General features: G+C 39.3%; 1 protein-coding gene across 3 annotated transcripts; it reads right to left on the bottom strand.

The window, feature by feature from the left end:
* Positions 1 to 135,045: 135,045 nt before the first annotated feature.
* On the bottom strand, positions 135,046 to 284,444 carry tafa5a (TAFA chemokine like family member 5a). Of its 3 annotated transcripts, none has more exons than XR_005007533.1 (5): positions 284,233 to 284,444; positions 192,080 to 192,229; positions 159,247 to 159,374; positions 142,821 to 142,985; positions 135,046 to 136,577 (listed from the first exon to the last, which is right to left on the bottom strand). XR_005007533.1 is itself a non-coding variant. In XM_036577365.1 (4 exons), exons 1-4 carry the CDS (start codon positions 284,342 to 284,344, stop codon positions 136,569 to 136,571), a joined length of 399 nt encoding a protein of 132 aa, XP_036433258.1. In that variant the 5' UTR covers positions 284,345 to 284,444; the 3' UTR covers positions 135,046 to 136,568. The 3 variants fall into 3 exon arrangements, 1 of the variants encoding a protein (XP_036433258.1); XR_005007534.1 differs by lacking the exon at positions 284,233 to 284,444 and adding an exon at positions 238,244 to 238,478; XM_036577365.1 differs by lacking the exon at positions 142,821 to 142,985.
* Positions 284,445 to 288,358: the final 3,914 nt, after the last annotated feature.

Raw genomic sequence — 288,358 nt, 5'->3', positions numbered from 1 at the left:
TGTTATTGCAGCTGACATACTCATTAAAGACACCAAATTTGTTACAGTCTGTCTAACCAGCACTGAAACATGGCACCGTAACAGTAGCACAAGTCGGATCTTATGGGCCTCAGTGCAAGAAAAAATGAACGGGCCCCACATATGAAAATCATGATGATTGATTAATTCATAAATAAATAAATAAATAAATAAAGTGATTTGTTCATTTACTCACTATAGCTATGTTTTAGTGAGTGGGTACCAAAGTGGGTACTCTAAAGGTAATGATTGATATTCATTTTTAAGTTGTTATAGCTACCCATGAGTTATGGGCATAAAATTCTGTAAGCATAAAGGATGTCACCCATCTCCCCACTCCAACCCCCCACCATCAGCCAGTAGTTACACCACTGCATGGCACTGTTATCAGGCTGACCCTTCACATTCTGAATGTACATATTAGTTGTAGCTTTATTTACAGCCTGTTCCAGTTTATTGCATGCTAATGTGGTCCGTGCAGGCATATCCAGTGTGATGATGCAGCAGTTGAGATGTGACTGCTGACCAATACTGCTGCTCTCTACTAAACTGCAAATGAGGACAGGATTAATAAAACTGTTCTGGATCTTCCCTCTGAAACCTGATATTATAGTCTTTCATATATTTGGGATGTGACACATTTAGTTTCTGTCACCTGTCTCATACTCTCTCTCTATCACACACTTATTTTTTGTGCTGTATTTCTTTTTCACTTCTTTCTTGCTCCCCTCTCTCTCTCTCTCTCTCTCTCTCTCTCTCTCTCACACACACACACACACACACACACACACACACTTGTGGCACATTTCCAAACTGGTTTCTGGTTTTACAGCCTGCCTCAGTAGAGTTGTGAATCTGTTCTCCCAACACTAATATTTACTCCACTGTGATTACAGGAGCTGTTTTGTGAGGGGGGCTGGAGGATGTGGCCTTTCCTAAATCAGAGGTGTGCTTCTGCTTCAGCTGAAAGGGAAAAAATAAACAGTTTCTCATTGTAACACAAGGCTTTACTTGGTATTCATACTCTGAAAAGAAATAAGCAACTGCCTCTGCTTTACAGAGTTTCAGTACTAAAGACTACAAGAGCTTCATGCATTGAACAAAAATGTAATGCCTTGAATTGAATTTTCTGGGAAGATATTAAAGTAGCCTATTTCACTGTGGACTAAGCTACCAGGTCTCTGTAGTCATGGACTACACCCACCTTTCTTTGTGAAAAATTGGGTCCTATCTTTTCTCTCTGCTGTCTTTCGTTTCATTTTAGAAAGTGGGATTTTTCTTTTGTTTATTGTTTACTTTTTGTCAAAAACTTGAAAAGTTACAGAAAGATTTGAGTACATTTCATATAAAATGTCCTATTAATGATGGTAAGTTAATAATGTAATTTTGAAACAAAAAAAAATATTCTAATACTTTTTTAGAGCCTGTGTCAGTCACAGGCCCTTAGAATCCCCCTCCCCCATGCAGCACCTCATGTTAATCAGCATAATTAGGGTTTAAAGCAAAGGCAGAGGTAGTGACATGGCTTTTAAATGATGTTTACTGTGATTGACTCTTTCATTTTAAATAAATTAATGAAACATTTCGTATCAACAGGTTGAGTCTGCACTTCTTTTGGCATTTTTCTCATATTTCTTCAAAATTTAGTTATGACCAATTCGATCCAGTAGCAAGGTATCCCCCAGTCACACAATATTACTAAATATAAATTTGAAATTCTGTTATGTTCACCAACAAATGCCCACATTGGCTAGCATTCCACTGAGTGATGAGAGGAAAGGGAGGGTTATCTTACCCTCAAAGAGGGTATGGTCTCTTGGACTCCTGGCCACAAATGGCAGTAGCATCACCAGGGATAAAACTCACAATCTCCTTAGATGGTTGTGCCACTCAGGAGCCTCGTTAGTCTGCACTTTTCCCCATTTGTTTTCTGCACACAACAGTAACTTTGCATCAAATTCAGATCATAATAAAATACCTTCTCTTCTACTCACAAACACAAATGTGGTACTTATTGAAAGTAGAATCTGCATGTTCAATAGAATTTCTCTGCTTGTTTCAGTGAGCTGCAAATAAGGAATAATTACAGGGGAATTCCACAGATGTTTTTAAGAAATCTGCATAATTCAGTGTTTGAGATGTAAACAAAGTCATTCAGAGTGGTCTGATGATCTTTACTGTGGTGGTGATAGAAACCAGGGGGTCGTGATGCCTACAATATAAATTTGGCCAGTTTAACTACTATGAAAAATGACCAGGGACTTACTCACATCTTCTGAGTTTCTGTATCGCTGTTGTTGGGAGAAAACCTTGTATCTCCATTTTTGATGTTTTTCAGTTTTTGACATAATTTGAAAATACCTGTTACCCTTTATGTTGTATGTACATTTCATGATGAATGGACTAAAATAAATGACTCAAAAAGACTTGGAAAAAAGTCTGGTTCCATTGACTTACATTAAAAGTAAAGTAGGTGTTTCGTTCTCCTGTAAAGTTATCATTTTGGAGATACAAGATTTTGTTCCGACAACAACATTATGTAATGTTGGTGTTGGTAAAGTCAATCTGAAAAAAAAGCATTTTCTTTGACGTCCTGTATGTACCTCTCCGGCATGAATGGATTTTAGACCAAAACTTTAACTCAGAGCTATTGTAAAAACTTTAGACATCTGGTTCCTATCACCTTCACTGTAAACAATTCTGACTTGTTAATTTTCTCTAGAAAAATACATTTCATATTAAATCATTCTGAATGACATTGTTTTCTTTTTTATTATTCAGAACGTCAGGAAAATTGGTGGAATTCACATTTAATGTAAAATAACACCATGCTTTTGTTATCCCTAGCAATAGCTGCAGCCAGTAGGCTACTAGGTTAGGGTTAATTGGTGAGCTGAAAATGATCTGGAGTGAATGTCATGCGTGATGATTGAGGCATGAGCTCAGCCAGCTATATATGTATTTTTTTCAGAACTCATTAAATTCATCCATCGTACAGGTTTCTTGTGTACTGTCAGCTCGGAGCATCCAGGCAGCAGTAGCAGTGGGGAAGAGTGCGCAGTGTCTAGAATTAGGGTTATGGAGGGTATATGGAAATGCGCTGAAGCAACAGATGCACGGAGGCTAGTTTGAAACGCATAATGCCAGCTGGGCTGCCTGAGGCGCCGCTCAAAACTGCCTTATCCCACGGCCCTGTCCACATTCTGTCTACATCGTCCTCTCTCTATTTATCTCTGTCTCTCTCTAACTCTCTCTGTCTCTCACGTTTTACTCTCTGTCTCTCTCTGACTCTTGCTTCTCTCTTTCTGTCTCTATCTCTGTCAATTTCCACTTCTCTGTCTCTCTCTGTGCCTATAACTCTGTTTCTCACACTGATTTATACCCTCTCACTCTGCTCTTCTCTCTCCTTTTCTCCCATTTGTGATCGCTTGCACATATGAACATTAGCGCACATATTGTAAATGTTCATAATAGATCTACTGCTCATCTTTAAAGAAATCTAACCTCTATCTGCCACATCTGTGGCATATGGTCAATTACAATTTTCCAGAAAACCCAAAGCACCTGCCCGTTGGCTTCTATTATCATTGTGTTAAAGTCACCTTTTCTAAATACAGGGAAACAAGTTGAAATAATTGTCCTTAGTAGTCAAACTTTTGCTACTGATGCAACAGATGGATACTAGGTTAAAAGACATTATCCCTTCAACTGTACATATACATGCACTCTATAATGGTACCATTTAATACTCATATGTCAATTAATCAGTCATTGCATCTTTTATAATATATAAATATATATATATATATATATATATATATATGATATATACGATTTCTATATTTTTTATTTTACTATTTATATAATGTCAATATAGTTAATATTAATGCCATTATTTCATGTATGTCAAAAATTAATGTCAATTGTCACAATAGTCAATATAGTCATACTGACTTCATATACATATATATACTGTAGCATTCCTAGATAAGAAGACAAAGCTTATGCAGAAGTCGTAGTGATTTATTAAGGTAGATTTATATAGGTAGAAAGTGTTTACTACCCTGTTTCTTTTTCCCTTCAAAACCATCATATGTAATCAGAATACATGTGAAAAAAATGTGTGACATCTTAGTATGTGCTGCATATACGGCACTGTGCCAAATTCAGAGACCACCCTTCTTTATTTCCAGATTTCCATTCAAAATGTACAAGTAGACATTAGATGTATGATAATGGGATTCCTAAAGACCATGTACAGTAGACCATCAAATTGTCACCATCAGATAAACAGCACTTTCGTCTTTGAGAGAGAGGAGAAAATCAAGCTCCACTCTTGCTTCCACTGTGAGAAGACAATTCAACAGTAAAGGTCTGAAAGAATGTTTAGCTGTCAAGAAGCTGTTACTGAGAAAAGGAAAGTTGTTGATGTTGGTGTTCTCAGAACAATAGAATGGTCACCCCAAAGTCCAGACCTCAATATCACTGAATGTGTTTTGAATTACTTGGATTGTAAGAATGAGAAAATGCAACCAACTTTGTGATTTTCCTGAAAACTGTAATAAAGATTAAAGGTGGAAACATTAAATACTGAACAAATCTATATTATATTTAGTTGTTGAGGCTGTAATTTTCTGTGAAATATATGTTTTCTGTTTTTTTCCAGACACTGAAAATTGAGAAATTTGTACTTAATGGGCTGGTTTGCCTGGAAATGAGATAATGAGATTTTTTACCATGGTATCAGTAAATGGGTTGTGTGTGTGTGTGTGTGTGTGTGTGTGTGTGTGATGTGTGTGTGTGTGTGTGTGTGTGTGTGTGTGTGTGTGTGTGTGTATGTGTGTAGGTGTGATTCTTTCTTTTGTTATTCTTTACTATCTTGGATTTGGTGAGTAAAAAGATCATGACTCTAAAAAAAGATTGGAAAGATTCTGATTATGAACCTTCTTCGTTCCACCCCATCATCTTCTCTCCTCCTCCCTCTCTCAGCGATTTATCTCGCCTCATTATCTTAACCGTCCCACGCCTTGCCTCGCATGTATCGAACATTCAATCTCTGATTCAGGGAGGCTATTAGTTACACTGGAGCTTCCCCTGACTAATTGATTTAAGATGATATTTTTACACTGGTTTATTTAACTGTACACAGCACTGCCTGAGGGTAACAGACAGACAGTTTTGTCTCGAGGAATGTGGAGAGCCTCCAGATGCTTCTGTACCCAGTTCAGTTTAAGCTTTTCCTTTGCCTCTAGGAGAGATGAGGATTTGAAGACACGTGTGAGATTTTGATGAATCATGCTCCTTTACAGTTCCACACTTCCTTCCACACTAGCGTTTGTTGCCTCAGGCTTGACTAACACAACACTGAGCAGTAGTAATGAATGCTTGAGATGAGCATAGCTGTGTTAATTTTCTCTCTGATATTGTCTTTATTTTATTTATTATATCTGAAGCACCTCATGGACCTGGCTTGCTGACTGACTGACTGACTGATTTACTGACTGACTTACTCTCACAAACTGAAGATCCTGCATTAGGGGGAGCTCTCTATTAGTTGTTGTGTATGTTGTTGCATTTCAAAAATGCATTTCCATAAATTTTGCTATACGAAATTAAAACACTGAGCATATTTCCGTCAAGAATTTCATGTGTATTGGACATTGTGTATACATTTTCTTTTGTTTGGCTTCCCCAAGTTCTCCTCAGTGTACTGATATAAGTAACCAATATCCAGAGAACTTATTATAATTCTAATTGCCACAGTGAGCAACGTTCATCATAGATCAACAGCTCATAAATGAAGCAGTTGACCACATGATGCAAGAAACTGCCCTTTTAATGCTCCATATTAGGCCAAAGACAAAATGAGTAGATCTTGCTTTTCCTATTGAGCTTTGTTTGTTGAATTGCTGTGTAAGGAAAATCTTTTCACATGAAACTAAATGTATGCCTACTTGCTTCATTTTCAAAAACAGGTCACAGGTTGAAAAATTTGCACTAGGGGGTGCTATTAGATGTGGTAAGTGTTCAGGATTGTTAATAATTTGAGCGTAAAGACTCATGAATGCTTGTTTTAGAGCAGATTTTGTATTTGTATATTTTTAAAATCAACAGTAGTTGTGCACTGTTTAATTAAGTGTCGTATTTTAAGCTGACAACTGGCGTGTTGCTAAAATGCATGCAGGTGCAAATACAGAACATCTATACAGAGTTATAGGATACTTGTGAGCCTCTAAGCAACCTAATATTGTTTTTTAAACTTAGAAAGAATCATCCAATGTAACAATGAAGTTTATATCTACAGGTGTCTCCCACTCCGTGTGCATTTCAGTGTTACCCTGCATTCACACCGGCAGCGACGCAATAAGGTGGCCGGGGCTCATTCATTTTCAATGAAAGCTGGTGATTTCCGGCAACAGGAGGCGGCGCAAATGTTGGCTACATGAAGTGGGTGGAGTCAGCGATGCGACAAAGTTAAGCAAAGTGCAAATGAGGAGTGATGCGATGTGGTGATTACTAATAAGATTTGAGCATTGAGCTGCTTAGTATGCACTTTATGTCCGCCACTGTGAAACCATTTTTGGTTCCTAGGTAATCGTTCCTACTAGAGACTGAATGGCAGCTGTTCTTTCGCCACAATTAGACAGTTATTGCAAAGACCAAATACTGTTTTCCTCACATACTGACTGCACAGACACAGGGATTAAATAAAAATAAGTGCACAAGCGATTTCTCACCTAGATTTTTATTTGTAGTGGGAACGCATCTGATTTGTGCTTGGTGACCATGGCAACCAACGGTCCGCTGGAGTTTAGAAATGCCCAGGAGTGATGAGCAACCAGCGATTTGGGTGACAAGAGGTGAATAGGCGCTGCCAGTGTGAAGGCAGGGTAAAATCTTACAGTTTGACTGTAGACATGATACAATTGGTTACCGTGTCACATATTAACAATCTGACTGGTCTCTGCTCAATTCAAAAAGTTTGTCCAGAATGAGAGAGCAGAGTGATGATGTGCACCGGTTGCTTGATGCAGTAACATGTTTGTACTATTGTCTTTTACCTCATTATAGCACTGTAAGACATGTTCTGTTTAATGTAAATAAGCAAAATAAAAAAAAAAAATCAAATGAAAAAAGGTGAAACATTTTGCATGACGTCATTGGTCATATCATCTATACGCTGCTTAAAATTCCAGCACCCCAAACTTAAAACACCTACCCCCATCCCTGGCTTGTGATAGAGTTTGGTAACACTTTTCTTGGGGCACAGCTTGTCATGACAACTGATGGTAACACTTTATTTGGAGTGATCCTTTGTAGATGATTAATAAACTCTTAACAGATTATCAGTAACACTTCAACAACATATCAGTGAAGTAGCAGTAGTGAAGCATCTGAAGACACTGAAGTAAGTATCTTGTAGATGTACTGTTGATACATTACTTACATTAAGTGGATGTATTGCTAATATGTTACTTCCATTATGCAAAACCTAACCTTACCAACCTTACCCAACACCTAACCTTAACCCTGGCCCTAATCCTAACCCAAACCTTAACTTAACCTAAAACCTAATCCTAACACTCATGTGTTTTTGTTATGTTACTGAGAGTCCATTGAGTGTTTGTTTAATCTAAAAAGGACCACTCAAAATAGTCGCCCAACTGATGTAACTCTTGTGATGTTGTCTTATGAACAGTATCCGACAATAAAGGGTTGCCAAAAGGTTTATGTAGTGATTTCGTAAAGAAAATAAAAAAAAACAAACAAACAAACAAAAAAAAAACTGCTGTCAAATAAATTTGGCTATATTAAAAAAAAAAAAGTGACATTTTTCCATCAAGAATTTCATGCATATTGCACTTTTTTATTTTGCATACCACAGTTACTGATAAGAGTATCCAAAAATGGCTTATCACTTTACAGTTATCAGTTCAAAAAACATCGTAATGCCCTTTCATTGTGACATATGGGCCTTATTTCTGTTAAAGACCATAAGAATGAATTGATTGTGCTTTTCCTACTGAAGTTTTTTTGTTGTTGTTGTAGTATTGTTTCTTGATGAAAATCCTGGCACTAAATTTATGTGTTGCTTGCCTGTCAACCATCATTTCACCTGTAGTTTCTGCTAAGAATTTAGCTGCTAAAGTCAAATAGAAAAAAAGTGAAATTTGTAAAACATCATGATAAAATCAGTAATATTTCAAAACTTTAAAACATACAATGATTTGGATGGAACAAACCTATTGTTTATCCCAAATGTCACGGTTGGATTTTGTTATAAATCAGGAGGAGCTGCTCTGGAACAGCACCATCTGTCACCTGTGTGTCATCCATATCAGCCTGTTCTCTGACCCTCATCAGCGCTGTAACTGCTGGCCGTGCGTCTGATTAGTTAGTCTCCTCTCGTCTGCGGTTCACTCAGGGAAGGGACATCTGGTTAAGTCAGGGTATTGATGATGGTGGCACAGCTCGGGTGGGTGTCTTATTAATCACCTGTGGCTAAGCAGTGACCTTTTGCTGCGAGCTCCTGGCTGTGGCCTGCGGCCTCCAGGGACGCCCGCTGACATCCCAACACCTTGCCATGGCTAATGGCAGCATCGGCAACAGCCCAGGAAAGTGCACCCAGGCCTCCTCCCTCAGTGCAGTGCACACTCTCACTCACCTATACTGCTGTTCAAACATTTGGAAACACGTGATACTTGTTATTTTACTCCATAATAACTCATGCAGTGTTAATATTTTATCAACTAAACACCAGATATTTTAGACATTTTATGCAATATATTACGATTTTTGTAGAAATAATATAGGGGACACAAACTACTAACTATTTCATTGTTTTTGACATTATTTTGACAGCAAATGGACACATATTTCTTCAGATTCACCCTAAAGCCTATAAAAGTCACCTTTCAGTGTAAGTTGTTAGAAAGTACATACATCACAGAATTGACACCTATATTTTTAAATCACCCTTTTGATGTCTGCAATACAGTGCACAGTGAAAGTTAACCATGCTAAACACTCTTAGATCACTCTTAAAAAGAGGGTTCTTCAAGGGCTCTTTAATAAAAAAATGGTTTTATATAGAACCATGAACACTCAACAAACCCTCTACATGATTAAAGGGTTCTTTGCTTAATGAAATGGTTCTTCAGATTGATGGAGAATGTACTGTAGATGGTTCTATATTAAACCTTTTTGAAAATGGTTCTATATAGCACCCAGAATGTTTTTTCTGTTATTACAGTGTCAAGCTTGTAACAATAGAAGAACCTGTGTGGGTGCTATGCAGAACCCTTTTCAAAATGGTTCTATATAGAACCCTCTATAGCACACTTATGCACATTTTCCATCAATCTGAAGAACCCTTTCATGATGCAACGAACACTTTAATTATGCAGAGGGCTCATTGAGTGTTCTTATTTCTATATTGAACCATTTTCTTTACTAAAGAACCATTGAAGAACCATCTTTTTACGATTGTACATCTTACACATGAGGGGGTTAGTTTAAACACAGTGTTACAACGAAGCCTCCCAAGTACTATGAGAGGCCATATCCAAAATCGGTATTCTACCATATAAATTCAAAACAGTCCATTTTATATACAGATTCTTCAACAACATACTACAGATATCATGCAAATAAAATACATTTAAGTTTTATCTGATATTAGCACTTCAAACTTTTGGTAAAAAATACATTTTGTATATTTGACCTCTTCACTAATTAAATTTATTTTAATGCAGGTATTTTTATGTATTTAGTTTGGAAAGCTGGTTCAAACAACATATAACTGAATTAATATGATTGAGACTCTTTCTCTGATACGTTCATAATTTTTTTCTTAAATTTGTTCTTGAGAAAGGTCTTAGGAAAAAGTCTACATCAGATTCATAACGTGCTCTTAAAGCACAGAATCATTCGCACCTCTGTGTTCTTGAGTGTGCATAGATTTTGTTTCCAACCTAAGAAAACAAAGTGGGTTTTAAGGAGAAATTTCCTCTTGGGAGGAAGAGGAGGCACTAAGGCCCGTTGAGTTTACATTGACTGACCAGATTGTTATTGGCTGTTGCAACCAGCCCTGCCACCTATAACAATTAATGCAACCTATGGGGTTAACTTGCTAACCCTGCTACTTTCAGCTGAATTGTTCATAAATGGAGTTGCTGGAAATAAAATGTCATTTTTGATTTGTAGCAAAGAGGCAGGTTGCTTGTTGAAAAATATTACTAATCTTGCTCAAATATTTTACAATTATTCAGCAAAAATGGGTAGTGCTCACTCTCTTCTACTCTAACTACACTGGAAAAAATCTGTCTAATATCTGTATAATTTAAAAGTATTTTCCAATTTCTGCATTCCACTTTAATTTTTCTGTATTTTCAAGTCTGCATGGAATGCTGGGTAGTTTTTTTTTTTGCTGCTTCCAGCTGCAGCAGAGAGTTCACCACTCAAATAATCTTTGAATCTAGCAACTTTGGCACCATGGTGTTTTAATTTAAAAATGAAATTCATGATAAATATAAATCGGTCAACTTCACTTTAAAACCAATTAAAGACTTAAAAAAATATTTTAAAAAATACAGATAAAAAATGTAGGTATAATTTTTTGACAAAATGAAATTTAGGAGGGTTTGTGATAGTCACGTCCTAACAGGAAGTACCCTATGAATAATGATTTAGTATATATTTAACTTTTTACAATATCAGTTTGGGTTTGGCTGTAAGTAGATCATAACATAATCCTAGTAAATATATAATGTCTGAGTACTTTTATTACTGTGGGTCTGCAGTTTGAACTGATCCAGTAGAATGGTCCATATACACTGCCCTGGCTGGCGACCTGTCCAAGGTGTTTCCTGTCTTTGACCCGATGAATGCTACAATAGACTCCAGCACCCTCTGTGACCCAGGAGGAAAAGCGGCTTAGAAGATGGATGAATGGTCTATATGCATTACTTTCTGACTTATTATGGCCTCATTTACAGCCTTATCATTCCGAACACATTTAAAATGTCTTAATTAGTTAGAGTTTCCTATGAATTATTTGAAGATGTAGAGCACTAGTATCATATTAGAATCATTTGTATGCATGTATGTGTGTGAGGATGCATGAAAGTGTGAGCCTGCATGTGTGAGTTTGTGTAAATAGCACCTTCCAGACCTTCCTGACAAATCTGTTTCAGTTTTTTTTTTAAGATATGTTTGGGTGCATCTGATTTGCAGATTTTGTGGTAGATTTCATTTTTCTGACAAAGCCCACTCAGCGAGCCGCAAAGCTTCACTAATTGAAAAGGTTTTAAGAGGTATTAACTCAGACTTATCTCAGGCTTACTTTGTCTGTAAATCTGAACGTATGCAAATTTATGGTGGAGATCTTTTCTGCTATTCTTGGTTCTTGGCTAACAACTTCCAGAATAATAACACAGGAAGGAGGAAAAAAACAAGCACACATGAAGACAGAGACATCAAAGTGTGTGCGGATTAATAAAGAGCTCAAAGCAGCATGGAGGCCCTCCCTCAGCAAACAGTAAGGCTTTATTTATGGCACAGCCTTATTTACATTATTCAAGGATAAAAGGAAAAGGTTGCTAATCAGCTATTGTGTTTCGAACAATAAAAGAGATTTTATTGTTTATTATTATTATTATTATTATTATTTTAGGCATCTTCACTGTTGTTATGGATCATGCTATCGCCAGACCAAAAACAGACATTGCTTTAGGCCCGGATTAAGTTGTGATATCATCATCATCAGTGATTGAGGTCAGGGTCAGGGCAGCTGATAAGGAGAGCTGCCTGGACATTATGGCATTTTTGTGTTACTTTCTCTTCCAAAAACAAGTTTTTTTTGTTTTTTTTTGTCACTGTTACATTATTTCTCTCAACATTAAAGGGATTCATATACTGTATTTTTCATATTTTCGTTTTTATTCCCCTCTGATGTCCACTTGTGACATTTGTGTGGGTTTATATCCCATAATTCCTATAATTCATTTTTACATGACTATTTCCAAACCTAACTTTAAGCCCTAGAATTAGCTGAGTCTTATCTTGATGTATATCACGTTAATTTTGTGGTCTACTTAAATAGATTAACATGCTTTAATGTTCCAAAAACATGTTGTTTTTTTCATACTATACATCTCTATTCACCGTCTGTCTGAAACACATTGTTAGAGCTCCTTTGTCTTTAAGCTCCACCTCCCGATGAGCATAATGTGTTCTGATTGATCAGCTCACCCACCTGCCAGAGTGGTTCTGCCCCTGCATGTTCTTCCCCTGTCTTGCAGTCTGCAGACAGACTCTTCTCTCCTGAGTAGCTGTAAACACCGGTCTGGCTATTTTTCCAATGGCATTGATTCTGCCGTATCAGTTTGAGCCAGAGTCCATTCCTGAAAGTCAGGTCAGAGTCCACATGCATTGTGTGTGTCAAGTTTGCCAGGCGGGCAATAGGGATTGTTATGAGCCTGGGTCATCTAATGACAAAGGAAAAGAGCTGGAAACACAACAAGGCATTTCAGGCAGAGCTCCTCCTGGCATGTACTGTGAGCTTTGTAACTTTGCAGACCATTTACATGCTCACAAAGCTACATAACATAACTAAAGGGAAGGGAAAAACTAGAAGAGAATAATAGGACCCCTTTAAGACTGATGTATGTAAATGATCTCTGTTCTGATTTGCTTCCTTGCATTGTGCCTCATATAAAAAATCAGCCCATGCTGAAACACTCCTTAGAACTTCAAAGTGAATGGGTGTGGCTAAACTGCTGTAGGATATTTGAATAGGCACATTTATGTACAGTGGAATGCAGATTTTTGAACATCCCTGTTTTTTAAGTGAAAATAAATTCATACATCCTCTACAGAGAACACATCTAAACTTGTTTTTTTCTGCAAACTTTAGTGCACAATTTCTATTTATTTGCTGAAAAAAGTACATAAATTGTAAATTGTGCTATAACTTTTTCACAGGCCACATTTTATGATTTATTTTTTTTCCCAAAAATGTTAAACTCAGTGAACAAGCAGTAATTGTACATTAAAATGAGCAGAGGTTTGTTCAACAAAACATGAAATTTGACCAATGGCACACAAACTTCTGCAAACGACTGAATGTAAATGTGTCCATATTTATCAAACATCTGATTTAAGATCAGACTTCATTAGTCCATTAAATCCTAGCCTATGCTATATAAGGGCATAAATGATCCTATATCCTGAGTAGTGAATTGTATGTTATGAAACAGTATTTGCATACAACATCAAACTATTATTTATAAAAAGCAATGAAAAATCGATTTTTCCTGATGTGGGCCCTTTAAAAACTGCCTTTAGTCTTCACAACTCAACAGCATACTTGTCAACATGTCTTCAAACAAAGCAGTTTTTCCTCGAAAGCACTCCAGTGCGAAGCACCTGTGCTTGGAAAACTTCATTTGGGTCAGAGCCTTTCCCATACCGGCGCTGTCTCCTGGCCGGCGTTCTCGAGAACAGATTGTGTGGGGATTTTTGACAGGACGCTGGCATGGAAATACAGATTTGGCAATTAACCTTGATGTCACTGTAATTACTAAGTCACTTTAGTCAAATGAATTAATTTCCCAAAAGGACGTGGCAACAAAATTATCTCCTCTCTTCCTAAAGTGAGCCAATATGGAAGCTGGTAATTATCAGGAAGAAGGGGAAAAAAAAACAGGAAAAGCAGTTGCCATATTCTTGTCTTTAGCAGGATGCCTCTCAGTAATCTGGCCTGAGGGTACAGAACAGGATATGTGGATATTCTCGGAGCGGTTCTCGCTGTGTTCAGCCTCTGGTAGACAACTTGCTTTTTCCCTTTGGAGCTGAAATATTAGCACAGCTAAAGGAACCCAGCACTTACTGAGAGCCATAACTTCTCTGGGTTGTTACCAGCTCTGCTGACAGCGCTGTTTTGAATGAAAACGGAGATGTATTGTCTGACACGTCTGAAGTCTCATTTGGAAACAGCCTGTAAGCTGTACAGTTTTGGGTGCTAAAATGCTGGCAGACTCGCAGTCTGATACTAATCCTACTAGGTCCCCCATGCTGGGTCTCAGTTTGAAGAAGAAAAATGAAAACCACAAAATATTCAGAATTTTATTAAAGCGTTCCAGAATGGAAATTTAATTTAAAATTTTGTGTTACCACTTAATAAGACTTAGTGGCTCCATGTTTCCAAGTCTTCATTTGTGCCTGAACAAGTCGTATCCACATCCAGTAGCTCCCAGATTTGATCCAGCACCTATTTTAGTGGAATATTAAATATATCCATCAACAAAAAGCATAATATGTTCTAATAAATAACTCAATATATAGTGCTGTGCAAGGTACTTAAGCACATTGTTTAAAACCACTTATCTAAGAAGCTTTTATAACAAGGATTAAAAAAACTTTGAAAACTTTGGGCCCGCCAGTGGGCCCTGGCCATTTAAGGGGTTAACATAATGAAGCAGTCATTAGCCAAACCAGGTATTGGAACATACTGGCATACAAAAAACAACTGCTTATGTTATTAACGTAATTTATTTTATTGTTTTTAGTGTTTTTTCTGGTCAAATAAACATGTACTGAGCAAATAAATAGGTTTTTACATACTATCACTTATTGTATTCAATATATAAGTATATACCAATTGTTGTCATTACCTACTTGTTCTATTCATATTATTTATGTTAACATTAATGTTTTTTTTTCTGAATAAATAAAAGCTTACTGCACGGATGAACAGTAATAAAATAAAGCCTTTTTAATCGAATTTTCTCAGGTGCCTGAAAGTTAACTAAAAAGTAGCATGCTGTGTTACCTTGAGCCATGGCAGGCGTGTGCTTTAACTTTCAACTTCCATGTGGGTGTAAGTGGTGACAGAAACAGTAATAAGTACATCCCTGATGCTGATTATCACTAGCAAATGCACCACTGCTACTGCGATTGTTCATCCCAGAATAGAGCATACTAAAGCTAAGCAAGACCACTGACTTGTAACATAGATTTCTTAACTACTCATGCATTAGAAGCTGTTGTTTAGTCTTGGGAGACCCATGTTTGACAATGTTCAATGCTTAAGAGCCTCATTAACATACTCTTTAGTTTTAGATCCAACATTACAGGGAAAGCTCACACTGAGCCGCGAGTTAGATAAATTTTTTTTCACCCTGCTGGATCCATCACTACTCTGTTCAAGGATCTCATCATTTAGAAATTAAGCCCTGAGTGTGGCCTATTTGCTCATTATTTATGTCTTACATTCAGTCCCAAATGTTTTTACATTCCTGCGGCATTTATATGGTATTTTTTTGGGTTTGGTTTCAGTTGGTTGTCACCACAATGGACAATAACTCACATTCTCTATTTTGTTTGCATCATGTAATGATGTGAGAAGCCATTTACCCAGCTAGCATGTCTATGCATTTTAAATGGAGAATTTGCTATCTCTATTGACATTATATTAGAACTTATTTAATCATAACAGCATCCCTCATATTATCATGGGCTGTTTCTAGTGTTTTACAAACAGTAATTCCATAAAATGTATGGTGTGGGCATGCACTTATCAGTGCAAACATTGCTGGGTCTAGTAGCTTTACAAACCTATTATATTATATTGTAAAGCCTATGGAAAAGAAACAGAAACAACTTTTTTTATTTCATTCTAAACACTTTTAGGAATGTTATGTTGGAGTTGGAGTGCAAGAACAGAAATGTTAAAGTATTTGTTCTGCTCAGAGTGAACTGACTGATTTTTTTTATTCTGTTGCTTAGCCATGTTCTTTTCACTTTTTATTTAAGCATTTTTTACTCATAGCTCATTGAAGCACACTATTAAAAATAAAAGTGCCAGAAGGGTTCTATAGAGTGATGCCATAGAAGAACCACTTTTGGCTCCCTCAGTAATGGAATATTTTTGTCCTAATCTAACTTGAATTTTTTTTTATTTAATTTTTTAACTATCCTAATTTAATTTCTGATTTAGGATGTTTTAAGTTTACGAGTGCTAGAGGATAAGTTCTGCCAAACAGGCAGACTTTAACTTTCAAAGGGTATCACATTTTTGTGTCTAATTAGAAAAAGAGATACTTTATTATAATTTGAATTTGCAGAGAAGGTATTGGTCGATACAAAATGCAAATTGAACGTAAAAGTAATTAAATACATAACTGTATTTTTGTTATACTTTCTTGATCCTACATGGGAAATTTGTAATTTTGCTGCTTGACAACACCCACACTGAGAGCAGCCATGGTGAAGAGGGGAGGGAGGGTTGCCTAGGGGCAATACCAAGAATATCCAATCATTCATGGGATTTGAACCTGTCACCTTCTAGTTACTGGCCCACAGCTTATTATGTAATTATACATGAATAATTATGTAATGTACAGCAAAATTACAGCAGTAACTGTAGGTTTCAGTGAGTTAAGGACAATTTCAATCAGTGGGCTGAGTTCATTCACTGAGTTGAATGAAACAGTGTTTTCTCTGGCAGCGAGCAAGTTGGGTGTTGGGCATTGGGGTTAGTGCACATGGATTGGGACAGAGACTCTGGTTCACTTCCCATGTTCTTAATCCTCTACATTCCACTGAGGAGAGAGAACTCTCATCTCTTAATTGCATGCTGCTTCAATTAGTATGCAAATTTTAAATAATGGATTTTTTTTTTCTCTGGTGGCATCACCATTAAACAAAGTTATTCTATACTAGCTAGAGAAAGAAAAAAAAAAAGAAAAACAATAATGGATACAAAAGGAGACAGAACGTTGACGTGAATGTTAATTAAAATAGAGCCTTTCTGTTTCCCTGTTTCAGAATCCCAGGCACTTCCAGCACAGTGTGTATCCACAGTGCTTACAGTGGTAGCCGATACACTAATGAGACGCTGCAGGTTCATGCTGTTGCCTTCAAGCTTTCTGAGCCAAATCCAAAGCCTAATCTGTTCCAAACACTGGACTGGTTGCCTTTTGTGTCCCTGTAGGCTGTATGGCCACTGTCTCTGTCTCTTTCTCTCCACCTGGCTCCTCTAATGAGTGCGATCCCACCCAAACGCAGCGACAGAGAGAGTCATGATAAAACAGCCAGATCTCTTAGTCAGAGTGTCAATTCAATCTGGCAGCTCCTAAATGGAATTACGCAAGGAGAGGCTAAAATATTATTATATTGACTTTATTAAAATATATTAGAGGGTGTCATTGCAAGGCCTGGTAAATTAAAGTATGATGTGAAGTAGTGACAATGATTAAGAAGAATGGGCCAGAATCCCATTATGGCACGTGTGGTCTCACTGACAGGTGTAGTGGCCGTCAGGGCAGGGTTGCAGGGTGGCAGGATGGCAGTTGCTATGGGGATCTGGGGGTAGGGGTTTCTATGAATTTTGTCATGGATGTGTTTCCACACAAGCATAGACACCTTTGAAATTGTAAACTTCTATAACATTACATGCCATTCTTTTTGACCAACAACCAAACCATCACAACTATGACATCTAGTTTGAACAAAAGTTCATCCACACTGTTCCAATGATTTGCAGTGATAGACAGTGTCCAACACATTCTGAGAAAAGCTTTGTTAATATAGTGCTATGAAAAAGTATTAATCCCCTTCTCAATTTCTTCTATGTTTGCATATTTGTCACACTTGAATGCTTCAGATCATCAAGCTACTTTTAATATTAGACAAAGACAACCCAAGTAAATATAAAATGCTGTTTTTAAATGATAATTTCATTTATTAAAGGAAAAATGCTGCTCAGCCATCAATCTGAAGAACGATTTCACCATGTAAAGAATCATTTAAGCATGCAATGGTTCTGTATAGAAGTCATGGTGCTAAATAGAGCAACTCCCTTTATTAAAGAACCATTAATAAACCATCTTTTGTAAGAGTGCAGGTAAACACAGTTAAAGTGTCTTTCACAGCAGCCTATGTGCATATTTGGAATAAATAGCTTCAAATATTATTAAACCTATTTACAGCACTTAGAAAACAACATTTCTGCCAGACCCAACCTACTATAATGACAATTTACCTTGACATATAATCATTAAAATATCAATTGAATTTTATGATTTTATTTTTTTGCATTAATGTGTGAATCCATTTAACTTCTAATGCCTGAAAAATCCCTTTCCATGAGTCACGCAATACAGGTTATAAAAACGTACATCAGTTGTGTCCTTCGTTCACTTAACCCTGCTACCTGTTAATTACTGCCAGTATTTCACAATGTTTAACACAAAATCATAGGTCACAAACAGGGCTTAATTCATCCTATTATGGTGAAATGAACTTATCCTTTCTGTAACATTTTCAGATGTTCTGTAATAACACAGCAAATTACTGTGAGTTGACTTTGGGGTCACACAGTATAATGGGATATGACAGCAACAGGAATTAAAAAAAAAACATTTTAAAGCATAAACGTTTTAATAAAAACATTTTAGGTGTTTTATTCTTATGATTCAGGTTTTTAAACTTTAAAAGTATTTTAAACACTCAAAGTTTTACACTGGAGTTGGAGCATTACTACTGAGTGACAGCTGGAGCTATGGATGTTAGCTGTGGTCTCTCTGAACTGGAGATATGGATGTTAGCTGTGGTCTCTCTGAACTGGAGATATGGATGTTAGTTGTGGTCTCTCTGAACTGGAGATATGGATGTTAGCTGTGGTCTCTCTGAACTGGAGATATGGATGTTAGCTGTGGTCTCTCTGAACAGGAGCTATGGATGTTAGTTGTGGTCTCTCTGAACTGGAGATATGGATGTTAGTTGTGGTCTCTCTGAACTGGAGCTATGGATGTTAATTGTGGTCTCTCTGAACTGGAGCTATGGATGTTAATTGTGGTCTCTCTGAACTGGAGCTATGGATGTTAATTGTGGTCTCTCTGAACTGGAGATATGGATGTTAGTTGTGGTCTCTCTGAACTGGAGCTATGGATGTTAATTGTGATCTCTGAACTGGAGATATGGATGTTAGCTGTGGTCTCTCTGAACTGGAGATGTGGATGTTAGTTGTGGTCTCTCTGAACTGGAGCTATAGATGTAAGATGTGGTCTCTCTGAACTGGAGATATGGATGTTAGCTGTGGTCTCTCTGAACTGGAGATATGGATGTTAATTGTGGTCTCTCTGAACTGGAGATATGGATGTTAGCTGTGGTCTCTCTGAACTGGAGATATGGATGTTAGCTGTGGTCTCTCTGAACTGGAGATATGGATGTTAGTTGTGGTCTCTCTGAACTGGAGATATGGATGTTAGTTGTGGTCTCTCTGAACTGGAGCTATAGATGTAAGATGTGGTCTCTCTGAACTGGAGATATGGATGTTAGCTGTGGTCTCTCTGAACTGGAGCTATGGATGTTAGCTGTGGTCTCTCTGAACTGGAGCTATGAATATTAGTTGTGGTCTCTTTGGACTGGAACTATGGATGTTAGTTGTGGTCTCTTTGAACTGGAGCTATGAATATTAGCTGTGGTCTCTCTGAACTGGAGATGTGGATGTTAGCTGTGATCTCGACTGCAAATAATTAATGCAAAGTGTCTGCATACATTGCCATATTTCCTAATATATTGTCGTCTCTACTTCTTAGACATTGTCCACTTTGGTGCCCTCTTAAGCTCAATCCTCTTTTTAATAACATACATGTATTCGTCTGTTCACTCCTCTCCATGGATGAATGGCTTCCCCAAACAAAAAAAGCAAAGCCATAGTAGTAATAGAGCTACTTTAGTGGAGTTATGTGTGTAACATCATCCATATATGGCTGCGGTAATGTCTGCAGAGCTATCACATATCTCTCCATCTGTAATGCAGAGAGGTAATCTCTTGAGATAAGGTAGCATTAAGGTTCATCACATCACTGGGGGTTGAGGAGGAGAGGAGATGGACATGGAAAGAGAACAGCAGGTGTGTGGCGGAGTAAAAATGGAACACTGAAATAGTGCTGTGTAAAAGTAGCTATAATGTCATAGACAGTGTCTCATAGTGTCATTACTGCAATGGCACATTTTAACCCTCTTGGGTCCACAAACTCGCCCATGTGTCAAATTCAATGTTTCTATATATGTTTCTCTGATTTTGTGAAATACACTTCAAATGTTTCCTGAATCTGTAGAGTCTATCCTTTCGATTATCTCAAGATCGTACGTGACTCACATCCAGAGTCATGAGGCTATGAAAAGGCATTGAGATACAAGTCATCAGCCTTTCACCATGTGTAATTGGTGGATTCATGTGTATTTTATGCATTTTATGTGAAACTGACCAATGGACATTCAGGAAATCACTAAACACTTAATCATCACATCAGAAACTCTACATTCTTCATTCAGTCGACATCAGAAACACATGTAAAATGGCATTTTTTAAAAGTAGCAACAAAAATAACAGCATTTTGATATGAAACATATGGGTTTTATATTATATGCAGGTGCCTGTAAAGGCAATTTCAAGAAGATATGTAAAAAATCAAGAAAATGCCCTTAGCCCTCAGAGGGTTAATCAACCCATTGATAGCCGCAAAAATGCAGATCACTGAACTGTATTCAGGTTGCTTTTCCTGTGTATTCATTTATTAATGTATGTATTTATTTATATGTTATTGGAAACAGTAGGTTTCTCTACAATACATCGTTTCACATGAAACCACCTTGAATGAGTTTGTTTACATCTCAACTGAATTTTTGAAGAATTGTTATAATTCTCTTTCAACACAATTGATTCAGAAACACTGAATGAGTAGGTGTCTAAAAACTTTTGGATATATAGTGTCCCTGGTAATTGATCCCATGACCTCTACAGACTCAACAGTATGTGTATCGCGCTCACCCCTTGGTGTCTGGTGCCAGTGTACCGTAATCACATCGAGTAGAGAAAAGCACAGAAGCTCATTTGAGTTCATTTTTTCTGTTTTCACTCTCTCGCCTTCTTACACCTACACATACACTCAAACACCTCACAGTTTAAGGGACATGATCATGTGTAATTTGCTGTCATGCACTACTAGCAAGGTTGGGTCAATTAAAGACAAATGTATATATCTAGCTGGACACCCAGCAACGGACCTCCTGCCCAAGAGCATGTCAGCAGCCACATCATTAGTATGCTCTTTTCTGTTGTTGTTGTTTTGTTTTTTTTAAATCTTGCCTTCTTTTCTTGTGACAAGGTGAGACTAATTGCTGTTTAAATTGGCGAGAAATGAGCAGTGCATGTTCTTTTTGCGGCTGCTGTTGCTCCTCCAGTCCAGTCTAATGGGCTGCGAGTGGAGCCAGAGGGTCAGGCCATGTAGACAGGTCAAACCAGTGGGACATGTCAAAGCACAGTGATGTAGAGACTTGCTCCCCCAGTGTGTGTGTGTGTGTGTGTGTGAGGTATAGATCATGGGGGTGTTTGTACAGTACACCCAGCTATGAGTGAAGGGTGGGCTCTAAAGAACTGACGCTGACATTTTCGCTCCTGAGGTCGACGTGTTGACTTTCCTTCAATTAGGTGGGAAATTGTTCCCTTTCGCACAAACAGGCACGTGTTCATGTGTGTGCGTCTGCATGCAGCACTGTTTTCACAAAAATGTGTTTTAACCGCCTTGCCACCCACTCATGAACTCACATACATGCTGCATTCAAAACAAGTGCATGATTAGTGAGAAAATACTGTTAGAAGGCTGGAAAGCAAAACATTGATTTGTTTGTAATTCAATGCTATCAAGTCAAGTCAAAGTATATAGCGCTTTTACAACAGCCATTGTCACAAAGCAGCTTTACAGAAAAAGTCCCAGTAAGCAAGCCAAGGGTGACCATGGCAAGGACAAACTCCCTAAGATCAAGAGGAAGAAACTTTGAGAGGAACCAAGGTTCAAAGGGGGAACACATCCTCTTCTGGTCAACACTAGATAGCAAACAAAGACACAACAAGAGCAATATGAACAGAGGCTGGGAAATATGACAATATATATCATCATTGTGATAAATTACATCACAATACAATACAATATGCTTCTCTGAACACATTGTGTATATCATCTGTACTTGCAGAATACTGACTGTTTCATTATAAAAAGAGCAAAATTAGTCATTTTCAACTGGATTTAGTGCAACACAGTCTTCCAAAACAATGAATAAAAAGTATTGTATTTAAAGTTCTTGTTAGTATTTTTTTAAATATAGTGCTGCTTGTTCTTTTTTTCTCTGTTCCAACTGATCAGATGTTTAAAAAATGAATATTGTAACATGTTGTGTATTGTGAAAATTTCTTAAGTATTGAGATATTATATTTTTGCCTTATTATTCATCCTTATAATTTATGCTGCTTGATTGTTCGCCTGCAGCTCTCAGCTCTCCATATAAACGTGTATTTAGCAATTCCTTCCAATCTTTGTTTATTAGTAATAAAGCATAACACAGTCATCACAGATAATTACTATAATTTGTGCATAGTTACTAGGCTACTAAGGAACCTTATTATAAAATGTTACCAGATATTTTTATGTATTTAGGTTGCAAAGCTCATCTGGTTAAAATTATATATATATATATATATATATATATATATATCTAATTGTGTTTTGCCTCAATTTTTTAGAACTTTTAGGGACTATTGAACCAGCCTCTCTACCTGTCACAATTAGCCTCGCTCTCCCCTATAATTTGTGTTAGAGTGTTAGTATCAGCTATTCAAATGGCTACACAGGCAGGTTTTTTATAACCCATAATTTTACAGAACTGACACACAAACTAAACTTTTTACATGCACTAGCTCTTGGTGGTTTCAGTCAGTTCAAGTCAGGCCCATGGATTATGGGTGACAGAAGACTATGAAGGACACTCCAGTAGCACCCTTGATTATTTTGTGGTAGTCTAAAAAAATGCAGACCACTCAGATTGCAGCCTAGCTTTTGAAACTTTTGCACAATATAAATAATATACCAATATTGTGAACACATTGCTACATATTGTGCTTGCAATATTTTAAAACATACCTTCATTCATCAAAAAACCCTGGAACTGTTATTTGTCTCATTATATTTGCATGCTGCATGAGAAAATGATCATTTATGTTAGTGCTATGCATTGTCATGAAATGAAAAGAAAAGAAGTTTTCATGATTCAACTCTATACCTACTTGCAACTGAACCAAAGATCATGTAATGCCGGAGTGAACATTTTTGTACTTAAAAAAAATCTTCAGTTTGGCTTGTTCAGAGGCGGTGAGAGACATCAGCACACTGAAGATGGGCCGACGCCTGCAACGGAGTGAGAAGTAATTTTCTTTAGTAGCTTCTGGGAGTCATCAGGCATCACTAACGCTGATACGGGTTGATGGCAGCAATTTAACACGTATTTGATAAGTAAAAGATCAATGCTTTTCTTTTCTTTAAAGCAAAAATGCAATGTGGCCTTTTGCCAGAGTACAGAGGTTTTTAAGGGTTCAGTAAGGAAGAGTTATTGTCTGAGTTAACGGCCTTTGTATTGTTACTTTTATTTGATTATTTATTTATTTTGCAACATAACCCCCATTTGTGGTAATGTTTCTCATTAAAATCTGCCAGAATAATCAAACAAATGCTTTAGTTTTTGCAAACACTAATTATGGGGCCTAATTAGACAGCAATGGAATGTGTCTGACATTAATATTCACAAAACAAAAAAGTTGTTTTGTTTGTTTATAATAGAAATGCCCTGAAAGGGAGTAGTCCACTAACGACCTCAACAGCGATTCATTTAATTTTTTTGCAGTACTTTAATTGATCATATTCTCTTTGAATTTTCAGAGAAAATGTGAGATGGATGGTCAGAGACTAAACAAAATTCTCAAATGTAAACCTCCACATAGAAACCTTATTCTGAAAAGCACAAAATAGTGCTAACCATGTTCCGCCCTCAGATGCATTCCTTTCTATCAGTTGTTGAAAGGTTGGACAAGCTCTCCAGGACACTGGCAAAAGTCCTAAGCAACCTAATGAAAAACTGTAGTGTACATCTCAAAAAGCAGGAATTTAGAGTGTGTTATTAATTCCAAATGATATGTATTTTGTATGCATGTAAAATCTCACACTGTTAAGATAGATCCATGTAGATCTGTGTTTGCTGAGATGTTAAGGCATATGAAAGGGAAAGTGATATCACAAAAATAAATAAATTGGTTTCAGACACCTAAAGTTGTAAACACTGTGTCAAATGAGCTTTGAATTTGGCAATTCCTTCCAACAAACAAGGAAGTGGTCGTTCTCATTACACTATGAAAATGAAAAGTCAGCTCAACTTAAAATGATAAGGTAACACATTACACAAGTTTTCTTGAGTTGACTTAAGCTGAAGAGATTACCTAACTCAAACTTCTTTAGTCAAAAGTTCTCCTAACTCACAGTTATGCATCTGAGACTGTTTTTCCCTGCTAGCTGGCACTTATTCCATCACACAATCCCACCAGGCTTTTTCTCCTCTTGGCTTCTCAGTTATTGACGGCTGTGACATTGCCGGGGTTTGAACTCACCATCCCCTGATAACTGGGAGCTCAAGTGGAGAATTATTCACCTAATTGAGATGCAGAACTGAAAAAAATGGTCTGAATCTGACTAAACTATGAAGTTTGAGTTGAGTTACACTCTGGTGTCGTTAGGCTGAATTAACTCAAGAAAAACAGTGTAATAAGTTACCTCATAATTTTCAGTTGAGCTGATTTTTCATTTTTTTTGTATGCAATGGGTAGAGCCATAAACCCATCACAATATCAGGTTCAGCTTAGCCATTCAATGTCAGATCAATCTAAGTGTCATTTTACAGCACACAGCACATCTTGTTCGAAGAATTTCATTCTGTTCATTTCTAGCCAGTTTCAGTTTGTTTAGTAGTTGTGTCATCACAGCTGCCGACCAAAAAGCTTGCTTAAAGGCAATGACAGGCTTGGAATTTGTTGCAGCCTTGCAATCATACTATTCAGAAAATGAATAAACCAGCTGCAGATCAAATACTTTCTTATAGAAATTATCTAATGCATCCATGTTCTGTTTTTGTTTGTGCTAATGTATACTCTTCACAATAGTTAGCTGTAGCATAAAGCAGCCATTACTTAACAATCATTGCTTAGCAGAATGATAGTCCCCAGACCTGAGGTTCATGACAAGTTATAGGCTATTGTCTGATCCAATGGTGTAGGAAGAGACCTTAGGATAGTTCAGTGATAATGTTTCTCAGCGGGACCATGGTTGGAGGCCACTGTCACAGGTAAAACATATTGCCATGGTGGGCATGAAAAATATTTTTGGATTCATTCATCTCTTACCATTGATGCCTTGATGTAACATTAGATTTTTGTTCTGACATTTTGACAAAGCCCATTTCAGCCACAGTAGTAAAATGCCATCATAAGTACCAAATTCGCAGGAAAATGATGATGGAAATCGACATACTCTGCAGGACGGAATCTCACCTTTACACTTATGTTACTCAGTTACATTTTTCACCGCAACTGGAGCTTCAGATTCAAACACTGGTGCACTGATAAAGAACAATCCATTTTAAAACAAAAACTTACAATATTATCAACAGGAATTATATATGAAGATGTTTTATAGGTGGATAATGATCACATAACATCAATGCAAATAAAAGACGGTGAGGTTAGCTGTTCAGCTAGCTGCTTCAGTACGTTCTGCTGTAGTAATGTAATACAGACTCTTTTTGGCAAAGCTCAGTGTTTGAGTGGTGCATTTTCACTTATGCAGTCGCTCCTCTGTTTTAGCTTGTTGTAACAATGCAATATGATTGTTGTGGGAGAGTTAACTGAAAATATTATCACAAATATAATCTATGCATTTTTTCGACAACCATCCTGCTATCCCACAAAACTTCTCTTGCATAATTTCAAAAGGTCAGATTTATCCTCTACACACACAAACTGCTAACTCACACCAAGCCTCATTGCAATAATCCAAATCCTTCCAAATATTTCTGTAAACGTTGTATCATTTTAACTGTTCAGCAAAAACGTCCAGCTGCAGTAGAGCAGAAATCTCAGTAGCTGCTAACAGGCATTGTACTTAATACCAGACTGACACCGGTCTTATCCTGCAGTGACTGTGCGAGCAGCTGCAGGAGAGAGGGGGGGAGCAGGTGCTGGAGAATGAAGGAGGAGAACGTGTTCGGAAAACACCCGAGCAGGGAATGAACTAATGCACGCTCACCACAAGGGCGAATGGATTCCTGCCTGGCACTTTCAGACATCCTGTGTGCCACGTCATAATGAGATTGAACTAAATGGGCAGGAACCCTGACAACTGGATTACAGTGAGAGCTACAGGGAACCAAGCAGAGTTAGCAATGGCAAACGGAGTCCTGCGACTCTGCTGCATCTACAACATCCATAGCCACGTTAGTGATAGGTCAGCCAAGCAGAAGACTGCTGGAAAATGTACAGCTGCATTTTCCAGCATGTACAGCTAAGTAGTTGTACATGTCTTACCTCTGTGCACTGTTACATCAATTGGCCTATCTCTGCTCACAAATATCTTTCATAGCAACTGTTGCAAGGCTGAACTAGTTTTGCAAAAAACTTAATGAGAAATTGGAGCAACCCTTATTCAGAGTCGCTACATAATGTTGAGTTTCCAGTTTAAAATGCTTTGCTACTGAGCTTGATTATGTAGCTGGCTGGAATTGACAATGGTGAGTTTGCCACTGTGCTAACATTATCTTGGTTACATGACAAAACAGTTTTGTCCAGTTTATCCTGTGTAACATTTTGAATGTGCAGTACTGTGCAAAAGTCAGCAACCACACTTCATTTATTTACTTTCGGTTCAAAATGACCATTAAGTAAAAGTTCTTTCTGAAGAGATTTGATATATAAGTGGATTATTTTATAAGTGAAAGAACAGGAGTTAGATACACAGAACAAAAAGATACACAGAAATTGTGACTTCTTATAACTGTGTAAGACCTGATAGACCAGCAGAACTGTCTCTGCCAGATAAACAGTACTTAAAACTTTAATCTTTGAGAGAGAGGAGAAAATCAAGCTCTACTTTTGCTTCAGATCTGAAAAAATCCACAGGTGTTTCTGTCCATCCTTCCACTGTAAGAAGACAACTCAACACTATGGGTTTGAAAGCATGTTTAGCTGATAAGAAGCCCTTACTGAGAAAAGGAAACAGACAAAAAAGAAGAAAATCAAACAAAGGAAGTGATGGTGTTCTCAGAACAATGGGCTGACCACTCCAGACCTCAACATCACTGGAAGTGTTTGGAATTACCAGGATTGTGAGAAGCAGAAAACCAACTTCTGAACTTGAAAAACTGAAAGCAACTCTGCTGAAAAGAATGGTAGCTGTAACAAATGCAAAGCTGGACACAATAAATACTGAAAAAGATTGTAATTTTCTGTTGAATTAATATTTTATGCTTTTTTTCTGATGCTACAAAATAAATAGCTTGTACTTCATGGCTGTTTTGACTGTAAAATGAATGATAGTCTCTGATAAAATAACAATCATAACTTAATGATCATTTGAAATAATAGTGCACCTTAAATGTAGGTGTTTTTACAAAACTGAGTTGTGCACTATTGAATTCTCAAAACACTGCCAACAAAAACATTCTTACACGGCAACTGTTGCTAGATTGGACAATCTTTAAAGAAAAAAAACAAAACAATTCAACCAAATGACAAATTATAGCAAACTTTATTTGGAGTTATTGCATAATGTTGAGTTTAAGCTTTTAACCTTAAGTGCATTTTCTTGATTATTGCATTTCTTCTAAAATTCACTTTTAAAAGCACTTGCATAAAACATGATGCATATGTTTCATATCAAAATGCTCTATATCTTTGTCGCTTCTTTCCAAAACTGCTGCAGCAACTTCAGTAGCTGTAAAGTCTTTGCATGCCGTTTCACATGAGTTTCCGAGTCCTTAGTGATTTCCTGAATGTCTATTGGTCAGTTTCGCATAAAATGTAGATGGACACATAAATCCACCCATTACATACAGTGAGAGACAGATGACATGTATATCAGCCCCTTTTCATAGCCTCATAACTCCGGAATTTAAAGGGCAACTCTACAGATTCAGGAAATGTTTGAATCATCTTTCTGCTCTGTATTATCACAAATATAGAGAAACATATTGTTACGGGATGGCAGGGAGGCGGACCCAAGCGCAAAGAGGAAAACCCTTGAGAAAGGGTGTCAAATAAGTGTACTGAGGCAATGGAGTGTGAATTTGGCACTTTGGAGTTGAGGTGACCCAGAGCCAGGCTCGAATCGTGGAGTTACCACTGTGCCACCAGGAAGCACAGGTGACAATGGGAAAAACACCTCAAGGAATAGGAAATAAAAAGGCGGGAAAAAGGGCAAACAAAGGGGATGCTGAAAGCAGGGTGCTCAAACAAAGGCTGAACTAGAAATGTGAAATAAAAGATAATCAGAAAACAAAAATGACTTCCTCTGCAATTATGAGGGGAAGGCAGACTTTATGTTTCACTTGTTTGCTATTAGTAGAGCAAACACCTTTTGTATGGCTTGGAGCAGTTTGTAGCTCAAGCCTTCTTGTGGTTTTTAAGTAATTTTGGGGCAGTTACTCTCTTTTGTTTTTTCTAGCCTTCTTTCTTTTTCTTTTCTTTTTGTTTTTCTTTTCTTTCTCTTTTCTTTCTCTACCCACCTGGGCTGCGTACTGTACTGGTCGCCCCTCTACAAAGGTGTGACAAAGGGCTGCTGTTTGGCACAGCCTTAAGTAGAGGAGTCCACAGGTGTGTCAGTAGAGGAGTCCACAGGTGTGTCAGTCCACAGGTGGGGCCTAATCAGCCTGAGGGCTTCGGGGAATTGGAGTTCCCTGAAGTTATGGCACCTCGCCACCGTCGCCCTCTGCTGGCAGCCGGCAGTGCAGACTGGGACCTGACACATATAGTATATAGAAACATTGAATTTGATGCACAGGAGAGTTCATGGACCCCAATGGGTTAAAATGCTATGCTACAGAGCTAGAACTTGTAGCTATTTGACACCCAGCATGTTAAAAACGAAAAAAGTATAAATTTGCCACCATGCTAACGTTAGCATGCCAAAAAATGACACATAGTCGATCCTAACATAGTGACTTTTCACATGCATACAAAGTGAATGTCATTTGAAAGTAACAGCACATTCTAAATTGAGGGTTTTTTTTTATTAAATACTGATCTGTACACTACACTTTCTCATTAAGTTCAATGGAAATGTTGCCAGTCATCTGCAACAGTTACTGTGAAAGAGCACATTTGTTGGCGAGCATGGATAATTCAGTTCAGTTCAAATTCTATACGTTTGTTTTTTCTGTAAGGAATGTCAGCAGAGTGTATATGAATAAATTGTTGATGGAGTATCAGAGACAGATGTCTGCGCACAGTCTATTGCTCAACCATCAATTTGTGAGGACAATGAACAAATCTAAAGAGTGCCCTTGACGAAGAGCCGCAGACAGAAGCTACTGTTTCAAATGAAAGGCATGAATAATTAAACAGATCAAGAAAAGACTTTGACTTCACCTGTTTATCATTTAAAAATAGATCAAATAAGAGGTGAGTTAATGAAGTCAGCTTGCCACAATAGTTTAAAATACCTTTGAATAAATAGCACGAAGCTCCAAAAAGGAATAGCACACAAACACGCACAGACAAAACACAGCAACTGACTTCAAAGAGCAAAGGCTTCACTTTAATGCAAAGCTTGGGTGACACTTCCAGGCACCTCGGTGGTGGGGTGATAGTGTTTTGTTTTTTTATGGCAAGTTGATCTGCCTAGATCTGCCTCGTCTCTTCCTCTTGGAGCCTCAGCAGAGGTCACAAAGAACTAGCAAACTAGAAAAAGGTTTGTTCCATTACAGACAAGTAGATTAAACTGGGTGAGTGTGTTTAACACTGAGATGCTTTATCTGTCAGATCTACAGACTGCCATACTAGTTTAAAACAGTCTAAACATTTTAAAGGCCCATGTCATGTAAAACCTAATATTCTTTCTTTTTTTAAGATAAAAGATTTTGATGTACTTTACAAACATTACATTTTTAAAACATACTACTCACTCTCCAATCCATACAAATCATATATGGAAACTAAGCTGCAGAAACAGCCTGTTCTGAATTCATCGTCTCCGTGGTGTCGCAAAAAAACAAAACACTTTACGTTGAAGTTCTAAGGAGTGTTTCAGGCCCAGGCTGCTTTTCTAATGAAGCAAATTACAGCACAGCCAATCAGAACAGAACTCATTTGCATATGTCAGTCTGGTGACACTTTATTTTGAGTGGTACTTTTTAGATTAAACACACACTCAACAGACTCTCAGTAACATATCAAAAACATACGAGGGTTAGGATTAGGTTTTGGGTTAAGGTTAAGGTTAGGGTTAAGATTAGAGCCAGGGTGAGGGTTGGGATTAGGTTTTGGGTTGAGATTAAGGTTAGGTTTAGGATTAGGGCCAGGGTTAGGATTAGGTTTTGCGTAATGGAAGTAATATTAACAATACATCTACTTAATGTAAGTATTGTATCAACAGAACATCTACAAGATATTTACTTCAATATATTCAGATGCGTCTGTTAAGAGTTTAGTATAAAGAAGGAAAAATGATCTTGTAAAAATGATTTATGACCCCTTTGGTACATAAACCCACGTAAATGTCGTAAGTGGACATCAGAGGGAAAAAAAGGACTTTTAAAGTATAATTGCACTCAATAGCCGATTTTTAATTTTTTTTTTTAACTTTCAAAATAACATACTTATTGTGGTCAGTTCAGCATCTGCAGCGCGCCCCCTCATGGATCAACTCTGCTACAGTCACACATTATGTAAATCAGTGGTAGAGTACCAATCTCTGTCACAATATGCAAACCAGTTAACCATAGTTAATGATGACGCCCACATTGTGCTTCACTTAACAAATGTGAGTTTGAAACATAAGAAGTAAACAGGGAGACCACAGTCATAGGTTATTGTTAACCCCCCATGTTAAAGGGGGAGAGTGCAAATGATTTGAAAAAAAAAAAGAGGCAATATAATGTGTTTTTCACCTTTGTTCATCTATTTATAGCAGAAATGATCACCTCTGCAGTGCTATTTTGTTTCCTTTTCTTGTTCCCACTAGGGTCAGTGAGAGGGAGAGGTGAGCCAGAAACTGGAGGGTTGTGGGTTCAAATCCCAGAACTGACTTGGTGTATCTGCATTTTGGTTTTCTTGGGAAAGACACTTAACTCACATCTATATAGAAGCTTTTTGAAAATGGTTCTGTGTGGCATAAAGAAGAGTTCTTCTATTGCTGCTTGTGACAAAAGAAGAACCTTTCTTGATGCTATATAGAACCGTATACAACACATTTTCCACCAGTCTGATGAACCGTTTCACCATGTGAAGAACTAGTTAAGCATTAAATGGTTTATATAGAACAGTTCTCTTTTCTAAAGAACCCTTAAAGAGCCATATTTTTAAATGAGGCTAATAACTGCGATTAATTTACTGCCACTGCCATTCTAACTGCAGGTTTGTTCTGAGGACTTCTGATAAGAACAATATTTACTTCAATTTTATGCACTTTTTGTGCCTCTGAACATTAAACTTACAAATGTGAGACAGGAACAAAACTGGCATTTTGGCATACAATGCCAAAATTAACATATATATATATATATATATATATATATATATATATATATATATATATATATATATATATATATATATATATATATAAAAAACAGCTGGCAACTGTAGTTGCAGAAACACCCTTTTTATGTATTGAACATACAAATAATTTGTAGATTACTTACCATATAATTTGTCTCCTGAGTCAAATTCTGAGAGACTGTCTTGATTGTTTGCTAATAGAAAGCTCGGCAGGTGTCTAGCATTAAGAACACTCTTGCCTCCATGCAGTATTGAAAATGGGTTCAGAAGCTGACTCATGCAGCATAAAGCTCTGCCTTTTTCTCTCGTACGTTTGAATCATCAGATATTTCTCTTTTAGCTCACATTTTATAGGGTCTTACTGAACTAGGTCTTTGCTTGAATTGTAGTTTTTTTCCCCCAATTTTTCAACCTTTCATTTTGAATTTTGGTCCCGTGATCTCCTCCACTTTCATTCAGACTCTACATGTTGTCATTATTAAAAGATTTTTTAATCAACTGGCTGATCCCAAAAGATTGTCTACCTCTTTACCGAAGCTATTCATCAAACTAGTAAGCAGGACTGATTAAAACAAGCCGATAATGAAAGGAATAATTTAAAGTATATACGAGTGGAAAAAAGCGGATGTCAGAGCACTTTGATTAAAATGCAATTTGTCTTTCTAAAATCCATGTAATCTCTCTTTTCAGTGACAGTGGGTTGAAAGATCATTAATTTCTTACAGAACGCATAGGTGGTCAATTAAGAAGTGGCACATTACATTAACGAACGTGCACTCCAGTGGTGTACGTTAAAAAAAAAAAATGAGTGTACTATAAATCTGCACACAGATTAACCAAACTAAACTAAAATTAGAACTAAATTTACATTTTGCAAAGCTTCCCAACTTATGTAAAATATATTATTTGTTTTTTTATTCAAAGCGAAAGTTAACACATCCTTTACAAAGAACACACTTCTGCACATTTTAATACACAATTACTTTTAATTGCTGAATTTAACATGTTGGGAAAAAAAAATCAAAAACATAAAATGTGGCCTGTGCAAAAGTTACAGAACATTTTATATTTTGTTTTCCTCCAATATGTTAAACTCAGCAAATAACTAGATATTGTACATGAAAATTAGACAAAAAATGCCATATTGAAGTGGCTCCTCTGTAGAACACGTTTTAACGTATTTACACTTACACCATCAACAAAACATTAAACTTCCATTCTTTTTGGACTTCCTCTTAGTTTTAAAAAAACTTTTCAATATTTATTTTGTAAAAAATACTATTCTTTTTCCAGTTAGTAAAATTATTTTCTTTTTTACCGTCAGGAAAAAAAAAACAGAGTACATATATTGTTGTTGTCCAAACAAAACCTACCATCTCCAAAATGTTAGCCTTACAGGAAAAGACAAAAACCATTTATTTCTAATGAAAGTCAATGTAATGTGATTTTTTCCAAGTAATTTTGGATCGTTGCAAGCGGTCTATTCATCACAAAATTTGTCAAAAAGGCCAAATGATGCATGTTGAGGTCTGTACTCTATGTTGGTCGGTCGATTGTCCTGAGAACACCAGCAGCTTCTTAGTTATTCTTTTTTGTCTATTTTCTTTTCTCAGTAAGGGCTTCTTGACAGCTACACATCCTCTCAGACTCTTAGTGTTGAGTTGTCTTCTCACAGTGGAAGGACGGACAGAAACACATGGATTTTTTCAGATCTGAAGTAAGAGTGGAGCTTGACTTTCTCCTCTCTCTCAAAGATGAAAGCTTTAAGGACTGTTCATCTGATGGTGACAGTTTTGGTGGTAATAAAGTGAGTATACAGCATATATATGTAAAAGTCCCATTGCACCTCTAGTGCAGTTGCATTTGCACATGGATGTGTTAATGGTCTTATGAAGGCACACTCCCACGCAAACTCTCTCTCTCTCTCTGATTTCTTGTGCCGTGGAGTCTAAGATACTGTACTATATGTAAAACACTATGTGTGCCCACTTCAGTTGTTGCACATTTACATCTCGGTAGTTGACATTGATTGCAGCTGTTATTGTGTTGTCAGTCAACAAATAATTGTTGAGAACGCACTACGGCAATGTATTACAGGAACACCACACCGCTTCAACTTCATGGCAAACATGAGTTTGCCTGAGATGAATTGTCAATTAACTGTAAACTCATTATGGGGAACGGTTGTGTTAGAGAGAGTCGGGGGGAGGGAAGGAGGGAGGGAGGTAGGGTCATTTTCTGAGAAACGCATCAATTTAGAAGCTGCTAATTATCCACATGCTGTCTTGTCCATCCTTGCGATTTCTGCCATGATTAAAGGGCCAGGCTAATCAAGCAAATAACTCTGATTATAGCCAGCAGGAAGCACCATTTTAAACACTTTTTGAGACATACAGTTGTTCAGTTTTCAAAGTGTTGTTGTTCTCAAAGAATTTGTTCTCTACTCAGAGGAACCCAACTACTGAAGTACTTTGCATGCCCCAAACCCAAAACTAGTTCACCGAACAAAGTTCAGGAAACGTTCAGCCAAATGTCTGCCTTTTCTCTAATGGGCCTCAACTATCTACATGAGAAAATGTGTTCATTTGAGTATTGATTGAATAACAGCAGCCATATGCAACCACTGTGTCAGTTGAACTAGGCAATTTTTTCTTTCAATAACATTGATGCAATATATGTAGATTAAAATGTGTATAATTTACAAAACCGGAAGCCAAATGGATTTTCATCTTCGAAGTAAACAAGTGAGTTAACATTTACAAAAGTGCTATAATTGTGTTTAATGCTTTTTTATTATGATTTTTTGATATCAAGAAAGCTGCAGTTGTGCTGTCTTTTATCTTGGCACGGCTGTCTTCTTTTATCCCTTCATTGCTCGCTAGCAGCTCAACACACAATGAGAACGTTTCACATATAAAAGTTTACATAAAAATGTTTGTCATTTTCCATTCCTTGCAGAAAAAGACCACAGCCCTTTTGTAACAACTTCTGAACACTGAAGTAGTGGCATTGCTATTTTTCTTAGCCTGTTCTTCAGAGAACAATGCTATTCTCAAAGATTGTGAAAATGATCTTGAAGAAAACATACATACTAATGGCTGCTGTCATGTCTAGCCCTAAATAAACTTGTTCTAAAGCCAAGATATTTTGGTTCTGATTATGACTGGATGTTCTGAATGAGGTTGTTTAGCACTCAAAATATGAATAATGCTACATTCATGCTGCAAGCAAGCTAACTCTCCAGCACATTGAAATAATGATGCATGAAAGTTTACTATTAAACTTCACACTATGATATACCAACACTAGCTACTCAAACTGTAGACTACCACTGCCAAAACAACTTAAATACCACATTTGACAAAGCTTGCTGATTTACATGGGGTATTTTGGTGAGGTTCCCAGTCTTATGATGTCAGTACAATGTGTAGCAGTGTTAGCATGTTTCGACATATTCATGACTTCGTGATATCTGCTTTGGAACATTCTTCACATAGAGGAATCTGCTTGTTCCTAAGACACTGCTAACAGAATGATAAGACTACTTTAGAGGTCTGCTGTGTGACACTGAAAGGTCCAAACACTGTCCAGTAACACTCCTCTGCTAAACTGAACAGGCATGGTTGTCATCTCCTGGGTGAAGTTCCCTATCAACACTAATCCTGCACACTTTTGTTGGAAATGCAATTATATGCTTAGCATTCAGTTATGAAAGCATACTTTTGCATAAGCCCCGTAGCTGTGGATTATTTTTCAAGGTGGATTACATTCACTTGTGACATGAATTCAGCATTTAATTTTTAAACAGCAAAATCGTTTTTCAGTGAAGAGATCAAGTGACATCAGCACAAAGAAGGTTTTTATTTATTGACATTTAATGTCATTTGTGTCGCATTTCACAATTTTTACTGTCATGACTGGCAGTGTTATGAGTTACTCTAAGAGCAGTGTCTACCACAGGGAGGGGTCAGTAGAGGGGTCAGAGAGGGTTTTACTGTGGAGAAGAGAACTTACCTAAATGTCAGGTAGAGCAGAGACTGGAATGGAAGACTAGTTATGAATTGGACTGGTTTGAGTCAGTAGTGTGACTAGGATCTTATCTTATGGGTAAGTATATGACCTTAGTTTGCTTTTTTCTCCCTCTTGTTATGTCTCAACCAAGTTGGTGCTCTAATATGGACTAATAATTGAACCATAATAATTTTTGTAGGTAATAGCATGTACTGTGCTGTGAAAAAGTATTTGCCCCACCTGATTTCTGCTATTTTTGCAATTTTGTCTCATCTAACTGTTTCAGACTGTCCAACTGATTTTAATGTAAGATAAAGACAGCATGAGTAAACACAAAAGGCAGCTTTTAAATGATCATTCAATTTATTTAAGATAAAGATTTATTCAAAGCCTCACCCATGTGAAAAAATAATTGCCCCCTAAATCTAATAACTGGTTGTGCCACCCTTGACAGTAATAACTGCTATCATACATTTGTGAACTTTCATATAGTTTCATATACTTTCATACTTTTAATGAGTCTTTTACTTCGCTGTGGAGGAATTTTGGCCACTGTTCTTTGCAGAATTGTTTTAATTCTTGGACGGTTTTCTGATAGAGAGTAGAATTCCATCAGTTCCATCGGTTATTACAAGTAATCCAGGTCCTGCAGAAGCAAAGCAGCCCCAGACCATCACACTACCACCACCATGTTTTACTGTTTATATGATGTACTCACGGTGGAATGTGGTGTTAGCTTTATGCCACATGTAACAGGATCTATGTCTTCCAAAAAGTTCCATCTTTGACTCATCAGTCCAGAAAATATTATCCCAGAAGTCTTGGAGTTCATCTAGTTTTTTTTTGTTTTTTGGCAAATGCAAGACAAGTCTTCGTGTTCTTTTTGATCAGCAGTGGTTTGCGCCTTGTAACTCCATGGATACTATTTTTGCACAGCGTCTTCCTTATTGTGGAATCATGTACACTGACTTTAACTGAGGCAAGTGAGATCTGCAGTTCTTTAGATGTTCGTCTACGTTCTTTTTTGACGTCCTTGATGTGTCCTCGATGTGCTCTTGGTGAAATTTTATTAGGCTGGCCACTCCTGGGAAGGTTCACCACTGTTCCAAGATTTCTCCATTTATGGATAAGGGCTCTCACTGTGGTTCGCTGGCATCCCAGCACCTTAGTAATGGTTTGTAACCCTTCCCAGACTGGTAGATTTTAATGACTTTCTTTCACGTTTGACATCATCATTTAAGTGATATTTAGATTTGACAGGTTAGGCAGTAATCATGCCTGTGTGTGGCTAGTGAAATTGAACCCAGTAGTCAGTTGAATTTGGCTAACTGGTTGATTTAGTAGCTAAGGGGGCAAATACTCTTTCACATAGGGCCAGGGCTGAACATTTTACCTTCAATAAATGACATCATCCTTTATTCATTGTGTGGTATAAGACATAGAAAAATGACTTTTGGAGGCCTGTTCACCACAATCCAACACGCAAACTCCAGACCCCCAGTGCCATTGTCCTGTGTCCACTACTAACGGTTATGCCACTGGTTTGACAAAAGCAGTTGCCTTGAAAGCTGTGACATGCCTTTTGAACTACAGCGTGAGCTGAAAACTCCATTGCTGTATGTATATATCTGCCCCCTGTAGCATAGCAACTGCGCAATGGCTGCTTCAAAAGCCAAACAGTGTGGTTCAGTTCACGTATGCTTCCACTGAACCCTAGTGGGCAGGTGCAGAGGGGATCAGACTCTGCATGTTACATCACTAGGCTGCAGCGGGCAGGTGGGGCAGATGAGCCACAGAAGTGGGAGATGGAGGGGGAGATGCTGCAGGCTTTAGTGAGAGTTACACCTGGAGACAACAAGTGTAAATCAGAACCACAAGGCAGATGGTGCTGTCCTCTATGAGCTGCTGTTATGTCACATCCATCTGGCCACTGCCGCCCACTACTCCTACGCAGCCCATCGTGGCTCAGACTCTGCCTGCCACACGGGAGGCTAACTCACCCTACCCACATCAATCAGTCTCCACACACCCATACAAAGATACTCGCTATCTGTTATCTGTTCTTGGCGAACAGTATGGTTATGATTACAGTTAAGTTATTAAGGATAAGTTCTTTATTTATTGGCTGCTGGGCCAAAAAACAATGGAAAATAGGTAAACAGGGAAAAAAACACATGCCAACAGTAGCAACACAAGCAAAGATAAGTAAATGAGATTTAAATTTGATTAATAAGGAGTAAATCAGGCACAAGTGTCATCAAAATGTTATTTAGGTCCTCAAATAACTAAAAAAATTAGCCTATCCAACTCATTCTTTACAGAACATTGACAAAAACTCTGATGAGAAATTGTAATGATCTTTATTTGTTGAATGAGCTGTTACATAAGGCTGGGTTTCCCGTTTAAAGCGCTATTCTACTGAGCTGGACGATGTTGTTGCAGACTAGAAATAACAAATTCACCACCATGCTAATTTTAGATCCAACTGCACGACCATACCAGAAAAAGTGTGACACAATCCACAAAAAAAAAGAAACGTTTCTGCTGTGCTGTGTTTCCGTGAATAAAAATGCTTCTGGAGTGTTTTGTGCGGCATGATACTCATTACAAGCTGCAACCACACTACTACTCACAATTTAGCTTGCTGTCTGAAAAAGTCAGTTTTTTTCCTAACTAAATAAATATACAAATATAAATATATTCTGTAAATTTCAGAAACTGCCCTTCTTTTATTTTAATTTTCAGTCAAAGTAACCATTAAGTACAAGGGATTCATTTTTCAGGAGATATTTCTGAGGAAATTAGTTATCCACTCGCACAAGGAAGGGGAAAGCCTAAGGAAAATAAGTGAAAAGAAGAAGGAGTTTACAAAACTGGAGTTCAAAAAGTATTTAAAGATATAGAAAACATGAAAAAGTGAAAGCGAGTCAGCCAAAAAGACTGAAGGCTGTTACAAAGGCAAAGTGTAGAGGATTAAAAACTGAAAAGAAGACATAATGGAAGAAAGCCATTGGGACATGCTTGACCTAAACCATATCTAATGAATAAAATATACTGCCTATAGTTCTGTGTTGAAGGCTCTTTTAGTGTAGGTGCTTCAGTACAGCCAGGACCATAGGATGTTATTTATTATACATTATCGTAAGTTTGATTGATTAGAAATGCTCTTTACCATTTTGTACTCCTTTCCTTAAATACTACTGTACCCTTGACCTTGTCCTAGTTTGTTTTCTTTGTTTAAATTCTCCCTTGTGTGACAATTTGCTCTTGTATCCTCTCTGCTGTTGCTCCGCCCTTGTATCATTCCCTGCACCTGTGTCTTGTCTGTTGTCAGGCCTTTTGACTCTTCCCAGGTGTTCCTCGTTTGCCTTCCCTAATATATATACCCATGTCTTTGCCTTGCTCCTTGCTTGGCATTGTCTAAACTAGTGTAGTGTGTTTGTTACCTTGCTCTTGTGTTTAGCCTTGTCCAGTTTGGATTTCTGGTTTTGCCTGCTAGTTTCTTAGAATAAGCTTGTCTCAAGTCTATGTTTTCTAGTAGTTATGGATGAAACAAAGCCTTGTGAAATATTGAAGCATTCGAAGCAATTGTGTTAAAAAAAAAAATGATTGGAGGTTTTAAAACACTTGGCACCCACCTCTGTACTGAAATCTACTAGCCATCTATTTTATCTAGGTCAGTCTGAATATAAACTGACTATAAATTGTTTTTTCATTTTACTTTTTCTAAGGATTATTAAAAATAATTAAAGTGAATAAAAATGAATTTTTAAGGCAATAAAGAAGAAATATATATTGTCTGTAATTATTAAAAAAGTAATCATTATTAGTTTAATTATAATTATGAACAGTTATCAATTGGTGGGCTATGGATGGAAGAGTGGGGCACATAATTATAAGAGTGCAATTAAACATCAAAATAAACCTTTTTTTTTCTGCCTTACTACCTCCCAGCTGTAGAGAAAATACATTCACAGGGTATAGATGTTGGCTTGTGAGTATTATCTGATGCTATGTCCTCTCACATAAACCCTTGAATTGGGATACCTTTGTATTACTTTTAAACAATCTGCGAATTTGTGGGTGGCCCTTTCGGGAATTACGGATCAGATAATCGACTCATAGTGTCACACGGGTATTTTGAGTGGCATGCAAAAGGATTTGCCTTTTAATCAGAATATTTTGGATAATTTACAACAAACAGAACATCAAACAGGCACATTAAACACAGATGTGTGCCTCTGCTTACTCTGTTCACTCCTTCTGGACAGACTTTATGGAAACTTTATGGAGCAATGACCAATCAGAAGTACAGAAGTACAACCCCATTTCCAAAAAAAACAAAAATCAATGATGTGCAAATCATTTAAACCCTATATTTCATTGAAAATGCTTCAAAGACAACATATCAAATGTTGAAACTGAAAAACTTTGTTTTTTGAAAAATATATGCCCATTTTGAATTTGATGCCAGCAACACATTCCAAAAAAGTTGGGATGGGGTGACAAAAGTCTGGTAAAGTTGTGTAATGCTTAAAAAACACCTGGTGGTTAATTAGCAACAGGTCAATAACATGACTGGGTGTAGAAAGAGCATCGCAAGAGTCTTTCAGAAGTAAAGATGGGGAGGGGTTCACCACTCTGTGAAAGACTGCACGATCAAATAGTGCAACAATTCAAGAATAATATTTCTTAACATAAAATAGCAAAGAACTTTGCTTTTTAATAACATTAAAAGATTCAGAGAATCTGGAGAAATCTCTGTAGGCAAAGGACAAGGCCAAAAACCAGTATTTGCTGGCTGTGATCTTTGGGCCCTCAGACGGCACTGCATTAAAAATAGATATGATTCTGTAGTGGAAATCACTGGGGTTGTAGATATTTGGCATGGTAACTGATTACGTCACGCTCATATGCTGAGATTCATCTCTACAATGCACATGAAGTGGTCATAAAAAAAAACATACAAAAAAAGTTAGTTTGCTAAACAGATAATGTTACAAATGTAAAAAATGTCAAAACAAAATGAAAGTCTGATAAACTGGAAGTTAAGAATACTGTGACAGCACTCCCTGCTGGTTAATGGGGCATTGCCACTCAGCAGTTTCAATTTCCATTTCCATCCTAAAGCTTTAGTTTGTGTGCAAGCCACGCTAATGCTATTTCTTTTAATAAACAGCCACATTTATAACTCTTTCCTTATTATTCACTGTCATTATCACTGTGATACATAATGTTTTTGATATAAATAATAACAAAATAAACAAATGTCATATCATTATGCTAGACATAGTGACCTTCTCATGCTGCCTGTCACTTGTTAACTTACGTTGCCTATAAAAAATAAAAATGGAAGGTTTTTAGGAAAACAGCTGGGGTTGTCCTAAAATTAGATGAGTATTCTGTAAAAGTTACTGTCCTTACTTAAGTTGTCATGGTGACTAAAGTTCAGAAATTTCTGCAAAATTAGTTGCATTTCATCATGTTTAGCAGTTGCAGTTAAAGAGTTCTGAAATCTGGGTATACTGCAGCCCCCTGAGCACCCCCACTTCCCACATCCCTGATCACAGGTTGAAGCTCCAGTGTTTAGTGCTGCACTGACACATTCAGAAGCCTCGTTTATCCATAATCACAAAGACATTTGCATTTGAACTACACCCGAAACACCTGCGCTTCTACAACTTGACACAGCATCTTTTATTTTAGCGGTAGTTACTAGTTTTGCTTTCCTTTTTGTTTCATCATGGACTGTTGTCCTCACCATGCTGACTTCAGTAAACCAAAGCACTGTACTTACATCCTGCCTCATTGCCTCCTTGGTTACAGCTATACTAGGTCTGCTATAACTTGTAATGTAAACCCCACCCAAAAAAATGGTCTGAACACACCACTGTAGTTGCTATGTAAGAGCACATTTGCAGGTTCAGCATAGATAGGTCAGTTCTAATGTTTTTACCCATGTTTTAATGTATTCCAGTTCTTAGCAGCAGCAAACTTTTATCATATTTGCCATTGCCACGTCTGTCTGGTTGCAAAATTCCCAGCAGGAGCCCAAGGGTGCGTTACAAGGAAAACGTTAGCACAACCAGGATCACGGACCATTAAGTGCATATGGTGCTTTTTCCTGCAGTTATTTTTCCTTGATGACCTCTGGCAGGGCGATGCCAGCAAAAGGGTATATTTAGATGCATACATAACTGCGGCACGTATCTTGCATCAAAGCAACATCACACCTCGTTCCTCTCGAGATTACGCTCACGATGCCCCGTCCACACACATCCACCCACACACGCAGCACACAGTGGCCCCCCGTGGTACGCAGTTATGATGGATCATGTCTGATTGGAACATGCAGTTGGGGGCAGGATTAATCTGGCCCTCCCTGTGTGGAAGATCTCTGGAGGGAACCCTCCAGGGACGAGGGGCACCGGGTGCCGCTCCGCCAATGCAGGGGTGTGAAATCACACTGAAATGTTGTCCCACAAACAGCAGCGCAAAACAGTCGTAACAGCACATTAAACATTCATGAGAAGTCAGAGAGGGAGAGAAGAAGCAACTGGGGTTCAGCGCGCAAGCAAAAAGGAAGGAGAGAGAGATTTAATGCTAGTCAGCTTGCCTATTCTGTGAGTTTTGTTAGACTTTTAAACTTTATCTTTATTAGACCTGTATCAGGAAGTGCAGATACAGTAAACATCATTAAACAGCAAAGAGAAGGTAGATAAAAGAATATTCCAACATTTTCAACCTCTTCTAAACTCTATCTGCTGTGTCTGAATTGTACTGTAAATTACTGTGGGCAGTAACTTCAATGCATTTCCCCATACTCAGAAAATCTCCTGACTTACAACTCTCTTCCAGTAAAAGCCAATGGGCAGTTGCTGAGGTCTGTGAAAAATGTCTGAAATATGTGCCTATATGAATCATACTCAAAACCACAGGACCAATACATCTTAGAGCAGACGTGAGAGAATGTCCTAATTCTTATGAAGTTAGATTCAATTTCTTTTCTTTTTTTTTTTCAGAACCATGGCAATCTGTGAAAAAACCACCCACACCACTAAGCTGATTTTCAGCAAAACTCAGAGACCATCTTTCATTTTCTTAAAATCTCCAGTCAAAATGGCCATTATCCCCTTAAAACCCCAGGCGTGTTACATACTAAGCCTTATTATGCAGTAACTACAGAGACTCTAATGCCAACTGGTTGAACTATTCTTAGGTCAGAGAAGTGTGTAATAAAACTTTGGGCCTGGTGGTGGGCCCTGGTCATTTGAGGAGTTAAGTGCAAGTTATTCATTCTACAGGAGATATGACCTGCTTAACAGCCATGCAAGACCTAGTAAACCTACAAGAAGTGTCACTATCAGATAAACAGTACTTAAAATGTTCATCTTTGAGAGAGAGGAGAAAATAAAGCTCCACTCTTGATTCAGATCTGAAATAATCCACAGGTGTTTCTGTCCATCCTTCCACTGTGAGAAGACAGCTCAGCACTATGAGTCTGAAAGGATGTGCAGCTGTTACTAGGAAAAGGAAATTTGCAAATCAAACAAAAAAGCTGCTGGTGTTCTCTGAACAGTACAATGACCACCCCCAGAATTCAACATCACTGAATGTGTTTGATTACTTGGATCGTGAGAAGCAGAAAATGCAACTAACTTCTAAGACTGAACTTTGGAAGTGTGGAAAAATATCCCTGCAGATTCTCCTGAAAAAAACTGAAACTAAAATAAGAGCGAAGTGTGAACAAAATAAGTGCTGTAAAATTCATATTTATTTCTCTAATTTTCTGTTAAATATGTTTTCTGCCTTTGTTTCCAGATACTGAAAAGTGAATAATGTGTACCTGAAAGCTGTTTTGATTAGAAATTATATAAATGATGGGTGATCTCTGACTTTTATGGTGATCTGTCATTTTCATGACAAAGCCTTGAATGAAATGTTTTTTAGGTCTGAAATGTAAAATAAATAAAGTCAGAAATTAATAAAAACAATTGTCAGCCTAGCTCATCTAAATGTCATTCGTATTCATGCGTTTTCATGTTGAAAAAGGAAGTTTGTGATTCAAATAAACTAAAAATCTCTGCACTTGTTGGCTTTATTAGATCATATTCTTTATATATCAAAGTACACACATCATTAACCCCTTTAAAATCCCAGACTTATTACATACTAAGGCTTATTATTCAGTAACTACATGGACTACAATGCAAACTGGCTGAGTCATTCTTAATTTATTAGCATGTGTGATAAAACTGTGGACCTGCCAGTGGGTCCTCACCATTTAAGGGTTTAAAAGAGTAGTTTTCTCTTTTCTTTTATGGTTCTGCTACCAGGCCTGTTGGGTTCATGGGATAAGTAAACCCTTACATGGCCATAGTTACATGACACAATTCTATCACCTAAGAATACTTCAACCCATTTGCAATGAAGTCCCTGTTTTTACTGAATAATAAGACAAAAAGCCATAGCATAAACATAAATCACCATGTGAGAGATCTTCAGATCTTTCATTTAATTCTGCTTCTAAATTAGCCCATATCCACAAATGTTTTAGATGATAGTAGACCTTTTTGAACTTCAGAATAAAGGAACGGCTAAGTCAAGCTCTCGATCTCTTGATCACCAAAGGTTGAGCTACTGATGTCTATTATCAGGATTTGTTATTACATTACTTTGAGGTCCATTTAAATAGGACTGCTATTACTGAAGGAACTCAGAGTTTGATGAATTGTAAAAGGTAATTCACACTGGAATGATTATTTATTAGAGTTGTTAAAGCTACGGACATGGCAGATTCGCACTGAATTAAAATCATGGATCTCATCAGTAATCGCTTAAAAATCAACCTCCCCAGATAAAACTGATCAAGCTCAGATAGGCCTATAGACTGCTTCAGTACTGAATAAATTCAAGGGATATCTGCCAACATCCAATCTCCTACTTAGAGGTTCAATTGTATAATCATACAGTTTTGATCGGTGGCCAGTGGGCGATTAACACATCTACCCATGAGAGCTAAGATATAAAAAGAAAAAGCAATTGAGAGAGTGAGTGAAGGGGAGCTGGTGTAAAATCTCTGCTAGGGGATAAGCTATCTGTCATAGATATAAATGTGTCTGTTGGGAGCACTGAGATTTTTTTCCACTCTGCAAGCCAGCAATGCATCCATCGAAGCAACTTTAAACAATTGCAAAAAATAAATACTCAGAAAACCAAATATCCTACCAACCAACTATTCATACTCAGCCCACAAATGTGTTCTACAATACAAATCCAACTGCTAAAAGTTGTTACTGTATGTAAAATGTGAATAAAAGCAGAAAGCACTGAGTTTAAAAACCTACTTTGACCTGTATTTAAACAAAACAGTACAAAGACAAGATATTTAATGTTTTATCAAATCTATTTCATTGTTTTTTGTAAACATTCACTCATTCACTCAACGTTTCAAAAAAAAGTTGAGACAGGAGCAATTTAAGGTTAAGGATGTTGTTAAATATTCAGAAAACATTTTAAAACAGGTGATATAGTTATACTTGGGTATAGAAGGTGCATAAGCTCTAGCCCTTTGTGATAGAAAGGCTCATTTCACTGAAATACTCATCTGCAAATAGTACAGCTGTTTAAGAACAATGGGCCTCATTCACCAACCATTCTTAAGAAGAAATTTCTTCTCAAAATCCACTTATTCACGAAGATTCTGACATTCGCCAACATTTTCGTATTTGAGATTTGTTCTTAGGAAAAAACAAAGGTGTGATGTGAACTTTTTCTTAGGACCTTTCACAAGAACAAAAAACTTAGGAACATATTGGTAAATGAAGCCTAATGTTCCTCAGTGAGCATTTGCAAGGGTTTTAGGTATTTCACCCTCCACAGTGCATAACATTATCAAAAGATTTAGGGAATCTGGTAACATCTCTGTGCATAAAAAGCAAGGCCGAAAACCACAATTCAATGCCCTTCGATCAATCAGATGGCACTGCATTAGAAACTGGCAGGCTTGTGTGATGGATGTCACCACATGGGCTCAGGAATACTTTGACGAACTTGTTGGTAAATAACATTCATTGCTGCAAGATATATACATAATTTGGAGCAACATATGCTGCCTTTTAGACATCGTCTTTTTTCAGGGCATGTCCATGCTTATTTCAACATGACAGCATCAAGCTACATTCTGCATGTATTACAACAGCATTGCTGCACAATCAAAGAGTGTGAGATGCTAGATTAAGCTGCCTGTCTACTATTGAAAATGTGTGGCGCATTATGAAGTGCAAAATACGACAACAAAGGCCCTGTGTATTGCACAGCTGAAAGATTCGTATAAATGAAGAATGGCAAAACATTATGCTTTGAAAACGGGATCAATTTGTGTTTTCAGTCCTCAAATGATTATTAAGAGCTGGCAAAGGAAAAATGATGTAACACAGTAGTCATGCTCCTTTTTTTGGAACATGTTGCAGGTATCAAATTTGGAATGAGTGTTAAATAAAAAAAGAAATCACAAACTAAGACAAATTATTCTATTTTTGTATTGTTTTCAATTTAATACAGGGTCAGATCAAAAGTACTAATCACTGTTTCTAATCACTGTTTTTGATAGCATTACACATATCGTTCGAACATTTTTTAAAAGTGGGTTTGTGACTATTGTTGTGAGGATGAACAAGCATTACAGGGTATTAGAAATCCCATGAAATCTAATAAGAAGTTGTAGTGCAACTTTTTTTCTTTAATCACAATAGCAACAGAGTATGGTGTTAATTACAAATGATAAGAAATGCTATGTATACGGAAGGTAATGCTTTTTTTGATAGGGTGTAGTTTTTTGTTGCATCAAAAAATAAGATAAAGAAAATAGTCTGTGTCAAACATGGCAAAATTATTTTTACACAAAGTAGAAACATATGTCCATAATAAAATCGAAACATTTTTGACAATGAAGATAAATTTAAATGCAGAATATGGGCTTTTCTCACTGTTTAATTTGGGAGGTTTATTTATAGTACTTTTTTACAGTATTGAGTATGACTAGTATAGGAAGGGTGTGAAAAAATGTCAGCAAATCTCTTAGAATGACTTTAGCAATAGCTAGTCATGCTACCATGTTAGTTTACCTAGCTAACAATGCTAGAAGAGCTAAAGCTGGTGAACTTAGCCTATCAACTTCTTAAGCTATCAAACAAATGTTTATCAGTAAAACCTTTGATTATGTGACAAAGAAAAACTACACAGTCTAGAAAAATACTGTGTGACCTTCCACATGCATATGAAATAAGTCATTTCAACTAAATAAAGCACTATACGTTTAAATGTTTGAATAGATATTTTGAAGAAAACTTGTTTTTACTTGTTTGTTGTGCTCTACAGCTTCTTGTTAGATTGATTTAAATTTTTATCAATGTTCTGTAGAGCATGTCAAAAATGGGAGCTGTGAAAGAATGCGTTTGTGGGCGGAGCATGAATTGGTCAATTATTAATGCATGTCAAGAGTGCTGCCTCTGGATCAATTTCACTGTTCAGTGCATAGTGATAAAGATCAGTAAGGACAGCATTGCGGTGGGCCATACTGTTCAGACTCCCACCGAGCGCTGAAGCCGAGCACATGGTAGGGGTGTTTATATAGTATGGTGAGGTGTAATTGTGTTGGCACACATGCACTGCGAGTAATGTATGTTGATTACTGGGAGATGACCAGTGGATTGTGAAGGGCATCAGTGGCCCAGGCACCAGCTGCTCGCTTTTCTTCAGCATTCAAAGCTGGAAGGATGAAGGAAGCAAGCATATGAGAGAAGCATTAGTAAATGTGCCAAAGGATTTCCTAACATCAGTGAAGCCCAGACAAATGGTCATATACTTATGAAAATATGGAGTAGAAATAATATAAGTGGCTTTTCTTCTGTTGGTGTGAAAACACCTAATGCATAATTACTCCTCAAGAGGACTCGGAACCTTTAAGTGCTTTAAGTGTTTTTTAAGAGCAGTGGAAGTTAAAATAGTAACAACATAATGATCATGGCCACACACACTCAAAAATATTGTATATCTCAAAAAAATGTTTCATATTTTCTTTGGCTTGGCTGTTGCAGTATTCTGTAGCACAGCACAATATTCCTCAGCCTTTTCGATTTGACAGAAACGATGACTTAATATCATTTTTATGCTTTTACTCATTTTCATGTTTCACATTTTCATTTAACAAAATCATAAATAAAACAGCTGTTCTTTATTCAGCTCAAAACAAATGCCAGAGACAAGATTTTTATCCTTTCAGCTATAAAAAAAGAAGCCAGCCAGAGGTCAGGTATTGGCTGCAAGGAAGAGGCAGGACCAGGAATCATTTTGAACCAATGCAAATTCCCTTTATTAACTTGCTCAGACTTAAAGCGGGTGAATATGCCCTTGGTGGCTAGCATGAGGACTACTAGTCTAGGGTAGATTGGCGGGAAAATTTAAAACTATTGATTTCCTGCTGAAAGTAACTATAAACACTACATAACTAACGTTGTAAACGTACAGGCAAACAGGTTCCTGATTAATAACATTAATTGTAACTAAACATGGCATTAAACACCAGATTTACAGGCAACTTGTGGGTATACAAATGAACTGAACACACAGTTCTCACACAGGCTCAGTGGCACCACAGATAGCCAGATAGCTACCATGCTTATTTTAGCTTTTAGCTTGTTGTCCTCCTCATCTACGTGTATAGTGGTTAGTATAGCGTAGTGGGTACCACCTCTGCCTTCTAAACTGAAGAGTGGGGTTCACTCCCCCACCTGGGTAAGCACCCTACACAATACTAATAAGAGTCCTGGGGCAAGACTCCTAACCCTACCTACCTTTGCCTACCTGTGTAAAATGACCAAAGTGTAAGTCACTCTGCATAAGAGCATCTGCCAAATGGCGCAAATGTAATGAGTCATTCTATTATTTGAGCAGACCATTCTCTTTATTGTAATGATCTGAAGATGGTTTCTACAGTTACATGGCTCTAATAAGATATTCAGCCCCCTAGTAGAATGTAGGATTGAAAGGAGCATGTTTATGACAGATGTGACAATTTGGTTTGAGTGCAAACTCAACAGCGAAACTGAATCCAGATTGCAAACTCTGATTGAAACACTGTTGAATCAATGTAGATGTCAATTTGCATTGATCTTGCTCATTGTATTGATCATTGATTCAACATTGGAAAATCAACAGTGAACATTGTTGCAATTTCGATTCAACAGCACTCATTGATGGTTAGCTGTTGATCTAATGTCAGTACTGATGTTGATTTAATGTTGAAACACTCTATGCTTGTGCAGTACAGATTCAATGTTGAAATCATAATAAATGTATTCAAGTATTTATAAAACAACACAGCTCATTTATATTTTTAGTAGACACTCTAATCCAATATTGAGTTTACAATGGCAGGCAAGTACAGCGTTTGGAGACTTACCCAAGGACCTCTACTCTTACAAGGCAATGCTGCCTGGATAGCAAATGAACCTCCAAATATCAGTATGTAGGGCAATTGTATTACCCATTGCACAATCTTTCACAGCTCTTTCAAATGTCTGTAAGACCTTGTGTTTCAAGAACAAATTCTACCAACTTTTGTCATCACAAGTTTTGAGAAGTCTAGGTCCTAGATCGATGCTGAAAAGGTGTAAAGGATGGCAAAGTGCATAATGCAGTCACCCTGTATACAACAACTTGGAGGGTTGATCCATGTCCAGGCAGAACTGCCATGTAGGCTCTAAATGCTGTATTTTCCAGCCACTTTAAATTATTGTGGATTAGAGTGACTACTAAATGCTTATAAATGCAATTAATGTGTCTTATTTTGTCAGTGCTGAACTGAATTTAGTATGCATTCAATCAACCAACACTGTACAAGTACAGAGTAAACACTGAGTGTGTTTACATGCTCTCAATAATCTGATCATAAATCAAATAATTTCTGCAATAATCTGTTTATTCAAATGGTCATGTAAACACCATACTCCGATCTAGAAATCCGATTGAGAAATCCGATAAAGAGAGCTGGATTTTAGCTCAGTAATCAGATTTCTCAGTGCGTGTATACTCTTACTCAGATTTCTTTCAGATTTCTCAGTCTGTGCAGGTGCGGAACAGACTGCTGTACCAGAAATAAACAAGCAGCGTTGCCCTGAGAACTACATGCTTGACTAAATGAAGGGTTTAGATATTCTTCATCTTCTAGATGATGTATGTTCATATTTTCAGGAAAAGTGGTGGGATATTAAAAAAAAAAAAGCAGCGGCCAGTTTGAGTTTTATATTACGTTTACGTCACGTCTTCTTCTGTGAGTTTATTGGCTGGTTGCGAAGCAGAAATCCCATTACTGCCAGACTCATGTAGACCCAGAGATTTTTACATTATCTAATTACCCAAGTGCATGTAAACATGTGGATCAGATTACTGACAAAATCTGATCTGATTATTAAGTGCATGTAAACATGTTCAGCATGGTTGATTTTCCAATGTTGAATCAATGGCCAATACAACAAGCAAGAACAGCGCAAATTCAACATTAGAGATGTTGATTTAACAGTGTTTCCCAGCAGTAAATCAACATTATTTTAATCAAAACTGCAATCTGGGCAGCCAGCTATACCAGAATCCTGCATAAACACTGACAACAATGATCTTTATTTTAGTTTACATCCTTGTACAAGCCAGAGAGTCAGTTAAGGAAACACTAAATACCACAACTTGATGAAATTTGTCTATTAGCTTGACTTTGCATGAATGACTGCACACACGTATGCATGTGCACCTGTCATTTCCATCCAATGTTCACTCGAGATCTACCCCGACGTTTCTTTACCTTCTACCAGCTGACCTTGCAGAAACGCACTGCTATTGAAGCCATTCGACTTGGCGAAGTGGCTCAAAAACGCAAGCTGGTGGATTTTCAGGCACCTGGGGGTATCTTATAGGCCCAGAGCCTTAAGGCAGAGAGACCACAGCTGGTACACTTTAGAGTGAGAATCAGCATCCGTGAACTTGCATCAGAAGAACGGATTATTTTTGAGATGTAAAAGTGGGCACTGTTTGCTCAGACGTAGAGTTTCAAATGTAGTTATTAACTTTGACATAACAATGTCAAAAAAAATCTGTGAGTCATATTCAAGGCAGGTGAGGACAGAAAGTGGAGGCTAAGCACAGAGGACAGTGCTTCCATGTGTAGCCGGGGCTTCTTGTACTCAGTCATCATTTACATACTTATATAACACAGTATTGTTGTTTTTCCCAAAGCTGGCAAGTTTTAGACACCACGTTTTCAAAGTCTTCCCAAATACTTCATGCAGATTAGTAATTCAAACACATATCACTTATTCTATTATAGCATGAAAGCAATCCAAAGCACTATCCAGTTCTTCTTCTACTGACCTCAGGAGAACTGAACAGATATGCTTTTTGGTCGCTTCTGTTTTTATTTTCTGACGGAAGCTTGTGCTCAGTTGAGAGGGTCTAGTATGGAAGAGCTTTTTGATTGTGTCTATGTCCTTGAGTAAGGTCAGTTTAGGCTCTATTGTGCGAATGCAGCTTTATAATGAGCTCTCTATCTATTTTAAATTCCACAAAAAGGTTTACTTCATGAAATGTGCAGTGGCCCCAACATGTATTAAGTTCATTGTGTTATGAAACCAAATGTCAAACTAAGTGGCATTTATTTTAAATAGACTTCAGGTTTCTTTTTAGCATTTTGCTTTTCAGACCGTTATTGTTTGAGCAGTATCTTTACAGGTTTGCAGGTTTGCATTTAAAATGTCTTTATAGTTTATGGTCCTATTAATGAACACAAGGTTACCGACACCATTAGTTTGATGTTGTGCTAAAAGTGTTTCTCTGAATCAGCTCCATTTTGTTAAATGCTTTATGAAGTAACCTAAAGGACTTCATAAAATTTCTTGGTTAAAGGTCATCAAAGTGTCCATTTGTGGCCATTCTAAAGAGAAAGCTACTTAAGCATGGGCCATTTTCCATTAAATTATGAAGCAAATCAAGCATTTTATTAAAGACCCATCGAAGGACTTCATTTCATTAAGCATGACCATAGAGAATATTGTTGTCATCGTATGAAAACTGTGTAAATCCTTTTTTCCCAGGTTTAATTTTTAATCTTTTTGAAAACACCTGCTGAATTCCATGATCAGTGGACCAATAGAACTGGTCAAAAATAATTCCATTACAAATAAAATTTAATTGGAAAATTAGACTGGGAGGAAATGCATTTCAGAGATAAAAGATTTGATTATGGCAGCAACGACATGTAACCTACGGCATCAATAATCTAAGTACATTCTGTCCTTTGAGCTGTACTTTGAAACTTTACACTGGTAAACATTAAACTGATTTTTCTGCATAATTCAAAGGCTGACATGTAAATAAAGTTATTAAGGGTGGTCTGAGGTTCAATGGTCCATTGTAGAGAAAGTTACTGACTCAGATGTCTTTACAGTGGTGGTGATTGGAAGCAGGGGTCTCAATGTCTACAATACAAATATAGCCATTTTATTTACTATCCAAAACTACCAGTGAGCTTACATGTGTAATGCTGATAATGGAAAGATAGTAGCACATGAAAAACAAGTTTTCTTTGGGTACTATTTTTGCCTTATAATGCCCTGTGTGTACCTCCCAGCCATGAATGGATTTAAAAAATATATGTTTTAGACTATCTAATCTATTGTAAAACCATGTCTCATGGACCAGTCAGCATATTTAACCCTTTCTTGTAATATCTTTCTGTGATGTAGCTTTTAGTGGCATTAAAATCCAGATGTCTGGCTTCTATCACCCCCAAGGTTTTCTAGAACAGGGCATTTCTCATGAAACAGCTCTGTATGACTTTGTTTAAATCTTAATTATGCAGAAATTTGGAAAAATCATTGGAACCCCCCTTTAATTAAAGTTGACATTTGTTTCAATATTCATCCTTTGTGTCTTAGTGCATCCAATGTCTCATTAATTGTTGCATTTGATGCACAGTGAGTTGAAATGTATTCTGCTGGGAGTTGTTTCCATGCTCTTTTGAGTCTCAGTCAAAAATGATTAGCTTGTACAGGTGCATTCATTTAAAATAACAATCAAATAGGTAAAGTGTGGAATGGGAATCATGTTCACTGGGAATAGAAGGGAGCAGTGCTGGTCTGGTGGGTCTGTATTTATAATTTATTTTTTAAATTATATTTTTCTAACTTGATATTAGAGAAATACTAGAATCCAGGATTATCTTTGCTAAATTGTTTGAAATTGTACAGGCAATGCTCATTAACTACTGGAAGATGCCAAGTGGATTTTGCAGTGTATTTATGTGTCATCATATAATTTAATAAAGCAATAACAAGAGAACCTACCTTACAATGACTCCACCACAGTTCAGGAGCTGCAGAAAAATACAACATAAAAACACACAAACATTCAATAAATAATTATCTTTTTTATTTATAACAATAGCAGTGAACAATTTGTCTGCCAAGCTGTGTTGTTTATTAATAGCAGAGCATGGTTATTATGCAGTATAATGGTCAAAGATTATTTCATTAACAGGAAAATGATTTATATTTAACTTGGTGCATTAATATAGAATTCAATTAATGTGTGCAGTCATATGTGCAAGTATTTTATAATCAGATTTTAGAACCAGTTTTATAAAGTTTAACTTTGCATAATTGTGGAACAACATTGTATTATAAAGATCTCAAATTAACAAGATACTTCTGGAGGATCACTGAAGGCTTCTTAATGACCAGGTCCTGGGCCGAAGCCCCTTGTTTAGATCAAGTGGGTGAAAGTGGTCATGCCGTCCATCCCTTAGATGACACTTGTATGAGCAGACAGGCACCACTGTCAGAAGGCGGGTTGCCATTTCCAAAAGTTTGCAGACACCTGCCTATCCACAGATTATCCAAAATCAAGGCTATTAATCAGAGAGTTGACCCCCTTTGCTGCAGTAACAGCCTCTATTTTCCTGGATGTTGGAGCATTGCTGTGAGGATTTGATTGCATTCAGTAACAAGCGCACTAGTGAGGTCAGGTACTAATGTTGAATGATTAGATCTGGATCAGAAATGCCATTCCAACTCATCGCAGATATGTTGGATAGAGCTTCATCACTCCAGAGGACACAGTTCCACTGCTCCACAGCCCAATGCTGGGGGTCTTCATACCCCTCTAACTGATGCTTGGCATTGGACATGGTGAACAGTTTATGTGTGGCTGCTCTAGAGCATCCCATTCTATTGGCATTGCTTTTCTATGGACATTATAAAAGCTGTATGTGTGCAGTTGAATCAATGTGTCAGCAGCAGGAGCAGCCTAAAGGAACCAAGTTCACTAAGTAGAAAGGGTGTATGAACACTTTTGGATATGTAGTATATTTTGAAACCATTTCAAATGTTTGATATGGTTTTGCTGAAAATGTCATGGATAGAAACTGCTCAGTTTATCAACAGTTTATTGACAATTAATCAGCTGTCTGCATATGCTGTCCACTTTATGTCACTTGGCCTTGGACAATTAAGGGACAATGTGTACACAATTTGCAATTTACATAAACTTCTTGATTACAACATCTCAAACTACTTTTATAAAGCAAAACTTAATTAATTAAGTTATTAATTTATTTTATTTTGCAGAAAATTACCATTATGTAAAGCATTTTTTTACCACTTTAAATTAAGGCTGTCAAAATTAACAAGCTAATGACATGTTAAAGCCCCAGGCAATCTAAATCCATGTTTTCTCTCTAATTATGTTAATCTTGTATTTGTGGGCAAACAGTATACATGTACAAAGTATGTCCTGTGAATAACTTTCCAAAGTCCACTAAAGAGGCTGATTAATTTTACCAAAAATTCTCCCCTTTCGACAAAAACTGGACAGAGTAACGCTCACCCCACCCACACAGGTTTAACCAAGCTATGTTCCCCCACAGTCTCTCTCTGAGTCAGAGAAACTTACTGAGTGAAAGCTAACAACCAAGTGAAAGCTAACCTTGCATGCACACCTGAGCTATCAGGATACCTAATCGGTCTGTTTGTCTGTCCATCTGTTTGTCCGGTTGATCGTCTTTTCCTTCAGTCAGTCATGCCAGCATTCGCTGACAGCAAATCCAGCAGTAAAGTGAAGAAGAGCCTTACACCACCAGATAAAAGCTTGTTAATATTTTAGTGAGTTGTGGTCACAGTGGGGTCTACAAGACCACCTGTATACGTAGAGTCAGTTTCACTCATTTCTCCCCACTTGAACTGTTGTGTTTAGTTCTGCTTCAGTGGTGTAGCATGATTGGAAGGTTGCAGTTATTTACAGTTGCATCAATTACTTTTAGTAGCATCAATGCAGTCCCACCCCATGATCATGGTTATAAAGGACTACTGCAGGTTGTTACGAGATGACACAACTGTGTAAAGACAGACTGGTATGATGATCTACATTATGGAGAGGAGGTTCTTCAGTGTGTTTGTGGGGATGGATGGATGGATGGATAGATAGATAGATAGATAGATAGATAGATAGATAGATAGATAGATAGATAGATAGATACCATACAAACATTTTTAATGTTTTACAATGATATTTAATTATTAATAGAAATTGTTTGATTTTTTAACACTGTAAATATATTCCTCTGGTATGACCCTATAAACATCTAGTGCAGGCTGAAGCCAAGATGCTCATGCACTGTATGTTGCTATGATAGAATCCTCAATTGTAACCCTCTCATTCAAATTTAAAGTGAATCTCAGAGGTGGGTAGTCCAGGTCCAGAGAATAAAAACCCTCCCCAGTATTTTGTTCCAAATGCCAAGACACTTTTGCTGCTGGTTTGAGTGAACTAGAGAAGCCAGACAGTTGGAACAAAATCATTGGGAGGGTTTTTGCTTTCTGGACCCTTTAAAAGCAAATCATACAGTCATGTGCAAATAGTTAAACACACTTAAAATTCCATGTTTTGAAACTAAGGAAACAAATTTAAACTAGGCATTTTCTGCAATTTGAGTGCACAGTTTCTATTTATTTGAGTTTAACATATTGAAAAAAAATGTGCTAAATATCATGTGCCTTTTGTGCATGTCAAATGTTTATTTTTTTTTCCCCAACACGTTAAATTCAGCAAATAAACAGCAATTTTGCATTAAAGTTTGCAAAAGTGAGTTCTCTGTAAAGGATGTGTTAACTTATTTTCACTCAAATCAACAAAACATTAACTCCTTAAAAATCCCAAGCTTATTACATACTAAGGCTTATTATTCAGTAACTGCAGGGACTTCAATGCAACTGGCTGAGCTATTCATAGGTCATAAAAGTGTGTATTAAAACTCTGGGCCTACTGGTGGGCCCTAACCATTTAAGGGGTTAAATGGCCAGGGGCACCCAAACTTTTACATGCAACTTTATAGCCATAACAAAAAACATTGCTTTTTAAATGTAAAAAAAAATCTTTAGGGTCAAATTTATGGAAATAAAACAAATGTGATTAGTCATGATTGACTAGCCAAAATGATGAGATTAATTGTGATTAACTATTGTAATCTTTTGACAACCCTATTATAGATCAGTTTGATGAAAATGGGCTTCAAGCTGTAACATTTGCATTTTTTTTCAACACCTTTTGATTTTACTGATAACCTAGGTAGACTCTTTGAGTCTAAATTTATAACACACATGAAAACTTTCACATTGGTGTAACATTAACTGGAACTGCAGATGTCTCAGTAATAAGCATACAGATGAAATGAGTCATTGGAAGAGTAAGGTTCAGCCAGTGCTCAATGAAACATCTTCATGCATATTAAAGGGACTGGTGACCTGAGCTTACAGCAGAAGGCTGATAATGCAGACTGCATATTTGATTTGCTGTGACAGCCAATTAAATTTGGCGAAACATGGATGTTGATCTATTTTGAGAAGGCGTTGTAATTGGTTAATGAGTTATAAGAAAAAGCTTCTTGATCTCATTTTGGTGCTTAATTAACCTTGAAGTAAGAGATTTCCCTTGGCTGGGGGGCACAAGACTGGATGGGTTACCTTGTGAACTCTCACTTCCCCCCACCTCACCCCATCCCACCTTCCCCCCTGTCTCTCTGTCTCCCTCTGTCTATTTTTCCTCTTGCGGTCTCTCTCGTATAATGTCAAATGGATTGTCTGCTCTTTTTATACTCTTCTCCCTCGACCCTTCCATTTGATGCCCCACTCCACTCCTGCTCTCTGCTCTGCTGTGGCCTTGCACAGGCTGCCACAGGAGTCATGGATGATTGATGACCTGGCCATCTACCTTAAGTTAGCAGACTGAGCGACTGAGACAGCTTTGATAGAAGTGTCCAGCTGAGCTGGCAACCCAGACACTTTAATGGCACTAGCTGCTCTCTCTTGCTCGCTCTCTCTCTCTCTCTCTCTCTCTCTTTCTCTTTATATCTTTATATATCATCCTGTCCAAGAAAAAACAACTACACCCAAAAAGGTAACTTTACAGGAGAGGGCAAAAACATTTTTTTTAATGGGACAGAATGAGTCAGATGCCTGCAGTTAAAACAAAGCTTTAAGACTTAATACAAAGAGGGAAGCACAAAACAGACAAATGTAGACGAATACCAAACAAAAGAGATATCAAAAGAAGAGTCACAGCCAGGCAAAGATTGAAAACCAGTAAGTGAAAACACAATAAGCAGAACCAAAAGGGGAAAGCTAAAAATGGAGGTCAAAATAAAAAAAGGGTCAAAATCACAGAAACAGACAAACAAGAAAAAACCAGCTCAGTAAGCTCTGGTAAACAGGGGCAATACTTCACAGGGTCTGAGTGAAAACAGTCTTTATAGACAAGGTAGAATTGAACACAGGTGCAACAGATTAGTATTAAAGTGAAGAGGATCAGCGAGATTTGTGATTGAAAGATGGCTATGGGGCGAGTGTCACGTGGTCCCCCGAGGAATCCTGGGAGTTGGAGTTTGGAAAAGGATCGGTGTGCTGAGCGTTGTGAACTACAGGGCTGGAGGGAGGCGTGACATCTTTGAATTCAATGTTCAAAGTAAAGAGACTTTGTTTGAAGCAGTTTTGGAGAATTTCTATTGGTCCAGTCAAGAAATTTTTTACACACAGTGAAGGGCAGCTGCTGAGGTCAAATGATACATAAAACCAAAAATCAGATTAATACTTTTTTTGGACAGCAACGTGTATGTGTATACATATATATATATATATATATATATATATATATATATAGTTAGTTAGTTTGTATATATTTTTTCTTGCTTATCTCTTTTATTTCTCTCTCTCTCTCTTTCTGTCTCTGTCTCTGTATTCAGAATGGCCCAAATATGGAGCCCTAAGGAACCCAATTCTGACAGGCTGGGTCTCAGTGCTTGGCCCCCTCAGGTATCATGACCTTACCGTCTGGAGCTGGCTAAGCCAGGTGAATGGTCTGTTTCTTTTTTTTTTCCTTTTTTTTCTTTCCATTTCTTCTCTCTCTCTCTCTCTCTCTCTTTCTTTCCATTTCCTCTCTCTCTCTCTCTTTCTCTCTCTCTCTCTCTCTCTCTCTCTCTCTCTCTCTTTTTCTTTTTATAACCGTTTTCTCCCAGACCAGCCTGCACCATATGGACAGGTGCATTTGGATGATCTCAAGCCACAGACTCGTTTAAAATCACAGCCAGAGGGTCACCTCAGGTGTGTAGATGTGTGTGTGTGTGTGTGTGTGTGTGTGTGTGTGTGTGTGTAAAAGATAACAAGTGTGTTGTATGACATAGAGGTAGATATGCAGCTAAGGGACAATGTAAACCTAGGTGAGCTCCTCTCGTGCAGGTGAGGAAGGTGTGTGTGTGAGTTAGGTGGAAAAATCAGAACAGCTCCTGCGGCTCTGAACCGCAACGGGTCTCCTGTCACACTCAGGGCTTCCCGTCAGATCGCCTCGGAAAAATAGGTTTCAGCCCAGCACAGGTACACCCACCCTACTCTGAGAGATTCTTTGACTTGTACCCTCAGGCGCTTGTGCTTTTACCTGCAATTTGAACGGTTGAATAAAAAATTCCACCACAAAGGCACATACAGGTTCATCATGACTGAAAGGTGAACGGTGCATAATTTAGCATTATTTAAATTATTTTTCATGAGACAAGGTTCAGTCAAATTCGGATCATTAATTTTACTATTTTAAATAAAAAGGAGAAATGCATGGGTGCATTTTAAAAATATATATTCTTTTATGTGCACCCATTCATATCTAACATCTGACACATACTACACACAGGACTGTGCAAAGTCAGAGACCACACTTTCATTTATTTAAATGGCCATTAAGTACAAGTTTTTAAGGAGGCTTGCTCTCAGTTTTTTAAAGAAATCTTTAAAGATATTTTTGCCTCCAATGTTCAGTCTTAGAAGTTGGTTGGATTTTCTGCTTTTCATTGTCCAGGGAATCCCAATTACAAATTTAAATTCACTATAAAACTTTGATCTACATCTCATATGTCCACTTTCCATGTTCTAGGGCTTTCATCTTTTTTGTCTGTTTTCCCTTTTTTGTCAACTTCCCTTTAGACCCTTAGTGCTGAGTTGTCCTCTCACAGTGGAATGAGAAACAGAAACATTTTTTCAGATCTGAAGCAAGAATGTTCTATTTCTTAAAGATGAAAGCTTGAAGTACTGATAGTGGCAGTTTTGGTGGTCTACCAGGTTGTGAAAGGTTGTTAGGAGTCCCACTTTCTCTTTATCTTTTGATCATTTTGTGAAATGAAAGCTTTAGCGCAAGTTCTGCCAGGGAGACTCCAATGCTACGTCACTCATTACTCTGACCAATCACAAGCTTCCACCTGTCTTTAAAATGACTCGACTTACACACCTGCTTTGCTGCTATCAGATGCTGACGTTTCGTCAATCCCCTCCTTCCTCCCCGCTGCCACCAGTTGGTCCCCGCTTGGTTGCCTAGGGGGTAGGCTCCTCTCCCTGCCTTCCCTATACGGCAGGATCTGTGAGGCTATACAAGTTTGAAGACCTGGGCAAATGACGGGGCCCGCGCCAAGGACTTTAATTTTAAAAAATTGTTACGTTAAATATTATTAAGATTAAACTGTTTTCCTTCACGTTCGTCTCTGGAGTCTTTATGGTAGAACTCTTTTTCATCTATTTTCCTTTGCCTTTTCTCTTCTTTATGCAAGTGGATTATCTGATATCTAATCTCAGAAATGTTTCCTTTAGCCATTTTATGTGCACATGAGAAAAAAAACTTGCGAGGCAGCTAAGGTGTGTTTGTGTAGTTGCTTATTTGAATGCTAGTGTCTGGTTAAAGAGGAACATAATGTCACTGGAAACAGCTTTTGTTGGGATGATGCAGCTGTAACTCTGTTTTAAGATTGGATAGATGGAAGAGTTAAAGTAGCAGTAGATGCACAGAAAGAAAGAGTGGACAAATGAAATACTAACAGATTTCATATAATATTTAGTATTGGAGGTTTTCGTATAAATTACTGGTATATATATTTGTTATCTGTTTATTTTCTTTCTATTAAAATGATTAATAGCAGTTTTGACTGGAAGTTAGATTTAAAAAATGGCTGTTTCTGACTCTTGCATAGTACTGTAAGTTGTTCTTGCAATTAACAAGCTATAACAGTCCTTGTATTTCTCCATATGCCCTCATACTTTTTGAAATTGTAACTTTATAGGAGGAGAGAAAAACATAAATTTGCACCATGTCTATCCATTCATTATAAAATATCCAAAATGCATAATTTTTCAAATGGTATACAAAAATGTCACTAGACTCTAGATGCTTCACTATCTGGCAGTCTAGCAGAGGAAACTGGGTTTGGATGATGCCAGGAGAACACTACCTATCAGAATGCAAAGTGCCAACAGTAAAGTTTGGTGGAGGAGGGATGATAGTCTGGGACTGTTTTTCAGGGTTTGGGCCCCTTAGTTTCAGTGAAGGGTAATGTTAATGCTACAGCATACAAAGACAATTATATGCTTCCAACTTTGAGGCAAAAGTTTGGGGAAGGCCCACCATGACTTTGCCTCTGTGCACAAAGCGAGTTCCATAAAGACAAGGTTTGATGAGTTTGGTGTGGGTGAACTTAAGTGATCTGCACAGAGCCCTGATGTCAACCCCAGTCAACACCTTTGGGATGAATTGAATCGTTGGATGTGAGCCAGACCTTCTCATCCAACACCAGTGCCTGACCTCACAATTGCCATTTTGACTGAATGGGCACAGACATGCTCCACAATGTTGCAGAAAGCCTTCCCAGAAGAGTGGAGGCCGTTATAGATGCAAAGGGAATGTCAACTCCTTATTAATCCCCATGGTTTTGGATGTGTGTCCACATACTTTTGGCCATATAGTGTATGTATATATGTTTGATCCAAGAACCCAGCGGTATGCCTGGCATGTAGTCATTAGGCGATTACAGTAATGGGGTGAGTTTTATCGTGTCCTCACAAGCTGGAGTTTTCCTCCTCCTCTGATGTCAGAGAAGTAGGGTGTGTAAGTTCCTTAAAGACTTTAGCCTGTGCCAATGCGCTTGTTAATATTCCCATCTGGAGATCCTTTAAAAACGTGATGAATGATTCTGAAACACGTGGCTGACAGCGTAGATTAGCCAACATTCATCAGGGTCCCAAGCACGTCTGCACTGGGCTGAAAGAAAGTGCTCCAAGGCAGTAAAACTTACATAGAACTGCACTTGTTAATAAAGAATAATTCATAAAAGTTTTTAAAAAAGACTTTAAGCTAAGTGGATCTTTTAAAACCCCCTGAATCTTGAGTTTGAATTTAATTTAATTGTATTATTTCTCTTGGTATGTTTAATTTAGAATGAGTCAGAATCCTTAAGCCTTGATTGATAGGGAGGGCTAAAGTCTGGCCAGTGTTTAGTATGTAATGGAAATGATTTTCTTGTCTGTCATCAGAAACAACTGGATGCAGGTTAAAATCAGGGTACAACAACCATACCCAGTGCTTCACTAACTGATCAGGGACCACCTGGTTTTTCAAAAATGAACCAAAGTCCTTGTCTAACCTAACAGTACCAGGTACAAGAACCTCTGGAACCTCAAGGACCAACTTAAAACTTGACATAAAATGGGATTTGGCACAAATTTCACCCAAACCTTTTCAAATGTCCAGATAGTCAAGCCCTCAAGGGCCTGTGGAAGCTGTGCTTGCTGTTTCATCATTTAGCAGTCACAAAGAAGCAAAGACAGCTATTCTACAGTCAATATTTATAGATTAATTTGACCCCATCCACTCTGAGGTGCAGGGCAGTGCAAAAGTCAAAGAGTACCCTTCAGTTTTTTAATTTCCAGTCACAAAGGTCATTAAGTACAAGTTCTTGATTTTTCCATCCTAGAATCTTAGAAGTTGGTTGCATTTTCTGTTTCTCATAATGCAAGTAATCCCAAACACATTCAGTGATTGATATTGAGGTCTGGACACTGGGGTGGTCTGTCCATCATTCTGAGAACACCAGCAGCTTCTTTGTTTGTTTCACAAATGTTCTTCTTTTCTTTTGTACTTTTTCTTTTCTCAGTAAGGGCTTCTTGATAGCTACACATCCTTTCAGACTCAATGTTCAGTTGTCTTCTTACAGTGGAAGGATGGACAGAATCACCTGTGGATTTTTCATATCTGAAGTAAAAATGGAGCCTGATTTTCTCCTCTCTCTCAAAGATGAAAGGTTTAAGTACTGTTTATATGACAGTGTCCATTTTGGTGGCCTAACAGATCTTGCATGGTTATGCAAGTCTCAACATTTATAGAATGCTCTATATTCTTTAAGCATTTTTTAGAATCCAGTTTTGTAAACTCTTTTTTTTTCTTTTGATGTTCCTTTACCAGTGGATAATCTTAAATATATATATTGTTACAGAAATATCTCCTTAAAAATAAATAATAATCGGACTTATTAACTGTTTTGACTGGAAATTACAATAAAGGGTGGTCTCTGACTTTTGCACAGTCCTATTTGTCAGATTTATTCATTCATTTGCAAAAGGTTTGTCTGCCATGGCCCATAGTTGTGTTTGCGTTTTGACCAACTAGCTGTCCACTGGAGAAACATTAACTAAATTAGCCAGAATCCCTGTTTGAATTCTAGCCTCATTTTGTGATCATGTTTTATATATCTGTGCTAGAAACACTAGACAATAGGACCAACCTTTAAGAAGGAAGATCTACTATTTTGGAGCTCTTGTCTTTTAGGTAATAACTTCTCAGGTATACCAGTTTTGCTTCCACTGGATTTTGTAAGTCTTGAAAGTTAATGCAACGTATGGATTTGGGCCAGATTATATCAGCTGCAATTTGTGAATAGATCATACTCATATTAGGCAAAAAAACAGTAAAAGACGAGCACAAATGTGTGTTTTTTGCAAGCATTCTACACCTTACCAAACCCTTTTTAGAATGGGATTCAATGAAGATGTGTTGTTTTTGTCCTTTTATATGCCTGTCTCTTTCTTCATTTCTTTTATTCCTCCACATGGAGTTTCCCTATTGTGCTGCATGTCTGTTTATTGACAGAAGAAAGCCTCCTGTAGCGCATGCTTTGAGTGACGACTAGCTAACAAGTGGAGAACATCAGAATCCCAACTATGAAGAGAAGCTTGTTAAAAATGGCTCTATCTCTCTAGAACGTCTCAATCAGAGGGACTCATTTCACCTGGTAACATGTCACAGTTTCATGCATAGAGTGAGAGGGAACATTACAAAGAAATTCTTGTCATGCCGTCTTGTGTGCTGAACAGCAGTAGGCCTACACAGCGAATACAGCAGAACACTGGATCTCACTATCACTTTACCTGCAACGAACAACTTCTCAGTGTCTTAGAGCTGCATTTGGCTTGAGCACAACCTGCATTACTCTAATGGATCTGGCAGAAGGTCTATATTATGTTTTAGCTGCTTAAGAACATGTATTCTGCACAGTGTTAATAAATGCAGCATTTGTTAGGGCAGGAAAAAGGTTGAGAATATCGTTGTCTAGACAGAAGGGTTCCATATTCATATGTTGTTTACAGAAAGAAAAATTGCTTACACTTTTACCATGTCTTTGCCATTTTTTGTCTTTGAAAAAAAAGTGGGGACTTAAACTTGTAAACAGAGAATGTAAAATGTTGTTCATTATGTACCTACTATGTAATAACTATGTAATTATGTAATATAATCAAATATATAGCAAAACACCAATATTAACTCTAGACTTTTAAAGCTTAATGGCCAGTGATGCCCTGGCTTTGTTTGTAGTGTTACTTTAAATGCTGTGACAGCTTAAATGCTTTTATTATAGACTAGTTTTGATCAATTATTTATAAGACACTTTAATTTAACATGGTCTTTTGTTGCCCTACTCAGTCAGCATATATAGACACTTTCAAATGAAACTCTTTGTCAGTAAGTGCAGTTGGCTGTATTGTCCCTCCGAATCCCACTCTCCATTTCCCTGATTCTTCATTAGAGGACAATGAGAAAGAAATTAGCCTCAGCTTCTGCTGTCCACTGGAAAGCTTCACATGAACAATGCTGCCTCAGTCTAATTCAGATCAGCTTCGGTTTGAGCCTTGCAGTAATCTTCAGATTCTCTCCGCTTCCTGCCCTCCCCTAACTTCATCAGTGAAGCGCGAGCGTATGTGTGGGATTGCCCCTTGTTCTATTATGCCCCACCTCTTATTCTTCCCCCAGAAATAGCTAGCTCAAAGACCAACTCTGCGCTATTGTTCGGGCTGATGTAGCTACAGCGGTGTGCTCGTGGCTTCTAGATTAATCCTCTTTGTCAGGAGAGTGTCTCAGTGAGAGGCATAATGCCTTTCTCAGATGTGCTAGCGGTGCCTCTGCTGCTGTTGCTGGAAGCGCCTGCCTATATACCCAACTGAAATGCCATCTATGGTCCTTACTGACTGTACCGGCCCATGGGCTTCCCGTAGATCTGTCAGAGCCAGCTGAAGCTTGCAGTCCTCTTTCTGATGTTTCACTTACCTTCACAATAAAGCAAATGAAAGATTTGTAAATCATGTTAAAATGACAATAACAGCTCCTTAGCTGGCTCTTTCAGCATGAAAAGTGTGAGCTAGTCAGAAGAGGGTGGGCCCTTATGGGAAAAGCATGGATATATTGGGCACATTTATATGGAAATGCAGAGTTTATATATTGAGAAGCAGAGAACTGGAGACATTTATGTGGAATTTTGTATTCTCAAGTGGGAATTATTCATGTTGATTTTTTTTTCCTGGCAAGTGATCTTTCCCAGAAATTCTCTGCCATCAGATTCATCTCATTCCGAACAAGCCACTGTTCTTTTTCTAGCCATGTGGTACTTGCTTTAACCAAGATGTTGTGTGGCTCGGTCAAGTCAACAGTCAAGTCTTAGATCAGTACAAAAGTGTGAACATATTAATATTAGGCCAAGTGGTGGCCTGGTATTAGAGCTATGCCATCACTTCTGGCTATAAATGTCAAAACTCAATGTCTACAACAAGGGAAAGAAGAACACCTCTACGGTAATCCTACTTTCTGTGAACAGCTCATGGGATTTGAGTGGTATGTAAGCTACTGGTGTTTTACATGAACATTTTTGGCTGTTTTACATTAAACATGGATGTTTGAAGCTTGTAAATAACACATTAACATGTCTCCAAAATGGCAACTTTACATGAGAAGACAAAAACATCCTTTACTTTTAATGTTAGTTAATGCAAATAAATTTTATTTCAAGCAATTTTGAAGCATTTCTATTGGTCCATGCCATGCTGCTGTGCTCAAATGATGGAAAAAATTGAAATACTTTTTTATTGTAAAAAAATAAAAAGTTGTTGTTGTTATGCAACACTTCATTTGGACAGCTCACTGTAGATGCTTTGTAGATCATTACATTGCATTTAACTTACATTTATCTAATTATCCAATAAACTCACCTTAATTTTCACTCCTACACCTTAAACCTGGCCCTAAACTCTAACTTTACCTTACTCTAAAACCAAAACCTTACTCTATCCTTTGTCCAAGCCTAACCCTGGTCCAAATCTAAACCCTAAACCTTGCACAGTTAACAAAAAACTGAGCCCTAGAATGTTAGTTTGTTAACAATTTGAACATCTGTAGATAATCTACTGGGGGCTATCCAAATAAAATGGAACCCAGTTTAACAGTGAGTCCTTCAGAGCCTTGGCAAAGAGCTGCTGCTGCTTTCCATTTCTAATATCTGAAGCATCAATTGTACTCTAAGTCAGTGACATAGGACTTCCAGAAGGCCCACAGTGACATTTTTCACACAAATTTAGTCCCACTCATTGTAAATCAAAGCATGATTGATTGATTTCACAAATACACACCAACAGACCACATCAGTACACCTCCATTTTATCATCTCCACTTACCATGTAGGTGCATTTTATAGTTCTACAATTAAAGACTGTAGTCCATCTGTTTCTCTGCATACTTTTTAAACCCCCTTTTTAACCTTTTCATCAAGGGTCAGGACCCCCTACAGGACCACCAAAGATCAGGTGTTATTCAGATGGAGTACCATTCTGAGCACTGCAGTGACAGTGAGTGGACAAAGTGTTTAAAAGCTCCAGCTACACTGCTGTGTCTGATCCACTCATACCAGCACAACACATACTAAAATCTCACTATGATGTCACTATCACTGCAGTGCTGAGAATGATCAATCTCCTGAATAATATTTGCTCTGCAGTGGTCCTGTGGGGGTCTTAACCAGGGAAGAATAGGATAAACAGGGGCTAGAAAATTATACAGAAAAACAGATAGACTACAGCCAGTAACTGTAGAACCATAAAGTGCATCTATATGGTAAGGGGAGCTCATAAAATGGACAATGTGTGAAGAAACAAGGTAGATGTATTTAATGAAGTGGCTGGTCGGTGTATATATTACATGTCTAGCTATGCAAAGTCTGAATCAGCGCTGGCAGTGTCATTCCAGAGGGATGCTACAGACGCAGGAAAAGCATTATCACCTTCCTTTGAAAGCCTAAAAATGCAAAGGATTATTTACCTCTCACCTGCTAGGCCCCAAGACAACGAGATTGCAGTGCAACAGCGAATATGTGTTTGGGGCTGCAAGCGGGCCAATAGCCTTGGGGGGATCGTAGTCTCCCTGGGTAACCAGAGGAGGGGAAATAAAATAAAAGAAAGCTGAAATGAAATTTAAGGATCAAGGTAGGATCAGGTGCATACTTGAAGGTACACACACACACACACATAGCCACACTCTTAGGAAATCCCTTTGTATCATCAATCTCACCCTTCAGAGCCGGACCCCCATGAGTACCTGATTCTGTTTCTGGCTCTGTTCTCTCTGTACCTAGAGGAGGTCTCCAGACACCTCCGTCTCCAACCAGGCCACTGGACCGCGTATTAAAACAGCACGCTCCCCTATTATAGCGTCCCTGCACTTCTCCAGTCAGATGCTGCAGAGAGGGAGTGGGGCGAGGGAGGATCAGAAGTAATTGAAAACACAATCTCTGATTTGGGATCAGCCATCAAAAGCACTGATGAGCGGAGCATGTAGAACAGCTCCTGTGGAGGAAGTCGAGGAAGCGGTGGGCCCACGTTTTATCTCTATTCCTCCTGGAATGCTTTTTGATATCATGGTAGCGAGTTTACAATAGCATGCAAGGCTTCGTGCTGAGCTCTTATTGATTACTGGTTTTATCTCCCTCAAAGCCACCTGACAACGCAAACACTCTCTCCACGGCCCTTCTCTTAGACCAACATGAAAACTCCCACTGCCTGTCTTTTTGTCTGTTACTTCAAAGGCAAACAAATTACAACTGTGATTTATTGGAGGGAAACCAAAAACATCTTCAGTTTGGGTCTTCCCCACCTCCTCGGCATGGGTGGCTTTGACGCAGCATCACAAACCATCGAGCGGTATTTAACCATCTCATGATGCATAAATGCCTCAACTGTAGAAGTCTGGAACAATGGCTGCTCCGGCAACAACAGAAAATGCGGGAAACAGTTCTGACCAGACCTTCAACATATGGTCAGATGTGATGCTTGAGGGCAAGTAAATCAAGCAAAAGTCTAAACTAAACTTATGGTGCTGGATTGGTGAGAAATTTGGGTAAGATCCTTCTAAAACCCATCCTCAAATTTTTCTAGTCTGTACTCAAACTCAGTCCAAACTCAGAGTAATCAGTAACACAAGCAAAGCAAGCTAGCTAGTGAAACACTATAGCTGGCTAATGGAACTGTTCTTTCAAGAGGTAACATTTATTTGGATTTTTTTTGTTGGAAATTTTCAGCCATGCTAACTTATGTTACATTCATGGGCACAATGTTGATGAGCGCTTGATTGATTTAGAAATTTCACACGCAATTAGTTCTATTAATATTAATACCCTAATATTAATAATACATTCCTACCTACATTTAGCTCAAAATTTCTCATGGTTGACCACAGACGTTCCTATTACGAGGTCAAGTCTGGATCCACCAGACTAACCAAGCAACTGCTTGTGCAACAGACATCAAGAAGAATGTTGTTTCATGCTTTTTTAATGTCACCAATGTCAATGCAGGGCTTTACTTTCGATAGCCTAAGACCATAAAAATAAAAACATGTTATGATTTTCTTTTTCCAACAGGCTGTAATGGTAATCATTTTAGGACTATGATTTTTCACACAGTGCAGTGCTTCTACGTTAAAAACATCCCCCTTAGTGGAACTTTGCCCCTTCTGCATCATGCAAAGTTAGACAAACACTAAACGAAATCAAATGCCACAGTATATTGTTGTGACAGGAGATCAGTGGCATACCAAGGATCTTGTTGGCCCAAGTGCAGATAAAATGCTCCCCCATATGAAAATGACCTAATTAATAACAAAATGACAATGTAGTTGGCTTGTTTGCTAGCTTTTGAAATTTCTCAAACAAGTTAATCTCTAAAGGTATGCTACTCCACCTACTATCATCTAACATAACCCAAATGTTTTTTTTAGACTATGTGTTTAAGAGTTTAGAATCATAAGTATTGAATATATCATGTTGCGTGTTGTGAACGATCTGTTTGAAGACAGTTTCCATGGATAAGAAGCATTACGAATAAAAGAGAGATAAATAGACATCAAGGCTGTCTGTGTGGTGTTGATAGAAGCTTCCAGTTGAAGTATGTTGTTAAGAATTTGAATCTTTCTGTGAGTATCTATATGAGGAACCCACAACCCTCTAGTAGTAATGATTGTATACTACAATGACTGTAGGATGGGAAAGATCTCATCTGAGAATGTGGGTGGGAGTTCTGGACAGCTTTTTCTTTACACTAAGAAGGCCAGAACGTACCTTGAATAATCAAGAATAGGAATGAGGAACAGATAGGAGGTGGTGGGATACAAAACAATCACTGGAAATGGAAGATAGTGTTGAAATATAAAACTGATTTTGTTGCAAACATGTGTAAAATGATTTTAATGTGCTGCTTATACAACATAGCTTTCAACCAATTTGCAGGAAGCACATTTTATATGTGTCCAGAATTATTCTAAAAAGGCTGAGAAAACTGTGGAGAGATGTGATCAAATCTTATGGCAGATATATTGACAAAAGGATTATTGTAAGTAATTACTGTATATTATTTATCATTTAAGTTCTTTTTGTCCTTAAAAAAAAGAAATACAATAAAGCTTCTTATTTCAGTATCCAGGTTTGGGAAGGTTGGGACAAAATGTATGTACAGATCACTTTTTAAAAATGTAATCTGTAACCTAATCCAAAGGATTATGAAAGTAATTTGATTCCTTTCTGTTACTGTTTTTGAATACTTTTCAATTTTTCAAAGTCACATAATTAAGCAAAGCAAAAGGAAAACTGAACTTATGAAACAAAATTTGTTAAAGATTCTAATTGCTAGGACACAACCCATAGAGTTAGCTTGGTTTTTGCTATAATAACCACATAGACAAAGTAGTAAGTGCAGTGAGTTTAACCCCTTAAATTGCCAGTTTGCTTTGAAGTCCCTGTAGTTACTGAATAAAAAGCCTTAGTATGTGTTAAGCCTGGGATTTTAAGGGGTTAAATTTGGGTGTGCAAGAGTGTTTGAAAAGTTTGAATGTAATCCTGATAGTATTTTTGTAAATGTAACTGTAATCTCCAGGCTCAGATCATGAAGTTACTTGCCCTTGGGCCCAAATATGTTTTTCCCAAATGAGACAGAATGTAACTGTGACAGAATACAGGTACCCTTTCTTGGGTCCTGATTACGTAACACTGTTACATGTATATGGTTACTTCCCAAGTATGTCAATACCAAATTTATCATTGCGTAAAATAATCACTACTAATAATTTGACAAGTTATTCCAAACTTTAAAACAATGAAATCAGAAAAGGGAGGAGTTTCAGACAAGGTCTTTCTCCAACTCCATATAGCAGATCCATTACTGTTACTAGATAACCCCTGTTGTCGCACTTCTCTGAAGTTGCTGTTTGCAGGCATTGGAGTTGGGGCTTTAAATATTCTTCTGACAGGTTGAATGTAGCCTTGTCATCTGGCAGCAGCAGCAGAGCAGAGCCACTTTGGAGGCTCTCCCTCGCTCTGCAGAGAAAAAGGCAGCGACACAGAGGCAGCGCGATAAGCCAAACATTTCTCCATCGACCCAGTGCTGCGCCGTGTCAGCACAGTCAATATTTACACTCGCATAACTCTCTATTCACATGTAGCTGGGACACTCTGTTATGCCTCAGGTTTTTCGGCCTGGGAACTCAGAGGAGATAATGGCAAGAAGGTCTCTTGCTCATCCCCTCCAGACTTCAGGCTCAGATCATGACGTTATTGGCTCTGGGACACAAACATATTTTTTTTCCAATCGAGGCAAATCAAATAGCAAGAATATGTGCACATTAATGAGAGCACATGTTAACATAAACCCAACAACTACAGTAACATTTTCCCATAAAGCATGTGTCCAATCTTAACAAGCAAAATGAAGCAATGGAAATGACAAACTGAAATGCAGATAAAAAAGACAGAAGAAAGCTACAAACTTAAAAATCCAAACTGTCAAGCACTTTAAGCTAAAGCATACTGCCATGGCGGGTGTGGATTTTATTTTATTTTTTTCATTTATATCTTACCTTTGATGACTTTATGCATGAAAATAGACAGCTTGCAAATCACTACCAATAAAGATGGTACAACTTTTTACTTTGATTCAGGTGGCTAACATTTTTTATGTGGCCCTGGAAATGGGCATCCTCTACCCTTCAAAGTACATTCAAAGGAACTACCTCACAACTAAAAACATGACAGCTTGACCGAGGTAATTGTGGGTAGTAGAACGGCAGCTAACAGTGATTGGAGAAAAAAATAAGCAGATGTTCAAGAAAATCATGATTCAGTCAGGATTATGATTGCCATAGCACAAAAACAGATTTGAAATGAGTTTATTTTTTCTCTGTGCTGCTAGTAAAGTTTGCACCAAGAGTCAAAAGAGCTGTTTAGATTTTCTCATAATTGCCCACGCGGCCCCCTAGTGGCTTGGGCCCCTGTGCACACATCCACAAAACCCACAGGATGATCTGGGGCTTCCACATTCCAACATGTACACAGAGCTTCTTTTTCACTTTGCAGCAGAATCCTAAGCATAGATTCCCCTGGCCTGCATGGAGCTTCGCCTCGGTATGATTTGTGGTAGTCACTGGGGAGGCGAGGCAAACTCCTATAGGTTAAAATCTGCAAACAATGAGTCTTGTGAACGTGATGGATGAACTACATCCTCGGCCATTTGTCTGTGCTTTATCCTCCTTCCCTTTATCAATTGTTATCCGAAGTTTGCTTAACATGCATTCTCTGAATGTAGCCGGCTGGACGAACAGTTCAAAAAATAGCGAGATAGAGAGCGAGAGGGATCAGTGTAGGCTTGAAGTAGAAGAAGTTAGAGTAAGAGGACTCCTCAAAGACTTTCAGGTCCTAATTAAGAGCAGGACTGCTATCTCCTCCCGTGACATTTAACTGGACATTCTTGATAAATGTCACACCCGTGGTTACACGGACGGCAAATGGATGCCTCGCCAAGCGCTTAATAACCTTTATAAATATTCCTGCCAGGAATTCAAATCCTCTTGTATGTGCTCACCTGCATCTATAAAATGCATACCTCATCAACAAGGTGCATGTGCCCCGCGTATGTGCGAAAACCTCAGGTCAAATTAAGATTGCTGATGTGTAGGCGGCATGGACTGAGTCTATTTTGCACTTGCAGGATAAGACTTTTGCCGGTTCTGGGGGAAGGTGTTGCCAAAAGTCAGCTGTTTAGATGCAAAGCCCTTGCTGCAGTCCTTTACATTAAAGTCTTTGGCTATAATAGAAGCTAAGGCATGATCCATTACATAAGGTATGGTTTGTGCTTTGGCTCCAATTAGTGTTAACCTCTGCTCTCCTTATCATTTCCCATTTCACTTTTGGCTAAAAGCTTCTTTAATTAGGGGTCCGCTATTTATGCTAAACTGCTCCTGTTGTTATTAAGGGAAAAATTATTCCAAGTTTTCAGAATCTTGTCAGGAAGTGAGGAGGTGTCATGTTCTTTTGGAAGTGTGCCCTGGATTTCATTAATAATGAAATGGATCTCTTTCGACTGCGCCGTGTCATTATTTTGAAGCTAATTTGGCCTGGTTTTGGAACAAGAGCTCGTGGTAATTGTGGACAGATTAGTTGTGACACTTTAGCAGGTGCTGAGAAATTTGATCAGCGTGCCGTGTTTGTGCGCGGCCAGGACCACTGCCGTCTCCGGTGGAAGCGCTGTGACATATTTAGGGCAAGATTAAAATGTGACATGATACCCATTATTAATCGCAACTGCAGCTCAAAAAAAAGAGAAAAAAACGTGAAAAAAAAAAATCACAGCTCACTAAAAAAAAAGTGTTCCGATGCAAGGAATAGCAATTCACTGTACTTGATTTAAGTGTTATTATTTCCACACGAATGAAGTATATTGCATTATAGAGTATATCCTTGTGTCTGTGCCCTTCATTAATTTAACATCCAGTCATAACAACCGTTAAATACAAGTAAATCATTTTTTGCATCAACAAAAAAGCAGAATACAAAGAGTACTGAGTGAAAGTCTTAGGTGCCTAAGCACACTATTTAAAACCAATCATCTCTTGGTAATAATTATGCTTTTGCCTGTAAAAACTCCACATATCATTAGAGGAGATGCAAATAAATATGTGGTTGCTGTCGGAAAACAAAACCTCCATTCTTGTTTTTCAGTTTTTGACATAATGTGAAAATGCCTGTTTCTCTTCCCATTCTGGGTAAATGTTATGATGAATGGATCAAAAGAAATGGGCCAAAATTACTTGGTAATATGTCTGATTGTATTGACTTACATTAAGAGTCAAGTATGTTTTTTCCTTCTCCTGTGAAGTTCACATTTTGGAGATACAAGGTTTTATTCCAACAGCAGCGATATATAAGAAGTAACAAGAATTTCTTATTAGAATAAAAAAAAGGAGTTGATGTTTTGTCAGCTAGTTAGGTAAACACAGGTTTGGTTTCAGATTTCTCCTGGGCAGCCCCAGCCATGGATTTATTAAATTCTATCACCAGCACATGACTTGATATGACATAATGAAGTATTGCTTAGCCAAAGCAGGTACTGGATGATAACTGCAATATGATACTGGGCTTCTCATTTTCTCAGGTGCCTAAATGTTTGCACAGTACTGTATATTTAACAGAAAATTACACAGAAGCTTCAACATTCATTCGTTTATTCATCATCTTTAACCACTTAATCCAGATAGGGTCAAGGTCAGAAGCTTCATCAAATAAATATGACAATTTTTCATTATTTTATGTGATCAGCAGCCTCCATTGCTTTTAGGGAATGTTGCTTTAAGTTTTTCAAAGTAATCTGAAGGGATATTTTTCCAAAGAAGTTGGTTGCATTTTCTGTTTATTGCAATCTAGGTAATTCCAAACACATCCAGTGATGTTGAGGTGTGGACTCTGGGGTGGTCAGTCCATTGTTCTAAAAACTCCAGCAGCTTATTTGTTTGATTTGCAAATTGTCTATTAGGTCTTGCATGATTGCTAGGAGTTCCATTTTCTATATACCTCAGATTTTTTTCATTTTTGTTTCTTATACTGAATGGCTGTTTTGACTGGAAATTATATAAATGATGGGTGGTCTTTGACTTTTGCACAGTACTTTACACTAACACAGTTACCATAGAAAAGAAAGAAAAGTGAATTACCATTTTTATTTCATGTGTAAATCATGTCTGTTTCAATCAAATAAATTCAGTGCTTTCATTTTTCAGTGCACTTGCATGGTTAACATACTTTCTTTCTTCAGAATACTTCTGCATAACCTGATGTTATGTATGTTTAAACCCAGCAGACACTGCATTGTTTAAGACTGCTAATATTATCTTTGGAAGAAGCCTTTGATATGCAGAGATCTGTGACGTAAATCTAGATTTATGCAATTTTTGTAACAAGAGCATTTAGCTGATTAAATTAAGAATCTAAATATACACTTGCCATGGTTTTGAATCTCTTTTATCTCGTGTTGGGCGCCGCTCTCATCGGACCGTGGCTCCTGAGTGATTACACTGTGTGTGTATGTGTGTGTTAGCACATGCGTGTGTGTGCTTGGCGGTTGTTTCAAGTCGCATAGCCCGCACTGCTGCACGGTGGCTAATTGTCTCTCCTGAGGAATAATTAAGTGACAAAAGTAAACGTAATGGTGCCTCAGCTACACACATACACTCGCCCTCACTGCAAGATATATGCTTTGTCTTACAGAGGGCTTGTAGTGCATGACCATTCATTTTTGAATGGAGGTCTGTCTGTGGTAATGCAGAGAGAGAAAATCACGGCATATACTTTATAACAAGAGGCACAAACAAAGGGAAAAGTGCAGCTGACATAATTCATTATGGTTAATTAAGAAAATATCTATGCTCAGTGGCGCCTGTAAAATTCGTTCAGCTGCATAATTTTGCCTGTGTGCTAAAGGGCCTGTGTGTTTTTAAATTATTCATTAGGGGGGTTTCTCTTTGATCTCACAGTGATGTGAATTGATTTCGATTCTTTAGGAAGCAATTCGGTACATAGTGAGATGTCAAATTTCACCATCGATATTGATTATGACTCAAAAACATACAGACAATAAGATACAGGCAATAAAACAAAACAATCAAGCTTTTTATTGTCTGCTGGTTTTATGCTTTTTACTAGGGTTGTCAAACAATTTAAACAATTAATCATGATTAATCGCATCATTTTGTGCTGTTAATCGCGATTAAGCTTTTTTTTCTTATTTGCTCAAATTTGATGCTGAAAAAGTTTTTTTTAATATTTGTGTTTTGAAAATGAAAAGCAGTGCATTTTGTTATAGCTATATGAGTGAACAAAAGATTTATCAGACTGTATTTATTGCTTCTATTAATACAATAGTGTTGTTTTACTTGAACCTAAACATGCAAACCAACACAATTTTCAACAGCAGCTGCATGTTCCAACTATGGAGTCTATATACAGTATCATATATATCATATCATAACTGTCCAAAGAAAACATGTATCTACATTTTTGTTGATTTTATTTTGATCATTCGAACATGGCAGCTGTCCTTTACATTGTGTGATAACTGGACCGATAGAAATGCTTCCATAATCATTTGGAATAATACCCTTTTAACATTAACTTACATTAAAAGTTATGACTGTTTTTGCCTCCTTTTGTAATGCTACTATTTTAAAGGTATGTATTTATCTTTGGACAGCGATGATATGTAAAGTCAAAGGTTCCACTCCTCGCTCTCATTCATACAGCTCATGGAGTCTTATTACAGTGGAGGCTTTTGAGGGGAGCTGTGTTGCTGTTGCTCATATTAGTTTTCTGCTTCTTGATTTATCATTAGATCTTCTCAAGCACTGTCCAGTGTAGTTTCTGAGGCTGCTGAAGGTATTGCTTTGAAGGAACAATGTGTCATACTTAGTCGCATCAAGCAGTGAGGTTTCAGACTGCAACCAACTGAATACCCCTCCCTCACAGCGCAAAATGATTAGCCAGCACCTCTATATGTGTGTGTGTGTGTGTGTGTGTATATATATATATATATATATATATAATTTAGTTTGTTAACATGTTAACATATTTATTTTGACAGCACTTCTTTTTTACATTTTTTATTTTTTAATATTTTTACATTAAATATTGCAAGAATGAGTGCATACTTTATCAAATACCATTATAAACTATTAGAATTATTTCCAAAACTAATCTTCAGATTGATGCATCACAATGCACTGAAGTGCTTCTACACTCATAGTACTCATAGTACATAGTACTGTAAAAATGAAAAGCTTTGTTTGCAGGTGTTGTAAATGTGAAGACACTCCCTCCACGTTCCTAATCCTCTCTACTAATGACTGCGCGGCTGACCTACATGCACTGCAGGGGTGCAGAAATGATCAAGTGAAGCCAAGTGAAAAATTAAGGTTTCGGCAAATCAAATATGTTATTAGTGTCTTTTTTTCCTGGGGGCTGTCACATGCTCAGTGGCACAGACAGGCTTGGGATGAGTTTTGTCTCCCCATACTCGCGTTTGACAGCACTCATTCTCGCCCACATATGTGCAAGGGAATACGACACCCTGAAATAAAAAGAGAATAAAGAGCAAGTCTACCTGCAGGACAAGCGGCGAATTGCTTTAAGAGTGAAATATTGGTCAAGAAGGAAACATCCCCTCGAAATCTTTAGAAATAGGTGTCAGAAAATGTATCAAACCACAATCACTTTGGATTGGAGACAGGTATATATATATATCTTTCAGCAGTAGATCCACTGTCATAGGTTTCTTCCCTCTAGCCTGGCTGTGCCGTTAAGCTGGCAAAGCGGGGGCTACATCTCCCTGCAATTGGCCATTGCATCTTCTGAGCAGCCAGATCCACTGTATTTTGATCGCTGTGGAGAGTAATGTTGGTTACCTGAAAGCTAACAGAGGAATCCTAAACCTCATCCGCACACAGCAGATAGAAGTAGATAGTGATACACAATCAGTCTGATTTCCTGCACATGTCAACTTGGATCATATTTGTAATGAAGGTGAAGGCAGAACTCAGTATAAATATTACTGAAAATTGCATGAGGTACGTATTACATATTGGTTAATGTTTAAGTGTCTAGTGAATCTTCTTCCATGTGCCCTAGCTTAAAGATACACTTCGGTCAAAATGAAAAATGTAACCTACATCTACATCTTCTGAAAGCAGCCTCACTTGCATCCTTCAGTGGTGCCGCATTTAGTCTCTAGAGTGAGAGTTTCCAGTTTAAAGACTTTAAAGAAATCCCATTTTAGATGATGTATCTTGAAGGTGGGAGGAACTTGTAAAGCTTTAGCTGCTTAGCAGTAGATGTTTTGGGACAGACTGTTTTGATTTGTTTTCTGGTGAATATAGCTGGTAAAGGAAGGCAGATAGCTAATATTACTTTGGCTAGAAAGCTGCATATATTATTGCAGCTATTTAACTGTAATAGCTGTCTTCAAATCATAATTACATTGGAGAGAATTGGTTACTCAAGTGAGAAAAATCACTTGTCTGATGTGGAGGACAACAAGCTAAATGCTAAAGTTAGCAAAGTAGCAGACTATCCAGATACCTTACTTCATTTGTGTAATTTCTCTGACTGAAAGGGTAAAAAACATCTCTTTCATTCATTTTGTGATAAATAAAGACAAAAATGCTGTCTTCTTTATGATTTTGATGAGGCAAGAGTTACACTGATGCTAGCTTGGTTGCATTTACTAGCCTGCAGGTTACTGGCTAGTCTAGAAATCAGGATTTGTCGACACCACAGGATTCCTAATGTCTGTATGTTTGTATGACGTATTTGTGTAATGCATGCTGGGTATTGTACCTATAAATGAAAATGATATAATATCTTGAATTCTGTCAAACTTATCAGGCTGAGGGATATAATGCTGTGCACTACAAACAAACATGTTAAATTTAATTTTAGGCCCAAATGCCCCTTTCACACGTGATGGTGCATATGAACAAAAATGCTTACATTGTTGTACATCTGACCTTTTTTGTATTTGGATTGTGAGGTGATTCACATATTGACAGTCAATTGGACTGCTTGGGACTTTCTTTGAAAAATCTGCACAAAGGAATTGCTTGCAGGTTGTGTGTTTTATCTGTGCAACATGTCTGTCTTGTATATTTAGTTTTTGAATATGTGATAGTGTAGCAGATCATCACTGTTGGGCCAAAAACCTCATATCTCCAATACAATAACTTCACTGGAAAAGGAAAAGACATTCTTTACTTTGTATGTGAGTTAACAGTAAGTTTTAGATCATTTCTGTTGATCGTGAAACTCTAACAAAATGTAAAAAACAGGTGGCTTTTTCCAATTATTTAAAATATAAATAAAAAATGGGCATTGGCCACAGTGAAATGTGCTAGCATGTAGAATCTGGGCGTTCTGTGTGCTACAGTGTTTTCTATCACTGTATAAAAGATGCACAAGACTTACTTTATTGTTGAATGCACTGTAAATGCACAAGCTCATTGTGAGTGCAGTTTGGATTAGCTTGATTTGTTTAATCAGAATAACAATAAAACACAAACAATATATGACTTATATTCCTACTTATGTTTATTTGGTTAAAAATGTAGTTTGTAAGACAAACTAAATAAAAATCTACAACTTTCGGCTATATTAGATGAGTGGTTCTTAAACCAGCTCCACTGGTTTGTTAGATGAGTGGTTCTCAAACCAGCTCCACATTAGGTTGGAGCAAAAATTGAGTCCCTGAGAACCAGTTCAAGAACCACTGTGTTAGATCACATTCTTTATATATCGAAATAAATGCATCAACAACATTAACACATGACGATTATTGGAAAAGAGCAAATTAAATGGCAGAAATAGCCACATTTATGGGTCAGCCTTAAAAGGATAATCAGCTAACTAAGTTGAAATAGGCATGTTATGGCAGGGAAAACACTTACATGTGCAGGACTCCAACAATTGGGAACCACTGACATATTGGAGGTAGTTGAAGACAAAAAGCAGCACTGGTGTTCCCATGTTCCCAGCAGGTTTATCCTTGTCTCTCCCTCATCGTCATGTCAGTGTCCCCTGGGGAGGAGGATGTGCGGTCCTGGTATCTTCTGCTTTCCATTGCCCTCCATGATGGATGTGTAGTATGAGGAATGGGCCTGTCCCCGGGGCCCTCCTTGCGTCTTTTTCTGGGTTAAACAGTATCCTACATCATGCCCTTCCATACATTCAAAAGCAAGAGCGTGTTTACTGGACTGTGAAAGCACCGCAATCCATTTCCTGTCAACATCTCAGGATAATATGAAAGAAAACCTTAGGCAGCACTTTGAAGGTGCTTTTAAAGGATGTCACAACACTGCTAATGCTGTGATTTGCTTAAGAGCTTTTCATGTTATTTATTTATCCATTTGTCTGATTTGTGAACAGTTTTTTATGCATTTTCTGGCACAGTGGTCACTTGGGGTTTCAAAATTTGGCAGTGCTTCTGCTAAGAGCTTTGTAATATAGACAGAGACCAACAGCAGGGCTTTTGTTATGGTGGATTTAGGTAAAATCTTTTATTTAGAACTGAACTCACACTGGTTTAGTACACATCTCAGTTCTGTCTTGATCTCACCCTTTTTGTCTTGCGATGCCTTCTTCAACAAGACCAAAGCCTTGTGTGCTCTTTATGGGTAAGTTGCCTCATGATTCATGATATGACTCATAATGACTGTAACTTGGACTCTGACTACATACTACACAACACTGTAGCTTATCTCAGTAAACAGTGGATCCTGTAGTGTAAAGTTAGTTAAAAACTAACTAAACAAAGAGGGTAGATTTACTCCACTCCACTTTGCAGACTAATGATTCATATTTGTGCAATGTTCAAGGTTGAGAGGGTTACTTTAAATGCATTCCTGGTCAAATTACTGATTACCTGTTTAAAAAATAACCTAAAGATTACTTGATTAAGGTAATATAATTGTATTACTTTTCATTATTTTTTGGATTACTTGTCTTTTCAAAGTCATATAAGTAAATACATACAAGACAAAAATAATTTCCACAAGATGACTTCAACTTAACACAAGGCAAACAGGAAAACTGTACTATTATATGCAAAATATAAGCAAAATGAAAATTATCAGTGACATATCTGTGCTTTATATTACATATAAAAAGTAAATCTGGCTCTTTTTGAGGCTCCTCTGAAATAATCATTATAAATAGAGGCCATTCTAAAAACTCTGACTGGTCATCGTTTGTGTTCTATCTGCTAAAAGGCCTATATTGGGTTATAAGGCTTATTATTGGTGCTGATTGTTTTAATTACCAATAAGGGTAATTTACACATTAACATTTTGCACCCATTGTTCAAAACAAAATGATTCATTTACTTGAAAATGAAAATATGAGGCTCGTTTGTTAATCTTCTGTTTAAAATCATTCTTCTTAGTTAATGTTAATATTCAGCATGGGGGCAAAATTTTGATTTATTGCTGGGCCAATAGTAGTATTTTGTGTACCAACAAATGAGAATAAAAGAATTTGCTTCCAGATCAGTTCACTGCTGTAGAATCTGGTGACATGCCTGTTTCTAATATCTTTGGGAAAATGCTGCAGATCTTAGTCCTGCTAATAAAGAGGAAAACATTTATATACATTGACCAAATAAAAGACCATGAACTGCTGCTTGTGTGAAAGTTTCTTCTTCAGATTTCTCTGCTATAAGCAGCCTCGACCACTGTCTTACAAAAAATTAAATAAGGTTTAAATATAATCCGGCTAGGGTATAATTTGATAATAATCTGTCATCTGATTGTCTTTTTTCTGTAACTGTAGCAGAATACAGTTACCTTTTTTTGTATCCTCATTGTGTAACACTGTTACATGTATTCCCTTACTACCGACCCCTAAAAATATTCAGAGAATAACTACAGATGTTTTGAACACATCATAGATTAAGATGATCAGAGTAGATGATTGAATGTTTTAGGCCTTTACTTGTTGTTGGTTTTAATTATGGTGCGTTTGCAATGCCAAACAGCACAGCCAGTAATTCTAAAGGGAGGCTAACCAAAAGAGGGTTCAAAAGGTGCCCTCATCATGTCCCACATCCCAAAGGAAATGGCACAACCCTACAAGTGCTGGTTTGGACCGACACAGTGGGGGTGTTATAGAGAGTGCAGAACATTTTAATAAGGATGGACCAAAGCCAGATTTTTTGCAAAAGCAGCCAAAGAAACCCCCACACAACACAATCAAACACTTTTTTGGCATCTATTGAGAACACTAATGGCTAGGTGCTATCCTGTGCCTTGTTCAGATCAAGCATGTGTATACATTAGAACCCACAGCTCACTCTTGAATTACAGACAGTGGTTTGAACAGCAGTCCCAATGCTAGAAGCACGGTATCTTGCTCAACTCTTTTGAATTAGTCATTGGTGCAGCTTCTAAACGGAGGCTTTACCCCACGCTAATGACACACCACTGCTGGTTATGATTCCCAAAGTTTTGAAACGATCACACCAGGAGATCCCTCAAAGCTCATTTGCAGCAGAAACGTTTGCTTGTGAAGGATCGCTCCTCTCTGCCGTGATGAGTCTCTCTCTGTTTCACACTGTTAAGATTAAATAGGAACTTGCAGGCGGTGACATAGGAATTGCTCTCCGTGCCTCTATTTATACATTACCAACTCCTGTTGGTTAATTAGCTTCCATTAATTATGGAAATGGTATGAGTCTGTATTATGCAGAATCAACAGGATTGGTAGCAGAATGTAGATCAGTCTGAAGTCATGGCTGATGGAGGAGGCAGCGGTGGTACTTTTCTCAGCAGCGCAAAAGCTTTTACGAGCACTCTTTCATGTGAGGAGATATAATGTTCCTCTTTCCGCTCTCTCCTTTGTACCATGCGGTTATCAGAGACACGCTGTATGGCCTGACCGTGCGTTCTGTAGACCCTCGGACTCCCCCCACCACCCCTGTTATTGTCCCACTGCCAGTCAATATAAATGGGTGTTTCTGTCGGCTGTACATGAAAAGACACAATTTGGGCTTCTATTCTTCACAAGTGGGCACTGGCTGTGGCTAGCGTTCTAGCATTTGCTATATGTTCTAGTTCTTAGGAATGCACGCTGATGTAATTGCTGTACAAGGACAAGATGAAAGAATGCACATGTGAGAAGACATGGAGCCCAAATCAAAGGGCCAGCATCTAAGACTCAAGCTGAACATGGCCTTTGAACAAAATGGAAGTTTGCTGTTGGAGAGTCTCCATTTAAAATTTCATGTCGTGTAGATCCTGATTCTATCTAGGACCAGGAATTTTGCCCAAGGCATGCTGTTCCTTCTCAGCAGAGCACAGCACTGTGCGTTATAGTGCTCTTTTTTCTTTAATTGTCCATTGTCCTTTATGGTGTAAATTTAAATCTTCCATTTTCTCGTAGTTTGATTGATTGAATCAAAACATTCTCGAGGACTGATTAAACATTCATGGCTAGTTCTTTCCCCCTCATCCCTGGTTGACTGTGAAAGTCTTGGGGGAGAAAGGTTAAGGCAGTGACCCACATATTAGATGAGATTAAGAGAGAGGGGGGAGAAAGAGAGGGAGAAAGAGAGAGAGAGGTACAGGGAAGGTGTCACCCAAGCTGCAGGCAACATTAAGAGGCAATTAGGGGCTTGGTGTGGTCAGTGGCAGCAGTGTGCTCCGTCTAAATCAGGGGAGGATGGGGGGTCCTAATGAAATGCTAATACAGGCCAGGCAGTGTCAGGAGTTTGTAATTGGAGCACAGCTGCTGCAGGGACTGCTGGCGGGAGAGTGGGGCGGAGCGGGCAGCCAGGTCAGCGCCGTCCACTGCTGTTTGTCTCTTTCACAGCCGTACCATCCAGATTTGCTTTTGTAGAACTGGCGCCATAAGTTACACGTAAAAGGGAGGTTCTGTCACAACAGTTTGTCACAGAAATGTTTCATGCTTTGATATGAATGACATGCTTTATGGGGTTCAACAACATTGTTGTATGACAACATTCACAGATATCTATAAATTGTATAGTTAGAGACTGTATAGTTAGAGACTATGGATTATCTGTTTCAATGCATCCTCTATCTCTTGGTGAATTTCTGACCATAGTACCACAGTTGGCTGGATACTTTTGGTTACTGGATTATTCTCAACCTAGCACACAGAGGTGTGTAAAAAAGACCAGAACACATATGCACATATATTTGCTCATATATATATAAATATATATATATATATATATATATATATATATATATATATATATATATATATATATATATATGCAATTTAAACGCAGTGTTTGTAAAGTTTTAAAATGTATCTAATCTAAATATATACACCAACAAATGGGAAATGTCGCTGGGCCTGATATACTTGTTTAGCCTTATATATACCATTATGTTATCATAAAATATTACATTATAATGTAATAAATCAGACAAATGTGGCATACCTCTGAAAGTAAAACTTCAAATGCGTTCTCTTTAATATCCATTTTATCTCCAAGAAACCTAGCAAACCAGCACTGTTTGCTAGCTAAAGCTAACACCGCTCACTACATGGGCTGTTTAAGTGACACACACTCTGGATAGGTGTATAAACTTTCTGCTGATTTCCTCCTTGTCTGGCTTAAGGTGTGTGGTACAGAGACTAGCACCAGTCCAAGATCTATTAATATGTCACTACTGCTGCTGTGCTAAGAACGGTGCACCACCCAAATAGTATCTGGTAAGCAGTGCTCCAATGGTGGTCCCTTTCTGTTGATGGATGAGGTACAGGAATGCTGTGTACCACTGAAGTTTTACACCAACACTATAAGGGATGGAACAATGCTTTTTTTTCCAACACCTACATGTAAACTACATGTAAACACAGCTTTACCTTTACCTCGTCCTACCTTGTTTCTGCAGATTGTGGGAACTTAGCTGAGCTTACTTTTCCAACAACTACAATGAAGTAGGCCAGTTGGTGGTTATCATTCTATGTCTACAGATGTCTATGAGGAATTGGCTCCCTCAACTTGTACTCAGCCACATATCACCCCCAAAAATGAAAGCTAGCCACTGCTACAAACTGCACCTATAAGGTAGCTATATGGTACTTATGCTACTGCTACAAACCGCACCTATAAGGTAGCTATATGGTACTTACGCCACTGCTACAAATTGTACCTACAGTGCTATGCAAAAGTTTGGGGGTGATGGAGCCCAGCGGTCATTAGGTGGACAGGTTGCCAGTCCACCGCAGGGCAGACAGACAGACACATACATCCACACACACTCACACTCACTAAGGGCAATTTAATGTGTCCAATTGGCCTGACTGCATGTCTTTGGACTGAGGAAACCCACACAGACATGGGGAAAATATGCAAACACCACACAGAAGGGACCCTGGCTGCCTAGCCAGGGAATCAAACCCAGGCCCTTCTTGCTGTGAGGTGACAGCTCTACCCGTGCCACCCAAAAATTAAGCATAAAATATAAAATATACCATAACTTTTACACAGAACAAGTAAGTTGAGCAATGGCACCTAAACTTTTGCATATGACTGTATATGGTAATGATATGGTAGCTGCACTACTTCTGAAAATTTCTACTACTTCGTCCATTTTGTCAGCTCCACTTACTATATAGGTGCACAGAGCAGCATTTGGGTGGTGGATTATTCTCAGCACTGCAGTAACACTGATGTGGTGGTGGTGTATTAGTGTGTGTTGCGCTGGTCTGAGTGGATCAGACACAGCAGTGCTGCTGGAGTTTTTAAACACCTCAGTGTCACTGCTGGACTGAGAATAGTCCACCAACCAAAAATATCCAGCCAACAGCGTCCTGTGGGCAGCGTCCTGTGACCACTGATGAAGGACTAGAGGATGACCAACACAAACTGCGCAGCAGCAGATGAGCTATCGTCTCTGACTTTACATCTACAAGGTGGACTGACAAGGTAGGAGTGTCTAATAGAGTGGACAGTGAGTGGACACAGTGTTTATAAAATTCCAGCAGCACTGCTGTGTCCGATCCACTCAGACCAGCGCAACACACACTAACACACCACCACCACATCAGTGTTACTGCAGTGCTGAGAATGATCCACCACCCAAATAGTACCTGCTCTGTGAGGGTCCATGGGGGTCCTGACCACTGAACAACATGGTAAAAAGGCGGCTAACAAAGCATGCAGAGAAACAGATGGACTACAGTCTGTAATTGTAGCACTACAAAGTGCACCTATATAGTAAGTGGAGCTGATAAAATGGACAATGAGCAGAGAAACAAGGAGGTGGTGATAATGTTATGCCTGATCGGTGTATATGTACCAGTCTTGTATTCGGGGGGTCCCATGTTGGCTGGCTACTCAAGCATTGGTTGGCTGCTAACTCAGCAGAGCTGATGCTAACTTCAATGGGAGCAAAGTGTTTTGGTTTAACAGTCCTTCTTTTGAAAGTTCTCTTTTTTTTAGTTTGGTAATGTGGTCATCCACATATTAACTGAGATCTCCTCTTTTGTCTTCGGTTTGAAAATTGAGTAAAAATTCACTCTTTCCACCAAACTCTTGCGAAATTGTGCAAGTTTTCAGATTTACAAATATGCTATAATATATTTTGAAGTTTTTGAAGTATGCGGGCATAGTCACAGTTACTAGGCCATGAAGGTCCAACTGGGTGAACCAATCTGCTACAGAGCCACCTTGAGGCAGACCAGAGCTGCACCACTAGTTAGTTAAGAATACTAAAGACAGATGCTTGCTGATTGTGGTTGAAGCAGGATAAACAATGACCTTTCCGTGAATTCATGTTTGGACATTATAACATCATTATAAGGTCATTTTCAGGGACCCCTCAGAATTTTGATTTTGAGAGATTCAGAGGGTCCTAAAGATTAACTAGTGGGTCCCACACCCCCCAGGACCCCCTGCATTTTGCAACTTGCCTATATGGTAAAGTGGATCTCATAAAGTGCCCATTGAGTGTTGGTACAAACTACGTGTACTTAATAAATTAGTAACTCAATGTATTTGCAAAAACAATAACAATAATATGGTTGTTTGTGACTAACTGCAGTCCTAGAAAGAATCAATTGTCAGAGAATTGAAAAAAAAAAATAAACAGGGATAATTGGTTAGGAATATTCCACAATACTGAAAGCTGTAATGAAAATAAATGTTTTAGACTTTTCTTGCCAACATTGTGATGATATAAGGAGCAGATGTTAGTGAAGAGCGTATTCAGCATCCCTGAAGAGTGTCTTCTATATGAATAATTTGTGCTCAGATTACAGCTTGAACAAAGGCTAGCAAGGCCGTATGGCATTTTGCTAGACACATTCTGCCATGGATCCCATTGTGGTTTCAAGTGTGGTTAAGGGAACATTAGCTTCCAGTCCATTTTCTCTCTGGCCTTTTATCCCTCTTTCCTTGAACTCTTCCTTTCTTTCTCTATTTTGCTGTTGTCTCAAACCTCCTCTGTATCCGTCTGTGCTGTTTTATTAATCCGGAATGGTTCCATATGCAATATGACATGACATGGCATCAGTTCAGATTACCATATGCTCTGCTGAAAGTAACATATTTTAGCTTTTAATGTGGGCCAGCACCACCAGCTTTCAGCAGAGAAGCCATCTTTCTATCACGTACCTTCAGTGCACTCTGTGTACGTGTACACAGGACGAGTTAGGTAGAGTGATTAAGTGAGAGGTGGATTTACAGCTGCAGTTCATACATGCTGTTCTCTCTGCCTGGGTAACGGTAAAAGCCTGCAGTGGTCTACAGAAGAACATTTGAACAGCAGCCACAGGGTCAAATGCAAATACATGCTAGTTATTCTGTGCAAGACAGAGGTTAGAACTCTAAACAAGACTTACTGGCACACTGGGATTTGCTTTGAGATGGACATTCACAAAGTGTGCATTTTAACAATATAGAGTGCAGCCCATAGGTTTTTGGACAGTGACACCATTTTTGTTGTTTTGGCTCTGTACTCAAGTCTTTTGGACTCAAAATGAAACAATGAGCATCAGATTAAAGTGCAAACTATAAACTTTTAACTTGAGACCATAACTTTAGGTACATAGCACATGTAGAATGGCAGTCCTGTTTAGGATTTGAACATTTGTCTCAATACCTTTACTCCACCAAAATGACTCGAATTATGTACAGTACTGTACATAAGTCTGAGACCACCCTTCATTTTTTATTGTTAAATACAAACTATTCATTTTTCAAGATGTGTTTCTGAGTAGATTAGAAATAAAATAATCCACTTGCATAAAGAAGAGGAAAGGCAATAGAAAACAAGTGGAAAAACAGGAGTTTCCAAAATTGGGGCTCAAAAAAAGATTTAGAGAAAATGAAACTCTTAACAACCATGCAAGACCTGGTAGACCACCAAAACTGTCACCATCAGATAAACAGCACTATAGGATTTCATCTTTGAGAGAGAGGAGAAAATCAAGCTCCACTCTTGCTTCAGGTCTGAAATCCATGGCTGTTTCTGTCCATCCTTCCACTGCGAGGAGACAACTCAACACTATGAGTCTGAAAGGATGTGTAGCTGCAAAGAAGGCCCTCACTGAGAAAAGAAAAAAAGGTAAAAAAGGAGAAACTTCCCAATCAAACAAAGAAGCTGTTGGTGTTCTCAGAACTATAGCCTTGCCGCCCCAGAGTCCACACCTCAACATCACTGAATGCGTTTGGGATAACTTGTATCGTGATTTCTTAGAAAAACTGATTGCAAGCCTCCCGAAAATGACAGAAACTGTAATAAGGTTGTAATGAGGGTGGACACTATATGCAAATGTGTATTATATTGAATTGTTAAGGCTTCTGTATAATTTTGTCAGGTTCGAACAGAATTCAGATGCTTGCAGACCAAACTGAAGTAAAATAGGTTTATTAACAAAAGGAGCATCCAAAATCAAGGTCACCCAGTCCAAAGTCAAAAGCCAACTCAAGAAAACAGTAACCATGAGGGTCCAAAAAAAGTCCAAAAACCAGAAAAGAAGGTCAAATCAGAAATACCAATAATACTAAGAAGGCTAGGCAAAACGCAAGGTCAAAAACAAACAAAGCAATGGTCATACACAGAAAAGCGAACTAACTGACTAGAAGGCTTGGTAAGGCTCTGTGAAACTGAATCAGGTGAAGAGCAACAGTGGAGAGTCACGTGAGGTATATCTAGGGTCATGTGATCAGGTGGGTGTTCTGAGAAATGGAGTCCGAAAGCTGGGAAGCATGACAAATTTTCTGTTAACTAAATGTTTTCTGCTCCTTTTCTTGGCACTGAAAAAGAATGAGTTACTTAATGACTGTTTTGACTGGAAATGAAACAAATTGCTGATTCCAATATAGATGTAACAACGCTCAAATTAAGGCTGGCATTGTGCACTTTCAGTCATTGTTTCATTTCAAACACAATGTGCTGTAGAAAGTGCAGAAGAGTCACATATATCTACTCAAGTACAGAAGATTTGCACAATGAGTACTAAGCAAAACTTGATATAGGGCCATTGTAGCTGGGACACCTTGTTTATCAGCTTGTCTATGAGCATAAGAAAAGGAATGTAAGTGTTGAAAAGATCCAGTTTGTTTACATCATAGAAATTATGAAGGTTATATACTAACAGTTTGTTATCATAAGGGTGAATTATATACAAAGGTGGTTGCTGATTGCAATATGTTGCCATTCTGCACTTGTTCATTGTTTAATTTCTAACACAGTGAGCTGAAGACCAGAGCCAAACAACAGAAAACAGAGCCGAAACAAAAGAAAATCTTTTCTCTGTCTGAATGCTTATGGACTATACATGTATTGTAATCCAAAATTCCTTTAATATGGCCCCTTCTTCTCATACTGAACACTCAGACCTTAAGTATTTGGGCATTGACACAATTTTCTGTTTTGGCTTTGTTCTCCAGCATATTGTGCTTGAAATATATACCCCTTTGAAAATCCCAGGCTTGTTACATACTAAGGCTTATTATTCAGTAACTACAGGAACTTCAATGCAAACTGGTTGAGCTATTCTTAAGTTATAGAATTGTGTAATAAAACTTTGGGCCCTCAGGTGGGCCCTGGCCATTTTAAGAGATTAAATTATCAACCGCTTGTGAAAAGAACATCCCGTCTTTTTTAGTTATCATTGCTTCATCCATCGATCTTTTGACTTTCTTTAGAAGCACACAGAGGAGAGCATTTAAAAACATTCTTCTTTCAGAAATTAACTGCTTTTGGAAGATCCTCAGTGCAGACTTATATGTTTGAGAACTGACAAAATATGCATGCGTACCAATTTAAAGTGTAAAAAACATATTTACATTAATCAAAGCAGGGGCATTGTTTAGTCGCTCAAAGTTAAAGTAGTAGATTTTGTGTATGATGTGGTTTTAGTGACAGAAGCTGACCTTTCTGATGAGCTAATGCTAAAGCTAACACTGGAGGTAGTCAGACCAATGCTGTGCTGAAGATGACTAGTCGTCTTTTACTTTTAGCAAATTTTAATGAAACAATAGGAAGAATGTTATGTGCACAACTGAATTGGTAACACTGTACATTAAGGGTTGCAAATTAATGAATGATTATATACTAATAAGCAATTAAATGTGCATTATTTACATATTATCGAACTGCTCATTAAGTATTAGTTACTGATTAAGTAATTAGTAATTGAGTACACTGTTAACTGACAGTTTAGTTTGTCCTTAGTTCACAGCTTAATTACTCATTTATCTTTATACACTGTTTTAATCACAAATGTAAGCACTGTACAGTCCTGTTTAATCTGATTATCAAGCTAATCATCAGCAGCCAGGTTTCTAAGTGCTATCTAGTTAGCTAACTGATCTCAACATTTTCTGTAGCATTATTTATCATCAGACATCAAATCATAAAATGATTTTTCACAAACACAGTCAAGCAGATACAGTTTAGTTTTACATCGGAGCCAGCATGTCTGGTTGTTTGTTGTTCCGACTGAGTTGTGAGTATCTTCCACACAGTTTCTTCTAAAATGCTTTTCAGCTTCAGGAATGAAATACAAACAGCTTCATGTGTCAGGCATTATACATTCCTGAGTAACACCTTTTCACATTTCTAGTAATTCTAATTTACTGCCACTGCCATTCTCACTGCAGGTTTGTTTTAAGGAGTTCTTTCTTTCCATGAATTAGGAAGGAATTGTGAAAAGACTGTGCTTGGCTGAGAGGTATGTCAATCATAACTTTGCAAACGGTCAATTGTACACAAAAGAAGATTTAACATTGTTTTCATACTCCACAATTCCTTTAAAATGGCCTTTTCAGTTGTGCTGTGCAAGTGTTTAAATGCAACAGCAATGTCTTCAGAGAAAAAGACAGAGATAACTGGAGCATCTGGCTCAGTTTCATCAGTTGCAGAAGAGGAAACAGTAGGGTCACATTTGCAGCGTATTTTTATTAGTTCAGCCGACACCATGCCGCTTTATTCGTTTTTGCAATACGCAGGACTTAATAGACTTTAGTTTTAATCCACATAAACCAAATGCCATTTATCAAATAGGCATTTATTTACCACCCCTGCAGGTCTGTGTAATGTTCACGTAGTTAAATTGTACTGTTGATGGCTTTTATTATTTGGGTCAATATTTTTGAGAGAAATTTGAACTGCTCTGTTTGGCACCTCTGAGTCTCAATGGAGGGCAATTTATCCCACTGCTCTGTCTGCTTAATGACAAGGCTCATTAGAGCAGGCCTGAAGCTGGCACCAGGACAAAAGTACCATTTCATATTTCCTTTATGAAGAAATGACAGTGGAGGCAAAGCTATTTTTTCTATATAGTCTTTTTATTGTATTTTTTCCAAGGTGAGACAGTAGCATATTAGAACACTCTCATAACTCCCAGTAGATAAGCTCATAAAGAAAAAGTCACTTAGGAGCAGAATATTTGCATATATCCACTTAAGTAAAGAACATTTGCACAATAAGTACTGAACAAAACTTGATATAGGGCCATTTGAGCTGTGGTACAAACAGATCACCTTGTTTATGAGGGTAAGAAAAGGAATATTAGTGTTTAAAAGATCCCATTTTTTTTACCTTATAGGAATTATGAGGGTTTTATTTGCAAACATGGATGTCATAATGGTGGATTTGTAATACTAAAACAGAATGTAATTTAGTGGGTGATGGTTACATGTTGAGGGTGGCTGTTAAAAATATCCTAAAGACATCTCTATAATGTGATTGACGATGACCACTTGGCAACACAACACATGATCTTTAACATTGTATTTAACTAACTGAGAGGGCCTGGGCTCCCCAAACCCCCTGTAACTGTGACCCTTATCAGTCTTTTCTATCATTTTTCCCTACAAAGCTACCACACTTCTCCTACTTTTATTTCTACCACTGTTTTCACCTTCAACTTGAACTAGCACATCAACTAACTGCCTTTTTTTCTAAATACTTTCCATTCTGGTGCACCATGTTCAGGTCATGATGTTGCCCACAAATCAAGGCTGTGCAAAGTTTACCCACACAATGAAATGCAAATGACCCACAGACCTGAGTGAAATTATGCTAATCACAATGTATTCTTTTGTCCCTACTTAAAAATGAACAAACCTTACATGCTTTTAATCCTCCCTCCCAGAGAATAAAAAATGTAATCATTTAATAATCACTGAAGACGAAGTCAGAGTAGAACAATCTTTTAGATGATCACACACATACGTCCAAATCAGCTTCCTGCAGTATATTTTCTCCGCTCTCTCAGCAGGAGTCCTCTCCAATCTCACAAACAGAACCTCTCTAAAATAATAACCTTTCTATTTGCCTCTTGAGAATCTGCTCAGAGCGCGTTATTCTTCTATTCTCTCAGAAATAGGCCACCTCTGACCCTGACGTCAGACTCAGTCCTCACAGACCGCAACCAAAATGGAATCAGTGCTCTTCTCTTTAGATGTAGATCATCCCTCTATAACACATTTTCTCTCTCTCTCTCTCTCTCTCTCTCTCTCTCTCTCTCTTTCTCTCTCTCTCTCTCTGCTCTTTCTAATTCTCTATCTTTCTTTATCTATTTCTTTCTACTTATGTCTTTCTATCTGTTTCTGTTTATCTCTATTTCTATCTATCTATCTATCTATCTATCTATCTATCTATCTATCTATCTATCTATCTATCTACTTCTCTCACTTTCTCTCTTTCTCTTTTTCTCTATATATTTCTTTCTCTCTACCCGTCTATTTCTCTGTCTATTTGTCTTTCTCTTTCTTTCTACTTCTCTCTCTTTATCAGTTTCTTTCTCATTTTCTTTATTTTTCTCTCATTAATTCTTTCTCTCTCTTGGTCTCTCTTTCTCTCTGTCCTTAGATCTTTCTCTCTTTATCCCATTCTCTCTCATTGTTTATCTCTCTCTCTCTCTCTCTCTCTCTCTGTCTGTCTCAGTGAGCTCTACGTGCAGCTGGCCGTCACTTTGTTCAGGGAAATTGCTGTCGTTTTCCATTCTCACTCTGTTTGCACTAGTTTGATGTTGCTGCCTGCCGAGCCTGGCCGGCTCATTACAAAGCTCACATGTCACATGTGCAGAGCATTCTTATCTTCAGACATAAGAAAAACCTAAAGCAGCCAAATAATCAAATGCTGTGCAGGATGTGTAATAAGCCAGAGCAGAGGCTCATTCCATTCTTCTCTGTTCATGTTTACCTGCCCTAAGTTTCATGTGGGCTATTTTTATTACCTTATCTGTCACTTATTAGAACAAAAGCTATGCATTGCCTTTCATCGGAGTAAAGTGAGACTACACTTTGGTCAGCATTATGTCATGTCTATTTTGTCACCTGGAAAGTGCCAGACTGTCTTGCTTTTAAAACATTGCCTCTTCTTGTGCTGAAGAACCATGAAACACCCTTTTTCAAATGTTGGACAGGCTGGCGGACCAGAGAACTAATTCTTACAAGCAAAGGGTCAGAAGCACATAGCCAAAGTGGCCACTGATGTATATTGCCATCCTATGGTGCTTTGTAGCTGGACGGCGTGGTGGGCAGTCATGTGCATCAGTCGCACTTGGCTGCACACAGAGGATGAAGAGAGGAGGAGGAGGAAGATGACAAGGAGGAGAAGGAGGACAGCTGTGAGGGGGTTTGGGGTTTGAGTGTGTAACAGACTGAGGAGCTCACAGCTTGAGATCCAGGAGCAGCGAGAAGCCACTGATGAACCCCCCCACAGGCCTGGTGCCAGAGACAAGAGGGGACAGTACCTCCTCAGTTGGAGTCCTTAATTAACACTGTTTCCAATAGTATGTAGACAACCCTCCTAATGATTTATTTCAGGTGTTTCAGCCACACCAGTTGCGAACAGATGTATAAAATGAAACACCTAGCCATGCAATCTCTGGCAATAGAATGGGTGCATAGCATGCTTATTCCCTGTTCCATCATGCACTACATAGTTCCAAACTGCCTCTGGAGGCAACATCAACTACATGAAATGATGTAATGGGTTTCAATGGCCAAGTAGAGGCACACAAGTCTAAGATCACTATGCCCAATGCCAAGCGTCAACTGGAGAGGTGTAAAGCACTGCACCACTGGAAACGTGTTCTCTAGAGTGATGAATCACACTTCACTAACTAGCAGTCTGATGGACAAATCTGGGTTTGATAGATGCCAGGAGAATGCTACCTACCAGAATGCATAGTACCAACAGTAAAGTTTGGTGCAGGAAGGTTAATGGTTTGGAAGTGTTTTTCAGGTTTGGGCTTGGCCCTTTAGTTCAAATGAACAGACGTTTTAGACAATTATATGTTTCTAACTTTGTGGCAACAGTTTCAAAAAGTTTTTTTTTTTTTTTTCCGTTCTAGCATTACTGTGCCCATGTGTACAAAGTGACGTCAATAAAAACACGGTTTGAGGACATAGCAACTCCTGTGGCCTTCACAGAGCCCTGACCTTAACCAACTGAACACCTTTGATGGAACATTGATGTTGGACGAGAGGGCCTGGCTCACAATCTCCATTCTAGTTCATGCTGAAGGTGTTCGATGGGGTTGAGGTCAGGGCTCTGTGTGGGCCAGTCGAGTTCTTCCAGACTAAACTCACCCAGCCATGCCTTTATGGACCTTGGAGATAATCTGGTATAGATTTCAGAATTCTTCATCATCATCATCGTTAACCGCTTAGTCCAGATAAGGTCGCGGTAGCAGTTGGGAGAGCAGAGAATCCCAGATGACCCTGTCCCCCGCAACTTCCTCCAGCTCATTCCCGGGGACCCCAAGCCGCTCCCAGGCCAACTTGGAGATATAATCCCTCCAGCGGGTCCTAGGACGACCCCGGGGTCTTATTCCGGTAGGCCATGCCTGGTACACCCCCACCGGGAGGCGTCCAGGGGGCATCCGGATCAGATGCCCGAACCACCTCAGCTGGCTCCTCTCAATGCGGAGGAGTAACGGCTCTACTCCGAGCTCCTCCCAGATGGCCGAGCTCCTCACCTCATCAAATAGAGTGTAGCCCGCCACCCTGCGAAGAAAGCTCATTTCCGCCGCTTGTATTCACGATCTCATTCTTTCGGTCATTACCCACAGCTCATGACCATAGGTGAGGGTCGGGATGTAGACCGATTTGTAAACAGAGAGCTTTGCCTTATTGCTCAGCTCCCTCTTTACCACTACAGTCCGGTACAGCGACCGCATTACTGCTGCTGCCTGTCCCAGCCTGCGGTCGATCTCACAATCCCTCTTCCCATCACTCGTGAACAAGACCCCGAGATACTTAAACTCCTCCACCTGGGGCAAGTCCTTTCCCCTTACCTGGAGTGGGCATGCCATCCTTTTCCGGGCTAAGACCATGGACTCAGAGTTGGAGGTGCTGATCCGCATACCAACCGCTTCACACTCAAACCATCCATGTGATCCAGCCAAAAGAACAACATCATCTACAAATAGCAGAGACGCCACCCTCCGGCCTCCACACATAATGCCCTTCTGACCCCGGCTACGCCTTGACACCCTGTCCATAAATATCACAAACAGGAGTGGAGACAGGGCACAACCCTGGTGGAGTCCAACGCTAACACTGAAAGAGTCGGACTTAATGCCGAGTATACGAACACAGCTCTCACTCCGGGCGTACAGAGATTGAATGGCCCGGAGTAGTAACCCCGGCACCCCATACTCCCGAAGGACCTCCCACAAGATATCTTGGGGAACACGGTTGTAAGCCTTCTCCAAATCCACAAAACACATGTAGACTGGGTTGGCAAACTCCCATGCCCCCTCAACAATCCGTGAGAGGGTGAAAAGCTGGTCCATTGTTCCACAGCCAGGACGGAATCCGCATTGTTCCTCCTCAATCTGAGGTTCAACTATCGGTCGAAGTCTCCTTTCCAGCACCTTGGCATAGACTTTCCCAGGGAGGCTGAGCAGTATGATACCCTGATAGTTGGCACACACCCTCCGGTCCCCTTTCTTGAAAATAGGAACCACCACCCCGGTCTGCCAGTCCAAGGGTACTGTTCCCGAGGTCCATGCACTATTGCAGAGGCGTGTCAGCCACGACAGCCCCACAATATCCAGAGCCTTAAGCATCTCCAGACTAATCTCATCCACCCCCGGTGCCTTGCCCCTGAAGAGCTTGCCAACTACCTCAGTGACCTCCACCAGGGAAATGGAGCTTGACACGCCAGAGGCCTCTGGCCCTGACTCCCGTGAGGGAGGCATGTCTCCCGGATTAAGGAGTTCCTCAAAGTGCTCTTTCCACCGACCGACAATATCCTCATTTGAAGTCTCCTCTCCTCTCCACTCCTGCCGAATACAGCTTGGGCGCAGCCACCCCGACTGCTCCTGAGTCGCCGGACAGTTGTCCAGAACCTCCTCGAGGCCGACTGAAAGTCTTTTTCCATGGCTTTACCAAACTCCTCCCACGCCCTGGATTTTGCTTCTGCCACCATTGCAGCTGCCACCTTTTTTGCCTGTCGGTACCTATCTGCTGAATCGGGAGTCCTTCGGGCCATCCAGTCCCTAAAGGCCTCTTTCTTCAGCTTGACGGCCTCCCTCACCACTGGTGTCCACCAGGGGGTTCTTGGGTTACCGCCATGACAGGCACCAACAAGCTTTTGGCCACAGCTACACCTGGCAGCTTCCACAATGGAGGTTTTGAACAGGGTCCATTCAGACTCTATGTCCCCTACCTCCTCCGGGACATGAGAAAAGCTCTCCCGGAGGTGGGAGTTAAAATCATTCCGAACAGGGGCCTCCGACACTCGTTCCCAGCACACCCTCACTATTCGCTTGGGCCTACCGGGTCTAACCCTCAGTCTTCCCTGCCATCTGATCCAACTCACCACCAGATGGTGATCAGTTGACAGCTCCAGAGTGTCCAGAACATATGGTCCCAAGTCAGATGAAACGACAATGAAGTCAATCATTGACCTTTGACCCAAGGAGCTCTGGTACCATGTACACTTATGAACATCCTTGTGTTCGAACTTGGTGTTCGTTATGGACAATCCATGCCTGGCACAGAAGTCCAATAACAATTCACCATTCGGGTTTAGATCGGGCAAGCCGTTCTTCCCAATCATGCCTCTCCAGGTCTCCAAGTCATTGCCAACATGAGCATTGAAGTCTTCCAGTAAGATTATGGAGTCTGTAGGCAGGACCCTTTCCAGAACCCCGCCCACTTGCTCCAAGAAGGCCGAATACTCAGACCTGTTGTTTGGTGCATAAGCACACACAACAGTCAGAGTTTTCCTCTCTGTGATTTTAATACGCATTAAGGCGACCCTCTCGTCCACCGGGACAAACTCCAACTGCACTGCCGCCAGCCAGGGACTCGTGAGTATCCCCACACCTGCCCGGCGCCTCTCACCTTGTGCAACCCCAGAGTAGGAGAGGGACCAACCCCTATACAGGAGTTTGGTTCCAGAGCCGACACTGTGGGTGGAGGTGAGCCCAACTATATCTAGTTGGTACCTCTCAACCTCCCGCACAAGCTCCGGCTCCTTCCCCCCTCAGTGAGGTTACATTCCACATACCAAGAGCCAGTTTCTGCCGCAGGGGCCTAGGCCACCAAGGGCCCCCCTGTAATCTCCCACTGCCTGTATGGCACTGCACCACTCCCCCATGCTGGACCTTGCGGGTGGTGGGCTCACATGGTCCCCCCACGTTGCCTCTTCGGGCTGAGCCCGGCCGGGTTATGTGGGCTGCCCGGCCACCAGGCGTTCGCCAAGGACGCTACCCCCAGGCCTGGCTCCAGGGGTAGGTCCCAGTGACCTTCTCCCGGGCAGGGTACACGATCTTCTGTGTCCATTTTTCATGGAGGGTTTTTGGATCGAGTTAGTCTGTCTAGACCTGTTCGCCCTGGGAGACCCTACCGGGAGCATGTTGCTCCCGACAACTTAGCTCTGAAGATCCCTAGACCACACAAGCCCTTCCGCCATGACAAGGCCCCGATCCAGGAAGGGCTTGAAGGATTTCAGAGATCTTGTGGTTTCTAAATATAAGAATGCATATATTAGAGAGAAGTTAAACTGCATATCAAAAATCCAAATTTTACTACTTAATTTTTACAACTCTCATGAATTCAAAAAACCCTAATAGCTCCTACTGTTGTTAGCAATATGATATATTGTTATCCATTTTTGTGGATATTGCCAGGCTATTGCCTTACCTGACACCAGGGTTAGCCAGCATCAGAGCACTAACAGGTTTTTCGGTGAGCAGTGATTGAGAATGTGTCCCATCATCACCTGCTGCTGTCATTCCACATAGCTAAAAGCCAGGTCCTTGGTCCTCAGTCTGTGCTTTTATATTCACCTTAGATCAGCTTTGCAGTGGTACAGTGTCTTATCCTGCTGACTGAAGGGTGATAATGGAGGATACTTTGAGGACATGACTGCTATCAGAGAAGTTTGATGCAGCTGTTGCTCTCTGTGGTTCTAAGAGAAGCGACGGTCTTGCGAAAGGAAAATGGCCACTGGCAGCAGTGGGCTGATGTTCTTTCGGGGGATCCTCTGGTGAGCGGGCCGCAGGCACGGCAGACATAGCAAGCATCGGCACTTTCATTAGTTCATAGAGCAGAGATTATGGCTCAGTCCTGGCACATGAATAATGCATGGAGGTGTGCCGTGGTGACCCGTACCCCCTGATTCCCCTGCTCATTTTAACGTGAAAAAAACACACTCTTGCTCGCTTACTGACACACAATACACAGAGTCATAAAGTCATATTTCCAACATTCTGCTAAAAAATGCTATGGCTGAAGAGCCATAGATTTTTTTGGGGGGAAATAAAATGCACTGATGTGCAAAAAGCCCCAGCATACAGTACAATACTTAGGTGTTCTTAACTTTTTAGCTCCAAAAATGACAACAACTTCCTCTTCCCTTCACTCTCCCTCTCTCAGTAAGTGCCGTTTCACTTGCTTAGATCTCTGACAACGTCTTTTGGTGTTGCAGGTGTCACCTCATCATCCAATCAGATTTCAGCAGCTAAAAAAGAAATCAGAACAGTAGTTTTGCGCTGCTGTGATTCAGCAGTCACCTCTAAATTTAAAGACATGTCATATTTCTCTTCTGCTCATCTTCACAGCGGCCTGAGCGATGCATCTTTAGATCAGAGGCATCAGCATCTTGCACAGGTAGACACTGTTCTTCACTGCATGCCTACCATAAAAATTCCCCATCATGCAGCAGTCACATTTCCCACTACATTCTGAAAATTAAAAACCATAGAAGAACCATTAATGCTTCCCTAAAGAACCTTTCGATTGACATATTGTCGCTGTGCAAAGAAAGCCATATATCTCCTACATGAGAAGGCAAAAACGTTCATTAGTTTTAATGTAAGTCAATGGAAAGATTTTGGAGCATTTCTATTGGTCCATTCATTTTCACACAATGTAAAGAACAGCTGCTGTGCTCAACTGATATAGAAAAGTAAAAATTACAAAAAAGGAGATATATGTTTTTCATTGGACAGTGGCAATGTCCAGCTTTACAGAGTGTTGGTAAAAATCCCTTTTAGCCTAATGAATTTAGACTTGCTAGGCTGTATAATGTTGAGTTTCCAGTTTAAAATGCTAAGCTTCTCAGCTGGATTGTGTTGGAGTCAAAACTACAGAGGCTAGAAACAACAATAAATTGGTCCTCATGCTAATCTTAGCTTGATTACATAACAAAAACTACTCAATCTCTCCTAACAGTGTGCCTTTTCACATGCATACAAAATTATCATCATTTAAAATCAATAATGCACTTGTACAAACCATATTTTGAAAATAAAATAGTTGTGTGCTACAATTCCTCATGAGCTTGAACTGGGTTTTTGGCAGTGTTGTGCAAAGCTTGTCCAACACAACAACATTTGTTACACATTTACTGCCAGGAAAAAAAAAGGGTACTGTTCAGGTAAATATTAGTCACCTAATGTCCAAACAACGTAAATGTACCCTCAAAGGTAGAACATGGTCCTTAAAGGTGCATGAGGCAGTTTGGTTTCACCTGGAAATAAAATGATCATGTTATAATATCCTACCCTACATTACATTACTCCTCCCCCACCTCCACCTGCATGGCTCAGAAAACATGGCAAAATCTACTAAGTGTCCTGTACTGCCAGGTTCTGGTACTGTTGGGAAAAAATCGCTGTGCTGGTAAAAAATGACCAGAGACGTGCTAAAACAAAAATTGACAAAGTTCACTGAAAAATTTATGAGAGTTCACTATAAAGAAAGACTGGACAGCAAAGACACTCTTGAATCATGACTTTTTAATCGCAACAAATCAGTACAAACCAAATGTCAAATGCTTGTAACTTTGCTATCAAAGAGTTCATGTACCCTGGACAACGGACAACCTTTCTATTGTTGCCATACTGTTTTGCTGTCCGGAGGAGGATGGGTTCCTCTTTCATTTTTCTTCATCTTGCTATTAGGCAGTTTGTCCATGCCAATTGGACTTACCTGTAAAGGTGCTTTGTGACACACTCATAGTAAAAATTGTTATATAAATAAATCTTGAATTGAATTGAAATGTGCATAATTGTAACTTAACTTTTTTAACAGGATGAAAAGAGGGTGCATGGGGTGAATGCAACAAATATAACTGCAACAGAATATGGTACAATAATGTTCCTTTACTAAAGGTACACAGTGTTTATACCAGAAGAGATACTTTAATTGAAACATTAATTGAAACGTTCTTTAAGGAACCAAAAATGGTTCTTTTATGATATTGCGCCAAAAACAGTGTTGCACACATTTATACATGGCACATCTACTTTGCCCTTTTCTCTCTTTATATGATTCTTTTTTCAGTCTTATGCTCATTACACTGAGGTAATAAAAAAAGATTGAGGTCTTGGTATGTATACGTGTGTGTATGGGGGTGTATGGAGAAAGAGTAAGTGCTCTTACTGGGCCTGAAGAAAATGTTTGTTTCTGTTGTGTCCTTTTGACCCTGGGCTCTCGGCAAGTTGTTATGTTGATTTTAGCGTGCAATCAATTCATTTTAATCACAATGCGCGGCTGCCGGGAGGGGGAGGGGGAGAGGGGAGCTGGTCGCTAATTGATTGGCAGGTATTTGCATATACAGTACGGGACAAAATGTCAGCCGGAGCCTCGGCTCTGACCTGCAAGGGGCTGCTGGCAAAACAAACTGATGAGGGTAATTTATCATGTGGCGGTGTGTGCGGCGCCGCTTCACTCGCGCTATTGTTAGCGTCGTCAGTCACCTGTCACTGTGGAGCTGGAGCTGGGCTGCGGCTGGCCAGGAGGAAGGGCTGCGGCAGGTTAGCTGCAAACAAGAGAGCCCCGAGGAAAATGTCAACGTGGCCGAGAGCTATCGCTGCCCGCATCAATGGCGTGATCAATGGGCGGCTGGTGCTGCGAGTTCAGCAGATTAAAAAGTCAAACAGGAGAACGGCGGCGGGATTCGCTGACGTGGGTAATGGAGTGTGGACACCACACAACATGCTTAAAAATGGGGGCGAAAGGCTAGAGCAGCCTAAAACCATCCTCAAGTACAAACTTGTTGCATCAATGAACTAATGACTCAAGTAGAAGTACAAGTAGCCTAGCAAGAACCAACTACAGTAAAAGCATAAGCATGTTAAGATCAAGAACTTATGTCAAGTCCTATAAGAGGTAAGGGGCATAGCCTTGGCTATGTAAAGGGGCATTCCAGCCAAAATAAAAAATGTAACCATTGCTACATGTGTTGTAAACACACCTATTTGCCTCCTACACTGGTGTCACATTAATCCTGGAAGGGTGAGTATACCTGGTTTAAAGATTAGGAAATCCCCTTTCTGATGATATAACATGAAGGTGGGATGATCATTTGAAACAATTTCTTCCCTCCTCTTCAGTCTGGCTAAAGCTAGGAGGCCAGATAGCTAATGTTACTGCATGGAAGTCAAATAAAATTACTGTATTCATTAGCCTCTAGATTGGGGTGACCATGGTCTTTGTCTAGGGAGGCCAAAGTGCAATATTTGTGGTGGGCCAAAGCAATATACAATAAGGGAGGTAGGTAGATTTAAAAGGTCTTATAACATTACACAATACTTTGCTACGAACATACTCAAAATACATTTTTTAAAGGAAAATAAGAATTCACATGTTTTAAATTGTAATGCATGTAATTTTACAATGTAATGTATTACACTGTAAAATGCATGCTGGGTATTGTAGTGAGATAACACTGATGGACAAAAATACAAAAAGGATGCAAAACCATGAATTATGTCAAAACAATGAGGGGTAAGGGGTGCAATACTGTGGAACGGAATATTACACAACTCAGTAATTACCATATTAAATTTCTCTTGGTGTAATACAACAATTTTGCAAAATAAAGAAATATGAAAATTTTAAATTTTGGTCTTCTGCCAAAAAGAGCAGTTCTGCCTCAAATGGTGTGTTACAAACATTGCTGTTACTTAGCAACTGTTGAGGAGCAGAAATATATAGTTAAGATGAAATATTGCAATTATTCATATATAAACTTTTCAACTAGTCAGACAGAGGTAGGTAGAGTAGGTTGAAACTACACTCCAGTAAGGATACTGTTATTTGAATGACATCATGACTGAAGTAGAAGTAAAAGTTACGATCAAAAACCAACTTGAGTGAAAGATGTATCAGATACATATATCAAACTTCTCAGCTTCTATCAGCATAGGAATTGAAGTTTATTAGGTGCTCCTGTCCTCTTTTTAGGATCATTTTGACCTAAAATAAAATGCTAATGCTCCAAAGGGAGAGATGTGAGCAACAGCGAAGCAGTTCAGGAGCTGAACCAATGGAACAGAATAAAATTTAAGCAAAAAAAGAACTAAATGTGAAGGAATAAAATGGAACTGAGAAGAAATAATCTGGGGTAGCATACGAAAATATGTTTGGACATACAAGTATGATCAGTTAAAAATACTCAAATATCTAAAAAAAATATATTATTAAGTACATGAAAGTGAGTAAACAGAACTGGTTCAGTGGGGAACCCTCAGGGCCTTATAGATCTTCAGAGAAGGCCTTATGATTTCCAAGAACTAAGAAGTATATGTATGTCTGTATATATGTCTGTTTTTATTTTTTTATTTTATAAAATTATCATACTGGATGTATTTAAACTCTGTTTTTGTTGTAGTCATACTATTATGTCATTAACATAATGACATAACATTATGGAAATAAAAGGGTTAAAATCTTGAAATGGTCAGTGGAAAATTATCAAGATTTCTGATATCTAGACAGCACAGGCTACCATTGCCATTGCTTAGGTCCTTAGGAGCTAAGATGAAGGCCTTTGGCTTTAGATTAACTACCAATGTAATGAGAAAGTTACAGCGGAATCGACCAATCGTCTTGATTTCTAGTGGGTGAGACCAGTTCAGTTCAGAGAAAAATCATCACTGTGGGTCTTCTAAGAGTCTGAGATACACTTTATGGACAAAAATATGGGGACACACCATTATTGAATTCAGGTGTTTCATTCAGTCCCATTGCCACAGGTATATAAAATCAAGCACCAAGCCATGCAGTCTGCCTTTACAAACATTTGTGAAAGAATGGGTCATTCTAAACAGCTCACTGAATTCAAGTGTGGTACTGTAAAAGGATGCCACTGTTGCAACGTCAGTTCACAAAATTTCCGTCTTAGATATTCCACGATCAACCATGAATGGTATCATTAAAAAGTGGAAGTGTTTAGGAACAACAGCAACTTGGCCATGAAGTGTCATACCAAGTAAAGTTACAGAACAGGGTTGCAGAGTGCTGAGGCACATGGTGCATAAAAGTTGGCAATGCTCCTCTGACTCCGGGAGCTTCATGGCGTGGGTCTCCATGGCTGAGCAGCTGTGTGCAAGTCTTACATCACCAAGCACAACGCCAAGCGTCAGATGGAGTGGTATAAAGCACGCTGCCACTGGATACTGGAGCAGTGGAAACATATTCTGTGGAGTGATGAATCACGTTTCTCTATCTGGCAGTCTGATGGACAAGTCTGGATTTTTGGCAAATGCCAGGAGAACATTACCTGCCTGACTGCATTGTATGAAGTGTAAAGTTTGGTAGAGGAGGGATAATGTTATGGGGTTGTTTTTCTGGGGTTGTCCTAGGCCCCTTAGTTCCAGTGAAGGGAATTTTTAATGCTTCAGCATAAAGGAATGGGCAGAAATTCCCACAGATACACTTGTATCTTATAGAAAGCTGGGACAACTTCATATTAATGCCTATGTATTAATGCCTATGTATTTATGGGATGTCACAAAAGCTTCTCTAGGTGTAATGTGTAGGTGCCTCAATACTTTTGTCCATATAGTGTATGTTTGATTTCGTTTGGCAAAAAACTGTTTATGTGCACTAGCATAAGCCCAAGTGGGCTAGCAGAAATTAGCATTATCGTGTGTGGCATTTTACTTGATTTTGATTGAATTTTGATATTTATGGCCCAAACTGAAGGCCTAGCTCTAACAGTCATGGTTCGCCCTCTAACTAGTTATTACATTATTTTAGACTTCATTTTCAAAGTCTGATTTGCAAAGATTGTTTGGTTGAAGTGTCCTAATTCTTGCCCTGAAATCACAACGTGCCTGTGTTACACCGCTGGTACTAGTAATACCGTTGAACCGCATGTATAAAGATTTAGTGATATAGTCCCTCACTTTTCATGAAGGCAGTTTATTCATCCGTTCAGCCATCTCATAAACACTAAATAAGAGCTGCGGCAACCTGCGGTGTGTTCTCACACTCTCAAACCCGACACAAGGCACTTCAGACACAAAGCTGATAAAATAACCAATAACCACAGCAAGCTGAGCAGCACCTAGAACAACCAATCACAGGCTACTGCCTCTTCCCAAACACAATACACACTCGTCTGCTCACGCTGTGCTTCGCCTCGCTCATGTTTGGACACGATTCAAGGGACAGATATGTTATTTTTTGACCAATTAGCTGATTGAAGAGCCTATGGCCCATGAAGTGGTACCCACTGGGGCTTTTTCTGGGCATGCTCCATTAGGCCAGGCAGGCGGTGCCGGAGCCGTCCTCTGAGAGGATAAACACTGGCAGTGGCCTCCCATAAAGGTCCTAAACCAAACGAGCGGAAAGTCATGACAACCATTAACGCCTTGGTAATGTTGTTTTTCAAAGTGGAATCCTAGCAGGAGTTCAGCAGCGACTCTCTCTGCTTCCTCGCTTCGTCTCCAATGAGAGCTTTTTGCAGAACAATGGATGCAATTTTTGGCGTTAAAACACGTTGGCTTAATGAAACGCTGTTAGAGTAAAAGAAAAAAGCAGATGGAGGAGTCATATGGTCAGGTTTTGGTGAATGTTCATTACGCCACATTTAGGAGATATGACGAGCACATCAGTGATGAATACATCCAGTGGCAAGCCATGGCTATTAGAGCCAAGCCTTCAATTCCAGCAATAAATGTCAAAGCTTGGTCAAATCATGAAGAAAAACCCACCTCTACAATAACACTCTTAATATAGTACTCACATTTAGTTGTTTTACTGTGTGTCCATGAAAACACAATGCATCTCAAGTTCAGCCTACCGCTCATTCAGCCAATGGGAAATCACACTTCAGCAGGGTCCGCCCACCCAGTTGCCATGGTAACAACTGTCCATCTGCATGCAGTGTGTTTGGAAAGTGAAAGCAGCCAGGAAGTTTGCTTTTGTTATTTCCTCAGATCTTGGCGCCATTTATTTGGACATCTACTTGATTTAATTGACTTTTTTTCATGTGTTTATGGCTGGAAATTTTAGTTAGTGAGCTCATGAATCGAGTGGTAAGTATGACTGATACCGATGTCAGCCAATGTCAGCCATTCTAGATAGCTAGAAATTTAGTATACAAAAAAAGTATACACTTTTCTGATGTAAAAGTAGCTGGACATTTTTGACACTTCAGAACACATCAAGTACAATGTAGTTTAGTATTTTGGTTGCAATAAAGGTTGGTTTGAAGAATCTCTTTGTAGTGTCTGCCTTGTTGGAAAGCTTGTATGGGATCCTGTTCGTGGTAGTTTCAGTGAAAAAGCCACAGACTTCTAAGAGTTTTTCATGTAGTGCTATTAGTTTAATCTTTAGAAAAAGGCCTATACCTTTTGGTTTAGGTAGCAATTCAGTAATGTTTCAAAGAGCCAGACTGTGTTCCCTTTTTCTGAATGTTCTTTTCCTGCTTTCCGGAGAAGTGGTATCATCTGGTTTTAAGAAAAATAAATAGGTTTACAGATTGATGTTGAAGTTGCAATTGAACATTTTGTGTGGGTGAATTCCTGGTGTTTAATCAAAGCCTTAATAAGGTCTGTAATGAAAATGCCCAGGCCAAAAAGAGACAGAGATTTATTTGCAGTGGTCAAACGTACCGCTGTTGGCAACAAGCAGAAGTGTTTTTGTTCTTTCATATTAAAAAAGCCAGACCCCTGATGTAAGGTAGTAATGTTATGCTTTTAGTGAAAAAAAGCATTCATGCTTTCAGCTCTTGGAATGTCTTAGTGTTTTTAATGCAGAAAGTCTAATGTGAAGGTACATGTGACAGGTGCTTTTGCCAAAACACAGTAAAACCCATTTTCACCCATGCTTATACATTAGAGTAGAGAGTTCAGTTAAGACTAATACAAAGATCTTCAAATGTATTTCATGACTAATACAAAGATCTTCAAATGTATTTCATTAATTTCTGAATTTATGAGTTTTTGACTGTAGAAAACACAAAGATTTCCCCTTTTTATGTAGACAAAAACACAAAACGTCTATCAGTATTGGCATGTTGAGAAAGCAAAATGAGTAGTATTGGCCATTTTTAGTGTGAATTGGTTTTCTTGCCACTGGCTGAGTTGCAGTCTACACCAACTTGAAGTGTGAGTGACGTGGCAGTGTTTACTGCACATCACACTGTGTGTTAACCTGTGCCATGTGTGCATGACCTCCTAACGTTCGGCTTCACATTGGGTAAACAAGAGGAAATTAACTGCTGCTGGTGTTTTGTTTCTTCTCTTCTCATACTGACTCAAGGGCCCAATCTAGCACATCTTGATTCCTGATATTAAGCTCCTGTAGACTGATAGGGATTGACGTGGCAAATGTTGTCAGGCCTATATCTGACTGGGTCTCAACTGGAGTTTATGGCACTCAAAGATAAGGCTTTCCCATATGGCGTTTCTAAACCTCAGCCTATGAGAAGGTCATGCGTACACAAACGCTCTTGATGACCATTCTTTACTCGTATTTTCCTTACTTTTTAATACTTTTATAGTGTTGATAAATATATTTCTGAAACAAGCTACATTAGCTACATTACTTGTTCAGGTAAGGTTAGTAATGAATATGTGAATTTGTGAATTTTTATCAAACTTTCCATCTCACAGATTCAGTCCTGCTGGCATTTGAACGGTAATATTTGTGAATGTTAATTTTAAATGGAAATTGGCACCTTTAAAAGTTTCAGGGCGAAAAAAAAATCACATGCAAACTTTCATTTTGACCTCAACATTGGTAAACTTTGACACGTAAATTCACATTATTATCTAATAGCATGATGGCTTTGACTGTGTTGATGAGGCGGTCCTTTCTCTGGCAGTGCTGAAGATTCAAAATTGAGGAAGTGCTAATTGTAGCATTGCCTATCCATGCTATTTTATGTAATTCTTCCTGATTTAACAACATAAATCAGTCAGCATGGTATGCAATATATCAGGATCTAAATTGGATGGTTTATCTATCTTTACTTTTGTGTTATTACTGTTTATGGTTGGTGAGTTTGTCACCTTGCTTTCAACTAACTCAGACAGATGTTTCTCAAAATGAAGGCTACAGCCAAGGTAAGAGAGACCTTGCTAGCACTGACATACAAAGACTCCTCTTCAATACTCACTCATGTATATTCCAGACTTACTGGGGTAAACAATGTGGCACATCTAAACCTTACATTTAAAAGCATTCATTTCATTGCAAACTAAGCTGGTCAAACTAATTTAAAACGGTTTATGCTGGTCTGGTGCTGTTTTAGCTGGTCACCCTGCATGTCATGCTGGTTGACCAGAATACCAACATCCAAAACATGACTTATGCTGGTTTTGCTTGTGACCAGCCATGCTGACATATGCTGGTATGCTATGTTTTTGTAGTACAGGGCATCTCACTACTCATGGCTGTTTCTGCTGTATTGCCACAACTAAAATGCTAAGTCACTGCTAAATTGCACCAAAATGGAAAAGTATTTTCACCACAAATCTTCTGGTCCTGCTCTGGCAATGAAAGACTGCACGTCTAGAGTGGCTAGAGTTGTATGCTGTACTCAAAAGGTTAACAGTTAAGCTTGTGTTATGTTTTTTTGACCAGTTCTCATCACTACACTAGCCAAACCTGAGCATGCTCTGAAATAAGTAAAATGACAATGACTAGGCACTTTTATTTCCTCCCTAATTTGTAAAAATGTCAGAATTCCAAGCTACCACTGGTGTGTGGAGTCTTGTGAAATTAATCTTTGTTATTTTGTATTCAGTAATAAATTTGCACAGTGTAGATTTAAATCATTTGCAATATATGTATGTTAGATATTTAATTGCTATTTAAAACACAAGGCATTCTAGATATTCATTAAGTATGATTTCATATGATTTATATAGGTTTTTCAGTCATTTTAGAATATTCCTGCTAACTCATTAAAACCTATGAAGTTTATCGATAAGCACATTAGAACCCTTAAGGCTGACTTTATGTGGTGAAACTTTTATGCAACTAGTTGCATGTTGTGAGTCACTTGCAACATAAGCCACTGTTCCACTTCTTGGTACCGACTTCACTCGACTCTACTCGCCTCTACTCACCTCTAAATGCTTTGGGTACCAGCTACTTCACTTTCTACTGCAGATACAGCACCCCCTCAATGTAGCTTATCATCATAGCAATGCCCCATGAAACTAGACAAAAGCAAGACAAAAGAGCTCAGACGATGAGACAATTCTAGTTGCTCAAAGGCTACACAAGAGGGTACGCTAACCTGGTAGCCAACGTTACCACATGTGTTCAGGGTGATAGTGATGATTTCTGACCAATCACCAAAAAACGCTGGTAGAGTCAAGTCAAATTGAGTGTAACATGCAGTGGAAAAGTGGCTATAATTTCCATTCAATTTGACAGTGACATGATGCAACTCAAAAACAAAGTTGCATGCAACACATTCAGTTATTCCAGTAGTTAGTCAAATTAGCAGCTCATAGTTTTTGATACACCAAATTATTCTCTTCATAAAGTCACCCACATGGTGTAATTTATATATTTGCCGCATTTTTATCATCTTCGTATTTATTTTCTAGATATTATTGCTGTTACCTTTTTAAGCATGTTTGTTACGCCTTTGAAAATTAATGTTTAAGTAGCCATTATGGTTAAAGCTTACTTTAATTCTTCATCCTGTCCTAGAAGCACAAGTTCATTGCAGACCATGTCTCCATCTCCTCTTCTTTAATACTGTTACTGCATTAAACTGGAATTAAATCTGAGCTCTGTATAAAATTATGGGCCATCAAGAGAGAAGAAATGAATCTAGCTATGCAGATCACAACAACAGCAGGCTAGAAGAATAAATGCTGGCACAAGCAGTTGTTTAATCAGTTGTTAGCATTAGCTGGCTAGTTAACACAGCTGGTTACAGAAATATTACCTTAGAGACATTCATGTTGCTGTCTTGGCTCAGGAAACTGGTGAAATGAAAAACAGGAGGCGATCTACACTCTCGACTGCCCAACAAGCCATCTTATGTTTTGTGGTATGTAGTTTGACATGATTATGTGACGCATTGCTTGCGTTTTGATTGGCTGTTTCATGAAACCCATTGCAATTGTTGCAGCTAACTTTCAAATGAGTTGCGGGATGCTTTACTTCCTGCAATTCAATTGTAATTTAGTCTCCTGTAGATTTCAAGCACCTAAAGTTGCCTGGAAGAGTTACTGTGGAAAGCCAGTCTAATATATTTCTCTACATCCAAATTGGTTTTACATTACCAAAAACATTGATTCCAAACTTTTGAATGGGTACAAACCATTAATGCTGAAATCAAATACTACAGTTCCACCCTCAACTCCTCTGCAAGGGAAGGCTGTTCCTCTTCATGCCCCTCTGGTGGTGCATAATGTCGAACTGCTGCATTATCATCAGAGCTTCCTCCATGCTGGGACAGGAACGGCCAGCCACTCTAAAGCACTATCATCATTGTATTGGCAGCGCATCGTGGCTCTGATCCCCCTAAGCAGCTGATAAAATCTGTCCCACTCCGAGCTGAGCCAGGCCCATTGTTTTGGGGGATTAGAGGGGGATTAAGCGTGGATGCCTGTGAGTGAGAGTTTGAGCCCTGTGACCTCTACACAAATCATTATGAGACGGATGTGCAGCGCTCAATTGAAAGCCAAAGATTTTATTGGATTATCAACTATTAATGCCACGAGCATGCGGCCAGGATGAGATCTTGACTTTGTTGAAGATATGTGTGTGATGATATGTATGCGTGTGTGAGTGTGTGTGTGTGTGTATGTGTATGTGTGAAGAGTCTGAGGTCGTGCTTGACTGTTCAAACATTATTTTTTGGCCTTCCACAGATTTTGGGACTTCCACAAGAACATGCTGAATCAGAATCATTCACAGTGGTGGTGATAGAAACCATCGTCTGAAGTGTTTAATCGAGGAGTGTTGAATCTTATCTGCAAAGGGCCGGTGCGGCTGCAGGTTTTCATTCCATCAAAGCAAGCATGCATGATCAGTTGTTTGAAGGCTGAGCAATTGATTGAAGTAGAGTCAGGTGTGCTCCTGCTCATTTCACATGAAAACATGCAGCCACACCGGTCCTTTGCGAATAAGACTGAACACCACTGGTTTAATGCCTCGAAAAGCTACCTGAACGTTATTATGCAAAATGGTTACAACATGCGCTGTAAAAAATGGCTCATCAGATCAACCTAAAAAAATTACTTGAAGTCTGTTAGATGAAAAAGCTATATTAATTATCTACATAATTATGAAGTGTCAGAGGTATCAATTAAACAGGTTTTGATTTACAATAAGTGGGAGCAAGTTCTTGAGAAATAACGTCACTCTAGGCATTCTGGAAGTTTTAGATACTTCATGGTAAACAGCAGTGGCAGCTCTATGCCAGAGCTCTTTACTGAAAAAGCTCTTTACTTTTAATGTAAGTCAATGGAACTAGACTTTTCCAAGTCATTTTGGGTCTTTTTTTTCAGTCCATTCATCATAAAATTTACACAAAATGTAAAGGGCAACAGGCATTTTCGAATTGTGTCAAAAACTAAAAAATGACAAAAATGGAGATACAAGGTTTTTTTCCAACAGTGATATATTGATATATATTAATTCAATTAAATTCAATATTAATATATTTAATCTGGAACAGCCAAAAAATGTTCATGTGCACCACTATTAGCTTAGCACCAACACACTACTAGAAATCCTATAGGGAAACAGAAATTAGCGTTATCATAGAAGTGAGGGTTTTTTTTTTATTTTGTTTTTTTATTTATTTATTTATTTATTTTTTGACATTCATGATCCAAGCTGAAATTTCTGTAGCCTAGCTAAATACAGACATATGCAACAGTTTGGGCACCTTTGATCAGATGATGTATTTGTTGATTTACTGAAAATAAGTGAACACATCCTCTACAGATGATACAGTTCTGCACAGTTTAATACACAATTTCTGTTTATTTGCTGAATTAAAAAGGCCAATATCATGAAAAGAATTCCATCATATTTTTAAAATGAAGGCATTTGAAGTAATATGTAAACACTGTTAAAGTTAATAAACACATCATTCACTCCACAGTCTATACAGGCCATCTATAGAAACTATGAATGAATTGCTTCTGTGATGTCATGAAGACTCATTTGCATATATCCAGGTATTCAGCCTATAGAGGTTTAGCCCTGCCTATTCAAATTGAAGTACTAAGGAGTGTTTCAGCTCTGAGTGCTTTTTGAATGAGGCACATAACAAGGCAGCCAATCAAAACAGAGGTCATTTATCTCATACCAAACCAAAACAGTCAGTTTAATTGACCATAAGGTCTCTCCAGATAAAGCCATTACAAACAATGTGTCATCCACCTGATATCCACAGAGTGCAAGACCTTAATGATGACATTAGTGCGAATCATTTGTAGAGCAAAGAAAAGCATAGAGCTCCTCTCCCAGTTGCCCTGGAACCAATCCCTCTGCTTCCTCTCTGCCTCATTGTTTTTGTAATTAATTCATTATGTAGGGATATCTCCCTCGTCAATAACATGGCAGATTAGAGAAGATGGAAAGAGATTAAACATGACTGCTGGTTAGCTCTTTGCCCTGGCGAGTCACATGGGGGCTGCCTCACTCAAAGGTTAGGGAGTCTTTGAGCCTAACGATCATATTGTGTGGCAGTCCACAGGGACAGCAGAGTAAGTTTGAACTGAGCAGCTTTATTCATCAGTGACGCCTTTCTCTGTCTCAACACTTGCCTGTCTGTAGTGTCTCGGCAATATTCCTTGAAGTAATTGGAAACATCCATCTGTTCCGTGACAGCGTCTCTTGGCTCTTCCTCTGGAATCAGGCTGTATTCTTTCACTTTTGTAGATTAGAACAAAGCAAGCAGAACAATAGGTTACACTTGAAAAAAAAATGTTATTTCAATCTTGTAAACACTTTGTTCTCGGATACAAAATGCTTACTTTTCATGTTGATTACACAGGATGAGCAATTAGGCAGGCTTTGATATTGCAATGTGAATAGCAGATATTTGTCTGGGTGCCCATTTTGAAGACTCAAGGAGGGAAAAAAATATGGGCTTCCTAACAGGAGTTTCAGTTGCTGGCCAAAAAAACCAAGCAGACTCGAGAAGGAGACGCTTCTTTGAAGGACAGTTCTTGTTACAGGTCAGAGAGCAATTCTTAAGGTGTCATGGTGATGTGTGGTGTGAATTGCGTCTGCTGAAATCCACGGCAGCGGATGCGTCCTTCTTTTTTTCCTGCTGGGAATTTCCCTGCATGCGATAACCTGTTAGTGTGATAATCACTTCAACCCTCCTCCATTAACAAAGTGCAAGGTGCCTTGGGAATGCCAAGATCGCTTACTTCTCAAGTGCTTCGTGGTGCTTTAAATAAGTCTGAGAAGACCTCACAGCCCCCACGGAAAGGACCTCGTCGATGACAGAACAGCAGTCCGTGGAATAGGAATGGACTACTTTCAAACCAAGCCTTTCCTCCCTAAAACAAGTCTTTCAGGGCTCTCATTACATCCTGGCAGAGCTGCTGAGACAGAATCTTCCCGGACCGAATATTCTTCTAAAATCTTAGTGACAGCCTAGTGCGTGTTGTCAAGAATCGGAGCAGCGGGTAGTTAAAGCTGAGATGAAATTGAGGAGCCTCCGGTCTCCTTGTGCTCTTCAGCACGCCCAATCAGTTGGACATGGCTGGAGGAGGGTTCTCAAGGAGTACTGTGGCACCTAGTTCTGTGTGAGCCTCTCTGAGGAATCCCTGAAATAGAGGCCCTTAAGGTTGCAGGGAGACAGGAACTGTGAAGCTAGTGTCCCACGCTAGCTTATGGGATGGGCTCTGCTGGGCTCCGCTGTGCTCCTCACCGGAGGACCTGCACATGATTAATGACCGAGCCAGGTGCTCTACCTGAAGGGCAGGTTACATAAACCCCATTCCAGCCCAGGAATCGGCTCCTCCGCATGGTAATGGAGACCCCAGTGCTCTTGCGGCGCCTTAATCAGAATAACCCCACAATGGCGTGCAGAAATACATGGCAAGGAGAGGACTAGAGGATGTAGCTTGTGTAGTTAAATTGAGTAACTGGAGTTTATTAGCGAAGTAATAGCCCCTTAAGGGGAAATGGTGGAGAGATTCTGTGCAGCTACTGAAGACCTTACAGTACAGTTGAATGATCCTAAGATGAGCTAAAAGATATTGTAGCCTTCGTTAAAATGACCTTCTCTGAACCGAAGTATCTTCGCCTCTCCCAGCTACAGATATTGTCACTGACATACATACACATCAGAAACCTCCACTGAAACTATTGACTAAAGTTCTGTGAACAAACACAACCCACACAACCCAACTCTGCTTTAAATGAATGCACAAACATTATTTCCAGCACTTGTTTGTGCAAAATACAGAGCAAGAGAGGCGGGAAAATAGCAGGAGTACCAACATTACAATTTACCCCAAAGGCAGGGTTAATTGCAACTGGCAGAGGGGATGGCTTGTAACAGTCAATAAAAAGTCCGGTGAACAGATGCAAAACATAGTTATTCAATACAAATCTATATTGCTTTAACAAGATGAGCTTTCCAGCCTAGATACATAAAAATAAATGAGTGGTGAAAAGAAAGTGTCAAACATGGCAAATTTATTTTTGCCTACGAATATCAACATGATAATACTGGCAGTTCACTTACATGACAGCTATAACACATTTTTGATGAATCTATGCATAAAATTTCTGAAATATTATATTTTCTTATTTATATGGGGGGAATATGAACTTCTCTCAGTGTTACTTTAGGAGACTTTGTTGTAACACTGTGTTAGAGCGAACCCCCTCGTGTGGAGGCTGTACTTTAGCTTGGCTAGCTCTCACTTTGAGTTGTCAATATGCTTCAAACTGTGTTATATTACACACAAGAATAGGGTGATTAACGGAATATAGGAATGAATTCTGTGACTTATACACAACTCAGTAATGGAAAACACTTGAGATGAAAAAAGTTACTTTTATGGTTCAAAACCAGTGTTTTCAGTCTGAATCTTAAAAAATATTGTTCTGATTGATGTCAAAATTCTCAGAAGACTCAGAATTTGGGAAGATGACTAAAAGTTTGTTGTACTTAAACCTGTACATAAAAGTACATAAAATATCTGTGCTTTGAACCTAAAAGTTAGGTTTACAGAGTCATATGTACTTGTATTTAGTAACCACAGTGATGAGAAGTAACAAAGTATAAGTACTTTGTTATAGTGCTTAAGAAAATTGTATTAGTATCTGCACCTGTTATTCTGGCATCTCATCAGGCACCAAACTGTTAGTAAATCAAGATCTTACTAGATGTGAAACCAGAATGAGAGCTGTGGATGATCCATTGAGATTTACAATATATCTGCACATTTCAACAGGTCACCCGTGACAGTCATAGAATCCAAAGAAAGTGATAGTGGCGAGACAGCACATATTGTAGAAGGTACAAATACATCTGAAGTCCCATTCGTCCCAAAAAAAACAAAATCAAAAAAAAACAGTCTGATATAAAATCCAGATCTGATATTAAAAACCATTATTTATGCTTAATGTTGTGGTGCATACATCTAACACTTAATAAAGAACATCCTGTTTAAAAAATTGAATGAGAAACACTTTTTAAATGAATAATTTTGCCTTTTTACTTTAAGTACATCTATAAGCACATACTTTTACACTTTCATCTGAGTAAAAAAATATATAAACCAGGGTTGGAGAGCACATTATAGTTCCAGCCTGTATCTAGTAAGCTGCCCCACCTCTTACTAAACTCTAATATATCTGATCCGGCCATGCAGGGACTTGGGAAGAGGTTGATTAGCTGAAGCAGGGGTGGTAAACTGTGGTTGGAACTAGGCTCTGCGGGAAGGTAGCTCTCCAGGACCAGAGTTGGACACCACTGATGTAATCTATACTTCAACTTTTCCTGAGAATTTTTTTTGACCAGAGTACTTGTACTTTTACTTGAGTAAGAAACTTGTGTACTTCTGCCACCTCTGAGAACAGTGTCCATCCAAGTGCTCTGTAAAAGCCTGAATTATTAAAAGTAGGTACTGATGCTGTTGCTTCAGTGCTGGATGGGTGAACAGTACAGATTTAACTGTATGTGAACAGGACAGAGAATATGTGACATTGTCTATGAATAAAATAAAAAATTGATTAGTTATGTAATGGTAGATAGGCCAGTGAACTGTGTGGACCATTATGCATAGCAATAGCGCTGATCAGTTTGACTAGTTTTGATGGCTTTTGCACAGTAAACAATAATGTTCATTATATCATTGCACTGAAATAATTAAACATTACCATGTCTGTTCACTTACATCAGGGGTCCTCATTTGCACTAAAATAAAGCTCTTCAACCTTTAACCCTGAAGATTGGCGCGCAGACTGCTGGTCACACAGCAACACAGGCAACAGTCTTGCGTAGCTAATAGCTAACGAAAAAAGCAAATAGAAAGATTTAAGACGAACATCGACAATTTAGAGATGAAAGGACTTATTTGCATTTATAATCACTGCAGCTGGTTTCCTGATACATTTAATCTGCAGCGAGAAACTGTCAAACACTAAAAAGTTGCAAAGCAGAAGTCAGCTTGTTCACCAGCTTCTTCTTCGATTTTTTCCACGCCACCTTAAATGGTGCAGCAGGAACATTCTGGTGCCTCAGTCACCATTTCAAGTGGAAAGGGAAAATTCAAATAAGAATTGGGTGAATGAGAAGCAGACTTCAGCTTCATAAAAAAAATCAAACGTTGAGAGACATTTTACAAGAAACTGTCCTCCTTTTGGAAAAGTTTCCTGCTGGAGATGCGAGAAAAGCGGCTATAGCTGAGCTAAAGCTTAAAGCAGAGCAAAGTAAGTCTGCATTTTCATTTGTATTTTCTTTTTTAGCCTGTACTAGGACATTAGCACATACTGAGACATACTTACAGCCAAGATAGTAAAATGGACATAAAATGTTGCGGTTCCCAAGTTTGATTTTTGTTGAAAAGACAAAATGGCTCTTCTTAACATTCGGGTTGCCGACCCCTGGCTTACATAGTAAAACATAAACATTTCATTTCTGTTTTCTGATGGCTGATGATACATTAAACTGTACAGCACACTGAACATATGTTGATTCTCCCGGTCATTAAAATGGTGCCATAGTCATACAGTGATGTCAGTCGACTGGATCAGCTTCCGTCATATTTTTTTTTTAATTTTCCTTTGAAAACCCCAAAATACCCTGCTGGTGTGTTGGCCAGGCTATTAGTATTAACTGATAAAAACTGTCTTTCTGTTGAGCAAAAAAGGTATAAATACTCACCACATAATATCTTACAATATCTTTATGATAAAGAATGAAGTCAATCGGAACATGAGACATTGAATAATGAAATGATATTACAATATGCTAAAAATTTTACATTTGAGAAGGTAGCTGCCTGAACTCAGCCTAAGGCACAAGTCCAGATATGCTCTTCTCTTTCAGCTGCTCCCCAAACTGATCGATTGCACACAAGCGCAAGCATCAGCTTTATATTTAATATATCTTCTCTTAGAATGTGTTCACTTTGGGTTTGACCCAGTCACATTATTTATGACCACGGCACAGGACCATTTGTGGTGAAAGGTATTTAAATGGGTGGACAGTGGAATCGCCTAATAATGAATATAAAATGGGCTCTAATGTTGAGTTATGTGTAGGGATGGTGACACATACGGTGCGGCTCACTGATCTCCAGCAGTGTAAATCTTGTCTGGATGTTTGATTTCTTATTGAGCCTGTGTTTTCCAGACAGGCCTAAGCCTCTGTCATACACCAGCTGAAAACTCTGTCTTAATCCATGGGTCAGTGTGTCTGGTGCACTCACAGCTATAAAACAATTTTCCAATGGCAGGTTTTTCCCTGCTGTCACTGGCAGTTTTGTTCTGGTGCTTGCTGCATCTTTCCTTGCTAGTTTTCTTGCTTGGGAGAATATAACAGTAAAGCAAAATGTGGATAGTGATGTCAGCAACCATCTATTTTACGTGAGTGAGCATGTGTGGAGCATGTAATCTTGTGAATTTAACAGCATCTTTTGGTGACGATTGCTTTTAAAGGGCCAACATCCTACAATTTTCTGCCATTTTATTTTTTTTCTCCACAAGATCCACTTATGATATTTGTGCGGGACCAAAACAGTCATAATTCATTTTTACACAGCCAAACTCTTGTTATCCCATATAATTAAACAGGCTTTTGTTACTGCGTCTTTAAGACTGATCTATGTAAATGAGCTCTGGTAAGTGGTAAGTGGAGCTGATAAAATGGACAATGAGTGCAGATACAAGAAGGTGTACTTAATGAAGTGGCCATTCGGGGTGTGTAAGTGTTCATGACATCTCAAAAACAATGGATTCAAACTGGGCTTGTGTTGTTTTGCTTAGCTTCGAAGATGGACTGTGAGGACTGAAGAGTGAAAGGTATGTTTTGGAACTTGAATAGTGTTTACTTACTACATCAAACTCAAATGGGAGAATTGGAATATGGGAATATTTTAGAGATTGATAAAGTTGTATTTTGGTCTGGTTAGCAGGGCAGTTGGTAAAGAACTATGGGATTATTTTGGAGATTGTTAAGGCTGTATTTTGGTCTTGTTGGAAGGATAGTTGGTATAGTACTATGAGATTATTTTGTAGATTATTAAGGCTGTATTTAGGTCTGGTTAGCAGGGCAGTTTGTATAGAACTATGGGATTATTTTGGAGATTGTTAAAGGTATATTTTGGTCTCGTTAGCAGGACAGTTGGAATAGAACTTTTGGATTATTTTGAAGATTGTTAAGGCTGTATTTTGGTCTGGTTAGCAGGACAGCTGGTGTTGAACTATGGGATGATATGGGATGCATTTTGGTCTGGCTTGCAGAACAATTAGTATAGAACAGTGGAATTATTTTGGAGATTGTTGAGGCTGTATTTTGGTCTGGTTAGCAGGACAGTTGGTATAGAACTGTGAGATTATGTTTGAGATTTTTAAGGCTGTACTTGATATAGACTGTATTTGTAGTTGATATAGAAATCTGGTTAGTGGGATAGTTGGTATAGAACTATGGGATCATTATGGAGATTAATTAGGCTATGCTTAGGTCCAGGTAGCTGGATAGAGATCAGACTAGTGGAGAAAAGGACTGACAAGTGAATTGGGCAATAGGAGATGTTAATATCTTGTAGTGTGTTTTGTTTCATTAAAGAACTATACATTTTAAAGTATAAATCTGTGCATAAAGCATATTTTTTTGAACCAGATTGAGCTAGCAATTTAACTAACTATATCAAGCGTGATATAGCCGTCTTGACTTTCACACATGATGTGTACAAGGTTTTGAAGGTTGTATCTATTAGGTATTCTTTTTTTCCATTCCTGCCACCATTTGCATGTCACTGGGACGCCATAGTCAAGGATGAACATGCACCTCAGAGCGCTGTGTCAGGATACTGCAGTGAGGTCCCTTTGAATAAATCAGCGGAGACAGTATGAATCTTATCAGACCATTTAAATGTATGGAACAGCCGCCACTCCTGGAGCGCACACCATGCGCTGCAGCTACGCCTTCATCAAAAGGGCCTCTCTCCCTCAGGGGAACCCAGAGACGATCCCCACCCCACCGTGAGACGCACATTGTTAGACTAATGAACAGGCAGGATTTGATTAAAACGTTCACAATATCATTTGGTCCCCCATGCGGCACAAAGAGGCTCCCCCGCTGCTGGCACTTAACGCAAGCCCCCGCTCTCCAAGGTGAGTCCACACAAATCACAATAACGCCGCCAACACACTGCCCTCCCTGGGAGGCCACTCCGCCCGGTCGCCCGAATCACTGCACTGTTCGTTAAAAATTCATTAGGCAATGTTTGTGCTGCCTCCCACCAGATGTCACCTCGACACCTGAACGAAGAGCCAAACTAAAGTTCTCCATCTCCCGGGGGATTGCAGGACTCAACAGATAGAATCTACTGATTTATACAGTGAAAAACATGTTGCACTGAATTTACTTGATTCAAATGTGTACATTATTTGCACATGAATAAAATAAATTACAGCACAATATTATCTTTATAAATTACTGCAGTCATTTGCCAATGTTTGGGCACCCCTGGTCAAATGACAAGTTTTGTTGATTTTCTAAGTAAAAGTAAGTTAACACGTCCTCTACAGAGAACACAATTCTACACATTTTATCCCTCTACTGCACACATTATAAATTCACTTCTCTTGCGTAAAATTGACCTGATTATTAAATTCAAAAACATTTTTAAATAATAATGTGTGCAGGGGTCCTTTTGGGGTGTGTTGCCCTGAGGCAACATTGTGCGACAATGCGAAGAAATGATATAAAGCCGTGTTCCCTAAAGTGGTGAGATTTGGCTTGTGACTGGCTAAATCCATTCCACTGCCCTACAATGTTGCTTCTAGGCAACAAACATACTTCTGCAAATTCTCAGAAAAAAAAAAAAAATGATACTGAATGTTAAAAAAAGAGGTTTAAAAGTGCCCACTAAGAAATAATATGACCAGATGCATGCTTTTTATTGACTTACTCAAACTCTTCCCTTTATTACTAACCCTGTCATTGTCGTTAAATATGTATAATGTTAGTGTTGAGTGAGGAAAATAGGCTTGTTGTCTAGAGGGAACATCATGCAATAGAGGGCTAATGCGCAATTACTGCTTGTTTGCTGACTTTAACATACCGGGGAAATTTAAACATAAAATGTGGCCAGAGCAAAAGTTATGGCACATTTTATATTTTATGTTTAATTTTTTTCTATATGTTAAAATCAGCTAAATAAATAGATAGATAGATAGATAGATAGATAGATAGATAGATAGATAGATAAATGTGCCCCTTATTTTCGTTGTTTTCAACAAAATGTGTAATTTGACCAGGAGTGTTCAAACTTTTGCATAAGACTGTATCTTACACAGTTTATTACCTTTTAGGAATAATTGTGCTGGTGTAGTATATTTTAGTACTAATTTTGGTTCATGCATGTGCCCCTTGTCTCACCTCATTTGTATTTGATCTAGTTGTCGATTATGGAATTTAGTTGAGAAATAATGGAGACATTCTGCTACAATTTGTACTTTATCCAGGCCAAAAGGCAGAAGCTATAGAAAGAGAGTGTCCTTAGCATGCATAGAAAACACTAGACCACTTTCTACTTCACCTTCACACTTTTACATTCAAGTTAAACTTTTACATTTCACTGGCCGAGAGAACACAAAGTCTTAACACAACACCAGAGGATATAATAAACTATTGATTTATGAGGAACAAACACAAAATGCTGTAGATGTACATTAGTACATGGGGGTTTGTTTACACAGCTCTATTGCATCTTTTCCATCTGACAGCTGCAGTTACTGTAGCATAAGCTTCCTTTTTATTAACAGCTCCAGTGTATCATATAAACCCACCAGACACTTAATTTAGTACACCTCCTTGTTTCTACGCTCATTGTCCATTTTATCAGCTCCACTTACCATATAGGTGCACTCTGTAGTTCTACTATTACAGACTGTAGTCCATCTGTTTCTCTGCATACTTTGTCAGCCCTCTTATACCCTGTTCTTCAAGGGTCAGGGGCCCCACAAGACCACCACAGAGCAGGTATTACTTGGGTGGTGGATTATTCTGAGCCTGCCGTTGCATGTAAGTCTGTGTTGCATTGGTACGAGTGGATCAGACACAGCAGTGCCACTGCTGGACTGAGAATAGTCCATATAATCTGATTAGCATCTACAAGGTGGGCCAACAAGGTAGGTGTGTCTAATAGAGTGGACAGTGAGTGGACACAGTGTTTAAAAACTCCAGCAGCACTGCTGTGTCTGATCCACTCAACACCAGCACAACACATACTAACACACCACCACCACATCAGTGTCACAACAGTGCTGAGAATGATCCACCACCCAAATAGTACCTGCTCTGTGGTGGTCCTGCGGGGGTCTTGACCGTTAACAAAGTACAGCTAACAAATTATGCAGAGAAACAGATGGACTACAGTCAGTAAATGTAGAACAACAAAGTGCTCATATATGGTAAGTGGAGCTGCTAAAATGGACAATGAGTGTAGAAACAGGAGGTGTACTTAATGAAGCGGCCAGTCTGTGTATATTTACCTTCAAAAAACTGGGTGACATACCGTCTTTTCTGTTTGTGCTGTTCTTCTTTTTAATTTGCCCTGGAGTTCTTCAAAGTCTGGTCTGTGTTTTTGGTAGTACATTCAATTGAATTAAAAACATTCTCTTTGCAAACCATGACAGAGCTAAATCACAGACCATTTACACAGGGGGGCCACTGGAGGGGTGACAGAATGCAGAATGCACTGCTGTTGGCACTGTATCTAAAATTAGCTTTTAATTCTTGTTTATTGAATGAAGCGTTTCAGTTAAGAATCTTTCAATAAGCCTAAAATCTTATGGAAAAAAAACAATGGTGCAATCTTGGCAGGCCCATATCTCTTCAGGGCCAAACATTCAGACAAATTGTCCTAATCTTCCTCCACCCCCCTGCCTTTATGGCACCCCTGTGTTTTAGCCATATTTCAACTCACACATTTGAATCAAACAAATTCAAAGCATCGCTTTTTTCAGTGTGCACATAAGCTGCATTCCGTTCCACAGGGTCCCTCAGCAATATCCCAATATTCCCTTCACACTGAGCAAGCAATGTTGGTTAAAAGAACTGCAGTTGATTAAATCCCTTCATTCGCATCATCCTGCAATGTCAACATCAAACATGTAGCAACACAGGCTCCTGAAAAAGCATATAATGACTGATGAACGTAATGCAAAGTGATAAACGTTTCTTCACTAGCCCCTGCAGTTTGAAGTTCCCTTCCCATGTGACATTTTCACACCCTGTGGTTTGGAATCACCCTTAAAATGCTTGAATACCTTGTGTTGTCCGCTTTGCAGGTGACTACTACAGTGACTGGATTGCCCGTATAGTGTCATTCAGGCCTATGCACATATATTTAGAGCAGCGGGCTCAAACTACCAGCCCACGGGCCGCATCTGGCCCATGAGACCGCTCCATATGGCTCATCACATAGAGTCGTGTGCAAATATTTGAATACCTCTGTCCATTTGCCCATAATCTATCCTTAAATCTGGCTAGCAAAACAGTTTTCAGCAAGGATTTTTGTAATTTATCTATGATTAACTTACATATTATCATAATTTAGACTGATAGTTAACTCTGCCTTTGAGGCTTCATTCATGACATAGCAGTAGAAACAGAATTAAGAAAAGAATGAATTTAACAAATGAATCCACAAAAAACACAGATGAAACAGCACTACTTTGCTAAAACATCACTAGCAACATCAATGCTATCACAATGAGAGTCCTATATAATTATATTGTCAAATGTAAGTTTACTTGGTTTAACTGAACTCTAATGTATTCATTAAACACTCTAAGTATGTTTACTACTACTACTAATACTACTACTACTAATAATAATAATAACAATTATGATTACATCAATGGTTATTATTATCACTATTATCAGTAGAAGCAGAGGTTTGTGGTGACAAAAGAATTATTATTCATTACATGACAAAAAAAAAAAATGGGACACTTTATTTCCCAGCATTTTTTCAACTGGCCTACTTGGAGAAGACCACCTGGCTCGTGGCCTCCTGGTAATTTCAGTTTGAGACCCCTGATTTAGAGGGACAGTGGCCTAGATCCAAAACAAGCACCCTCCGCCCCTCCATGTGTTAAAATTCCCCACCCCCAGCACTATTCCAAAGATCTTTTATCACATTTTGAAAGCATTACTAATGCTTTTATGCAATTAAATGGTAAACATTTCAGATGTTATAGCCCAGACTGTATTCAAAGAGACAGTTTCATTTTCTAAGGTCCAAAAGATTTCAAGTAAATATATTACACCAACACAATGTTCTCTTTTAAATTTCTTAGTTTTGGCAGGAACTGTGCTGCTGTAATATATATCTTATTTGTGTGGGAATGATGCACACATTTGAATCAAGTACATCCAGGGCATTACTTTTTTTCAATGTACAATGGTGATACATTTGTGTGTGTGTGTATATATATATATATATATATATATATACATACATACATACATCATCTAAACCGCTTATCCTTCTGGGTCACGGTGGGGTGCTGGAGCCTATCCCAGCTGTCATTGGGCGGAAGGCAGGATACACCCTGGACAGGTTGCCAGTCCATCGCAGGGCAGACAGATGGACATACACAGTCACACACACACTCACACCTAGGAGCAATTTTAGCATGTCCAATCAGCCTGACTGCATGTTTTTGGACTGTGGGAGGAAACCCACGCAGTCACGGGGAGAACAGGCAAACTCCACACAAAAATGACCCTAGTCGCCCGGCCGGGAATCGAACCCCGGCCATTCTTGCTGTGAGGCAACAGCGCTACCCACTGCACCACCGTGCCGCCTCTATATATATATATCAACAACAGCAACATTCACAAGTTGTTATTTGATAAAATTTCAGGCCTTAAAATGTGTTTAGGAACTACATGTATTAGTTTTGTTATGTATTGCAGTTCCATGCTTTGACTTATAACAGAACAGTCCCAGACGACTACGATGCTCTGTTATGGGTGGGAAATGAGGGGTGTCAATGAGGGCAAAGGGGTTACTCTCCCTACTGCCACACTTCCTGTGCCATGATGCAGTAGTAGAAGCCCTTGCTGCAGCTGCTGTAGGTAGGTCTGTGCTGGAGGCTGACAGTCGCAGGCCGTTTTCCGCGGGTGCAACCCTGCTGGTCTGAACTCGATGGCTGTTTTCTTCCCCACGGTACCCCTTAATTGCTGAGTCATAATTACTGCAGGAATAGCAGCAGTTTACACTCAGAAAGAGGTAGTTAATTTAGATCTCTCATTAACGCATTGTTTGCAAGCATTTTATCCACTCGCCGTTGTTCCGCGGCGGGCCAATTGTTCGCAGGAGAGAACAGACATGGTAATTTGGTTTGACATTTCACAGGCATGAAATTAAGGTGTAATGATTGTGTGGCTTTCGAACGTCTTGTAATAGCTTGCTATTTAAATTGCAGATCACTTCGCACTCTGCTAGTAACCACAGCACCGAAAAGACAGAGCGCTCAAAGACAGAGCAGTGAAAGCGTGGCTTAAGCTGTGTAAGAATGGCTTACTGACAGTGGGATTCTTCTTTCGGGAGTATTACCCCAGAGCCACCACGTAGCTCAAGACTACTATAAATATTTCAGACACTTATGGTTTCATAACAAGGCTAAAAGTTTAAGCTGAGATATGAACAAGCCACCGGCCCTCAGAGAGGCTCACATATGTATTGGATTTTTATTTGTAAGTTGAGAATTGGCCTTAAAATATGCATTTGCCCAGTGGGTGGGTTGTGGGGGGGGGGGTGTTGTGTACTCCTCTCTGTCTCTTTCTCTCTCTCTCCCCTTTCTTCTATCTCTCTCTCTCTTTTCTCTCTGTCTCTCCCCCTTCTCCATTCTCCCTCTCTATTCTTTCTCTTATTTTCTCTTTCTATCTCTTTTTGCTGTCTGTTTATTTCTTTCTCTCTCCCTTTCTCCTTTGTCACTTTCACTTTCTCTCCTTTCTCACTTTCTCTCTCTCCCTCTGTTTCCCCTTTTGTTCTCTCTCTCCCCTTTATTTCTTTCTTTGTTCCTTTCTCTGTCTTCGCTTTCTCTAGTTCTCTCTCTCTTTCTACCTCTTCTTTCTCTTCATCTTCCTCTCTTTCTTTTTTTACTCTCCCCTCTTTTTCTTTTTCCCTCTTTTTTTTCTATCTCTCCCTTTTCTCCATTCTCTTTGTCTATTTCACTCTTTCTCTCTCCCATTTCTCATTCTCCCTCTCACTCTCTCTTTTTCTGTCTTTTATCTCTCTGTTCTCTCCCCTTTATTTCTCTCTCTCTCTTTTCCTTTCTCTCTCTTCGCTTTCTTTCCCCTTCCTTTTGTTCTTTCTCTCTTCTTCTGTTCTCTCATTTTTTGTCCTCTTTCTTTCTACCTCTCTTCTTTCTCTCTATTTCTTTCTTTTTTCACTCTCTTCTTCATTCTCCCTCTCTTTTCTCTTTCAATCTTTGTCTCTTTCTCTCTCTCCCTGTACCCATTTTCCCTCACAGTCTCTCTTCCTTCTCTTCATCTTTCCCTCTTTTTCTTTCTCCCTCTCTCTCTTTTCTCTTTCAGTCTTGCTCCACTCTTTCTCTCTCTCTCCCTGTCCCCATTTTTCCATGCAGTCTCTCTTCTTTAACTCTCTCTCTCTCTCTCTCTCTCTCTCATGCTTATGCAAAAACGTTGCAGATAATTTGTTCAAGGCTCAGCGTTTAGCACCTCTAATCCTGAGCTGATGCTCTTAGTGCCAGATAATTGTATGAAACTGTAAAAGTGGGATTTCGGGCACTCCTGATTATCACCCACTGTTAGTCCGATGAGGAGAGAAACAGAGTGATGGAGCGAGGGAGAGACCGAGAGAGGAGCTGAAATGAGAGCGAAAAGGGAGAGAAAAAAACAAAAGCTCGATGAAGGGAATCGGTCAGGCCGATGAGCCGGGTCAGAATGAACCCGCTCGGCCGGAGAGGGGACTGCGCTCAGACCCGATTCTGTCCACTCTCATCGTCCGGCAGCGTAATGAAACCTGACAGGATGTAAATGAGTTTTTAAGGGAGCTGGCACAGGCCAGCCATTTCTCTCATTTAGAGCTCAGATGGGCTCCCCCTCCCCGGCCCCCCAGCTGCTAGGCTTTCTGTGGATTAGAGGCCTAAACTCCACACATCAGGGCCTTGATTACAAGTGCGAGTGGGGCCTCCTTTCTTCTTGTCTTTCTAAGAAAAAGATTGAGCAAGAGAGAGAGAGAGAGAGAGAGAGAGAGAGAGAGAGAGAGAGAAAGGAGAGAAAGTGAAAGCAAAAAAGGAGAAGGGGAGAGAGAAGAAGACAGAGGAGCTGTTGTCTGCAGCATTGCTTGCCATATCCTGGGAAACTGGATCTTCTGATGTAAGAGTTGTATTATGATGTATGATGTATTATGTAAACAGTGTTAAAGTTTCAAAATCACTCTATTCAATACCTATGTGTAAATAAGGCTGAAAAAAGCCTATTTTGATTGAGTGTTTGTGATGTCACAACCATGAAAATATTTACATATGGCCCCCCCATTCATCCTACAGTAGTTTAGCCGCCTATTCACACTGAAGTCTTATTACAGATTACTGCTAAATTACTTATCCATAGTAGCTCAATTCTGATTTCAGGCGAAATACAGTTCAATAACATGCTAATCATGTATCTGTATCTGAATTTTGGGTAAGAGGCCACTGCTGCATTCATATCAATATGATCCTTGCAAAGGACTGCACTAATGGCGCATGGAGGGCGCTTGTGAGCACAACTTTGTACTCCAAAGTGAGAAAAGGACAACCTGCAGCCTCACAGTGCATGTGCAATTAATGACTGATTTACTGACTGTGAATAAAACAGTTAAATATTGTGCTGTTGCTGGCTGTGAGGAAGCAAATGTGTCATTGCAGCCTTCCAAAGGATCCACACATCCATAAAGACATGGCTGATGCTTTTTTTTGTGATTTCCCAAGCCATATATATATATATATATATATATGTATGGTTTGGGAATACACAGAGGTATTTGATCTGACTGATTTACTGGTCTTAAATGCACAGTAACAGCCTGTTTAATTCTAGGGGATAGAAAGAGGTTGGAAAATCATCATATAAAAATGAATTATGACTCTTCTTGGTGCATAAAACCACACAAATGGGCTTCAGGGAAAGAATAAAATACACGAAAAATGTAGAATATGTGCCCTTTAAAAGCTCCTGGCAGTGTCATGCAGAAACAACGTGTACCTTCTCCTCTGTTCTCCCTGTTCTCCAGCCTGGCTGTGTGTCAGCAGCTTCACGAGCACACACAGGTCCAGCACAGCCAGCAGCAGGCCTGACAGCACCGCTCTGCGCCGGATCATTATCTTCCCGCATTTACACCCAACACAGCGCAGCGGCTCCCGCAAGCCCGCAGGCCTTTTTCTAAATGCACAGGTTCCAAACTGTTCCACAGGGTCAATTGGTGCAGATACAGTCCATTTTCAGTGGTTTGTAAGATGCACAGCTTTGTTGTTCTGGCCTCAGATCATATTCAGATCAGATATCCTCACATGTTACTGCGGTGAACACTCACTGACCACTTTGTTAGCTACACCTACCTTTTATCTACAGTCATCATCCATTTCACTGGACAGTTTTATTGGGTATTGTAGTAAAAGAATGCTGATGGATGGAAATGCAAAAAAGAAACAAAAAAAAGGATATAATTTTTTTCCAACCAATGCTGTTGGTAAGACTATTATCATTTAACAAATAGCATATTAAATGCTAGTTTTAGGTCAGAATGCACCTTTGCAACTTAGTACGGTGTGTGAATGAGATAATTAAGTCCTGGCCATGACTTATTAAGGTGTGTGAGCAAGATAATTAAGTCCTGGCCATGACTAAGTAAGGCGTGGGAACAAGATAATTAAGTCCTGGCCACAACTTAGTACTGAGTGGGAACAAGATAATCAAGTCTTGGCCACATCTTAGTATGGCGTGGGAATTAGATAATTAAGTCCTGGCCACAACTTAGTAAGGTGTGGGAACGAGATAATAAAGTCTTGGCCATGACTTAGTAAGGCGTGGGAACGAGATAATTAAGTCCTGGCCACAACTTAGTAAGGCATGGGAACGGGATAATTAAGTCCTGGCCACAACTTACTAAGGCGTGGGAATGAGATAATTAAGTCCTGGCCATGACTTAGTATCATGTGGGAATGAGATCCTAATGCATGGCCACAACTTAGTAAGGCATAAGAATGCCTTTAATTAAGCCTTGACCACCACTTAATAAGGCATATTCTCGCCCTCATGCCTTACTAAGTGTTTGGCCACTGCTTAATTATCTTGTTCCCACACCTTACTAAGCCATGGCCACGCATTATTGATCTCGTTCCCATGCCTTATTTTTATTTATACTGGATGTCACCAGTAGGGCTCCATAATTAAGCATTAAACTGGTAAGACAAAATTCTTTAAAGAGGGACCTGCAGGGCAGGTTTAATCATCATAACTGAAATATATAGAACATATATACTTATATACTGATGCCTCAATTGTGTTAGAGATGTAGAAGCTGGTGCAACAATACCAAGAATGTTTATACCCAAATTATACCCTAAAATCCATATATCATTGCTGAACTCTCAAACCATGTAACTTTTTTCTTTTTTTTTTTAAGAAATACCAACTGACCTTTACATCGTATCAATATTTCATGATGAATGGACCAATAGAAACCAAACAGACCTTTTCCCCTTCCCCTCTACAGTCATCATTTTGGAATACAAGGTTTTGCTATGACTGCGACAGTATGTCACAGGCAAATATCCTTTTCTGAATTCAAACAGTTTGCGCTCCCATGCAGCTGCTGACTTTCAGGGCATGTCGTTCAGAGCTGTTGTACAGAAAAACAACCTCATCAACAAAGCCGAACGGAAAACGTACACTGCCGAAATTGCTCTTTTTCAGTCAGCTGTTCACCTCCCATATGTTGCAGGGTTTTTTCTCTCTGGTCTGACAGCCTCAAAGGTAATGTTTGGATTTGCTCTGTCTTAACCTTGACAGATTATTGGACTTGCTGAGCGAGAAAAAAGAGACCAAAACAGTTTTATGGGTTGAAAATATTGGCAATAGTAGACATCCTCCGTGGGAAGCAGCTGCGAGAGCCATATTGCGTATTGATCTCTCGCTCGCATCACAGTGGGCACACTTAATTAGATTTATATTGTAAACAAAGACTTACAATATGAAATTTGAATTAGCAGGTAAACGTTATCCATCAAAGTAAATGATATTTTGTGCTGAAAGTGGCAGTATTGGGATTAGAGGGGATTTATTTGGGCTGTAAAAGCGGAGGATGGGGCGGAGGGTCTCCCTCTGAACGTTAGTGCTGAATACACAAACACAAAAGTCTACCTCCATCTCTTAACCTCTCTTTCTCTCAGTCTCTTTCTTCTTTCTCTTCCTGTTGCTCACTGTATATCTCTATCTTTCTCCTTATTTCTCATCTCTTTACCTTCTCTCTTACTGTTTCTCATCCTCTCTCTGCTTTCTCTCTCCACCTCTCTATTTTCTCTTTCTTTCGCTACCTTCTCTCTTCCTCTTATATTCTCTCTCCCTCTTCACTCACTCTCTCTTTACTTTCTCTCTCCATTGTTCACCCTCTTTCTACTTTCTCTGTCTCTCACCCCCTCTCTCTACTTGCTCTCTCCATTTCTTGCCCTTTCTCTCTACTTCCTCTCTGTCTCTCACCTTCTCTCTCTAATTTCTTTCTCAATCTCTCATCCCTTCTACTTTCTCTGTCTCTCACCTTCTCTGTCTACTTTCTCTCTCCCTTTCTCTAACCCTCTCTCTCTCCTTCCTCTCCCCATTTCTCACCCTTTCTCTCTACTTTCTCCCTCTGTCTCTCACCCTCTCTCTACTTTCTCTCTCTTACCCTCTCTCTGTACTTTCTCTCCCTATCTCTCAGTTCAGTTCAGTTCAATAAGCTTTATTGGCATGACCATATTCAGCTACAGTATTGCCAAAGCATCGTCAAAAAGGAACAAGAAAAGAGAACACCCTCTCTCTCTACTTTTTCTGTCTCTCACCCTCTCTCTCCTTTCTCTCATCCCCTCTCTACTTTCTGTCTCTCACCCACTCTACTTTCTCTCTCCCTATCTCTCACCCTCTCTCTCTCCTTTCTCTCTCCATTTCTCACCCTCTCTCTCTACTTTCTCTCTGTCTCTCACCCTCTCTCTCCTTTTTCTCTCTCTCACCCTCTCTCTACTTTCTCTCTCCATTTTTCACCCTCTCTCTCTACTTTCTCTGTCTCTCACCCTCTCTCTACTTTCTCTGTCTCTCACCCTCTCTCTCCTTTTTCTGTCTCTCACCCTCTCTCTCCTTTCTCTCTCCATTTCTTACCCTCTCTCTCTTTCTCTCACCCTCTCTCTCCTTTTTCTGTCTCTCACCCTCTCTCTCCTTTCGTTCTCCATTTCTCACCCTCTCTCTCCTTTCTTTCTCCATTTCTCACCCTCTCTCTCTCTACTTTCTCTCTGTATCTCACCCTCTCTCTACTTTCTCTGCCTCTCACTCTCTCTCTCTTTCTCTCCCCATCTCTCATCCTCTCTTTTCCCTCTCAATCTTTCACCCTCTCTTTCCTTTCTGTCTTGCACCCTCTCTCTCTACTTTCTCTGACCCTCTCTCTCTACATTCTGTTTGTCTGCTTTCTTTCTCTGTCTCTAACCCTGTTTTCTATCTGTCTCACACCCATCTTTTCTCCTTTTTCTCTCCCTGACTTACTTTCTCATTCTCTTCTTTCCATCTTCCTATCTCACCCTCACTCTCTACTTTCTCTTTGTGTCTCTCACCTTTTTTTTCTTTCTGTTCTTTCTTCCTGTGTTCCTCTTCCTCCTTATCTCCTTTCTCCCTCCATCTCTCTCTCTCTCTCTCTCTCTCTCTCTCTCTCTCTCTGTCTCTCCTGTGGGGCACATCAGTGGCAACAAACAGATGCCTCAGTGCTTTTAGAAGTGACCAGTACTGAAGGAAATAAAAATACTGCAGTGACTCACAAACAAATACAGAGAGCAACAGTAAATATGGGTGAAAAATGAACACACACACACACACACACACACACACACACACACACAGTATCCTCACACACACGCTGGCACACATGCACATACACACATCCCCACACAAAATCATTAACATATGACCTACTTTGCCTCCCTGTGGCGCTTGTGCGTGTGTGTGTGGCCGGACTCTTCTTGGGGACGGTAATCTTTTGTACCTGAACGTGGCACAGCTCTGAGAAAACTCCACATTGTAGTTTTTGTTAATCAAATTAAACAGTAGAGCCATGACTTCTAGTACAGCACAAGCTCAAGGATACGGGGCAGATTATTGGAATTCAATCAGCCCATAATTAAATATTCCAAACCTCTTGACAATCAGGCTTGCACAGGGTCGCCTCGCGCTCCTCACAGGAGCTCATTTGCATCGTCTCCAGAAATTCCACAGTCAACACAACTTCATTAATTTGCAGCTGGTGCTGGCGGGGAGACTCAACTGCCAAGTTACAGCTCATGAGTCCATGGACAGAGCAGATAGAGGAGCTAAAGAAAGAAGTCCAAAGTCTGTGTTTCTCACACATTTACAAACACTCAGGAGACTATGATTCTCAGTTTAACTTCGAATTGTGGCTGCTGCTAGAAAACCTCCTCTGAATAAAGGGTATACACTTTCTGCATTTAGACTATGATAGCAAACGGATAATGGCACACCAGTTGTTCCATGTGTTTCAATGGAGCAGCGATAGAAAGTTTACATTTACATTTTTTGGTAGACACTCATCCACAGGGACTTTCAACTGACATCATGTTACAGAGGGAGGTGAATGTAGTGTTAGGAGTCTTGCCCAAGGACTCTTATTGGTATAGTGTGGTGTTCCTGGGTGGGGAGTGGATCCCTAGTCTGTCAAGCGTTACCAAGTGTCATGTTACTCACTACGCTGTATCTGCCATTTCTCCAGTGGCCAGCAGAATGTTCCATCAAGACCTGTTTTCCTAACTTTTACTACTAGGATGCATTAATGGAATAAACTGGATCTTATTCTTTTGTGAAAAAAGACCCTTTTTCCAAAATTCACCCATGTGGTGTGAAAATTCTGGTAAGTGTTCAAGCATGTCCCATTTCTAATTTTATTTTGTTGTATGTATTTAATCATTTATTTTTGTTTATATTATTTTTTTATCTTTTATCTACTTCATTATTTTGTGATTTGTAAAAAGTTTTCAATTTTTCATTCTCAGAATGGGTTTTTAATTCCTACCCCTTTGTATTTTTTAAATTTTGCCTTGTTCTTATGTAATGCACTGAGCTGCAATTTAACATGTTATGTAAATGAAGTTGATTATATTATTATTGTTATTTCTGAAACATGCATGTGGTACTGGGCTAAGTACATACTTCACAGCTCAATACATTAGTGACCAAATCTCAGAGAACTACCTGTGAGAACGTCCAAAACTTGTCCTAGAAGGATATGATATGTATCTGCTTACTTGTGTTCCTTACAAGTCCTTGTGCACATTTGCTAAATTCAGGATTGTAGCTGAAGTTCAGGCTTACTTGGTGAAGTACAACAAGATCAAAGCTTCAACTAAAACAGAACATTATCTTATTATACAAGAAAACCTGAGACAGGCTACACATTTGTGAAATTCTATGGTGACATGATGCAAACAAACAAACAAAACAGAAAACCCCTGTAAAGAGGTAGTGTCATTGGCTGAGTGTTTCAACGTCAGTGCAAGTTTTGGCCAAATTATAATTTTTGCCTCTCTGCACTGTTCAAAAACATTGGCTCCAATAAAAGTGCATGGCTGAGACATGCAAAAGCATTTCAACACAATATTGTAAACACTACTTAATACCATTAACTCTGTCTCCATGGTAAAGCTTGCATGGCTACATGCCATGGTCATCGTGCACCATGGCTGTTTTACAGCAGTTCTGCGTCACTTTTTTTTCAACACCGAAACAAAAAACAAATGTTTGTAAATGGTGCTCGGCCTGGACTTTCCGAGGCTCATTGTATGACATTAAATGTTTGTGTGATTGAAAAGTTCTACTGGTCATGAAATGTTCACACAGTGTGAAGGGCAGCTGGTGTTAGTTTTTAATTGGTGTAAAAAGAGAAAAAAAAATGACTTCTAAGGTTTTATGAACACACTTGTGACTTGCTGGATTGGATGTTTTTTCCTCTGGGTCCACTCTAGTCGGAGGTGTTGAAAAATCCTGTCATAGATTTACTGCAGGATAGCCAAGCTGGTTCTGCATCAGGTTTGATCCTCAGGCTGATTATGTGACCTTCAACCCTGGGAGTTATCTGTGGCACTTCTTCTAAAAATTGAAATATGTAGGAAAAACTATTTAACTATCTGCTGTGTCCATTCAGATGTACCGTCAATTCATTTATTTATTTATTTATATAGCTGAACAAATTAATACAAGCTGCATAAATGCATGTCACTGTGGCTGTGTTTACCCTGAACTGTCTACACACACGTGCACTAATGTATGTGTGTGTTCTGTGAGTGCACACTGCATAATGCATCAAATGTTTTGGCACACCGCAGGCCTTTTTTTCTGTGAATGCTTTTATGGGTGGGAGAAATAGATCTCACCATATTGAATATTAATGTAATCAGACCCAGATGTTTTAAAAACACTCTGTTTGACCCAGTTACCCTATATAAATTTGAAAGTTTTGCCACAAAGCTACAGTTCACTACAGTTCATGTCCTATATATTCTCAATGTGGGCAACTGACCATTTGCAAAAAATAATGACTGACGCACCTCTCAGCCAATCAGAATCACCTCTAAGCTGCTTCCTTCATCAAGTGCAGGGAAACTGTGACTGAAGTCCTCAGAACAAACCTGCAGTGAGAACGGCAGTGGCAGTAAATTAGTCCAAATTATTTCCCTTAAAAAGTGCTGCTGAGGAGCATGTCATTCTTATGAATGCTATCCTGATCATTTGGAGGATGATGCTGCTTTTATTTCATTCAACTCTGGAGTCTTTAAGGAAGAAAGCAGTCAGCTCAATGTAAAAACTATTAAGAGGGAATTCCACTGTTATTTATTTATTTTTTTTGGTGGTTTGATGTGAAATGGTTTACTGTAGAGAAACTTACCAACTTAGATTTATTTACAGCAGTGGTGATTCGGTCCAGGGGTTGTGATGTCTTCAGCACAAATATAACCGTCTTCTTATTTGTCTTGAGTTTTTATATGTAATGCAGATAATAGTAAAATAGTTGTACATCTGGCCTTACAACACTATGCATGTGTCTCTCTGCCATGAATGTATAAAAATATATTAGTTTTAGCCCAAAAACCTTATCGCTAAACTATCAGAAAACAATGTCTCAGACATCAGGCAGCACATTTATAACCATAACAAACCTTGTGTTTGAGGTGACAAGTCCTCATCGGCATAGAATGCTGCACTGAATAGCTCTAGTGTTAGCTTTAGCTTTAGCTCATCCAGAGATGTTATAAAGGAGGAGTCCGGTCACTGGTTGAAGTATGAATGGAAAGCTTGTAGCGCTCAATCTGCCATCTGTTTGCGGAGAAAGTCCTGCCCTTCAAGAAAAAGAGCCAATCAGCTTGCTGGTTATGTCGTGAGCAGAGAAAGCCTCCCGAACCCCCCTCACCCCCCACTGTGGAACAGCCAGAACAACCTGTTATTTGTGCATTACTGAGCCAAATGTTGCAAACTATTCATAAGGTTTTGCTAAAATTTTATCAGTGATTTCCAATATGTTCTTGAAACGGTAATTTGACCTTCAGTTTTAAATATTTTGGACTCTCCCCATTCAAAAAGACAGAAGCCTGGTATTGCATGGCTGAAAGAAACTGCCCGGTGGCACTGCAAAAATGGTCACCAAGAAAACAGACTTTCCCATATGGACTTTTGCTCATCTGAAGGGGTATCTTCCATCACTCAAACCTCTTTCTTAATAGACATAAAAACCTGGTGCTTTAAGGTCCAGAGGCTAAAGGATTTCATTGGGTTGATTAAAGTAAACATGGTGTACAGAATTTATTCTGTGATCTAAATTACCCGACATTCATATTTTGTCTATTCTCAAACTGAATCTTATAAAGCCAGTTTATTTTGAATAATATATGGTTTTCAGATGTACTCCACTGTGTGCTTCTCTGTTAGCATAAGCACTACAGATGCTACCAGGTAGCCTGAGCTTAAGGTTTACATGAACAGAGCAACAGTAACTAAGGGAGGTGGGACTTGTCAGAATTTTGCAAACGGTCAACTGCAAAGAAGAAAAAGAAGGAAAAGCAAAGAGAACAGAGGTCAGCACCCTCAAACATGATAGTGAAATTCTATTTTAGCAACTTGACTCTTCTTTCACATATTTAATTTATTCTTAAAATATTTCATAATAAAAAAGTATTTCATGTAAATGATTTCTAAGACTTTCTTAACTCTCTCTGTATGTGTCAGCACTCTGATGGCAGCACTGTGCAAACAAACACAAGCACAAAAATAAATTAGATAAAATCCATAGAGAAATGACTCCGTATTTTTTTCTACACCTTTACAATACAATAGCAAATAGCGACTTCCATGGCTCTGCATACTAAAGTGGGATATAAAGTTCAGTTCTCAGTGATCGATTGTTTCTTTTTTTTCCTTCCACGTTCTGTCCTTTTCTTTTTTTTCATTCGTCTGTTTAGTATAGAAGAAGTGGCGGTCATGTTTTTTTTTTCTTTTTTTTCTTTAAATGGGTCTAAAAGGACTGGTGCTACTGGTGGAGGAGAAGAGCAGGACAGACCAGCATGAAACAGAGCTTATTATCCACATTCTATCACTGCCATTTCCACCACATTATTCATGTTAAATAAGGTTCTCTACAAAGATACAACATATAAAACTGTTAAATATATAACTGTAGGCCTTTCAAAATACATTTAATGACTTCTTTTTTTCCTCTTCTGGCAATCAGAAATGACAGGAATTTTTTTTTCAGAATTCGCTTTTTGTCTGATGATGATCAGCGCTGTACTCTTTAACTGTAACCAACCATGCTTATTGCAAATTGTCCCAAATGTTGCTACTGAAAAATGCAAATCTGATTTTCTTTATACACATACATATGTATACAGTACCTATATTTCCAGTTTCAAAATACAGTGGAGGGTACAGTCTGAGAAAAAACGTCTGCAAAGTATTAAAGGTACTCCTCAGATTTTTGTTCATGTCTGACCTGGTTGGTCAGTTCATTTGCACAGATCGATTCTTTAAAGTCAGTGCTTTTACATACGTGGACATTGGTGTTCAGTGATGGGGCTTTCTGTATATTTTCAATCCATTTCCTCACTGAGTACATCCTCTGAACTCCTTTTTTTAAGGTGTTTGTATGATATTCTTCCTCTTTGGTCTGTAAAAATTGTTCAGAGTGCCAAAGTTGTACTCCAGAAGAAGGCCTATTCACAGAGTGGGCAGTTCCACTGGGTGGATGGAGGGGTCATTACAGTCTCCGGTTGTAGCAGAACCTCATGGTCCAGTTCTTAAAGCACTAGAGTCCTCAAAAATGGGTGTGGCGGACATCCAGTTAGTCCTGACAAGGTAGGGCCCATCACACTCCACAGTCCACGAGGCTCTCCAGTGCTCTGTGTGAGGCGCTGTGTGGACGTAAGTCCTCCGTGGCACTAGGGGGCACCGCCCATTTACAAAGCAGAGATACAGACAGGCAGTCGGAGGCAGATGTCGAGCCGATGACAGACAGCGAGTTATCTACAGCAGGTGGGCAGGAGCAAAGAGAGCCCCAGGCTGGCTTCCATAGAGTCCACACTATGAGCTCTCCACACCTCTGGAACTTCTGCCACTGTTAAGAGACCTGCAGACGGAAATGAAGACATATCAGACGTTTACAGCAATCTGTATCAACGCTAGTGGCCGCTGAAAGTGTCTGAATGAGGGAGTCAGTCACGATCATGAAATTATTGCTATTTTTTTAAGCCTAAAGTGGCCAAACTGGCTAATTTGCTTTGCAGCAAATGCTATGTTGTACTAACATGAAATAATGTACTGCACTGTTGTGTATGTGCACACATGTAACAGTATGTGTACAGTTCAAGTTGTATGCAAAAGTCTGTATGCAAAAGTTTAGGAGCTCTGATCAAATTACACATTTTGTTGATTTTCTAAGTGAAAAAACCACACATCCTCTACAGAGAACACACTTCTGCAGATTTTAATGCACAATTACTGTTTATTTGCTGAATTTAACATATTGTAAAAAATAAATAAAACATACATTGTGGCCTGTGCATATATTGCCAATTCCAAAAAAAACATAAAATAGGTCATTTCCCAGTGATTCGTGTCCTTTGCTGACTATGTCTGTCCACTCCTTCTCTGCTCTAATACAGAAAGGGGACTTATCACAGCCACAGTTCCATAAAAGAAGGTCAATGCATATAAAAACAGAACGTGATTTGTAAATTCTCTTTACTTACTAGAACAGTAAAAAAGACAAGATAGTTCAAGTTTTACCTTTTGAACTTATTCTCATTCTGAAACTGAGGCCTGAAAAATGTTCCCAAAAAGTTGGAACAGGGCAATTTAAGACTAGAAACATTGTGAAATGTTTAAAAACCATCTTAAGTAGGTGATGCAATGATGCTTGGCTACAAAAAGATCATCTAGTAAAGGTTGAGTCCTTTATGAGTGAGGATGGTTTCAGGATTGCCAAAAAATGCATCAACAGTTTAAGAATAACATTTCTCAATGCACGATAATAAAGATTTAAGGTATTTCACCCTCTGCAGTGCTGAATATCACCAACATCTTCAGAGAATTCAGAGAAATCTCTGGATATGTGTAAAGAACAAGCCTGAAAACTAACATTGAATGCCTGTGACCTTCAATCCCTCAGATAGCACTGCATATAAAAAACAGCATACTTCTACAATGAATATAAATGAATACAACCACACACTTCAGAAAACCTGTGTCAGTAAACACCACCAGTCGCTGCACTGACAAACGCAAGTTAAGACTCTACTACGCAAAGAGTGAGCCATATCCAGAAATACTACTGACCTCTCTGGGCTAAAGAGTCCAGTCCGTCATCTGAGAAGGACTGACGCAAAGTGAAAACAAGTGCTGTGGTCTGACGAGTCTACCTTTCAAGTTGGTTTTGGAAATATGTCATGTTCTCTGGGCCAAAGAGGAAAAGGAGCATCCCGGCTGTCACCACGCCACGTTTAAAAGCGCCTGTCATGTTATGTCCTACATTTAGTGCACTATTAATTTTAAATGTTATGATAGACTGGATGTCTTTTTTTTTCTTGTGTAATCGAGTTCATGTTAACATGATGGCGTAAAAATTAATCTTATGGAAAATTTATTCTTATTGTTTCTAGTCTTCTTTTTTCCATTTGCTACAACCAGAAATTACTTTGAAAAAGTTGTGATGGCTGAATGCTGAATACATTGTCCAAAATCTACTCTGTAATGTATTCAGTTACAATACATTAAAAAGCAACATTCAGAGTATACTTAGAATAGAATGTAGAATGTATCTATATATAAAATATACACTTATATCTTTTGTGTTTTGTGAGTTACAAAATACACTATTAAACCTATCATGAAAGCCGCACTACGCAATTTTCTTATTAAAATTAAAAGAAGTAGCATTACTAAGTCAGGAGACCAAAAACATGCTAAAGTATGCTGTAGGTCACCAAGCAAAGCCTGAGATAATAATTTGAAAGTCTGAAGCATCAAGTTGGATTTGATCATATGTGTACATATTAACATCATATGCTCAAAAAGTAGGTCCAGCTCGATGTTTAGGTCTTAAATGCAAAATCAACATTATACTGATGAAGATATGATGGCAATAGTAGACAATTCACTTACATCCTCAGAAAACAGACCCTTCATTTGCCTTTAGTGAACTGAATTTGAGTTCTCTATGAATGCACTCACAGTCATCAGATTCATCCACTCAGGGAAGGGTACCAAAGCACCATCAACTATAAACAAACAGGTTTAAATACACTGCTAACTGATAGTCATGACGTGTATGCTCCTAAAAGTTAATAAACGAAACAGCATTGATGATGTTTCGTTTAAGGAATGTATGTATTTTATACATAATTCAGTGCATAAATATTCTATAAGTACTCCCCTGAAAATATAAAAGGCAGCTGTATTCTGAATATAGCATTTTTTAAATACAATGTAGACTCAGTACATATGTACATTGTATGTATTCTGAATATGTACTCTGTTACACCCCAGCCCTGGCTACAACACCAGTGTCCATCTTGCTAGATTTTAAACCTAACATTATGTGCACTTCAACCATAGACTGATTTAAATAATTGATGTATTTCTGTGCTACATTTTCTCATTGGTTTGAATGGACTTTATCAGCATCCTGTAAAGCTTCTCTAATCTTGCTACAAAAGCATGCATTTGTGGGCAGAGCATAAATAGGTCAATTAGTGCTGTCTAATTAATCACATCAGTGTTGCATTTTGATGCTAGAGGGCCAATGAAATTGATACCTTACATCATTTCAGCTGTCACTTGAAACAAGCTGCTTCACAGAGCTGTCAAACAGTTTGTGCTACCAGTGGCAATATTTGGAGCTGTGTCTGCCATCTGGATAATGTGTGGTCCTCTGCCAACAAGATAAGGGCACCGAGTGCTTCCAAGATGGCAAATGCCTATAATTTATAACAATGAACTCTTGACAACTGCACAGGGACCAACCCGGCATCAAAGAGGCAGGTGTTGGATTAAAAACGAGCATGTCCGACGATAAAGCGGCATGGACGCAGCAATAAAGATCTAAATGAACCCCAATTTAATAGGCTAATGCCGCAGGCTAGGGCAGGAAAAGGGATAGGATGACCCCAGAGGACTGAGGCGATAGACAAGGCCACGTCATTTCTAATACAGCACTGTAGCCCTCAGGTAATTAAGCGCACCACAGAAACACTGCTTTACTGTCAGTACACAGCTCTCCATTAGTTCCGGCTTTGAGAGCCCTGCCACCCTCCGGCAATTTACGACGAGTAATTGCCGTATCTGTGAATTTACGTGAGCACTGACGTGGTGGGGGAGAAATAAACGACGGTGCGAAGGAAGTTGTATATATTGTGGCCTCTGTGGAGTTGGAAATTTCAGACACTGGCATCATAACTACCCTACGTTACAGCTTACAGCTGTTCTACGAGCGGCTAAATTATATATGTTCCTCACTTACATCCAGTTCAGTAAGGGATGCTGCATTTACGCCCATGGAACAATGAACATGAGCAATATTCTAAGTAAACTGGACCTAATATGGACACGGAGCTTGTTGAATTTCTATTTAAGACTCAGTGAGAGACAACGTTGTTGCTTTTGACTGCTCAAACATGCAGCCATTTGTGACGCATTAACGGCTGAGAGATGCAACCCGGACAGGAGGGCGAAGGGCTTCCTGAAAGCGCAGTGTCATGAGAGGACACAAATTCAGTTTATTCAAAATGCCACAAACGGTTCCCACTCCTGGGGCCAACTGAATACCACAATCGATAATTATTGATCTCTTCAATCAGCTTCCTCTCCTGTGCAGGGAAAACAACATGCCAAACAGAGGAAGCCTGTTTCTCCAAAATTTCGCATGGCAAGCGTGGGAGGTTTTTGGATGCAAGGAGAGGCGGAAGATATGACGGTGAGGTGTGTGTGTGTGAGAACACGCACACACTCTCACAAGTGAAGCCAAAAAGAGAGAAACTGTTATTTACAGCGCATATGGAGTTTTTCACCTGGGTGTTCCACATGGTAAACAAGCACAGTGAAGCATATGGCCTCGAGCTGACATTTTGCCTGAGTGAACTCGCATGACTCCACATCTTTAAATGTCACAGAGCGCCAGACTGTCTAACCACTCACTTTTTTTTTTTTGCTTAGACATGTTTTATTATTTATTTTTATACTATTTGTTAAATTACTGTATGCCTCCATATATACTTTGTTTATACCAAAGAAAACATACACTACCTTTCAAAAGCTTGAAACAAATGTTTTCAACAATATAAAACCAACTTGGTTGCACATAGGTGTACAAAAAAGATTCTAATCTGCTAATACTGTGCAACTTCACAGCTTTCTAATATAAAGTAGGACACTAGGAAACTGAAAATAAAGTGAGGATGAGGAACAGAGCTGTAGCAGATTCTATACTGAAGCTGTATAGCACTGAGAATTAAGTTATAATAAAATATTATCCAATTCATCATATTTCAAAATTGGAGATGAAATCTCAAGGCAGACTTGATGAAAAACAAATGTAAATAGATGATTTCAATGTATTATTTATCATTCACCTTCTTGTTCACAGAATTCTTGGAATGCTGAATGCAAAATCTTAAAAACCTTTTTGTGAATTGGGGGGGGGTTAAAAATATCCCTTCAAATTTCTTTGAAAAACTGAAAGCAAGTGTCCTGAAAAGAATGGAGGCCGTAATGAAGACAAAAAGTGGACACATTAAATACAGAAAATTTTGACATTATATTTCGTTATTGAGGCTTCTGCATAATTTTCAGTTAAACATATCGATGTTGTCGGGGCAAAACCTTGGATCTCCATTTTTCTCGTTTTTCAGTCTTTTACATAATTTGAAAATGCTTGTTGCCCTTTACATTGTGTGTAAATTTCACGATCAGTTGACCAAATAAAACAGCCCAAAATTGCTTAAAAAAAGGTCTGATTCCATTGACTTGCATGAAATGTAAAGAAGGTTTTTTCCTTCTCCTGTAAAATTATCATTTTGGAGATACAAGGTTTTCTTCCAACAACAGCGATATGTTTGATTTTTTTATTTCAAAATTAATAACTTGTCCTTGTTGGCCGTTTTGACTGGAAACAAAATAAATAAGGAGTGATCTCTGACTTTTGCACTGCACTGTGTATCACCTACGTATCACATAATATAAAAGACTGGCACTAATAAATGGTGTTAAATGGTGTTAAGACATAGCATTGGTGTAAATACATTAGAGTTAAAGCAACAGCATTATGAGGTTTTGATATGACTGCAGAAACGTACTCCATATTCCATTAAATATTTTTTAGTAGATTGAGTGAGTGACTGTCACAGCACAGACAGTGATTAGTATGTAAGAAATGTTAAGTAACGTCTGTCAGCAGGACTGATGCTCAGGCCACATCAACAGTCTGTATGTGTTTTACAGATCCCTGCAGCTGGCTGTGCTGTTACTTCCCCAGGAGGAAGACTAATGCGGCCAGTTCAAAGCCAGGGCTGGAGTTTTCTTAATCAAGCTTTTCATGTCGCATTTCCCATAGACATCAAAGGCATTATCCCACGGAGTCTCAATATGTAAAAGAAAGCTGCTTACCAAATAAAAAGAGGTGGAAAAACAGCAATGAAAAATATCAGTAGTACTATATTCTCAGCTGTAATCCGTAAGCTAATACTATTCTTAATTGATGAACTGATGAAATATAAAACAGCAGTGATGTCAATTGCTTAGTCTATTTTCTACTGTCTGTTTGAGTTTGTTTGCTAAAATTAAGCTGCACGTCTTGGAGTGGAACTCCAGAGAAAGAGAGTCAATACAGGGAGCAGAAATAACACAATGTGATTTGATTGCATGGGTGCGCAGAATCCTGTGAAAAATACTGATGCTGGGAATTTTTGCACAACTCAAAGTTTCCTAACAATAGAAATGTAGGACGGGCAGTTTTATTTCCAGCGCTTGTGTTACTAGGCCAGTTAATGATGATATCAGATAGCTAGATCTGTGTCAGGCATTTTCAGTGCTCCAATACTGCTGGCTGTATATGCAGTAATTACCACTACTGTGATGCTCTCACATGCAATTACATGGCCTTCACTTTAACACGTCACTTTAACAGTACCAGAATCAATGGGACGGCCTAATGCAGTTTGCATGGATTTGTTTAGCACTTCTTTTCTACACCTGGGGCTGGAGCACGAGGGACAAATGGGACATATATCATCACACAATCTATTACAGTTTCGCCTCCCATTGATAAATAGATCAGATTTTGTGGTGTCTTAATTAGAGCTTTAAGGTTAAGTTGTACCTTGTTGATAATGCCCGCTGGCATTTGTTGTTGTTGTTGTTGTTTGTGATGGTATCTGCTCTGGACCAGGGGCTGATTTTTGTCTGTCTGGTTCATCAATGTGCTCCGCCATGTTTTAGGTGGGAATGCGATTTGAGGAGGGAGATTCCATTCACGTCATAGAGCCTGTAATCACAAGGGGGGAATGGGGGGAGGTGTTGGCAGGTTTATGGTCAGTAGCGAAGCATGGAATAAATCAAAGCTGACCCTGGTGTTGAAGGAAATCTTCTGGCTAAGCCTGACTGAGGGCGTTGTATATAACTGTAGCGTTTACCTGGGAAAGCATTATGACATTTTGTGTTGTGACAGCAGTGGCAAAACAGCAGACAAATAAGGAACATTCCACAGCAACGTGTCTCTTTTAACACACTTTTTTCTCCATTTCTTGGCCGGCGTACTTGGCGGCAGTGAATAGGAAGCTGGCTGGGTAACAAAGCAGCAACCTTGCGCTGGTTCCCTGCTTTGTTCAGGCTCAACAGCCAGCTCTGTCGTTAAGAAATAAGCAGTACAAAATGGAGTTACGGTAACGCTGCTAGTGCTAGTTATGGAAACTGCATTGCTACAAACTACTGCAAAGCAATTAGAGGCCTTCACCAAGCCAAATGCACTTTAGAAAAGAGGAAATCTTTCTCAAAGCCTTGGAGTTTATTTAGCACAGCCTAAATATAATTTGCCTTGAGCGCATGGTGGAGGAGGCCATGCCTGAGATTATCTCAGCGGCGTTTTCTTTCTTTCTAGAGCGACTCGAAAAGGAGGCTCTGGGGCTGGACTGCTGACTTGGCTCTACCAGACGAGAGCTGGCAGTGGGAGCTAATGGTTTGCAGCGACCGGCACTGTTTGCATGGAAAAGCAGCTGTCGTCTCCACAGCGATTCTGTTCGACCCGGGTTGGGATGTGTCCTGCGGTGCCAAGCAGGCCCAATGGGATCAATTACACAGGCCTCAGCATCCACACCAGCACTGCTGGGGTATCCGCCATCCACGGCCTCCACCACCATCCCAGAACTCTGCTCTCCACCAGCCGGCCCCACTCTCAACCAGCCTTTTTTTTAACTCACAGATAAGTTTGCACTGGCATGAAAGCCAAAGTTCGGTAATCAAATTTGCACATCTTTAAGTCTTTTGCACATTTTAATGGTTCCGAATTTTAATGGTTTAATATTTTATCTAGAAATAGCTCCATCACAATTATTTCATTATCTCCTGACTGCAATTACTTAGCTTTTGCAATCACATGTTGATGTTGCAACAAAAAGAAAGTCAACTAGATGCAATTGTATCAGTTTGGTTGGGACAAATACATGTAAATAAAAGAAAGCAGAAACGCATTTATTGAGAAACTGTCCTACACAAACAACAATGTTCTAACCTTGACTGGTGCTATAACATTTTCAGAGGGTGGGTAATATATAGGTGCGTAATGTTTGTTCATTTAATGTTTGTTAACACCTTTAGCAAGCAACACTGAGTAATGTTTGTTTATTTGATGTTTGTTAACATCTTCAGAGTGCAGCAGTGAGTAATGTTTGTTTATTTGAGCTTTGTCTGTCTTCAGTCGTGAGCTACTACGTATGTACAGCCAGGAAGTAAAGTCAGCTAATCAGCCAATTTAACCACTTCAGGCTAGTATTTTAAAAGCTGCACACAACGTACAAAAACAGACAAATATGTTGTTAATTGCAATTATTTTTGGGGCAATTAGTCACAAGCTAAAGCTGTGTGATATGCCATATCTACAAAAGTTATACTGTTTCCAAATTATCTAGTAAAACTCAGGATTAGGTTTTGGTTTTTGGTTGAAGTTAAAGATAATGTTAGAACTAGTGTGTTAATATTGAGAAAAGCAAAGCTGAATGTAATTGATATTTAGTTGAAATTGAGTTCAACGCAACATGACCCTCTAGAGTGGATCATAAAAATAAAGTGTTTGCCAATTGTTCATTTATCCCAAATGTAGCTAATCGTCCAAGTTTGCTTCTTTAGATTTGCCCTGGAGCTACAAGGCTAATGTAGCTAGCAAGTAATGGAAGCTTATGCCAATGAATTAGCATCATGCTAACTGCATGTCTAAACCACCACACATCTGCCTTAAACATTAGCAAGTTGTTAAGTAATCTCACATACAAGTGCTTGTGTAGTTTCTGACACTGTATGAGCTACATTATCTATAAAAATGGACAAAAGTACAATTCATAACTAGAAACAGTAATAAAGCTTGAATTTTTCATACTTTTGTCCATTTCACTTACTTGTTAGCTACATTAGACTCATAGCGAAACTAAAGAAGCGAACTTCAGACATCAAACATATCCTGCAAAATCGACTGACTGGGAGTTAGGGGAAACTGAAAAACTTTTCTCTGAACTACAGCAGTAACACTAACAAACCACTCACACAAACAAGCTTATATCTGACAGACCCGGACTGCTCATCACTTTGGTCTAGTAGCTGTTAGACGCAATTTGGATTGTGCCTCGTCTGTTGAGTTTGCAGATGGAGAGAAATAAATAGCGTGGACGGACCGACGAAAAAACAGCCTGAGTTCTTGCATCTCCGTGAAAGATCACTGATCACTGTAATCAGCAGCTTTCGCTCTCTGCGGACGCCGCAGTCTCAAGGCCTCTTTTCTGTGATTAAATACCCCCAATCATCGCAGAGCTGAATAGCTGATTAAGAGCCACTCACTCTGATGGTATAATCAGAGTATTAGGGAGGGAAGGAGCATGTAGCCCTACAAAAGAAGACACTTAATGGGTTTAATTATCATGATCTGGGGTTACGCCTAAAGCACCTCCTAAACATCTTTCAATCTATCAGTGTTGTATTTGAATACTGTTATCTTGAAGGATGCACGGATCCAATTTGTTATCTCTCAGTACTGATTTCAATACTGATCTCTGAACTCAGCTATCAGACAATGGTGAGTAGTGATTTGATTCTACTGCAAAAGTAACACACACTTAGGCCCTGTTAGTACTTGATACTAACATCTGTCTCTTGTGATCTGATCACAAGTGGACAGAGAAATGCCTAGCTGTCTGTTATGTCCATAGGTGTTGAATGGGTCATTTATATTTAGATATATATATTTTCATGGCAGTTTCTCACTGTGCTTGTTTTCAGACACGAAAAATTTCCTAATGGACCATAGTTGATCCGTGATCCGTGATCCGTACGGATCACCCGCCCCCCCCATGGTTTGGCATGCATGTGAACCACAGATTACTTTCCAAAGTTAAACCATAATAGTTTGGAATGCAGTTTAATTGCTGCTGTTACTCTTTAAAGTAATACTTCCTTAAATCTGGATGCATAGTTGCAAGACAATACAGTTGTGTGTCACATAAATCGAGGATGTTCAAAGCAGTTAAAGCAGCACTACATAAGTTTTTTTGTTAAAATTGTTAAAAGTATTATTACTGAGTAAACAGAAAAAATAAACTCAATCAAAAACTAAATATGATATCCCTGCACTGCTACGAGTCAATGTGTAAAGCCTGAAATAATATTTTTAAAGTCAGAGGCATCAGGGCGGACTTCGTGGGAGTTTTTCACACCACGTTGTACGTCTTTATGTATTAGTGTTACACACACAGGCTCATAAAGAAGGTCTGACTCGATGTTTAGGTCTCAAATGCAAAATCAACATTATGTCGATGAAGATAAGATGACAATAGTAGATAATTCACTCACATCCTTGGAACACACAGCCTTAACTGAGTTTTGACTGAGTTCCCTTTGAATACTCTTTCAACGCGCTCTTAATCACCAGATTCATCCACTCGTGACGATCCGAAGCACAGCTGACAAAATATTCTTCTGCACATTGCCATGATGGCAAGATGTTACCCTGCTGTGCCTGGCACTTCAGTTCCTAGTTAAAGGTATTTTCCACAGCAGAGCAGGGGACATACTGATTGCAAAGAAGTCTACCTTCTCCCCAGACAATGTAGACATCCTTACCTTTTTGAAAAAATAAACTGAAGTTATGAAACTCAGGTCTGCTTTGTTTTATTTTCATTTTTACCTTTTTAGGATAACGTGGACAAAGCCTATTTTTTCATTCACTATTGTTCAAAGGAAGATAGTATCATCATGCCTCATATTGCACTTTAGTTAACAACTGAGTATTGACATTTTATTTTAAGAATTTATTTAAACATTGGACATCTTGAATGTTGTTTTCCATTATAAATAATTATTCTGAGAACGATGTTCTTTGATAGTGTTGTAAAAATATCCTCAATTAGGCAACAGCAGTTTAAAACATTGTTTTTCTAAAACTATTTGGTTTTAGGTTTCTTTATTTGCTTCAGCGAATTAAGAATAATGTGACATGGCAGGTGTTTACAAGTGTTCACTCCATCAAGCTTCCAGTTCAAATCAGAGTTGGTGCTTCATTATAACAATCTCCTGCTTTGAGAGGGAAATTCCTATAAATGCATATGCAATCAGGCAAAAGCATAAAAGGGCAGAGGCCGACGTTTGAGAACTTTGATGTTTTTATGAGCGGTAAAGGACTGCTGTACTTACTTACTAAATCATGCCATCAACTTTTCAGAGTTTGCGATGCCGCAAAATGTTAGTAAATCTGCCCATATATTGTCTCTTATTGCAATGTTCCAACTAGTACACACACACGCATTCTAAACCGCTTATTCTTCGGGATGGCGGTGGATTCTGACCAGCACGCATTGGGCAGAAGGCAGGATACACCCTGGACAGGTTGCCAGTCAATGTTTCAACTAGTATGTAGGTAATATTTGTTTACTAGTTTGTGCCACACCTTCAATATATGGTTGCAGTATGAGAAGAGACTATACAACTGAAGACAGAGAGAGAACTTTGAGAAGTTCTGGGATGTTCTGCCTTAAGCTAGAATGGCCAACATCCCGCTTGACGAGTGACAGTGGGGTGCCAAAACTTCACCAGAGGAAACGGAAAATAGAGATGGAAATATTTAATTAGGAGGAAGAAGGACTGCAGATTTGGTCTTTCTCCCAAACTTTGGTAACTCCATACCTTTACATTATTTGTGATGATTTAGCAAAATTCAGTGATTGCAACTATGCGAGTGCAGTTATATTTACTGCTGCACAGAATAATTTAAGTACATACACCAATGTTTATTTTAGGCTTGTGGAGATTTTTAATTATGTTCTTCTATAAGTTTGCAGTTTCAATTTATTAATGTCTATGACTTAGAACCACTATTGATTGTGGATCTGCGTGATACTTATCCAGTAAATGGGTTCAGCACACCATTAGTTATTTCTATATTGCTAAGCTTGGCCTAGCAGTAGCATTGCCAGGCTTTGTTAGGTTACAGCAAGGGATATCCAGTGTCTAGAATTCAGTGAGACAGTTAGTTTAAACTATGACAAAACGTCCGGATGGAGGCACTGCCTTCCTACTCAGACACCTGAAGTCCCCCAGCCCTGTCGTTCACTGACAGGCTGTCTAACCTGATAAAATTACAATTTCCAAAGATAATGCTGTGGAAAATCAAAGCCCTTCCCCATCATCTCCTCTCAGTCAGAAGCCGCATGGAGGAGAACAGCGGCTGCTGATGCGCTCTGATTAAGAAATGACTTGAATAAGTTAAATGGACTTCATGCTAATAGGGGGTAATGGTGTCTCTCTCCCTCCTCTCTCTCCATCTCTCCCATACAGCCTTAAAGCTCTTCTCCTCCTTGCTCGTGCTCCAGCTGATTTGAATTGTTCCACCTACTAAGCTGTCTAAACCCAGATTTGATCGGATAAGCCGAGGTGATTTTGGATCCTCCACGCGCCCTGGCAAATCTGAGCCTGGCTCATGACGTAGAGCTCCAGACCGAGATGGCCGAAGCTCCGGAAAAAAACGGCTCGCCATGTTTGCAAATCTGCCATTAAAATGGAGGCGGCTGCAACCGCACAGGAATCACTTTATTCTCTGGGGGAGACAGAAAAAAAATGCAATGAGCAAATCACAAATAAGATAGTGGTAATGAGTGTTTATTTAAATATAGCATCCAGGAGCACCTGGGTTTTATTACTGAGTGGTAATTCAGCTGGAAACAACAATTTCTTTCTCTCTCCCCCCCACCCTCTCTCTCTCTCTCCCTCTCTCTCTCTCTCTCTCTCTCTCTCTCTCTCTCTCTCTCTTGCTCTCTCCAGTAAAAGTGAAGTCTGCATCAGCCTGAAAATTGCTTGTGTCAGTAGTGGTTTGTTCAACATTCCATCACAAATGAATTCTAAATTTATACTCTAATACGTTCAGTTATAAATTTAGATTGGCTAGTTTTGCACCATGTACAACTTAAAGGGGAATTCCACCAATTTTTCAAATAAAACTGTTATTTTTCTGAGATAAATCAATCTGTGTAGCATATGATTAGAGCTTTGAAGAATCAAGGCATTTTTAATGCAAAGTGTTGGAAATTGAATCAAACTCAGAATCAAAAATCGCATAAATATATCGCTGCTGTCGGAACAAAACCTCGAATCTCCAAAATGACAACTTTACAGGAGAAGCAAAAAACATACTTTACTTTTAATGTAAGTCAAGGGAACCAGACATCTTTTCATGTAATTCTGGGCTGTTTCTTTTGGTCCATTCATCATAAAAATTATGCACAATGTAAAGGGCAACAGGCATTTTCAAACCATGCCAAAAACAGAAAAACAAATATGAAGATACAAGGTTTTGTTCCGACAGCAGCGATATGTATTGTTACATCCCTAAACTTAACATGCCGTGCAAAAGTACTGATCACTTCTACTTCGATCAAATATTTCATAACATACTGTGTAATGTAGAGTAATCGATGTAAAAGAGGTCATTCTAAGTGTCTGCTCTTGTTTCTGCAACATCCCTGAGCGTACTGTTCTAAAACCTGACTATTAAAAGTTGGCGTGGACTAGGCATTAATGCTGATGCTTGGCAGCTCCTTTCACTGTATCTCAAGCATGAGAAACAAGGGAACCTGGGATGGATCTGAGCCCAGAAACACACACACTGACAAACTCACATGCGCACATTAAACATCTTGAGCTAGACTGAAATATGTGTAACTGGAACAGAATGATAGAACTGAAAAACAGTGAAGCGATTGACTTACAAAGACTTTGGCATAAGAAAAACACCTACAGCATCTGCTCTAGTTAAGAAGCTTTTTTCAAATGTAGTTATATATTTTTAGATACTAAAATCAGTTTTGCAGTCTCCTAACTGATTACACTACTGTTCAAAGGTTTGGAATCACTTATCATATCAATCATATTAATAAGTGTTATTTTTTCTCAGCAATAACTTACAGTGAAGAATGAAATATTGCAAACTGCATTTGCAGAGACTTTTTTTTAGTCATTAAATAATAAATAATATACTGCAGATAATGCATTGTTGCTATCAAAACCAAGTGTCGAAAAATGGTAACTTCACAGGAGAAGAAAACATTTTTTTTTATTTTAATTGAAATTAATGTAAAAAAAAAGATTGTATTCCAATAATTCTGGATCATTTCCACTGGTCCATTCACTGTGACATTCACAGACAATGGAAAGAGCAATTAAATAAAATAATAAGGTACATAATGTACAAAATCTCCCAAAATAAAAATGTCTTGTGAAACATCTTTGGTCAATATACAATCATGTTCAATTCACAACAGCTAAGGGTAAAAAAAGGGGGGAAAAAGCATAAAAACAGAAATATGGACGTGACACAATTATTGGCACCCTTCTGATGAAATCCATTCAGATTAGACTAGATTTGACTCACCTGTGATATATTAGAAAGTAGAATCAGCTGTGATAAATGAGGGCTCATACGACTTGAATTAACCAATGAATGGTGGCTTTAATGCCTAAAAAGCCCACTTTACTTTCTCCGTTCCCTTTTCACAATGCTGAAACAAGAGAGCTGTCTGAGAGCATCAGAAGTGCTATTATCTCCAAACACAAGAATGGTAAAGGGTACAAGGCCATCTCCAAAGTCATTGACATCCCTGTTTCAACAGTGGGTAATGCAATTAAGACATTTTTTGCTCATGGAACTGTTAAGACCCTCCTTGGACGTGGGTCAAAGAGACAAAGGTCTTAGAAGGTTGGTGCAAACCATGGAAAAAACACCATGTATAACATTCAAAGGGCTAAAGGCAGACCTGGAGCAGTTTGGAGTGATGGTTTCAGCTTATACCATACAGCAGACACTAAACCAAGAAGGACCTCATGGGTGACGGCCAAGGAAGACTCCATTGCTGAACAAAAAGACATAAGAAGGCACGATTGATCTTTGCCAAAACGTACCTACGAACACTTTTGGGCAAATGTTTCGTGGACTGACGAAATAATAATAGAGCTTTTTGGTAATGCAGACCAGCCCTTTGTTTATAGGAGATGAAATGAAGCTTATAAGCAAAAGGACACCCTACCTACAGTCAAACATGGTGGTGGATCCATAATGTTGTGGGCCTGATTTGCTGCCTCAGGTACTGGAGGACTGAATTGAAAGAATAATGAAATCAGAAGATTCCCAAGGCATTTCAGAGTGAAGCATGCTACATAGTGTAAGGAAGCTAGGTTTGGGTCAAGGATCATGGGTCCTCCTGCATGATAAAGACCCAGTGCACAACAGAATGGTTGCAAAGGAAGAAGTGGACTGTTTAAAACATCCAGCAATGGGTCCTGATCTCAATCACAGTGAATATCTTTGGAGAGAAACACCCAGCAAACATCCAAGAGCTTGAACAATTTGCATCAGATAAGTGGGAAAAAATACCAGCAGACTGGTGCAAGAAAATTGTACATGGCTACTAAAAATGTTTGGAGGCTGTCATTGCTGCTAAAGGGCGTGCCACAAAATATTAGGAAAGGGTGCCATTAATACTCTCCATGTCTCTTTGAAATCAATTCCTGCAAGTTGAAAAGACATGTTTTGTTGTTTGATAACTTCAATCCATTAAAATAATCCATTAAAAAAGTTACTATATTTCCATTTATTTATGAAGATTGCAAATTTTATATATATAAAAAAAGAGAAGAGTGCCAATAATGGTGGCCAGAACTGTATACAAAAATAGTTTAATAGTTATAGTAATTTCTTATTAATCTACCTCAATTTGCTCACTGCTTTTCGAATATGAGGCATTCTAGATGGTAATATTACTGTAATTTACTTTCACTTATTATGGCAGCATCCACAGCTCTGTTTATAATTCTTAGTACTAAACTTAAAACTTAGTACTAGCATGGAAATTGAAATAATTTTACTCATATCTGAATCAAAGTTGATTTTAAATTATTAAAACTGAAAATTAACCCATATCCAGGTTTGTTTTATACAAAGCGTTATTATTCAGTAACTACAGGGACTTCAATGCAAACTACTGGAGTTAAGAGGTCAAACAGTGATTCCAAACTTTGGAATGAGGAACATTTGCAGATGCAGCACTGTGCTAGAACCGATATTAACAGGTACACATACAATACTGGCTTGTGTAACTCACTGCAGTGAAAAGCATCATCCTGCATCTGAACTAGAAGCAGAATAAAGTTAACATGCTGGACAGCATCAGCCTTTGAGTCCTTGTGCTAGGGCCAGGTCTGAAACATCCACCCTGCACTGTGAAGGGTGCTACACTTGCCCCCAACCGTCCATTCTGATACGACAAATCTCATTTATCAGGCTCCACATTCACAGTCCTATAGCCACCTCACTGGTCATCTGACTGGCCTGCTAAAATAAAGAATGTCTTCCAACGTGCAATGTCAACATTTCTGATAAATGGCAGGTTAAACGTCACTAGAAATGAAACTGCACTCTTACCCTGCGCATTAGCAGGAGGCACAGCTACAGTCTACTAGTAATTTCCTATTGAAGTAGGTGACCTGTAACTGTGATTTAGCAACAAGCGACAAGCAACTCAGGACAGAGTGACAAGCAACAAATCACATTATGCAAATGATGCACGATGCAGTGAGCGCAAATTCCTCAGACCAACACCTGTTGTCCGAGGTCTAGGGACGTGCACAGGTACTCAGTTAACCATTCAAAGTGCCAGTATTGGAATATTGAAATCACCATTCGAATATTCATTGAACAATACAGTGAAATGTGATTTTATTTTTTAACAGAACTGTAAAATGCAAACGTTTTGCTTGTATTTCTTGGAATTTCTTGAATCTCTGAAATGCGAGTGCCTTAATGTGAGTGTGTCGCAAAGGGTGCGTTGTTAAGAATGCATCTGAGAAGGAAGAGCTAGCACAGCTTTTATAGGTAAATAGGCTAGAAAGAGTCTGAATGTTCTTTGACAAACTAACATGATGACACATCATTCACTGAAGAGAAAAAAACATGAGTCTCCGTCAGCATCCAGTGTTGTACTGGTTAGCTGCAGTTTTAGCTCATCTGAGGCAGTCTAGTTATGTTACTCATCCATCAAAAACCCTATCAGACTTCGCTCAGCTTGTTTGCAGCACCAGTGCTGTCACCTAAAAAGCTGAGGCATTCTGGACAGTAATTTTACTGGAACTTATTCTCGCTTATCATCACGGCATCATCCACAGCTCTGTTTATAATTCTGTACATGTTCAAAATTGCTTCCAAAATTCCGTAAATTTAATTAAAACTTATTTTACATTTCCCTACAAACTGTTAAACTTACTACAAAAATGTAACACCAATATCATATTAAAATCATTTTGCTCACATATCTGCATCAAAATTGGTTTTGAATTATTTTACTTTAAAAATTGAAATGATTGAAAACAGTGATTTTAAACTTCTGAATGATACATTTGCAGAACCAACATTGTTAGATTTCATACTAACAGGCACACACAGAAAACTGCTTGTTATTGCTCATTGCACTGTAACGCAACATCCTCCACTTGAATTTGCTTGACACTATGATATTTCCAAAAGTCTCATATCAAAAAAGAAGAGAATGTTCATTTATAGACTTATAACCGCAGAGCCTATATTTTTATAATATATACTTTTTTTTATAATATATGCATTTATAGCAGACAGTGTACAGCGTACTCGCCCTGAAGCAACAGCAAGAGCGGCCTCGGTCACTACCACAAGAGACAAACTTGGGGCGACATTAGCAGCACCTGATTACATATCTCTACCTTTTTCTATTGCAGCTCCAAGTTAATGGCACAACTTACTCTTTTTTAAAAGTTTATAAAATTGCCCCCAGAATTGACTTTTTTAAACCCAGTTTAAAAAAGTACTTATTCTCATAAACCTTTGAGTCTTTTTCTAAACTTTGAGTCTACAGCACCATCATCTATATTGTCCTGTCTTAGCAACCGGTTAATGTTTTACTGTCTTTTACAGTTTCTGTTTATCTTTATATTTCTTTTTTTTGCTGTATTTTGTGAATTGAGCGAGATGTCGTTTTCAAGTGGAACAAATCTGTCGTCAAGTTGTTGGGTGACCAGCACAGGAGAGAGAAGGAAAAGTGTTTTTAATCATTATTTCATACGAATAATGAAAGGATTTCAGTGCATTTTAATTATGTCATGCATTTCATAGTTATTTCTATGTATTCACTCTGTTTAAATTAACTGTTTTAATTAATTTTTTGTGCAGCACATTACGCGCCACTTGTAGACTTTAAATGTGCCATATAAATAAAGATGTCTTGACTTGATTAGCTTGCCACCTGTCATAAGGCTCTGATGCACTGACTTGAAAGAAGGCTCTCTGGTAAATGAACTGTGTGTTATAAGTAAAAACATGTTATTAGTAGCAAAACATCACCTATTTGGAGGAAGTGCAAATATTTTAATTTATGTACTTAAACCACTTAGAAACCCTAATCTGCAAGAAAAAAAAACTGTAAAATTATAGTAAATTTCTGGCTATTAGTTGTATTACTTTCACAGTAACTTACTGTACCACATTAACAGTATATAACCGTAAAACTATAAATGTGTAACATACTGTGACGCAGTTAGTATACACAGTCACTTGGACCACAAGATTACTGTGATGTTGCTGTATTTGGCTGAACACTGACAGTTATAACCTGTAATTAAAATACAGTAATCTCCTGTATTTTTACATAATGACTGTACGACTGTAAAGGAAAGCAACTCAGCAGCAGTACTTTACTGTAAAGTTTACAAATTTTGTTTTTTTAAACAAAGTAAAATATAATTCTTCACCTTTTGCACTGCATATATACAGAATATCTCAAGTATGCATGTTTAATTGCAAATGCACATTTACATGTTGCCTATACTTTGCAAAAACACGACCAAAAATTAATTTTGGCAAAGCCATTTTTGTCAACACCTCAATATTCCAGCATTAAACATTCAAAAGGCTCAGCATAAAATTTTAAAAGTCTTTAAAACACCAAAACCTGACTTGTCAGAATAAAAAAATGTTTTTTTCCTTTTTAACTCTCAGTTGCTATCATATCCCAAAATGCTGTGTGATACAGCCCAATGTCAACCTCCTTGTAATCTTCTGTGTTATGAGTTGATTTCACAATAAAATGATGAATGCAGTGTGAAAAATCTTAATGCAGTGTGAAAATCCTGAATGCAGTGTGAAACATTTATGTTAAAAATGGTGAAATCCTGGCAATAATCACCAGTGTGGACTTGTTCTTCAGTTATTAATCTTAAGACTTATTATTTAAGTATTCAAACATTTCTGTTTTTTGTGTTATTTCCATTATGAGAAAGTGGTAAACAAGTTATCTAAAATGTGATGGCTACGTTGCTGAAGCCCTCAACTTTCTAAAGTTCACCAAGTGACATTAAAAGACCGGGCGAGATGCAAATGAGCAGCGCGTAACGAATGAGCCCAAATTAAGCTGCTTTAATTGCACATGACAAGACAGACAGGAGCTACAGAGCTTCTGCACCTCTCTCTCCTTCTCTCTCTCTTTCACACGCACACCATTCACGATCACCCATCTGCTCCCATCATTATCATTAAGAGTGGTCTTATTGAGTCTAATTACAACTGATAAAAAAGAAAAAGGCTCAGAGTTTCTCTCACCCCTACAAATAAGTAGCTTCTCTAGCTACTGAGAGTACAGAGGCTGTTTTTGAACGGTCATGCCTTGCCTACATTTCTTTGTGCCAACTGGACACTAAAGGAAGCCATGTCACTTGTGGGTTTTGGGTTTCTGGCTGCTGTGTTGAGGAGCAAAACACTTCACCCCAAAACAACATTTTGTTTCTGTTCCTTTTCCACAACCAGTGACTACATCCAGTGCACATATTCAGGGCCCTTACCCAGATTAAGTGAAGGTTAAACCAGCGATGTTCTCACTGACTATTTATCAGTAATAGAATAATAACAATTAATTTGATTAGTGATCATTTTAGCACACAGCACACTACAAAGGCCACAAATGTAAACACCATGAAGATAACTGGATCATTCTATCAAACTGGGTCAAAGTCAGACAATTTTAGCTAATTTTGAGCATTACTCAAAAACACTAGCAAGTACATGACGAGTTAGCACAGTTTGAACATTTGAACACGCATAAAATCATAATATTTTTCATTAAAGCACAAAAAGTTTATTTAATTGCAGAAAATCTGTGTTTCAGTGACAATTCATAAAGTTACACATTGATTTTCAGACTTTGGGACACATTTACTTCACGTGGCCATGAAGGGCAGGGATGCAGTCTCACGTCCTGCTCTAAAATGCAGGGGTGTGGCTAACATAAGACTCCTAAGGCTATCTAATCTAATGTCTGAATACTTATTCAGTCAAACAGTCCACATATAAATAAAAGGGATATACTTATTGATAGATTTCTTTACACTGGTGGTGATACGACCCAGAAGTTATTATGTCTATAATGTAAAAATATAGACATTTTATTTGCTGTCTGCAAGACCCAGTGATCCTGCACATTTTCTGTGTCTTTATATGTAATGTTGATCAGGCTAACATTGTGGTCAATCCAAAAACATGCGTCTTCTTTGGATACTTCTTGCCCTAAAATGCTCTGGATGTACCTCTCTGTCATTTAAGGATGTTAAAAATAGTCTTTTATGCCAAAACATCTCCTCAAAGCTATTGTACACTAATGGCTCAAGCACCTGACAACATAGTAGCAACCAATTCATGTGAAAGCTCTCTGTGAGGTAGCTTTTGGAGGCATTCAAAGCTTTTAAAAGATGTGGATGTCTGGTTACAATCACCACCATTGTAAACAATTACAAGTTTCTTTAGAACACTGCATTTCACATCACATCACTCTGAAAGATCCTTTTACGGCTTAACGGTTAAACTATGCAGTAACTTTTGAAAGCTACAGATTTCTGAAACTGTGCTACGGTTTGGCTTCTGGAGTCACTGTTTATCATGGTCTAATGATCCGTTCTGTATATTCTGCTGAAGGACAGCTGCCTTGTATCATTTGTTTTCTACTTTTTCATCAGTTTGTCTGCAAAACTCCACATTCCACTGTTTTCTCTGTCATTCTCTTTCACACTGAAGGCCTCATGCACTAAGCCAGTTGTTTCAGACACGAGTCAGACGTATTCTCCCTGCATGTTATGTACGAAACTGGCACACAGGCCTAAACGTTTGTTTTATGGGCAATGAGCATTCTAAAACTCACAATATGCCTCCATACCTCATGTAAATGCATTTGAAGAAGGATCATGGGAAAATGCAAGAGGATCACACAGAAAATGGGTGAAGCCACTGGCAGTTAGACGGATTCCGCTCAATTTACTTACATTTGCGCGACTAGCAGGGACCGGTGGTGGATTTTTACCGCCTTTAAAAACGAGGCCTAAATCTGCAGTCTCAAAAGCATGTCTAAAAGCAGAATGATACTACTTCCCCTCTTAAGGTCAGACGTACACACCTGAGAGGAACAGCATGCGCCACAATGTGTATCACACTGTGTTTCACAAATTCGTTCTTATCTAGAGTAGAATTACACCCCTATAGGTAGTTTTGGTGGAGGAAATTTGGTTTATGAACACTGCTATGTCTTTGTTGCTAAACTATCATTTTATTAGCTTTTTAACAGTTCCATTATTTCACTGCACCTTTTAAAAGCCTGCATCTCAAAAGCACCTAGTGAGTGGTCCGGTGTGTGTTTTGAGGTCCTCTCTGCAGCCTCCGAAAATCAAACGTTAAGTTCAGACGCACTGTGGGTGCATATTGCAATTGTATCAAGGCACTTCTTGCCCTTTGCCTGCTTTCGTACGCACAGCTGGCCTTGACTCTAGACTTCACTGCTGATATTGTGGTGTAAAATGGACAACTAAAAAGGGACAGTGATTGTTAATCCACAAAATAAAATTTCAAGCCTCGACGCTGTTACAGGTCATTTAACCTGGACATAAACAATGTCAACATCAGCTTCAAAATTCCCCTTGGGCCCATTTTTTGAAAAATATGTGGCGGACATTTTTCACTGCTTGAAATTTCAGTGCATCTCTAAGAAAAAAACGGACAAAAATTTTGACCAAAAAAAAAAAACCTAAGCACTTTATTTTGATAGTCCTGTGTGGATGCTTTGTAGACGGTCAGTCTGTCTTTAAGTAACAACTAAATATCTATGAAAGGCAACTCAGCTTCAAGCTAAGAGTGAAAGATTCTATTAAATTTAACCTTAACTTCAATACAAAACCTACACCTCCTCCTAAACCTAAACCTTACCATAATGGTGTGGATAATCAACTGTTTATCACCAGAAAGTTGGTTAGTAATCTTAGTATCTGTAGATCATCTATAGGGGACCATAAAAGAAACTGTTACCCAAAAAGTAAATAAATATTATGAATAAATAAATACAACAAAATTTACAAATAAGGTAATAGTGAGAAATAGTGATTAAAACACTGTTCATTTCAGCAGCAGATGTGTAAGCAGCAGCAGATCAAAATGAAATGTTGACCACATGGAACTTTTCTCTGTTCTTACAAGAGATTTACAATCTCTGTTCATACTGAGTATCAAGAGGAGGTACAACAACCAAATAACGTCCCCACTACAGGTTTGATATCACTTGAAAACAACACCCAGTTCGATACACAGAATACAACGAAAAAAAAAAGGTAAAAGAGGAAAGTCTCTGCTCACTCGTTTTTAAAATGATGACAAAAAAATTCACATACAACAGAACCAAAGTGCAAAATAGACTAAACAAAAACAAACAAAAAATAATGAAATTCATTGCTTGTATGACTAACTGTTCTCTGTTCTCAAGGATGTTGAATCTCATTTCACATAATGTAAACTATATACTGTAGTAATTTTAGTAAGGATAAAATTCATTTCTGCCAGATTTTTCCTATTTTCTCTTTCTTTTTTTGGCGAAGTGTGTTTCAAGTTTCATTTCATGTTTGACCTAATTGTAATGAAGACTTAGAGAGCTGGATGTGAAGAAACTCACCGTGGTGGTTTTGACCCGACCCCCGGGCTGTGTACAAGTCCAGCCTGACTGGTTTACCAACAGATCGCAGCCTTCATCCTCCAGACATGGTACCATATCACACCACTGCTTGGTCCTCACAATACGAGCTGTGGAACAGGACAGAAAACGGTTACACAGCATATAGACAGCACTTAGCGCGCACACACACACACCACACACACACACACACACACACAGACAGACACACACACACACATACACACACACACACATACACACATTCATGACTCAGTCTCAGTGATAGCGTCAGCATGGGATTACACACTGGTGGGCAAAAAGAAATGCAAAAATGTTTTGTAGTAATAATCAGTAGGGCTGCAAAAAAGCATGAAGGTGGCAAATCAACTGCATCAATTTCAGAACGTTTGAATCAATTACAAATTGATTAGAATAATAGTATAATAGAAATATTTAAAATAGAAATCTTGAAATAGACAAAAAGGAAGACAATTTGCAAACAAAGAAGCTGCTGTTGTTCACAAAACAATGGACTGACCTCCCCAGAGTCCAGACCTCAACATCACTGACTGTGTTTGGGATTATTAGGATCACGAGAAGCAGAAAATACAACTAACCTCTAAAACTGAACTTTGGAGGTGTGGAAAAATATCTCTGCAGATTTCTTTAAAAAACTGAAAGCATCCCTCCTGAAAAGAATGGAAGCTGTAATAAAGTTAAAAGGTGGACACACTAAATATATAGAAAATATATTATAATTAGTCGTTGAGGCTTCTGTGTAATGTTCTGTTAACTGTATGTCTTCTGCTGTTTTTTTCTGATACAAAAAATAAATAGCTTACTTATTCACATTTCTTTGCCATATTTCAGTTCTTTTCAAAGATGTAAAGCCAAACCATTTCCCACGCACTCTTCACTGCTGCACACAAACCATCCAAACTGGTTGGATTTTTCTTCTCCCCAACATAGTCCCACATGTCAATGCAGTTGAAATACAGTGAAGAGCAGTCTGGCTTTTTGCATGTTCTAGTTGGAATATCCAATCTTGGTCTTAATAAAAAGAAATATGCTGAAAATACACCACAACATATTCTATAAATCTATATTTTGGAATATAAAATTAATTTTTCATTGTTAAATGTCATTCCAAACTACTGACTACACATAACAATGCATTTCACTTTCTGAGCGAGTTGGTGCCTTATCTTTAATTGAACAGAAGCTATATGTCTTTAACCTCATCAGAAACGTCTGCAATACAGCAGCGTATGACGTGTGCCTGAGCAGTTCTTTTTGACCGCCGGCGCAGTACCATGGTGTTTCTGGATTTCTAAAACATTTAATTTGTGTTCATGTCAGAAAGAAGAGACCACTCACACTAAACATGATCGATCGAACTGTTCAGGCTGAGTGTGAAGGCAGCCGCAGCAGCAGTGCTGCAGTGTTTTCATGTCATGATCAGCCTGAGCCTTGGCTGTGTAATTCGTTCCTGCTTGTCACGTAGGAAGGAGATCACAGTGACATGTACAAGCTGGTGTGGACTTTAGCTCTCCCCACTGTACCACACCCTAAAAAACATGATATCCTGACCCCCAGCTAGGGGTGGGCACTATGGTGATTTGTTATCTTTATTAAAATAAATTGCACCACAACACAATTTTCTGAAGCCATTTTCAACTATACAAAGTACCAGAACCTTTGGCACCACAAAACTGGAACTGCGTTTTTCATTGGTCACTGGCCCAGTTCTGAAGGCTACAGTTTTATGCCACTTGGTACCCGCTCAAGACTGGTACCAACTAGGCCAGGGCGATATTTAAAAATAATTATCATGATATTTTCTGGTTAAAAAATTTGTGATTATTAATAATATGGCCCGTTTCCCACAAAAAAGGTCTGTAGCATCTTCGACCTACTTTCTAATATTAACTGTTTCAATGAAAATCTTTAATTAAATTCAACCCAACATCTTTTGAGAATTACTTCATCTGTCATTATAATAAACATTACTTCAAACATGAGTTCATTAGCTGCTTCTGCTGCAGATGCACAGCGACTTGCGTGCTAACAGCGCTCCCTGCTAGAGAAACTTCAGACTTCAAGTGATTTCCAAAGCCAGATCCTTATATTTACCACATAAAAAACAACGCATTTTCCATCGATACAGCGGCGTTTTCATAATTCAGCTAACCACCGGGACACTTAATCTGTACAGAAAATACTGCACTCCGGCCATAGACGAGCGTCAGAGGAACTTTCTCTTCAGGTTAGAGTTAACTGAGCTGCTCTACGCAAACCTTCGGCCATTTTAGCTCGTTTTACTGTACATTTATATAAATATACTTATAATGTACATTTATCATACACATACTTTCATAATAATACAAAAATAATAATAACAACTGACAATGAGACTCAGAAAGAGCGAAAGGCTAACTGTCTCATTTTCAATGCATGGTATAGGACAGTAACTGAAACAGCTTTATAACATGCAGCATTAAATTATAATAAAATATCCAGAATGAAGTTACATTAAAATGAATATCCAGAATGACATGCAAAGGGAGACAGCTTGATAAGAAATTACTATAAATAGATAATTACAAAACACTATTTATCATTTAATAAATTCATATTGTTTCACAAAAAACTTTAAACACTGAAGAAAACATCTAAAAGATATCTTAAAATAATCTCTAGTGTCTTATTTATAACAGTCTACACTGCATAAGTTATTACTGAATAAAATAACAGTTGGCATGTGTCAACTTTTTAACTGTTAAGTATAACTTAAATAAAATGATTATACAAGTAAAACTGGTAACTGGTACATCTACAGTGAAACACTATGTCTGCGAGACTTGCAATACCCAGGTGAGACTGTGCAGTAATGATTTTTTATCACAGGAATGATCAAACTCTACTGGACATTTGCAGATTTTTCACTTAAGCCCAGCACGTTTTCTTACACAAATTTTGTTTACACACATTTTCCCTTGACCGATGTTCTTCAAACCCAGCTTTTTGTTTCAGTATATCAGTTTGGTTCCCTTGATATCTTTAGTTCTGCTCTTTAGTTTAAGAAGTAACAGTCTAAACAGAATAATTCTAGCTATTTCCCATAGACAACTATTCCCATAAGAAGCTTTTCATATCATCACAACTTCCATGAATTAGAGGCAATGTTGGTAGTTGGTTACATACATAATTTAAAGCCTTTTTTCCTTTTTTTTTTAAATTTCTAATTAACTTTAATCAGAGAGTTCACTCTAAAAGCCTGTCTCCAGAAAGCCCTGATTACTCTCTGGAAAAGGTGTCTATGCTCTTTAATCGAGGATGATTGCTCTTTCATATCAGACGCCTACCATTCTCCAGCTTTCACTCACATTTATTTTGTTGGTGCAAATATGACTCCTGACGTCACTGATGTGTGAAGCGGATGTTTGGTAATAGGAAGGGATGGTGTACAATCAGGGACGTGCCTAATTGCTGCAGATTTGCATTTCTGCCAGCGAAGAGCCTATGACGAATTTCTGATGCTTCAAGGAGACAAAAAGAGGGAGCAATCAGTCCTAATTGTGGGTATAATAGATGAATTTAAAGCACCAGTAATCATAGCAATGAAGCTGCTTAAGGCATATCAGTGTCACCTCTCTGTTCTGCCATTCACACAATGACCAAGCAAGAGCAGTTAATTAGCATCCTCAGAGTGACTCTACCCACATCCCACCACACACCCACACATATGTTAGGGCTAAACGATATAGGAAAAATACTGCTATTACATTGGTATGTACTGTAATTATGATACACATCGCAATACGTGGAAAATGCATTAGTGACTCCATAATCTGACGTGGTTAAAGATCAGCTTGTGCTATTATGACCAAAATCATTTACTTCTGTTGACTACATGAATACACTGATTAATCAAAATGCTCAATTGGAACTGCGACTGGTCAGGATGCTGACAGCACACAGTAAAATACACTGTGATTGGTTGTACAGCTCATTTGCACACAGCAGCCTTATATCAGTATTACAAAGGCCACTATAGCTATAACACACAGCTAGCCCAGACAGCATTTTATAGGCTTCGAATACTCATTGATATTTACAAACGAGTACTCAAAACTCCATTTTCAAAGTCATCCTTCAAACAGTAACATTTTCTGTCATTTGTAGTCCTCAGATGTTTCCATTTTAGTTAGTGTTTCAGTCCACACTGCATGTTAGTCTGTTAAAGAGCAAGCCTAGTTTTGTTCTAGTTTGCATGCAAGTGAGACATAAACTCCACAAAGATCCAGTCAAATCACATTTCCAGTTCCTATAGCATTCTAAACTCTAATTAAAGTATTAATTTACTTAATTCTAACGATCTTCTTGACAGTTGCCGGGCAGCTCCTGTGCTGTACTAACAGTTTGTGAAGAAGACTTTTCTCTGATACATTGGTAAAAACCTGTGATTGTGATTGTGTCGAAATAAATAGATCTCTTGTCTGTGCTGTCAAATTTTAAACCTGCTACAAAACAGTTAAATTACAAGAGAGAAGAAAGGACTGATATTTCCACCTGAATGGGTCACGCAATAAGTCAGTGGATAGAGGATATGACACATGGTGGTGGTAGTACTTGGATAAGTATCAATATGCTTAAATATTAAAGATGACTTATCATACTTCTCTTGCCTCCATGGTGTACCAGCTTCTTATTGGAAAACTTTAAGAGCTCCCACACCTGATTTCTTTCAGAAGGCATCTCTGCTGTTTTAGCTGCAATGGCTGTGTGGAAAGCAGTGTAGTCTGTTGCACTCTTAACCATCGTTAAACTAAGTTAAAATAATAATGAAAAAAATGTTTCAATGAAAAATACTTCTAGCACAACATCAAACTTATATCAGAGAGTAGGAAATGTTAATGTCTGGGGCTGTTTTTCTTACAATGGTGTTGATGAGCTTGTATTCATTGATGGGATCGTAAACTTTGAAGTGTTCAAAGGTATTTTGGATGCAAAACTGCAGAAGAAACTGCTCAAATGATAACAGTCTGAAATAAACCCATCACCTTTTGAAAGAACACCTTGCCAAAAAGAAAATTACAGTGCTGGAATGGTCTGTTTAAAATAAATGCCACTTGGGATTGACATTTTGTTTCCTAACACAATGAACATAATCCATTTCAACTATGGTACAAATATCTGAATACTTTTTGGAGCTACTGTGCAGCCCTTACACACACACACACAGAATCACTCATACAAACACGTCCTTGACCTCAAACCACAGACAGATAAATCAACTTTACATGAGGTCTCATAAACCAGGAAGCAACATTTTACAAGACAGAACATAAAATAAAGCAGGAGAAAGAAAAATCATGAAAGAAAATGAGAGATAAAGAACAGAACTAACTCTGTAATGTGTTCAATTTTGATGTATTTCAATGCGAGATGTGTCAAATCAAATGTATTATTATGTATTTATTTACTTATTCATGCAATCCGAAAATAAAAGCTATCCTTTACATAGTGTGAACACTTCAAGATGAATAGACCAATAGAAACAAGCCAAAATGAGTTGGAACAAAATCTTGCGACATTAATCTATATTAAGAGTTAAGAACATTTATCTCCCTTCTCTTGTAAAGTTACCATTTTAGAGGTAAGGTTTTATTGAGAAAAACTAAATTCATGCTGTTCAACTGTCGCTGTTTAAAGAATAATGTTTATTAATCATTTGAGCACAACAGTTATATTTAACGTTGTGCAGAAATTTTATGATGAACAGACCAACAGAAATGCTCCAAAGTCACTTGGAATAAAACCTCTTTACATTAACTCCCATTCAAAGTTGAGAACATGCTATTCTAAAGATTTTCTTTGAACAGCGTTGATATATTTTTCACAGACTTCAGGCCGATTAAATAACCGCCCATTCCAACAGACATATACAAAAGAGTGATAAAGAAACAATGGGTGGTCCATTTAATAAGTTAATACATTCTCTCTCAGACTCTTTTGATATCTGGCAATTTGATAGCCTGTTAGCCCCAATTATTAATCCAACTGACCATAAAACAAGCGGAGGGCACCTGAACGTCTCGCCCAGGCCCACCAGTAAATTTAACGCCCCCCTCCATTTCACAGAGCTTTATCTGATGTCATACATCAATGACATGCTAGTCCTGCCAACTAATTTGAGTGTTTGCGACAACATTTTAATCAATTTCGCCCCTGCGCCGCTCTCTCGAAGCCTCTGGTCACGTCTTGGCCATGTGAGGTGGGCCTCCCGACGAGAGCCACAGGATTCAAGGGCGATGCAACGTTATGAAATAAAAACAACCTGGGTGTAATCTGCTGCGGGAAAAGGGGCCTGGGCACACAGTTCATCTGCCCATGATAAGACGAGGAATAACATCATTACACCCACAGTGGGACACTATCTCAGCGAAATGCTATATCACACTCATGTCAACAGCCCGCAACCCTGGGTAATAAATCCTGCCTAATGCTGTGAAAAGCGCAGGCCTGGCAGGATACAGGAGTGGGTGAGCTCAGCTGTAGAGGAAAAGATCCGATCACAGCTGTTTATCTAATAATGCATCTGATCTGGTAACGGGGCAGCATTGGCATTCTCCTTGCGTTTACAGTATCCAGTGCATTCGATCCGGTCTGGAAGAAGCCGGCATCAGCATTCGGATCACCGCGCCACCCGTCCGCATGCTGCTGATTCCAGGCATGATGACTGCACTTTGTGAAGCTTTTCTTTAGCATTTTGTTGTCATTATCAAGATGCATTTATCACCAGCGAGGGCTGCGGCACAGATACCACTGCTCCGCCTGAAACACGAGGCTTTCCAAATGTCAGCCTGCCCTCTCTCCTAATTAAATCCTCACCAATGCCATGTTGTCTTCGCAGTCACAGTAGACATGGGTATTTTTACCATTCTTGCTATTTCAAATATCCGCCCTATTTGAACATGCCACTGAGAAAATATTTTATATTGTTATGGAAATACAGGCAGCTTAACCCCTTAACCTTCCTAAATGAGTCCAGATTTCCAAAAAATGACTAATATTGCATGCAGCAAGCATAAAGGTGATCCGTAACTGACTGTTCAGCTGATTTAGTGATCTATACATTTTATGTGTATGTGATTTAACATCATACCAGCTAATTTACAAAATGACAAGTTGAAGTTGCACAAACGTGTAAAGGTGTTGCTGTTTGGCTAAGCATCAGACACAGTTTCAGCATTTTTTGTCTTGAATTTTTTGTGGTTCTCAAGGCACACCTACTCAAAACAAAAACGGACCGTTAAAATGCCACAATATATTTTAACATATAGTTTCATGTTTTGAATTTATATATATATATATATATATATATATATATATATATAGTAGCTCTGGTGGTCACATTGTGATCCTGTGCTTTATTGCATGTTTCTACAGATGTTTCAGTGTAGCATCTATAGCTCACTGTAAAGGTCATAATTCTATCATTTCATACTCAATGCGCTGTTTAGAGTACCAAGGGGTCTACCATCTAGCACAAAAAAAAAGAAATCCAGGGGAAACCAAGGACATGATGACCTTTAAGAGTGCTGGGGAAAAAAAAAAACAGTATTCTAATGAAGACACAAAGTGCCATCAGACAAGACAGACACGCCCACAATGTACAACCACCAATGTTAAGTATAATTGCACTTTACTGCAATTACAAATAACATTAAGGACACTACGTGTATATACGTGTATTATTCTTAATACAATATTGTGAAAATACTGTAAAACTGTGATAAAAGTTTAAGCAATTATTGTGATGTTTACTGCACAGTATAGACACATGCCTACAAGCTAGAGTATTGTCTCCAAATCATTCAGATTTAGATTCTCATTGTTCTGTCAAAAATAGAGATGGTCTGATACCACTTTTTCTTTTCCAGCACCAATAATTATATTCAAACTTGACAATCAGTACCAACACTGATCTGATTTTTTTTAAACTACTAAGCTTTAAAATGAGCTACGTGAAGCTATACTGAAGCCCTACACTTAAGATAAGCATCTAAAAGTAGGCTACCATGCTCAAACACCTCAAACACTCTATCACCCCACAGGAAAGAAGCAAACAACGTCACATCACAGGACATATGTGTCACAGGATGGGATCAGACTAATTGTTTTTTTCCCTCCGATGCACATAATTCTCTGCTAATCTTGGCCCAATACATATAGCATCAGATCGGTGCCATCCATTTAAAACAATATGAATCATCCAGCAATTTACAGACACTGCAGTAAACTACCTTTTGGTTTTCTGTCTACACCACAAAAACTAAAATGAATATCATTGTGCGACATCAGACACCATTACCAGAATAGTGGCATAGACAGATCGCCCAGCTGTAGCCATCAGGTATAGCTGTCAGAAGGCTACCACTGGACATTGACACAGAAGCATGCAGTCCTCATAGTAGTCATAGGTCCTCCATGCACCGCTGGACCCAGCCGTTCTCCACCTCCAGAGCCGCACCGCCCCCTACTGCGTCCCTGGCCTGCTGCCTGCCTCCCCCCTCTCCCCCCCGCTCCCATGCCATTAACATTCCCAGCAGTGCTTCTGCCAGCTAATGACAGCTCAAAGACCCTTTTAAGCAAATTCAGTGTGTCTTAATTTCACACAGGACTTTTCCAACACGGCAAGCCATTGTCAGTTGCCCCCTGCTTTCCCCCCTCCCCTCCCTCAGCTACTTTCTCTCTTTTACTTCCTCTTTCCTAGTCTTTTCCCCCCCTCTTCCATTCACACACTGCCACATAGCAGCACAAATATGCACCATGTAGCGTTTCCAGGCTTTCACAATGAGAAAATATCCCGCAGTTTCTCCCAAAAAAAAATCCTAAAAGGCGACACAGTCAAACAAAAGTGCTTCAAAAAATCCCCAAATGATGGCTGTGTAATTTGCTTTCATCACTCAAATCCCTCTTTCATGTTTCATGAAAACGGAAATGAATACAGGAGGTAGCCCAATTAGCCGTTCCTGAGCTGGAGGCCCGTGCTGGAAGGAGGCCCTCAGTAAGGCAGGGCAATGAAGCCCGGTGCGAACTAAAATAAATGTCCCCTCCACCTCTCGCCGTATAATTAGCCACCAGCGTCCCCGCTCCTTCCATTCCGCCGCCATTCCATTCATATGATTATTTCTGCTCTTCTGCTAGTTTTGATGAAGACGTGCTCCAAAAGCCTGTCAGCAGCCTCTTAAAAGCTTTGGCCTCGCTAAAAGCAAGTTCCGTGTCATATAACTTGGCAAAAGATGTTCTGAGCAAAAATAACACTTTAGTATTTATTCTCTCTTCCCTGACAATGTAAGAAAAAAATCTCAACGTGAGATGCCATCTGTTGTTTTCTCTGTTGTGTGCGATACAATATTTTTGCATGTAAAAACCAGAATAACCTTTAGCCTGATAAATCAACTCTAATTGCTGTCAATCTCGCTGAATTTAATCATGGAGGCATCCCCACACCACCCCCCCAGTACTTTACTGAGGGACGGTGCATTTATCCTCTCAGCGTTTTGGTAAATGCCAGGCTGAGCCCTAATTGGTAGCAGCATTTGGCATGCGGGTGTTTGTTTGCGGAGGCTCCGTCTGGCTGCGAAGTGCTCCGTGGGGCTGAGGCATTCCCAGCAGGGCCTGGCGCGCGCACCCCCAGCCCGCAGTGATATCGTGGACTCACAGATGTGCACTGACATTTTCCCCCCCACAGCCGGGAGACGCTGTAAGCCAGCGGTGAAAATGTCAACCAGAACAGGAGCCGCGCTGGCGGAGATCATTTAATAACCGCCCGTCTGTCGGGGCAAAGTACCCATACATCTGCCTGGGTCCTCTGGAGGACCCTGATCTCCCTCTCTCCCGCCGGAGTATCGCAGCGCCTCAGAGGGACAGCAACTCAGTCCCTGTAGTACAGTACGTTGTCCTGGATCAATTACGTACAGTAATCCAATAGAAGAACCTTCCCATTTACAGAAATTCAATAACAGAGGCTGAACTTATATATCATCAATATGGTCTGGCAGGGAAATTATATACACACTTTTTGATATAATTCCTAAGGAGGTCAAAACTTTTAAAAGAATGTATTAAATATCAGTCTCGTTACCAGATGTTCCGTATGGAATTGTTTTTCTGTGCTAACGAGGTGAGCAGACAAAACACACTGACAGACCTGCACAATATCGTAAGAGTGCTTGTAAATAACATATTCTTTACTGACCCCAGCTTTTCAAAAAATGCAAGAAATATTATATAAAATGATATGTTTGAACCTGAGGTTACCAAGCTGAGTTTACCTTTCCATACTGGCTACAAAAAAGCCAATTATCTTTTATGAGGCCACTTAAGGTAATCTCCATCTGTTCTGTTTCTAATTTTACGCCACAAACAAGCTTTCTTACAATGCCCATTCTTGTCCATATTGCTGGTGTAGTTTAAAATTATGCTAGTTGTGAGCCTCACATTCGCTTGGCATAGTTAAATACAAATTAATGAAAATTTAAGTTTGATGATCCTGTGATGAAAAATGAACTATGAGTCCAAAGAATTTTGCAGGTTAGAAGCAATGTGTGTGAGATGTTTGAAAATAATGTAATTACTTGAAAACTGATGCAATTACTGTTCCTATCAGTCTTCCCTCGCTTTACCAGAACAGTAAACATATCACTAAACTTCAATATGCTTGAGAAAGGGACTGCGTTTCCTGTGAAAGTGAACATGATTAAGCTCACTGTAGACGATTATTCTGCCTTTATCCTTGTTTGTCTGAGTTATCAATGTAAGAAAGTTGGGCTCACTTACATTTAATTGAGTAAAATATGTCTGCTACTCATTAGCGATATCAAAGAGCCTTTAGGAAAGGTACATCAACGGATTCATGTCTTTTGTTTTGGCAATTCACCATTTTTATTAGTTCCAGGAAATTGATAACGTTAGATTGACGCTGCTCTGCAGTAGTAACAGTATCTTTTATTTATTTATTTATTTATTAATGCTTTATGTCACAGAAACCACTCCGCTCACCTCAGAGCTTAAAGGCCTGCCTGCACTGAATTCTCCTGTGCTATTCTCTTAGGTGTTGAGCGATACCGGGGACCCAGCTGCGGTTGATGCTCTGAAGACAGAGAACAGGCAGAACGGGTCTCGCGGGCCCCTGCGGTCTTGACCCACTTAAGGCATGCGGTGACTGATGACCGTCGCAGAGACCTGCAGACAGGCTTTATTGAGACAATAAATGAGCAGTGCGTATGCCTGTGGCGGGAAGAGAGAGCATTATTTATGTATTTAGAGTAATGCTTCGCTAAGCTCTTGCTCTCCTCCACTCGGCTGCTGACGCTGTCTGATCTCCTCTCTGATAGGCTGGCCCTCCCGTCTCAGATCGCAGTGCAGAATGTGCTGAGCTCCCGACCTCAAGCTTCCTTTTGTCCGGCTCTCTGCATCTGCCTTATGTAGACTAGTCAACTAGTCGACTAATATATCCGCTAGTCAGCACTGTGGGCAGCTGTTGACCAGTCGGGAACAGCGCATGATATTCATTAATGAAATCAGGTGATGGGAGAAGCAGCAACCAGCTTGCAGTAAGAAGATCCAGAAAGTAGATTTTCTGCTGAACATAAGGCTTATCGTGCATAATTATTTCAGAAATACTTCATAGGCGACTGAGCCAGTTCCACTGTCAAATGCAATATGTTTAAGACTACTGTGAAATGCGACAAAGGCACTTCTGTTATGCATAGCCACCTAAAAGTGAAGCGGCTTCTGCTTGAAGCTTTTGGAAGGTGGTAGGCCTGACAGGAGGTATTGGGAATTGCAAAAACTTCACATCACATGGACGGTAGAGATGGGACTTTATAGGCTGTTAGGTTGGAAGGTGGGGTTTCATGCATGGTCCTCTCCCAAAACTTTCCCAGAAGTTACTCGTTACCTCCTTTTTGGCTAGTACAAATGTGCAGTTGTGCATGTGACACTGCATATTAAAATAATAAAATAAAGGACGCAAATTAAAACAAAATAATATAAGAAACCCTTACGCTAGTCAGACTTTGAACACTCTCTTTGTAATGGGTGCTAATAGGCAGAAGCAGTGAGATGGCCTAGAATGGCTTGATTAATACATCTCAGGCAAGGTAAGATCACAGTACGGCGCTGAATGCTAATAGCCTTAATTGGCTATGCGCAAAACATAATAATGACATTTCATAATTATCTGTGGTGCTGAAGAATCTGCGGCACTTAAGTGTTAAGTAATCCGGCTAATGTCTGCTGATAACTGAGTGACCGGGAGCTTTAACCTGACATTTAAGGGGAATCAGCTCGAATCAATAGCAAAGGTTACTGCAACAGTGCCCCGAGCTTCGCTGATACTGAGCAGGTTGCCGCGCAGCTCAAACTGAACTTTCTCGCCTCGCTGATCTCTCGACTAGCCGGAGATTCCGATCGATTAAAAATGATGCCAGCAGTTCAGACGGTATTAGTTCCCTCTCCGATGACAGCCTTTCTTGGATGTAGGAAATAATCAGCATGGGCCAGATTAACCCTGATCCTTTTGTATCGAGGAAAGACAGCAAATATTAATTCTAGGTTTAGGGAGGAATCTGGGCTTTTTTTCTACATGCTCTGTTCGCTTTCCTCCGCCTGCTGTTTTTCGCAGTGCCGAGATGAGACACGGTGTACTTGACACTTAATCGTGAATCGCCCCATCGGCAGACCTTGAGGTTTAACCGTTAGTGCCCTAACACAGCGGTGCACCTGTGGGACATACCATTATGAGCTCTATCATGCACTGTCAGGGCATTGTTCCCTTAGATTGTAAACAACTAATCGATAGCTCATTTGTCACTGGAGTCTGAGGAAACAAGTTTTCAGGGATCCACTTTTCCAAACCAAATGAACCAATCAATCCGTGCTCCACCGAGACCCTTCCTAGAGAGATGGAAGCAGTGGAGGATATCTCTCTCTCTCGGTCTCTCTCTCTTTCTGTCGGTCTCTCTCTCTTGGTCTGTCTCTCTCTCTAGGCTTAACTTTTCCAGTTTCACAGGCTCTCCAGAGATCGGCTGTTGGAATGCGTGGAGCAGAGTGAGTCGAAGCTAGTGCTGTTCTGCTCTGATGGCACTTTGTGTTTAAGTGTTCCTGTCAGAGGTTCGACCCTGACTGCAAGTGGCAGGTGTATTATGGGGCGCGCCACACTGTCCCTCGACAAATTCAAAGGCAACTCAACCACTCACCCACCAGCAGCTCTGTGGATGAACCACTTGCTTGTTTTCACTCTCTTTATTCCCTCTTCTCTCACTCTCTTCTACCTACCTTTATTTCTCTTCATACCTGGCCCCTCTCCCTCTCTTTACCAATAGGCTGTCTTGCCCAGTTCTGCCTCTCTTTTTCTTGATTTTTCTAAGTCTCTTTCCAGTCACCTTACAAAATAAACTCAGCTCCTCTACCCCATGGCACTGATGTACCTTGTCAAATCTCAAGAGCTCGCCGAAGTCAAGAGGCCAAAGTGCCCTCTCTCCAGTAAAAACACAAAGCCAAAATAAAAGGCCATGTGTTGTCCAACTCCACTCTTACATGCATTCCCTTCTCCTTTTGGAGCACTTTTTTTGTCAGCCTGTATTATTAAACAAAATAGGAACCCGGGAGCCTTTCCAAATTTTCATCAGGTCAGATCCAAAATACAGACCCAAACGCTGACTCACTGCTGGGTGCTGCCCCCTACATTGTTTCTAGTAGAGCCAAGAGAAGAGGGTCGATCATTAGGATGGCAATCGCCAGAAAAGCCTTTGCTGAAATCTATAATGACAGCAGGCTTTTTGCCCCTTCACCCAATCACAGACTGGCTCTGCAGTTACCCTGGCAACAGACCCACACTATTCCACGGTAACTGACAGAAACCGCAGCTCTCCCGTAGCGATACTGTGGGCCAGACAAGCATTTCTCAAGACACAGTAACAACTTCAGACTCCACGTTCATTACGAGAGATTAAAAAATGGTCTCTGATGTGCCACAGAAATTGTGTTAACTGTGAGACTCTCAGGGAATGCTCCCTGCGGCACTGTACTCACACGTTTGTTTACTAGCTATGGGCCTTGTGAGGCTCTGTTCCTGCCTGCTTTCTACAGCAGCCTGGTTTACAGTTTCCTCGGGACAACATGCATCAGCCATTCAGCTGTGACAATGAGAAGACCGTTCGCTTCACCTGGGGACAGGTGCTCAATGCATTCGACCTGAGATTCACAGGCACAGCTGAGCAGCACTTCCTGTTTCAAACAATTGTGTCACCATGGCAACCTGTCCCATTTTTTCCCCTTTTATTTTACACAACTAGGATGTAAATCATGTCACCATGCTGTTTTCTCTTCTTTATTTCAGACAATTAGACTGGAAATTATGATTAAACTTGTGCATGTAAAACAATTATTTCTTTTTATTTTCAGGGGCTTCACAAAGCCTGAAAGAGGCAGGGGAATCGGGGTGCTCTGCTTTGGCGTTAATGGTCTCCATGTGAAGCATTAAACAGCTTGTGTCGGATGTAAAAATGACCTTCCTCGGCTATTCTCCCTCAAATTGCCTCGCATCCGCACGATCGTGTCGCTCATTGATGGCATAGTACTGCCATGCAAACACACTCATTAATATTAATGAGGGATGTAATTCTTCCAGATGACCGGGGCTGTTTGTTGGCCTCCTTGCAGCTGGAGCCCTTGGCAACACGGCGCTCCTCACTCGGAGATGTGTCTCTCTCCATGTGGCGGCGGGTCATCTCTGCTAGCTGTTTATTTTTAGGTGTTGGGTATATTTGGGCTAGAGAGGCACGATTAGTGAGGCAGGGCTAATTGCTTAGTGCTCAGTGAACATGTGCGATTTGCCGAGATGCGACATTGTGATGAGTGAGTCACATTCGTGGAGACAAACAAGCAAATCAAAGCCATTTCCTGTTAAGCACAGACTCGGCCTGTGACTCAACACAAGAGCGAGTCTCCCCAGCACTTCTCCAACACTAATGCAGTTTTTTTGTGTTTTTTTTGTACATTTTTATTAAGTTTTTTCTCCCGAAAGTCCTCGGTCTGGATTCACCAATGCCTCAGTAAGTCTCATCTACACCACCGCACATTTATTTATAGCTGCCTGATCCTGAGTGATGTATCCGGGTTAAGTGTTCTGGATAAGGGCTCCCATGGAGGCTAGTGACCCCATGGCTAACGTTTAGAAGAAGGGCAGTGAGGGCTCTCAGAGCTCCATGCCCTAAAGAGCCATAACCATCTCTCTCTCTCTAGCCCACCCCCACAACCCCTCTATCATTGCCTCTAGCTTTTACACTCCTGTGCCGTACTCCTGGAGGAGCTCTACATCTGCTCCCTTTAAGTCAACAAGATGACAGATCAGTCATAGCATTCTTGATCTACCATGGCTTTATTATTTTCTTTCTTTATGCATTTATTTCTTTATGTGTTTACTCATTTGTTTGTTTATAGACATGAATTATAGTTAAAACTGTAGATGAACATGAAAGTTTGGATCATGTAGACAGTGAGCCTCCATTTAAGTTGAAGTATCATTCCATTTCACTTAGTGTGTTGTTGATGCCCTGGGTACTCATGGGCATCACTCAGAGTATAGAAAATGTCGAAAAAAATACATGTGGGATTCTTGTGCACTTTGAGATATGTAAAGATGATTCCAAGATGGTGGAATTTATCTGAGTACAACTTCAAAAATGATGTTCCCTTAAAGGGCCCAGGTCCTACATTATTCTTATATTTCTTTTTTCTTTAAGGCCCACTTATAATGTTTCTGTGGCATTATTTACCAAAACTGTGGCAATTCATTTTCACTTGACCATTTTCCAACCTCTCTTTTTCCCTTAGAATTGTTTTTGTTACTTTACCTTTAAGTCTGCTATATACAATTAGCCTCTATTTTGATTGGCTGTCCTGTGTTGAGCCTCATTCAAAAAGCAGCCCAAGCTGAGAATCTTTATAATTCCTTATAGCATGAATGGGTGAGGCTAAACTGGCGTAGCCTGATTAGGAGGATATCCATAAGGATATTCGTGACATCACACAAAATTAAAAAATTCAAAATGGACGACTTACTTCTCACATATGGACTGTACGGACTGGGAAGTGACTGGTAAGTTGAACAGCAATTATATATTACATCAAACTCTTTTATTTCAAAAAAGTAAGGAAAATTTAGTTTTCCAAAATATGGGCCCTGTAATTGATTAAATGGCAGATACATTATGATCTAGGTTACCACATATATAACAGCAATGTATGTAACGTGTTGGCCGCTTGGTTAATTAAGAAATGTAAATGTAAAAATAAATGTAAAATTGTACTAAAACTGTGTTATATATTACAGTTTTCCAATACTATGTTATTTATTTATTTATTTATTTATTTATTGCCTTTTTCTTTGATGGGCAGGGTGACTTTAGTCAAAATCTGGCCTTTTGGTCAACCACAAAATTCCTTAAGCTCCGACAGCCCTTAGAAGTTCTACCTGATCTTTCCAATCCAGCTGACACTGATGGAGTATACGATTAACTTAGTACAAGGAACGCTGAGTTTGTTATGATAATGACCCGCACTTTGAGCCTCTCTAACTTAATGAGAAGAGCAGAAGCCTGTCTCCAATATTAATCCATACCTGATTTATGCCTCTTCTTCACTTCCTAGGCCGTCATTTGTATTAATTTGCCTCTGCTTTATTCAAATTTTTTTCATGTGGATGGATTTGTTCCTTTTTCCTTGTGTGCTTGTCACCACAGCGTTGATATTATTTTTTCCAGGTGACGCAATATGGCGTAACATCCTCTTATAGAAATTGGCCTATGCCATAAGAGGTGATGCGCAGTTATTGGGGCACAGCGAGGTCCCCAGCAGCAGCTGGGTGAAGGGTGGGATAATGATGTATGTAGGCCTGCTGCTCGCTGGGACCATGCACGGCCTGTGTGGGTTTTTATTACTGCCGTGCCGCACAATCCCAAGGACAAAGGCGCCCGTGACTTCCAATTTTCCGCAGGGCTTCGGAGAACAATTAGATGAGAGCAGAAATACAACTGTGGTTGAGCCTCCGGATACAGACAGACACACACTTTACACACACACACACACACACACACACACACACACACACACACTCATTTACCATCCTTAAGTTTCTTAACTTTTCCCCTCCCATTCCTCCCTCTCGATTTCCTCCCTCCTGTGTCCTACTCTTTCTCTCTCCGCCTCCCTGCTCTCGGTATTCGCATTCCCTCATGTGTTTTCGGAGAATCGGCAGGGCAGGCCGTATCTCTCTCCGCATTGCTCAACACCCCCCCTTCCCCACCGATGTACTGTATGTTCAGTCCACTGCACACAGCTGTGCTGAACAACTGCGCCAATTACAGGTGGGGAGGGAGAACAAGGCAACAAAATGCATGAATTATTAAATTACCCATGTTCACCCAAAATTACAAACCTATTCTACAAAAGACAGATTACAAGGAACAAGCATGCTAAGAAGAAAATAACAATGATGCTTAGGATTCATTAGAAACAAAAGTTATATATACAGAGGAGTATTTCTTGGCTACCGACAATGGGGTAAAAAGATTATAGCCCAACACTGGCTACCTAATTATATGTTTTATTACTGCAGTCACAATAGAGTGCCCCTGCACTAGCCTGGGCTCATGTAGACACATCTGTTCCCTCGCTCTTTTAATGAGGAACATAAAAAATCATCACAGGCCTGTTATTTTTATATCCGCCAAAACCAAATTATGATTCCGAGCATTGCACGAAACAACTTTGCATTGCAATGAGGGGTGGCGGCCGCATCTCTCACTGGGGCCTTGGTTCTGCTTGAAATGCATTAAAAGCAAGGGGCTGTTTTTTCTTATCACGTTCCGACACATGTCTCGAGGCACGCCGGCAACATGGTACAGTACGTGGCCGGTCGAGGCCTGTCTTCTGCATCGGCTTGCGCCGCACATCTTCCTGAGCAGAGCCGGGCAGCCTGTTTAATGCCATGTTGCCAGTCCATTACGCAGGCCGCACTTTAAAGGGACCCGGTCCTCCCTCCGTGACAATCAAACGCAACTGCAAAATAAATACGCTGCACCATTACTAGAAGGCCGGGGCTGCGCAGACACACGCTTCAAATGACAGGGTAGCCAGACCAATTGCTTTTAATGACAGGTGGAATGCTTAGCTGTGGCGTCAGAATATATAGTTATGTGGAAGACATGCTGTAAGGACGTCAGGTCGATTGGGCCTGAGATGACTGCATATTTGGCCGGTGTTATTACTGGATATGGGAGATGCCCTGCAGTAAACAACATGAGGACTGCAGGCACGGAACGGTGCACTGCGTCAAAAGCAATACGTCAATACAGGACAATCAGAGATAGTCGTCTGAGAAGAAAAATGCTTCCTCGCCATTTCGAGAGCATTTACAGTGGGTGCAAAAATGGCACCCAGTGCCCCTTCTCCGAGTGATAGTGAAAATGATAGTGAGAATGATAGTGAGGCCTCGAGGCTGCAGACCAGAGTAATTAGGAATTGTTAACAGCCCCCGAAGCCCCTTTGCAAACCTGTTCAGAGTGACGCTTTGGCAAGGGGGAGAAGTTTTCCACTCCAATTAGAGTCTCACGCTTCACAGGCAGCAGAAAGAGCATCGGGCGATCGTTTAGGCGTGGATGGAGGGGGGAGGTATGTGGGCCCTTGGGGCTAACATGGTGTCATCACCACAGAGGGACATGTAGAGAGAAAGAGAGAGAGAAAGGGAAGGGATCGGCAATAGTGGAAAAGTATGTTAACATTCCTTCCACATAGCTGAGAGAGAGCAGGAAGACCTCTTGAAGGCAGAGCTCCGAAAGAGCAAGGAAGAGGGCAGAGAGAAAAGGAGACAGAAAGAGACGGAGAGTATCAGACAGAAATGGAGCAAGAGAGACTCTGAAAAGGAAGTCTCTCCAGAGGAGAGGTGTTGAAGGTAATTTTCGGAAATTGTTAACACTTTGCGAGGCATATGGGGAGGGACTTGGACACTAAGGTGAGAAAATAATAGTGGAGGAAAATGTCCTTGCCTTCCACGTAGAGCCCGGCAAGGGCTAATGGAGTCTTAAGGCCACAGTAATTTGGCTAAAACTGAATGACGGGCAATTTCTTCTGCAGCCGTTCATGATTCCAATCAACAGCTATTTGCTCAAAAAGGCTTTTCTTAAGCATTCTCTCTCTCTTTCCTGTTACTTACTAAAGAACAGAAAAGAATTTTTGCTTTAAGACAGTAAAACGAAATTTTCTTCATTGTGCTAGTTGTTCGTTACATGCTCCCTTACCTTTGTAGAGATTTGACTCTTCTGTTGATGCTGACCTTTTCAAATGGTTTGTTCTTTCAAGTTCATACCACTCTAAACGTTTTTTCCATTCTTTTAATAGCTCTCTGCCCCTTTAAAAGTCACGATAGGTCAAACACCGTGTCTACATGAATAGGAATGACTTCATATTCATGTGGGACGATGCACCGAAATGCGTACTACATTTTTGGTTCTAATTACACTATATGGCCAAAAGTATGTGGACACCTGACCTTCACATCTCTATGAACATCCCTTTCAAAAACCATAGGCATTAATATGGAGATGTCCCCCCAGCCTTGCAGCTATAACACGCCTCACCCTTCTTTCCCAAGACTTTGGATTGTGTCTGTGGGAGTTCCCATTCCATCAAAAGAGCATTTGTGAGGTCAGGCACTGATGTATACGAGAAAGCCAGCCTTGTAATCAATGTTTGTGTCGCCAAGTCGTTTTCTAGTTTACACCATTTCATGGCAGAGCTGTTGTTGCTCCAAGACACTTCCACTTAACATTACTAACACTTGCAGTTGACCAGGGCAGATCTAGCAGGGCACAAATTTGACAAATTGTCTTGTGGCATAGATTTCATCTTATGCCAGCACCACGTTTAGTCACTGAGCTCTTCTACTACCAGTGTTTGTGTGTGGAGTCTGCAGGGCTATGTGCTTGATTTTATACACCTGTTAGCAATTAGTGTGGCTGAAACACCTGAATTGGGAGGGGTGTCCACATAGTTTTGTCCATATAGTGTAAGTGCATCTGGTGTCATTTTTGCATGCGAGAAGCACTGCACATTAAATACAGCCATAGCTCACCTTTCCATCTCAGTCAGTGTCTCATTAGATTTATGACACGTACTTGTGGTTTGAAAACACACCATTTTTCATCTTTATCTTTCTGCAAGCTGAGTCTGCAGAGATTCAATTGTACAGGCAGTCATTCATGTCACCAACACTGGGCTAAAACCACATTTTCATGTGAAATGTAGAATGTGGCTTTGCACAGACTTTAGGCAGGTCTCTGTCTGTGCACTCTGTGCTTTGAACTCTCCCTACAGTTAAGATGCTTTGCTTTTCTCCACTGCATTTGTTCTGCACTGCAAGATTAAGTGAGAATAGCCTCTTTGTTTCTCTATTTCTTTATTTATTATTCTTATTTATCTTTTTAACCTTCTTGTCTTTTGTACTGACTATTCAACATGAAAAAAAACCCCATATCATAAATGCTTCACAAACAGTCTAAACAGAATATTTTAAATTTGACCCGATAAACCTGACAGACATATCAGACTCCAAAAAAAAAAGAAAGAAAGCTGCTACTTTAAATCTGCTACCAGAGGAGTTACATTACATGCATGTCCCTGTTTGCAGTAGTCCCATCATTTTATCAAGTTCAGTGTGTAGCTTCCTGTGTGCTACTGTGTTTTTATCTTTGTACTGAAAATAGATAGGGCCTCCTTTACTGTCGTACTGTGTTTTTTCTGAGGGAGTGTGAGCTTCATTTTGATTTTTTATTATTGACAACAATATTTTTGATTTGTTTACTCTGAGTAACAGTAAATCATGACTGATGTGAACTCAGATTTCTACTCATATGTTTTCTTGTTCAAAAAGGTAGTTTGTGACCCAAAGTTGATTAAAATCTCCAAATTTTAATTTATAAAGTATTAATGTATTGGAGCAGATTAAATGGCAGAACAGACACTTTTTTTGTCAGCCTTAAGGGATTTAGTAGAAAACCCAATTTCTGTGTGTGTGTGTGTGTGTGTGTGTGTGTGTGTGTGTGTGATCAGTAAAATGAATTTATTGTTTTTGTGATGTCACACACACACACACATACACACACACACACAATTGGGTAGCCAATTGGAAAAGAGGTCATTTACATATCGCTTCTGTCAGAATAAAACCTGAGAACTTTATAGGAGAAAGAAAAAACCTTTTCCTTTTAATGAAAGTCAGAGTAACCAGACATCTTTCCAAGTAATTTTGGGCTGTTTCTTTTGGCCCAGTCATCATTAAATTTACATACAGTGTAAAGGGCAACAGGCGTTTTCAAATCACGTAAAAAACAGAAAAACAACAAAAATGAAGATACAAGGCTTTGATCCTACAACAGCAATATTTTAGTCTTAAAGGCACAGTAACAGGAACAACCTTAACCTTACCCTTAACCTGAACAAGTCTAACCTAGCTTTAATCACTGTTTACCAGGCTTATGCTGCATGCCTAGCCTGCTACAGGGCAGGGTAAGTTTGGGATTTTAGATCAGCTCTTGGACCAATCAGGGCCAAGCTTCTGATCGACCAGGGACTGATGGAGGTGGACCCACCTGGCCCTTTTTGTTCTTCATGACATTAGTGGCATCAATCATGTAAAGAATGTCTCTTTTTGGCAGCGAAAATGTGTCACACTACACATTTTTAAGAATTTACAGCAGTTTTTTACTCCAATGAGCGCCAGCATGGTGCCAGTGGTGAGCACTGCTTTTTTACTGTTACAAATGCTTTACTTTCAACATATTGAATTAAGATTAAGTAGAGCTTCAGTTAGCTTGGGTTAACAGAGAAAGTTGTTAAACAAGTAAACTGCGGCTCCATTTGTTCAGGTTTGTAGAGCTAAAAATTGGTCAGGCACCTGTCTAAGCTGAAGCTCCTTCATGACACAGGGCACTGTTTAATTCTAAGGGGTGAAGAGAGGTCAGAAAATGATTATGGCTGTTTCTGGTACATAAAAGCACACAAATGTTTTAAAAGGACTTCAGGGAGAAACAATATAGGATGATAGTCCATTCATAATGAAAGTATTAATTATGTAAGTTCTTCACAAAGGACAGGCACATGAAAAAAGCCAGCAATGGTTGCAACCTGTCTGCAGCGTGATTAATCCTATTGATGATTAATTACAAGAAAAACAGAATGAGAATGGTACTAATAGGACATCAATAATAATTGACGCAATCAACAGTGTGGAACACTCCCGCACCTGTGAGTGCTTCATCAAGGAGATGGCCTGGTTTGCAAAGATGTGAGGACGCGGCTTTTGGTGCATACCTGCTGCGGAGGTAGCGCCATTTATTAGAACGGGAGCCATTAGGCAGCGTCTCCATGCATCTGCACCGCCTTCCTCCCGTCACGCACACATTAGCCACTGCAAGCGGCTCCTGCGGCTCCAGGAAGCTCCACTAATTGTCTTACAAACACAGTGTGGAATTTTTTGGCTCTCACTTTCACTTTTAAAAGTGCTTTTGTGTTTTTTCTGTTAAAGAAGTGCTTTTAAGAACTTACCATCATATATTACTCACTTTTGGAGTTATTATAATTGGCGTGCTTTAACTGCTGGACCATTTTAGATGTGTAATGAGGGAGAACGTGTGGCAAGAGGTATAGACTTGACATAAGGCGCAAATCTTCACAATGATGGCTGGCATAAACTCCCACCCTTTCTTCCTCTCTGTCTCTCACTCGCGCTCTTCTCTCTTCTTCCCTCGAAAAAAGAGCAATTACTTAACATTTGGACCCCGCTCTCAACAGAGTCTTCATTGTTGAAATTGCATGCACTCGCGCTAATAAAAAAGGACTATTGAAAAGAAAGAGAATGTGAATATTAATAGATGGCAAAGCTGTGTCTTAAAATGAGCTCTGCTAGGCTTGGCTTTTTATTTCTATGCTAATGTTCGTGTGACATGTCTGCTCGCGGCCCTGTGGGGGATTGCCGGCACATTTTTTTCTGTAAAAAAATCACATTTGTGTATGCCGTACAAAAGCACTTCTTCGCAGTTTCAGCAAAAAAAACACAGCTCCACCAAAAATGCTACTTTGATAAGCAGTCCCTGAAGAAATAACACAGCATTAGGTTCTGAGACACATCCTCAGCCTGTGCAAACAGTGGCGAAGTTTGGAGGCTTAGTGTGGTTGCATGCGATTAGCTGGGCTTGACAGTCCCTCTCCATTTCCTGACACGATTCCAGCGTCTCCGGCTCCTGCCGGGCCTAGAATGTCATCAGAGAATTGGCAGCGCTTTCATATTGTGTTTGTTCAAGGAAAATAATTTTATTTTGAGCACCGGGTTTTTTTCCGGCTTTCGCCACCTCATTGTTGACACAGTATCAAGGATTGATTTAGCAATCGACAAGTAATTCCCGAGTATCGTGTTCCCTTACGCAGCCCTCGCGGGAAGGCTGTTTCTGTCTCCTCTATTTTCGTCTCGGTTGCATAAACGCTGGTGCATTCTCAGGTGACTGGCCGCTGCGCTATTGTGCACAGAAAAGCTGCCATCCGCGCTAAATGAGAAGCTGTTGCTCAGGACTGACGCCGGCCCCAAACCCTCAGGGCCCTGCTTTATATTCTGTCTGTCCGTTCCCAACGCTCTTTCACCCCCAGCTTGACAGCCTTAGCGTCAGGGCGAGGCCGGCGTCCTCCACTGTCCTGTACATGGTCGCTCAGTAAGGCTGCACTCAAAGTCAACATGGTTTTGAGTCAACAAGAAGCCAATACAAAAAACGCTGCTACATATATTGGTGACTGCTGTACCACATTCAATATCCAAACCACATGTATGCTACTGACCTTTATTCCAAATGTTGAGTGCACCAGAATCATTGCTTCAATTTTGGACACTCTATACCCTTAAAAATAACAACATAAATCAATAAAGGAACAAGATTTTTTTTTAACTGATAATGAATGTGTTTTTACCATTATGGGACCTGTTACCACAGTAATTCAATTAACCGTCACCAGGCACAAGCCTACTCGCACCTCATTTACAAAAAAACTGTCCAAAGACTGGTTCTCTAACCAGTCCTTAGGGTCCACTAGACAGTCCATGTTTTGGATGTGACCTAGCTCCCAAAATTCTGGTAGTCAATACCAATACCAGTGAAATTGGACAATTCTCCATAACAATTCAATACCACAGCAAAAGCAGGAGTGCCACTAAGCATGATTCTTGATTTGTGAACTATAACACTAATGACTAGGCATTCAAATGCTAAACCAGTCAGCTTAAGTCCAAATCACATCAACCAAACATTTCAAAACACTTTGGCAATAAAATCAGATGGCAAGCCCAGCAAACCAGAATATGTGGGCAAAAAAGTCTACGACCAATAAGAAAAAAGCAGAATTCTTATATTTTTTTCCATTCTAAATTGACACTGAAATATCAATATTCTTTACATTCATAGCTCCCAGTACACCTGTACCAAATATTTGGAGTTTCCCCAAAAACTCCAGGCCCCAAAGACTGGTTTGAGAATCACTGCTTTGGGCAGTCAATACTTTTTTGAGCTGGACTTCCAGTGTAGACCTGAACCTCACAGAGACATACCCACTTCACACTGAGACACACGTATTTTTACCTTTTAACTTGCTCAACCAATCACAATCTCATTCACATTACACACATATTACCAAAACCTCATAATGAGTCTTTTCTCAGATTATTCATATGCATGAACATAAAATATAAAAAGTGAAGCCTATACTGAACTAAACTGTTTACAATAAATATGTTATACTTTACATTTAGCAAGATTCTCCACCAGGGGGCGCTAATAACACTCAAGGTTTTTTGTACATCACTAAAAGAGAAAGCATGAATCCAGGCTAAGGAATTTACTGAAGGATTTATAGTAATATCGCCTCATAGAAAGTAAAGAATATGCTACTTCGAACTTTAGACTTCCACATTTAAGGCAGAGCTGCCATACCTGGAATTAAACCCAGTGGAATAATGAATCAACCTTTTATCTTGCTGCTAACATTAGCAATTACCTTCCCTTTAGCATTATCTTTGTGTTAATCAAAATGAGGAAACTGATGCTGATAATCGATAAAGAATGAAGTGTGTGTTTATTTTGCCATTGTTCTGACAAGCAGAGCCAACCTGTCTGATCTGTAATGAACCGGTTGATAAAAACGACCAATCATGGTCATAAATCCGATATGCATCCGACATGCAGCAATGTGACACAGTCTGAACAACCAGATCAGGCCTTAACATTCACCATAATTTCGTGCAGCCGAGAAGGAAAGATGGACAACAACAGTGAGGAAGGATTTCATTAACGGGATATTGAGGTAACAGAGCTCACAGACATTTAGAGTTTTGTACAATTTGTGTACAAACAAAAAATTAGAAGGCACTTATCACAATTACTCCATGTTTGAAGAGATTTCAAAAGAAAATGCTGAACACGGCCATAGCAGAACGTGGCCGCATTGTCACAGCAAAGTTGAAAGAATGTCGAGAAACCAAGGACTCAAACCAAAGTGGCTGAATAACGTGCCCTTTTACTAAGCGAGCTAACACATTCTAGGCGACAAGCCCAGCTGTCAGCTATTGGAACTTCTTGATAGCTCCTGTAATGCTGGTGAAAATGAAACTGAAACCTCCAGAAGCTGCATCCATCGGCAGTCAGGAAGATGGCAAGACTGGTATGAGAAAGAAATGCTTATCAACTATTCGTAACTCAGGCAACATCAACTTCAGTTTACATTACCTAAACTGCACAATACTAATAATTGACAGGGAAGTCTTGTAGATGAACGTGCTGAAAACAAGACTAAACCTGAACATTTAAACTCAAATTATTATCTCTACTTTCAGTAGAACATAATGAGCAGTTGTTGCTACGTTTTCCCAACAGAAAACAAACTGGTTTATGTTTCCATTTTGACTGTTTACTTCTGGATCAGCTTGATCTGTTCGGACTAAAGTCAGATATAGGTCACATTAAAAGATTTAGTGATCAGCCTAAAAAATCCCCCCCTCCTCCCCTTTTACCCCGTGTGAATCTTGATTGGTTGGTTAGCCTGTAGTTTGTAAGTAAGCTTGCTAGCTAGCGTAATAGCTAAACCAGCTGGAGTTTAGTAAGTTTTAAAGGAATGTTATCTGTAACTACAACTTTGGCTAGAATAGCTAACATCAAAGCTAAATTAGCTACTTTAAGTTTTGTATCTTTCCTTTAAACACCACATTTACTGCATGTAGCGCTTTATTCTGTTCTTCAGAGTTCAAAGTTTTCCCGTAATGGAAGGATCGTTATTTGAAGCTGTGCTGAACCTGAGGTCGCTGTGAGATTATTGTAAATACTGTAGTTCACCTAATTTCTGCCAGACTGTGGTCACGACAATTGAGGAGAGCGTCTCCCATTACTAGCTCCAGGTCCGGAGACAGTCTAACTGTACTGTTGCTCTGGCATCTATTGCAGATGGTTCACTTATTAAAATAAAAAAGTGAGATAAGAAAAAAGAAAGCAATATGCACTGCACCAGTGACTACATTTGCCAAGGCAATAATGTAACTTTACTACAATACCCACAATGCAATGCCCTCAGCTCCCAAAACTGTGCATGACTGCAGTAAAACTGAAAGGCAAAATTACAAATAAGGAAACAAAATGTTTTATTCCTTTCTTGCATTATGATTTTGATCCCTATTCAATCTGTTTTGTGCTTTTTATTTCTCTGGCTGACATTTCATGAGCTTTAAGTCTTGAGTCTTGAGTTTGAGTCAAATCTCGAGTCAATTAAACGTGTCCGAGTTGAGTCACGAGTCAATTGAACATGTGATTCGAGTCCCCATCTCTGCTAAAATCCCATATATGTCCTTATACATTTCAGTAGGTGTTCCACATAATTTTAGTAGAACTGCAAAAAATGGTTCGGAGGATGGGTCGAAGCCAGAGAAAACCTGCTCACTCGCCGGATCTGCTGCTGATTTGATGATACCGGTTCTATGACATCAATTGTAGGAGAATATATAGGAATCCCAGCAGCTTTTAGCTCCATGCAACTGTTCAACAGAGCATCTTCTCTGAATGAACGTCATTTCTACAGATTTTTCATGGAACACGGGCTTATTGGGATGATTAATGGTGACTCTGACTCTGTAGTTGAGATCCTGTACTGTGCAGATCTATCTGATAATGCTATTGTACCGCTGTCATATCTGTAGCATGAAAAATGGCAAATGGCTCATGCAGAAAGCTGGAACAATGCAAGGATTTCTTTCTCTTTTTTTTAAATCAATTACCTTCCACCCAGCAGGCTCACTGGGCCAAATGTGGGATATAACACTGGCGGACCGAATGACACTAACTGTGTTTAAGTGATAATAATGGTCAAGCAAATGCAAAAGCTAAAGAGAGCCTGAGAGACGCAAATCAGCTCTGCTGCTGGGTCTCTCTGTCCCTACCTTTATTTAATTACCAGTTAGTATTAAAGTAACATTCTCCTGCTTTTCCAAGCTTATTTATCCAAAATTGCTGTTCAACAGCCTCATCACTTCATTAACATACTGTGGATGGAAGATTATTATTCAATTTTAGCACAGGTAATGAATCCATTTCCTTCCATAAGTCCAAGCAAAACCTAACTTCTATAATTTACTGCTAAAGCATTGCGTGACATAATGCTGAAGTATATGAAAATTAGAGTATTACCCATAATATCAAAGTCACAGCTGCTACACTGAGAATTCTACATTTTGATATAAACAGCTGGTTGCCAATTCTCCCCTCTCATTGATGTGTGGTGTAGGATGAGGAGGGCGTTGGAGATCCACTTCTTTTTGCACTTCTTTTACGTTGTAGCTTTATACTGTGCTGTGTATTTATATTGTTCATCTTATTCAAATGTATGCGCACATTTATAGATCTTGTAGTGGATGAATAAAAGACTTAAGTTGCCCCTCATAACCAATGAACACTATTAGCCTTTAATATGTGATTTAAAACGATTCAGTAACCAAACTCTTCACAGGTGCCCTCTGCAGTATGTTTTACTGCATTCTCATATTCAACCACATTTTCTAATTTATTTTAGGGCTACAAAGTCTAGTTTTCACTGACAATGTTTTAGTCTAAATTAAATTGATAAACATGTAAAAGTCAGAAATAGTTATCTGCTGCCTTAAAGCATAACACAATAAGAACTGCCCTACGTTTTATGCTGATGTGCCTTTCATACTTCATACAGGTTTTATTTTGACATGCTGCATTGCTTTGTAAAGAAGCACATGGTGCATTTCATGTTTGCAAATAAATAAATTAAAAGAAACACTTAAACAAGTTAGCCTGTAATGCAAGCAATGCAAAGAAAGATAGCATTCATAATTATTAGCTTTACAGTCATATATAAAAGTTTGACGCCCTTGGTCTAATGACATGTTTTGCTGATTTTCTAACTGAATATAAGTCAACCTACACAGAACACACTTAAATATGGAATTTGAGGCATTTTTTGTGTGCAGTTTCTACTGACCTGTTTAACATATTGGGACAAAAAAGGCCACATTTTATGTTTTATTTTTCCCCCAATATGTTCAAATAAACAGTCATCATGTTCTCTTCAAGTTACTTAACATCTTTTATCCTTGTGGTCAATTTGACCCCAGCAATTTAAACCTCCAGGATATATCAAAATATCAAACATCATCAAAAATACCTGGTGGGAAGTGTGTTGTCCCCTCCTCCATGTCATGTGAACTATCAGGGGTTGTTGGACTAATACAGGTATGGTTATGTTAGGTTAGGACCCTAAAGCAGAGGGAAGTTTTTTGAAGATTCTAAAATTGCATGTTATAGTGACATTTCTAATGTTTCGTACAGCTAAAACAGCCTGGGGAACATCAATGCGTACAAAATGTGTACAGGACACTAAAAACATGTCATTATCTTAATTTTGTTTTCCCATTTGTTCCCATTAAATTAGGGAAAGTAATTAAGTATTAAGCAAAACAAAAATGATGTCAGTCATTTACATGTGGTCAAACTGACCCCAACGATAATAAGACAGTTAAATGTGCAGAAGCATGTCCTCTGTAGAGGGTGTGTTAACTTATTTTCACTTAGAAAAAAAAATGTAATTTGACCAGCGAGTGCACAAACTTGCATATAACTGCATGCAGAGCACTCAGTTCCGTCTGGCTGATACCTGATCAGTTTAATGAGGTCAGTATTGATGCTGGATTGGACCGGTGCATCTCTAGTCTTTTTTAAACATGCAGGAACTGGTTTGCTGGTGCATTTTATTTGTTCCAACTCTTTTACAAACCTCAGAAAATGTAAATATCATTATATTGTGTCTTCAAGTAAAGCCATGTTATAGTTTTGCTGTAGTAAAAGCTACACATACAGCAACACCACAGAAAGCTCCAAAATCTCCCTGTACTGCAGAGAAGCTGTAGAATTCACGCCCTTCACCCTTAAGAGTCCTCCACTCCTTCACAATCTCCGCTATTAGCTGAGCTTTGATCATGTCAATAGTTACCACTGCATCAACAAACACACAGCACCATGTGTGTGTACGCCTCCTGCCGAGATATCATTTCATCCTGCCCAGACCCTCCTAATCAGTCTAGTGGCTCCCTCGCTTAAGATGACAGGGGAAAAGCAGCCCTCCTCTCTGTGTTCTCTCGCCTCTTAATAGAAATCAATATCAGCAGCCTGACACATTGTTACAGATGAAGAAGGACCAGGGAGCATGAAATTACTGATAAGGGGGGAGACTGTCTTTATGCAACACGAGAGCCAACAATGCTGCCTATGTCCCTCTAGTAGATTAAGCCATTGAGTCGACCAGAATGGTTTGGCATGTAATTGGAAATGCGGAGGAATGCTTCAACTTTTTCTTTCCTTTCTCTTTATTTCTTTATTCCTTTATTTCTGCAGATTCGCTGACGCTGGAATACAGTGAGGCGAACACAAGGAGGCAGCTGTGTAAGCTTTATCTCCTCATGTTTTTAAATGGGCATCCAAGATTCTGAGATTTGCCCCTTAAATCAAGCTGATGTGAGAGATACTCGCCAAGAATACAAAAGTGCTTCCCCTCCCTTTTCTGCTTTTCTGCGGATGCTCTTGACCTTTTCATGTATAGACCCAATCCTTTTCTGAACCACGTAATCTTTCACATGCGCACATATATATACAGCGTAAGTATTACAGTAGCAAAGCTCCTCGGCCCTGTGGATTATCCTACTTAAGAATTGACCTCCTGGAATGGAGAGTGCTGAATGAAGGACAAGGAGTGTGTCATGCCGAGCGTGGTGATAACACAACTGTGCCAAGACCTTGAGGACTCCGGCAGATTAAACTGATTGAAATCTCATTTGTTTCTTTTCTTTCCCTTTCTCTCTCACTCTCCCTCCCTCTTTCTTTCTTTCCTTTTCTTCCCCTCCAGTGGACTGCGTCCTGCTTCTGCGGGCTTATTTCTGGGCCATATCGGCCACGGCTGCTCAGTGAGAGTGTGTGAGCGTGCGAGGGCCCAGACGCGCTGTGACACCAATACTAAAGCTCAGCTATGCTAGCGTGCACGAGGAAGGAATAAAGGGGGTTTGTTGTCCTAATAGCCCACTGTTTCTTTTCCACGCTTGCTAGCCTCGCCTGCTCGTTTAGAGCCACGCCAGAAAATAAACAGGCCGTTCCTCACACAGTCTAAGCCAACAGCACAGCTACGGCCATAACACAACGCAGCTTCGTGAACAAGAGTTCAGCAATGCACTCGTCCCTAAACCAAACAAGAAGTGCCTGGAGAAAAATTCTATCATGAGATTTTAAAGATGCTTGGATGATGAATTTCAATCAGAGATACAGTACTGTGCAAATGACCAGCCTTCATTTATTTAATCACCAGGAAATCAGATACGAGACAGAAGACCACCCCCCTGAATAAAAAAAGGGAAAACTATAATTATAAATAACTATAAATACTCAGATCTGTTAGACCATCAACGTTATCACCATCAGATAAACAGTACTTAAAGCTTTCATCTTTGAGAAAGAGGAGAAAATCAAGCTCCACTCTGGCTAAAAAACTGCAAAAAGGTATTTCTCTCCATCCTTCCACTGTGAGAAGACAACTCAGCACTATGGGAAAATCAAACAAAGAAGCTGCAGGTGTTCTCAGAACAATGGACTGACCTCCTCAGACTCCAGACTTCAACCTCACTGAATATGTTTGGGATTACTTATATTGTGAGAAGGAGACAATGCAAACTTCTAAGACTAGATCTTGGAGATGTGGAAAAATATCTCTGCAGGTTTCTTTGAAAAACATAAAGTAAGACTCATGAAAAAAACGGGAAAGCTGTAAGTGTGGACGCATTACATACTGAAAAAATGTATTTTGTGTTTTTAGTTGTTGATGCTTCTGTAAAATTTTCTGATAAATATGTTTTCTGCTTCTTTTATCTTGATGCAGAAAAATAAATAACTCGCATATGATGGCTGCAAATTAAATAAACGAAGGATGGTGTCTGACCTTAGCACAGTACAGTGGCTAAAAAGGGCTACAGTTAGCACAGAGTTGCTTTGAAACCACATAAACACGTCTGAGATTACTTAATAACTCAACGTGGTTTGAGGCAAATGTGTGGTGATTTCAAGCCTGCAAGATGCTAATTCATGTGATATAAGCTTCCTTACTTGTTAGCTACATCAGCCCTGTAGTTCCAGTGAAACACTAAAGAAACAGACTTCAGACAACAAGCGTGTTTTGGGGGTTCGACTGCATTTGGGATAAGAGGAACTTTGAGTTAGAGGTGGGCGATATGGCAAATATTTAATATCACGATGCTATAAGAAGTTTACACAATGCTCAGTATGTCGTGATATATTTTTTTCAAAATCTATGAATACAATGAATTGTATTCAACACTGCACATACTGTGCTGCACTAAATTCAAATAAACAGGACCACTTATGCTCTCTTTGTAATCAAACATGCTGAAATTTATCACAACACTGATACATACTGTCATATTGCCCAGCCCAACTTTAAGCATATTTCATTTTTTGATAAACCATTTCTCTAAAACAAAAATCAGAATATGTTCCATTAGCTTGATCATGAGCACACTACAGACTCAGAATGAACAGAGCACACTGTACATTCTATACTGTTCTTTTTCAACTTCAGAGCTCCACTCTGGCAAAATGCAAAAAGCTACTTCTGTCCATCCTTCCACTGTAAGATGACAACTCAGCGCTATGGCAATATCAAACAAAGAAGCTGCTGGTGTTCTCAGAACAACGGACTGACCTCCTCAGAATCCGGACTTTAACCTCACTGAATATGTTCGGGATTATTTGGATTGTGAGAAGTAGAAAATGCAACCAACTTCTAAGACTGAACTTGGAGTTGTGGAAAAACAAACAAAAAATATTACAATATGTTCCATAAGCTTGATTATGAGCATACTAGACACTCGGACTGAACACAGTACACTGTAAATTTTGTTCTGTGTTCTTTTTCAACTTCTATAGAAAATCAAGGTCCATTCTGGCTAAAAAAAGCAAAAAGGTATATCTGTCCATCTTTTTTAACTTCTATATCTTTTTCAGCTTCTATATTCCTAAACGCATCACTGAAGGTCTGCTTTACTGTGGCACTGTGCGCAAGCCAACAAATGTTCTTTTTCGCATAAACGTCCTCTTACCGTCCACGCAGGCCGGCCTGGCTCTCGTCGTGCCGGCGATTTGGCCTTTCTTGCAGGCACAGCGGGCAGTCTGCCGGGCGATGGTCCTCCGTGGCTGGCTGCTGTCTCTGTCCAACGTGACGATTTCACAGGTTCCTGCTGCCAACTGACCTACAGCACGCACAAACAGAGCGAAAAGTCAAAAAGAGCGTTACACAATGCTCCCATGACAAGTTACACAAAACATCCATAACACTGCCAGCATACAGTGCAGACAAACAGGGGGGCCTCCTGGGTCCTGGTCTGAAATTTATTTAACGTGTGCCACAGAATTTTCACTTCTGCCTGACTGAATAAAATCCAGATCTAGTCTCCTTAAATATTCCTTATATGTATTTATCATCCTACTCATTCTGCTGTATTAAAATAGAGATGCTCAACATACTGAGTCTCGAGTCTCTGATCATTTATGTCTCAAGTCTTTGAGCTGTGAGTCCAAAGCGAGTCTTAAGTCTCTGAAGTGCCAGTCTGAGTTAAGTCTCAAATATTTAGTCAGGAACATCAGTTAAGTCTCAAATTATTATCAGAAAATAAGCTAAACTTGCTATATCATTTATATACAGAACTGCAGCGCACAATGTGCAGAGCAATGGTTTCAGTTACAGTCTTCTGTCTGGGATGGCTCTGGCAGGACAAAGAGTCTGTGTGGACAAAAAGTCTCTATTCACTCTTTCTGCTTCACTCTCCCTTATATAATGTTCAATATAGTCAATAAACTGCTACATGTTCAACAAAGTTGGGGTGGCTTATGTGGCACAAATATAATATCACGATTGGGTCTGTCACAGTTATTACATAATCACTTCATCACAATTATTTGAAATAAGTGGTTCTTTAGGATGATCACAATTATCATTTTCCACATTAGATTTCACAATAATTTTAAGTCACAACAAACAAAATGTGAATTAATTGTGCTGGGTAAACATAATTAAATGTAAATATAAAAAAACAGTATATGCATTTATTCAGACGCATTATAGGACAAAGTCTTACTTCAAACTTGGTGCTGTGGCACATTTAGATGATTTATTTGTTTAGATCCATGTAGCCAATTCTAATATTTTTAGCATGTACGCTAGCAGAATGAGAGGGTTTTGATGTTTTCACTTTTAAGAAATAAATACAAGCTTTGCTTGACAAGACAAGATTCTGTGTAACCACAGACATCAGCGTGAGAGTTTGTGCGCATACCAAACAGTCCAGCACACCAACTTAACAGTACTACTAGTGTTAGCTACCTAGTAAACACAGCTAGGAAGCAAAATGGCTAATATGCCAATATGGTCACTTTCAGTTTATACTTTAGATGCACAGCATGTACAAGACTATTAAATCATTAATCCCAATTATTTATGACAATTCATCCTCAGCTAAAATTCCGTTATTGTGACTCTAATCACAATACTCTTAGATGCACGATGTGTCATTATATTTATTTTTTTCTGACATCTGTTAAGCTGAAACAGACAAAAAAGAGCCAGAGGTGTCCAAATAAAATAACATCAGCATTTATGAGCACAAATGATTTTTATGTAACATTTCACATACAAAATCCATTTTCTATGTGTCCTGAAACATCCATATGGTCATTTTTCCTTTATCCACAATATGCTCAGAAAAGCATACTGTAAAGTAATTTATCATAATATATACTGTCATACTGCCCAGCCCAACAACTAAAATAATATATCAGTATAAAATATATCAACTCATTCTGTTTTGAAGTCTGCAACTTACTAAAAAACAAACATATTACATCTTTGCTAGATTAACCATTAGGCTAGCTAGCATACTATCAACACTTCCACAAGTACATTCTGATCACTGACCACTGAGTGAGTTATTTTAGTATGCGCGTAGCTGCAGTTCTAGACTGTGGTTTTTGTGCAGTATCGGCTCCACGTCATCGGCTGAACGCTATGGGGAATCAGCAGGCTGTTACACGTTGTCCTGTTTCCTGTGGTAATATTATTTTGTATTAGCCAGTTTTGTGCAGATGTTTTAACGAAGTGGTGACGCATCATAACTTCTGATTCTATGATTCACTGAAACTGCTAAATATAAAGTGCTTTAAAAAGAAAAGATAATCACAAGAAGCCAACTGTGGTTGCAGCCATGTTTGATTACACTAACGTGAATCACTGCATTCTAGGGGTGATGACAGAAATTATGAGATGAGTTTAAAACTGAACATTTTAACTTTCCCCCATACTATATAGTAACCAGCCATGGCAAAACCGTACTTGCGAAAGGGTTAAAATACGGTCTAACCAAGGATTTGTGTTTTATTTCTTACTAAAAATATCTTCTAAAACTGTTTTGCCAGTTCCTTTAAAAGCATATATTCTGCACACACTATGCTTTATGTCTACAAACTGAAGTTTTTCCTAAACACCTATTGCAATAAATCGCTCATCATTTGAAACCATACCAATCCTGACACCACTGTGAGCTGTGAGAGATTAGAGTCACACTTAATGTCTGCACATGGCAGTCATAATGTTGACAGGCACTTTTGAAAAACATAGCGTTTTACTTACAGCATCATATACGGCATATGCCTTCTTCAGCTCGAAATGTTCTGGAGTCCGAGTCAAGCTGTGAGTCAGTCTACATGAGACTCAAAGGCAACTTAAGCCTGATTCGCTGACTCGAGTCTCCATCTCTGATGTGGGGGGGGTGGGGGTGGCCTCAGATATTAAAAATACATTCCGTAGTGCATGGTCTCAATCATTAATTCATACTACGTCCGTGTTTCAGACATGCTGTGACACATTTATAGGGGGTTTTAGACGTTTCCTCAGTCACTTACATTTGAAATTATTAGCTGGCTTATTTGAACTGTATGACAAAAGATTTCCTATTGACATGGTCTAATTCATAAGTACATCTTAGAACATAATGGCAGAGCAGAACGAAAGCAGACGATCCCCTCTGGACGTTTGCCTAGAGGTATTTACTTTATGTCTGTAAGAGCTTCTCTGTCCTCTCTAAACTGACTGCTGTGTTTGCCGCTTATAAACGAAGTGCAGTGCATTCATACTAATGTACTTCAAAATTAAAGCAGTGGCATGGGACTTTGGTTAGAGCCAGCTGACACTTCTGCTCTGGCGCTCCACAACAATTAACCTGTGTACGTGTGTGTAGGTGATAGAGGCCTCAGGGCTGGTCCACAGGGGCCTTTTTTCCCCACTGCCAGACATCTTCATTTTGATTGGCAGTGGGGTCAGAGGTCTGATCTGATCTGGCCTGGAGCCCACAGACTGGCTACCCAGTCTGTGAGAGTTAATTACAGCAACGCAGAGGTCTCACTCGGGCTAATGGAGATCCATCAGAGTCTCTGCCTTACTGAGGTGTCACAGGAGTATGTGTGGGACGACATAGGTTATTCAACCTTTCGCGAAACAAGACACGGAGGCCTTCCGTGTACGTCTGTTCCTATGTGTGCTGACCTGGGAGTTTTACTGACAGTCAAGGAGACCCATGCGGTGCATCATATCCATTTGGCAGAGGCCAAATTTCCATTATTCATTTATTTAAAATGCTCACTTGGAAAGCAAATCCACCACACAGCTTTAAAAGTCTCAGACAAGGCTGCTGTTTCCCTTTTGTTAAAAATATACTATGCAAAATATTAAGATTTTGAACTTGAACATTTAAAAACGAAGGACTGTTCACTCAAGTTATGTTGCAGAATCCACATTAAACTCAGTTCATAATCTCCACGATCTGAATGTAAATTATCCATAATCTGAATGTAAATTATAATTTGAATGGAAATTAATGCACGGGTACAAGAACGAAAGACTGTGCTTCCTCCAATTTGTCATTGTAAACAGGTTTAAATGTGCATTTTACTGAGCGAATGGTTTATAAGATCAAGGTCATCAATGAAAAATACGTGAACCCACCTGGACATCACATTTATATGTGCTTGTTGAACATCTCATTACAAATCAAGGGGTATTAATATGGAGTTTGTCCCCTCTTTGCTGCAGAAACAGCCTTCACTCTCCTGGGAAGGCTTTACACTAGATTCCACTAGCATTAGTGAGGTCAGGAACTGAAGGCCTAGCTTGCAGTCAGCCTTGCACTTCATCCCAAAGGTTTTATATGGGGTTGAGGTCAAGGCTCTGTGCAGGCCAGTGAAGTTCTTCAATACCACACTCAGCTAACCATTTCTGTATGGGGCATTATCAAAGTCACTGAGATCTTCAGTATAACCTATTCTACCGCTAGTGTTTGTCTATGAAGACTGCACATCTTTATGCTTGATTTTATGCATCCAAGTTTTGCATTGCAATGTTATTAGCAATAGGTGTGGCTGAAATAGCCAATAATAAGAAGGGGTGTCCACAAACATTCAGCCATGCAGTGTATTAGTAGTCTAGCCTCCTTTATTGGCAGCGACTTCCACCAGACACTTTCTGTAACTGCTGAACGTTCCGGCAGGAAGAATTTTAATGTGTTCTTCTATATAAAGCCGTTCTAGTTCATGTATAGTTTCCTGATGTCTTTTTTACAGTCTGCTTCAGGTCATTCATTGAGATTGAGGTCAAGACTCTGACTCAGCCGAAAGGAAGAATTTCTTCGGTTTGAATGTTGTTCATTTACTCCAATATTTTAGATCACTGTCATGTTTCATAATCCAACTCCTTTTGAGTTTTAGTTCATAGGTGGACATCCTGACATTCTTCTGAAGAATTACCAGACACAGCTGTTAATTCGTTGCTCACTGTATTGTTGGAGTGCACTGGTTTCCTCCACAGTAGGAACATTTTGTTTTTGGGTAGACTTGTTAACGCATACGTTACCAAGTGAACAAAGATACCTGTATCTAGAGTCACCACAATGCCAACATTTGAGGGGTTGACAACCATATCAGTGAAATTTGATGATTTGACACCAAACCATTATGCATAATCTTTTATTTATAAACTATGCAAAGCCTTATTATTCAGTAAATACAGGGACTTTAAAGCAAATTAATGGAGTTATTCTTAGGTTATACAAGTGTGTAATAAAACTTTGGGCCTGCTGGTGGACTCATAGCTTGTTAAGGGGTTAAAACTCAAAGCTAGTCATTCAAATGTTAAAGCAATTAGCTTGTTTGATACATGTGTAACTTGTTTGGTATGAGTGACATCACATTATGCACAGCATGATTAAGGTCAACACTGTCAAACAATAAATTCTATTTTCGAAATGAACTGTGACAAGATGATAAAGCTAATGTCTGAAATAAGTGATGGCACCATTTGCAGATGGGTTTTGAGGTACACTACATTAACTTGCTCATCTGCCTTAATTTCAAAGTATTTCCACAAGCACTTGAAACACTTTTTGGAAAATGAACAATTCACCTTCATTTGGTGATGCAAGTGACCATGTGATGTTTGGACCAATAGCAGTCAGAATATGAGACGGTTTATCAGCGAGTGCCATATAAACTCAAATCACTGCATCTTTCTGCTGCATTTTTTTTCCTTTTTTTGTGTTTGAAGCATAGTGGTGCTTATAAGGTTTTTCTGGACCAAGTTCTTTACTACTTTCTAAACTCTGTACCTCCACTAATAAACAAAAAACAGAAATTTTCAATTTTGGTACTGACTACAGAAGACAGTTTTGACTACTATGTCTGCATCTTATATTGTATGTGTTTAAAGTCGCACTATGTTATACTTATTGTTCAAATCGAAAGAAGTAGCATTACTCGGCAGGAAAAACATGCTAAAATATGGTGTGCCTGTGCTTTACAGTGCAAGTCACCCTGTAAAGCCTGAAATAATAATTTAAAAGCAGTGTTGAATCCAATTTCATGGCAGTTTTTTGGACCACAGCATATGTCTTTATGTATTAACGTCACAGGCACAGTTATACAGACAAGCTATGATGACTACAGTAAATATTTCACTTATATCCTCAGAAGAATGTCTTTTACCAAGTTTTAACTTTTTGAATACTCTTTCAATGCCCTTGCAATCATCAGATTCATCTACTTAGGGAAAGGGTCCAAAGCACAACCCATGTTACACAATGTTCTGCTGTATACTGTGTGCAATTACACATTTCCACCAGAGAGGTCTCCAAATCCCTTAGTCTTAAACAGTGTAGCTTGTAAGACTAGAGTCTTGTAAGAGTCTTGTAAAAAAATCGCTATTTAATGAAACTCAATCAGTATAATCACTGAAATATGCTTTTGTGCATGTAGCACCAGAAAGGTAAAAAATGTGGATATATGCTACAACTCAAACAAAAGCACGAGAAGCTTTCAAAAGAACAGTGAGGGCTTTGGAACACAGAGATTAAATGAACCACCGTCCATCGTGAATATCGGCAAACATCACTTCAGGCGTGAGGTCAGTTTGTTCGTCATCTTCCAAACATCTAATCGATTAATTGCTAAATACGGACGTACATGCACTTGCAATGTCTTTCTCTTAATTCTTAATGCGTTTTTGCTATTTTTTAACCTTTCTATCTTTTTTCCATCCCTCCCTCTCTCTCCTCCTGTTCCTTTCAGCCAGCACTTATCAGCCTTATCATTACCGTCGCTGTTGTTTTTAAATGGACGCAAATCGGCAGCGATAGTTACTGCTGCTGTTTGTGATGTCGTCTCCCTCTGCACCCTGTGATGAAGGCTTTTTAATCCTGCGTGTCACTCTCAGCGGGAGTCGACGTCTGCTCCTTTTTCTCCCCCCCCCCTTCTCTCTACTTTCCTCTTCATCATCTTTCTTTTCATTTAACTTCCTCCTCCTCCCTGTTCTCCTGGATGATGCTAGATAATGACTTGTCATGTGTGCATTGCAGCGGGGAAATCTCTCTCTCTCTCTCTCTCTCTCTCTCTCTCTCATTTTCTTTAGCACTTCCCTTTGCAGAAACAGTAGTCTGTGTTTTGCCTGTCAGCTTCTCCTTTGAAAATTTCCTACATGAGCAGAGGAAAACGTTCAATCTCCTGGCTTGCATAATATTGTTTCTGACTTTGGCATAGAGGCCACAAAAGTGCAGAGTAAACTCATTTGGAGGTCTGCATGCTGGTCCTCTAGATGCTCTTCTCTGCTGATGCATTATTGCAAGACATTTTATTAAGGACACCAGGTTTCTGTGGCTATTTGTTCTTAGTTGAGCATTCACCATGGTCAACACTGAGCAATACACAACAGTTTTAGTTTTTAACACTGTGTTTATGATCATTTATGGGTGATGGACAGGGGCTGTAAAGGATTTAATGCATCATATTTGGTACAATTCAGAATTAAAAACAACAACAAAAATGAATACATGAATGTAATCAGCGGAACAGTAGAGAAATATAAACAACAAAAATATTCCACAAGCTTTTTTCTATTGTTTTTCTGGATTTGTATGGCATGAAATGGCAGAAGAATTTGTTTAGGCCAAAAAATGAGCGCACACTTTACTGAAATCCAGAAAATTTTAGAGGGTTCAAAAACTTTTTTTCACTATTGTAAGGGATGTCCCGATCCCAAATTGATTCAGGCATATTTTATTGGATCGGGTACTGACTATATTAAGCCTGATCCTCTTCAGATTCCTTGATTCTTTGTCATAGAGATGCAATAAATGCAGTTATTGAATACCTGAAATTTGGTGGGACGACCACACCTGAAACTCCTTGTCCTTCCAGTCTAACACCCTACAGTTTCCCATCTCTACCTTCCACGTCCCCTGATGATGTTTTTACAATCCCCACCACCACCACCCCATCTCCTCCCTGTTCCTCAGCCCTATGGGGGGATCTGACCTTCTCACTCTAGGCAGAAACCACCCAGAACTACAGCCCAAGTTCTCAAAGTTCTCTCCCTCCCTCAATCAGTCTGCCCTCATGCTACCACCATACGTTGAAGGCACAGTCCGAGCTGGCAAAATGAAGATTATTTGAGATCAACAGAAATGATGAGTGTTTTTTTAGTCATTAAAAAGATCTAAATGTCTGCAGAGCCATTTAACGGTGGAATCTGAAACCCTGTAATACATTCAGCATCAGTGTTGTGACTGTGTTTGAACTAGCCGCCTTTTGTCTAAACATGGGCATGTCTTTTTTCTGCTGCTTACCACAAGCAGCACGCTACCAGAAGTATGCACAAAATATTCTCCTGTCATGTTTGTAACTCTGGTTTAAAAGAACTGTGAAAATTGGTGATGCAACAAAATGAAATTTCTTGAAACCAGAACTAAAATATGCTGGGCTGAAAACAAAAGAGCTGATAGTAAATAAAAAGAATTACATAAGTAAATGCACAAAAATTATTACAGTTTGTAGGCTACAATATACGGCACGAATCCAACATTCAGCACATTGGCTCTGCCTTTGTTTCATTTATAAAACTGTGGTTAGAGTTGGAGTGCTACCATGGACTTTCTGCTTCGGTTATTTTGCTGTATCCTGCAGGTTCCTGGCTGTTGTATCTCTCTTCGTGATATGTTGCATGAGAAGTAATTACAAGTTGCCTGTCTAATATCCCTCACAGAAACTGTAAAACAGCTCCACATGGCCAATATTTTCACTGTTTATCTGCAGCTGCTCAAACTGTTTGAACACATTTGTGCTGACCAGCGCAGGACAGCCAAAGCAACAATTCACTATTTGATCTGTCCTTCTTTACTTTCATTTCCATTAAAATGATTTGTAAGGTCTTAAATCTTGACATTTCACTGTAGGTCTAACGAAGCATTTCATAGTCTACAAAATAAATAAATAAATAAACGAATGTGCGAAAAAAAAAATGAAATGATTCTACTTTAGTATTTTAAACTAACTGAAAACCAGATCATCAGATTAGATAAAGAACAATCATATTACACATTATAAAACTGTTTAAAAAAGATCAGATCAGTGTTTCATATTATTCACATACTATAAATGAGGTGATGTCACTGTAGAACAGGATATCTCACCTAAACTGTGTGGCTATATAACCTATTAAGACCCAAACATTACTCAGGCATTGGGGGAAAGATCTGAATCATCCCTACTATTTTATGGCTGTTATGTTTTCAGCAGTAACATTTTCCTGAATTAAGCTTATTTCTTCCTGTTCTGTGTCCTTGCTGGGCACAGTGGCTGCCTGGCATGGGACATTCACACAGTGCCCGGTCTTACCCACACACAAACACATACAGACCACCTTTGGCATGCCCTTGTCTCATCATTTTCTCTTTTGGTTTTGTTTTTCATCACCACAGACTGCCATTTGATGTTTTTCCATCAAGTACAGCTGTCACCTGAATGATATGGCTGATTTAAATGTATGTGCGCTGTCCGTACGGCCATGTATCTACCGTTAAGATGAATGACCGTGCCTGTGTTCATATCAGAACAACTTAATAAACGCTATGATTATTGATATGCTACATTTTTCTCGTCCTTCTTTCTGCCCGCTCTCGGGCATATTAGAATTGCTTTCTCCATCCATTAGGAGAGCTTGACGAATGTTCCGCTGTAGTGTGAGTGGTTTTAAAAATACAAGATTGATTTTGAGTTTTTCTGAACCCTCAAGACCCCCACAGCGAGCGAGATCATGAGTGTCGCTGCTAATGCTCACATCTGAAAGCTTTAAGTTAATGCCAAGAAACAACACTATTTGTTTGGGCTATTTATAAGCTGAGCTTATATTGATTGCAGATCGTAGTTTTCTTCTTGTGTTTGGGAAGAAATAAATTAACCACCAGAAATTACTTGCAATTCTGACTCTGTAACTGCTTAGTCACTTTATTTTTTTAAGGATTCTCCATTCATTTCAGAGGAATAAAAACACACTGCAGAAAGAGAAAAAGGAAGCTGTGACATTTAAAAATAACAATAATGGTCCAGGATGCGCATAAACATTCCTTAATTGTTGCTGAAGCCCGTTGAATCTCTGAGGTCCACATGCAAGAGTTCATGCGAGCAGCGTGTGTCAGAGAGGCATTTCTGCTTTTCTCTCGTTATCATAAGTAAATAAATAAATAAACAAAAATAAAAACATCAAGAAAAAAACAAAGCGTGCAAGTCACAGCCTGGAGCTATGAAATAACAATGTGTTTTAGAGGAGATAAGCCCACTCTAGTGATTCTCATTTAGTATCAGTGTTATACTGTATATTAAAACAGTCACAGCTTCTGCTGGCTCACAAACTCCTTTCAGAAGCATTACAGTAAGGTTAGCTAGCTGTGACCTCCTCTGCCCCGCTGCCACATCAAATCTAAACATGGCTTAATAAATTAAATGTTCACTGCACTAGTCGTGTAGCCAGATCCAAACAACAACAGGAACCAGGAAACATCTCTGGTAGCTGCTCTTCAACACAATGTCCTCTACTAGACGTGTGCAATTTATTGGATTAATTATGTCTAGCATTACAGTAGCAAAGTAAAGTACAGCTATGACACATCCAGCATCTGCTACATTCATGTATAAGCAAGAGTTTTTCTTATTTTTTCACTATTTTTAGTCAATTTAAGCCTCATAAATATCACTGGCCTTTGTAGTTTGTGTCCAGAATGTTATTGTCTCATCTCAAGGCTGTGTTTCTCTTCTCCACCTGGTCAGAATTATTAGTCACTGTACCCTCAACCCTCTCTCAGACCACATCCACTCTAGATATTTCAGAAAATGTTTTTCCCTCTTTTTTGACCACCTGTCCACATGAAAACTGCGTTTTCAGTCAGTGAAAACTGAGCCTTGCTCACAGAGGACATTTTTTCAGTGTTTTTCAGGTTTTTGAAAATGCTGACATCATGCCGTTTCTGTTTTCATTTATCAGGCATGCAGAACTGTGTCCGAAATATGCCTCACGACTGGGTTGTTTCTGTGTGCTCGGCAATTTGGGGGTTGATAACATGTTTATGAGTGAATTCAGCTTACAGAGGTATTAGAAGCTACTGCACTCAGGTCATTATTAAAAACATCCCAATGATTCTTAAGATAGGGGCCTTGATGATCACAAACAAAAGTCAGATTTGAAAAAAAGGGCTAGCTTTTAACTTTTAAGCTTTATTTTCTGGCAGCAAGCGAACTTGGAATTGAAGTGAGACAAGAAATTATGGAGGTCTACTTGCATTAAGTTGTACAAGCCTTCTGTGGTTGTAACATGCCATCACTTTGTTAGAAACTATCTGCTTCAATCTGGCGCTCTATATTGTGCTGACATGATCAGGTGAGCAATTTCAAGCATTCTACATCCTCATTTGGATTAAGAGATTTTTGAAAAAGCTTTTGCTGTGGTGAAGATTTTTTTGAAAACAATGAAAAACTCAGGCCTCAGACTTTTACTCAATGAACCCTTAAAGGTTGAATTATTACTTTGACTTTACTATTCAGATATAAACATGCAATTACATAATAATTACGCAGTAAATTACACAATTACATTCATTTTTTTTAATTTATATTGACAAAATGAGTAACTGTGCTTGTGAACTGTTCTGTTTGACCAAAAAAATTTACCAAATGCGGCAAAGATGTAAATGTAGTCTTTAATCATGCACTTTTTCATTAACTTTTCTCTTCACAAACATAAATAAGGTATGGATTGAAAGTTTAGAAACTGCACTTTCCACACAATTCCTCAGACTTCAGTGCAAACTGATTGAGTTATTCTTAGGTTATAAAAATGTATAATAAAACTTTGCGCCTGTTAATGGGCCCTGGACATTTAAGGGGTAAGATTAAATCACACCATGCTTTTGTCATCGCTTGTGATGACTGGGCTTTTGAGTGTTAACTCTGAAATAAATGCAAAAAATAGTAAAGAGACATAACGGAACTTGTTCAGTAAAATGTAGTATATATTTTTTCCTCTCAATCATTTACATTTGCTATGTAACTCGTATATTGCTCTTTATCTCAAGCCTGCAATTTCTCCTTCACAATACCACCTTTAAAAAAAACACAGAAACACTGACCTTTCTTTTCAGGTTTAATGACTGCAGCACACCTCCACGCCTTTCTTCAAACTGAATCGTGCAGATGTTCAGCGAGCCAAGCCAAACGCAAGCTGCGTGCTCAAGTAGTAATTTGGATGCGGAGGCTAAATTAGTGGAACCTGGATGGCCTTTGCCTCCCTCTGGCCTGGCAGGGTAGTTTTAAATGATGCCTTTAACAAGCTTAATCAACGGGAGAGAGAGAGGCCGCGGTTTCTCCGCACAGCGCACCGTCTCGTTTCAGTTCGGGTCCACAGCGGGCCAAATGCTAGCTGGCTCCAATTTCACTGTCAGGAAGCATCTGGGCCCGGCTGTGCCAGCTGTGCGTAAGCTCAAACGTGGGTTAGCTCTAACTAGGTGTTCACTTAAAGTTAAACTCTGCATGTTACGCTAAATCAAACTGATTGGTCTACGCAGATTATTTCTTATTTTAGAGCGAAATGGCTACTAAATATTTACACCTCTTCCTAAACAGGTGTTAGCTGTATAAATAGTGCCACTGAGAAAAACATGGCCCATTTGAAAAAGATAACGGCTCCCACTGAATTTTCTCCCTACTAAGCTAATTTAGCTAAATAATGCTACCTGTGTGCTTCGGTTTAACCCTGTCCAACCTAATGTCTTGCCAGCAATACATTCAAAGGCAATGTGCCGTTTAACACATTAAAGAGGCATCTGCCTCCAGAGTGGTAAAGACACTTGTATGACCATGTTGATCATACTAAAACAGATCATCTTGTGGAACTGGAGCTTGCTGTGTGTTGCCATTGTTGTTCGATGCACTGTGACAGTTGCTTAGCAAGCATACATTCTGAAAGTAGAGCTGGGCGATATGGCCAAAAACGTTATCACGATAAACAAAATTCATATCGCTCGATATCGATACATATCGCGATCAATGTCAAATCATTATTTCTTTCACGTTTGAAGGCTGATTTTGCTCCTGGGTGGTTAACTGTGGTTTTAAACTATCACTTATGGTTGGATCATGACAAACACTCGGCAAACAGTGGAACATTTCACTAATCTGTCTTGGAAGAGTGGGAGAAAGTTTCTGAGCTGTTTTTATCAGCTGGAAAAGCACAGCTGCAATTTTTGTAATAGTCATGATTTAAGAAAGAGAACAGATTATTTTTAGCTGTCTGGTGACGAGCGCTCGGCTACCCCGTTACAAATGCTAAACAAGTGGCCAACAACAGTGCTAAACTCTTTAGTTTCTCAACAACGTCAACTCGGTTCAGTAGGTCACTGCTGTCACTCCTACCACATCCATGTCAGAGCAGATCACAGTATTCAGACACCAGCTAGCGACGGCTGGGTTTCTCTATGCTACCGTAGTAGTTTAAGGGGTGAACCGCAGTATATCTGACGTTCGCTGTGTAAAAGCATTATCTGCAGTGTGAATCTCTCACACCAGTCACAGAGTCCTCCTTTTAGGTATGTTTAAACTGAAAGCGGTGATTTTGTGTCTTGTTTGATCTACCGTATCATCAATTCACCGTGTTGTGCTGGAGCGCTGCTTCAAGTTAGCCAGCAGCTAAAAACAGCTAGCCTGGAAAGACAGTGCTCTCCCGCTCTCCAATGCCTCACAGCTTCCTCAGTTTACGTTCGTTTAAATCAGGGCTGTAACGAACATGAACTCACTTCTTTCTTTCACTTTCGTTGCTCGAGAATGCACTAATACTAAAATATGACGGGTTGGCGCTGTAACACGGCGCTGCAGACGTGATTTAACACCGCTGAAGTTGTTAGGATGTACGGAAAGAGGTGAGTTCGCCGTAGGACAGTACAGTTACACCACTGACCTCGTCATTCACACTTGGTCACAGGAGAACAGATCGCCGGTCACTCCGCTCAAACAGGGACTGTATAACTCCGCATTTCAGCCGTTGCTAAAGTATATTTGGCGACCTTTTTTTTACTCGTGGCCCCCTCCCTCTCTAATCAAGTCAAAAAACTCGGAAGTGCGCCCTCTCCTGGCGACAGCAGCGTAGTGTCGCTTTCCTTGCAGTAGAAAATGCACTAACCCACCAGCACTTTCGCTAAAACGTGGAAGTGTGAGAATGGTGTATTGTATCGAACATTTATCGAACATGTCGAGGAAAAGTTATATCGCGATATTTATCGTTATCGTTTTAGCGCCCAGCCCCATCTGAAAGCCATTTGGATCAGCAAGCACTTATTCCTGAAAGGTTTAATCAGAGTAGGTAGCAAATAAAGGTGACTGTCATGTGAAGTAAATGCCTATTAGACATCACAACAACACAGAGAAACAACATTATCAATGAAGAAGAACAGAATAAACAGCAGAATTTGCCATTTTTTTTAAATGATCTTAGAAAAAAATCTGATAACAAGCTGCTCTAACATTCATTTAGTTGTAGGCAATACCAAGACAGACCAAGGTGGGACCTGAGGACATTTTATTTGGCCCACCAAAAAGCTGTCATAATTCCCTAATCACTCACTCAATGAACGGATAAACAAATTATTATACCTCTTATTTAAAACTACACTTAAGAACAAAATATACAGTTTTATAAAATATTATATTACAAAATAAAATATTATTATAAAATATTATATATAATAAAATAAAATGATTGCATTAACATCACTGACTACACTGTCACTGTAGGCCTAACATTAATTACAGAAAAACTATGAATAAATAAAATACCCTTGTTACTCTTGCGATAAAATGGAAATGAAAGGGCAACTCTACACATTCAGGAACTGTTTGAACCGTATTTCTGCGCTGTATTATCACAAAGATATTAATAGAAACATAAAGAAACATCTAATTTGACACTTTGCCATATTCCTTGACCACAGATGGTTAACATAGGCGAGGACACAATCAGGAATGTCACATATAATTTAAAGTTTCCAACCTGCTGTCTCCCCAACCTGTTATCAATCTATCCCAACACCTTTCCCAACACTACATATTCTGCAGTTTTTTTAAAAAGCAAAAAAAAATGCAGACTTACATTAAAAGTACATTTTCAGGCACATCTCCACTGTAGATGATTCAGCTCAATTAGGATTATTAGTTTGAACATTGTCATTGTCATATGTGAGCTACAGTGTTTACCTCACTCTGTATGAATTATTTAGTTTCTAGAAAAGAAACACTTATATATTGGTGGCACAACCAAATTTGGTAGGACAATAATCTGCAACTAAATAATGTTAACTAATGACTTATTAGGACACTGATGTAAGCCAGGGCTGCTGCACAGGACAAGCAGCAACAGCAGTGACGAATACAGCCCACAGGTCTGCATGTACGCTGCTGAGGGAAGGGGAAAAAGAGAAAGATCTCATGTCAGTTTGGGGTCAGAGAAATCTCCACTTACAGTGGAGTGAGCGTTTTCCCTGCCAGTGAATCAGCAGTATTCAAAGCGCAGTTTATCACACGATGAAGTTCCAGCCTGTGTTTACCGCATGGCAGACGCATAGGCATTCCGTCGCAGTCGCTGGAACGTGGAGAAGCTTCTGGAAATATTTCTCGTTAAAGCAACGCTCGTCATAAAAAGTGAAGACGCTGTCTTTTCTGGCGATATTTTTGGGGCTGAGCTGGAGCTGCTTGAGTGCTCTAGCGGTTTGCTGGAGTGCTTCCAGAGAGCTGATTTGATATTTTTTTCTCGCATTTTTCTGTCTTTCTCTTTCTGAGTGTCTGAGTGTACTTGCAAACGTACTTACTGTGTGTGCTGTTTCCATGTGCTTGCATATGTACAAGACACACACAAACTAGAGATGGCACCAGGCATATACTAGGTATCGCTATCAGGCCAACTGAAGCAGAAAATGCTGGATAGGATATTGAAGTAAAAACTACCAAATCTACCCTGAAATAGCACACAGTGCACTGTGTGATGTGAATGTGTTAACTGTAGGCCTGGGATCGGATATTATCAGATATCACCAGTGATATCAGAAAACTAGACAGATATCAGAGAACTAATCGAGAACTAAAGTGGACTAATTCATTGTTAAACAGCTTGATAAATATGTTGGGAAACTGAGGTTCATGTTCATTTAAGAAGCATGAAGGCGCACCGCAACTTTTTTAGAGGACAAGAGAGAGAGTGTGATGCTAGCTTTACCTACCACACAGCTCTCACCTTTTGAAGTATTTTACTGTACGTTAAGTTTAGCTTGAGTGCGTGAAACTGAAAAGTAATGCTGATGTGCTTTGGAACTTTAACTTGCTTCATTATGATTCATATGACAATCAAGTTAAAGTGACTGGCTATTACCTTAGAGCAGCTAGGTCCAGCCTTAAAGAGAAAATTCTTCTGATTCTCATCTACGGCCAGCAAACAGGATCAGAATAAGGCAGTAAATAATATTAAATAATACACACATATAATGTTTTATTCACTTTTACTGTTAAAACGTTGGATTATTCAGGACTTTCAATAAAACAGGTAATGTTAAAAAGGGCTCATATTGGTTGAGGAAAAGGTGGGATATGCTTGTGATTTTTATTTAGAAAATATCATCCTAATTATTCTTAAATATCGATCAGGCCTAGTTAGACAAGGAACACCCAAAAGCTCAGATATACGCCAATATTTAAAATCTTATGAATAAATAACCAAAAAATGAAAATGAACACACTAAATATAGGACATAATCAAAATTCCATTTTTCTCTGAACAGCATAACTGTGAGGGGGTTGCTAAACATCGCTTGAGTCACTAACACATTCATAAACACAGCCAGAGATCTAAATCTTGATACTTCTCTGGTAAAAAAAAAAAGTATGAGTCTATCGAGTATTGCATTAGCAGTGATGCTGTCAGAAGTTTAGAGATGAATGTAGCGAGCACAGTTATGTGGATTTACGGATTGGAAGCATATGATCACAGCTTGTTTAAATGCGAAAGTAGCTAAAGCACATCATATAGCAGAGAGGTTAGACTGACTCACACTACTTTAAAACTTACTAAAACGTCAGTTGGATTAGTCACTGCTCTAGCTAGCTAGTTCATGTGCTATATAAATTACCAACCAGTCAAATGTTTCAAGCTGTTTTGCCTCTTTCTGTTAAACACTGCATTTACTGCATGTAGCGCTTCAGTTCTGTCCTTCAAACTGAATGGTTTTCTATAATGAGAGGCTCATTGTTTGAAGCCTTGTCGTAGGTTTTTAGTAAAGGTTTACTTCTGTAAAATGCAATGCTTGAACCTAATAATGAGACTAAATCAAAATTCCCTACTAAAGATCTTTGACCACCAGTAACTGATTATGTTTTGTTTTCTTGTAGGAGTGAGATTCGGCCCACCCATGAATTTGCCCCTCCAAAACAGCAGTCCTGACAGCAGTGCAGGGTATCGCTTTTGGCTAATGCTCAAGGTTTCAATACTGGTATTAGCATTGGAAAAGAAAAGGTGGTAGAAGCACGTTTGGAATGCACTCAGAAACACAGTCACATATTCACATATGCACATATTCACAACTGCCATTACAATATCTCAGTTATTATTAATCAAAGTTACAAGCTGATTTCATGGCAGTGAAATGAGTTTGCGTAATATACTGGTGTGTATGTGAATGCATTTGTGTGTGTGTGTGTGTGTGTTTTCTGTGTATGTGCGCTTCGTGCTTAATGCTGTGGCTTTAATCAAATCTCATTTTGCCTAATGGGAATCTACCTTGCTGCCTCAGAAAAGTGATGGCCTATTTTCCCTATATGACCTTGTTTTTCCCTCTCAATTAATTCACTTAGACAAATCGCACTCTCCCTCAGAAGAGGATCTGCTTTTTAGTGCTCATCCCCTTAATAAAAAAAGCTATTTATACCAGGCTGTTGACACAAAAGAAAGCAAGGAACAATCATCTCTCAGAACAGGAGGGAAAGGGAAAAGAGGTGGAAGGGAAAAGAAACAAACATCCTCCCCTTCCTGCCCCCCTTTAACCCCACATGCACCTCATTCTCTGCAATGTTACCTGACTGTAATTAAGTGTAGTTTTGCTCCCAGAGGATCAGCATGCAGGCCTACGGTGCTGGTCTTTAAGCGGCCGGTGTTTTCACAGGTTAAAACACCTTATCGTGAGCAAGTGCAGCCCATTTTTCACCCCACAGGGGAAGACCCAATGGCCCAAACGCACCGTGATTTATCTGGGAGAGTAAGAGGCACAGAGGTGTGAAAACTGCATCGAATCAACATGATGGTGGCAATTCAACTGCATGGATTATGGGATGTTGGAACTGATTATTATCAATAAAATAAAAACAGCAAAATAACATTAAACATAAAAATCCCATTGAAAAAAGCGTATCTATTGCTTTTATTGTCTACCTTCCACTACTGTGTGGGACTGTGCAATAAGGCGACATAAACAGATAATGGCAATGATTTACAAGTAACTCAATGCCGATCCTTGACCAGCAATAATCGTCCATATTTGGAAACAAAATTGATGAACTAATTTAATTAACGTTCACCTGGAGATGGCACTGGTACGATATCAGGTATTGGTATACAGTCGATATCAGCTGGATCCGATCCAATCCTGTGTCAAATCTATCCTGAAATAGCACACTCTCACACTATGTAATGTGATGTTGTTAGCTGTGTATTTGTTTCAGAGGAGCAGTGGAGTGTTCGAGTAGCATCCCAAACAGTTTGAAAATATGTTATTTTGCCCAAAATTGAGCGAAGGCCAAAACTATCTAAGCCAGGTGACATGCAAGGGAAAACGATGCTCACATAAAGTGGAGTAAAATTACAGTGAAATTAAAAAGAGCATTTTTAAAGTTTGTTTTTTAATTAAAAAAATTGTAGTGGTATTAATATAAGCCAATTATCGGTATTGGTATTGCACTAGAAAAAGTGGTACTGTGCCATCTCTAGTTTCAGCCCTTTTTTCTGTTACTGACCAAGGATTGTTAAGACAATGGATTGCATCACATGGGTGATGAAATTATCGATAATCTACATTTTTTTCAAAAATTATTTTTTTTTAATTATGTTTAGAAATCTCCCAGGTACTCCACATCGCATTACACTCTATATCAGCACTGCCCAAAGCGAGGCCTCCGAAGACGTTTCATTCAGCCCACCAAAAAGTTAACCTAACCCCACCCTCTCACACAATGAGAGAACAAATATATTTTTATACTATTTTTGCATTACATTCTTATTTTCATGCAATAACAACATTTAGTAACAAAATACAGTGTAATGGTATAAAATAAACTCAATTTGAAACTGCCTAACTTATTTATTTGTATACAAACATTGAGCTTTGGACTCCAGGACAAAAGTTTTGGGCACCCCTGGTCTAAATATTTCCTCCATTCCAGCGGTTCTCAAACCAGTCCTCAGGGACCCTCAAGACAGTCCACATTTTTGCTTTATCTATATGTATTGCAAGCTTGGAACAAATATCTGGACTGTCTAGAGGTCCCTGAGTACTAGTCTGATAACAACACTGTACTCACATTTGTGTCTTTAGTGATTTATTTATTTATTTAATAATTCCTCATCATATCCGGGTGTTTTCTGCCTTCCGCCCAATGAGTCCTGGGGCAGGCTCCAGCACTCCCTACAACCCATTAGGATAAGTGTGTTAGATCATGAATGAATTAATGAATGAATGAATCAATGAATGAATGAACACATGAATTATGGTCAAATGTGAGACTTCATGATGCACTGAAGGTGCAAGAGGTCAGAAATTTACCCCCCCTGAGGAGCCGTAATCACCCCCTGGCCTGAGCGAGTTGCTGGTGCGAGGTCCATGAGGCTATTCACGAGCCTTCATCAGCATGCAGAGGGCAGGACAGCCCGGCTTCAGAGATTGAATGCCGCCTCGAAACGGTCTGTCTTTAATCTCACTCTCATTCAGCTGGCCGAGGCCATTCGGGCTTCAGCTGGGTGATAAAGACAGCTCACATCCTCTCTCTCTCTCTCTCTCTCTCTCTCTCTCTCTCTCTCTCTCTCTCTTTACCTTTCAATCTTTCACTCTCTCACTTCTCGCAGTTCCCTCCTAATAACCATGCTCCTCTAACACCAGAGACATTATTATTAGAATAGTCCATGTTCAAGTAGCAACAAACGTGGAGAAAGTGTATGGGCTGGATCAGTATACAGAAATTGAGTAGTGCTGTAGAAAACAGAATAATGCAGTGCACAGAGGCCCTGCACTCCAAAAGCACGAAGCAGCAATCCTATAAAGCTAGATTATGTATGAATGCAGTGCTCTGAGCTTCAGCACTCTGCTGTGGAATTTCAAGCAGCAATACGGCATTAATAAAAAATACTGCACGATTGCCGTGAGTGACCTATCTAATTACACCTCTGAAGCGTTTCATAAAGGCGCCACCCGGGCGCTTTATCCGATTGCCGCTGGGGTTTATGACGTTTGAAAGTGGTGGGGAATGACACAGTATAACCAAGAACTTCATATTTTCAAAGGCAGCCTCTGTTGTCTTGTCATTCTTCTTCGTGCACTGTAACCTCGGGCTGGCAGTTCATCAAACGCTCCCCTAATCCGTCTCCCGTCTTTCACAGCCGCCTGCAATCAGCTCCACAAAGCAGCCCTAATCATACCAATGATGACTTTGACAACTGACTGCAATGACAATGAACAACACACTGCCGACGAAACACAAGCCATCTCATGTCGCCCGATTGTTTTCCAACCACTTCAATAATGTGCCCGCAAACCACCCCTCTGCTTCCATTTTCAACTTCCCCTCCCCTCCACCCAGTCATGTGCAAAATGGAGTTTTTGTCCCCCTGCTCCACCCCTGCCCCCACTGCAGTAGCCAGTTGCCTTTAGAGAGGATGTGCATTACAGTGATTTCACCACAATTAAGAGGTGTTCTTAGGCATTACACAAAGTGGAGTAAAACTCCCTTGACAGAGGGAAAATCATTGCAATACATAGACTTGGGTGGTGTATTGCTTTTATAAAACAGTGGCAAAATTCAATATGAACAAATACACTATATGGCAAAAAGTATGTTGAAACCTAAACAATCACAACTATATGACCTTGTTGGACATCCTATTTCAAAACCATCGCATGAATATGACGTTGCCCCCTCCTTAGGCTACAGCAGCTTCCACTCTTCTGGGAAGGCTTTCCACAAGATTTTTGAGTGGGTCTATGGGAATCTGTTGCTCCTAGACTTCCATTCCAGAAGTTTCAGATTTTTGACAAAGGTGGCATCCTACGACGGTGCCATGTTTAAAGTCACTGAGCTCTTCACTATGACTCATCCTATTGCCAATGTTTGTCTATGGAGACTGAATGGTTATCTTCTTGATCTTATACACCTGTTAGCGATAGGTGCGGCTGAAACACATTAACTCAATAAATAGGAGGCATGTCTACATACTTTTGTCCATATAGTGTGCAACAACATTCAGTAAACAGTTTATTATTATATGATAATAAAAGCAATGAACAATTCTTACACCACACATTGAAGTAGGGGTGGGTATAAAATTTATCACAATACTCACATACGCAGTACGTATAACAATTATTTTTGTTTTTCTGAGGTTTGATGAGTCACATTTGAAAAATAAAATAAAATACTATTAATACAATGATTTTCATTCAACTTTTCACATACTGCGCTGCTAAATGCAGTTAAACAGGACAAATTACGCTCGCTTTGTAATGAAACATGCAGTTAGTCAGTGTTCTTTAACTAGTGACAATATCCACGACACATTAAAAAATAACGATATACTGTCCACCCCTGCAATGAAGTGTAACAGTATGCTGTGGTTGCCAAGCAACATAACAATAAAAGATTAATCCATGAACATCACAACAATTTTAGTATTTTAGCACATTAATACAGAATTCATATAGGTGTGTATATTGATGTACAACGACTTCAAACACTGCTCAGATTTTAGAACTACGACTATCCATTTTCTAAAAACTTTTTTGAACACTCTTCCATCACACAGTTACCTTAAAGGTTTATGCTTGCGGGACGGGGGGCCGAGACTGCTGTGGAATATTTCAGGGCCAGCAGTGGGGTGCAGTCATTAGCTTTGAAGCCCAGGCCTCTCATCTCTGCTTGGGCTGGCGGGACAGTAAAAGGGCAAGTAAGAAACTGCTGTCATTAGGGCAAATCCTTCCTCCCTAAATCAGGGAGGCCCAAAATCAGTCGGGAGCTGCCACGTCTGCCAGTCAAGCAGACACCGGGGCTACGGCGGTTCTTAGAAAGGGCACTTCAACTTCCCAGCCAGCTGCAGCATTAAAAAAAAAACAACCACCACCAGTTATATTTCACAAATATGGCTCAGACATAGTTTGGCTGGCCATTTGCTCATGAATACTCAACACCTGCATAAATATGCATGTGGGCGGTAAAGCGGCAGTATCGATGCTGAGATTTATGACTTTGCATGGGACATAATTGCTAAAACAAGACACAAGCTGCCCACTGGCAACATAATAGCAGGCTCAAAATATTCAAGCTGTTGGCTGGAACAGAACTTGCAACAGTTTCTATGATGAGTATGATTAATTTTGCCAGGTAATGTACTTACAATTGAAATCAGGCCTGTGACCATGAGCTAATGCTCTTTCATAGTTTTAGAACACTTCAATTAAAATAAATGTTTTTGGTTTTTGGATGTTTCATAATTTTATGCTGTTTTTTTTTCATTTTATGCTGATCTAGCAATACCAAAATTAGTTTCCTGCCTGTGATTTAAAATAATTTGCTCTCTCACACGTTGTAAGAAAAACTGTATGCAAGTGATAAAAGCTATTTCTACTTTCTAGAACGCACCATCACACACAATGCCGATGTAACTTACAGTCATAGAAGAGGCCTGGCCTATATTCCAGTCTGAAAAGGGTTTGGAATCCATTATCTCATGTTTCATGTTGCCATATTGAGATGATACAGTTTCAATGTCACAGATCTAATTACTTGAACAATATATTTTAAGAACACAATTAAAACTGCAATGTTTCAACATAAAACGTACTTGTGTGTGACTGCTTTTCTAGTTTATTATGGTTATTATCTTGCTCTGAAAGGTACCTCAAGGCTGAATCTGTAAAAGTCTTTTTAAGTGTTTTTAAGCAGTGATGTCAAAGTTAACACGATAAATTATTAATGACACAAATTCTTTTAACTGCATTGACACTTTTTCTTCATTTGACACTTTAAACCATCCATAATTCCTGCCACTGTAGTCCTCTCATTAAAAATACAGATTTTAAATGGCAGCTTCCATGGAAGGCTCTCTCAGTTATTTACAGTTACTGACATGCCATGAATTTGTTTATCACTGAAGTTCTATTTGTGCACTAATGCCAACAATGTCAGTTATGTTAGCGCTGGAGGATACCTTCAGCAGACTATGCTGGACAGTGCTTGTGGGAAAAAAATGGATAAATGAATAAAATGGATAAACTAACAATTGCAAATAAAAGCAACAGCAAAGTGGAAAGCTCCAGTTCCCATCAAAACAAGATGCATTGTAGCAGTATGAGAGTGAGAGCCTACATCTAAGGAAAAGTTGAGAACATGCAGCTACTGCTGCTGTTACATGACATCGGTGATGAAAACAGGAAACTGCATTCACCTTATTTTGATGTTCATCCTGCACTCACATTATTACACTTATTTTGTCCACTCATGTACCTATAACAACACAGTGCTTTTTAAATTGAAAAGAAAAAAATAAATCTGTCAAATTAGAGCAAATAATACAACTGTGAATCGTGATTAACTGCAAAAGATCACGTGATTAATTGTAATTATTATTATTGTTTTTTAATCATTTGATAGAGCTAGTATTAAGACCCCTGTCCAGATAATTAGCCCTAAGATTCATAACGGTTGCACCAAAATCTAAGTACTGTGACAGTTAAAATGACTTATTAATGTTTAGTTCCAATTTCAACATTATGCAATGCTTCATGTGGGGTTTATGGTAACACGTGATTTATTACATAGTAATAAATGAACAAAAAGCATGCAAGTTATGAATTACAAAAGAATGAACAAGGTCACGAAGTTACAAAGCCAGAATTCAGATTTTCAGATATCACTGCTATTATTAGAATGGATTATAATCTACGGTTTCAGTGGCCCTGTATTTCTGTAAAGTTACTTGCTCATAATCTACAGTTACAATTTGCAAAGTAACTGAACTGTTGGCTGTTACTAAACCTTGAGACTGAATTTTTCTAGGGATGCACCCATATCAGAACTGTGGGCCAACGCTGACAATATTTTTCATGTACAGTACTGTGAAGAGACATTAGAGACCTCCTTTCATTTACATTCTTTCTAGTCAAAATTTTCTTCTTTTTCAGTGTCAGAAAAAAGCAGAAAATATTTACTTAAAAGAAATAATTATAACATAATATCATAGTGTTCTCATGGTTTGTGTCCGCTCTGCCTCTATTAAAACTTCCATTCTTTTCAGTTTGAGTTTTTTTAAAGAAATCTGCAGGGATATTTTTCCACACCACCAAAGTTCAGTCTTAGAAGTTGGTTGCATTTTCTGCTTCTCACAATCAGAGTAGCACAAACACATTCAGTTATGTTAAGGTCTGGACTCGGGGGTGGTCAGTTCATTGTTCTGAGAACACCAGTAGCTTCTTTAATTGTTTTGTAAATGTTTATTTATTTATTATTTTTTGTCTGTTTCCTTTTCTCAGTAAGGGCTTCTTATCAGCTACACATCCTTTCAGACTCATAGTGTTGAGTTGTCATATCACAGTGGAAAGACGGACAGACATACCTGTGGATTTTTTCAGATCTGAAGCAAAAGTGAAGCTTAATTTTCTGTCTCTAAGTTAAAAGCTTTAAGTACTGTTTATCTAATGGTGACATCTGGCTGTTTCCACAGTAAATTACAAAAATTAAAGGTGGTCTCTGACTTTTGCCGATGGTGATGCCATTGGCAAAACAAAAAGCTGGGACTAGATCTACCTGGATAGCATTGCAAAGAAAGACTTTATTTATTTATTTATTTATTTATTTATTTATTTATGGTAACAAATGCAGTAATTTTAGCACAACAGCCAAGTGTCGTCAAAACATTCTAGGAGTTTCATATATATGTCATCAAAAATTAGTCATATCAAAACATTTGTCCATTGACGGTGATCAATATTTAGGTGACTATTTGCCAATACCAACATAAATCTAATATTATCACATATCCCTACATTTTTCTGCCACTACCTTTCACGTTACACCATAGCAACCCAGCATTTCTCCTGAGCTGAATTATGCGTGCAATTATTGGCATACTAGTTCAGTTTAGCTATGCTGCTTTCAGCTTCAGCGATGCCTACATTTCCTTGACATTCATTCCTGGAAGTGAGCTCATACTGCCTCGCTTGTGCCCCCTAAATTTACCAGCTCAGGAAATTCAGTCTAAAAGGAAACCCTATAAGTGATAGATATCATGCTCCCGGGTGTGTGTCCAGTCCATGCTATCCTGTGCTTGCTGTGTGGGTCAGTATGATCGTCTCCCTACCTCTGCCCCAGTGTGGGGCCTGTTTGTGTGGGCTGCTTGATAAGAGAGGGCTTCCGGCTCCCTCTTTGCAGCATTCTATAGCACATGCAGTCTGGCCTGATAAAGCTGATGGAACTCCCCCTACAGTCACAGTGACAACACACACCAGCATAACTGCAATAGCACAGGTACACATACACACATATCCCAAAACACCACAATGATACAGCTTCCCTAATTGAGCACAATATATCATTTGTTAATTGATCTACCCACGCTCCGCCCACAAATGTGTTTTTTCATAGCAACTGTTAAAGTGGGACCAGCTTTACAGAACATTAGCAAGAATCTCACTCCAACTAAAGAGAAATATGCTTAAAGTAATGCATGAAGTATTTATTCAAATATTAAGGTGGCAATAATTTGAATACAGCAAATGTAAAACTGCATGGAAAAGGCTTTTTTCCAAGTTCACAAAATTCAAGACACTTTCCAATTTCTGTGACAAATCAATCTGTGTAGCATACTGGAATTCAGTACAATCAGGACATTTTAACACAGAAAATATCAAAAATGAATCTGCACTTCAGTGAACCACTCAGCTAAATGGGATAACGTTAGTATGGTTTGAACTAATTGTACATTGTGTAATCTGCTCTAACATGTGGCATACTCATACCTGAGGACGATTTCCACCAGTTTACCAGAGGAACCAGTATACCGGCCAGTAGTTATTTGCAGGTTTATCCAACTGCAAAACGCAGCAATATAACCGCAATATGGTATTTTCTCCGTATAGTACAGCCCTAATCTACACACACACACACACACACACACACACACACATCCCAGCATGCAGCACAGCTTAACACAGAGGGCCTCTTTTTTGTCCTTCCACCATGAAAGAATGATTACGACAACTGCTATGTGGGTGTAGTGTGTATGAGCTGGTCTTTTGGGGGACACATGCTGGAGCGTAAGTGGGGAAGTAAATTTGGGCACAAGCACACAAGTGGTGTTTCCTCCCCTGGCGGAGGTGCCTAGACTCGGATAAACACACTGTTTATCAGTGCCGGGTTTAATGTTTTGGGTACTCTCCGGAGCAAGGTTGTGGCCGTTTAATAATGTATAAGTCGGAGAGCTGCTTTCTCTTTCTAAGACCATAAAGCAGAGATATGGTTAGTTATAGAACATCACAACTCCACGCTTCAAGTTTCTCTCATGACTACGCATAAATAAGAACGACCTGCTGATAGTTGGAACATTCAGGGCCGCTTTAAAACTCTTAACAAATCTAATAAACCCTTCTGAACCTTAACAAGGCAAAGGCAACACGGCAACGTGGCTTGTCTGAAGTTGCATAACGAAGCCTTCGTATAGCCAGGCTGTTTTTGACACACAGCTTTTTTAAAGTTGCGACAAGGATGCTTTACAAAGCCCACGTCGCGCGATACCCTCAACCCGTCAATCAAAGCTGCTGTCTTTGACAGGCGGCTCCTTAAATAAACACATCCCTCTCTGATGAGCAAGTACTCAAAAAAAGAGACTAAAAAACTAATATTTGGAGCCTGTCAAGCTGAAGGTGACATGGCACATTGCTTGTGATTTCAATGCAACTTGGTGCACTGTTGTCTTTTTTTCCCCCACTATTGTTAGTCAAGGCCTGTCATACTCCCTAGAAATCATACAACAGCGGATGTCACTTCCCCCCCTGCCTCGTATAACATTACAGCTTTGACTTCCTCTCACCGCTCGTAAGTTTGACTGCTTTTGTCTCTTCTTTTTTTCCTCAAAGACCCTTTCGAAAACTCCGTACTCTCCATAATCGAAGACTAATGCTATGCAGCATACCTGCTCTCTATCTGCAAGCACGCAGATGGAGTGGCACACTCCGTTACATTAAACAGACACGGGCCATCTTCCTAAATGGAGGTGCGACGCGCCCAGCGCTCGGTAAAAAAGATAAATTATTCATTCCCTTCATCGCCAAAACTATTATCAGCCAGAGCTATTAGGCCATGATGGTCAGCCATCATTTCCCTCATGCCTGAAGTTCAATCTTCATATTAAATGTACGGCGGGACGGCGGCTTTTTGTTATGTGCAGCCCTCGTTATGTTTGCTAAACGGCATTAGGAAATTATCAGGGAGTTCATGAATAGGTTTTTAAACAAGCTGCGCAGTTCAAATTACGCACTTCAGCGCGGAGCAAAAAACAGCAGTCCGGGTGGTCATTTATATTCACCGCACGTCTCCGCGATGCGGCCCCTGCTACGAGACTAAGAGAAGAAACACGCTTATCTGTATTTCCACAGAAACTGGAGGAATGTCAGCAATGCCCCCTGTTCCCTTCCCATCTCTCTCTCTCTCTCTCTTGCTGTCTCCTCTTTTCTTGTCTCGCACCTTATCTGTCCCTGTCTTTCCCTCTCTCTCTCTCTATCTCCTTCTGTCTCATCTCTCTCTCTCTTGCTCTCTCTCTCTTTCTACATATCTCTCTTCCCTCTCTCTCAACCGCTCTGTGCTGGCTGAGCTCATTACAGGTCACTCTGTGCTGTTCGCACTTCTAGCCTTTCAGCGCTCCTCGTGTGTCCGTGCTCTCTCGCCCCACCTCTCTCTCTCCTCTCTTTCTCGATCTCACACACAAATGCGCACACACATACACATTCAGTTCAGTGCTCCTGCTCTCAGTTCCCCCCCCCGACATCCACAGAAGGCCCACGCACTCTACTTTACACATCACACGCTCGAGGTCGCCCTCGTTCCGGGCCCTGTCAGCTCCGTAATTAAAAGAAACCTTCTATTGTTGCACGCCCCAACAAGCTAGCCTGATCCTGACTATTTTCTTGGTAAACAGTGGGGCAGTTAATTATTTTGAACCCACTTCTACAATCCTCGGTATCACACTGTTAGTAATGACAGTGCGGTCAGTAATTAATGGCTGTATTCGCATGGCCCCAGCCTGTATAGTGTCTCAGAGGAAGGGAGTCAAGAATCGAGAGAAAATACCTCTCTCTCTCTCTCTCTCTCTCTCTCTCTTTTCTCATTCTCCTTCTTTCTTTCTCTCTCAGCCTTTATACACATACTCCTTCAATTACCTTTTTTCATAAGGCTCTATCTCCATGGCAACCTCCCCAAAAAAACATTCTGTTTCAACAAAGCAGCGGCAGCAGCATTACCCATGGTACCTAGCATAAAAAAGTCCCCTTCTGACAGTAATCACCCAGTCTGTCCTTACGGTTCATGCTTTACCTACAGCAGTCAGTACAAGCACCCCGTCGGGCTAACCGGATAGCTAATTTGCTCTTACAACCAGTGGATCGGCCCATCACTCCACTGAGCCCACGCTTATTGGTAGTGATGGCCAAGCAGAGCTTTACGATGCAACCGAACTGCACGGAAACTGCCACACCGCCAATTATCCCATTCCTGCCCTGACAGGTTCCCCACCGGCCGCACCCTCGCGGCAGCGAGCTCTGAGCCTATCAATTAGCCTCGCAATTTGCAGCCAGCGCTACAACCTGGTCATGATCCAGCAGCGAGAGTCCTGATTCACCATCAAGGCCCATTAGAAGAAACTCGGGCGTCTCTGCATAGCTTGCAGTAGGCCTGGGCGATAGCACAGCACTGAAAATGATCATAAACCTTTTGTGCTATCAGTGACATTCGTTTGAGTCACTGCCCTCAAATAACTGTTATTTTGTTCCTCAATCTGGAACAACTGCTACTTCAGTACACTAAGTGGTGATGTGCAGATTTTACCCACTAGAGTCTAGCCATTCTCTCACAACAGCACAACGCGGCATGACATTAATGGGCCGTTAGCTAGCTAGCTCTTTTAGGAGAGTCAGTAGAGTTAGCTATTTAGCTACGAGTGTCAGGCAGCGCTAGCTAGCTATTTTAGGAGAGTCAACAGAGTTAGCTATTTAGCTATCTTAGAAGAGTCAGGCAGCACTAGCTATCTAGCTAGCTATTTTAGGAGAGTTAGCAGAGTTAGCAAGCTAGCTAAATGTATCATTAATAGCTAGTCCTACACCAGAATATGCCTTTTGTTGTCCTCAGAATTCAAAGGGCTATTCAGGCTTAAAACTGATCATTAGGACATGTTTGTAATAATTACTCTCAAATATCAATATCTATTGATATGGAAATACATATTGTGATTAGATATTTGGCCATAAAAGCCAGCCCTACACTATGGCCTATTTAAAAATACACAGGCATCTCTGCATAGCTTGCAGTTGGCCTGGGCAATAAGACGATAATAACAACTATCAAAACCATTTTTTTGCTATCACTGAAATACATTTGAGGCATCTGCCCTCAGATGACCGTTATTTTGTTTCTCAATCTGGAACAACTGCTGTTTAAGCACACTAAGTGCTGTTGTGCAGATTTTACTCGCTAGGCAAAGTCTAGCCATTCACTCAGAACAGCACAAACCAGCATAACAGTTAGGAGAGTTAGCTAACTTTGGCTACGTTTACACAGCAGATAAAAGTGGCCCAAATCTGATTTTCTCACCAAATCCGATTTTTTTGTTTGGCTGTTCACATTATCTTTTAAATGTGATCTGTATGCGACATCAGTCTGAACAGATCAGCTCCTAAACCGACCCGCATGCGCAAAAGAACAATGCTTCACGTGGCGGTTCGTACAGAGGTAAACAATCATGATGGCCAGCGAACGCCTGTCGCTCCCGCAGCTTTCAGTTTCGTCTTCGCCAGCATCACAGGAGCGATTATGAAGTTTCATTGGTGACAGCTGGGACTCATTACCCAGAATGTGTTCTAGTTCACTGTAAAAAGTGCTCTTATTCGGCCACGGCCACTTCTTCGGTTCGTGTCCTCGGATTCTTTAAACTTCTTTTGACGCTGCAGCCTCAGTCTCCTCTGGCCGCTTTCGGCCGTTTCGTTCGAAACCTCTTCAAACATGGAGCGGTTGTGATACGTCTCTTTTAATTTTTTGGTGTAGAAACATCAGTCTAAATATTTATATATCATAATATAATGAGTCTCAGCAGCGCAAAATTATGACGAATGTCGAGTTGGACTGACGTAAAAGTCGCATGAATTCCGATCTGGCTGTTCAGACTGAGTCGCACTGCTGCAAATCAGATACGTATCGGATTTCAGTACCACATATGAAAGCGTCTCAAATCGGAATTGAAAATGTCAGATTCAATGCGTTGTTTGCTGTTCACACTGACACGCAAATGACACATCTCTGTCACATATGAAGAAAAAGATTTTTCTTCGGATTTGGGCCACTTTTACCCGCTGTGTAAACGTAGCCTTTGTTGGGTGAGTCAAGCAGATTTAGCCAGCTAGCTATTTCAGGAGGGTTAGTTATTTTTGTATCTTTTGCCAGAATAGGCCTTGCATTTTCTTCAGAACACAAAATGACATTCAGACTATTACTAAACAATATTGAGCATTAGGGCGAGCATATAATAAGTGAGCTCTTGCAACGAAAAACAGCACTTGTGACTTGTAAAAATCATATAAGCATAGTATGGCACTGTTTGATGCCCTGTGTTTAAAACAAAGATGTCACTAAAACGGAAATAAAGCAGAATTTGTCCTGTTAACATAAAACGGGTGGAAGGGTTAATATATGGTTTTTCACTGGAGGGGCTCGTTTATTATTAATTATCATTATCTAATGATATCTTGCACTACAATTTTTGGCCATATCATCCAGCCCTGTATCACTGCCTATTTGAAGAAACTCGGATGTTCCTGTGTAGCTTGCTGCCTGATGTCACACTCAATCACCATTCGCTGTGTGTGTCAGTAGAGATTAGATGGACATGGGGAACGAGCAGCAGCTGTTTGTTGCGTTCTCCGTTCTCATCTGCCTGTGTGTCTTTTGACGAGCCGTCTGTGGCACAGTTCGGATCGTAGGGGAAGCAGGCGGAGCGGGGCTGCTCGGGTTTCATCAGCCCGCACTGGGCCGGGATGAAGAGATGCTAGCTAAGGCGTCCATGAGGGCTTTCTCTGGAGGAGGTGGGCAAGCAAGTGCTGTGTGCCGCAGAGTGCTGGGGCTGTGTGATGTGGGCCTTCTCAGACAAATGAAGCTGAAATTAGAATCTGAGGACACGAGCATGCCTTTTTCATCTTCAGCCATACATACTTCTTTCATCTCTTTTGTCCATGCTTTGCATTGAGACGTTTCTTTGAGATTCTGCAACGCATGTTCTGTAACTGTATTATGCTGAGTGACAAGAATATTCCCCGTTTCTTGACAGGCCGCCTCATCTTGTGTGTGTGTGTGTGTGTGTGTGTGTGTGTGTGTGTGTGTGTGTTTACAAAAGTGTCATGTTGTACAAGCTAAATTTCTTTTTGTTGATTACTGAGATTAAGCTAAGGGGTAAAATTATATATACCACTGTTGTTGGAAGAAAACCTTGTATCTCCAAAATGGTAACTTTACAGGAGAAGGAAAAAACCTGCTTTACTTTTCAATGAAACCAGAGTTTTTTCCAAGTCATTTTGGGCCATTTCTTTTGGTCCATTCATCATGACATTTACACATAAAGTAAAGGACAACAGGTATTTTCAAATTATGCCAAAAACTGAAAACCGTGTGTGTTGTGTTGTCCCAACAGCAGCGATAAATGTACGTATGTGTATAAACGTTTTCCAGGAAGTGGAAAACAGATGAAAAAAGTTTCTAAGAATGGAATTCAAAAAAATATTCAAAGATTTTTTAAAAAACCAGACTCTTAACAAAAACTGTCACCAACAGATAAACAGTACTTCAAGCTTTCATCTTTGAGAGAGAGGAGAAAATCAAGCTCTACTCTTACTTCAGATCTAAAAAATCCACAGGTGCTTCTGTTCATCCTTCTACTGAGAGAACTCAGCACTATGAGTCTGAAAGGAGGTGAATCTGTCAAGAATAGGAAATAGACGAAATGAACATTTGCAAATCAAACAAAAAAGCTGTTGTTGTTCTCAGAACAATGGACTGACCACCCCAGACTCCAGATCCCAACATTCACATCACTGAATGTTCTGTGGTATTACTTGAGTTGTAAGAAGCAGAAAATGCAATCAACTTCATTGAAATTTTACTTAGTTGTTAATGCTTCTGTGTAATTTTCTGTCAAATATATTGACTTAAGCACAGTGTTCTACATACAATTGTACATATACATATAGGACATACCATTACATATAGGTACTTCTACGTATGTAATATACATGTACTTACACATACATGATGCATATATGTTTGTGTGCGTGTGTCACATCTCACAACCAGAAGAACGTGAGTAATGGAGACAAACACAGACACAGGCTCAGGTACAGGTGTTTACTGCATGACCTCATTGCGCAGCCTGGGGCCCGTGTATGTGCAGTAATATATGCTCAAGATAAACTTCTCTGACAGGACCTACACGCGGCTCTCTTCCCTCGCCCATTTGATTTAAGCAAGGGCATTCTCGCTCCTGCACCCCACCACTCCTGTTTCCTTTCATCCTATTGGCTGTGATATTATCCTTGGGCTTCTGTAGCTACACAAGGTATAATTTATTGTCTGTTCAGCAACGCAAATTTGCAAGCCTGGCATATTTCATTTGCTCTGTAAATATCATTATTAAAATATGAGGTGTTTTTTCCCCTCTTTTCGCCTATGCTGTGTGGCACAGATATCTCTCTGTCTGGTTCATATTGCAGCTGCGTGTGTGTTTATAGTTTCTCCTGCTATGACTATTTCGGTATCATTAAATGTCTGGGGACCAGTGTGCATACGTATGTGCGCGTGTGGAAGCACAGTTGCTGGGTCCATAGTGTTCTTTCCAAGGAAAGGTAGAACTAATTGCTATAGGGCAAGCACTCACATGCATTCAAAATGCACATGCACTTAATACTTCCATGATGAAACATTGACGTGACTATAATGCATCAGAGCTCCTCATGACCTGATGACTCTTACATATTGAAATGAGTTAATGTCACTCTGAGGTCGCCCAAGGCAACTCTGGAGTTACTCAGCACTGTACAGATGTGCTTTTTACCATCTGGACCAAAGGACTTCTAAGGTTGTTACAGTTAGCACTGAATAGAGATGGCAAGCTACCCATTTTTTTCTTTCCAATATTGATACCGAAACACTGTATATCAGCTGATAGTGATGTTACTTGTTTAAAAAAATACTAAGCTTTAAAATGAGCTGTTTTAGTTGAAGCCCTACACCTAAGATGAGCATCTTAAAGTAGGATATCATGCTCAATCTAGTCAAACACTCTAATCTGGTGTCTCTGAACACCCCAACCATCTTTAACATCCAAGACCAATGAGTATGACTCTCTGACTAGATTTTTTTGATATCGTATAGAAAGCTTATAAAAAAAGTATAAAAAAAAGGAATATGTGCTAAAACACTGAAACTTACACACAAGGAGTACATATAGAAGTTTTTTGTAATTCTAGATATTGATACTGTAAAAATATTGTTCAGGTATCCACATCAAATTCGAAGTATCAGTATTGGCACTGGTATTGAAAAAGTTTGAACAACACTCAGCTCTAATCACAATAGCAGAGTTTAGCTCACAGTGCTTAGCATCAAAACAACACATGGCAAGCAATTAAAAACTCTTGCTATCATCTAAACAACCAGTAATTATTACATCAAACACAGAATAATATTCATATTGTTGCAGCTTAATTAATATTTCTGAATCTCTGTTTAATAAAAAAAATCAAAAAAATAATTTAAACATGGCCTCAATCAACATGAACAGGAGATCAAGAGTGAGACAAGGAATACAGCACAGCCCAACATTACACTGTATTTAGGACAAATCTAAAATGAGTTATACCCTATGTTGATTGTTTTAGGAGTGCAAGGTCACATACTTGTTTGTCTTAGATATGCTAATTGATATGCATATCTGCCTGACTGCAATAAATTAGCATGTACAATTTGTTACACATCACGACAGTGTTAGTTTATGTTAATAAATAAATGAACGAATTAAACATTGAAGTATTGAATTATTCACCATGTTATACCACTGAAAATGCAATGAACTTTCAATACATCATGCAGCTACTCTCTTTGCCTTCATTATGCAGTGGAGCTTAGTGTTCTCCTCCAAGCACAATGAAGCATTTCGTAGTGCTGTGTGAAAGTAAATCAGATATGACTGTTGCTGTCAACACACTTAGCAGATCTTCATTTCTGTGCAATGTACAATGGAGGGTGAATGCAGCATTATGAATCCAAGCCAAGGAGTGCTATTGGTATAGCAGAGGCATTCTGACCTGGACAGGGAATCAAACCTAGAATCTTGTTTGTAGTGTTATCCACAATGCTAATGCAAGGAGTGATTCGGTAGTGAAGGAATGCCCACCCTAGTGACTATACATGCATCAGTTCAAGTACAAATAGGGCACCAATTTATCAGTTGTTATTACCATCTGAAATTCGATCAGCAAATATATCAACCGCCTACTATATACTGTGCATCTACTCCACATGGAGCCGCATAATTATACACTGTTGTGTTCAGAAATGGCTACTGTAAAATGTTCAGAAGTGGCTATTTTGCCTGCTATACCAAATTGCACTTACATCAGCAACATTTCATTCTCTAAATGAATGCATTCTCAGCTTCGTCACACCCCAGTCTTAACGAATCATGCTAAGTGCTTCATGGTTTCCTCAATCATTGACATAGTCATAAACAGTCACATAAAAGGACATGTAACTGTGATTGTACAGGCAGTTGTAAAGTGTCATTCTATAAATGAGAGCTGCTGGAAAGAAGGATTAATTGGGCTACGTGCCAAAGCAGAGGGGGGAATGGTCTACTCTCTATTTCCAACCAAACAGGACATAGAGATATCTATAGAAGAACAATCTGTCAACATTCAGAAGAACAACTCATCAACATTCAGGAGAACAACATATTAACAGTGCTCCATTACTTTTGACACATTAAGTGTAATGTGATGTCACTGACGTTAATATGATATATTACTGATATATTACATTAGATAATTATATAGAGTAGATAACAATCAGTGTAGAGTATCTGCATAAACTGCATTGTATTTGACTCCTAATACCGTTTTCTTACTTCATTTTTTTTTCTTCTGTTCCTTCTTAAATACTTCATTGTTTCATCTTTATCGAGCCTACTGTGTATCGTAACATATATTTTTGCCATATCGCCCACTCCTAATATACCTACACTGAAAAAAGAGGTGCACGGTATTTATTTGATTGCAGTGTATATCATTTCCACATTAAAACAGCTCTGTCTTTCAGTTTACTTACTTTTGGCAAGAACTGTGCTTTTATTCATGTGAAATTGATGCACATGTCTGCAAGTCAGTGCACTAATTTTTCAGTGCAGATTAAGTTTGCAGTAAGATGTAAGGTCCTATATGTAAAATTAAACAAGGGTACTTTCATCTGCCAGCACCGTTTGAAGCTAAAGTTAAATTTTACTCCGTATCAGAGGGGAACACAAGGCAGATGGATGTATGCGTAGAGTAGGTTTATCTGAGCATCTCGGGAAATCAGTGTTGATAACAGCGGGGGTCGAAAAAGAGGCAGAAAAATTCAATACAGGCATATCCATAATTCAGGGTATAGAAACAGACAAAAAGGAAGTTAAACCAAGAAACTAGAGAAATACATGGAGCTACAAAAAAAAAGCAGCAAGGGAAATATAAGAATTAGGAAATCACAGCTCAGAAACTCAATATGAGAGAGAGCATGGGGCTTCGCAACCTAAAAGCACAGCAAATAAAAGTGTGTTTATATAAAGAAAATGCAACAAAACGCAGGGACATTAGATACCAGGTGATTGTTGTCAGTCAGCTAAGACATGTATGGCATCCAAAGCACGCTTCTTTAGTTTTGTACTGAAGCTACTGTAGGTTAATGTAGCTAACAAGTCAGGGAAGATTATTTCTCGTTAGCAAAATGCATGACTAAATCATCACACACATGACACCTCAAACCTTAGCGAGTTGTGAAGTATCTCTAATGAACTTTTTTATATGTTTCTGGACACTATGACATACTAGCTTTTATAAAAATGCATAAACATACATGCAAAATATAGTCATATGTTCAGCTGTTTTTCTGCATTACTTCAATGAGCAGCCATTGAAAAGAACACCATGGACAAGAACAAATTCAAGGTCAACATGAAATCAAACTGAACATTTTGCCTTGTTAGCTCACGTAATGTAATGACTTTTGCCCACCTCTTAAATGTTCTGAATACATAACCATGCAGTAGGGTGTTGGCAATGCACCCACAACCCTCCTTGATACAATCATAAACATGTCACAGTATGGAAAGACAATGTGCATTGATTTCTGATTCACACTGACTTTATGCCTGTAGGTCAGTGAGTTAGTATTGCTTGCTCTGCCCAGTAAGGAGCAGGATATTCTGTACATACATTTGGTAGTGTGCACTATACTGGTTAATCCGGTAACCACTGAAATTCTTCCTACAGTATGAGTTTTGTCATAACCGTTACCAAACTAACACAACACAAACTAACTAGCACAAATAAGTGCAGATAATGCAACATACTAGCAGTGAGCAGGCCCTTGATCACCTCCTGCTGTCTAGTCTGTGTCATATGAAGCAGTCCACTTTGTTCTTGAGGCACTGGACTTAAAGGAATAGCCAGTCTTTTGGGGTTAGCTTTAACATAACACGGCCACCAGAGCAACTGCTGCATTTCTTCTAGTACCACCTGAGAAGCCACTGACTCGGTCAGCTGCATCAAACAACACCATGGTGCAGCAAGTACTGACAGCTGTACAGCTGTAATATTTTCAAAATTCCAGAAGCAGCTTCTGATGGCTGGAGGCACAAGTATATGTGACGCACATACAAGACAAATTATTTGAAATCATTAAACAAAACTGAGGGTGGCTTCTTACTTTGTAATTCCCGCCCTACCTTAAATGGTGCTGGAATCACATTCAGGAGCTGGAAAAGAAGCCAACTTCAGCTTTGTAGAAATGAAGAAACAACATTTAGCACCATTTCTGCCAGCCCGTAAGCCTAGTGTTAGAAAACAATATTGACAGGTTTATCTATGTATTGTTTATTAATGACAGTTAATCAAGGGTATTCAAACATATTAACAAGCAAAGAATATACTATTTCTTTTTACATTAATGACTTGATCTATTGCTTAATATTCAAAACAAAGGTCGAAAACAATGGTATGAGTTACAGAGATTTTCCTGTAAAGTTTACACTGATTTTAAAAAATCTTGCATGCAGGACTTTTAAATGAATTTAAGAGATTCAATCACAGCCTCACATTTTTTCCTCCCAGTAAGCTAATGGCAAAGATGTGCAAACTTCTAACGTGAACTAAAGCACACCATGTACTACACGGCTTCATTTTACCACGTACACTGAACCATGTGATAATTGCTTTTGTAATTACTGCAGAAACTCTCTGAAGGTAATAGAGTGCCATAAGTGCCGCAGCTCTCTCCGAATGCTTTGGGTGACTGTAAACTGTCCTTCGTCCACTTGTGGGCAATGGGATGCGCTAAATTCCTCTTTGGCCATTCCAGAACCAACATGGCTTTCAAATGAGCAAATTACATGGGACGTGATTATCTAATGCACTTGGCGAAACGGCTGAGGAATCTCATTTCATTTTGCTCGTATTTGTTGGAAAGAGGCTGATTACAGTCCTGTGCGAGTCTTAGATCAAGATTTGATTCACGACTAACATCTGCGGCACAACGTCGTCTTTGACCATCATTACTAGCAATAAAATTAGAAGGCAAATGAATATATACTTGGAAGAAAGCCTTATTGCTTTTCTCCATCTCCCTTTTTTTTTTCTTTATGCTTCGCGGAAAACCTATTTTGCCATCGTATTGCTTCAGGATGAAATTGTTACGCGCATGCAATTTATTCAAGGATGTGAGACTAAGGGAATGTGACATTCAGTGTTATAAGATATTCATTAAATGCCATTGCCTTTAATTCTTTTTCAATTGAAAATAAGAATAACAATCACGCTGAAAAAGGGGACCGAGGGCGGATGTTGTTTAGCTTCAAGTCAGACGCAGGAAACAATGATCCCAGTGAAATTGCTTTGGACATAAGCTGGTGACCATGACAAAGGCTACGACAGTCCTAGTTATGATCAATAATGTCTCTATCATTCAAGGGGCCAAAAAGGCCCAATGCGCCATTGCTGTGACAGCACGTTTGGGACAAATTGTTTTACGGGGTAGGTGTCATGAATCTGTCAAGAACCTGACAGGGACAATTGAACAAGAAGTCAGGTGCAGTTATGTGAAAGGTATAAATGAGTTTGTCCTCCATTTCTCAGGTTTTTAGCCAGGATGAAACGACATTTTGCTGTATATTAATTAGCACATTTTTAGCCTTGAAAGCACATTAATCAAGAAAAAAATCGCACCAAACACAACAATTCCCCTGTGTAAAGAGAGTGCTGACCTAGCTCTAGTGGGAAACAGGTGTGAACCAGGGCTGCACAATGTATCAGTCAGCTTCAACCATTGCCATATACTGATATGATACTGCACAAATGTGCAAGATACAAATAAATCTCTAACCAATCGCTGAATGCTTTATTGCGTGGCATGAACATCCTGACCAATCACAGATGTTCTTTGGGTATTTGGATGATCAAGTAAGGCTGACTGACTTGGGGAAAATATCTAATTGTGACCAAAATTGTAACTGAAATTTACAAACTCCAGGCCTTTTTTTTCCCACCAAGAATTCCAGCGCATCAATTTTTACAGAGGGTTAAACACTGAATGTAGTGTGCCAGACTGACACTTCAAAAGCTCTGTGTTATTAGGTAAAAGTTCCCCACTCAAAACTTGTCAAGACAATGTTGAAAGATTTTGTGATTTGAATATTGCATAAAATTAGATCAATTTTGAATATATACTGCAATCGTAATATAATTGCAATATGGTATTTTGCCCTAACCAGAACACTGAACTGCTTCCTTAAAGAACCAATTTGTAAGATGTTTAGTTTTAAACATTCCGTGAAAAAATAGCAGTTTTAACATTATGTCAAAGCCATTTATGTATTGTGTTGCTGATATACCTACTGACGTTTGCATGCTAACCAGCTAGGCCCAGCCCAGCCCGTCCTGTCTCGTATTACCACTTTGTACCTCAAGAAGCGATAGTGAGTCACCGTAGTGTGGAGTGTGCCAGCAGTCAGTCCAACATGAGAGGATGAAAAAGTAGCACACCTGTTCCCAGCAAGAACCCATGTTCGGCAACAAAGAAAAGAAGTGATAATAAAATAAGCAAAACAAGAGTTAACATTGGCGCAGCTTTCCACTGCTGGAGACAGCCTTTGGCGAGCAAAGGGAAGTTTGATGCTGAACTCACAACGTTTCTTCTACACTGGTAAGTCAAGGGAGGGAGGACTAGGGACTATGTGGAGTGTGAATACAAACGGTTGCGTCATCTTACACATTGCTCCTTTATTCCCCCTCTAAAACACACCCTTTCAATTACTAAGGATTATCTCTGCACTTAGAAATCATTTTTTATTTGTGTTTAAAATGTTCTAATATTGGGCGGCACGGTGGCGCAGTGGGTAGCGCTGTCGCCTCACAATAAGAAGGGCCTGGGTTCAATTCCCGACCAGGTGACCAGGGTCGTTTCTGTGTGGAGTTTGCATGTTCTCCCCGTGTCTGCGTGGGTTTCCTCCGGGTACTCCGGTTTCCTCCCACAGTCCAAAAACATGCAGTCAGGCCAACTGGACATGCTAAATTGCCCCTAGGTGTAAGTGTGTGGATGTATATGTCTGTTTGTCTGCCCTGCGATGGACTGGCGACCTGTCCAGGGTGTATCCTGCCTTCTGCCCGATGACAGCTGGGATAGGCTCCAGCACCCCACCGTGACCCAGAAGGATAAGCGGTTTAGATGATGGATGGATGGATGTTCTAATATTCATAATGTCAGGCGAAATCCTAAAATATTGTAATGTGACTTTTTTACCTAACATCGTTCAGCCCTAGTGTGATTTTGTCCCTCTTGGGAATCAGAGCCTCTACAGTGTGCAATGAGCAGCACAGATGAGATGGTCCACTTTATCTTGAAGGAAATGACAAGAATCCTTTCTAAATTAGAGTGACTGATATCTTGCCAATGCAAAAAGAGCATCTTCTCGTTTACAAGCACTCACTCCTCCAGATAAAATGGCTGATCTATAGAGATGGTCAAACCACTCTGTAACAGTCAATTAGGCAAAATCGAGTGGTTTCTAACCTCTGGAGCCGAAGCAATGTGGCAAAAAATATAACATATACTAGACATACTATTACTGCTGGAACAAAAGCTTGTATCTCAAATTTACTTTACAGGAGAATGAAAAACTTCCTTAATTTTCAATGTAAGAATATGTAATTCTGGACATTTCCAGTGGTCAGTTCGTCATGAAATTTTAACACAGTATGAACAGCAGCTGGCATTCTCAAATTATGCAAAATTAATTATACATTTTCACAATACATGATATATATTTTAATACACTTTTCTAAGGTGAGGTAAGTCAAAAACAGAGAAAGGCCCAGAAGTGCCACATTCTAAAGAGTGAGCTCAATGTATTTTTTCCCGATTAAACAGAATTAATTATGTTCTCTTTGTAATGAAACACAAAGCTAGTCAGTGTTCTTTAAGCACTGTATCCATATTAGTATTCTGATGAAATTTATCGTGACAGTGATAAATATAATCATATTGACCACCCCTTATTATTGTGATACTAGCTTTTGCAATACTGACACAGAAGGCTGCAATACACAGACATGCCCACTGTTTCTTCTTTGTTCTGTGAGCATCTTCTTGACCAATTACAGCTCCAGGCGAGCACTTCTGTGGCTGTAGATAACTCAAGGTATTCATGGAATTTAATGAAAGAACATTTTTATGGTCAAAATACTCCAGGCCAGTCTTTAATCAAGTCACATTATTGATTCAATAGCAACATATCACAATACTAATACCCTCTCCACAGTGCACAGATTGCAGAGTCTGACTGAACGGTAGCTCAACTCCTTGGCTTGAAAGCATATCTGCATGGAAGTCTTGGGGCTACATCTTTCGCATTTCAGCATTTATCTCCAGGCACTGGCCTCCAAATCGACCAGGGTGTTGAGTTAATTTAGCTAAATCTAGTCTTTTTGTTAGAATTCTAAGATAGATAGTTTACTACGACGCCAGATCCTCTGAGCTAAGCTCCAGAAGTCCTTGACAAGAAGTCGTCTGCCTCTGAACTTGTTGATGGTTTCTCACAAAGGAGGATTTTCCAGCACGCTGAAAATGAGCCCATTTGCATGTGCTCTCCTAGTGGTAATAACAGCGCACCAAATGGCAAGTATTATCTTTATGTCACTTCAGACTGACGTAGCACTCAAGGGCAAAATTGCCAAATCCTTCCATTCTGGCAGTTTAAGCACCTTCAGAGGAGCCTCGCTGATGAATAAGCCCACCATCTGCAAAGGCGCACAGGCGTCGCTCGGTAATTACACCACAGTTCACCAGCGCGTTAACCACAATTATGCAATCAGCGCCTCACCGAGGCAAACAAACACCCCCAGGACCGCTCTTTTCTGAGCCCACCACAGCTCCTCACACTGCGGTTACGGATCAATGCAAGCCTTGAAAAGGGGGGAAGAAAATGAAGCTCTAGGGCTCTTGAAAAAGACTTCAGAATGGATCTGTAGCAGAGGCCAGATGTGCTTATGCAGAAGTATTTTGACAGTTTGCAAACTAAACAGAAGTGTACAATTTTATTCCTTTGGAAACAAGGAGGTTTATATCAGAAACAGAATCAGTTTGCCAGGTATGTTACACACAGAAAGAATAGGTCTTGGTGAGTGTACACATTACAAACCAGATGCATGCAAGATTATTAACAAATATTAAATAGATAATATGACAAAATAATAATAAAATAACTTACATTGTTATTATTAACTTATACAGTGCAGATTAAAATGTTATAACCTAGACAACCAAATGTAAACTAACGATGTGTTCACAATTTAGAGTATTTTGGGAACAACTAGAAGTTATAACATGGTAAAAACAATAGTGAATGTTATTAAATAATAAACTGTTATTATCTATTTTCAGTAATTTCTTGTCACAAAATTAGTATGATCAGTGAGATCTGGTCACTGCTTTTCAAACATGAGGCATGTTCATTTTAATTAGTATATCGCTGCTGTCGGAACAAAACCTCATAACTCCAGAATGTTCACTTTACAGGAGAAAGAAAAAACCTACTCGACTTTTAATGTAAGTCAATGGAACCAGACATTTTTCCAAGTAATTTTGGCCCATTTCTTTTGGTCCATTCATCATGACATTAACACACAATGTAAAGGAAACAAGCATTTTCAATTTATGTCAAAAACTGAAAAACAGCAAAAATGGAGATACGAGGTTTTGTTCCTCCAGCAGTGATATTCATGATGCTACACAGCTTCAGTTATTATGGAATCATCTACAGCACCATTACATCTTCCTAGCTTGTTTGAATAATGCCATCATATTACAATAATTTGCAACAAAGTGGTTTTATATCATTAATAGTGATTCAACACTTTTGAACAGTAGTGTACACATGTGCGGGGTCTGAGGAGACATCTAAACCAGTATCATTTACAACATAATGATACTGAATGAGTGATATCAAGATCTGCACAGTGATTTATGCATGAATTTAACATTTTAGCAGTCATCACTCACACTACACATAAACAGCATGACATATTTGCAAGTAACTGCGCAGTTGACTGACTGCAAGATTGATCACTTGTACTTGTTCTTGTATTTAGTAAAGGAAAAATGACACGCTACCATGTGTTTACACTGAAACTGTCTCCAGACAAGACAAATGCTTTTCTTCAACCTTCTCATTAATGACAATGAAACTCTTGATGACTCCTGTTTCCTCCAGCAAAATAGTTCATCACATTGTACAGCTATTGATTCACATATTCAGATTTTCATTCAAAGGAAGTTTGCATTTATATCTGCTGTAAAGAATAATGGAGTTAAGGGTTATTGCAGGCTGTACTGTCTTTCTAAAGACATGTAACATATATCTTTTTCAGCTCGTGTACTGTATTTCAGCATGCCCTGTACCGTGGACAATGACCTTGACCAGCCAGACAAAGCGAATATGCTCTCACCTTCTTGCCTCATTTGCTTCGGTATAGATTTCCATGAATGTATTCCTTTTAAACTCAACCTTCTATGGCTTCAGGCCAATGAAAATACAAGGAGAGCGAAACAGTCAAACACAGTATGTAATGCACTGTAATACACCTGAATAACAGGCCTGAAGCACTCGGGCAGATTTTTTTGCTTACAGAGGTTGAATGAAAAAGTAGATGTGAAAATCATAAAAAGCTGGAAATCTGCTTCCTGTAAGGGAATCATCTAACATCTACTGTATAGCACTATAATCTAGATAACCACTGATATTTCAAGCTCACGTTAGACCACCAGTACACCTCAGAGAATGAACCTAAGATGTTTCAGTGACATAGAAAAAGACTTGAGAGAGACTTATCACATAATGTTCTGCTGTAGTGTAGATGCTATGAAAAACTTTTTAGGGGGTCTTGCTTTTTATGCTATATTGAAATCCATATTATCTGTCCTGTATGCTTTCTAGGAATTGCACACCTAACATCATTAAGTGTTATGATGATTAGGTCAAAACAGTGTAAAATGCAAATGTGTTTCCTATATGTACTGAAGTGACATTGAATTGACCTGATCTATATATGTCCATCATTTTCATATAACTATTAAAATGTCTTTCAGTTGGCTTACTTTTGACAACAACTGTGTATATGTAATATATATCATCCCCACAGATATAATCACAACTAAATCAAGTCAATTCAATGCATCACTTCTTTTTCATTTTTTTTGTCTGCTTTAAAAGTTTCAGTTACAACACTGATGAAATCCACTTGTACCAAGCAGCACCGTATTCACGGCTAGAGGGAACACCCCGCTGCTATCACGGGGCACTTGCTCCAAATCAGTTAGGCACGCAGCCACGATTTTGCAGAGCAGGCCTGCAAGCCTCCTTTCTCCAACTGCATTGGCCAAAACAATGTGGTGGGCTATCATTTACCACAGCTTGATCTGTATTTTCACATCAAGACTGCGACACAGGAGAGGAGACAGGCCACAATACCCACCACCTAGCAGTGCTGGCGGTTGACCTTCTGCCTCATCCATAAACAAACCTCTCTTGTTTCCCCTCCAAGGCACACACATATACAAAAAAAAGCTAGAAGAGATGGAAAGAGGACAGCTTACATGCCCTGCGCTGCTGGGAAAAGGTGAGGCAGCCAAGCAGCTGAGCAGTGGTCTTCACGGGCCTTGCTTTTTTATTACTGTGTACTGACACATTAGCTGACCCCAGAATAGCTGGGAAAGTCCAAAAATGAATACAACTTCCTGAGCTCACTGTCAATAAGAAGAGAATGGGAAGCATGTTACGCACATGTGCTCATCCCTCTATCTATGAATGGAATGCAACTATGCCAAATGAGATTTGTTAAATAAGTGCGCTGCACTTGCTTCATTAAAGCAAAGTTATTCCAATAATCTTGTATCTTGTCTCACTTGATTCAATGTTAATTTTAACTTTGGGGTCAGGTGAAGTTGTACACATCAAGGGCACATAAATAACACATCCCCTACGTCTGGATTTAGCTGGTACGTGAGTGGCACTGCCAGACAAAGCGAATTAAGACTAATGAGGGAAAATAATTACTGTTTGACCTCGGCGTCACCCTTAAGCTAGACTCTAGTGCCATCTATTGAAGAACACAACCATAAATCACTTTATCTCCTGCAACAATGAACTCATCTCCTCCCCGAACGGACGCATTGTTGAATTCTGCATTCTACTGGTGCGTAAAAAAAAGTCTATAAATCAAACTAGCATTGCCTTTTCTTTCTCCACAGCTCTGATCACTGCATCCTGTTCACATTCATCCCAGCGTGGTATGTGGGCGGCTTTAAAACATTCATTATGTCTGGCTGTATGATGATTTGTTCTGCACTACGCTTCCACTGCATACACAAACGCTCCCTTTAGCTACAGCTACACTCTTTAAAAAAGAAAAAAGATGGTTCTGCAAGGGTTCTTTAGTGAAGGGAATGGTTCTACTTAGAACCATGAGTTTTGTACAGACCCATCTGCATGCTTCTTCTTGATATAAAATGTGTTTTATATGGTTCTAAACAGAACCTTTTTGAAGGTAGTTCTACATAGCACCAAAAAGGGTCTAGCTTGTAAAAATAGAAGAACCCTTTTTTGCTGCTATATAGAAGCATGCTCTAGAAGGTTCTACTTAGAACCATATATAACACATTCTCCATCAACCTGATCAACCATTTCATCATGCAAGCATGAAACGGTTCTAGAACTAAACAGAACCATTCCCCTGACTAAAGAAGCCTTGAAGAACTGGGCTGTGCAAAAGCAAAAGCAGCACATTTCCCTGGAGATACTACTGCAACTTGTCCCCCAAATCAGCGGGGAAGAAAACTGGCACTGCAGGTGGGCATGGGTATGGGCACGGGCACGAGCACATGACCACAGCTCTTACGCACGCGCGCAAAAGTGCACAAGTGTGCGCAAAATGAAAATGAAGTGAGCCTACCTTCTTTGAGGAGGCGCGAGTGGAGCAGGAGGAGCAGCGCGCAGCACAGCGCCGCTCCAGCCAAAGCCCAGGCGACCCTGAGGAGCTGCATGCTGGGGCGCAGGCAGCTCAGAGGCGGCGCTGTCCAGTGCGTCTTCTTCCCATGCAGGCGGCAAAAAGGAGGGAAGGCAAACAAGCGCAATCCGTCCGCGCGCTTCAAAAGGAATCGTGCCCGCCCGCCCACCCAGGCTCCACGCTCTCTTCAGCCACTCAGTCGCCAAACCGCTCGAGTAAAACGGGGTGCACAGATCTTGTTGCAGGACTCGACAGCATGTTTCCCTCTTGATATTCTCTCTCTCTCTCTCTCTCTCTCTCTCTCTCTCTCTCTCTGTCTGTCTCTCTCTCTCCGTGCAGTGCTGTCGTGTGGTTAGGCAGAGTGATGCACCATCGCGCCGCTGTGCTTTTTTTTTGTGCACCCAAACTCTTCACGTGCTGTTTCACGACTTCAGACCTCCAGCACTCGCTTTATTTCTTTCCCCTCCATCCAACTTTACAGCCTCACAGTCTCACAGTCTCTCCGTCCTCCGCCATCATTCACAAGCTACAAACATTCAAAAAACACACAGGTTTCCTTCCTTAGCGCGTTTCAGGCGGAGAAAGTCGCGCGCTGCTGCCGGGTGCGAGCTGCTCCTTCAAATGAAGAAGTTGAGTGCGTTTCTCCGCCTCCGTCCTCCAGCTCTTGCACCCCCCCCCACCCCGCCTCCCCTCTCTCCCTCCTCCTCCTTTTTTTCCTCAGCAGCCGCAGAAACAGACGACACTTTCTCTCCTTCGCTCCTCAGTGACGTCACGCACCCCCCTCCCCGCCAAAGCACGCTTCTCCTGAGGCGACTGCCTTGTTTTCTTTCCCACCCGTATACCGGCTGGCCACGCCCCCTACGCTTACATTGGCTACCACTTTCGTACTTACATGCCGGTTCTCTTTTTATTACTCGCTTTTTTTAACTGCTGTGTACTGAGACGTTATCTGCCCCCTAAATAACAGGGATGTCTAAGATAAATATAACGGCTTGGATGACTTCCTGGGGTGACTTCCAAGCTGTTTTATGGAGCAAAATGGAGCAACATATGGAATGGATGTGTGTTCATATCTATATCTGTTTGGATTGGTTTCCTGCCTCCTACATTTCATCTATTGACACTGTGAATTGTGGACAGATGCAGTGCAAAAAAGACTTGGTAGGTCGACTTTATCAAGAAAGATTTATTTATTTATTTATTTATTTATTTAAATGGAGACAATAAATAGAACTTAGGTGTACTTGCACCTAAAGTCAAGTCCATCAATATTTGACAAAGTAATTGTTATTTTAGCTGTCAACCATAGGAGCTGAAATTATACAACAAATATGAGCTATGCCACTAATTTCTTTTCGATCTGATACCATGTAACACTAAGGCTAATAGCCTGATACCAATACTAATCCCACTACTTTTAAAAGGGTTTTTTTTTATTTCTACAGTGAAAACCAGTAAAAAAAAAAGTGGAAATATTTGTATTAGTATTAATTAAGCTGCCATATAAACTGTCTGTTTATATGGCAGCTTAATTAATCAGTCAGAAACAGCACTAAACCATCTGCCATTATAGAACATTTTCACGATTAGCTTAATAATTATATTCAATATATTCAATTTATTATATTCAATTTATTGCTTAAAGAAAGCACCTAGAATCGATATCGTTATATGAGGGCTGATTCTCAAAAAGAAACTACAGGATCAGAAGTATTGATATTTTAGTACAAATCTGCCCATTCCTAATATGAGCTCAAGGTGCAGACGTTCAGCTTCAATTAGAGGATATTTACATCCAAATCGGGTGAATGGAGAAATAACTACAATCAATTTCATACACAGCCCCTTTTTTAGGGGATCAAAATTATTTGCACAAACTATCATAATCATAAATGAAACTGCTTAATACTTGGTTGTAAATCCTTGGTTGCAAAAATCTGGAACCTGTAGACATTACTAGATGCTGGGTTTTGACCTCTGCCAGGCCTTTACTGAAGCTGTCTTCAGTTCCTGTTTGGTCTTAGGGCGTTTTACCTTCAGCTTTGCCTTCAGTAAGTGAAATGGATGCTCAATTTGATTGAGGTCAGGCAACTGACTTGGCCATTGCAAGACATTCCAGTTCTTTTCCTTACAAAGTTTTGGGATGTTTTCACAGTATGCTTTGGATCATTGTCCATCTGCATTGTGAAGCACTGCCCAGTGACATTTCAAGCATTTGGCTGAATCTGAGCAGATAATACAGCACTGTACACTTCAGAATTCTTCCTGCTGCTTTTGTCAGCAGTCACATCAATAAATACAAAAGAACAAGTTCCTTTGACAGCCATACATGCCTACACCATAGTGCATACATAATACATACAACATACTACACAGATGAAGCAGTATGTTTTGGATCATGAGCAGTTCTTTCCCTTCTCTATGCTCTTCTCTTCCCATCATTCTGGTGCAGGTTGATCTTTGTCTCATCTGTTCGTAAGATGTTATTCCAGAATTTTACAGGCTTTTTTAGATGTTTTTTGGCAAACTCAAATCTGGTCTTCCTGTTTTTGAAGCTTACCAATGTTTTACATTCTGTGCTAAATCTCCATATTTACTCTAGTAAAGTCTTCACTTGATTGTTCACTTTGACATAAACCTCCTCAAGAGTGTTCTTGATCCAGCCTGTTGTTGTGCTCTGATGTTTTACCAGAGAAAGAATTCTTCTGTCATTCACCACGGTTCTTTTCCATAGTCTTCTAGTCTTCTTTTTTGGTGTTTCTGAGCTCACCAGTGTGTTTTTTATTTATAATAATGTATCAAAAACTGGATTTGCCCACAGTTAATGATGTTCTATATCTCTGATAGGTTTGTTTTGATTTTTCAGCCTAATGATGGCTTCTTTCACTGACAGCTACAGCACTTTGGGCTTCATGTTGAGAGTTAACAGCAACAACTCTTGAAATCAACTCTAGGCCGTTTATCTGCTTACTTGTACAAGTGAAATAATTAAGGAATAACACACACCTTGCAATGGATCAGCTGAGCAGCCAGTTTTCAAATTACTTTTGAGCCCCTAAAAATGGGAGCTTTTTGTTGTAAAATTGTATTTCCAGCACAGTCCACTCATTTTGAATGTGGTAGACAATTAAAATAACAATAACTTTGTCAACATCCAAATATTTATACGGCATACTCATCATCCACTTTCACACTTTTCGTTCTACCACTTACTGGCCTCTTTACAGAGCCCACCTCCCTTGTCCATTATATAAGCGTAAAATTACAAACAGTAGCCCATATGTTGCCATGCACAATTTGTCAGCCACCTTATGGTAAAACGTTATGGACAACTGCTTGTAAGTGTGATGTGTGACACCATGTAGCATTACATGGTAAAACTTTAATGCAACTTTAGTTGCTTGAAACCTACATGAAACTAAATTGCACTTGAGTTGTATACTGTAAACTGAATGAATCAAGGCTAGTCATTGTTCACGTTGTCACTTTTCTGAGCCATTAAAGCGAAATGTGAGTTTCTCAAAGCTAACCTTTCTGTTAACAGCCATGTTAACTTGGCAGCTAGCAGTAACAGCTGTATAAACGGGTGCTTGTGCCACTATTTATTCTTCTTTGTTAGCCTGCTGTTATCTTGATTTACATAGCTAGATTAATTTTCTTCTCTGTTGGTGCTCCCTAATTTTACCCAGAGCTCAAATTCATTTGGGATCCAAATAATGAAAATTACTACAACAGTGGAAACCAACATGTGGTCTGCAGTGAACTTGTTGTGCTTCTAGGACAGAATGAGAGAGACATCAAGTAGTCTATAACCAAAATGGCTACTTAAACATTAATTTTCAAAAAGGATTAACAAGCACTAAACAGATTAAAAACTCAAGCACATAGTAAAGAGCTCTAGAAACATAGATAGATAGATGCAAATACGTAAATGTAACTCATAAAGTGCAATTAGTTGCATGAAAGAGCAGTTCTATTGGTTCAAAATGCTTCCCAGCCATGCCTTTTCTGTACTGATGCTACAGTGTTTTGCCGATATCCCAATATTCAGTTTTGCAACATTAACCAGCTACACAAGAAAGCCCTCCATGCTGCTAAAATTATAAGACAGAAGAGTGTTAAATGTACAGTTTTGACAAATTGTATTTTGTCTTCTGGGCACTCTTTGTCTTCTACTTAATGAATACTATGGTTTTAATCATTCTTGATTACTATTCGGCATCGTAGGCTGTTTAGAATAAAAATATGTGGGTTAAGACACAGCTTATGCTGTGATTCAGCTGCGATAAGCAGTATTTGAGTGCCAGTTGAGTATGAGCTATGAGCCAATCTAAGTGCAGGAGGAAAGTGAATGAAGGCAAGTACAGGGCGAAGCTAATTGGAGGAAGTCTGTTGACATTTTCCTCCAATGGTTCTCGGTTTGTGCTTTCCTAAATCAATTATCAGACAGGCAGTATACTCTGGATTTAAGCTCTGTAATTTACTGTAATTTAGACTGTGACTAAAGTCTGTCAGTATGGTAAATGCTAACTTATGCATAACCTGAACACCTTGGTTTGCCACCCTGGTTAACATAGAATACTTCTATAATCTTTATATGCTTTTATTTAATAAGCAATATAGCTATTGTTATGCATACTTGAGTAATTGTAGGACAAATATATTCTGCCCTAAGTCAGAACAGAATGAAATAACTGTTATCTTGCGGTGGCTGACTGGTTAGGTCACCTTGCACCAATAGTGATTTGTATCAGTTATAGTCTAGGTATGAATTATCGGGGGTTTGCAGGTCTGACCCCAGAATAACACTCTAATCACCCAAATACTGTAAGACAAATGTTATGAGCACTCATAATATAACAAATAGTAAATCATCATGTTTGGAGAAAGAAGGTTTGTTCATATGATGCCAAGAACACCATATCCACAGTGAAGTATGGTGGTGGGAGCATCATGATATGGGGCTGCTTCTCTGCAAATGGTACCGGGCATTACACGTCATTCAAGGAAATGTGAATGGAGCCATGTAATGGTATATTATATGTATATGTATGTAATGTATATTAGAGGAGAATTAAATCTGATTGGCCAAGAATGGGGAGAAGATGGAAATTTCAACAAGACAACAACCCCAAAGATACAGCCAAAATAACTCAAAATTGGTTTCTTAAAAAGAAGGTGAAAACGTCTAGTCAATGTTCTGAATTGAATGCCCTTGAAAATTGAGTATTTACGTTTGCCACTCCAGTTGACTTATGCAGTGTTAATGTCTTTACAGTGTTGCTCTAATGTATGATGCTGGCTATTGATGTTAGCTGGCTAACTATAATTTTAGCTACCACTTCCGTGGAACGCTACCACACTTGCTATCCCGTTTGTTTACTTTTGTGTCCTCTGCTTTGTGCTCTTGCCAATACAAGTAAAATATGGTCTTATTTTGTCATTTTTATCTAAAAGTTGGCTGGCTATGACTAGCTAGCTAGAATATTGCTAGGCGAAAAGAAAAAGCTGGGAGAAAGCTGTCCCCTCAAATGTCACTGCATAATTTGCACTCTGGTCACAATCAAATGGCATACAGTTCTGATGGGGAGTAACAAGGGGGCAACAGAATGCAAGACTGTTGCAGCAACTAGCCATTGTCAATACTGTGATCATTGCAGCTCATTTGGTGCCAGCTATCATTGTTTACAATGAAGAACTCTGTGCCTAATTCCTCTGCAGTGGCTGGAACACAGCACTCATACCATCTTGCTCCCACTGTGATCCATCAGTCTGCCAGACAGCAATTAAAGGAGACCTGTCCAGGAAATGGCAGCATGGGGTAGGCAAAGTGTGCAAGTGACTTTAGATATGGTGAATATATGCAAGCTGCCAGTAAGCACTTTTCTTCGAATTACTCATAGAGTGACACCCAGGGCTATATTAAAGCATTCTGTGGCCCTGAGCTAACTTTTTATTAGGACCCCTACCGCACCCCACTAAGGGCCGTGCATAAGGACATTTAACATTTATGTAGATCAGAATAAAACAACCTAAATAAATAGTCACATCAACACAACCACCATATTTTAACAATTAAGGATGTGCATTCTGACTAATCTGTTAACAAACAAATAATTAGTTCACCATGGTGAAGACAAAATGTGAGAAATCAGACTTTGTCAGGTATTAATGCAGGGCTGTAGGCTTATCTTTTCTGGTGCTGGTACTGATGACGCACAAAAAAAGTAGCAGTACACAGAACACATTTGAATGAATATTAAAAATAGCTGAGGGAAATCGGTAGGTTTTCATGATGAATGAGTAATAGAGTAATAGAGGGTGTCTGAGATGAGCTAATGAGCTAAAAATATAGCTAACAGATACACCATTAGATGCTCATGAAGACTCGTCGTCTTCTTACAGGTGTTTTTTTTCCCCTCAGTGGACAATGTGGCAACATGTTAGTTTGTCACAGAAATATATTCAGTGTTTCAGGGCCTAGCTAAAACGAGCTGAAGTTAGCCCAGTTAGAGATAAAGCCACACTACCTCAACCTCAGTCATGTCCTACAATCCTAGGCAATGTTTTGGAGAAGTAACTCATTTTACACTACATTTAAAACATAAGACTGGCATTTCACTGACTTGTTCTCTGTACATTTTCTCTTTGTCCTGTGATTAACAACAGCCAAATAGTGATTTCATTATTTACATACTGGCAGTTAACCGAGCACTCAAGTATCCATGCACATCTCTGACAACAATACGGTAAAGACAGCTGCAAAGCTGACTACTTTTGTTCTTGTTTAAATGTAGGTGTGTAAGTCTCATTTTCACATTTTAGCACTAGCATGTAGCAAACAAGGCAAAGGACAAATTCTGTGATCTCAGTATCGCTCTTTTAATGAACAATTTGGACTTAATGTAGTTATGAACAAGGTAAGCAAACAAAATTAAAACAGGTATTTCCTCTTAAATTCCATTACATAAAACATAAAACAGGATACACACAGGAAAGGCAGCCCTTAACCAATGGAGTGCTGGGAATTGCAAATGAGGCAGGGATAGCCAAACCCACAAGCCACCTGCATTAATACAGTAAAGTTACATTAGATAAAATGAACGTAGGCCAATAGCTAGCTGTGTTCATTACTGTATGTGTGTTACTGTATATCACTGTAAATTGTGACGGTGAGATTAGATGGAGTTTAAAAAACCTTACCATGAAACTTTTTATGATCTAAATGAACAAATCTCCATTAATGTAAGCACATTTTATGATTGCTTTTACTATTATTTCATTTGCAGTCACTCACAAGCCACCCTGTTGGCTGGGGTCCTGGAGTGCAGCCCATAAATCCCATTGAGGTAAAGGAATGGAATATAACACAATTTGTACAGTAAGTCATATGTGTCCTAAACCACATCAGCAAGTCTCCACAGCCTTAATGAACACCTGGATGTAGTTGAGAGAAGTTGTGGGTACATATTTACGAAAGAGATTAGGGTAACTATTGACTTCTAGTGTTTGTTAGCAGCTTTAGCCTCCTAGCACCTGTGCTAAACTAAAGAAGCAAAGCAAAGACAGCAAACAAGCATGTTTTGACTGATTGACTGCATCTGTGCTAAGTGGAAAATTTTGTAGATTTGATTTTTTTTCGCGTAACAGTTTGTTTAATACTGCCTTGGCGACATGAACCTGCAGCTTCTGTTCTGTGTGCTCTGGGATCTATTGCCCAGTGCCAGTGGAAGTTTTACTGCCAGTGTCCTCAGACCGGGTCAGCTCTTCTCTGCCAAGTGGGCACTATGGCAAAGAACACTATGTCTAACACCACTTAAGTTTTACTTTCTTTCCATTTCTAGCTCCCACTGACCATCACAGAACCTTAATGACAAGTTTGGTGCATTTCAGCCGCTGCACTAGATGTGGTTCATCATTGAAGCTGTTCAGAAAGAGGATGGCAATGCACGGCAGCGTGGAGTCACAATAAAAGAATAGTCTAGGAACTCTTCAGTTCCCAAACACAACACCTTAATCATGGAAATGATGGAACACCACCGACTGAATTGAGAACAGCATGTCGTCTTGTTTAGCGTCACCGGGTTTGTGCTGAAACGCTCCTTTACCAAGCCCCTTTCAAAAGTCTGCTCAAGATATTCAGAGTTTCAGTGGAACCCCCCCCCCCCACTTTCTTTTTTAAAAGTTTGTGAAAGGCATGCAATGGAGAAATAATAGCGCACCGTTTTTCAATTTGAAATGTGCATCTCACTCATAAATATTTGCTGAATTTTCATATGGTCTTAGGTCACCGGATCATAAGTCGCTTATCAGAATTTGTTTTCTGCTTTACCTTATGTGTGCTCAGTTCAGTGACAATGACTCATTCGTTTTCCATTTACCGCTACACAACGTCTGCGTCAAAAAGCCCCCGTACAATCAAGCCGCCGAGTTTTGAAAGCCATTTTGTCAAACTGCGTGCATGACAAGCCTCCACATGTTGTTAAACTTAATGAGCAGGTGACAAGTCTGGAAGCTGAGGGTTTGCTGAAGTAAAGCACGCACAGAGGAATATACACAGAAGCTGTGTTTTCTTTTTTCTTTTTTTTTTTTTTCTCGCACGCCTTTCTGGTCACATCCATCATTTCCATTTCATTGGCAAGACAAAGATCTCACCTGTTCTGATCCCATTTGTCACCAATTTTCAAGTGTCAGACTAGAGTGAATCATTGTGCTTATGTATCTGCTGCTCCTGCACCACTGCGCTTGAATATTCATTATCTTGCCTAACTTTCACTGCGTAGGCACCTCATTAACTACTCAAACAACTATTGCCCAGATTGGAAGAAGTCAAAGCAGATTGATGCTTTTCAGCAAGTTTTAATGAAAGACAAACTCCTTTAGTCTGCAGCAAACAGCAGCGACGTATAGTATTCCACCACTCCTACACATCGGATCATCAAATGGGAGGATGATATTTAAATATGTATTATGCCAGGTTTAGCAGGCCCACTTAGACAGACCAACCAGTGCTGAACCAGAAAATAACACTTAAAAAGTTCCCTCTGCTAATGCTGTTGTAAATCAAGCTAATCAAAATGTCTGGAAAGACAATAATACTGGTAAATGTACAGAAATTCAGGTCCCCCCCTTTAGTACACTTCTCTAAAGTTGCATCAGCTCACATTAAGCTGCTCCAAATTGCTCAGAGCCTTGAGCAATAAACAGTGGGACTATTTGTGGTTTTCTCTAAATTAGTCGGGAGAACAGAGACCCAAACAAAGGGACAACAGAAGGCTGCTCGCTAGAGTCAGCGAAAGCCAGAGCCGCTCTAAACGCTCTGTGGTGAAATTTCTGAGGTATGTTTATAAATGCTGCCATTATCATTAAGGGAAAAGGAATAATAGGACCTCCAGGGCATTTTACTGACAGCATATAATTGTGAGAATATGGTTACCCTAGCCATCGCATATGGTCTGAATGGCACAACATAGGCAAGATGAGAAATAATGGCTTTATAATAGATATAGTGATGCAGAAATCAGCCCCAAAGAGGATTTCAGAAATGTCTGATCCTGCTCCAGACCATTCAGACTCATTTGCATCTCATTCATCTGCACATACATCGAGGAAAACATGTCCTAAAAAGCTCAAACACATGGTCTCATTAATCAGCCCCAACTCTATACATTATCCCAAAGGCTTTCCCGTAGGAAATTAACTCCGGTTACTGCAATTGCGTCTATGTATAACCATGAAATTTAAGCCTTCGTGCTCCTTTCATCTCACTGTTTATTCAGCACTTTGACCATGGTGTTTAATCATCTTCCAAGTTTTATGCCATTATTTATTATTCAGCACACATCATAATATTCAGCCTCAGAGCTTATTAGAGTCAAGCCCCTTTCGCTAACATCTCCGCACCGAGTTCGGGAATATGCACGACGTGCTACGTTTGATACGGCATGTTTTGTGTAAATGAATGTAGCGGCAGGGCAGGTTCTGAGCTCATTATGGGTAATCAACGTTATAATGAAGCAATACTCACCATCATGTCCTTCTAAAATAAGAATAAATAAATTAATGCTGCGCTTAGCTGTTTAAGCCACAGTCAGTGATGACTGTAGAGTCATATCAGGATATGACAGCTGGAATATTGCATCTTGGAACTGTTTTAAGCTGTAATTTCTCTCTGGAAATTAAGGAACTTTTAGAAGAGATATGAAACGACTTATAGACGAAAGGAGGTTATACTAAACTATATTGTGACCTAAGCAATAAAGTAACTCAATTAGGCTTATGTTCGTTTGAGTGCTTCACCAATATATCACTTAAATAAATAAATAAATAAATACTTATAAAAAACTTGTTTTGTATTTCTATATATCAGATTTAAAGCATAGTTCCACTGATTTTTCAAGCTTTTTAAATGGTTGTATGTAAGATTTAAACAAAGTAATTCAGAGATGTTAGACATGGAATGCTCTGTTTTAGAGAAACATAATGTTTCTCTACTGTTTGAGTTGCTTTTGTTCACAGTGGTGGTGATAGGAACCAGACGTCTGAAGAGTTTAAGGCCTCTAAAAGCTGTTTTTTAAACTACATTCAAGGAGGAGAGGTGCAGTGTGTTTAGGGCAAAATAGTACCCAAAGAAGATTCTAGATTTACCACTGTTTTACCATTGTCAATATTACATGTAAGAAGGTTTACTGGTCATTTTGAAACAAAAAAATGACTGAATTTTGTTATAGACATTGCACACCCTGGTTCCTTTCACCATCACTGTAAGAAAACTGGGTCAGTAAGTTTCTCTACACTAAGCCACATCACAACAAACCACTCTGAATGACTTTCTTTACATCTCAGTGATTGAAATAAGAAGAAATTCTGAAAATGTTGGAATTCCCCTTTAAAGGCACAGTAACTAAATGAGCCTGCTTAATTCTTAGGGGTGAAATGAGGATGGATGTTTTGTTTCTGCATTTAGTACACAAACTACAAAAAATACAAGAGAAATGTAGGATATGGGCCCTTTAACAACAGCATCAGTGACAATATGTTCCTATTTGTTGGGCCCCACTTATGAAGCACCTCCATACAGTTGCATACAGTCTCCATAAATATTAGTAATGTGCTTAATGTTGTTTGCATTGGCAATGTTGTCTGCATATGATCATGCAGACGAGGGCCGTGAGATGGACCAATATATGGACGCTTTAGATGATACAAAAGCACTGAGGCAGGGGATTAAAGAGGGAAAAATCCATATTCTCTCCCTTGTGATAACCGTGCATGCAAAGCAGTTCATAGTGAGGCAGAGAAGAAGAGCAGGGGGAAACATTTAAACAAGACAAAGGAGCTAAAATATCACTATGTAAATCAGAGAGGGGGAAACATGGGGATTCGCTGATGTGCATGATAAGATGGCTCCCTGCCTGCTGCGCTAGCGAAGATGCAATAGGTTCTGCACGAGTGGAAGCATTCAAATGGCTTTCCTCAAGAGAGCCAGGCATGCAGCAACACATGGTATTACAGTCTGAGGAAAGATAAGGATTGGTCCCAAATACCTCATCTCTATACCCATACATTATGCATAGTGCTGCGGGCTATCGCGTAAGAATAGGGTGAAAAGTCATTTCAGAAAAGATAAATAAATAAATAAATAAATAAATAAACAGAAACAGATTCAAAAAACTTGCCCTTGTCTATCAACAAAGTGTGTGGCAATGGAAAGAAAATAAGATCATGAAAATGCAGCAGCGACGGGCTAACAAGGGATAAGAACAGGGAGCGCCCGCACCTCTTCCATTAGCATACCCTGCAGTCACCTCAACATGTCTCTCGGTATAGTGGAGGGGTGAAAAAAAAAACCCTGTGGTATTGAAAAAGGCTGATTATTAGATTCAGAAGCTCTATTCTCGCTCAAGCAAATGCCAACTGTTTGTGTGGAGACAGTTTGCCGGGCCAGGCTGGTTATACGCTTTGGATAACATGCTGTTGATTTGTAATTTCACAGCGACATCAGGCAGGCCACGCCGCTGTCACCGACTCCATCACCGGCCCCGGCTGATTGACAGCCACATTGAATTCATACCCGCATTGCTCAGTTTCAATTACTCAATAAACATGTTGCCTTCAGTTTAAGTTGTCAGGTCTTTGCTGAAGTGCCACTGATAAGCCATCTTCTCCCAGATGCTGGAGTCTGATGGGCCTCAGCGAATAGACCTGCGAAAAAACATCCAAAATGGCTCGGCTTCCCTGAAGGGATAACTCTGAATGCAAAACAGGCCAGACACTTGCCTGCATATCCTGTGTGAGTGAGGAAAAAAATGAAGACTAAATTGCTGTAAGTCATGGTAAAAGTCATCCAGATTCCACGAGGTTATTCATAGTGTTGTCCTTTGTGGAATGCAAGGGGGCAGAAACAATCTAATAGATATTCTGATTAGCCGTGTGGGATTTTTTTTTTGAACCCTGGAAGTGCCTCTTGCCTCGTATCTTCTGGAGAGGATTTACAGCTCGGATGTTCAGTCTGCGGGTGGTGGAATCAAGAGTCTACAAGCTTCCAAGGTCGCCCAACTCCGGCTACCAATAAAGTGTCAGCAAGAGCAGGTTTTCTAAAGATATTCATGGCGTTAGCTCCCCGCTGCCTACACCACTTCCTCTGGTAATCATCTCCCCAGTGGGCCAAGGGCACAAATGGGTGTTCCTATCGTTCTGGTAGGCGCAGAAGAGTCAGCATGTGCATCATGTCCCCTTAATGCACTTCATGCCCACTCCCCTTATTATACTGTAAACCGTCTGTGACGCTTAGCCAATGGAATTCTGGCTTGGCACCTTAATAACGATACCTTTGGCTTCATCATCAAGCAGCCCAGAGCCCAGATAAGTCACGTGCGTGCATCTAAAGCAGACAGGAGACCATTCCAGCGCATCGCCTCTGTTTTCACAGAGCTACATCAATTTACATATTCAGCACAGCAGTTTTCCTTTTTTTTCATGCTGCAAATGCACATCTTCCCCTTTTTGGGCGTATGTGTATTTATTGATTTATTTATTTATGAGAAGGAACAGTAAAAAAGGGAGAGTGAGAGAAAATGTGCTGATGTGTGAACTCCTTTTTGAAAAGGACATTTGTATGCAGATTTGTCCTGAGTGGTTGTAAGGGCTGGCAGGGGTGCAGCGGTGGAACAGAGCCTCAGCTCCATCTGTGCTGGGACACAGGCACCTGGCTGGCCAAACACCAGCTTCACCAGGCCCTGTCCTCCTGGAGAAACACTAACAGAGGTCCAACCATCCAACACTTAAACAACAAGCTGACCACATGATGAAATATGTTGTCATTGACATAAACAAAAACCTCTGAAACAATAACTCTAAGGGAAAAACCCTGAAATGGTCATTCAGAGTGATTTGATCTGCTCCTTTCTAGAGAAAAGCGACATAGTGGGGGTAATAGGAGCCAGACAGTTGAGATCTAAAAGCTTCCTCACATGAAGACTTTGCATGAAATGTTTCTGAATATTTCCTGATGTCTGAGACATTGTTTTACAATAGATTTGAGATAAAGTTTTGGACTAAAACTCCATGCAGGACAGAGAGGTTCATGCTGCACATTGTAAGGCAAAATAGTACCCAAATAAACTTTTTTTTACAGCTATACCATATTTTACCATTATCACTACTTCACATAAGATCTAGATAACATGTATGAGTTCACTGTAAAGATATCAGTAAGTTGCTCTACAAACAACGGTTTTACACTGACCACCGTGAATAACTTGAATAATTTTAGGGATTTGGATGGATTTCCCCTTTGAAAAGGCCCATATCACAGAAAGCTGAAACTGAAAAACAAAAGAATATAATTTGGTATGTAAACAATACAGTAACAGTTTCAAACTGTACCATTCACTCCACCATCCAGACAGTCCATATATGAAAACAAAGCTGCAAAAACAGACTATTTTGAATTCCTTGCTTCTGTGATGTCACAGAAACCAAAGCATTTACATATATTCACCTGTTCAGCCTACAGCAGGTTAGCCCCGCCCATTCACGCTGAAGTTATAAGGAGTGTTTCAGCTCAGACTGCTTTTTGAATCAAGCATAATAGAGGACAGCTAATTAGAACAGATATAAGTCTTACATATATCAGTCTTAAAGGCACAGTAACAAAAACAGCCTGTTTAATTCTAAATGATGAAGAGGGTTTGAAAAATGAATATGAATATAATTATGACTAGATTATATGAGTAGATTAGATTACATGAGTGAGCATGCCAAATCTGTAAGTGTTAAAGAATTAACTTCATATCTTTTAATGTACTTTAGAAAAACAGGTATGTATTTGTCCATTCATGTTGAAATGTCTACAGTGTAAATTGCAGCTTTGCATTTTCAAATGAAGTCACGAAAATAAGAACTGAACAAGGTTAGGCTTTCTGGGACAGGCTTTCAGTGACAACATGGAATATAAAAAAGGTCGTTGCACAACAATGAACAACGACTTACATCTAACAGGTTTGTTATGCTTCAGTTATAAGCTTATAAGGTGTGGGGTAATTGTAGCTCGTCATGCTGCATTACCTGACCATCTCTATAAACAGGAACCAAATAGGTCCTTACTTAGCAGATAAAATAAGTGGAAATAATGCTGAGATCTGCCTTGCCATTCAATTCTTTGTAACCGCCTCAGGCATGTTTTATATATTTTTTTCCCTGATAGCACTCTTACAAGGCCCCGTCTGTAAATATCATTGAACATAATTTATCCTGGCACTATGGCCGACTCTTTTTGCTGGGGGAATATTTACATGCGTTTAGCATGGCTCGGTCTGCTTGTGCATAATTTGTGGACCATAAATACTATGTTGTCTGAGCTGCAGAAACAGAGTTATGGATCACCACCCCCCCTTACTCTCTTCCACGCTTGATCCACAGTTCATTCCACCCTTACTCATAGGTGACGCAGTGCCACAGATGCATGACCACTCAGCAGCCGCCAGCAGGACGAGAGAGTGAGACACGCTTCAGCTGCATAATTACTGCTTTTTGAAAATGAACAAAATATGTTTTGTATCTAACCATCTGAGGGTTTAAGGGCATTCTCTCGATTTTCTTCTTAAGTTCACCTTTATAGGCACTTGGGCACAACATGATACCCATATGTTTCATATCACAATGCTCCGTTATCTTCATTGCTACTTTCCAAAACCGCTGCATGAACATCAGCGGCTGTAAACTGTTTAAATGCCATTTCACACATGTCTCTGAGTTCGTGGACCCCAGAGGGTTAAAATCAGCAGTAATGGCCATCTTAAAGCTTGTATTTTGTTTATAGTTTTGCCAATTTTTATATATCATGCAAAAGCCTTGTTTCTCTGTTTTTGACAGTTTTTTGCATAAATTGAGGGCCTTTAACTTTGTATTGTGTTTAAATTTCAGGATGGATGAATCAATAGATATGGTTCAGAATTACTTGTTTTTTTGTTTTTTTTTTACATTAACACATATTACCCGTTTTTTCCTCCACCTGTAAAGTTCCCATTTTGGGATGTGGTTTTGGTCAGAAACCACATAAGCAAGTCTATTTTCAATTACTAAACAGTCAATATGGTTTGAGGTGAGTGTGTAATGGTTTAGGCATTATGTTCACACAATGCTAATTGATGGGGTATAAGTTTATATTACTTGTTAGCTACATCAGCTTACAAAACCTGATAAAACCTGCTTAAAAACACCAAACATGTCTTGGCAGATGGCATACATTTGGAATAAGGGCAAAATTGACTTTCTCCAAATTTGGCTTTTTTTCACCAAACTGTTCCTTTCAATCTGCTCAACATTCCCGTTTCACATTGTAAGCACATGGGATCACAAACACATCTCCATCTATACATATTATGTGATTGTAATGAGTTTGTTAATCAACATATATCCACAAGGTGGCACCTCTACTGTCTGAAATGATGAGGTAAAAAATAAAGGTTGACATCACTTTTCCCACTCCCCAGAAGTCATGTAGGCAAAATCTCAAAGGTCAGTAAGAAACAAACACAGGCTCCTTGTTACCAGCATTCTTCTCTTTTCACGGTAAAGATATAACCACCATCGTACTCCTATAAATATCCGTGAACCTTGTTAAAAGTGGCCGTACAGTGGAGAAGCAAGTTAAAGGTAATTAACCTACAGCTATGCAGTGCTTTCTGCAACTCACTGGCTGTTAGTAGTAAGCATCTCCCAGTCTGCTAGGCTATGTACACGATAAATATGCCCATGATTAGTAAAAAAAATTGCATTTGATCAGATCAGTCTTTGTTAAATAAAGATAAACCTTTTATTTTGTTTAAATGTATCCAAAAGTAGTAAATTTAAATGCATTCAAACCGATTTAAAATCTAAAATATCACAGTTATTTTGGCATAACCTGCATGAATGCCCAAATGTTCAAGATTGTGACAACACAAATTCTACATCATTTTGCAGTTTTTTAAATCAATTAACTTTAAAAATAACAGTTTTTCAGTGTTCTTGTTAAAGGGTTAAAGTAGTTGGCAAACATCTCTCAGAAACACTGGAGGGCTGATCATAGGGGGGGTTGTAAAAGAGCTTTAGATGATGTTTCATCCATAAGCAGCCTCTCTCTCTCCCTGCACTCATCCCTCTCTCTCACCATCCTCCATCCTCCCCGGTCTGCATGAAAGCTTCTCGGCTGCTGCAGTGTCCGGGGGATGAAGGCCAGCGTTGGCAGGTGAGTTAATCGATGTGAGGTAACTCCAGCAATATCGCTCCTGCAGGAGCTCCTGAGAGTTGAGATGATGAAGCAGATCGCAATCAAGGTGGTGGGGGGGGCTCAACCCAATGACTTTGATGAAGTTCCTGTGGCAGGCCTGGGATGGGCTTGAAGGATTCAACCGAAAGCCCAGGCCCTCTCTCTGCTCTCAGCTGGACTCAAAAGAGCATGTAATCAATCCTACCGGTCTAATTTTGGAGAAGCTCGGAGGGGGTCGGCTGAAGCCCATCCTTTAAGGGAAGGATCTGGAACTGACGGGACACATCAAGGCTGCGTCCCGGCCTGCCAGAACGGCCATATTTACTCAATGTCATCGGGCCTCTTTGCTACAGCCCTTCTTCCGCAGCATGCTGAGATATCCCGCGTGGTCCTTTATCAGCACAAGGCCAGGTGCATCCTGGGAGGTTCACGCTGGGCCTTTATCAGCGCAGGGGCAGTGGCATCCAGGGCAGAGGGATCAGAGGCACCCCGGAGAAGGGAACCAGCCTGGCCATCCGCAGGGACGCGGCAGTCTGCCCACATCAAAGGATTGTGAAGGCCAAGGTACCAGGCTGCAAACGTGAAATCTTGTCAAGAGGAAAACTCGTAATAGCCCAAGTCTGGCACAGCATGGCTTTGGGAGGCAATGCAGTCATCTTGGTACATTCAGTGCCGTTGTAATGACATTGTGGATATCCGTGGGAGAGGGCAGTCATTAGTGTGCAGGAAAGAGCCGCGTACCAGGGGTTCAGGGAAATAGCTTGAGATGTGCTGTTGAAGAGCAAAGATGTTTTTGCCTCAGGGCAAGACACTGATTAACTAAGAGCTAGTACATTTCATTGTATGCTGTCTGACCGACCTATAATGTGAGAACTACACAACTGCTTTCGGATTCGACAAGATGAGCCGCAATCCAGTAGCAAATTAACTCGGAAGAAGTCATAGCAATCAAAGCGTAAGAACAAGACATGCAATTTGTGATTACGTCTAAAAAATTTATCTCACAAGAGGTCAAATGGGAAACAGCTTTCTGATCCAAATCAGACCGAGCTCTTCCATCTATCTCTCTGACATCCTTATACAAAGCACATCAGGCTGTTCTCAAGGCAAGCCATAAACCCTGGACCCTTATGGCATTGACAGTGCAGGGAATGATCTCAGAAGATTCAGAGTTGTGCCACTCGGTATGGAAATGGAAATGAAAGGGAAGATCATAATTGAGCCTTGGCGCACATTTCCCTCTCTATTCCAGTCGCATCAGAATCTGGCTTTTGACAGCAGGTGATTTCTGTGACGGCAATTAGTGCGGATGTTTAAGCTGCTCTACTGGGCGCATTAGTCCGGGTGCCAGAAATTCGCAGGATGTGGCCGCATCAAATATGGTGCCTCTTTCTTCACGGATGCCGGTAAATCATTATGAAGAGAGGAGAAAGGCAAAGAGGATTTATGTGTGGCATGTGGCACGAGCCTGCGCATAGCGTCAAAGGGAACCTGCTGCCCAGCTGGCAAAACTGCTCTTCTAATAGAATCCCATGGCAAATACCTTTGACTAAAGCTGCCTGGGCTAAAATTAGGCACTGTTGAGGGACATGCTTTGTGAGGATGCTCACACTGTTTAGGTTAAGGCCTCTGTCTGTAATCAGCATCATGGCGCAGCAGGGAAGCTCTGCCACTTTGTCAGGGAAGGAAAACAGCATGTGCAGTTAATATTAGGGATGCACCGATATAGGAATTCTGGGCTGATAACCAGTATCTTTCATGTACATATGCCGCTGTACAAAAGCATTATGAAAAAAGCAGAAAAAGAAAACACACAGAAGCCTCAGCAACTAATTATAATAACTATTATTATTTTTTAATATTTATTGTGTTCAATCTTTGCCATTCATTTTGAGAGGCTTGTTGAGGTGTGGGCTCAAGAGTGGCCATCCATTGTTTTGAAAACACCAGCAGCTTCTTATTTTGTTTTGCAAATTTTCTTCTTTTTTGTCTTTTCTTTATTTCAATAACAGCTTCTTGACAGCTACACATCCTTTCATAGTGTTGAGTTGTCTTCCCACCGTGGAAAAATGGACATATACGCTTTTTCAGGTCTGAAGCAAGAGAGGAGCTTCATTTTTCTCCTATCTCTCAAAGATGAGACCTTTATTTTTTGTGACCATTTCGGTGGTCTGTCATTGCTTGTCTTGCTTCGTTAGCATGTTAGAAGTCCCACTTTCTGTTTCTGTCCCAATTTCTTAAATTTTGAACACATTTATTTTCCTTTGACGCATCCCCTGTGACCCAGAAGGGTACGCGGCTTAGAGAATGTGTGTGTGTACTTTCTCCTTTCTAATTCAAGTGAATATTTCATATTATATTTGCACTTAGTCTTACTAGTACTTTTGACTTCTTATCTATGTCCACATAGCCACAATTTTCCATAAGGAGTGAGCTGGATGCTAGTTTGAGCATTTCTTTAGCTATGAATTATTCCAGTGCATCTTGTGCCAGCACCCTTTTAGAGTATGTTGGGTCCGCAGCGACACTAACGTATAATGGAAAGGAATGCACACAGACTCGCATAAAGAGCTCCATATTGACCTGAACATAATCCCCCATGGTGAAGTGTTTGCGCAGACTTAAGTTCCACATCCCAGTGCTATAAAAACAAGGTTTGAGGCTACTTGCCTTGCATCAACAGAGAATTTATCTGGGATTTTAAACTGAATGGGAAAACCAAATGTGTTCTGAGCATCAATAAATGACAAGGTTTTGTGAAAGGTCAAGTCCGTAGTGGCATAAAGTTTGCCTTGAGCATAACAGAATTAGAGACCCATGCAAACATGCTATCTTATCTGGTTTTTCTGTTTTTGATTGTGTAACAGAGGCTTTTTGGATGCATTCTTTTTAGAATTACTTCACCCACTAGCAGATTTCTCCAACATGCCAAAGGAGCAATTTTGTTACATTATTCAGCAGCTGCAAGATTCCACTTTGGCACACTTTAGAATGTACACTCTAGCTTGATTATGCCAGGCAAGGAGAGTGGGATAGAACAGGGGGCAACACAATTGGGCTCGCAGCTCCGCAAGAATCTTATTGCTGCAGGAAGAAATAAAATCAGTGGCAGAGATGCTACAAATCCCCAGCAGATTGAAACCACCCAGCTCTTTCTGCAATGCCTGCATTTACAGCCTACACGGAGTTGGAATTGTACATATTTCAAAAGGCACAATGCACACCCAAGGACACACATACAAGGACACACACAAACATACATGTCGGAGCACATGCACACTCATTGTAGCTGTTTTCTTGTTGGAAGCCACTTTACCCTTGAGCTGATGTAAGGTATTTTCAGTAATATCCCCTGTACTTCTCCCCTGCTCCCACTTTACAAGAACCAGCGCTGTTAAATAAAAAGCTACGGAGGCCCACAGGACCAGAATGGTAAAAGAGTGTGAGCATTTGATTCCAGCTGAATTATCCCAGGGAGGGTGCTTACTGTGGAAAATGTATGGGGATTGTTTCAAGTGTGTGATGTCAGAGTCGCTTGCTCCTTTCAGCGAGCAGCAATTGGAAAGAAGGACAACCCTGCCGAGCAGACAGATGAGACAGTGATTTCATCTCTGTGGCATTTTTTTTTTTATGACCTCCGTCTTTGGCGAAAGCGCCGTCACTCACCACAGTCCATGCTTCTTTAATTGGATTGGCTAGAGAGCATTGTTCTCTTCTGGAACGTCCTTGAAATGTGTGGGTCGTTCAGCGGGCCCCAGAGGTGACCTGCCGCCCAGTCAGTCAATTAACAGCCCAACTTTGCTCTGTGAGAGACGCCTAAGCTTTCCTGTTCCGGCTGCTCCATGCCCCACAGGAGCACGGTGACCAGTCCACGGGAAAAACTGCCAGGCTTAAAACTGGCCATTTCTTCCCTAAGTGTTTTCCCAAGGTGATGCACTTAGGGTTCCCACTGGCACGGCCTGTGCACAAAGTGTAAAGCAGAAAATTGTAGCATAATTTTGGCCCACCACCACCCCCCCATCCAAAAAAGGAAGTGGCATGACGAGGAGGAGAGATGGGCGAAAAAGCGCTGCTGCTCAGCTCTTTGCTTTTAAAAATAACAGGCAGTTTGGTTAAGTGGACTGTGCGGGAGAACCAGTGATGTATAACCAAGACCTTGCATTTAATTAAGCTGGCCTCCTCCACTTTTTCTGCAAGCGTGCATAATCATTTCATACACTGTGATATCATCTGCTTAATGCGCTATTTTACCATACTGTTAAACCTGGGCGATAAATCTCGCCGAGCTTTCCTTTAATAGATGCGGGCTGAATAATGTGTGCATTAGATTAGTGGCTCAACCCCCCTTTATTTTATTTATTTATTTATTTATTTTGCCACACAAAGAAAATGCTTTAGCGTTATCAGGCCGTCTGCTCCCACAGGAGAGCATCTTTATGCCCCTGCGGTGCTTCTAGGTGATTGTTTGTTTCAGTTCATTTTGCATCAGATGATGCATTCGATTCACTTCATACATCTACATGCGCTGCACCGACCCCCCGCCCTTCCCTGCAGGGGAGCGCCACACCCACAAATGCTTCTCTTAAAGATGGGCCCACTTATTTAAAGGAACAGATCAGCTGAAAGGGCTTATAAAAGTTAGCAGGATCTCGCTAACCAGCATTATATCCTTCCGCCTGATCTTTTTGACAGAATTTGTGCTTTTGTAGAATTTCTAAATGCTCATCCATCAGTGTTCTCTCACTACAATACCCAGCATGCATTATGCAAATACATCACACAACCACTGGGAATCCCCAGGGTGCTCAACAAATCGTGCCTGCTATTCACTGATCTTACTGATCTGAAGGCTAATAAATATATAAAGAGTTTCATTCCAAAAAGCTGTACACCCATTTGTAACAATGTTGGACGCAAGAAGTTTTTGAAAAGAATAACAGCTGATGTGTAAAGACGTTTATTTTCTCTTATAAAGGTGGCATGAATCATTATATAGCATTGAAAATTCTTAAACCTGTAAAGTAAGTGAAAGTGCTCTATAATGTATTGTGGAAAGAAACCCATCCTCTTAGATGTTACCTAGCAGATAAACTGTGACCTTGTTAAGTAATTTACAAAGTTAATTACTTGCTTGTTAATTCGCTTCTTGTTACTTCTTTTCTTGAGTGCCTTGCTCTCCCTTTGCTGCTGTAGCACTGTGAATTTCCCCATTGTGGGACTAATAAAGGATTATCTTATCTTATCTTAGATACCACTAAGCTCAACTGGTCATCAAACAGGTTTAATTAAACTGAAGAATTAACCAGCTAGCAAATACAAATCACCTTTCACCCAAAGTATCCACCTCATAGCACTTGTAGTCTTTCAAAATTTACTTCCACCTTCAAGATACATTATCAGAAGGAGATTTGCTTGTCTTTAAACCTGGATATCCAGCTTTAGAGTTTACTGAGGTACTGCTGTAAGAGGCACTTAAGCATGTTTACAACAGATGTAGTTGTGGTTCAATTGTTCATTTTGCCTGGAGTGACTCTTTAAGACATGGATCATAAGGCTTCCTCCGAGACCTGTGAAACCAACCACCGCTTCTTTTGGAAATGCCGCTCACGCAACGTCACTGGACAGCCGAACGCGCTCGGAGGAAAGCGCCAACCGCCAGATCTGTTACGTCAGCTAACAGACGCCTGCGCTGACTAGCATCATGCTGAGTGATGGGGGGAGAAGGGGGGGCCATCCTACCCACCCAGAGAGAGCGAGGCCAATTGGGCTCTCTTGGACTCCTGGCTATGGATGGCTGTAGCATCACCAGGGATCGAACTTGTGATCTCCTGATGATAGGGCCAACACTTAGACGGTTGCGCCACTCGGGAGCCCCATAATTTTTTATTAAACCACAAGAAAGTTTATTTAACTGCAGAAAATATGTGTTTTGGTAGTGACAATTCCTAATGTTACACACTGGTTTTCAGATTTTGGGACACATTTACTTCTAAAGAATAGGCTCTAACTGCTGACAATGTGGCCATGAGGGACAGGGATGCTGTCTCACGTCCTGCTCTAAAATTCAGCGGTGTGGCTGATAAGTATATTTAGCTTATTACTATCTCAATTAATGCCCGGGGTTTAAATAGATTATAACATAATTTTTTTGTAAATATCTAGTATCTGAATATGTAATTGTTGTTTTATTTTATTATTTTACTGTGGGACTAATTGGTCAACTCATGGCTCCACACCATAGCATACTTTAAGTTACCATAAGACTAATCAAAGATGTTATTACAAGACAAATAAGTCAAAGTGCTCTTAATTCTGTCTATTTTAAACACCTTGCTACTGCCTGCACCTTACTCTCTTCCACTTCGCCTCACAAATATGCAGCAAACATCCTTCACCTTGTTATGGAAATCACAAATCAGGCACAAAAGCCTGTCGGTGGCAGCGATCAAGCCTAGAAATTCTATTTCCGCCTCTCTCAAGGTCTCTGTTCATTATTTGGTTGCTCTCCTGCTCTCTGTTTTTTTTTTCCCGACATGACTTTACATATTAAGCAGGGCCGTAGACACAATGCTGCTCAGTCCTGCACAGAGAATCTTAAGATATTCCGCAACAGTGCCGGAGGATTTGTTAATTACCATTCTGACATCTGTCCTCTGTGTAGGAAGGGATTAGCAGAGAATAACAGCCATATTCTGATCTCCACCCAACTCACACTGATGACAACAGATGTCAAAACAGGCCTCATTAATATTAATGACTTTGGAGGCCTTGCACGTTCTTTTGAACCGCTTTCTCCATCCACATTTTTTCCTACAGTTTTTGGCTCCTTGCCATATGAAATATGCTGTGTCTGCGTGTAATATTCTGCATGTTTTCAAGGGCTCAAATGAAAATGCACGGACTAATCTAGTGAATTATTGATGAGCTGTTCAACATATGAGGTAAGGATAGTTAGCGAGTATAGTGCTACTGTAAAAAGCGAAGTACATTTCACTGCACATAGAAAGCGCTGTCACGGATAACTCATGGCTAATGGTTCCTGGGTAAAGGCCTGTCCTGACGTTGACAAATGAAGTAATTACATTTCCACTGATCTTCGGGGTTGGTTAACCACTGAATGTTGGCTAGAGAGACTGCGCTACACCTAGAGGTGAGAAAGCTTGGTTGTACAGTATCAATGACAGTTAAGAGTCATAGAAAGTTTAGGTGTTTGGATGAGGATATTGCCAAAGGCCACTTTATTAGAAACACCTCTTACCTTTCTGGGCTACAGTTTAAGAGTGTGGCCCATCTGTTGATGCATAATTTGCTTTAACCACCTCTGAACTTTCACTACTGTTCATTTTCCACCCACAGAGTCACTCTTTGGTGGATATTTTTGGGTGGGGGACCCATTTTTTAAAAAAAATAAACCTCAACAACACTGCTGTGCCTTATACATGTTCTAGATCCATGCGCAAAAATCTGGTTCTTCAAGGGTTCTTCACAAAAGCAGTGGTTATATACATTGTTGTTTACATGGTTAATTTGATCTTCTCTATGATGGAAAACCTCTTGTCTGCAGTTCTTTGCAGAACCTTTAAAAAAGAGTCCTGTGCAACACCAAAAAAGGTCATATAACCTTTATTTGGTACTATATAGAACCTTTTTAGCTAACTGCATGGCGTCTCGGTCCAAGCTTGGATGATCTAAGGCAGAGTTGGCTTGTTACCAGCCCACCACAAGCATGTTTCAAAATATAAAACCACGTGAAGCCATGGATGTTGAAATATAAGATAGGTGTTTCTAATAAAGTGCCCAGTGAGTATGGCTTTTTTAATAAATAGCTTGGTTATGGGAATTCTGTCTTAACCCAATTCAAATATGGTACATTTTTCATCCAGAAAGGAAAAGTCTTGTTTACAAATAGTATAACCAGTTGCATATGCATATGAAATAAAACCAAGTGCAGAGTTTTAATTGCAGTTCTGCTTTTTAGTCTATGTTACACTAAATATACTCTCTGCTTACATGGCCTGTTAGGGAGATATATAAAGTTACGTTGAGGGTTCTTTCACCCCTTCTAATGTCGGAGACTTTGAAGAAAGCTGCAGGACAAAAGGCAATGAAACCACTTTGGTGAGATTCTATTAAACTGGGGATGTTGTATTAATTTTCCTGGCGATGTCATAAAACATGTTTTAACAAGATCTCTGTTGTTGTGGTATAATGAGTATTTCCACCCCAATGTGCCCCTCGTATAATTCACATGCTACTGTCAGTGGAGTGCTTCATCACTCGTGCTTTGGGAAGGGAAAGAGAGGGAGAGGGAAGGCAGAAGAAAGAGAGTGCGAGAGAACAGGAAAGAAAGAGAGAGAGAGAGAAAGAGAAGAAGAGGGGAGAGATTTAGCCTTACAAGAAGCTGCCAGCCAGGCTTAACAAAGCTATGTTTCACATGTATAAATGTATCAGCTGGAATTACACTGCTCCAGCTGAATAAATACCTTCAGGGTTCATTTCCGGCAGCTTCGTTCACAATGAGCTCCTATGATTTACCCCTTTATCTCTCACCCCTCTCTCTCTCTCTCTCTCTCTCTCTCTCTCTCTATATATATATATATATATATATATATATAATCTCTCTTTCTCTCTCTCTTGCTCCCTCTCTCCATTTTCTTTCTTTCTATCTCTACCTCTCTCTTTCTCTGTCTCTCATTCTCTTCGTCTCTCATTCTCTCACTTTCTTTTTCTCTGCTTTTATTTCTCATTCTGTCTTTCCATTTTCTTTCTATCCCACTTTCTACTCTCTCTCTCTCTCTTTCTGTCTCTCTCTCTCCCTCTCCCCATCTCTCTCTCTCTCTCTCTCTCTCTCTCTCTCTCTCTCTCTCTCTCTCTCCCTCTCCCACAGAGCGCTTAGAGGACTAGGTCCTCTATTTCAGCTCCTGGACAGATCCCTCAGAGGGCAGGGTCCTCTATTTCAGCTCCTGGACAGAGCACTCAGAGGTCTAGGTCCTCTATTTGAGCACCTGGACAGAGCCCTCAGAGGGCTGGGTCCTCTATTTGAGCTCCTGGACAGAGCATTCGCAGGGCTGGGCCCTCTATTTGAGCTCCTGGACAGAGCCCTCAGAGGGTGGGTCCTCTATTCCAGCTCCTGGACAGAGCACTCAGAGGGCCAGGTCCTCTATTTCAGCTCCTGGACAGAGCGCTCAGAGGGCTGGGTTCTCTATTTGAGCTCCTGGACAGAGCACTCAGAGGTCTAGGTCCTCTATTTGAGCCCCTGGACAGAGCCCTCAGAGGGCTGGGTCCTCTATTTGAGCTCCTGGACAGAGCATTCACAGGGCCAGGCCCTCTATTTGAGCTCCTGGACAGAGCCCTCAGAGGGTGGGTCCTCTATTCCAGCTCCTGGACAGAGCGCTCAGACACAGAGCTCATGCAGACTATGTGTATTTTTGCCTATAAACACTCTAAAGCTCAGCGTTCTAAATATACTTCTGGCTAATTTCTTACCAGGACAAGCAAAGCTAACAATACAGATGTCCTTCAGGTTGGTGTCTGAAGGGCAGGAGGCGGATGTTTTAAAATTGTTCCAATCCTTAGTTGAATCACACATTAGAGCTGAATTTAGTTTTCATAAAAGTACTCAAAATATTTCTGCTTTTGAGAAAAATGGTGTGCTGGTCAAAGTGTTGTATCTGTTAGTTATACAGGTGTGATATCATTTCACACATCATTTTTCTCTGGAGATCCTCATCATTATTAATATAACGATAAGCTTTTTTCTTTACTCCAACATCTAAAATCTTCTGATCAAAAATGCTTTAATAAAGACGTTTAAAAGTCAAAGTCTCTCTCTCATTCACTCAGTCTCTTTATCTCTCTATCTCTGAAGTAACACTCTCTGCTCACCCTCCTCAGGTGTGTTCTGTGTTTGTGTTGCTCACTGTAGGCTGATGTGGAATAGCTGATGAGCTCAATATACCGCATTAGACATCCATCACATCATCTGTCCAAACGCAAGCCCAGCACACATGCATCACTGTGACACAACCCTCAATCACTCACTCACTGACACAGAGCGTACAGTGCTGCTCGAACGCCTGAGCTTTACCCTGACTGTGTGTGTGTGTGTGTGTGGAGGACTAGGTCAGTGTAGCCCTTTATCTCTGAAAGATGGTGTAGTTGGTGTCCTTTGTGTCTCTGTAACAAAACTTTATATCTCTAAAGCGGCAACTTTACAGGAGAAGAGAAAAACATTCTTAACTTAGCGAGATTTTACCTCATTATGCAATATGTATTGTATATCGCTGTCTGCAAAATGGTAACTTTTCAGGAAAAGGAAAAAACCTACTTTACTTTTAATGTAAGTCAGTGGAACCAGACTTTTTTTCAAGTAATTTTGAGCCGTTTCTTTTGATCCATTCTTCATGAAATTTATGCATTAACAGGCATTTTCAAATTATGCAAAAAACTCAAAAACAATAAAAATGGAGATACAAGGTTTTCTTCCGACAGCAGCAATATATAATCACTGAAAAATGTCATATATCTCCAAAATAGAAACTTAAATTCAGTGAATTTGAGTGAATATAATGACGTTTCCTTTAAGTCATTTTGAACTATGTATGTTGGTCCATTCATCATCAAATGTTCACACAATGAACGTGTGTCTGTAGTGTTTACAGATATATTACACTTGAAAAATATGTTAGGGTTACAATTTATTTACATTTTAAAATAAAACAATAAGTTATTTTCACAATTACACCTTCTTGAGTCATAAATCATTTATATAGAATTATATAGAATTCCAAGCACCACAGAAATGCTCGTCCTCACAGTCATGTGTAAAATATGGGTGCCATATTTTAAGATAAAAAACATGTTTTTGTACAGTTTTACTGCAATAATCTATACATGACTATGAAATATATGATTTAAATGACAAAGAGAACAAATGAATATTATAAAATATATAATGAAAGTTGGGGTCCTCGGGAGTCATGTCACTGGTGTTGCTGCATACCAAAAAATCTCTTATTTTGAAATAAAAATCACACTGATGACATCACTTGACTTCCTTTTACCTATTTTCTGAAGATCTATGAAGAAAAGCACATAGTAAGTCCACTGTTTTTTTTTTTCAGTTATCAGAAATTTTTATCATTTAGCTCATGATTTCATATAAAGCTTTTAGTTGAAGTCACTGGTGTGACCTACTTTATTCTTAGGTAATTGTGAAAAAATAGAATACAAATGGATTAAATTACATATTTTAGTGGATGTTCCACCGTTGAAAACATATGGCTTGATGCTTTATAGCAGCCATTTTGCAAAATGCATTTTTCATTAAAAATGTCAGTGGTGTTACTGTCTCTGGTGTTACCTTTCTTATGTGTAAGGGATACTATAAAAATATACATAAAGATTAACACTATATTAATGTCAAATAAAGTGAATGACCTGGTATCTAAAAGTGCTTCACTAGGTTAATTTATTTAATTTAGTCCAGTAAAGATTCATCTAAAATCTTTGCAGATGATTCTGACCACATCTCAGACACACTCTATTCATAAAACCAATATTTGATTAATACGCTGTTTGAAATCCAGATTGACTCGCTCAGGCAAAACCAGCTTCAAAGGAAGTTATACACTTCCAATTCATATGTGCAGCACTGATAGTTATTATTCGCCTCATGCTTTTTCCCTTCCCTGAAATACCACCCTGTCATTAAAATGTACTCTGGATTTTTTAACAATATTGTGTCCTGCATCTTAACCTGCACTTGCTGCACCTGCACAGGCAGGTTCAATTAAAATTACAAACATCTTCATTTTAAAGTTTAGGGTTTCAGGTAAGAGAAATGTGGCCAGGTTAGTGCAGCACCGCCTCATACCCGCTATTCTTAGAAAGGTGAACCCCAGTAAAAAACACGGCTATAAATATGAAAAATACAGATTATATAGTCATTAAGAATTCAGGACTTCAGACTCAAACATTTTGTGCACGAGTTCAAAGAGCAATGCATGCTGTGAAAAAGTAGGACAGCTTATTACCTGCCTAAAATTACCCAGCATTCAGCAGACCCCTCACAGCACGCAAACTCTGTTTACTTCTTCTTCTAATTCTTCTTCTTCTTCTTCTTCTTCTTCTTCTTCTTCTTCTACTACTACTCCTTCTTCTTTGTCTTCTGCTTGTATTCTTCCTCCTCCTCCTCCTTCATTTTCTTCTTCCTCCTCCTCCTCCTTCTTCATTTTCTCCTTCTTCTTCTTCTTCTTCTATTATTACCCCTCTTCATCTTTTCTGCTTCTGCTTGCATGCTTCCTCCTCTTCCTCCCCTTCTTCTTCTTCCTCCTCTTCCTCCTCCAGCTCCTCCTCCTTCTTCATCTTCTTCTTCTTCCTCCTCCTCCTTCTTCTATTACCATTTCTTCTTCATCATCATCTTCTTCTTCTTTTTCTTCTTCTTCTTCTTCCTCCTCCTCCTCCTACTCCTTCTTCTTCTATTACCACTTCTTCTTCTTCTTCTTCTTCTTCTACTTCTTCTTCCTCCTCCTCCTCCTTCTTCTTCTATTACCATTTCTTCTTCTTCTTCTTCCTCCTCCTGCCCCTCCTTTTCCTTCTTCCTCCTCCTGCTCCTCCTCCTTCTTCATCTTCTTCTTCTTCTTCCTCCTCCTCCTTCTTCTTCTCTTACCATTTCTTCTTCTTCTCCTCCTTCCTCTTCCTCCTCCTCCTCCTTCTCTTTTCTTCTTCATCTTCTTCTACTTCTTCTTCGTCTTCTTGTTCTTCTATTACTACTACTACTTCTACCTCTCCTAGTACTACTACTACTTATTTTTTCATCTTTTATTCTTCTTCTGCTTGTATTGCTTCTTTTTTCTTCTTTCTCATTCTTCTTGTTCTTCTTTATCTTCCACTATTACTACCACATTATGTGCTACTCTTACTCCTGCTTGTTTTTCTTCTTCCTCCTTTTATTATTATTATTATTATTATTATTAGTAGTAGTAGTAGTAGTAGTAGTAGTAGTAGTAGTAGTAGTAGTAGTAGCCTTCCTCCCAGTGACAGCTGGGATAGGCTCCAGCAGGAGGATGAGTGGTTTAGATGGTGCATGGTGATTATTATTATTATTAGTAGTAGTAGTAGTAGTATTATATAGTGCAACTTTGCTGCCATTTTTGTCAGTGAACTCCCGAAACAGAACGTTGTGATCTTGACCAACAAGTACGAAAAAAAGACAGATATTGGTAATTATAATCTTTTCTCTTCACTACTATTTCATACACTGGCAAATCTTCCTCCACGGTTGAGTTTGTGGACTCTCACAGTGACTGTGCAGGCTGCTGAAGTCCCACAGCGTGACTCATCCATTACTGTCAGCACTCAGCTGATTTTGGACGGCATTCTGGCCTAATCAACACAGGTCCTTGTACTTCAGTTTTAAAGAGGCATCAGATTCACATTCTGTATCTGAATGTTGAATAAGCCTCAGTGCTGTTGCTGCTGTTGGAATTTTTCTTGTGTAAAAATGATACCTCAGCAAAAAAAGTGAAGTGTAGTCAGTCAACCGAGACATGTTTGCTTTATTTTTTTTTCTGTTTACTGTTGTTAAGTACTGTGGAATAGACATGCTCATGTAGTCTCTGATACTGTATTAAATGTTGTAATTTATGCAACTGGATGACAACACTTAGCATAGCTAAACACAGTAAACACAGAAACCAGGTTGAATCTGAATTTAATCCATGCTTTTATTCTTAGTAAAACCACTGGCCTGTTATCCTGTTAATAGACAGTGTGCATTTGTCATAGGCCTGAACTCAGTGGCTGAACAGACCCGACTTCAACACCATTAACTTTTTCCCCAACATGCATCTGCCGGGCAGCCGTGGTCTTTTTTCGGCCCAGTAACTACCCTTCCGACTCCAAGATAAATGCTCCTGTCTATTTTTAATGCAATATTTGTTTCTTCCTCTGAACTGGGGGTCCCTCTCCCACACTGTGAGCTGCCTCTTTCATTCTATTAGCTGACTTTATTCCCAGGACGACCCAACGGTGGACTGCACATTTTCATCCATCTGCTTTTCTCTCATTGTCTGTCTTTTGTTGCCTGTTTTCTTCCTTTGCTCCAGACATTTCCCCATGAGGAGGCTCCCACTCAGGCATCTCTAGGAGTTTGGAGCACCACTGTGGCATTTTCTTTCAAAGGATCGCTTTCATCAATAATAAAGGAGTCATTTAAATCACTCTCCGGCAGTGTGTTCAAAGTCCCTACCACCTCCACAAGCACCTATATGTATTAAAGAGATATTTCATAGGTATTATATATATGTGTGTACAGATCTGTGCAAAAATAGGACCACCATTTGATTTATTTAATTTTCAGTCAAAATAGCCATTAATTACAAGATATTCTTTTTCATGAAAAAGCAGGAAACATATGAAAAGGGTCACTCACTCAAAAATGCTGTACACCCCTTGTTACAATTTTGGATATAAAGAGTTTTTGAAACAAATATCAATATATGTGTAATGCAAAGCACATTTTAATTATTTAATAAAGATGATATTAATCATAATAAAGCATTTATATTTCTTGCAAGTATTAAACCCACTCTCAATAACTTCTACCATGAAAAGAAGAAAATGATGCGTTTTGGAACGTGTTCATATATTTAACAGAAAATTATACAGGCACCTTTTTTTTTAGACTAAAAAATTAATAACTTGTGACAGAAAATTCAATAAATGAAAAGATAGTCTCTGACTTTTGCACAATACTATGTCTAACAATATTTCCTAAATGTATTATATATAAAATTATATTTAGAGTATTGTGCAAAGGTCTTAGACCCCAAGGCACATTGTTTAAAACCATGAGTCTTAGCAATAACACCAAAGTAACCCAAAAAAACCTGAATGATAGTCAAAGTATCATTAGAGCAAATGCAAATATACTTAAATACATTAAATAATGATGAAAAATTCTTATAGTTGATATCTTGTGTGCTAGTTAGAAGAACAAGTTTGCTTCCAGATTTTTCCTGGATTCCTCTAGCCATCACATAGATTTGTTCAATTCCATTACAAGCACTGCTGTTTTGATTTAATGATGGATTGATTAGATAAAATAGATATTGGATGATAGCCACAATTAATATTGGGCTTTCTCAAGAAGTGGTATGGAAATTGCTAAACAAACGCATTGACGTATTATCGCTATCCAAAAACTACAAGTATCTCCATTTTTTTCATTGTTCATTCTTCTACATCATTTGAACACAGAAGCTGCCCTTCTTATTGTTTGAAAATTTCATGATAAATGGCCCAATAGAAATGCTCCAATGAGGATCCTTACATATTCTTACAATGAGAATATGTAAAACCACTACTTATTATATTAATATTATTTGTATTATTGGTAATATTGGTGTTTTTTGAGCAAATAAACATTTACTGCCAAAAGAAATTGCTCTTTGTAACATATTTCTTTCAGGTGTCTACAATTCTTGCACAGTACATGTGTATAACTACCTATATGTAATAATAATATATCCCATAAGTATGTAAGACATATGCAAGTACATAAATGTAATAATTATACTCAAAACCTAAAAGTAACTTGAACCACAGTAATAAAATAGAATGGTTTTGCCATTTCAAGCTTAAAAAATGACAGGTTTACAAAGATATTAGAGGTCACCCTTTTTTTCTGGTCAGGATAAAAGATTTTTGTCCTGAAAATGATAAAAACAACACACACACACACATGGATATGAACTGATTACAATTCACAGTGTTACTCCTGTGTATGTCAACCAAAAGTGAACCCAGATTGTTAGTGACTTCCAGGTCCCTACAAAGGCAGAAGGCCCTTGTGTGAAATGTCAATAGTCGTTTATTATGCATGCCACTTGTTGGCCATTAAAAATCATACTGAATTCAAATGAGATCATGATGTGGCATCCAGCATTTAAGCAGCAATTAGTGACCAAATTTATGAGGGCCTCAAGGAGGCTTCTCCTAATTATCTACACATTAATAAACAGTAGGCCTATAGTTTGGTCTGTCTCACCAGTGAAAGCCTGCTATTTCACCTCCAATGGACCGAACTTGCTGTCAGTGCTGAAGCGAGCCACACTAGAATGAACAATGCCAAACTACTGTAGACCACACAATTTAGATAAAATCAAGAAAGTCAAGAAAGTCTCTGCAGTCTCCTCTTAATCCACTGCTGCTGCACTTAACAGACCCCGATGAAGCTTTTAAAACTTTAACAGAGTGAAAATGAGCAGCACCCGTGGGAACTCTGAAGCAGCTCTGGCTTGGAATGCCCAAGTGCCACTCCGGCTGAGTGGAGAAAAGCCTCCGGACCTGCCTTTCCCTACTGCAGCATTTCTTACAACATTTGGACATCACATTATTTCAGCTCTAGTCATACTCAATTTAAGCTCAGCATAAACTGATCGGCAGCTGTAATTAGCACTGACTCTATAGTTCTTCTATACCACAGGCTAGTATGCAGATTCTATATTTAGCATGCTAAGTAAGACTTTATTGCAGACTTGAGTGGGACTACATTTCTTCATGTATTGTGTCAATCATAAGTTTGGGGACAGCTTGTCTTCTTTTCTCAGTAAATTTTCAATTAAGTGAGAAAAATACCTCCTTTTTTAAAGGGCAGTTTCACTAATTTGTATGAAAACTCAATCATTCATATGTCAACGAAATCATTTATATGTGGTTTGATGTGAAAGTTACAGTCTTGGATTTGTCCGTAATGGTGGTGATAGGAAACAGAGTCATGTTACAGTCAGTATATTTACTCCCCAAAATGATCAGTTTTATATGTAAAGTTGATAATGGTAAAACAATTGCCTTACAACACCCTGCATGCACTTTTTCACCATGAAAGTATTTTGAGAAACATCTCAGAACTATTCTAAAACAATATCTCAGGCATCAGGCAGTGTATTCATAACCACTTCATGTAATAATGATCCACAATGTAGCTTTTAGAGCAGAATTAAGAAAAGCCATTTTGTCCTTTCAACAAAAATCTAACCACCTTGGGAGCCACAACATTTAATGTCCCTTCTTAACATTGGCTGTGAATATGTCTCAGTATGTGCTAATATACTAGTATAGGCTAAAAATATGTTATAAACCAAAACGTGCTCTGCTTTAAGCTTAGCTATAGCCACTTTTCTCACATCTCTGGCAGGAAACTTCTGTGCAAAAGTAGAATAGTATCTTGGAAAATGTCTCTCCATGGTTGATTTTTTGCAAGGCTGAAGTCAGCTCCTCGTTCGCCAACTTCTTGTTCAAATTCTCCTTCCCCACCTTAAATGGTGCCTAAGATGCCAGAATGTAACTGTGGCACCATTAAAGGTGGAACAGGACAATTTGGACGAGAAACTGACTTCAGCTTTATGACGTTTTAGTGTTTGACAGTTTCTCATTGCAGATCAAAAGTATCAGGAACCAGCTGGAGTGCTTACAAATGCACTTAAGTCTGTCAATTTGTCTCTAATTATCAATGTAAGTCTTCAGTCTTACTCTTTGTCTCTTCGTTAGCTACTTGCTAAGCGAAATTGTTGTCTGTTGGTGACAGCAGTATGCGCACCAACCTTCAGGGTTAAAGGGTGAATTAGCAGTTATAGGCTACATTAACTCCAGGATTTATAACCATTTAGTGTTAAAACCATCAATAGAGCTTTATTTCACTGCAAAGGAGGATTATTTTATTTTTACCTAAAACTCTAATTCTGCTGTGGAGCCACAACAAGACAGTAAAAGAGCCACATGTTGCAGACCCCTGGTTTAGAGACACTAGAAACTCTTTGAATGTCTGGTTCCCATCACCACTGAGAACAATTCCAACTTGCTCTGTTTCTCTAGAGTGGAGTGTCTTACATCAAACCACTCTGAAGGACCTTTTTAACATCTTAACAGTTTAATTAATGTAGAATTTGTGAAATTCCTCTTTAATATAAAACAGCTATGTGCTAATCCTTTGGGAATATTTAGCCTCAACACTCAGCTACATGTTCATCAAAATATCTTCATTGGTAAGAGGAGCAGATTTTGCCTGAACAATGACTTGACAGTTTTATTTTCTTTTAACTATTGTTATTGAAACTCGTTTGGCCCAGTGGTGTTTTAAACACCTGAAAAGTTTGAGTGCTGATCACAAGGTATCAAATGCTTGGCCTTTGGCAAGTACCGTGTAACATATTTTGTTTTATAAAAAACATGCTCATCTGTTTTAGAAACGTCTTAAAAAGCAATTTGTCCTTAAACTTTTGGTCCGTTCAGTAGGTTAAGCAATATGATGTCCTGCTCTTCTTAATAGATGTTCATGTATGGCTAAAAATGTGCCATTGTTTCTGCTTTTTGAAGAACATTCAGGCTTTCTTAAGCGAGAACTGTTGCACCAGCATGTGCAATATCCAAATTCCCTCAACAAACTTCAGGCTATTTAAAGACAGTGAGCGTCTGTCATCTTTCTTTTGCGATCTTGTCCCCCGTGGATGGACTTTGGACGGACCGTTGGCTGCTCGCTTTCATTAGACGTCTCCCGGGCGTAAATGAATCCCGTTGACAGATGGAGAAACAAGCATAAGACAGCAAAAAGGAATCGCTTTTGTCTGTGATAATTGAATTCCACCTCTGCTAAGGACTTGTGGCCTTCAGATTGTTTGCTGCAACCGCAGCATCAATGGGTGTTGGTACATATATGATGGTGAGGAGCTCTGCGGTCTCTGTCAGACAATTCACAATAATAAAGCACAAGATCATCAAGCAGCGCTGATTGTGTACACTCCTAATGTCAACATGAAATCATAGTGCGTTTTCCTTCTGTGCCTCATTCATCTCCTTTCTTTTCTCTCTTTTTTATTCTTTCTGAGTGCAACATGCTAAAATGAAAGCAGTAATGTTAACTTTTCAAGGCACAACTATTCAAACAGTGAAGGTGATAAAAAACTAGATACGAATTAATTTTCTTATTATGAATATAAATATTATCGATTGAGTGTGGATAATTAGCTGATAGCTACTGAATTGCACCTGGCTTAGGCTAACAAAATATACTGGTGCTTTAAGGGTAAAAAGGCAACAGCTTTATCTGTAAGCTGTTCCCAGCCAGCTAGATGATTATTAAAGTGATGGAGATACTGATTCATGCATAAAACAGTGATGGTGTGTGCACCAGTGGAAATAGCATTTATAGCTAGAAGAGACAGTCTTTCATTAATTATAACTAATTCAAAACCCCATGTCCAGGACTCCCTCTCATTAGGAGATCGCAAGTTTGATCCCCGGTGATGGTACCGCCATCTGTGGCCAGCGTCCAAGAGAGCACAACTGGCCTCGTTCTCTCGCTCTCTCTGAGTGGATGGGATGGCCCTACCTCCCCCATCACTCAGCGTGATGCTAGGTGTCTCCTGATGTAACAGAACTGAGGATTAGTGTTCTCCTGTGAGCGCGTTCAGCTGTCCAATGATGTTGCATTACTAGCAGTTCAAAAATGCAGTGGATGGAGGAAGCATGTGCTAGGCTTCACCTTCCTAGCACTGGTGGTATTCTCACTTATTAAATGATTCTATCTTTTCTAGATGGATGTAAGCTGGATTTTTGGAGAAGGACAACAAAGCACGTATAGGTGACCCTGTGGTGAGCATTGCCACATTTATCACATCTTTTAATATATCAACTCTGTTGGAACAGAACCTTGCATTTACAGAATGGAGAAGGAGCAATGATACTGACTTTCAATGAAAGTTAATATAACAAGAGCAGATATTTTTTGACTGCTTCTTTGGGTCCATTCATCATGAAATGTTCACACAGTGTATAAAGCAGGTGATATTTTCGAACTGTGTCAACAAATAAAAATGGTTTTGATATGACAGTGCTGATATATCCCTGCTTTAAAATGACATGAAGCCACAGGGAAAGAATATATTAACTGGGAAAACAGTATCAGGTGGAGCATAATTTTGTTTAGTATGATGTTTCATAGCTTACTGTAGTAGTTGTCGCATTTGAGTTCATGACATATAAGCTCCTTGTGGTTGTTGGCCACTACTTCACTGTTGTTTGTGTATTTTGTGAGTGGTGCAAAAATGGTTGTGCTTGCGTGCTTCTGTTGATGTTGTCTTTTTGTTTTAATACTAAACGCTCACTGTATTTATTAAGTACTATTGTATAATATTTGCATCAGTGATGTAGAAGCAGTTTATGTTTGGTAAATGTTTTAGCAGAATGATACTTGTAGAACAAAGCCACTCACAGAAAGATATAATTTCCTAGTGATTCTGATTTCATGAATGTTTCATTAATATTTCATGGATCTCGTCCTGGGCTGAGCACAGTCTAGACACACCCATAATGAATGATGATGTATTCAAAACTCAGAAGTTTTTGTTTTTTTAAGGTGGGCATTTATTTACAATGATGTTGATAGGAACCAAGGGTCATGATGTCCACAATGAAGATATAGCCCTTTTATTTAGTATCCAAAATGAGCAGTTAACCTACATGTCATATCAGTTTTATATACAGTCATATGCAACCATTTGAGCACATATGTTCTGTTGATTTTCTAAATAAAAAAAGGTAAACACATCATCTTTACAGAATAAAACTGTATGTGACATTTTTTGCAAATTTTAGTGCACAATTTCTTTCTTTCCTTTTTTTTAAGTGTAACATATTGGAAAATTTTTAACATAGAAAATAAAATGTGCCATAGTTTTGCACAAATTATATGTTTTATTTTTATTCCAATACATTAAATTAAAAAAAATAAATAGTAATTGTGAATTGAAATGTGCAGAGGTGTGTTCTCTGTAGAGCAAGAGTGTCCAATCTTATCTGCAAAGGGCCAGTGTGGCTGCAAGTTTTCATTCCAACAAAGCAGGACTGCACACAATCAGTTGTTTGAAGGCTGAGCAACTGATTAAACAAGTGTGCTCCAGCTCCTTTGGAAGGAAAAATTGCAGACACACCAGCCCTTTGTGGATAAGATTGGACACCCCTGCTGAAGAGGATGTGTTAGCTTACTTTCACTTAAAAAAAAAAAAAAAATCAACAAGACATAATTTGACAAGGTGTGCCCAAATTTTTGCAAACAACTGTATAATGTTGATAATGGTAGTGGTCAAAAAAAAATCTATTTTGCCCTACAAGTCTCTGCATGTACTTTTCTACTATGAATACCTTCTAAAAATGACATTTTAGGTCAAACACATCTCAAAACTACTGCAAAACAATGTCTAATTTTCCTGTAATAACTATGTTTGAGGTAACACTTAAAGGCAGTAAATGCTTCAGACATCTGGTCATTTTCTTTATGACTTAATTACACCAAAGTTTAGCAAAATCTGTGGAATTTCCTAAAACCACATATCTGAGCCAAGAACAATTTAAGATGTTGCTTGAGGAACATTTTTAAGAGAGTAGGTCTGGAGCATTCTGGAATATTCTGATGCGTGTGCCCATGCATACTGAAGAGTATCTCTATATTAATCAATATTTTATGAGTCTCAACACCCATAATCATCTGCCCATAGTCTCCTGCCCATCTGTGATGCACTCATCGCAGCTTGCTATGGAGCATTTCCGCTCCTTAAAAAGTGACATCTGTTGTCATAAAACGCGGTAAGTTCCTCCAAAGCTATTGAAATATTCATTTACAGTGCTACTTCAATCTCTGTAAAAAGGCTCATCATGCGCGCCTTTGCTCAGGATGAAAAACGGCAAGTTCAGTGGGTGACGAATCCACCTTCTGGCCCCTTTTGATGCAGACAGTTGTTCGGTGGCTTATTCTGAGCTGCTAGCCCGCAGGCTGGGCTGAAAATAGGCAGGAATATTCTAATGCGTGTCCGCTCACCTACAAGAGCAATTCTGTTCTGAGGCGTTGGGTGTTTGCTGTGGTTTTAGATGAGAACTTCCAAAAAGAAAGAAAAAAAAAACACAAAGGCAAAAGGTTCCACTGGCTCTTCAGGCTGTTGCAAGGCAAGACTTTGATTACCAAACAACACCAGCCTGGCTCCTCCCCACTGCCCCACAGCTACACTTTTTTCTCCTCACTTTTTTTCTCTCGGTTAGAATCCTTTATTGATTCTGGGAGTGCACACAGACCTGTCAGAGGAGCCAAGCGTGTGTGTGTGTGTGTGTATATGTGTTGGGGGGGTGTAATGCACCTCACATAGGGTGGGGTGTTTTGGTTATAGGGAAAACAGGAGGTGTCCTGTGTGTGTGTATGTGTTGCAGTGTGGTGCTGTAGGCAGGCCTCTGCCAGTGTGGGTTAGAGCTGCAGCAGCTCTGATTCATCTGGGTCTGTAATTGACCCTGTGTGTGCGTGCATGCATGTGTATGCCCTTTGTCAATGCCTTTCTTCCCTCTTTCCCTTTAATTCTCAGATTCTGTGTCTTCTAGTGTTCATTACTTGTGCCTTTCTTTCCTATTTCTTCCTTTTTGTGTGTATAGCCAGTAGCCACACCCCCCCCACACACACATACTGTACGCTAATACACAAAGAGCACAGAGATACTTACAGCATGACTAAGACTTCCATAATGCCTTGTTTTAGTGGGATCTCTGTGTGTGTGCTAATAAATCTGTTTATAATGCATCCGTGTTGTTTCTGGATATATTGGCTTAGTGCTTCAAGCTGACTGTATATTTACATGAGTTCAGTATAGTGTGTACAAATGACAAGCAGTGTACACTTAAAAAAATATTTTCACTGTGAAAGTACTGTAAAACATGATGGTCAATATTGATTTTCTTAAAAAAAAATAGACGTACATGTACTGTATTTTTACATTACTGTTGATTTACAGACGTAGAATGTAAATTCACAAAAACAATCATTTTAATAATTGTCACTGTTATTATTAATTATTACTATTATGGTAAAATACAGTCACAATAACTATTGAAGCTGCTGAATTACAGCACTTTTATTTTCACAGTGAAAATTAGCTTTAAAAAAAATCTCTGGCTTTTTCAACATAATCTGTCTTGATTGCATCCATATATTAACAGTTGATACAATAATTTCAACTGCAGCATTAATAACAGGGCATTAAGAATAGAAAATATTAAATGTGCCATACATTTTACAGGCCACATTTTATGTTTTTTTTTTTACTTCCCCAATATGTTTAATATGCTCAATTCCTGTGATTCTTTGAGGTAGCCTTTATAGGTTCAGATGTCTGGTTCTTTTCTTTGTGATTTAGGTGCAGAAATTTAGCAAAATTTGTGGAGTTTCCTTGAAGCAGGGCTTTAAAAAGATGTTAACATCACAAATTTTTTAACAATGTTAACACATTATCCTATTTTGACCATCTGTAATAGTGCAGACTAAATCCCATCATTGACAAAACACACTTTTACTGTTAATTAACAGGTTTTGTCTGGTGCTGCTCAATTTTTATTTAACTAGGGTGTTAATAACACGTTAAAATTATTCATATGTTTTGACACTGACATTTTCCTAGTTTGACCCTTCTAACCATCCATAATAGTGCAAGCTTAAGCCCAACTGCTCAAGTGCTGTATGTCACTTTGATAGAATCCGTGACTGTACCCCTCTCATATAAATAGAGCTTTCAAGGGGAAGCTCTCAGGAGACATACAGATAAACCAATGAGCAGCTAACTAACAAAAGCAATAGCAAAGTGGAAGGATAAAGATCTCCTCAAGATTCTGCGTAACAAAAATCCACAGGCAGGTTGAATGAGAGCGAGTAAATATAAGCTCTTAAGAACTGAAACGATTGACTGTATAAGGTAAATATGACATATATATAACATATACAACCACTGTTGCTTTCATTGGACGTTGGTAATGAAAACTGGAAACTGCATTCACCCTGTGGAAATCATGATTTTCATGTTAAGGCACATTTTGCCTACCCATATAGCTGTAATAAAAATCTAAATGGAAATAATGGAAAAAATCATTCTTTAGGGTCAAAATTGAGCAAATAAGACAAATGTGAATAATTATCTAATAATAATCATGAATAGTTACACAAACTAATGGGATTGATTTCAACTCATCAAAACGCACTAACAATAGAAGCCTTCAGCATCTGCCCACTGGCTTCCATTATAAACCTGTATGAGTCATTGTGTTTTCTGTTCTTTTACTAAGTGCAGGGAAACATGTTGAACTTACTATCCATGGTGATCAACTGTATGGTACACATGTTAAACATAAAGATTAGGTAGAAAAATGCTGAAGCATTCCTTTAACCATCTATGCATGTCCACATCTTAACATTTAATAGCAACAAGGAAAACATTGTCAAAGGATGTCTGTGCAGGTTGATGAGTTAAAAATACAATCATCATTCAAAATCCTCATATGAGCGTACTTTCAGATTAAAGACAACACAATGAATGTCAAATACAGGTTAAATGCTTCCCTGTACTCCCCAATAGTATTCGAAGTTCCATAGATTTACGCATCTGTTCACAAACAATCTGCCACATCTTTGAGATTTAATCATAATGTACTGTTTTCTTCATTGCCTCTGAAGGTCACTGCGCCCAACGCATGCAGTGCCAGGGTTAGAACTGTTGCATATCAAGTAGCAACCAGAGGAGGGAGCCAGTGCACAGAATAAACCTCATCAACATCTTCCCTCCGAATCGCTAAATAATCCTTAAAATCAGATGCTATTGTCAAGCTTCAGATAAACCAAAACTGTGATGTAACACCAGAACTGTTCTTCTAGTTCTAGTCGGAGCTGTCAGTCATCTCCTTCGCTTGCTCTCTCCATCTCTTTCTCTCCGCTGCGCACACACAAGCACACACAATGCCCGCTGATGGTACTACGATGGCATATTTATGCAGTGGGATGCTAATGTCAAGAGGCAGCTAGCATATGAGTCACTGCTGGAAATGCTGACCTCATTTATATATTTGTTTCTTGTTCAGGTTGCTGGTGAGCCGGCATGCACGCCTGCCTGTTTGTGTGTTTTTGTTTATGCATAGTATAGTCACATGAATTATGCACAACGGCCCACATGAATGAATCTAATGTGAACAGAATGCACATTAGATTACATGAATGGACCTGAAAAGCTTTTCATTCTTTGTGTTCAATGTATGTGTGTGTGTGTGTAAATGCTTGCATGGCTAAATCTGTCCAATTAGTCATGTCGCTGTGTGCGCTGACAAGCAGTCACAGCGGTCATAGGTCAGAGTGGTCATGCCTAGGAATGTACTGGCATGGAACATTCGGGCCAACATGATAAGGATAACTTTTTGAGGCCAATATAGATTTTGCTTTCTGACCATTTTACTCTATAATCTAAATGAAGTGCAGTGAGCGTAAGGGTAAAACCTTAAAAATGGATCTCTGATTAATATTACAAAGCCATGACACGGCTAAATCAGATGTTGTTATATTATACATACACGATTATATGTCAATTAGGGATGACGATAATTAATTGCATGATTTTGTGTAGTTAATCATGATGAATCACATTTGTCTTTTCATGCAAATTTGACCCTAAAGAAATATTATTTTCATTTTTAAAGGCATTTTGTTATAGTTATATACCGATCAGACGTAACATTATGACCACCTCTTTGTTTCTACGCTGATTGTCCATTTTATCAGCTCCCCTTACTATATAGGTGCACTTTGTAGTTCTACAGTTACAGACTGTAGTCCATCTGTTTCTCTGCATACTTTGTTATCCGCCTTTCACCCTGTTCTTTAGTGGTCAGGACCCCCATGGACCCTCACAGTACTATTTGGGTGGTGGATCATTCTCAGCCACTGACATGGTAGTGGTGTGTTAGTGTGTGCTGTGCTGGTATGAGTGGATCAGACACAGCAGTGCTGCTGGAGTTTTTAAACACCTCAGTTTCACTGCTGGACTGAGAATAGTCCATTAACTAAAAATATCCAGTCAACAGCGTCCTGTGGGCAGTGTCCTGTGACCACCAACGAAGGACTAGAGGATGATTAGCTCATACTGTACAGCAAGAGATGAGCTATTGTCTCTGGCTTTACATCTACAGGGTGGACCAACAGCGTCAACAGATGCATCTAATAGAGTGGACAGTGAGTAAAGTGTTTAAAAACTCCAGCAGCACTGCTGTGTCTGATCCACTCATACCAGCACAACACACACTAACACACCACCACCATGTCAGTGTTACTGCAGTGCTGAGAATGATCCACCACCCAAATAGTACCTGCTCTGTGAGGGTCCATTGGGGTCCTGATCACTGAAGAACAAGGTAAAAGGGGGCTAACAAAGTATGCAAGTATGCTTTCTTTCAGGAATTCAATAATGAACGGATCAAATGAACCTGAACAGGCATTTGCATAGATAGACCCCCAGGAGGTGAATAGACTGTAGTGTGAATAGTATTTTGGTGTGAGTAATAATTGTGCTTTATATCACCTCCACCATTCTATAAGACTGTTTTAGGGAAAGGAGGCCCAGCAAAAGAGCTCATGGGTATCTTTGGGTTCTTCGAGATTCATTGCTCTTGGGCGCCCCCTCTGGTGCAGTACCGACCACCTGTGGAGATTTCTCCTCAGTAATTCTGACCTCTAATCCATTACTGGAAATGTCACCAATAAAACACTGATCATCTTTTTTGGAAAGGATCACTTTCTATAATTTGGATGTTTTGAAAAACAAGTAAACACTGCTGGCAGTGTGGGGTGTTAGTAGCTACATTAAGGTTTTCTTGTTGTGAAAAACAGGGATTTACACAAGACTCTGTGGAGCTCTCAAATGTAGTTATAACTGCCTGTTATGTAGCTGTTAAATATTGAAGCGAGTAGTGCACGCTGGCAACTGGGGATCAAATCTCTGCATAGACAGTAAGGGCAATATTTCTGGCTGCCTTTGGAAAAACTCTAAATCTCTCATTTAGTCTCATCTTCAATGTGATTACACTGTCTCTTGATAAGAGTGATCACAGTATACTGTGCATGAAATTAAGTTTAATTCATTTTCCCTTTGACCCTGCCCACTAAAAATCTGTGCATGGGCCAGAACCTGCAGTTGAAAATGTTGCCATTTGGTGAACAATGTTTCTCTTTCTTACTTTCATTCACACAGCTTATGGACTTTTATTACAATGAAGACTCTCAATGGAAACTAGAGCTTCCCATTTGGCTGTTGTTTTTGGATAGTTTGCTGCTCACTGATTTATCCATAGATCTCTTGCGAGCACTGTCCAGTGAAGTCTGCTGAAGGTGCTGCTTTAAAAGCTATTCAAAAGCTGTATTTGAACAACAGGGCTGTAACTGCAGATTCTATCATAGCAACATGCACTGCTCGAGCAGCTGAGTCACAGCCTGCCCTGCCATGGATGGAACGGTTACACTGTTAAAATACATTAACTCTGTTAAAGTGGCATTGGTAATTTATTGTTTAATTCATTACTAATGCATTAACAATAAATAACATATACACGTTAATATTTAAAAATGTTTAGTTGTCTTCCAGGGGTCCCTTATAGCGCATGGTAAATGTAGCATTAGGAGTTTTGCTCCGATTGATAACAGTGTGTGTGCTGTGATTGGTATAGCAGGGCTGTTCCAGCCTGGATAGGAAATTGAACCTTTGATTATCTGGGTGTGAGGTGATGGAGTCATCCACAGTTCTCCATTTGATTGAATTGAAAACAACAGTTGTACTCAGTACTAGTGATTACACATGCATCAGTACAAGCTAAAAATAACATGCCACATTACTGGATGAAATTATCAATTGCAATTACATTTACTCGTAGTCATTTTAACTCTCTGAGAGCCGACTTGCCTGCTTGCCTGGAACAACAGGCGGAGGAAGCAGAGACAAGGCCCCAAATAAAAACACCAGGAGAGTAATGAAAGAGAATGACCAAAGAGTGCAAGGAGTATGTGTATGCCACAGACTGCTGACCAGAGCAAACAGCCTGACCATTGATTGCACACAAGCAGAGGATCAATCATGCACTGAGAGGAGAGAAGGAGAAGGCAGATGAAGCGCTGAACAATCAGATAGATAGATAGATAGATAGATAGATAGATAGATAGAAAGAGAGAGGGAGATAGAAATAGAGAGAGAGAGAGAGAGGGTTGGGGATTAAATGTTTTCTGTGATATAGGCCCACGCAGCCAAGCTGGAATTAGACAGAGCAATACAACTAGACAGGAAATTCAATTTTCAGACTCTTATTCATGTCAGGTGTGTGTGTGTGTGTGTGTGTGTGTGTGTGTGTGTGTGTGTGTGTGTGTGTGTATGTATGTGTGTGTGTTTTAAGGACTGCATCACTCCTTTTGGCTAAACGTTTAATAAGATTTTAATTGGCCTTTCAGTTTTCCCTTCATTTTCAGCTTTTCATGGGTGGATGAATTGGTTTTAGAATAAAAAGCTATTTTTCATCGTAATGTTTTTGGTAGGATTCTGGGGCATAAAATGCCACAGTGTGGTCAATTTTAACAGAAAACTCTCAGTGACAGTGGCCAGCAGTGATTCCAACCCACTGACTGCCCTGAAGGTATTATTACTATTATCTCCCTGGCACAGTGTGTGTGTGTGTGTGTGTGTGTGTGTGTGTGTGTGTGTGTGTGTGTGTTTAACTCTTTGTGAGCACCAAATGTCTCCAGGATGATGAAAACATGAATATTTTGTCATTGTGGGGACATTTATCTGCTCCTCATGATGGAAACGCCTTTTTTACCAAAAGCAATGAATTCCATTCAGTTATTGCCTTATGATTATTTTCATTATATCTGTATGTGGGGGGATAGATAGATAGATAGATAGATAGATAGATAGAGAGAGAGAGAGAGAATGAGAGAGAGAGATACAGAGTGAGAGAGAGAGCGAGAGAGAGAGAGAGAGAGAGAGAGAGATACAGAGTGAGAGAGAGAGAGAGATATATAGAGTGAGAGAGAGGGAGAGAGAGAGTGAAAGAAAGAGGGATAGATAGATAGATAGATAGATAGATAGATAGATAGATAGATAGATAGATAGATAGATAGAGACAGTGTGAGAGTGAGAGAGAGAGAGAGAGAGAGAGAGAGAGAGAGAGAGAGAGAGAGATTACATTATCCTGAGAAAAGTCCATATTGTCCTCCATGGTTTCTGTAGACCTCCACACACACGCACGCGCGCGCACACACACACACTCACGGGGGTCTCCTCTGTAAACTCACCGCAGTAGACGATCAGCAGGGTGATCAGTAGTAGCACAGCCCAGAAAGTTGCGGACATCCTCGGCCAGGCCACTGCATCCTTCCGCCTGGTCAGTCTGGACGCCGGAGCCATGAAGGAGACTTTACTGAGGCTGGAGAGGAAAGAGAGGTTTAGCAGCCCTCTCTGCCTGAGAGGGGACGCCTCTCTCCACGGCTAATTCCCAAAAAGCACATGGTGAGAAAGATTAGAGCAGCTGGCCATGGATGCCGGAGCAGCAGAACAAAAGAAAACAAAAGCAGAAGCCCCACAAAAGTCTGCGAAGTCTGCGAGTGCAGATGTGACGTATCCCTTTAGAGACGCGTGTAAATCCAATACAGGCTCGTCAGCGCGCGTGTGAGATGTTGGGAGCAGTCAGCGATGCTGCACGCGGGATCTAGACCTCGCTCGGGGTTTTCCCTCGTTCAGCCGCGCGCGCACTGTTGAAAAAAATATTTTGCCGTTCAAAACCAAAACACGTAAACAAGCAGTTTAACTGGGTTTATTCATCAATCCAAGATCTGGCGCACACTTTAGATCATCTGCTTCCCTTTTCCACTGTTTCTACAGTGCAGAGAAAAACGAGGGGAGCTTCATTTTTGCTCTAAAGATGAGACCAAACGTGCCGCAGCGCCGCTGAAAGCACCTGAGGTGGCTGTGGACGGAGCTTTCCGCCCTCTCTCTCCTTCTCCTCCTCCTCCTTCTGCCTGAAAAGGCTATAAAAATCCGGTTGAATGGTGAAAGAAGTCTTCAGAGAACGCAAACGACGAGGAGCAACAGGACTACGGCTCCAGGAGGAGAGCAGGAGGGAGTCAGAGTGGATCTAGCGCGCGACGCAACGGCAGCGCGAGCTCTGTTGATGCGCAGACAGGCTAATAAGCACGGACAGAGGCAGAGTTGGGAGAAAAAAAAGAAAAAAAGAAAAACTCTAACTTCCTCTGTGGCTCTCACTCTGTTTTAGCTCTCGGTGTTATGGCATTTTAAGCCTTTGACGCAGCTCCCGCCTACATTACTCCGACCAGCTACTGACAGGTGGTATTGGTGTGGGTGGCTCGAGCTGTGTGTATGTGCGTGTGCGCGCTCTTGTATGTGTGCGCGTTTCATCTTTTTTAAGACGTGCTAAAAATTGTGCCGTGCGTGGTCTATATGTGTACGAGGATGTATTAAAATAGAATGAATGAAGTTTTACAATAAGGAGGCGAACCAAAGGCTTCAATGGTGCATTTCATAGATAGATAGATAGATAGATAGATAGATAGATAGATGGATAAACGGACGGATGGATGGATGGATGGATACATAGATAGATAGATGGACAGATAGATAGACAAATAGATACATACATAGATTGATGGATGTATGTGTTAATAGATAGATAGATAGATAGATAGATAGATAGATAGATAGATAGATAGAAAGATAGGTAGATGGATGGATGAACGGATGGATAGATAGATAGATAGATAGATAGATAGATAGATAGATAGATAGATAGATAGATAGAAAAATAGATGACATATGATAGATAAATACATGGATGGATGTAAGTATTGATAGATAGATAGATAGATAGATAGATAGACAGCCAAATGTATTTTATTGGTCCCTAATTTGTTGCATTTAAAAATTTGGTATTTTTTCAGTTAAACCTGGAAAAAAACAACAGACAGTTTTAGAATCTTGACAATTTTGAAACAAAGAAATATCATGACAGTTAAAATGAATGAGGAATGTTCAAAACTCTGCACTATTTCTAGATCACAACTCAAACTGACGCAAATTTGTGAAATTAACCATATTAAAGCCTTTGTAAGGTCAGTTTTTTTGGTAGTCTTATTGCTTCCATTGAAGCTCGTGTTCAGACGACTCTAGGTGGGTTTGATCTGCTGATCAGAGGCTTTTCCACAAACTTATGGAGTCCATGCCAGCTTGAGCGCCTGCTGTCATTAAGGTAAAAGAGAGTCAAATGCTAAGAAATTCGAAAATTCATTTGAACATTTGCCAAAAAATCTAATTTCAAATGAATAACTTTGAATTAAACGAGAAAAGCATTTTCAGAAGTGGTCTGTATATATATATATATATATAGAACAAATGTAATTACATACTACACACATTTTTATAAATATTAACACGTACATATAGAGCAGAAAAAAACCCAACTGAAACAATCACTTTCAGTGGTATGTGACATTTGAAGTATTAATATGTGAAAATAAGTGACACATGGTATATAGGTCATAGGCTACTATCTACATGCAACTATTCTGTCCTGTTTTTCATTCTCAAAGACTATAGAGAGTAGCTGAAGGATTGTGGAGCCTGATGGCAATCTAGTTAAGATTTTCCCCAGCCCTGATTTACCTATTTAAACTTAATTTTGGGCTTGTTAATAAGATGTTTATCTGAGTTGAGTGTGCTAGAGCAGAAAACATATTAACACAAACCGTACTGGGTTCAGGGGACTGCAGAAGCAGGATTAGGAAACACAGTCCTGATGCAATCCAGATCTTTCCATAATGCTGCATTCTAGCACCTCAGCAGATGGACAGCTAGTGCACTGTCTCCCAGTGCTAGTGAGCTCACATTTCAGCTCTATACACTCATCTTACATTATGAGCTAACAGGGTTTGTAGCTTACCTGATGAGATCAAATTGAAGGTAACAATTTATTTTGAGGAACACATAATGAGGGTTTATTAAGGTTCTATTTGCTCAGTAAAAGTCAAAATAGACACTTCTATGTGGTTTATTAGATATCTGTTATGTGAAAATCACTAATAAGTGTATTTTTAGGGGTAATAACACACAATCATGTATTGATCATGAATGAATCACCTAATATGTATATATGATATATGAATCACCTAGTGCAATATAAGTTGCAGGTAGTGTCAGTTAATGTCTGGAGTATATTACTTTGGAGCTACTAAGAGTTCAATGAGTAACTAATACTTCAATACTATTGTTCCATATACTAAAGTATGGTCATCACTATTTAAGACTAAAACAAGCTAAAGTCAATTTGGATCACCCATTCTGCTCCTTTTGATGACATTTTGATGGCAAAAATGAGAAAATAAAAACTCAATTTGAGTTTTGAAAAAAAATCAATTTGCATATTAGCAGCTTGTATGTTTTTGTCTATAAAATAATGGGGCACAGATTGACTTGTTTACCACTTTTTAGTCTCTAGTGCTAAGTAAAAATCAACTGTAAATATTGTATTAATTATTTATTTAGCTATTATTAGTGCTAATCTTATTAGCTCTAAAGCAGTAAACTCCAGAAGCTACCTTTGCTGCCTAGAACCTGTAGAAATAAAATAGTGTCAATTACACACTAACAACATGTGAGTTCAGGTGATAATTTATGCACAAAGAATTGCATAATGAGTTGTTTTTTGTGCAGACAGTTATGTACTAGCACAGGTCATAATGAATAAAGATTAATGCAAAGTGAATAAACCACCAACTTAAAATAGAGTGTTACATAATTTAATTAAATTAAATGGAATCAAATTTAAATGATATTAAATGAATTTGAAAATAGTTGAATGAACTGAACTAAATTGAACTGAATCAATTCAACTGAATCAAACTGAAAATGTTAAAATGTACACTGCAGGGAAACCCCAAGACCACGCTTGGGAAACAGTGCACAGTGCAGCATTTTCCCAGTTTAAATGCACCCATTTTGAACTGGTGAAGCTGATGATGAGTCTAAAATGTGCCGTGCATGGGGGGTCCAGCATGACAACAGGAAAAGACTGCCCTAATGCAGTCCATGCAGTCCAGCTCATGTGTCTTCCCACAGAGCTGCATTTCAGCACCACGGGGGGTGGACAGCTCCTGGATTATTCACCATCAAAGTCTTCATAAGTAAGCAATCTTGGCAAGACCCTCAGGCAGCTATTTCCAGTCATACAAAATGTGGCTACAATGAGGAGAGAGCATAAACGCAAATGACCATAAAATCAAGCTATTGTTTCAATCATATTTAAAACCAACTGCCAAATTGGCAAATATCAATAGTGTTAAAACATTTATAACTGATAACTAATATTTAACTAATATTTAACTGATAACTAATGGTTTTTCCCTACACTTG

Source organism: Colossoma macropomum, unplaced genomic scaffold (genome assembly GCF_904425465.1).
Source record: "Colossoma macropomum unplaced genomic scaffold, Colossoma_macropomum, whole genome shotgun sequence".
NCBI lineage: Eukaryota > Metazoa > Chordata > Actinopteri > Characiformes > Serrasalmidae > Colossoma > Colossoma macropomum.
Note: the sequence above shows the minus strand (reverse complement) of the source record. Positions and strands in the feature narration are given on the sequence as shown.

Bases quoted from the DNA above. Each gene is read 5' to 3' on its own strand.
- tafa5a (XM_036577365.1), bottom strand. From the start codon at position 284,344: ATGGCTCCGGCGTCCAGACTGACCAGGCGGAAGGATGCAGTGGCCTGG. The intron at 192,230-284,232 runs GTGAGTTTACAG...TGCGTGCTGTAG, and splicing joins CCTGCTGATCGTCTACTGCG to GTCAGTTGGCAGCAGGAACC. The intron at 159,375-192,079 runs GTAAGAGGACGT...CCTGTTCCACAG, and splicing joins CAGGCCGGCCTGCGTGGACG to CTCGTATTGTGAGGACCAAG.